Source organism: Mercenaria mercenaria, chromosome 14 (assembly GCF_021730395.1).
Source record: "Mercenaria mercenaria strain notata chromosome 14, MADL_Memer_1, whole genome shotgun sequence".
NCBI classification, from domain to species: Eukaryota; Metazoa; Mollusca; class Bivalvia; order Venerida; family Veneridae; genus Mercenaria; species Mercenaria mercenaria.
In genome coordinates, this window is record NC_069374.1 from 66508008 (window position 1) to 66722564 (window position 214557).

Consider the following 214557-nt stretch of genomic DNA (forward strand, 5'->3'; position numbering starts at 1 on the left):
TACTAAAAACATGATAAAGACACAAAGCCGTACCCTGTAGGTAGATGATTCAGCCTGTAGTGTCTCTTCCTTATAATGTGTCTAATCATATGTAGGTTCTTCAACGAAGGAGCATTCAAGGTTGCACAATTATTAAGACAGTATCAGAAGCCTAGAAAAAAACTAACATCATGATGCCATCAGCATCAAAATGTAAAAAAGGTCATTTAGTGATATGAGAATCCGAAGCAAAAAAGGTTGTTAAACGTCGTTTCTCTTAAGGTAGTCTTTCAAATGATGTGTTCTAGAGTTTTACACACTGTTGAAGTAAGAATCACATGCAGATCATTTTACGCGAGATTAGCCTCACCAAAATACAGATGGAACATTTGTTTATCAAATCACTAGATACAGCACCACTTGTCACAAATGTTTGACAAATAAGAAACCCATTTCAGTGGCTAGTTGATGCGCAAAGTGTAATATTACGTTAGTTATGTTTTCAAGTACAATTGTCCTAGAAATGATAAAGTTTCTTAAAACAGATATACGAGTAGAAGCTATCCAAACTGATGTTAGATGCTTTAAAATAACTGTTTTCAATATAATTCATGAAGATATACATGTAAAACCATAACGGGAGGTAATCATTAGCAGTGGATTCAATAATATTTTCTACTATGTTAATCCGTATGCAAACCTTCAGAAAATACAAATGAAAACTATAATCGCATTATTTAACTGGGAATAGTAATATTTCATCATCATAACAAAAATGTGTTATGGTATGTGGGCCAGTTTCTGTCAGTCCTCTAGTTTTACGATTTCGTAACCCAGAAAGTAGGCAAAGGTTCATCAACTTCAGCCATTAACACATTCATATTTTTATTGTTTAAGACCGGATGTCGCGCTTTCTACCGTCAAACACAAATTATACCCATTTGAGCAAACCTTGTGTATGAAATACGGATTTCTCTCTCTTTGAATGTATTATTGGCTACACACGAATGTTTAGTAGATTATATCAATACTGACTTTCAGATATTAGCGTTTTGCTTATGTAACTGTTCTAAATCAATTAAAGGCTCACTGTAACAATTTATTCCAAATTTTGACGATTTCTACCAAACTTTAGTGGTTAAAATACACTACCCACCCGAGATACATTTTCGCCATTATTAATAACTCATAAAATTATCAAAATTACTGTGTTTTTAATTAGATATCATCAATAATTGTGTTAAGATTCACAATTTTATATATTTTCATGAGAAAATATAATACTTTGTTATCAGTTTCGGTTATAGACAACGTGTGTACAGATGTATTACTTAGAAATCACATGCTGTTTCTCAATAAATCGAGCCTATTTGTGTTTTATTCAGAAAGGTTTGGGGTACAAAGAGTTTACTTCTATTTGAGATGTCAAAGTAAGCTAACATGTATAATTTTGACTTTTAGTTGATCAAGATACTTTAAAATTTTCCACCTTGAAAAACTAGCAACATTGAAAACGCTCCAACAATTGCATTTGTATGCTTTTAATTTGAATAAACCATGTTTACTGATCATGTGCACATGACCGTTATACTTTTGTTTGACCCTATTACTATTCTCAATTATAGGATGTCGACAAACTACAGTAAAACAATGATGCCTCTTTCAGCATCACTGTAATAATGATCAGATTCTACAGACTGTTTGTTTGTGTTTTTGTGTGTGTGTGTGTGTGTGCGTGTGTGTATGTGTGTGTGTGCGTGAGTGTGTGTGTGTGTGTGTGTGTGTGTGTTCTATTTTTAGCTCACCTGAGCAATGCTCAGGTGAGTTTTTCTGATCGCTCGGTGTCCGGCGTCCGTCGTCCGTCGTCTGTCGTCTGTCAACATTTAGCTTGTGTATGCGATAGAGGCTGTATTTTTCAATTAATCTTCATGAATATTGGTCAGAATGATAACCTTGATGAAATCTAGGCCGAGTTCGAAAATGGGTCATGTCGAGTCAAAAACTAGGTCACTAGGTCAAATTAAAGAAAAATCTTGTGTATGCGATAGAGACTGTTTCTTTTCAATTGATTTTTATGAAATTTGGTCAGGATGATTGCCTTCATGAAATCTAGGTCGAATTTGAATATGGGTCATTTGAGGTCAAAAACTAGGTCACTTGGTCTAATCAAAGAAAAAAAACTTGTGTATGTGATAGAGGCTGTATTTTTCAATTGATCTTCATGAATTTTGGTCAGAATGATTGCCTTGATAAAATCTAGGTCGAGTTTGAACATGGGTCATCTAGGGTCAAAAACTAGGTCATATCTAAGAAAATGCTTGTTTTATCGCAAGAGACCAATTTTTTGGTCCAATCTTAATGAAAATTGATCAGAATATTTGTTTCTATGAAATCACTAGGTCAAACATGTTTTACACTGTTGTGATGTGTTTCTTAGGTGAGAGACCTAGGGCCATCTTGGCCCTCTTGTTTGTTTAGCGCTAGTTACAGTTAATCTATCAGTATACGAGTACTCATCTGTTCTCCGCATGTGACTGCCAACCTCCTCTCATGAACCAGGGATTGGAGGATTAATTCAAATACAGTCTTTAACCAATCACCACGGAGGACATACGCATTCAATTTGAAAAGACACTCATGTAATATCTATTTAATAAGTGACTTTGATTTGGTGTTGTACAGACACGCTTAAACTTGCATCTTATCTATTTGGACAAAACACGTATGTTTATGATAGTTTTTAATAATATTCATTGATTGGTTAACGACAACATTAGGGAAACAATAACGCCACGGTTCCTAAAATTTCAGCCATTTCTTTAAAAAGTGTCACGTGTATCGAGCGTTACTTATTATTTAACTGTATATATATGATTTTTTCAAGCTATCTGCTTCTGATTATATAAAACTTGTATAATGAATTTTCCTTAAGCTGCCTTGCTTCTGATTAGTTTGACCAATGATTTGTAAATGATTGTTTGAAGCAGTAATCAGCTAAAACTCAAGCAGATAATCAATTCAATATGTGGTCCTTATTGTACACTAGCTATCAAACAACCTAAAGTTCTGACCTTTTACCAGCTATGTTTCAAACCGAACGTTTCAACACCTTGTCGCGAACCACTCGACTTAGAATGAGTATATGGATTTGAAACCCCTACAAGTATGAGCGTATGCTGCAAAGATGAGGGCCTGACCATTCCACAACCCACCTAGGTTCAAACTTTAACCCTGTTCAAACCAAATGTATCAAACACTTTAAAATACTGTCTCGGACTTGAAACCTAACAACATTCTTCCCAAACCTATGTTTCATGCTTTGTCTCAAACACTACCAAGGTTCAGCACTATCCTTACAACATCTGATTATACTGCGACCCGGACCAATATAATAATAAAGCTATCATAAGGACCTAGCAAGGATGAGCCGAAGCTGCAAATTTGAGGGTACCTCATCTTGATTATTTATTACCAAAGTCCCAGTAATACTAGTAAGTATGGCTTATTATTAATTATTTTTCTCGATCTGCACTCTTCGAATTCTGTCGACGATCTGCCCAAACTGGATGCGCAGTGTGTATTTATATGGCCGTTTGACGTCACTTGCATACGGACATACCTCTGACTTTTACATAGACCACTGTATACCAATAGTTTCAAATACAATTTACCGATATATACATACATCTGGACCCGGCTTGCATCGAGGTAAGATTACCAATTTCTTATTGTTCCTTCTCAAGAGAAGGAACACTTATGGTGAACATGTCACACTTGACTGAGCATGTAATGGATGCAAGGGTATCATCAAAGGAATCCGATTTCCCGTAGGGCGCCGCCATCTTGGACTCATGCATATTCATTACAAATAGCGTCTAGCCCAATATGTGTTTACGCATAATCAATCTTTATTTCAGTCTTTATAGTGCAATACAACTACTAAAATAACAGAACAACAAGACACAATAATAAAGTTTAAATCATGTAACTCCTCAATTGAATAAATTATAGTAAAGAATCGAGATTAATGAAATGAATATGAATATGCATCATCTAAAAATAGACTCCCGCCAAAAAAAAAAATTTACGTAATGAAATTGTCCCTGGTCACGTGATTTTTTTAGCTTCTGGCGTTTCGGGTTTGCATGTGCTTTCTTTTGCGTACTTTTTTTACTCTTCCTGATTTGTTTTTCGAATCGTAAATGCATGTATTAAATTTCTTTGTGTTAAGTGTGCAGGTACCCGCTGGTGTAGTCGCGTGATGAAAATATCCGGAACACAGACTGCAAGACAAATGCTTCCAAATAGCAGAATATGTTTAGTTTAATCATATTTTATTGTAATCATCACACAAGACATTATGGTAATGTACATCAAGACAATATTATACAGATACATATGTAAATATATATACAACAGCAAACTATCATTATACAAGACATATATATTACTACTGTACATTAGGAAGTATTCAGTAACTTTGCGAATGTGTGATAATACAAAAGGGTTGGACCACAAGTTTTGCCAACATTAGAAATCGGTCCGTCCCTGGCTGTCAAATTAATGTTAGTTTAAACTAAATGGCGGATTTTTGTTTGGTCTAGAATGGAAAAAATATATATGCTTAACAAAATATAATTTTAAGATATAAACTTACTTATATAGAAGAAGAGTTAAGGCAGTAAATTAAATAGAAGAAAAGCAGGGAAAAAACAATCGAAAAGGAAAAAAAAACAAAAACAATAAAACTAACACAGACAAGCGTAAAATCAATCAGTGCACCTCATCGCATCAGCTGCAGAATTCCCACACCCAGAGCCCTCAAAACAGATATATAGTCAAAAGATCAGGAGGCAGTGCTAGAGAAACGCTGAGTATTTTTTATATAAGTTTGTACTTCTAAAAACAAAGATTTGTTCTCCTCAATAGTAAGTGAATCAATTCCGTGAAGTAATTTGTGAGTACTAAGAGGATGAAATCTTCGAGTATTGATAAATAACAATCGACGAGCATCGGCATAATGGCTACATTTAAAAAAGAAATGTTCCGCATCTTCAATACCATGTACACAAGAGCAATCGGGATAGTCTCGTAAATGGTTATAAAATAAATCATTGTTTAAGTTGCTGCATCGGTTTCTAATACGAGTTTGAACTACATTATAGGATCGTTCTCCTATTAGATAAAAAGACGGAACAATTGGAGATTTAAATTTACTCTTCAATTTGCTCTTAAAAGATGTAAGTGTGTTAGCATTGCGTGTCGGGAGGTAAAGGTTATTCCATAGTTTTACTGAATCGGGTATAACTGATTTTGAGTAAATTTCGAGACGTCTAGGCAATGTTACAAAATTAGTGTTGTTTCTAAGTTCATAGTTGTTAGAATTGTGAACTGTTGGAGGAAAAATGTCTATAAGGTAATCTGGAAGCAGTCCGTTATTTCCTTTATAAGCTAATATTAATTTCTGCATAATTCTACGGTCTGCAAGAGAAACCCAGCCAACTTCAGTTAATAAATTTTGAATGGAAACGGAATGAGTCAAACCAGTAACAATGCGAGCTGCTTCGTATTGAAGTTTTTCTATAGTGTCCTTTTCATATTGAGTACAGCTATCCCATACAACTGAAGCATACTCGAGTAGAGGTCTTAGATACGATAAATAAATGTTGTTAAGAGTAGACCTTTTAACTTTGAATTTTAACATTCTCATCGAGCCGAGTACTTTTGAAGTTGAGGAAGTGATATTGTTTATATGGGTGTGCCAAGAGCCATCATGACTTATTGTAAGACCTAGATGTTTGTGATCGTCAACGAAGTTTAGAGGGGTATTATCAAAGGTTAACGAAGGTTGAGCTATATCTCTAAAGGAGAAAAACATGACTTCAGTTTTAGAAGGATTGAATTTTACAAGCCATTGATTTGCCCAACTGGAAATTTTTTCTAGATCTGAATTTAAAACAGTTTCTATATAAACGGAGTCTGGTGAAGATATAGCAAGTGAGCTATCATCAGCAAATAGTCTAGCGGTACTTATAACAGAATCAGCAATATCATTTACGTATACAAGAAATAAAAGAGGGCCCAAGACCGATCCTTGAGGCACGCCTGCAGTTAATAACCTACTATTTGAAAACGATTGCCCTACAAATACTTTTTGCGATCTATTTTCCAGGTAATCTGTTATCCAATTGACCAAGTTTCCTGAAATACCATACTGCTTCAGTTTAAATATAAGGCCTTTATGCCAAACTCGGTCGAAAGCTTTCGATATATCACAGAAAACCATACAGGTTGCTTTCTTCTCGTCTAAAGATGTACAGATCTGGTTATATATATCTACAAGTTGGTATACAGTGGAGTGTCCAGAAAGAAATCCTGACTGATTTTTATATATAAGATTATTGGTGTTTAGATGATTGTACAAATACTTAAAAATCACTCGTTCCATTACTTTACCTACGCAACTGATCAAAGAAATTGGTCTGTAGTTAGAAGGTAAAGATTTTTCTCCTTTCTTATAAAGCGGCATTACATTAGCAATTTTCCATGAAGACGGGTATCTATTTACGATAAGAGATCTATTGAATAAAGTACAAAGTGGCTTAGCTATGGTTTTCGAACATCCTTTTAACATTTTATGACTAATACCATCAGGCCCACAGGCTTTGTTGACAACTAAGTTTTCTAAAACGTCAGTTACGTCTTGCTCAGAAATAGTAAAGTGGGAAAGAGTTGTATTAGATTTTGCAACAAACTCAGGTAGAACAGAATTGGAATCGTCGAGAGTTGATACTGATACGAAGTAATCGTTAAAAAATGTAGCTTTATCTACGTCAGAAATAGCAGGGTCATGATTTTCGTTTTCAAGGGGCGGAATTTCTTCTTCGGCTTTAGAATTTTCTTTGACTAGCATTTTTACTGTTTTCCAATACTGTTTAGGATTTGTAGAACTTAAATCATTCATGGAAAATTCAAGAGTATTATAAAATTGTTCGCGTAGGTGTTTTTTCATATTAATGACACGATTTCTTATTTTCTTGTAACATTGCCAATCTGATGGTTTCCCAGACTGGATAGCAATTCGCTTTAAACGATCACGTTTCCTAGATGTAGTACGAATAAATGAATTATACCAATGTCTGTCGTTGGGGCGGAATTGTACAATTTTAGTAGGAACGCATGTTTTAGCTAGATCTAAAAATGTTTTTTCAAAAGAAGATGTGGCTACGTCTAGAGAGTCTGAGTTAAGAGCTGACCAATCAGTGGCTTTTATCGAGTTATTTAACTTTTCAAAATCGGCTTGGTGGTAGTTCCACACTCGGCGGGTGTAACATGTCCTGGCCTGGAAACTGCTTTTTACATAAACATAAGTAGCAAAGTGATCGCTTATATTTGACGGCGTTTCAAAAACTCCAGAATCCAGCGGTATTACAGTATTTGTTAATGCAATTACATCAATTAAGGTACTTGTACTGTGTGTTATTCGAGTTGGTGTATTGATTACATTTGTCATATTATTAAGAATAAGTATGACTCTAAATTTACGATTTGTTACATTTAACTGATCTTCGTTTATATCGCCAACTAAAATAATATTGTCTGATATTTCTAAGGCCTGGTCAACAAGAACATCACATCTTTGCCAGAAGTCGATAGCAGAGTTTGGTGGCCTATAGACTGTAGCAATAATAAAGTTTTTATTATGATCTTTTATTTTAATACACAGAGATTCCGGTAAAATAGTTTCAAGGTCATTTAATCGTTTTGGCTGTAATCCTGAATTACAATATACTAGGATACCACCTGAGTGTGATGAAACATCTTTCCGAAACATATTTCCTAATCCTTCAAGTTTCATCTGCAAGTCAGAAATATTTTGCGATAAGTGAGTTTCGGTAAAACAGATAACATCGAAGTCAAGAAAATTGTCTTTAATATAATCTAACTTGTTGCGAATACTCCTTATATTCTGATGTAGTACAGAAAAACAACCATTGGATTCTAGACTAGGCCCAGGATTGGGATGGACATCACCAGACAAAAAAATAATTAATCGCGTGATCATTGCATAATGAATATTGTCTAAGATCAAGTATAGGGGGTACATTTTTGAATCAACAAAATCATCAATATTTGAACGAGCAGAAGTGTCAATCAAAGACACGTACATGAAAATGAAAGCAATATACGAAAATTTCAAACTCGAGTTACATACAAGTTGGGTTACAAGGTGTAACTTGATAATAATGTCTCGATAGAGAAAATGCAGGTATTTCGCAAAAAACGAACATAAATTGCAACTAAAAAATGCAGCTTTTATACAAGCACGCCCCCTAAAGTAATGCAATCCGATCGCCATTCTCCAGGCTCCTAATTCGTTACCTATGAGGATACAATGTCAGGGTAGTGAGGTCGAAGAATGACGAACGGATGCATAAGATGGTTGACAGAAAACAACCAAGACAGACCAGGACGCGGGGACACATAGATGCAGCAGGAGTACTTGAGGGACAGCACGATTCAAGAACACTTGTTACACAGTGCATTGCAATATTAACTATTGAATTAGAAAGAAATAAGAGAAGACAAACATTAACCCGTACATAGTACATGTTTACAAATCGTATCATTCTGAGTATGTAGTATATAATATACGCCAGCCGTATCAGGCGAGAAGGAACAAAAAGTACCCTTTTCTTTAATTATCTCCATTCGTTTTCAATATTATTAATCTGCAATTGTATTATAATCTGCAAATCGAAATAGCAAGCAAAGACAAAATAAAAATATACAGTACAGTTCATTATATCAAGATAGATAAGCCTACCAAGCATAAGTTGGCATTTTTGTCCGAATAATCTCCCTTCCAATTAATTTATTTCAAATATAATCCTATGTAGGTAGACATTTCATTAACCTACAACTGAATATTTAAAAAGAACATCTCACCAAATACGCATGAGAAACAAATCTAAACAAACAGAAACAAAGCGGTATTTCTCTGTACGATTTGGGCAATATTAAAGTCAATTCCTTCGCGTTTTTACAAGCATACCATTTTTTTTTTTTATTTAATTGAAGGTAGATATTCGATACTTTTTCAGAGAGAAATAATAAAGTAGAATTTTAGTATCACTCCGCATTATATATACGGATAGAATTATACAACACATTCAAGATTTCAAAATTTCAAGATTGCCACTTATTCTATTACATACATTCCTACCAGTAACTCTGGTATGATAATAATAATACTAATTCAATACTAACTTGTTTTGGTTATCAAGTTATAGTAACTGGTTTAGGACTTTCCAGTTATATAATTATAGCATTTCTCATGAATATTGGAAATCCAAATTCTATTTATAACACTATAACTGTATCAGTGTACATAAATAGCAACGTAATTTCGAGAGTACATAACATGTATTCATAATGGATATAAATACGAACTATCAAATTTTATGATAAATTGTTGTCATGATTTATAATAGTAATATGGCATATGGAGTGATACCACCTCGGGTCGTAGACAATAACAAATGTATAAGCGAGAAAAAAAAACGAAGCAAAAAATGTAGACGTGGACTACGGATCATAAATAATAACTAGTCAATTTACAAAATCCACTGTGGGGAATCACATGATCAAAATAATCTCTAAACCAAAGTTGACTATAATGATAGATATCCTGTAATTACAAACACTAAGGAAAGTAATAAGTATCAGTTTTTTGAAGTGTTCCAGATAATCAGAAGGTGATTGTGATTGAAATCGTTGTAGTTTTAGGATACATGTGTGTTGGCATATGATAGGCTATATTTTAGATTTTTAGCAAAAGATTCTTCAATATTATCCCATATTATTTCTAAATTTATTTTGGTTTAGAGATTATTTTGATCATGTGATTCCCCGCAGTGAAAATCTGTTTGAATGATTGTAGAGCATAGCCGAAACAAAAAGCTAGATCTACGTAGATTTACAATACGGATAGGAGAAAAAGTAAACAAAAAAGTGCAGTTTTACATATATGGAAAACAATGTACATGTAAGTATATACACAACAGATGCCGTCCGCTACGACGACCGATTATCATACATTTCAGATCGAAAAATTAGCAAAAAGTGCAGTGCCTGTGCATGGAAAATAATGTAAATACATTGCTGAACGTAAGTCACTAATGTCGACTGCTACAACGACCTAAAAAAATATTGTCGTCTGTTACGATCTGCTACTGGATAACAAAAACTACTATTACTAATTACAAATAGTGAAAAGTGTAGTTGAATATGGAAAACTATGTAAATGTATGTCACCAATGGATTGAAAAAGTGAAAAATGCTGTTGAACATGAAAAACTATGTGAATGTATGTCACCATTGTTGTCTGCTACAACGACCGTTTATCGTCTGATACTGGGGGGAAAAAAAAGATTATGCAGAACAAAAACTATAAATAGCAGAATATGTACTGCACTTGCTTATATTAAAAAAAAACAATTTTGGGTTATGATTAAACTGTTAACACTTACAATGTAGATTAGTTCTTAATTAAGTTTGCACCAACAATGACAGCACATATTTTTCTCATTGCATTATTAAACATTTGTAACATTATGCTAAAACAATATCCCTTAAAAAGAATACTTTATATGCGCTAGAAGGAACCTTTTGGTAAGCTAAATCTTGTGATATTTCAATAATAATCAACTTACATTTTACAAGGCTTACAAGGCTTTGCTGGCCAAAGCCTTCAATGTTTGCAAATTATTGCTGGTAACAAATCAATTGAAGAGTACTCGATTAATTAACCGAAAGGTATGTAAAGCGCGAAAAGGACCAATTTCACGACAAAGAAATTTTGGGATAGCTGTATCTTCAACACGTATTTTTGATATTCATGTCGTTTCCTACTTGTGTAAATACTTTAGAAAGTATTATCGGATTGCATATGATTTACGTTGTTGATAAAAACCTTCTAAGCATTCTTAGATTATTATATAATGAAATATATATATATCGGAAAATCTACTGTTTGACTAAGACAGTCACAAAAGTATATTATATTTGTAAAGCTATCTAAGATATTCTAATGTTTTATTGAAATTCTAAAATTAATCAAAATAACAGTTTAAAATAATCACGTTTGGCAAAAATGTATTCAATTTACAATTGCAACAGTTTTATATTATAAAGTATTTGTAGAAAACTTATAAACTACACATATTTGGTAAACAAATGCTTGTTGCATTTCTCAGCGGATCGTTTGATTGATACTGTACAGATAAGGCCCAATGAATATCTTGTTTTTAAATGTAAAAGTACTTCAGCAATTCGTGTGAAAATGGCAGCGTTTTAAGCAAAGGCGCTGTATTCTATTATTTAATCAACAGTTAAGTCTAGCCGGTATTGTTACTGTAAGTAGTCCTTTTAATAGAACAGAACATAATAATGAATATATCATCCAATGAAGAACACATTAAAGAACTCTACTATAGCTAAAAGACTCATATGCTGAAGATGTATATCTTGTACACCGGAGATCTGTTAATCACCAGTAGACAAGAGATTTATTTTACTCCGTGTTTCTAAAACGATATCACGTACATTTGAATAAGTTGGAAAAAAGTGAATACATATATTTATGTAAACAGAATTCCTAGTTTATTGTAGATTCCTTACTGTTTAATTGGTTTAACAATCATTTCATATTTTTCAGACGGTCCCCGACGATAAAGTTAATAGCCGATCGAATAGTGATAATGTATGGGAATTCATTTATAAAGTTTTATTCTAGACCTAATGTCTTTATATTGTACAACTTAGAATTGGATGATGTTATATTTATACGTGTGGCTTTGATGTCTGTTTTTAACATTTCTTTGCAATTATGTTTAGGAATAATGTATGGGCATTAGTGTTGACATATCAAAAGAATTCTGGTCACTGTTTATAAACAGAAATTACTTATTTAATTTATCTTTTACATTTAAGGTTTATGGACATACCTTGGAAGAATGAAGACATTAACTTGCAGTTTAAGTGACAGCTTGTGTAGGATTTCAGCTTTATGTGGAACAAGGAAGAACAATTGAGCCGCACCATGAGAAAACCAACATAGTGCGTTTGCGATCAGCATGGATCTAGACCAACCTGCGCATCCGGGCTGTCTGGTCAGGATCCATGCTGTTCGCCAACGGTTTCTCTAATTGCAATAGGCTTTGAATGCGAACAGCATGGATCCTGACCAGACTGCGCGGATGCGTAGGCTGTTCCTGATCCATGCTGGTCGCGAACGCACTATGGTGGTTTTCTCATGGTGCGACTCAATTTGTTTTTTCTAAGCTTTATGAACAACTTTTGGTAGAACTGAAATTTAAGCATACATGTATTTTGCTCATTTTATTCTTGTCAGATAAAGCACTGATTTTTGTTTTTATTGCGTATGGTTTTGTTGAGCTTATCATATAAAAGAACTAAAATACTACACAGAGTGGCACCTGATCCTGATCTCTTCCTCACCATGAAAAGCTGCAAAGTCGCCATACACCTATAACTGTGTCGGTTAGACGTTATACTCAACAAAAAACACAAAAACAAATTTATAAAGTCTTTAGAAAAAATCTTAAAACAGTATTGAAGCAAACTGTACAAGTAATTCATGTCCAGTGAAAAATCACCAGATGTATCAACGTGACTGCACAAGTTTCCTATGCTGATAATGCATGACCTGGCTCTACAGATTCTGCAGCAATCGTGAAAGCTTTCATAATGTTACGACTGTAATGTGCGTTTATCTTAAAATTCGTGTGAATGCGGGATAACAATCGTAGTGGCATAAATAAAGTCTAATATTTCAAGGTACAATCTAATATCCGGCATTTGTTTACACATGATTTAATTATTTATATTGTACAACTTAGAGTTGGATGATGTTATTTGTATATGTGGCTTTGTCGTCTGTTTTTATTTTTATTTTTATTTTTTTTTTTTGGTTGGGTTTAACGTCGCACCGACTCATTTAAGGTCATATGGCGACTTTCCAGCTTTGATGGTGGAGGAAGTCCCCAGGTGCCCCTCCGTGCATTATTTCATCACGAGCGGGCACCCGGGTAGAACCACCGACCTTCCGTAAGCCAGCTGGATGGCTTCCTCACATGAAGAATTCAACGCCCCGAGTGAGGCTCGAACCCACATCGATGAGGGGCAAGTGATTTGAAGTCAGCGACCTTAACCACTCGGCCACGGAGGCCCCCCGTCTGTTTTTAACATTTCTTTGTTATTCTGTTTAGGAAATATGTATGGGTATTTTTGTTGACATATCATATATTATAATAAGACAGGAAGGCGAACGTGCGTACAAACAGAGAAAATTAATTAACATACTAGATATTTTCAATATTGTTTTATGATTATGTATCAATTGTCATGTGAATTTTTGACTGGACCCACGTTTTGTCATAGGTCTTAAATGCTGTATGCCACTGAATTCAATTTTGTGACACAGCAATAAAATAGATAAAACACACATGTTCTCTTAGCGTTTGCCCTCTACCGATGCATCAAATTTCATGAACAGTTGTACTTTTAAAGTTATCACAGGTTACAGTGTTCTGTTGATGCGACTAAAAAGCGGAATATATCAATTGTATCTCAAACTCCTGGACTTCAAATTGCAATATGAACAAGGAAGTTGACGACACTGTCATATCAGCAAGATATACTGGTAAAATTTGGGGGTTGTCCTAGTAAATCATAGACTGTTGAAATGATTCATTTTCATTGCGTCCGATTGTTATTAGTATTTACACATGCGTATAATTTTCTATTTACAAGAAACTGAAAATTTAATGTTTACGGAGCGTTTACTTTTGTTTGCTATTATTTTACAAACGCGTATTCTTTTCTATTTACATGAAACTAAAAAGCTTATTTGATTAATGTTCGAAGTGAGCGCCTTTCCATTTTAAAGATATTGCATATTGAGCCACATTCATAATTAAATGCCATGCAGTAACAGTTGACTGTTAAAAAACAGGCAGTATTTTAGTGACTGTTTACCTTTTTACTGTGCTTATCTGTACATGTATACAGTGTGTTCTGTTTTAAACCTAATACTAATACTGCTGTTAATACACATAAACATGTTAATTTTAAGTTATTAAATAACATAAAACTATATGACATAACTGTTTATGTTTTAATATGAAATTTGGATCCAATATACCTTACGTGATTTTTGTGCCATGATTTGTTTTCAAGCGTCTTGTGGCATGTATCAGTGTTGCTTTTCGAGCTTGCTACAAAAGTCTGCTTCTGGTGACATATCCCTTTATTCAGATTATCGCTTTTCATATCACCTAATTTGCCAGCGATATTTATATAATTGTCTGAAAAATACATCTAGTGTAGCCTAACTAAAACAAAACGTCCAAAATAACGCACGGAATGTTTCACTTCAGTGAACTGTTATTTGGACCTATATTACTTGTAGGTTCTTCCACCTTCCAGTAGAGATGTTTCCAATGTCTTATATTTAATTTAATTTCTGATTACATTATCTGGAAAGCATGCCTTTTACTAAGTGTTGTATTATAAAAAAAATGAAATAAATTCGGATATTGAAGAAAATTTCTGTTACATTGTAGAAGACAAGAGCATATGTAAAACACTTAATGGACTGTTGTTAAAAGCATATTCTAACACGATCCGATTCATTTTCCTATTAAACAAAGAAGGCGCGAGACAGTGATTTATTAAACAACAATTCACTGTTCTGACGTCACAACTATTACGTCATAGCGTCAAGCGGCGTAACGGCGCACTGGAAAAGAACCCAATTGAAAACGGGCAAATATCTAATGCATGCCGACAAGGTGTACTTTAAAGTCCTTGATAACGTGTTAGAATCGAAATAATATATCTCATTTAGTGATTTGCTCTTGAATAAATCACTGTTTGTCGTTCAGATGCGTAGCATTATATCACTCGGGCTACGCCCTCGTGATATAATTCCTTCGCATCTGAACTCCAAACAGTGATTTATTCAGCGACAAATCACCGATGAGATATATTATTTCTTAAATAATGCCTGAGATATTGACATAAAAAGTAGAAGTCATCCTTTTACTAATACCTTTTTCTATGACAGGATTGATGGCAAATAGTGACATCTTTAACTCCACAGAACAAAAGAAACAAACTCGTTTTACAGTTACACAAAGCTTTTAATTTTATGTTAAAATAGCTGAACGAAAAAATCACTTTTTCAATATTACACACACGAACTTATACAGTCAGATCCGTAAAGGGAGGTAATCATAGACAATGGATTCAATTATATTTTCTAGTACGGTAATGAATTTTTCAAAAGTATAACAAATATGTGAGAAAACAATAATCGAATCTAGGATTTAACACAAAACTAACACATTTTATGTTTATAGCAAATATGCGGCAGCCACATGTAAACAAAGGAAGCGTGACCCTTTAAGCGTGAAAGATAGTTTATATGTAGCTCCGGCAAATAAATACAATATGGCCTTACGGATGTATTATCATATTCACATCAACTGCTGATACCAATGTTGTATTACGATAAAGGTGTTATCGCACGTATAAATGAATAAATAGATAGATGAATAAATGATACTACAAATCGTTTTTTTTTTTGTTTTTTTTTTTTTGAAAACACTGACTTATGAAAATTGCTTAATCAATCGTAAAAGAATACTTTTGGTTTTCTTGTCTGTCTGTCCGTCTATCTGTTCCGTGAATTTTAACGCTACGTTTAACTACTATGCCAAACAGTCTCAAGAATGCTCGTTGCCAAAGTAGCAGTGTCCAAAACTTACAGAATTAGCGGCATTAAAGTGATATATTTTTGTATCAAGAACATTTAAAACTTTTTTTGTGACCGATACCTGATGCAGTTTTTGACCGAAGTGTCTTATCTCTTTGACATTCGTCTGGTGACAAGAGCCGGAAACTAGACACTCTTTGTACAGCTCGTGCGACAGTATTTCATGGAATAGCATTTCGGACTCAGGGCAACGAATTCGCAGCAGACATGCCCGGGTGGTTCAAATTTAAGCTTTCCTGGAACAATTCGGTTGTGATCACTTTTAAGCGGATGAGTTGCAGGCAAATTTGAAAAATCGAACAAGTGCATAGATTTTTTGTACCTGTCGTCAAGGTTAGAAACGCCAGTTATCTTTATAACGAGTGAGTCAGTGTCCCCCGAAAGGAAGGCAACCTTACCCCCCATTGCTAAATCTGTCTTGACGAAATCATAGTAATACGAATACACCGCGAGTTTTGACAGTTACAAGGCACAGAATCCTATTGTTATTGGCTCTGATATCATCACAATTGGGCGGTGCAGTTAAAGCGCAGTCATATTTTCGTGAAACACGCATATAGATCTATTTTAAACACGCGAAATGAAAAGAAATCACATAACGTAACGATATGTACAAATACTTATGAACTAGACTGCCGTTTCGATTTTAATGAAAAGTACTATTTCATAAGTTAATGTTAAACATACTGCTACCAGATTGCTGATGTTTTTCCACACTTTCCTGTACAATGATGAACGTGCTGACATTCTTTGTTCGGAGCAATGTTGCACGAATTTTTCAAGGAATGGTACCTGGGTAAATGTCAGAACCCGGTGCACTCTTGTCACCTGAAGGCCATGTCGGACGTAAAACTGCAAGTTCCTGTAGTGTAAAGTGTATTTGCTTTTGTCTCTGTAAGTGCGACAAAGGCCCTTTCGCGCAGACAGGTTTTCTAGGTCTATATTGCACGACGTTGCAGTGGCTATTAAAGTCCCATAAGGCTTTATATTTAATGTTAAAAACTGAAGAAGCAACTGTCCAAAGAGATATTATGCATAATCACGAGCATACGAACGTTTACAGTTTGAGCCATAAAGGGAGGTAATAAAAAACAACGAACTTTCTACTGCGGTCACCAGTATTCGAACCTTTGACGGATATTACAGGAAACGATTATCGGAAATACGATTTAACGAGGAGAAACTATTAATATTTTATGTTGACAACGGAAGATGTGACAACGAATGGCTATAAGTTTTATATTCATTTCGCAAGTAAAAGACTTACCGTCGTGCGTTTCGTGAATGTTGGCATTATATTTCAAATCAACTTCTAGGGTGAAGCCATGGGCGGCATCTTCTGGCACCGTCATGAAATCGATCTGCTCGATTTCAGTTTCGGTTAGAAACCGAAACCAATGGGTCGGCAGCCTTGATGACATCATAGTTGATGTGTAAAGGCCATTGAAATCCAGAAAATCGATCCTGCTCTCTTCCGCTGTTTCGTCGTAGAGATCCCTTGGCATTTGTGGATTGTTTGCTTGGGTCAGTCTCGGGGTGCCGACGACAGCTAAACCTCCTTCAACGGAAAAAAGATTTTTTGCTTGAGGTTGAACGCCCATTTTTTTCAGTTTATACATATTTATATAGGCCAGTTTTTTCAACATACGGTTATTTAACGAACATGCCCTTACCTCTGATAACATTTATACCATCAGATGCATCTTTACGTCCGTCAGTAGCTCTAGTGTGGTCTGGGTGCAACGAAGCGCGCTGTCAAAGGCAAACCTTGCTAGGGAGTAGTATCGCAGAGGATCAAGTTTCAGTTGTCTTTTCACCTTTTGCCTAACTCGTTACACAATGTCACTCATAAACAGACAGTCTGTGACAAGTGCTAGTTTGAGATACTCGCGAAGACATTTTTTATCTAGAGAGTCCCAAGCACCTACGCCCCTTTGATTATGGTCTGTCGTGTTATCAATGCCCTCCGTTCTGTCGCGGATAGGCGGCAGGCACGTCTCTTCAAGTCGCTGTGGACCATTAATGTAGCCTCTACAGAGAGGCGTGGGCACGGTACGCGACGGCCAGTTGGCCAGAGTGTGTTCGAAACAGCCCGCAGTAACGCATTTGTTTTAAAACTGGTGCCCTCAATCAAACTTTTCTGGATCCTGGCCTGAGTTTGTTCTCAAGTTCCTACTATTTATCAGCAGACTCCTACTTTTCTCCTACTTTTTTATATTAGAGGCTCCTACTTTTCTCCTAGTTTTACATCAAAGGTCACTTGAAAGCCTGTGTTGCGGATTCCATTCAATGTAAACTCCGAATAAGCCAGTATGAGGGGGCATGAGGGCATGTTATATATTTCATTACCTCCCATTATTAGACGTAAATAAATCGAGTCTGATATTATTTTCTTTGCTTGCAAAAGTTCATCTAAAATATTTCATTCAACCGGGATTACAGCCTGTATTTGTTTTAATAAATATCAACATCTCATTGCATGTATACTAAAGATTCATTACATGTTACAGCTATTGCAGGCTTTGGACAGTTTGCAAGACACTTAAGCTATAGAAACCGGTAAAAATTTCATCCGGGTAGATGCATTTGCAAAATAGAGATTCTATTTAGCGTTTACCCGTAAATATATAATATTTCTAAATTACATACGTCAGTAAAATATTGTGATTTGTATGGGAAAACAAAATAAAATATGTTCTAAAGGTCAACAACCGAGTGGGTAGATGCGTTTACAAAAGATTATGTTTTCAATGAAGTGAACAAAAAGAGTTAATGATCCCGGATTCTGTTTTCAATAAAGTGAACAAAAAGAGTTAATAGTCCCGGATTCTGTTTTCAATGAAGTGAACAAAAAGAGTTAATGATCCCGGATACAGAGTTAATGACAGAAATATATTTAATATTCAGTCATAATTATACCCGTTACATAATATATTTGATGTAGGTCAACATGGCCCATCAATAAAACTTGACAACTATCAACACATTCTGAAAATGATTGTCGATGGCGGATAAACGCTTACAGGGTGCATTCATGAGAAATAAACCTCGCTGTGTCACAAAAGTTTTCCTAACAAATGCAAAGTTGGAGACTATATATTTTAGTTCTAGTACGTTAGAAGTGCAGTTACAAAGAAAAAAATATGAAAAATTTGCACCTCCTGTGAAAAGGATGAAACCTCGGTGCCAATACACCTTTTAAATTCTTAAGTTAACATTAGCTGTCTCAGCATATAATAAATTATACAATCTTCTTTAAGGTACTCAAACTATTAAATAAATGCTGTTTAACTCGGGCAAATTCAGCATGGGTCATTTGGTAATATTTGCCTCAGGAACAAACTCATAACGTTTCAAGATTACTTCTTTGACAACATTGAACTACAGACTACACGGCCTTTGCAAGTGATAACACTTTGTAATAGAAAACTCTGATTTCCCATTGTCATATAGGATTTTTAGCTACTTTTTCAAAATGCATGACATTTTTATCAACTTGTTTTCTTGAAAATGTTAAATTAACCTAATATGTTTGGTAACATTAAAGTTAGAAGAATTTGGAGATGGTTCCGTTCTTCTACTTGCCAGCTTTAAGGTTTTCATTTGTCATTCAAATTGCATTCGTTTTATTTCTCTCTCCAGCTCTCTCTCTCTTTATGTCTAACATGTTTTCCTCTATATGCACTATTTCACCTTTTTCTTAAAATTCCAACTTAACTGCATTTTGTAAAAAAAAAAAAAAGTTAAATGAGACTAGGTCTCAACAATAAGTGAGTTAGCAGATGAATCAAATCCAAGAAATTGTAGTGGTAAAGATTATGCCTCTCCCGGCTTTATGTATACCATTTCTGACACAATATTGACCATTTACCCCTGACCTATGACCCACGGTCTTGACTTTAATCGTTAATCCTATTTATACACACATTAATCTTCGAGGCAGATGTTGTAAGCCGGTATTGATTTAGTAATGCACTTACCTTTTGTTTGACAATAATTAAATACTGAAATTTTTATTTTTATTGTTGTTTTGTTTGTTTGTTTCTTTTTTCTTTCTTTTTTTTTTTTTGAATACTAAATACTGAACTTAATTGTAAATACGGTTATTTAAAAAATCTATTAAAGTCCTTAATCCAAACAGTGCGATTTCAGAATCTGCAATTCTTTAGAAAAATTTGTTTTCGAACTTATTTTATCTTCCTTAATCAATCTTTATATTGAAAATTTTGAAATATACAATGGGAAAATGTTATTATTTTCATAACCAATTACATTAAAAGAAATATGTTACAGGAAATTTGATCACAGTATAGTCAAGCTTTTCAGTGTATTCTTTATGACTTATATGAGCTGCTTCCAAAGGATCTTTCTACAGATTTTATTGAAACTCTTTTAGGCCACACCAAATTGATGTCTTGTTCTTCGGATTTTTTTTTCAAAAATATTTGGGGCGAGCGAGCGAAAAAAAATATAAAAAATTCAAATCATCATTTATTGATGCGAGCGAAGAGCGATGAAATAAAAAAAAGTAAATAATTGCTTGTGTCATGTTTAACTCCAAGTAAAGTGTATTTCCACCTATATTGTATGACAAGCCGAAACAATCTTAATTTTGGTTCAGCAAAAATGTGTACAAAATAATCTTATTGGCTGATGTTCAAACAACAGTTTCGGAGAAAAGACTCTTCACTGAGATGGGACTTGGACGTAGTAAGTTAAGTCCGAAAATACATTTATTACTGGATATGTCATTGTGTTCCTGAGTGTAAAAGGCACATGTGGCAATTAGTGTCTGAATGTTTGTCCCATACATACTTTCAATGGGTCTTCTTTATTAGTATACTTAAGTGGACATGAGAATATTGCTAGGAGTTTCATGTTTGATAATTATCTTTTGAGTTAGGGTACCTGCATGGTTAGAACTTTAGTCAAACTAATTTGACTTGATCCTCGGAATATTGAGATAATATTTTCATATGCACAATATCTCCAATCGGTTAGGTTGCCCGACAGAAATATAAAACAACTATTAATGTGACCGTCAAATTATTTGGACTAGTTTGAATTTTTTATCACGTGTTTGCATTTGCAGGGGACATTAATCATTATACATTGAAAATGCAGTTTGTTTTGAAAATAATTACTAACAATTGTGATATTACTTATTTTTTTCTTCTCTGACCCTCAATATTTCAAAGGAAAAGACCCTCAATACTTCAAAGAAAAAAATGTTTTTACAAGCTGATACTCACTTTGCTCTTCCATTTCGCCATTTCTTTGGTTTCTTTCCTTTTTATCAATTGTGGTATTTTTCTGGCAGTCCCACATGAATTTGATCGTTGTCCAATTATAATATACAGACAACAAATCTCGTACATGTGATACGCCAGATTTTTCAACATCTGCGGACAGCGTTGTTAGTGAACGTCATTTTTCGTAGTTTTACGTGATTATTCCCAGTGTTGAGCTTTAGCTGCTGTAGTTTCTAATCAGCTCCAATTCATTTACAATACTTGTTATCACTACCAACTTATTCCAAAGATTATTGTCTGTTAACCAGTCTATTTTTCCTAATTTATTTTTACACGATTTCATTCAAGCAGGCCGCCATTTTCATGCGTCTGCTCACTTTGATGAAACAAAACCACTACCATACAGTTAAACTTGTATTGACAGTAGCAAATTTGGACGGTCGGCGGGTAAAATGAAAATAAAAGTACTGAAATTGACTTTTATTTTTTTTCGTTTTGTCAAAAAATAGGGTCGGCGCTCCCGTAAACTAGAAAATTAAAATATGCTGGCCTAAATTACAAGCTAGGTGCGTTTAAACTTCGGAATTTCCAACTTTTTTTTCGTTCCTACTGATTTCGACCCAGCGTAGAAAATACGCCAGGTGCGGGCGGTCAAAAAAAATTAAAACTTTTTTCATTTCCCGTCAAATTGGTGCGGGAAATCCGACGAACAGGTAATCAATTTGGTGTGGCCTTAGGGTATTCTTTCAAACAGGAAATTTATAAGCTACATGACACCAGCTTAAACATTCATTATCATCGGTCTTTACAATTATCAATCTTTTCCGTGCATTTTTCACAGGCTTTGGTAATTCTAAATAAACTGAAGCAGCTAAGGAACTATATTCATCAAAAGCTTGACATAAAGTATTTTTATTTCATTTACATTGATATTGATTAAAGAATTTGACTATAGCTACTGGCTGGTTAGATTAGGTGTTAAGGATCGGGGGATCGTTTAAAACCTATGATTTTTCACTGGGTTCAGCAGGGGGCCAAAGGGACCGGTCAGTAGGGGTAAAAAGGTGCTCGTAACCTCATAAGCCTCATTACTCTGCTGGAATGAATACCCAACATTGAAATTAAGAAGATTTTTATACAACATAATTTGTAAAATTTAGCTGAAAAGTCTCAAAAATATGAATTAAAAAGTATAGCAGTTAATGTTTCATCTCGGCCGATCCTCAGTTTGTGTTACGTCAAAAGAATATAAATATGCACGTTACTTTAGAAACTAAATGTAACAGAAAAAACAAACGTGTAATATTTTGTTAGTTACAAATGTATATTCCCCTTTTTTCAGACACCTACCTATTTAAAGCACCGTGGAAGATTATAACACTTCCACGTTTTACAAAGAATAAAAAACGAAAATGTTGCCTGAAGTATATCCCCATCTTAATAAGGGCAATTTAAATTACAATTATTGTCTTATCACAACCTTTTAAAAAGATAATATTGTTACACATTAAACGGTGTAAATCAAAACATGATGCAGTGGTTCCGATTTATGAGTTTTATTTATATGGATCACACGCAAATAGGTGTTTTCCACCATTTAAAAACAGTAAAGATTGCTTTTGTGACAGTTAAATGTACCGACCATTATCATATATAGAATGCAGCTGTGCAAAATATTAGCAGTTTCACAGTGACTGTTCATCACGGTAAAAAACCATAAATCTAACTTTAATTAACTTTAAAATTGAAGAACCTTTTATGTGATTATGGTTTTGTAGATATTTGGAATAACCCTTATGTAACTGAGTGTAAACATTTTATGTATATATTTAGGCAACGTGTTATTGACTGTTTTATAAGGTTGGCATGTGTCTAAAGAAACTAGTGCTGTGCTAGAGCTGTACAATAATTATAAATTCAGTTTTACTTATGAAAATTACTTGGATCTATTACCAAACAATTTGAGATTGTATATAACTAGACTTAGAATTTCTGCACATAGCCTTAGAGTACATACTGGACGATACGCCAAAAACAGATTACAAAGAAATGAACGTTATTGTCAATGTTGTAATGAAAGAGATATAGAAGATGAGTTTCATTTTATCATTACATGTCCTTGTTACACAGATGTAAGAAAACAATATATCAAAAAATATTACTATACAAGACCAAGTATGTTCAAGTTTTTAAAACTGATACAAAGTAACAATAGGAATACAATCAAGTTAGCAATGTATTGTAAAAATGCCACGAATATCAGAACTTCGATTTTGAATAATGTAAAGTAATATCACATTATCATGTTGTATGTTTTCTTTATTGATTCATTATACTGTTCATCCTCAAATAATTTAAAATGCTGCTGTACCAAATATCGCATTAGACCTATATATTGTTAAAAAACTGAAATTATTGTAAGTTTGATGATGTACGTTGTACAAGTCAAAATAAATTATATGTTCTGTTTAATTGTACCCAGTATCCATTAAAGGATAAAGCTTTAGCTCAGGTTTCTCACAAGAAGACATGGTTATATTATATTCTTTAATTAAATACGTTTTAAATCTACTGACAAGCAAAAATATTTAAATATATCCGGATGCATCTTCAAATGCGTAGATATAAAACGAATAGACAGAATATAAAAGGTAAGATTATAGATAGAATTTTAGAGAGCTACGTATAAATCCGGGATCAGTAAAGTTCACAAATATCAGAATATGTACAAAAACTATAGCAAGTGTGGTATGCGAGTAATTCAATGATATGCCACATCTAGTTTACAGGCATACGTAAAATAAGTCCTTCAAAAGTGTCAAAGTGACTTCGCAATATGAAAAAAATGTTTTAAATTAGGAAAATGCGAAACACGTTTGCAAAATATAGACCTGTTGTAATCTAGCAAATAATTTGAAATAACACTAAGATTATAAAACTTTCGAAAACAAATAAGACCTCTAAATTGTGCACATGAAGACGATCCCTTAGTTATGATCTTTTTTTTTTCCTGTGAAAGAGTCTTGATGAGTCTGACCCGATTCAAATTTCGTCAACGTTTGTGTATGAAGAGCAGTGCATAATGCTTACGCCTATTGGTGCCAGTGAAAGAATCTGTGAAAGAATCTGCAAAAAGGAGGTTTAACTAATTCTTTAGCTATAGTCTTAATGACATCCAAATAATAAGGAATAGCGGTTCCGCAATGTAAAGGATAACTAGTAATTATGTCTCCCCCAGGAGACATATTGTTTTTGCCCTGTCCGTCCGTCTGTCCGTCCGTCCGTACGTCACACTTCATTTCCGAGCAATAACTGGAGAATCATTTGACCTAGAACCTTCAAACTTTATAGGGTTGTAGGGCTGCTGGAGTAGACGACCCCTATTGTTTTTGGGATCACTCTGTCAAAGGTCAAGGTCACAGGGGCCTGAACATTGAAAACCATTTCCGATCAAATACTAGAGAACCACTTGACCCAGAATGTTGAAACTTCATAGGATGATTGGTCATGAAGAGTAGATGACCCCTATTGATTTTGGGGTCACTCCGTCAAAGGTCAAGGTCACAGGGGCCTGAACATTGAAAACCATTTCTGATCAATAACTGGAGAACCACTTGACCCAGAATGTTGAAACTTCATAGGATGATTGATCATAAAGAGTAGATGACCCCTATTGATTTTGGGGTTACTCCATCAAAGGTCAAGGTCACAGGGGCCTGAACATGGAAAACCATTTCTGATAAATAACTGGAAAACCACTTCACCCAGAATGTTGAAACTAAATAGGATGATTAAACATGCAGAGTAGATGACCCCTATCGATTTTGGGGTCACTCCATTAAAGGTCAAGGTCACAGGGGCCTGAACATTGAAAACCATTTCCGGTCAGTAACTTGAGAACCACTTGACCCAGAATGTTGAAACTTAATAGGATGATTGGTCATGCAGAGTAGATGACCCCTAACGATTTTGGGGTCACTCTGTGAAAGGTCAAGGCCACAGGGGCCTGAACATTGAAAACCATTTCCGGTCAGTAACTTGAGAACCACTTCACCCAGAATGATGAAACTTCATAGGATGATTGGTCATGCAGAGTAGATGACCTCTAACGATTTTGGGGTCACTCAGTTAAAGGTCAAGGCCACAGGGGCCTGAACATTGAAAACCATTACCGATAAATAACTGGAAAACCACTTCACCCAGAATGTTGAAACTAAATAGGATGATTAAACATGCAGAGTAGATGACCCCTATCGATTTTGGGGTCACTCCATTAAAGGTCAAGGTCACAGGGGCCTGAACATGGAAAACCATTTCCGGTCAGTAACTTGAGAACCACTTGACCCAGAATGTTGAAACTTAATAGGATGATTGGTCATGCAGAGTAGATGACCCCTAACGATTTTGGGGTCACTCTGTGAAAGGTCAAGGCCACAGGGGCCTGAACATTGAAAACCATTTCCGGTCAGTAACTTGAGAACCACTTGACCCAGAATGATTAAACTTCATAGGATGATTGGTCATGCAGAGTAGATGACCCCTAACGATTTTGGGGTCACTCAGTTAAAGGTCAAGGCCACAGGGGCCTGAACATGGAAAACCATTTCCAATCAATAACTTGAGAACCTCTCGACCCAGAATGTTGGAACTTCATAGGATGATTGTTCATACAGAGTACATGACCACTATTGTTTTTGGGGTCACTCTGTTAAAGGTCAAGGTCACAGGGGCTTGAACATTGATAACCAGTTCCGATCAATAACTTAAGAACCACTTGACCCAGAATGTTGAAACTTCATAGGATGATTGAACATGCAGATTAGATGACCCCTATTGATTTTGGAGTCAGTCAAGGTCACATTGGCCTGTTCATGTAAAATCATTTTTTGGAAATAACTTGAGAACCACTTGACCTACAATGTTGAAACTTAATAGGATGATTGGACATGCAGAGTAGATGACCCCTATTTATTTTGAGGTCACTTGATCAAAGGTCAAGGTCACAGGAGCCTGAACAGTGACTTGAGAACCACTAGGCCAAGAGTGTTGAAATTTAGCAGGATGACTGGACATGCCAAGTAGATGATCCCTATTGCAGCCAACCATCAGTGTCTCTTTGACTTTCGCTCCTACCCCTATTGACTTCTTGCCTATAGGACTTTGCATTTGGGGAGACATGCGCTTTTTTACAAAAGCATTTTCTAGTTTATTTGTGATGTTGTTTTCTTTCTACATCGCTCCATTTTGCTCATCACTTAGAAAAATGTGAAAGGATGTGCTAGGCTAAGGCCATTTTGAAGTACTTCAAATTGGCCTTAGCCTACCTCATTTTTCATTACTTTGAATTTGGAGCAGGCAAATATCTTATTTTTATCATTCTTATTAAAGTATATTCAATTTATATCGTGTGCGTCAGTTGTAGAGATTTAATGTGAGCTGTAAAGTTGTCTCTTTGGACCAAAGCGAGAAGTCAGACTTGCTTTAAAAAGAATATCACCTAGAGAAATTCATAGAGATATGAAGACACTATGATGGATGTGACAGTTCCAATAATCAAATATCCACTTCAGACCTTATAGTTGGCGCTTAATGATAGAAACAGTGAAGAGTCAGCATGCTGTCGGTACTGTAGGTATTAGTTTTCGTCAGTCCATCTTATTTTGACTTACGTCATTCATATGGACAGGCTGTCGGTATTGACAGTTTCATGTATATTGACACGATCCTGACTAAAATAATTAAATCTAATGCGGTTTGTCAAACCGAGCCTGCAACATTTTCGTTTTTGTCGTGTTGAGCGACCTGTGAAGTTTCCACTTTTCTCTATTTTTGAATTTATTTAGTATCATATATAATTGTACTATGGCATAATTAAGAGATAAGCATTTGTAATCGTATATGTACAGTGTGTATACACGTCTTACTACATCCAGTGACGTCATATTATATGCCTACGTCAAACTTTATGAAACGTTCTGGAAACATGATCTTTCTAAGCCATCGAGGAGCCGAGTTGGTTGTTGTTATTATGGAAACTAAGTATACAAATAAAGATTATTGATGTTTATTGCAGCTACCCAACACACATATAACTTATGTAAAACACATGGTGTGTTCTTTACTATTGATATTATGCCGGGAAATAAACTTGATTCACTGATTTTTCTTTAACGATGTAAGATGACGATTCTTTAATACATTATACGCACGTTCATGTAATTCTTTAAACTCCACACATGTACTGTTATACAGATATATATTAGAGGTTATTCATCACAGAGGTGAAATCTTTTAACTTTAGAGAGTCCATAACGATTTCAATATAATGTAACTATAAGTGTTTTCTATGAGATAGGACCTTCAAATGTTCGATTAAAAAGACACAAAATTTCCTGACAAAAACATATATTCCGTACATCTATATGATTAAGGCTCAAAATCTTTATATAAACTAATTCACAGCCAATATCTTAAGCGTCATAAAATGCGTTACCCACCGGCTCCTGGTTTGAATGAGATCTATTAATAACTTACAGTCTACCTGTCCTACTTCTATTGTTTGTTTATTATACCATACAGCATGATATATTCGGACATAACCTTCTATCCCCAAGCAGGTGACAAAGTAAATAAGACTATCGGTTGTTTCGCAAAATTCTGTTTTAGATATAGATTTTCGTCCAGTGTTTCGATTTATGTACAAAACTGACTTTGCAATACAACTAGAACATTAAATGTTAAACAGGTCCAGGGATTTATTTAAAACTTAAAACAGGCCTAGTCAAGAAATTTTCTTGAGACATTTCCGTCTAGACTATCTAGGCTTTTTCAGAAGAATAGTTCGTGAAATCACTCACAGAAATAATAATGACAAATGATAAAACAGCAAAATAAACAAACATAAAAATCCCTCTCAGTTTGCTATTAATCAAATCATGAAAGTCGTGACGATTTACTGTATAATTTGTATGGAACATAAATGTAAAATATATGTATGTAAAATATATGTTTTAAGGAGAAGCCCATTGAAATATTCAGGTTTTATTTCTGTAACTTTTCCGAGCTTTTCTCAAAACAATGTGCCGACAGTTTCAACACGTTCAGGTGGATATGACATAATTCTTTTCTCGTTTTCTACAAAAACAAATCTCTATGATTTTGCCGGGGAACATTAATTCATATCAAATTAATATTATCATATGTATGCCTTTAGACATTATTACATTTATTTCACTGTACATTCTCAGAAAGAATTATATCGACAAGTAACTGACAACTTTTCCACGTAGATGACGATCCATTTAAAGCGTAAATGTGAACAGAATAGAACATGTACAATAAACTTCACCTATAACGAAAATAGTAATAAGAATTAGCGGTTATAATAAACATTTTGAAATGGCCCAAATTGTACCCTTCTTTGTTTCGTGAAATAGTTATAGCCAGGGAACAAAGGGTCTGTGACGCAGTGGTTAGTAGGTTGAACTACAACGCCAGCAATCCGGGTTCGATTTTCTGTCGTGGCTGATATCTCGGCTAGTGAACAGTGCTTGGTGTTAGACTTGAACTGGTGCTGTTTAAAGCAGTAAGAGCCTAGACTGGAGGCTGGGGAGGTTAATATGACACATAACGTGGGCATGGCTGGCAATACGTTATTCCACATATTCCAGATGCGGACGTTCGTCTACTACACAAGCTTACATAGAAATTTTATCTTTATAGTTAAAGCGAATCATCTGGTATAAGGAGCACATTCTTTGGCTCAGTGTTCAAAAATACATTGAAATAACGTGGGCTAGGTTCATCTTCAATGCACGGCTTTACATTAGCATTTGGTACACATTGTACCAGCATTTTTGAATCACATTTATTTTACAAAAATAGCGTGATTATTGATATAATCGTCTCAACACCATTCAAAACCAAGTATAACACTGAAATCTTGATTTGATAATTTTTAATGGAATTAACTCACACATTGTAACATATTCATAGGAAGGCGAAGAAACTACAAGTAACTGGTTCAGGGGGCCTCCGTGGCCGAGTGGTTAAGGTCGCTGACTTCAAATCACTTGCCCCTCATCGATGTTGGTTCGAGCCTCACTCGGGGCGTTGAATTCTTCATGTGAGGAAGCCATCCAGCTGGCCTACGGAAGGTCGGTGGTTCTACCCAGGTGCCCGCTCGTGATGAAATAATGCACGGAGGGGCACCTGGGGTCTTCCTCCACCATTAAAGCTGGAAAGTCGCTATCATGTGTCGGTGCGACGTTAAATCCAAAAAAAAAAAGTAACTGGTTCAAATAGCAGTTCACAGAAATGAAATATTACAGTCGTTTTTAGGACGTTTTGTTATAGTTAGGTTGTATTTTTCAGACAATAACTAAATACCGTTGGCTAATCAGTTGATATCAAAAGTGAAAATCTGAGAAAAGCGGTATAGGTATCACCCGAGGCAGACTTGTAACAAGCTCGAAAAGCAACATTGATACATGTTACAAGACGCTTGAAAAAAATCGTGGCACAAAACTCCCGTAAGGTCTTAACTTGGTAATACTTGAAATGTAAGGGTGGCTCACATGAATAAGAAAAAAGAGTGTTTAACTGCAATAAAACCCTTAAAAGTGTTATTGACAAAGCATCAATAGAACATACATGCAGCAATGAAAAACATTGCAACGCACGACAAGATGCTTAGCCAGCATGTGCATTTGAAAAAGCCTTAATGATTTTATTTGTTGATGTTATCTATACTTCACCGAAATCGGGCAACATTTAAAGAGATAAATAAATAATTTGGACAAACTCCGCTCGGGAAAGGCATTATGATGGTGGCGAGACAGCCATATTTTCTTAATTTTCAAACAATTCAATCAACCATTATTAAATATATAAGAAGACCAGTTAGAAACATAGAATGCAACCAAGAAAAATAATAACAGACGTGACTTGAATCTGTTTATTAGAGGTAGTGATATAGGTGCACAACTCCGCATGGCCCGTAGCTAAAGTTGCATTTATTTAAAACCCGTAATGTTTAACAAAAACTTCTTTATGCATATTTAACTGCGTTGTGAATAATTAGTTCGTTTAAGAAACATCCTTAAGATAACATGTGAAATTTCTGAAATCAGAATTCACATTTTAAATGTTTACATTCTGTTACATTTGTGAATGATATCAAGACATATCGCACAAAAAATCCATTATCTGTGGAATCCATCACTCGCAAAGTCAGCCGATAAAATACAAATACCATTTAGTTGAAGTTCGCTTTCGTATGCACTTTGCGTCTAACAAAATCGTTACTAATTATCTATAATTAATTGATAAAGATAAGCAGTGACCAAAAACACTTGATCCCTCTCAATACGCTTACTCTCCCCCTCAGGACATGAGATAAAATCTCCCGATTGTGTAATTAACACCAAACTTTTCAACTTTCAACTTTTATTTCAATACTTAGGCTCATACATAATGAACAGCAAAGCATCACAGTAAAGAAAAACATTTCAAACAATATCAATATCAATAACAATTATACAGTTTGACTTAAACATTTATAGTTTTCATTATCTTATTCCTAAATAAACTAAAGTTCCTAAGATTTTTATAGTTATCATTAGATAGTAATGCTCCGAATTTTATGATATTTGGTCGTCGGTAAAACTTCTTGTCTATATATTTCTTTCTTATATCATTTAAGTGTGAACATACTAATACATAATTAACATCCCGATGATGCAATCTCTCCTAATTAACTAATTAATTTATTTATTTATTACGCAACCTTATCCTATCCGATCCGATCCTCTCCTGCTCCTATCCTCATCACTGAGAACGCAAAACTCTCACAAACACACTACTAACGATATATCGTCGCCTGATTCTTATAGTGCTCTATCTCCATTTTTTTAATGAGATTTTTACATCATTTTGTTTGTCTCGCCGAGCTCTATCGTTCTGGAGCAAGAAAACGTAACTTTTAACGTCACAGAGGAAGATCCTGAGTAATACTTTGCTCCATGTCCTCTGTTTGAATGTAACAGTAAGGATTAAAGTACTCTATCTCCAGGACTTAAAGCACTCTAATGTTTAAAATTATTCTGACCAATCATACACATAAACTAACATCATGTGATCATCATTAGACTTTGTAAAGAAGTGTTCTATCTCCAGGTAACTTAATCCAGAATTGCTTTAACTCCATTTTAACCAATAGAATGCACAGTTACATGTATGTGATCACAACAAAATATGGCGGATAGGCATAGTTGTTGCATGTTTGAAATATACAAATATACGTAGAATGCCTATCTACACGACATGCATAGGTGAGATTGTGTACATATAGATTAATTATTTTATCATTTTATTACTTATACAAACACATAGCTTTGTCAAGCTATAGGCAAGAAAATACATGCAAGATTTGCAACAAACCTTTAGTGATGTGTATTTCGGATAGAAACTATGTTCGTCATTCTGAAGCTGTATCTTGAGAAATACCACTGAATATAACAGCGGTATTTGCAAACATGTTTCCGTGAAGCCAATTTGCGATAGTAAGTTATTGTCTATTAAGAGCAGTATAAATAAAACCAAAACAGAACGTATTTTACTTTACAAAGTTACAAAAACTAATTTTGTGGTTGATCACTTTTTAGCTATGGAAATTTTGCTGAATGCAGCATTTGTAGGACAACAAGAACTGGCAGTACAATATCCCTACTATGCAAAAATCCTATCGTTAAACTTGCAACCCTTGTCACCAGAGAAAATTAAATGTACTTAAAAATCAAAGACAAATACCAATAGGGAATGCAATGGTGAAATTCAAACGGAGGCTAAATGAAAGTGCGTACATGAAGAAACTGTGAGGAATATAAATAACTATTGTATTTGTGAGAGAGAATAGATGTTTCTTAGAATTTTAAGTAGTCCATACTTATTAGAAATGGTTGGTGTGAATCAAAATCAATGCCACAAAACTATTAAGGTATCACATGATGTAACTGTACCGAATATGAAACATATGTGCTGCAAATGTTTAGTTGCAAAATTAATGCTATGAATTCTTGTTATGATACTCAGTATTAAGTTGAAATGTATGCCACCAGTTTTGAGTACGACATGCAGTAACTAAAATGAATATATACAATAAGATTAGTACGAAAGGTATGACCGGGACATATTATTTGCGATGTAATATCTTTGAGCCTTGATTTAATTGTCAGAATTATGTGAAAAGTTAACAAAAGGCCTAAATGGGCCTAAATCCCTCAACTGAAGAAAACCTTAACCATCTGACTTTGCTCCTAACTAGGGTTGGTTAAAATCTTTTCAGCTGGTCATTATTTTTTATTATCATTTTGCTGTCACGCACCAAAACACATAACCATCGGAAGAAATCATTTAAAATTATTTCTTTTTCAACTCTAGTGGTCCCTAAAGGGCCAAAGTGTCCCTATTTGACTATAAGACATAACATTGTAAAGGACCTTATAATGATGCTCCAGATAAGGTTTTGTGAAGACCCATTCAGGAGTTAGAGCGGAATTTAGTAAAAGATATCTCTGTTTTTAACTCCGGCAGCCTAAAAGAGGCCATGGCCCTCTAATTGAATAAATTTGTTAAAGGACCTAATAAAAGTTTGATAAAGATCCAACAAGCGGTTGAGAAGTAGTCATTTAAGGGCATTTGTAGCTTTAGGTCTAGTGGCCCTTTAGAGGGCCAAGCGCCCCCAACCCATCCCACAATTAAAAAAAAATTGGAGGGACCTTATAATGATGCTACGGACTGAGAATGATGACAATCCATTGAGTGGTTCATTAGAAGTAGTCATTAAAGGTAGTTTTAATTTTAGCCCTAGAGTGAGCAAACAGCCTCCATTTGAATAAAATTGGAAGAGAGCCCTCCAATGATGCCATTGGCCATCTCTGATGAAGATCCCTCAAGCGGTTTCATGACAAGGAATCATTTCTATTTGTAGCTCTAGTTACCCCTAAGAGGGACAAAGTGCCCTTAATCAAACAAATTTGAGAAAGGACCTTATACCGATCTCTAGACTAAGTTAGGTGAATATCCATCAAGTGGTTCATGAGAAGTCGTTTAAAGGTATTTCTATTTTGAAATCTAACAGCCCCTGAAAGGGATCAAACGCCCTGAACAGAACCATTTTGGTGAAGATTCTTATAATGATGCTACAAATCAAGTTTGAAGAAGATCCATCGAGTGGCTCATGGGAAAAAATCATTTAAGGGCATTTCTAATTTTAGCTCTGGTAACCCCTCAAAGGGACCAATCGTCCCCATTTGAACAGATTTGGTAGAGGATGTTATAATGATGCTACAGACTATGTTTGATGAAGATCCACCAAGTGGTTCATAAGAAGTTCTTAAAATGTTTTTCCTATTTTTTTCTGCTTTGGCGGCCCTTAGAGGGGCCAAGATTAACCATTTGATCAAACTTGATAGAGATCTATCTCAAAATTCTACTGACCAAGTTTTGGTATAAATGTAACCAGTAGTTTCAGAGGAGAAGAAATTTAAGTACATTGTTGACACAGGAAGACGGACGATGGACGCCGTACAATCCACATATACTAATAGCTAAAAAGAGACATGAATAACACATTGTGTTACTAGTTAGAGTGATAATACAAAAAATCGTTCAGATTATTGTACAAGCAAATCACTTTGCATGTTGATTGTTTGAAACCATACGCTAAATTATTGATCGAGACCCTAGCGTCAAAATCAACATGGCGTCTGAAATTCAAAATGGCCGCCAAGATGGCCGCCGATTTTCTTAGACTTGATTAAAATGATTATTAAGTAATATTTTATGTTGGCAGTAAGCAGAATGGGTTTTGATAATGAAATATTTATATCTACATTTTGAAAATTTAAGATTTTGAAAGCCTATATTCAAAATGGCCGACACAATTCAAGATGGCCGACATAATTTGGCCAAAAATTTAGATTTTCAAAATATCTAAAATATTTTGCCCATATTTCATCTTTCATTGAAAATCTTATCGAATAAAGTTCATAAACATGAGATATAGAGCCCTTATTTCACTATAACACTAGATATAGATTGACTGACAGTTTTTCCAAATTCAAAATGGCTGCCAAGATTCTCCATCAGATGTTTTACTAACAGAACATCCATTGATTTCGTTGATATTTTATGCCCATTTAAATTGGTGAGATAGTATAATTATTACATTTTAGAGTTAAAACTATCTCCAGCTCTAAACAATTCAAAGTGATTGACTTCCAGCTTCTCCTTTAACTATAAATTTGCAGCTGGCAACGAAACACATAATTAATAGGAAATTAGCTTATTGAAAAGTGACCAATAAGAACTGGTTATTCAATTGGTATATTTTCATAATCCACTGTCGTCAAAAATGAAAAGAGTCCTCAAATGAAGAAAAAGAGACGGAAACAATTTTCCAAAGAACCAAGCTGGTTGCATTTTGGCTTTTTAGTTTATGTGACATATTATGAACTCCTACATTACGAAATGTGTATCACAATGCAAATCAACAAGATATTGGCAATAGCCCTTTAAGTTCAAGAAATTCATTGAAAATGGCCATTTATATAATCTCCCAATTTTACATGTAAATATAATATTGTTCGAATGTTTTCCATTTCTTTATATAATGACAATATTAAACACAACGTAAACATAATATTCACTAAGACTGAATATCAAAGCTGATTTACAGACAAAAGGCATGTTGATATGTGGACCAAATTTCTTAAACCATTATCATGTTGTGTCAGTATTGAATGCATTCTCATGCAGTGTTGTTATATTTTCTGGTCCTTTGATCTACACTTCCTCTTTTAGCTAGGTTTTATCAACTATCAAAACAACAGTCTTAAAGTGCCGTGTCACGGATGCAAAAATATTGCGGTATACAGTATGCGGTGTGTGTGTGTGTAGGGGGTGGGGCACCAGTTAAGAATAAAGTCGTCATCGGCGAGATGCATAGCGCCGAGATGGTTTAGGCGTGGGATTTGGGCCCACATCCCTTGTAGAGAGAGGGGGGTCAGAGGGATCTCCCCTAGGATAGAGTAGCCTCCTCATTTTAGCCGGTTCAGTGGGCTCCCCATGGAAATATTTGAAATACAGGTATGAAATGACAGCCTCTGATGAATTTTTTGTCTAAATTTTGCGGTACTGTTGGGGGTGTTCCATCACTTTAAGGGAGTAAAGAGGCTCTTCCCCTGGAAAATGTTGAAATATTGGTATTAAATGATGGTCTCTGAATCATATTTTGGGTCTAAATTGGGTCTTAATTGTGAGAAGTATTATTTCGTTGCCAAAACAGTCAGGTGCAACTTTTATGAGTATTATAGGTAACTTGTTAGAAACTTGGGGGTAGCGGCCGGCACAGACCCCCTCGGCCTGGCCCTGTATCCGGGCCTCGGTTACTCTTATAGACTTAATTAGATGTTTCAAAATAATGCATTTATCTTCGGTATTTTATTTTATCAAGCAAATATATATTTCTGACACCATGATTTCTTTTACTTCTTGAAAGATTAATGGAATTTGATGACAGTTTAAACCAAAATGATATTCAGTAGTAAGTTTTGAAAAGTACTTTTGCCAATGTATTAGGGTTATTAAGGTTTAATGTTCTCACCTATGACGTACCATTATGCTTAAGGTGTTGGTAATATTTCTTGGAATCCCTTGAAATTGTCAATAGTCATAACTTTGTGTTCTGGACGATTAGAATTAATAATTGACATAATTTCTGCTCTTCCAATTTGGACCATGACATAATTATATGATTCTTTACATAATATGTTTTATTAAAATTTAATGCATGAATGACTACATAATTTCTGATATCATGACATGATTAATGATAGTGGTGTGTGCTTGACAAATATTTTAACAAAGAATTATGTTGACTTTCGTCATAACTCCAAAACGAAAAAATATACGAAAATCTCTCTTTTAAAATTTATTTCATTTATTTACAAAATTTAAAGCGTGTGTACCTAATATTTACAGCGCTATTGAAAATCAGAAATAGGTAAGGCTTGGAAACACAGGAAAAATGTGTCTTAGTGCCATTTTAATTTCTGCCATGTTATGTGTTTTTTATGAAGAGTTTTTGACATCTTATTTTTTAAAGTTTTGAAAGGTTTTGTACAAAAGTATGTATCGTTATACAATTTCTGTGAAGACAATGATATGATGCAGAAATTCTGTATGCATAACATATTGACATAACCAGTCAGTGAACTTACTTACACAAATGTGCCCCAGCAGATACTTAATATTTTTGTGTGTTTGAATTCCATTGGAACTACACCGTTTATTGTTGCCCCACCTAATATTTTAGTTGTTACTCTTGCAAGAAAATTTAATTTGACGGAACTTTTAAATTCTATTCTCATGCAGACAATAGATAAAAAGTAAAAGTATATACTTACAATTTTCAGTGTGGTATATTTCTAAATAAAATTTTATGAAAAAGACCATGCAATTTTGGATCACCCTTTGTACATAATTATATGACTATTAGAAACGTTTGCATTCAGGCTGGCAAATTATAAATTTCGTCTCACTATTTTGTCATTCCTCAATATATTGATATCAGTAAATCAGTATTTTTCCCAAATATGTTTTCAAAATAAAACCAGATATAAAGGTAACGTATTTAAAAGTGTTGTTAGATAAGAAAAACAGCAATACTTGACAAGTACGTTTGTATATTTCATACCTACAGCATTAATTTTAACTAAATGCACAGTTACTTATTTTTGAAATATCTTATAAATATAATGATACAGCAGAATAGGTGTAGTGAAATGGTAACGTAAAATATGTAAAATAAGTTGCATATAGTCTTTCCTCAAACTAAACCAATCAAAAAGAAATATGATTATGCTATTAAAAAGTGTTGTTTTTTTTCATGTTTTGCAGCAAAATTCATAGTGATTTATATTTAAAATCTGCCTAAATTTAAAATCTTTCAAATAATTTGAAATAATAAAACAAGTTTAATGAAAAGGTAACGTAACTTGAGTAAAGTATGCTACATATTGAGTTTTTCTTAAATAATGTGTTTAAGAAATACTGTCATATAATGCAGTTCACATAATCACAAATTCATTCGTATTATGATAAGTTTGATAAGTTTATTTTCAATTTTCCTTTAGGCCAACTGGCCCATGCGGTTTTTACAACCTTGAAAATGGCGAGACAATTATTTAAACGGAGAAGGTTGTTAACATTCAATTTTCTGCACAAATAATACATTCTAATATTACAACATTAGAATTACAAAACAAAATTATACATAAGTAACCATATAGACAGTATATACATATACAAGTTTAGACAAACGACAAATTATTTATCATATTACTGGCGCAATTTATGTTTAAAGCATGTACAGCTTATTATACTCAAAACAACAAGAAGAATACAAGACAGTTTGAATAATTGATACAAATATATTGCAAAGCAAAACACTATCCTATACTTAATGTCCATGCTATGTTGATCTTGACGAAACGAAATACAAGGTCAACAGCTGAAGCTCAGAAATGAAATATTGTTATGTTGAGAATACGTTTGAAACTTACAAATTCAAACTGCGCTTGCATTTACATGTATTTTACCATGTAACATGAGAAAACATATACCTATACAATTCCATATAACATTCAAGTAATGTTTTACTGCTCAAGTAAAGTACTGCTTAAGTACGAACTAAGTACATATTGTTTTTCTAAGCTGATATATAATACAACAAAAAATGCAAGATTACGTGTTAATTTTTCTCTATCAGTATTTAACAATTCTATCAATTTTGGCATATTTGGTCGTCTCCAATGATAAGATGGAATGAAACGTTTTCTTAAATCAGCATATACATTGCATTCTAATATGAAATGGAATTCATCTTCTAACAAACCACAAGCATAACATTTTCTTTCATTTATAGGTGTACTGTTTGGCTTAGTCCATCTACCAGTTTCCACATGCAGTCTATGAGAAGATATTCGTAAACGTGCTAGTTCGCAATGAATTTTTTTAATATTGATCAATTTGAGGTATGGCTGGAATTTAAAATATGAAATTTGTCTATAGAAAAGCGCTCTACTAGAGTTTTCTAGCCTACTTGACCAGTTTTGTACAAAATGATCTTTCAACCTGGTTTTTATAATCGATAAAAGCATATCAACATTTCCTACAGATCAGCTCCCGCGGAAAACCCATCCTACTCGATCCTCGGAGGATGGCCAAAACGAGTACCAAGGCTCCGACTCGAAGTTTCTTCGAGTCAGCCATTTTCCGTCAAGGAATTTCGCTATCTGACTCCGAGGATTTATGCGAAGTCACTCGAAGGAAATCCTCGAAGTGACTCGAGATGAAATCCAATTAGCGGAATACACACCTATATTGCTTTCTTTTTGTTTCCGATCGAGTCACCTGACGGAATTCCTTCGAGTGACTCCGTGACGAATAAATAATTACCTATACAAATTTAAATGGGCCTTCGAGTAACTTCGAGGACAGATTTCAGATTACTCGGAGCAGGGTGATTATATTTTACATGATGATAGTGATACGCGAAATAACACAGTATTTGTAAATAAGAATAATACTGTAGTATTTTTATCTTACTTTGAAATAAACTAAATTTTTCTGTTTACTTATGATATTTTATCACTTTATTCGGCAGTAGTATTTCTTCTCCAATTTATAATTCCTTCAAAATGAATAAAATAAATCATTTCTCCTATAATTTTTATCAATTTATAAAAGTAACTTTTCTTCAACGGCCATTATCTTAACGTTTATCTAGTTTTATATAGTTTATAATTTTGTCCATTTTACCTCAGTTTATTTCTAAATTTAATTTGCACTGTCAGAAACTATTTCAACATAATATTTAACAAATCGCTATTCTTTAATGGCAGTTATTTGAAAGTTTGTTTAGTTTTATATAATTCTTAATACTTTCTAGCGGGTGTATTTTTAGCTCACCTGAGCAATGCTCAGGTGAGTTTTTCTGATCGCTCGATGTCCGGCGTGTCTGTCTGTCTGTCTGTCTGTCGTCTGTCGTCTGTCAACATTTGGCTTGTGTATGCGATAGAGGCTGTATTTTTCAACTGATCTTCATGATATTTGGTCAGAATGATTACCTTGATGAAATCTAGGCTAAGTTTGAAAATGGGTCATCTGGGGTCAAAAACTAGGTTACTATGTCAAATCAAAGAAAAACCTTTTGTATGCAATAGAGGCTGCATTTTTAAATTAATCTTCATGGATTTTGGTCAGAATGATAATCCTGATGAAATCTAGGCCGAGTTTGAAAATGGGTTATCTGGGATCAAAAACTAGGTCACTAGGTCAAATGAAAGAAAAACCTTGTGTATGCGATAGAGGCTGTATTCTTCAATTAATCTTCATGAATATTGGTCAGAATGATAACCTTGATAAAATCTAGGTCGAGTTCGAAAATGGGTCATCTGGGATCAAAAATTAGGTCACTAGGTCAAATCAAAGAAAATGCTTGTATATGCGATAGAGGCTGTATTTTTCGACTGATCTTCCCGAAATTAGGTCAAAATAATAATCTTAATGAAATCTAAGCCGAGATTGAAAATAGGTCATTTTGGATCAAAAAGTAGGTCACTAGGTCAAATCGAAGAAAACCTTGTGTATGCGATAGATGCTGTATTTTTCAATTGATCTTCATGAAATTTGGTCAGAATGATTGCAGTGATAAAATATTAGTCCAGTTTGAATATGGGTCATCTAGGGTCAAAAATTAGGTCACTAGGTCAAATCAAATAAAAACTTTGTGTATGCAATAGAAGCTGTATTTTTCAATAAATCTTCATGAAATTAAGTCTGAATAATAGCCTTGATAAAATCTATGTCAAGTTTGAATATGGGTCATCTTGGATCAAAAAGTAGGTCACTAGGTCAAATCAAAGAAAAAACTTGCGTATGCTATAGAGGCTGTATTTTTCAACTGATCTTCATGAAATTTGGTCAAAATGATTGCCTTGATAAAATCTACGTTCGTTGAGTTTGATTATTGGTCATCTGGGATCAGAAAGTAGGTCACTAGATCAAATCAAAGAAACACCTTGTGTATGTGATAGAGGTTGTATTTTTCAACTGATCTTCATGAAATTTTGTCAGAATGATAGCCTTGATAAAATTTGGGTCAAGTTTGAATATGGATAAGCTGGGTTTAAAAACTAGGTCACTAGGTTAAATAATGGAAAAACATTGTGTATGCAATAGGTGCTGCATTTTACACTGGATTTCATAATATTTATTCAGAATGGTTGCCTTGATGAAATCTAGGTCAAGTTTAAATATGGGTAGTCTGGGGTGAAAAACTAGGTCACTATGTCAAATCAAAGAAAAACCTTCTGTATGCGATAGAGGCTGTATTTTTCATTTGATCTTCTTGAAATTTGGTCAGAATGATAGCCTTGATAAACTCTAGGTTAAGTTTGAATATGGGTCATCTGGGGTCAAAAACTAGGTCACTAGGTCAGATCAAAGAAAATACTTGTTTATACTCAAGATTGTTTGCTCCATTTTTAATGATAATTGGTCAGAATATTTTTCCATGAAATCATTAGGTCAAACATGTTTACCTGTTATGGTGTGTTATGGTGTGTTTCTCATGTGAGCGACCTAGGGCCTTCTTGGTCCTCTTGTTAAAGTTTATCAAGTTATAAAATTTTCATAATTAAGTAATTTAGTGCATTTTTTATGACTTTATTTCTAAATTAAGTTCGCAAATTCAGAAATTCTTCCTATATCAAAATTTAACGAAGCAGTTTCCTTTAACGGTGGTCATTTGGAAGTTTGTTTAATTGTATATGATTAATAATTAGTCCGTTCTACATAAATTTACTTCTAAATCTAATTCGCATGTATTTCAATATCATACTGAACAATTTACTTTTAGCGGGTGTTATTTCAAAGTTTATCTAGTTATAAATTATTCTTAATTTAGTGCATACATTATTACACGACTTTTTTCCTAAATTTAATTCGCAAAGTCAGAAATTATTTAAATATCAAAATTTAACAAATCACTTTCCTTTAACGGCGGTGATATGAAAGTTTGTTTAATTTCGTATGATTAATAATTTAGTTTATTTTACATAAATATACTTCTTAATCTAATTCGCATGGTCAGAAACTATTTCAATATCAAAATTCACACCAATTTCATACAATTAAAAGAACCAGCTAATTATATAAAAATATCCGTCCAAGTAAGGAAATACTGCCTCGAAGTTTCGTCAAATCATCTCGCGGCACTCGAAATGACAGATTTATTGTTTATTACAGACTCGGAGTCGCGCGGAGTGGCCATAAAATACCGGAAATCATTATAGTGTTATATGTATAATTTCGACTCGGAGTTCCGTCAAGTAATTTCTCGGAGTGACTCGACGAAATTCCGCTAAAGTAAAAAAACTATAACAGTCGGTACTCCGAGTCAGAATTAGGCAGTACTCGGAGGAATTCCTCGCTATACAAGATTTTTCCTTCGAGGAAAAACGGAAAGTGGGTTTTCCGCGTGAGCTGATCTGTACATTTTGCATAAGCCAGGCGTCATAAAAACCTAAGGAACACAGTAAAGATTTAACTAAAGAGCACCAATTTGTTTTATTTGGTCTGATTTCCAAATCATGTTTCAGTAAAGCATAAACTTTATTAACATATTTATTACTACCTGTATGCATAATGTTTATCCAGTATTTCAAAATATTGTAATGACGTTGTGTTTGATAAGCAACTCTACCAAGTTCACCATATATAAAATCGTTTTGAGTGCTTTTTTTAACTCCTAAAGTACGTTTGCAGAATTGCAAATGAACTCTTTCTATAGCATTACCCGGTACAAAACCCCATACTTCACTACTATAATTCAAAATCGGGCTAATAAGTCTATCAAATAATTCTAGTATATGTAACATAGATATGTTTCCAAATCTATAAAGATATTTGTTCATTTGAAATATAGATTTCATTGCTTGGCCTGCAATTGTATTCTGTGCTTCAGAAAACGATCCTCCTGTTGAAAATACTACACCTAAATATGTAAATTTGGTAACAATGTCTATAACAGAGTCTTTATATATAAATTGAGTATCTGCAGGCAATCTACCACCTTTCCTAAAAATCATTATTTTTGTTTTTGTAGGGTTGACACTAAGCTTCCAACTGTCACAATAGTCTGAAAGAATATAAAGACTCTTTTGTAAATCTTCTTTGGTACTAGCAAAAACAATTATGTCATCAGCATATAAAATCAAAAACATTTTGAACATATCAATATCTATTCCAGGCATATCGCTGCTGATAAAACTGTCTTCTAAGTCATTGAGAAACATGGAAAAAAGAAAGGGAGATAAGCACTCTCCCTGTCTTATACCGAGTGTACATGTATATTCATCACTAAGTTCGTTACAATATTTTACTCTTGTTTTTACCGATGTATACATTGACGTATAATATTTAAAATTTGACCACGTATTCCAAGTTTGATCATTTTATACCATAAATTGTCTCTAACAATGTAATCAAAAGCCTTTGTGAAATCTATAAAAGCGCAATAGAGTTGTCTCCCATTATTACTCATATGGCTAATTAAACCATGTAGCACAAAAATGTTATCAACTGTACCCATACTCGACCTAAAACCTGCTTGTGCTTCTACGTATACACTGTATTTTTCTGCCCAATTAGATAATCTATTATTTTATTATGCGGGTAAATAATTTTCCTAAAACGCTAAGCAAAGTTATACCTCTGAAATTGTTAACATCATTAAGCTACCTTTCTTATGTAAAAGGAATTACAAAACCCTCGGACCAACTTTGTGGAAATAACCTTCGCTAAAATTTTGTTAAATAGTAAAAGTAAAGAAGGGATAAGTACCTGTTTGCCGTGTATAATAAATTCATTTAATAACGAATCTGGCCCGCCACTTTTACCTGATTTGAGCTGGTTAATGCTTTTGTATTTCTAATTCGCTGATTTGGATATTCATTCATCAAACATAATATTAAATTCCTTTTTTCATATCTCTCTATAAAATACATAACATCTTCATCTGGTGAATAAAAGGGATCTTCTGGATTGTTCACTGACTTAAATATTGAGCAAAAATATCTAACTGTACATTTGACTGTTTTATGCCTGCATTTCCTTTCAACATATTCCAGTATAGTTTTTGCATTTTTTGAATCTAGCTTCGGTACGTATCAAAGATTCAGCTTTGTCATAATCAAACCTACATTTTCTTAAACATGTTTTAAACTGAGATCTAGCATGAACTAAATTGACTCTATTTTCATCATTTTTGTTTAATCTATATTCATTCAAAATTCTGTTAAAAATAATTTTCTTTTCATAGCATTCTTCGTTAAACCAAGCTTGGTCAGACACAAGTACACTTTCATTGTTACCACAAATATTTCTCTTAAATAGAGGGGAAGCAACTTCATCTATTATATTTGAAAAACTATCAATACAAGTGTCAATATCTTGACTATCAGCAGCTGAGATTATTTTAACATTTAAACTATCCAGTTTTTGTTTACAATTTTCAGACTGCAGTGTATCTATATAATCCAATTTTAAATCGCCTGACCATTTATACTTATAATTAACACGATCTGAATCGGTCTATGAAATTCAAAAGAAAATGTGATCAAACAGTGATCCGATAAAATATTTGGTTTTGATACTGTAACATTAAACTGATCAACATATCTCAAAAGGTCTTGCGAACCAATAACATAGTCAACTAAACTACAGCCTCTATGACCAATAAAAGTATATTGCCCTAAGTCGTTATCACTACCAACACGACCATTGAAAATTCGCAGACCAGTCTGCTTGCAAAGATCAAGTAACACAATACCTTTATTGTTTGTGTGGCCTTTATTATGAGAATAACGTGTTATAACAGTATCGACCACATATTCATCTGGCAATATATCCAAGTGCCTAAAATTATCGTCTGTAACATAATCTGGGCTGTCGGACGTACGAGCGTTCATGTCTCCGCAGAGTAATAGACAGTGGCGTAGCTTCTATAAGGCACTGCAGGCCCGGGCCTGCAGATTATCCGAGAAAGTGAAAAAATAAAAATGTCAAATATGCAATAAAAATCGAAGGGTAAGGGGGGTTAGGCTGTATGAGGTAATGAATCAGTCACGAACGGGAGCGTACCTGGATGGTTTTGAACTGTACGCTAGATATGAGCAGCACAGTTAAGATGCTGCGAGTATGATGTAGGTGAGGGAGGGGGTCTCCATCTCCCAGAAAATTGAGATTTAGTGAATGTTTTAGGCAAGAGATGCGTTCTCTTGCTATATTCCAGCGTTAATCTATTTTGTTTGTCACATTTGTACTACATATTACGGAGATTTAAAGTCAAAGATTAGCACACCGCTCATGCTTAATGGCAGGGATCGTGACATTGTCTAAAAACAAAAACTGCAACTCGAGCAGCCCAGGATATTATGAGGAATACAACCATTTTTCATATACTTTATTTATAATGAAGAGTTCTAATTAACTTGACCATGAAATTGTATATCACTCTACCACGGCTGAGACTTAGAACGTTGAAGAATCAGAGTTCTGTGAATTGCTCTACACAATATACTCCCTGTTTTCGTACATTAGACATCAATAGTAACAGTAGATATATGGTTATGTTTCAAAATATTTGTGTCACTGAAACACTGTGTCATTCTATGATATATTTTATTGTACAGCTGCCAAGACCCGCTCACGCCAAAGGGGCCAAACACTATGGCAGTTTGGGTAACTGCATCTAACTGCTACACACGTGAAAACATCGAATATTCGAACCATGTGCAAAGCTGTCACTATGATTATTTATTTATTTATTTATTTATTATTCATTTAATATGCTCCACAACATCAAGATTACATAGGCCATGAATGGAACGTTACCTACCACATTAAAGGTATACTAGGTTTTTTCGGCGACGCCGTCTTAATTCGTTTTCGTTACCTATGCCACGTGACTTCAGTTTGCAAATCAAACTACTTGATAACGCATTATAGATAATTTATCAAAATGGAAGATTTATGCAACACTCTGCCTGATTGGACGAGAGTGTCAATTTCTTTCACTCTGTTGATTGTGCTACGCTGAGTGAAATGTAGACAAATCGTTTATCCTAAACGACGCTGTTCACAGTTTTAAAGCTAACTTTGGCCCAGTATATTTAGCAAGAATATTGATATATCTCGAAATGATAAGTAAGTTTAATAAATATGATAAAAACCTGTTCAAATACCAACATATATCAAATTAAAGAAAGAGCTGAATACGGTCTGCGTATCACATGAATTCGGGTGTGATAAGAGTCTTTTATGTAGAGAAGTGCTTTTTAAAAGATTTTCCTTGTTACAATTGTCGTCTGTATATGGAAAGGTTTCTTGCTTTTGTGACTAATTCAGATTGCATATTAAAATGAGTACTTGTTTGCTTTGATATATTTGTTATAAATTATTGAACTGATTTATTATATATGAATATTCTTTAGTATGGTATGCAAATATTGAACTCAGTTGAAATCTGTTTCATTATATATATGCTATATAATGACTGAATCTCATTACACTGAAATGAAGGTGCTTATGAAACAGAAATATTGAAATACATACAATTGTATGTTTTGTTTGACTTTCACTTTTTTATAGATGTGACGTCATTGTCCAAAGATTCATGAATAGCGAATATGCATTTGTTAAAGCGGGATCAGTTGGCCTATTATAGGAATAAATATAAATAATAAATAAAAAAATCTTTTAATTGATTTTTTCTCATGTATTCTAATCAAACTTGATTTGTAGCATCTTTATTAGGCCCGCAGCCAACTTTGTTCAGCTGGGACATTTGACCCCTTTTAGGGGCTGCTAGAGCTAAAACTAGAAATGCCTTTATACAGAGTCTCATGAACAGCTTGGTGGATCTTTGTCATACTTGGTCTGGAGCATCATTATAAGGTCCTCTTCCAAATTTATTTATATAGGAACTTGGGCCCTATTAGGGACCACTACAGCTAAAAGTAGATATGCCTTTCTTCGCATTAACCACTAAAATGTAATGGATTTTTATCAAACTCGATGTGTAACAATATCGTAAGGTCTCCTGCTATTTTGTTACAAATGGGGATAGGGACCAATTTAGCTAAAACTATAAACACGTTTAATGACCTCTTCTCATGAACCGCTTCATGAATCTTTATCAAACTACTGCTGTAATTATTCGTCTAAGGATAAACGAAACAAAATTGCAACCCTACGAAACCTTTGCGAAAAATTAAAAGAGAACCATTTAAATTGTTAAAGTGCGGTGTTTAGTTTTGCAATTTGAAAAATGTTAGATGAAAGATGAATGTTAGATGAAAAATTCATAAACTTCTTTCCTTATTACAATTCGCCGACCATCATTTTCAAAGATATTACTTATTTGGTTTTATCATAATTGAAATCTTCGTCTTTAATTAATGCATTGCGTCTGCATCCGCATTTTGACAGTTTTTGATACCTCACACTTTAAAGGTATACTAGTTTTTTTTTTTAATTTTGTTGTAATCGTATTTGAAATCTTCGTCAGTGTTTAATTTAATGCATTGCGTCTGCATCAACATTTTGACAAGTTTTTGATAATTGTATCTATGCACACATTGCAAACGTTTCAAGTTTTCTCACGGGAAACTTAACATTTTTTAGTCATTAAACATCTAATTTTGGCAAAATGCAAATTTAAACTGCGCAAATTGCTTAAAGTACTTCTGTATTCAGAGCTGGATATAGATGGATAGATGTTATTGCAACCATTAATAAAGTCTTCGATATCACGTAAGCAGTCACGTATAACGGAAGACTATCAGTTTTATTCTCCCACTGCTCTGTTTTATTACATCTTATTGATACTTGAATAACAGTCAGGCGGATGATCCTTTGTGCAAACAGATTCCGACATGCCCAAATTGAGTATACCGAGGTTCAATGGGCAAAGTGATATGTAGGTATGTTTGTAGAAACGAGCGCTCGGTAGTTGCCGTAGAAACTTGCATGCACAACGGAATCTCCCTTTTGACTGAGTATCGCAACTAGGGGTTTGTGGCAAAATGTTTCGCCTAAAGCGGTGGTCTAAATCTAAAACATCCAAACATCCAGTTAACATACATGTACCGGTATGCTGAGATTTAGTGTCAATTAAATATAAATCATTGGCTACACTTTTTGTAATAGCAGCAAATATTTATACTGTGTTTAGCTATACATGCATTACGTCTTATTTTAAACCTATGGCATATAGTACTGTTAATACAGATAAACCGATTACTTTATGTTTACCTCAACTATATGAAGTAACTGTTCATATTTTCAAATATGAAAGTCTTTAGCTTGTATCTGCTTGTATCTTTGTATGTTCAAAACCTCGCACGAGGTGTCTATTTTTACATTTTTCTTTGTGTGGAAACCATCAGGTTGGCTTTCTGACACAATTTATGGCTTTATCCAGGTATCAGTTCATACTACAGGTTGGCTTTCTGAACAATTTATGGCTTTATCCAGGTATCAGTTCATACTACAGGTTGGCTTTCTGAACAATTTATGGCTTTATCCAGGTATCAGTTCATGGCCTAAAGTTATGTCCGAAGGAGACATCCGGGGTCTTCCTCCCAACATTAAACACTATTAAAAGCTGGACAGTTCTTTTGAGACATAAACACGTACTTGTAAAAATTACAGTTGATGATTTTATACTAAACCTCTGAAACTGTTTAGGGTTTACCTACATAATTGTTTTCCATGGCATTAAAACACTTGCTTTACTTTCATTTTTTGCTTGTTTCTACTTAAGTTTGTCACTTAGGCAGACAGAAGTTTTAGTTCTTGTGAGACATATCTATGCAACATGTCTTCTACATGTGGTGTGTAACCTAACACGTGAGACGCCATATTTTGAACGGAGAAGATTTCTATGAAATTATATCGTTTTATAAGAGATTTATGCTTGTGGACAGTAATTTTATTGCTGAGTGAAATCTTGTTGGCGAAGGACGTGTTGTTTGTGTAAGAATTAGCGGACTACCTCTTAAAAAGATTAGTTTAGTGGATGCGGACTTTCTGTTCGAGGTACTAGGGACGGAGCGTGCTTATGCACCGGATAGAAAAACTAAATTACATATTTTCGCGAGTCGGATATCTGCAATTTTTCCGTTGGAAAGAAGCTTCTTGGGTCATTAACAGTATATTGTTAGACCGTATTGACTTTATTGACAAGATTTAGTAATTTTTGTGTTGGAACTGTGCTGCAATAGTATCTATTGTATTATATTCAGGTCGGAGGTCATCACAAATCGTTGAAATGGTTGAAAACAGTGAGAAAATCACTGTGGCTGAATCAAATATAAACATACCACAAGTCAATAAGGATGCAGAAGTATTTGTGGAGTCGGTTATGTTATCACAACGCCTATATAAAGTGGATACTCCCTGTAATCAGAAAATCCAAAGATATAAGAATGTGGAAATTGAACTTGACCCAAGTGAAAATCTGAAAGACACGTGTAGAAAGCGTGCTTTGTCTGGTACGCCATCCCCGGATATTTCAAAAAAGGCGCGTAATTCTGCTCCAGAAGGAATACAGTCCGAAGCAAATCAGGACGGGAAGGCTAAAAGGTCTTTGTACGAGGGTTCGCCAGTACCTGCCGTGAAATAATGACACAAGCAGACATACATGTAAGTGCAAATACATCACTTGAACATTTAATCAAAAAACTATCAACAGATATGCACATGATGTTTGAAAATATCACACAGAGGATGGATAAACTAGAGTCCGGAATTGAACAAATGATCACAAAGAAAGTAACGCAATTGCTTGATAAAAGGGTAAGCTCAGAAATGAGCCAAAGGACATTGATTCAAAGATCTCAAATATTAAGGGTGACATTTTAGCGAAAGTGTCGTCAGATATTGAAAATATAAACAGTAAAGTGAATTCAATTGTTTGTGATCAACCAACCCAACAGAATGACTTATCGAAGAATGTAGTTATCAGAAATCTCGGGGAAACAGAAGGAGAGAATGTTGTAAACAAAGTAAACACTCTTATTCGTGAAGGCCTGAAGATAAAGAACATTAATGTGGCAAGTGCTGAGCGGAAAAAGTCATCTGAGAATAAAACTGGTGTAATTGTAGCTACTTTTAAAACAAAAGATGACAAACAACTTGTAATGGATGCAAAATGTGATCTTCGCAAACATGATAGATATAGTAACATATATATCAACAGTGACAAAACCAAAGCGGACCGTGTCTTTACTGAAAATTTCAGAACAATTTTGGAAGCTATTAAAAGCAGAGACGTTCAATTAAGTCTTAGAGGTTCACGAGTGGTACGTAGTACTACTAGTAGGAACGATGGTTGGTCACCGAAGAGATGGTCAGCGCAGAGGACAAAATTCAGGGAACAGTCATGGCTCTTCAAGCCATGGCAGTAGCTGCGACCGCGGCAACCGCAACTACGGTAGTCGGCCTGATCGTAATAGTGCTCAAGGCAATACGCGGTATAATAGTGATTCACGCGGTGATCAGTGGTCGGAAGTGGTTCGTGGCCGCTCAAGTAGTCATAGTAATGAGCGGTCAAGAAGGAACAACAACAGGGCGGATAGACGGCATCGATAGGTTTCCACGGGTTTCTGGAATGTGTGTGGTTGGAACAATAAACAGTATTCAGATAACCATATTTCACGCTGTGCTTGTATAAAACATTTTAATTTAGACATTGTAGGTATTGCAGAGACGCATCTCAGTGAGGACGAAACGTTAGAGGTGGAAGGATACAAGTGGATTGGAAATAATCGCAAGAACCAACACAAGAATGCAAGACGAGGTTCGGGTGGAGTCGGCTTTTTTGATAAAGAATGAACTTTATAAGTCATATAATGTTTCTGTTCTAAATGATAAAAATGAAGGCATACTCTGGATGAAGCTTGAACATAAAATTTCAAAATTTGCAATTGTACCATGTGTATGTTATCTACTACCAGAAAATTCTTCCCGACAATTTGATGTTAACAACTATTTTGACAACCTTTTAACTGATTTTTATATGTATCAAGATTTTGGTTTAGTTTTTATTGCCGGAGATTTTAATAGCAGATGCGGCAACTTAGAAGATTTCATTGCTGGTATTGATCATGTAAAACCTAGAGTGGTAAAAGATTTCACTAATAATTTTTATGGTGAGCTTTTTATAGAATTTCTTATCAACACGAATATGTGTATGTTAAATGGTCGTTTTGATGAAAATTTTAATAATTTTACATCTATTTCTACCAAAGATTCTTCTGTGGTAGATTATTGTATTACACCATATGATTCTTTGCATAGTTTTGATAATTTTAGAATAATTTCAACGTTGGTTCTTGTTAATAGTATACCTGGCCTATGTAACTATGGTACCTCAGGTACACCAGATCACTCTTTATTAACTTGGCAGTTTTCATATTTAGATGTACCTTGCTACAGTACTGTTGAGAATAGTATAAATTATACTAAATTTGATGTTTATGCAACGCCTGATACTTTTATGACAGAACCAGAAACTTTTACAAGAATATCTGATACTATTAATAGGTTAGAAAGAAGTATGCAAACACAAGTGGATGTTGATAGAATTTATGATGAATGGTGTTGTATTGTTAAAGATAACATGTACCAACATGTTCCGCATAAAATAGTTAACACCGGGAATTCAAAGAAATATCGTAGTAGCAAGCCTTGGTGGAATATTTGTTTTACAAATTTTTGGTCTGATATGTGTAAAAAGGAGAAAAATTGGTTGAAATGTACTGATCGTAAGGAAAAAAGTAGGCTTAAGCCAATTTACGTTGCTTCAAGAAAGCTCTTTGACAGAGAGGTACAGAAGGTGAAACGTAAATATTGGTTTTCTATTCAGACTAAAATAGTAGAGGAATGCAATCTAGACCAAACAAAATTTTGGAAATCTATTGGAAAAATAGGAGTTTGTTATAAAAATAAAACCATTCCACTAGAAATTGTCAATAGCGATGGTTCCATCACCTCTAATGTTCATGAAGTGTTGCAGAGATGGAAGAATGATTTTAGTTCTCTTTTTAATGTAAACAGTTTTGTAACAGAACCTGTCGATAGATATGTACAAGTTTGTATAACTAACCAAGCTGGCTTATTTAATGATAGTATTACTATTTTAGAAGTAAGTAAAGCTGTATCTAAAGCTAATAAAGGTAAAGCCTGTGGCTATGATGAAATTCCAGCAGATGTACTAAAAAATGATGTGTCTGTATTGTTTTTACATTCTCTTTTTAACGTATGTTTTAACACGGGTACTCTTCCTTCCATATGGTCTAAATGCATCATTAACCCAATACCCAAGTCTAATTCTGGGGATACTCGTAATCCAATGTCATATAGGGGTATAGCTTTAGCGTCGTCGATGTATAAATTATTTTGTCACATTTTAAATGAGCGGTTAACAAAATGGTCCGAAGATAATGTAAAAATAATTGATGAGCAAAATGGTTTTCGAAGGAAAAGGAGCACTGTTGACTAGATAACATCTCTTACAGATATTATTGATACCAGAAAAAGGCTAGGTAAATCCACTTTCTGTGCCTTTATTGATTACAGAAAGGCTTACGATACTATAAACAGATCGTTACTCTGGCATCGCTTGTCAGCTATCGGTGTATCTGGTAAATTATTTGCGTCTATTAAATCAATTTACTCATCAGTTATTTCATGTGTCAGAGTAAATAATTATTGTACTGACTGGTTTGAAGTAAAATGTGGTTTAAGGCAGGGGTGTATTTTATCTCCCATGCTATTTAACCTCTATCTGAATGATCTAGCATTGTATTTGAAATCTTTGAATGTAGGAATTAATGTTGCCGAAGATAAAATTTGTATTCTGATATACGCAGACGACATTGTGTTACTTGCAGAAACTGAACATGATCTGCAATTTTTGTTAGATGCATTACATATTTGGAGTAATAGAAATGATATGTCAATCAATATTGGTAAAAGTAGCATTATTCATTTTCGTAAACAGTCTACACCAATCACTCAGTTTAATTTTAAATGTGGTGAAAATACTATTTCCATTGCTAATAGTTATACATATCTTGGTTAATTGTTAACCGACCATTTAGACTATGATTTGACTGCAAAATATGATGCTAAAAGTGCAAGTAGAGCCTTAGGTTTACTTATTGCTAAGTGTAAGTTAGCAGGTGGTTTACCATATGATGTGTTTACAAAATTATATAACTCAGTAGTTTGGCCTGTTATAAGTTATGCTGCCTCCATTTGGGGGTTTAAGGAGTATTCATGTATTAATGCGATTCAAAACAGGGCCATGAGATTCTTTTTAGGGGTGGGAAAGTATACACCAAAGGCTGCACTTATTGGAGAGATGGGATGGGAACCAGCTTATGTTAAACAAGTGTTATGTATAATTAAGTCTATGCAACGTTTGTCAAACACTAATGTAACTAGACTGAACAAACGTATAGCTTTGTGGGCTTATTCACTAGCTTCTGGGTCATGTAAGAATATATATTTTGTAATCACTGTATTAATGAGGAAGTTGAATATTGACCTCAATGTTGACATTTCTTCCCCTATTTCTCCATCATTGTATAATACTGTTAAGACAGCACTATTAGAAAAATGTAAGGCAACATGGTTGAGTCAAATACAAAGTGTTGTTGGTCCATCTCATAAAGGAAGAAATAAACTGAGAATGTATCGTTTGTATAAATCAGAACTCCAAGTTGAGCAGTACTGTAAATTTATTTTACCTCTTAAACGCAGGTCTGCATTAGCCAAGTTCAGGTGTGGTGTAGCACCATTGCGGGTGGAAACAGGGAGATTTGAGAGTTTAAGTTTTGAAAATAGATTGTGTCCGTTCTGTAAAGAAGTTGAAACTGAAATACATGCTCTATTTCATTGCCACATTTACAATGATATAAGACAGGTCCTGTTTACTAAGGCAATATCAATAGAAGCAAATTTTACCAACTTTTCTGATGTGGAAAAGATCATTTTATTATGTCCAACCAGGAAATGATAAGGTGTACAGCCAAAACCAGTCATGATATTTTACAAAGAAGAATTTTATATCTTTGTAAATAAGTAGTCATTTCTTAATACATTGATGTTTTCACTTAATTTTATGTAACCCTGAATACATTTTTCTAATCAAACCAACATTAATCTGATTAATGTTGGACCAGATTTCTTACACACATTTTCTAACTGTTGCATAGTAATGCCTGTTTTGCGTTTTCAGTATTTTAAGCTAAATTTTATGGCAGTTTTTATCTACAAAAGATTAGCGAAATGGATTCAAGTTTTAATTATGTAAAATATATCAAATATGTATAGATTTAGATTACAATAGTAGATGTAGATATCACATAGGGGATTGAATTAGAGGGTATATGTTTATCCTTTGATATAATAGCAATAACCCTTTTGTGATAGCATACAATATGGGGTTTTTTTTTATAAGTGCAATATAATGTGGAGTTTGTTTTATATAATATAATCTCTGATATAAATTATATGATGATATATAGTCTCAAGTGACTCAGTATTGAGTGGCAGCATTAAATATGTTTTAAGATATTATATGTAATACAAATATGTACTGTGATTTTATTTATGTATGCTGATGAGACTTGAATAAAATAAAAATATGTATAGAAAACTTCAAGTAAACGGATGCACAATATACACATATGTAATTAAGATCATATCACATTACGAATTCATTTTAATTATGCGAAACTTAAAACGATTCACAATTTATGTTCAACATCAAATGATATGTCCGTACTCCCTATATAAGGTTTGTTCACTTTTACGCTATAGATCACAATAATCCAGATGCCACTGATCATATGAACTGCAAACTGCAAAGAAGATAAGTATGATATACAGAAATGAAGCAGTATCAGTATGCCCAGCTTTGTAAGCAATGTGTAATTTTAGAAAGAAGAAAAATACTAGGGATGTCAACGGATATCCGGATATCCGGATATTCGGTCACGGGTCCGAATATTCGGATCTTATTTAAGTATTCGAATATTCGGTGGTAACATACACATTACTGAAATATTTATTTTAATGTTCATAGCATTGTAATTTTTCGTCACGTAAATAGCGTGTCAAAACGTAATACACAGTCACCATGGCAATGACACATACCCGACAGGTGTGCGAAACATAATTGTCATCTAAGCTAGTCCTGTTTGATCAAACAATGCAATCTTCCCAATTTGCATAATAAAACTAAACCGAAAGTAGAAAAATCTTGTCAGAGTTACCTTTCTTCCATTTCAAAATGGCGACCGCTAATATATTGCAAGTACGACTGGTACTAGAAAAACATCATAAGCCCTTATATAAATACGTTTAGGTCATCAGAAAAAAAGAGGTTATGTGCGGGAACGAATATATTCGTTCGGATGGTTGACCGAATATTCGGATACCAGTTTTGGTATTTGTTGACATCCCTAAAAAATACACATTTATCGTTCGAAGGTGTTGCCATCGGCCGTTCCTGTGCGGTTCCCACTGTGTTCCTTTATATGTTCGTTATGTTCTCGCTGACAGTTTGTGTCGAATTTGAATTGTACGCACAGGCGTATAGGCGTATGCCCAGATAAGCGCCTGACCAATATTGAACATATAATAAGGGCGTATTTATTAGATATTTCCATGATTAAAAAGATAAAACCGATACCAGTAGTTTTAGTTATTTTCTCGCTCGTATACCACCGCCCCGCCAATTATCGCCCCACAACTTTATTAATGTTGGCAAATAGACAGTACTTGCGCCGAAAAAAGGGGTTGCAAATGTCATGATCAAATTACGCGGACGGGATTCGAACCCGCGACCTCCGGGTTAGGAGTCCGACGGTACTTACATGATTTTTTTACCAAGAGGGGAAGGGGCCAAGGCCTGTTATTTGAGGGGTGTGAGGGGAGGGGGAGGAGGGGAATAAAAACCTGATGTAAAGTCAATTTTTGTGGAAAACTGCATGATTTAAAAGAAATTTACTGAGGGGAAGGGGCCTATCAGCGACCCCTTTTATGAAGGGGAAAAAAACCTAATTTAATTCTACTCCTAGACTGCGGTGCCTCTCAATAATCCGTGAATCTAATGCATATTGAAAACATAAACTGTTTCAAGTTTATTAAAGTTTGAAAGTATTGTTTTTGATTAAAGAAGTCTAGACTGTGCTGTAAAATCTGTTTCATGGTACAAAATGCAAATCTTGAAGTGCGTATACAGCTTATTTTTCAGTTGAATAATTATTGAAATGTGCATCTGTTTAATAAATAATGATTTACTACATTTTATCGGTGAATAAATATAATCAAAACTTCGGATGGTTAGTAATTAAATCAGGAGTGCGTAGCATGAGCGATTTAATTATTCGCATCATTTTATCCATCAACAAAATACAGGAACATATTTTTTATCAGTCACTCTGTGAGTGATATAGGTTTGCTATTTCTTTTATTAGCATTCAGCAAAAAATAAACAGAATTTGTTTGTTGTGAATGGATATGGAATATCACATCGAGAACTGATACAATAACTCGCGCTACCTGCTCATGAAAAGATCAATTGCATCAACTGTCGATGTGATATATTCCATATCCACTCAAAACAAACAAATTCTGTTTATTTTGTTTTGCTGAATTCTAATAAAAGAAATAGAAAACCTATATCACTCACAGTTTGACTGATATGGAACTGATAATACTAATGTTGGGTCAGTTATACTTAGTTATGATAACTTAGTCATAAACTCAACTTTGATCGTTTTTTGGGTGTTTTTATTGAATTAAACTCCCCCGCTTAGCATTGGTATTGTTCCGTCAGAATGGCTCAGAATGCACCATAGACACTCTTAGTTTTTCCACATTTTCGTGGGGTGGATACCCAAATACCCCACTATCAAAGCCGCTTCTTCGGCGCATCGGGCCTGCAATTTATAAAATGCCAACTACGCCGCCCTGATAGATGAAAATTATTTTCGTATTTCGAATAAAGGCTAGTTATATAATCTATCAACCTGTCGAAAATATTTGAATCAATGATAGATTGTCTGCTACTATCATCTGGAAGAACATAACATAAACACACAAATAAATCATGTTTTAAAGAAAGTTGAGAACCCTTAATTTTCACGCATAAAATATCATCGTTACTTGAAAAACTAGTGTTTCATCCGATACATATTGATTTCTAATGTACACGATAATGCCACCGGACGGTCGTTTACTATTTTTCTTAATTTCATTTCTATTTAAGGTACTTCCGCCAACTTGAATTTAGAGTGACATTCATTTGAGGTGTGAAAATATAGTGAACCAAAGCTTTCAAATGCAGCTGTTCCACAGCACAAAAACAGCTCAGTTTGCAAGACCTGAACTAAAAGTAGCTGTATAAAAAGTGATACTAAAATTTGGAAATAAACAAAGCAGATATTTTACCTGTATTTTTCCAAATTTTTGGTTAGATTTATAAATCCTTTCAAAATACTTTATTAAAAATTCATGAATGGCAAAAGTTAGTTCAAAGTTTCAATTAGTGCATAGGAGAATTGTCTTACTGAATAGAACTTAACTTATTACAAAATCTGTTTTCAAATCTGACCACTTCATGTATTAAAACGAAAATACATTTGTACATATTGCTATTTTCAACATACATAAAAGTAGTGCAATGTGCATACACTGATTTTTCTATGTATGGTGTACCAAACCGCCTAAAATTGTAAGAAAAGTCTCCGACTTAATGCGACCAAGATTTGGCAATGATCAAAAATTCGTTTAAAGGATTGTGCAAGTATAAGAAAGGTTTAATTTATTACAGTGGAATTTACGACTTCCACGCTGCTTATCTCAAGGAAAATTTGGAGCAAATGGAATTTTCGAAACTTCTTGCGGTAACTACCGAAATTACTTAACGTAATTTTCTCACACATACGTGATTTTATATTTATTAATTATAAAAACAATCGAAATATTTGCTTTATCACGATATATGCAAACATTTTAGACAATCTTGAAACATTGGGCCACAGTATTTCCGCATACTGGTCCGGGACAAGTTCGATGTGTAGGCCTATAGAGATTCCTTATTAGATGTTTCATGCGTCGTAAACTAACCAGTTTTGATCTATCTACATTTTTATACACTATGAGAATTTATGCAGCATGTTTTTATTAACGCAGTGAGAATAAATCGCAGACAAAAATGTACAGCCAAATATGTTAGGAGGTAATACAATTTGTATACAATTGTAGATAACTACAAAACAAACAAAATGGAATCAGTTGAACTTTTCAGGCGAAAATCTGATGATTAAAATCAGAAAGATCTCAAAAGTTACTGTTCTTCGTTAAACAATAATATTTTTTTCACACTTTCATTGATGTAAACTGATAATAAATGTGTATTGAAATTCCGGCATAGAAATGGACACTGACTTTATATTACTGCGGTGTTGACAGCGGAAGCAGCGGTCCAGTACTAAGACTGTCTACGAAACCAAGGATAACGAGTACAAACATAAGGATCAGTGTTCAGTATACACCTGAAAATAATAGACTTGCTATTTGCCGAGTGCACACTTGTTTTCTATAGTCGTTAATATAAAGTAGACTTTGAAATATGCGCACACATGCATAATCTCATAAGCACTTCTTTAATGTATGAACCGCCGCGGTAGCCAAGTGGTATCTAGCGTCCGCTTCGAGAGCGGGAGGTCGTGGGTTCGATCCCCGGCCGCGTCATACCAAAGACGTAAAAAATGGTACTAGTAGCTTCCTCGCTTGGCGCTCAGCATTAAGAGGATAGTGCTAGGACAGTCTGGTGTCAGTATAATGTGACTAGGTAGGGTATCATGTCACGTGTCTACGGCGTGATATTCCAGTGAGGCAGCACTATAAAGTTGGGCATTGTGCTCACTGCTACAAGTAGACACCGTCGTTTATATGACTGAAAAATTGTTGAAAATGACGTTAAACCTGAACACACACACACACGCACGCACGCACGCACGCACGCATGCACACACACACACACACACTTTAATGTATGTTCTCTGAAATTAACAAATAACTGGCTCAACTGAGACACCATACTTTAAAGTAAATTCAGTTTATTCACCACGAAGTTCAAAATGCACGGGAGTCTCGTGATAGTACATGCCTTTAATTTCACATGGTTAAAGTGTAAACAAATACTTAAATTTGCTTCGTTTTATTTCTCACGGAAAAGATCGGACGGTTTTTGATATTGGAATAATTTTAGAACATATATGCATTTAAAGTTGAAAGTTGATCGTTTTCTACAGGATGTAAAACTGAAACAAGTAAGCACTTTTACTTTTTCAGCAATGTCCCTCAGGTGAACTTTGACACTGTTTACAAAGAGAAACCAGTTTTGTGTCATCCTGAAATGCGTTGTTCGGCTGAAACTTATAGTTCCCGGAAAAGTTCTAAAATGGTTTATTTTGGGGATTTTTGTTTTATTTATGTATTCAACACAATGTGCAATATTTCCAGTTTTTGAAAATGATTGAAATTGAACTTTATTTTAGAAAAAGTTCCGATCTTTCAATATTATTTTGCCAGCGGATGCTTACAAATTTTAAGTGAAACGCCTTTCTTGTCCAAAGGTGGTGTGTAAAGCGAAAAACTATCATTACACATTGCGTTTATTCTTTAAATGTAAAGGATCGGTAACAGATTAAGGAGATCGGGCAGTGCTAAACTATACTAAATGGATATCTCTAACCGTGAATAAGGAGGCATATATATTTCAGTAAGGAAATCTGAGGTAAAAAAACAATCATATATTTAATTCCTTGAAATAAACATGGCGGCGAAATATTTTAGAAAAACTGTGCACGTTTTTTACGCATTAGAATGTTTAACGACATTTTCTTGAAAAAGTAACGCTCGTATGCACTATTTTGGCATTTCTTTGATTTGAAAATAAATAGTTTATAGCAATTTAGGTTACATACGATACCGAAATTTTGCACCAAAAATCTTCACTCATTTTCTTCCAAAGCACTGTAGAGATAGGCTTCAACGTAGCTTTCATGCTCGCAAGTTTACCTACAGATATATCTTTTCAACTTTTATCATATATTTTTTGTGTCCTTGCATTTTGAAAGCTGTTTCGAGGATTCTGATTTTTCACATGAATTTCTAATTTCAATTTGCGGAAGTACCTTAAGGTACTTCCGCCATCTTGAATTTAGGGTGACGTTCATTTCAGGTGTGAAAATATAGTGAACAAAAGCTTTCACATGCAGATGTTCCAGAGTACAAAAACAGCTCAGTTTGCAAGATCTGAACTAAAAGTAGCTGTATAAAAAGTAAAACTAAAATTTGGAAATAAACAAAGAAGATATTTTACCTGTATTTTTCCAAATTTTTGGTTAGATTTATAAATCCTTTCAAAATACTTTATTAAAAATTCATGAATGGCAAAAGTTTGTTCAAAGTTTCAATTAGTGCATAGGAGAAACGTCTTACTGAATAGAACTAAACTAAGTACAAAATCTGTTTTCAAATCTGACCACCTCATGTATTCAAACGAAAATAAATCTGTACATATTGCTATTTTCAGCATACATAAAAGTAGTGCAATGTGCGAACACTGATTTTTGTACGTATGGTGTACCAAACTGCCTAAAATTGTAAGACAAGTCTCAGACTTAATGTGAACAAGATTTGGCAACGATCCAAAATTCTTTTCAAGGATTGTGCAAGTATAAGAAAGATTTAATTTATTATAGTGGAATTTAAGTACTTACGCGCTGCTTATCTCACGGAAAATTTGGTGGAAATGGAATTTTCGGCACTTCCTGCGGTAACTACCGAAATTACTTAACGTAACTTTCTCATTCATACGTGATTGTATAGTTTGTATATTTATAAATTATAAAAACAATCGAAATATTTGCTTTATCACGATATATGCAAATATTTTTAGACAATCTTGAAACATTAGGCCACAGTATTTCCGCATTATGGTCCGGGACAAGTTCGATGTATATAGTGATTCCTTATTAGATGTTTCATGCGTCGTATTTGATCTATCGACTTTTTAAACAATATGAGAATAATGCAGCATGTTTTTGAAAACACAGTGAGAATAAATCGCAGAAAAAATGTACAGCCAAATATGTTAGGAGGTAATACAATTTGTATGCAGCTGTAGATAACTACGAAACTTTTTACAAAATCCAATCAGTTGAACTTCTCACGCGAAAACCTGATGATTAAAATCAGCAATATCTCAAAAGTAACTTTTCTGCATCTTGGTTCTCCGTTAAACAATGATATTTTTTCACACTTTCATAGATTTAAACTGATAATAAATGTGCATTGAAATTCCGGCATAGAAAAGGACACTGACTTTACATTACTGCGGTGTTGACAGCGGAAACAGCGGTCCGCTTCTACGACTGTCTACGAAACCAAGGATAACGAGTTCTTAATCTGAAAATTGGAATTAGTGTTCAGTATACACCTGAAAATGATAGACTTGCTATAAGCCGAGTGCACGCTTGTTTTCTATCGTCGTTAATATAAAGTAGACTAGTAAATATTCGTACACATGCATAATCTCATAAACACTTCTTTAATGTATGTTCTCTGAAAAGAACAAATAACTGGCTCAACTGAGACACCATACTTTAAAGTAAATTCTGTTTATTCACCACGAGGTTCAAAATGCACGGGAGTCTCGTGATAATACATGCCTTTAATTTCACATGGTTGAAGTGTAAACAAATAGTTAAATTTGCTTCGTTTTATTTCTCACGGAAAAGATTAGTCCTATCAATAAGACCTGACATAACTTATTTTAACATTTTGACGTCTATCGGTTATGTCAGGTCTTATCGGATCGCCATGTATAACATGTAGTGAGAAGCGAACACACTTCATGTCGCCTCTAATCTTCAAATTATGAACAACATAACCCAATCCGAAGTGAAAGAACACTACTTACACCGAAAATAATCCTTTTGTCAACTGCACATGTGAATAATTATAAAATAAAAGTTACTTTTCATATATAAATATCGAATTGTTTTTTTCCACTGTATGTATTGCCGTGTATCTATATTATGGTGTGCAACATTGCCGGTCTATTCCGAATGTTGTGTAAACACAGTTTATTTTGAGAATCAATTTTAGACGAAATATTTTCCCTCTGGATCAATTGGCAAATAGTTCACGTGGAAAATTGTTTTCGTCTAAGTCGATTCTAAATATATTATAACCTGCTGAATATGCTTGAAAAATGGCGGAATGTGTATTGAAAACTGTACACAATTGACATATATTGGATATGAGGGCTTTTTAAGGTAAATTTAAACGATATATTACTAGAATATGATAAATAACTGTAGACTGGACTGTCTAAACCTGCATATATCGTATATTTTTCGTGTGAGAAAATGCTACATTCTACTGATTAGGGCCCTTTTAGACGTTACAATGCAGATTGAAAATAAAATGTAAGAATGTTGAAGGTAAAATGAGCATGTACACGTCTAATATTTTGGACTAGGAAAAGATCGGACGATTTTTTATATTGGAATAATTATAGAACATCTATGCATTTAAAGTTGAAAGTTGATTGTTTTCTACAGGACGTAAAACTGAAACAAGTAAGCACTTTTACTTTTACAGCAATGTTCCTCAGGTGAACTTTGACATTGTTTACAAAGAGAAATCAGTTTTGTGTCATCTTGAAATGCGTTGTTCGGCTGAAACGTATAGTTCCCGGAAAAGATCTAAAATGGTTTATTTTGGGGATTTTTGTTTTATTTATAAATTCAACACAATGTGCAATATTTCCAGTTTTTGAAAATTATTGAAATTCAACTTTATTTAAGAAGAAGTTTCGATCTTTCAGTAATATTTTGTCAGCGGATGCTTACAAATTTTAAGTGAAACGGCTTTCTTGTCCAAGGGAGGTGTGTAAAGCGAAAAACTATCATTACACATTGCGTTTATTCTTTAAATGTGAAGGATCGGCAACAGATTAAGTAGATCGGACAGTGAAAAACTATACTAAATGGATATCTCTAACAATGAATGAGACATAAATATTTCAGTAAGGAAATCTCAGGTAAAAGAACAAACATATATTTTATTCCTTGAAATAAACATGGCGCCGAAATATTTTAGAAAAACTGTGCACGTGTTTTGCGCATTAGAATGTTTAACGACATTTTCTTGAAAAAGTAACGCTCGTGTGCACTATTTTGGCATTTCTTTGATTTGAAAATAAATATTTTATAGCAATTTAGGTTGAATACGATACCAAAGTTTTGCACCAAAAATGTTCACTCATTTTCTTCCAAAGCACCGTGGAGATAGGGTTCAGCGTAGCTTTCATGCTCGCAAGTTTACCTACAGATATATCTTTTCAACTTTTATCATACATTTTTTGTGTCCTTGTATTTCGAAAGCTGTTTCGAGGGTTCTGATTTTTCACATGAATTTCTAATTTCAATTTGCGGAAATACCTTAAAACAAAATGTTCAAAACCATTAACATGTAACTCTGAGTGTTCATCTGTCCAAGATTCTGTGAATAACACTAAGTCATGTTCATCAAAAACCCTTTTTATCTCTGGTGAAATTAATTTATTTGTTCTTTTAGAGACTAGGCCTGGCACGTTCAATAGCGCAAATCGCAGCGAGACCTTCTCCTGTATGTACTAATGTTTTTCACCTGTATTGTCACCTGTATTATCATAGCTATTTATAGCAACATGGGAAACCCGATCTTGAGTCTGTGTTTTACTGGCGCTTCTTCTTCTGTACGGGCTGGCTGAATGTAAGCGCCTTTCCGACCTAGCAGAAACACGTGGATTTCATGCGCGGCCTCTTTCATGTAAATCTGGTTTTCCCATCTCATTATTCTCCGCGCCCACAGGGCAGTGGGCAGTGTATGTCGTAAATGAAGATTTTTTCCTTTCGATTTGCAAAATTTCAATTTTTTGTTTAAGGTTTCGATGGAGGCCTTGAGAAACAAAAATCAAACAACACTAAATCATAGAAAGAAAGAGTTGTTTGACATGAAAATTGAACAGCATGTAAAACATGTATATTACTTTACGAAACAAGTGTCAGTATACTGATATAAACATTGAATTCCGGAAAAGGGCTGCCTAAAGGGGCTCCACTTCGGGACAGTTAAACGCCTTTAAAAACTCACCATTTTCAAAGAACTGTTACACATGTTCGTTTTGATGCATTTGCAATAGCGTGCGAGTGGTGAAATTTCACGTAACAAGGTGGAACATAGTTTTCAGCAATTGTTTATCTTTTTTTCTTTACAAATGGCATTCGTTTTCAAAGGGAGACAATTTTTTCTCAGAGATTACTTAAAATAATCGGAAAAAGTTGTTTCCCTTTGAAAATGAATGCCATTTGTACTTAAAATAATCGGGAACAGTAGTCTCCGTTTGAAAATGAATGTCATTTGTAAAGAAATAAAGATAAACAATTGCTGAAAACTGTGTTCCACCTTGTTATGCGAAATTTCACCACTCGCACGCTATTGCAAATGCATCAAAACGAACATGTGTAACTGTTCTTTGAAAATGGTGAGTTTTTAAAGGCGTTTAACTGTCCGGAAGTGGAGCCCCTTTAGGCAGCCCTTTTCCGGAATTCAATGTTTATATCAGTATACTGACACTTGTTTCGTAAAGTAATATACATGTTTTACATGCTGTTAAATTTTCATGTCAAACAACTCTTTCTTTCTATGATTTAGTGTTGTTTGATTTTTGTTTCTCAAGGCCTCCATCGAAACCTTAAATGTCTCTTCTGGCCAATATAGATGGAATCAGATTTAACAACGCAAACGGGAAAAATAAGTTTCGCAAGAATAAAGAAGCAGGAAAGAAATCAAAGTGCGGAAAAGAAAACAATTTGTGACCACTTTGGAAATTCCTTTCGTTTTCAGTTTGGCGAATGCGCCAGAAAGAAGGTTTCCTTTTTCGTGTGTAATAATTGAACTTTCTATTTTATTTTAAACATTGATTTATTATATTAGTGATAATGTTTTTGCCACATTAATTATCTATGATAAGAGGTATAGAGCTTTTATTCTATCGAAATTCCGGATTGCTGCTGTTTAAAGTTAATTTATGCTAATTTTTAAACTTTTCTATTGTCTTATCTTAATAGATACTATTATTAGTAAATAAGTTTAAATGAAACTTTGGGAATCATTTGTCATAATTTTTATTATCATTAATTGCGACAACGCTTCGGCCCGTGGCCTTTATCAAGACAAATACACTATTCTTAGACTACATATTTTGCAATTATTCGGGGCTAACAAATACATAAGTAACGTTATATGCAATCACGGAAGTGACGTTTACTAAAACAAACAATCGACGTAGACTCGTCATAATTAGGGTACATACTTTCTACTTAAAGCCCTGCTCCCTGGCTATTCAAATTCTATTGTGTGTATGCGACCCATGATTACAATAACGGTAACTAAAGGCCACGCGCCGCATGTTAGCAGGCAAAACCACATGTATTTTATTTAGAATTTTATATAAAAGAGACCATTGTAACAGGCGTCACTGTTCATTCAGGATTTTCATGCTTTTTCTGCGACAATTTAAGGTTAAAAGGTAGGACTGGAGCAGGTTTTTAAAAAACATGCACTACTTATAGATAGTTATAGGTTTCCACAAGAAAACTCTTATTAAAAAGAATAAAGGGAAGTAATTAAGCAATGCAGTATCTGAATTGTTTATTTGAAAAACTGTATCTATTTTTTATGTTAGTCTTGAATCTTCGTTAAATGTAATTATTAAAGCTAGAAAAAGAAAATTAACAGGAAGAAATAAGATCAAGGAGACCTCTGTGTTTTTGTATTAATTTACTGGTATAAAATCAACTACTCTCGCCGTAGTTTACATGGTATTGCTAGGTCGGATGGACCGTTATTAAACTTAACAAATGTAAAACGAAAAGGGGTTAATACTTTGTAATATTAAAATGCGCTATTTAACAACAATTGAATATTAGTAATGTATAGTTCCATCGCGTGTTTTGAGCCGTGACGGAATGATACACTTTTTCAACTGGGTTAAATCGGTATTCGGTCCATACCTGGCTGAAAAATCTCTACAGGGTAAGTTGATAGACAAGTCAAGTCAAATAGTTTCTTTATGTCTCTTCATACGTACCGCATAATAAAACATTACAATATTGCAATATTTTAAAAATACGTATGCCTTTCTATACAGAAATATAAGAGACACATTTACTTATTCTAAAACCTAATATTTAGTAAGATGACTAAGTCACCGACATAAAACTATTAAAATCTTTATATGTTGGCATAGCATAAAAAGGTTACTTACATAAAATTAAAAAGCATGAGGAAACTGCGAATCCATCTGTGACTAGCTGTAGATAGATGCTGTAGGAAAATTTTGAATATAAGATGCTGTACGGAAATTTTGAATCTATCTGTGACCAAATAAAGTTAACCAGAGCTGTCGTAGGACAGCAATGCTCGACTATTCGACAACCTTGTCAAATGAATAATATTAAAGTCAAAAAAGCGGCATACTTTTGTAAAATTGCAAAACAGGGTTACGGAACCTGTACAATGCATATCAGCTCATGCAAATGTACAATTATGTGAAGTTTCAATCCATTCCCATAAGTTGGTACTAAGATACCAGCTTACATACAAAAACTTAACCAAAAACACTGCTAAGCTAAAAAGGGGCATAATTTTGTAAAAACGCAATGTAAAGTTATGGAACATGTGCACCGATTGTCAGATCATGACAGTGAACAATTGTATTAAGTTTCAATCAATTCCCATTAGTGAGATATATATATTTTGTTTTCATTGAACTTGATTATATCACTGGCGCAGTTGGTAGAGCGTTTACAATGGTTACAAACCGTGAGGTGCGAGTTCAAGCCCATATTACTGCCCTAGTTTTTCTTTAGTATACATTACTTTTATTTTATTTTAGACAAGAATCTTTGAAGACTCATTTTGAAAACCATTTTATATATTTTAATAATAATGTTTGACTTATTTTTTCATTGTTTCTATATTTTTAATCATCACTATATTGGTAACGTGTTGAAGCCATTACAAGGTAACTAAGACTAACAGCACATAGTTAATTAATTGATCAATGAACTGCACAGCTTTCTCATGCAATGTTTATTGAAACAAAAGATTAAAAAAATTAAAAAGTATGAACTTACTGGTCAAGGCTCGAACCTCGGAAAGCAAATTTGTTAAGCCATCGCCATATCCTTTGGGCCATGCATTCGATTACGTTCATCGATAACTTGTACCGCTTTACTATGTATTACATAAATTATGTTCTTACCCATTTTTGGCGAATCAACTGTCCTGCATAAATTAGTCACGGCTCAAAACACGCGATCGAACTTATACTGTTTGTTACTATCAACTAGAATATTTAACCTTACTCTTTCGGTAATGAACAACAACCTTATTACACAGTACGTACATTTGGAACACATACATCCATAAACAGTGTCTTATTTCTAAGACACAATTTATATAGCAAAAAAGTGTTTTAACAGTATTTATGCACGATGGGCGGTTATGCGTTGGGCGTAATAATTTCACGAGGGCGCAGTCCGAGTGAAATTATTTGTACGACGTATACCACCCGAGTCTTAAAACATGATTTTGCTATAAATTATTTGGATTCTAATATGCCCTTAATCTTAAACAGTAGATAAAATATAGAAGCGTTCTTTCTTGGTCGCAACAAAAACACTGACGTTACCGCACGTTAACGTGACGCCATTGTAGCGTAAGTGTGTTTTAACAGAGAAAAGCATATTAGAATTTTAGTTTTATAGATCTACTTTGATTATTTTTTCAAGTTAAGCATTTGTGTGTTTGATGTTTGATATGCGTAATCATAATGAAACCTTTAACAAATGTCATCTAACAATAAGGCAAAAAAACTGGCCTTTGAACCAAGGTGACCTGCATTTTAAAGTATCCTTGCTCTATTATCTCAATGTAGGTTCTTTACCAATATTAGAACAAGGGTCTTTCTTGAGAGGTGGCTGATTGCACAACACTGACCGTTTGTCTTTCCAAAAATACTAGTTGATCAGTATATGACTGTAAAGGTGTTTAAAGTAGCGAAATGTTTAGTCAATATTCATTGCTGCGTATCCAGAAACTGTTCTCCAAAGGAGGAGGTGAAGATAACAACAACAACAACAATATCATATAAGTAAATACAACAACGTAATCATCAACATATAACACTTGTGTTATAATTGTTTGGGTTAAACTGTTAGTTTCACGCCCCTAGGCGGAATAAAATGATATTTGTTGTGATTCATTCATTGTACATCTTAGTCTTTCCTAATTTTTTAACTTAAAAGTATCCTATAGAGTCCACATTCCTGATTAGACATTTATCAGAATAATGGTCTTGATAACATCCTAGAGAAGTTTGAAACTCAAACTCCGGATGAACAACTACGTAAGTCTGAATTTAAGCACAACCTTGTGTATACAATACATTTCATTCCGTCTGGAACAACTGATACGTATTAGACCTTTCTGATTCCATATACAAAAAATTAGGTGTCAATTTCGTATATGGGTCATGATTAGTCAATATTTAGGTTACTAAATACAACAATAATAATCCGGCACAAACAATAAAGACAATGCTTTTTCTCCAACATTTATGAAACCCCATCAGAATGTCTGTTTGCCTAGGGTCTGCAACAAAGACACAAGTATCGTTATATCATCTCCTGTTCTATCAGTACTGCATACACTGCTTTGTTTGGCGCGGAGTTTCCTTTTGCTGCATCATGCAGCAATTTTTGTACTTGTTACCTATAGTACTGTTTGTCGTATTTACACTTGACTGAGTTGATGGGATTTTAACTACCGGTCCGTTATCTATTGTAACTGTGTCCGTACATGTTGAAATTGACTGTGAATCGAGATTTAAGTACACTGAAGTTTGCGGCTGTGCTGTCTGTGCCGTGCTATTCACTATATTCGGACAAATGTTGGCTGGCTTATGAGAAGATGAGTTTTCACCTAACAGTGTCATAAAGGAATCATTGTTCGGTGACTGTACACTAACATCAGAAACACTATTGCATGTTCCACTACCTGTTGTAGTCAAGAGCGGCACATTTAAGTGATTGGGTCCAATGAATGACAAAGGGAAAGGATGGTATTCATCATTTGGGAGTGATACATTTCCATTAGTTGGATAAGGACACGAAATGTGAACATTTGTATCAAGATTTGACCTACTTATGGAAGTATCTGTTGGATAGGGGAAAGTTTGGGAGTTTGTGTTGGGCTGAGGACCTTCTTGTCGCATATATATGACCTGTTCGGAACTTTGAGCAGGTAGGCCCTTTTCTTTCATGGTAAACACATATGATAGAGGTTGTGGCAGTGAGTGCAAATCCATTGGTACATATTGGGGGCTTTTAGGCGGTTGTACTTGAGGGGAACTGCTCTTCCCTATATGTTCTATATCTGAGAGTCTGCTATTGTTTATATATGTGTTCCATTCTGGCATCTCATCATGTATAAGTTTATGATCCATAATCAGCTTAGCAGGGTAAACAATCAGTACCTTTGATCTTGGATTGTCCTGTTTATATTTTTTATACATCGACCACAAACGCGATCTAGCTTGTTGTATTTCACGTAGCAAATCAACGTCAACTGAGAATGGAGTGCCTTTCAATCTCTTCACTCTCCCCATAATATACTCTGTATCTCCGAAATCCGAAAATTATGTTTAAAATGATATACAAGTAATGTACATGTTGAATGAATTTACAGAGGGTCAATTTACCCCACCCGCCTAGCCTCGCCTTTATTCAATAATAATGCCAAAAAGTTTGTATTACAGGTAAAACCATTAAAACATAATTCAAATTAGACTATAAAACCATTTTGGTATTACTTGGGTGCTTAATCTTCTGGAAAAAATAGATTCAATGTGTTGATAAAAAAAAGACAATTTTCCGCCCATTTTACAATTATAAATGCGCATATTTGAAGCAAAAATTGATATTTCCGGCAGAAACCTTATTTGGGTATATAGTCAAACATGTCTGCAATACAAATCAATAAAGAAATAAGAAATAACCTTACTTACCATATTTTAACACACTTTTAACAAAAATTATGCAATTGTCATAAAGCTTGGTAGCCATGCGGCGGCCATCTTAAATTTTGGCCGCCATATTGATTTTGAGGTTGGGGTCTCGATCAAATATTAAAGGCAATATGTCAAACTATAATCATGCAAAGCGGTTTGCTTGTAGAATTATCTGAACGATTCGGCCAATTTTGAGCTCTAAGCACTCTAACTATACTTGCAGAAATTGAACATAATATAAAAACTGTTGTTTTGTGAAAGAATACAGTTATTACTGAGAATATTTAATTGCAAAGACAATGTTATAAGGTATTGTTATAATGCTTAGTATTATGTCAAACTTAATGCCAACTGATAACAAAACATGGAAAATCTTACTCAGCGTAATGAAAAGCTAGTTGTATTTGGCAAATACATGTAGAATAGTTACAACTAAAAAAGATTTTAGATCTGTTGTTCATTGTTGATAATAATTATTGCGGTCACTGAGTAATTAAACTTCAAAATATTTTTGTTGTTGTTTAAGGGGACGCATACTTTGAAATTAGAAAAAAGTGGGTGGGGTATTATAAAATTTACCTGCAAAAAAGTACAAGGTTTTGGTAAATGAAATGAATACTGTTTCAACTGTTATAAGTACACAAAGGATTGCTCACTAAAATAAAAATGAGAAAAACTGAAACAAGAAAGTTATTGTTGAATTACATAAGACTTCTTGTGTACATTCAAAGTCAACAATTAAGACTTTTTGGTGTGAAAATAATAGTGCTTCACTTTGTCCAAACATTTATCAATGTCCTACAAATTCTAATTTAAAGAAAGAATGTGAAATAAGTTCACTGTCTTGCTTTTCATTTGGCATATGTGAGCTAAAACACATTATTTAGTTTGTTTACAAAGTAGTGCATAAGAAAAGATACGGTGGTCAAGGAATGCCACATTACAAAACTAAAAGAGTATATTCCCCTTAATACATTAAACATTTATCGTTACAGAAGTCTAGTGGCTTACAATAAAGGCCTAGAAATGTTGCCATTATTAATTTTTAACTTGGTATTCATGAACTGATAAATATCAAAACACATTCAACAAACTTTTGAATTGTATTGTCTTAAAAATCCCTAAAATAAGGTATGAAATTTGGTTGAGAGGTCCAATCAATGTTTATATGTGCAAAAGCAACATTCTAATCTTGTTCACAAAAGTTACTAATAAACAGCAGGAATGTCAATGACGGACTCGATGATCAAAACTGGACGAATATACAGTTATCCTCACTTTAATGTCATTTATAATTTGTCCTTGAATTCTCCACCATACTTTTCATAATTCTGTTTGCACGAGAATGCTGTCATTCACGTAAAAAAACGGGGTCAAATAAGTTGTAAATGCAATATCATCTAAACGTAATTAATGGATTATGCAGTTCAAGATAAACTTTATCTCATAACGTAACGAACATGTATAATGTTGTAACAACAACTTTACTTACACTGATTTAAGTAGCTGTCGGTTTATAAGTGACTTTATTGATTCATTTTGTGTTTTGTTATTGTTGTCAAAAAGTATAACGGAAGTGCCTCACAACTGAAGCGGAAACCAGTTTGATGCGCAAAGTAGTCCACTGTAAGTAATATTATTTGACAAATGTCCACAGAAATTAATAATTTTCTAATATTAAAGACGAATATCTGAATAGGATTCATTATTTGATAAGAAATTATAATCATCGACATGTTTTTTTAAAAATCGTACATGTGCTGACACCTAAGTTGTCTCCCGTTTATGAGAGTTACCTTTCGTTCGGCGCAGTAATACATTTGCAGTGAATCGCCGAGAAGTCGTGGGAAAATTAAAAACCATGTATTACTAAACAAACTAAAATTAACCACCTTTTCAAGATGAATTTCAAGTGATAGACATTATGCATTTAACCCGCCTGACCTGTGTAGCATCTTAGATATCTGTTCTAAGGTATTCATTGTGTAGAATGTCATGTTATGCCCTTGCAATGCTAATCCCACTCTGATTTTTTTGTTTACATTTTTTATCAATGAGAAATATGGCGTCCATCCCGAGATGAACAGCCGTGGCGTTAAATTTTTACATGTTTAAGCAAACCTGTTGTGTTAGAAAGAAAATCTCATCCCTTCAACATTATTTGGAACACTGTTATTGTAAAAAACCTGTATTTTCCTTATACAAAAGCTTAATATTTTGTGTTGAATGTACTTTCACAAAGACCTCTGTTTTCCTATTACATTCATAGTACCACATCCTTATCCACAAAATACTGAATATTACAGGTGTCCATCAGTATTATATCAGTTTAGGAATATGTTTTTTATTTTCCCACCATCGATTTCTTGAATATGCACCCCTACCGCATTGCTGTATGAACTGTGAATGTAGCAATATGCGTCCCCTTAACACAATACTACGATAGGGTTTTACGAATATCTTTCTGCAAATAATTACGGCCAATATGCCTAGTTTAAAACCATTTCCTATTAACTCTACACATAGGATATGAACGAGGGTCACGTTCAGACGACATTTTCGCTAGCCAATCTGTACCTTTCTTTCGACATTTTGGAAGTGAAAGAAGTTTTTTAAGAAAATCTATATTTAGCGTGGGATTCTAATTTTCGATATGTGATCATCATGGGTTTATAATTCTTATGACGACCATATTTCGTAATTTCTAAATTGTGACATTATAAGATAATAAAGTAAAAAGAAGATACATATGACGGAATCCACGCCTAGTAAACAACACTTTGTGTTTCTACAGTTTGAAGGTTGTGCCATTTTGAAGGTTAAGTGAAACGTTTATTGCAACGAGCTGTCTGATTGGTTCAAATAAATATAAATGATAGCGAAAATGGAAATCAGATTACACAAGAAGACGAATTTGAATGGGCAGCCGTCAGATACATAGCTTGTTCGAAAAAGGTAACTACAAACACGTCATTGTCTAACATGCCACCTTATAATGTTATATTTACTACTACTAGGTAACATTTTGCTGCAAGGTAAAAGGGGATACTTTTATTTGTTTGTTCATATTTGGATTGTAGGTACAGCTTCCCCTTAGATGTCATTGATCATTTGATAATGCAACAATAAGAAAATGAAGTTATTTGTTTGATATACCCTACTGCTTGAAGGACCAGAATCGATGCGCTCTTCCGTCCGTCCGTCCGTCCAGTCCAGAATTCTGCTATCCATCAACTTGAAGGTATTTTAATACTCCTTTGCACAAATGTTCCCATAATAAGACGATCTAGATCTAGCTCAAATGTCATGGATACATTTTGAGGTCAATCGTCCATAGCGTTTATTTCCTGTCCGATCCATAAGTCTGTCGTCAATCAAGGGATTTTTATATTACTTGCCCGTAATAGGATGACATGTCATGCACAATTCCCAGACCCCTAACTCAATGTAAGGCTCACACTCAGAGGTCGAATGTCAATAGGGAATTTTTTTTCAAGTAACTCTGTCATCCATCAAAGTTTCTTAATATCATTTGGCACAAATATGTCCAATAATAAGGCGATCTGTCATGCACAACATCCAGATACCTAGCTCTAAGCCCAATGTCATCCTTTCATGTCCAATCTGTAAAATATTTAGCCAATTTCTTTGTCAAGTCTGTAGCTTTTCCGTCCATGTATGGATATTTTAACAACTTCTAAATATTCAATCTTCCAAGCTCATTTCCGTCCAAATAAAAAAAGTTACATTTACATCAAAACGATTTACCTTTAATATGAGGAAGTATATTGTTATATTTTCTCTCTTACTTTCGCACGACGTTTCAATGAAATGTTATTTAAAATATTTTTGTTATATTTGTTGATCTTATAAGCAATAAACAACTGTTACATGGTAGCCTTTTACATATGTAAAATTTAATCCAAACATTGAGCGTTATAACACACTGTATATAGCACAATATTGTATAAACATCATTAATAGATGCAAGATCATTAGGTCATACTGCATGTTTTACAGAATATAATAAATTACACTGTGTCAACCAAGTAATTTAATCTGACGCTTGTAAATAGTAATTTTCCAAACTCTTGTAAAAGTGTTAGATATTCTTGTCATCAAAACCTACTATAGTATGATAGAATACTTTCATGGTAACTCTATTATACATCTTTGTGAACACCAGAAAAAATAATTTAAACCTGTGATAAAGCCTCACATGCTATATAATATCGGTATTGACGCCCCTCCCATTTTGCCTCCAATCCATTTTGGGCAAGGATGCGTGTCCACAAACGAACAGTACATTCAACTGGCTTTAAACGACTTCGAAATCCAAACACTTTATTATACACACCTATTTATTTAATAATAAAATTAAGATTACTTAAACATTTTTTCTTACCATATCATATACAAATTATTTACAAATGCTTTCTTTGACTCTGCCGTTACATACATTTTACATTTGAGATCTCTGAACAGATCAGTCGTATGTTGACGGCAATTCCATTTTCACATCTTGACAAATGTTAGCTTTTCTTCAGCAACCTTCGGTAATAAACACGTATAAGTATGTCTTATGACAACATGATGAATCTTAATATGCACGACAATCCATGGTTTCCGCCTTGAAGTCAGAGTAATGCATCGAAACTGGAAAACGATCGACATGGATAAGCTCAATTGAAGAAAACACATTCAAACAGTAAATATTTATTTCATAATAGAGTAAATTAAATACCAATAATTCTATGATTACTATTAAAATATCTTTCGTTCAATGAAGTACACTATAGATATTTTGTGCAGTCCATTGTGTCGGGGTAAAGTAGTATTCTACGTCGTCAGCCCGGTTAGAGCGTTGAATAAATAAACAGCGATTTCATTTGAAGGTTCGATATAATAGAACAAGGCTCATAGACGGGGTATAGCCTCTTTTACCTAAATGTTTATTTGAGAAACATGTTACAGATTGTTTAAAAAATCATTTACTTTAATCTTAGGATATTTTATATACGGTAATTGAGATATAAATCTCTGTCTCTGATCATTTAAAGGCTAAAAACAATCAGAAGACAGATATCAAAATTGTGTGACATACGGCATAAAAACAGAAACATGTTACAGATTGTTTAAAAAATCATTTACTTTAATCTTAGGATATTTTATATACGGTAATTGAGATATAAATCTCTGTCTCTGATCATTTAAAGGCTAAAAACAATCTGAAGACAGATATCAAAATTGTGTGACATACGGCATAAAAACAGTAAAACTTCGGCATATTGATACCGAGCCTTCTTCAGAATTTGACTTAGGATCAGACACTTTATTATATCAAAAGATGACCGATATGATTTTATAATCATAAGATTATTAAAGGTTTGTCTTGTAAAGCATGAAATGTATTTGACTGCAATATCAACAATGCAACTGTTATGTCAGTTTTCATTCTTTAACATCAATGATGCATACATTAGAGGCTTATTCAATCACCCAATACCCGGATAATTGTCGCCCAGACACACACTTGTCTGGGAAAATGAGCTGCGTAATAAACGTGGGCGACCGAGTTAAAATGTTATTGAGATTTATATAAGATTATGCAATTACACCTTTCTTAAAATGAAAAGATACAAAGAATTTTCACAACATAATTAACTTAACAATTGTCAAGTCATATTTAGTAGATCCGGGTTGATATCCCTGTGTAAAATGAAATTCCGTAGATCCGGGATGACGATCTTGAAAACAATAAGTAATTCAAAATGCTTGGGTAAAATTAAATTAAGCAGCTGAAATATAACCAGTCTGCATCTGATAATAGTATTTATTTGTGCGCAAAAGAGACGGACTGATCACTGTGTTTCTTTAACTTGCTGAGTGCATTAAACAATTTTGCCTAGACATTTATCTGTAATATTATTATAGCTGTATATAACTAAGCTGCAAGTAGTTAAAAGAACACTAACAACAGAAGAAATGGAACGTATGAGTATCGTGATCATGTTTTTTGGATTTACCCTTGTCCCTTGTTGGTGTGATGGAGCTGTAGATGATGACGAACTGGTTGCTGTTATTGATGCACTTGCTGCTGAAACACGCTCTGCTGTTGATGAACGTGCTTATGAAACTGAAGGTGAGCACTTCACATATCTTGACTCTAACAAGTTTACCGTTCTAAGAACGTGGCGTATTAATTTTCCTTGTTTTTTAACAACTTTTCGCATGTCTTTATTTTCTTCAGAAAATCCGGACTCGTGTATTCTTATGACACATGAATTTTCCTGAATAATCTTATGTATTTACATCCATGATAAAGCTGCGATGAGTCACATACACCCTCCCCCCGCCCCACCCAACTGTCCTCCACCCCTGCCAAAGGTTAGCGGATATCTTGTAGCATTTTAACACGTACTGCACATAGTTGACGATCATAAAACGCATTTTTACAATTTCAGCGTTTTTTTATAATATGCATATTTTTACCATCAATGCTCCTTAAATAAGAAGACTTGCAACTGTGTAATGGTCACTAGCAAACAATAGCCGATTAAACGTTTAAATTAACACCTACCTATGAATGCCTTGTATCAATAGACATGTCTGTTACCATTCTGTCAAATGTCACCAGTCCTGACAACTGACATTCGGATTCCGACGAGAAATCAATAACTATTATAAATCGATCAAATTCAGTTTTATGGAACACTTCCCTGCGAATTGATTCCTGCTTTGTGCTGCGCATATTGAAATAGGGTAAATAGGTAAATTGGACTTTTATCATAGGAAGTAATGATCCAGTATAAATATAGTCGTAAGGGTATTAATTTTGATACCCGGTTAATGACACGCACGATATAAGGCGGGGGCTCCAGCGCAAGCAATGTTTCCAGTGACAGTCTCACAATTGCAAGTGTTCTTAATTTAGGAGCATTGATGATTTTTTAAAACACGCTGAAATTGTAAAAAAAATGCATTTTATGATCGTCACCTATGTGCAGTACGTGTTAAAATGCTACAAAATATTCGCTAACCTTTGGCAGGTGCGGAGGTCAGTAGGGTGGGTGTGGGGTCCTGATCAAAAGTGTCTGTGATTTATGTAATAGTCTGCACTCCTGTTCCGCACAATTTTCATTCTCACATCGATTTGACAGTACTAATTCTGTACATGCGGTGCGGATAGTTAGATTTACCTTTGAATATAATTATTATGCAAAATATATTATATTCAAACGAGAGGCTAAATAATGGGTTATTTTCTGTTTTTATTATGTATTGCAACATCTTATTGAAATCTCTGTAAGAACATATTATATAAAACACTATTGTATATGTTTTTCAAGGTTAATGACTTCAACCTAAAGTATACAATCATCTTTATAACAAAAGAAAATGGGATGTGTACTAAATATATTACTGTATTTATTATTGCTAGTTTATACCATATTTAATGATACAAAGTGATTTAAATTTGATTAAAATTTCAAGCTTTAGAATTACCCGTAGTCTAAATTCCGCTTTCTTGAAAAGAACACTGGTATCGTATGAGATTGATTTTTGTACGGTTTGAACCAAGGACCTGCGTATTGAGCTGGCAGCACCTTTGCCACTAGAGGACCTCTCCCAATGAACCCCTCCGTAGAGCCCTAGGTTTATGTTTATAATTATACACGTTTCTAAAGTGCAGTGATTTACTGCAAACACCCCAAGAACGCAAATAGTTACATATAAAAATTTGCTATAGATGAATATTATTATAATACAGACATAAAAGGAAGCCATGCCAAATAGATTTAGATGTATATCTTTGAAAGTAAAGATTAATCGATAAGTTTATAAACAAATGTCTCCTTAAAATAACTGAGCTACACTTATCATGCATCAGCCCTTTGGACAAATAAGAAAACAGTGTAGTTTTATCTTAGGTTCCAAATCAGGCTATATACTAATATCATATCTCTAATAAGAAATGACCATGCAGAGCATTGTACGTGTGGGTCAAAGTTGAGTACAATATTCTGCATCTCTGTATAACCGATGGAGCTCATGGAGCTGATATGTGCTCTTTGTCCAATACAGTGTTAGGAATACCACTCCGTTGAGCAATTTTAAGTCCTAGAATAATTGCTTGTTCGGGGTAACGCCCAAATAATTAGTTGAAAGATAGGTAGGCTTTTTTCTTGCTTTATAGAACATCAGAAAAATGATTTTTACATTATATGTTAGACAGGGGCGTACCTGGATGATTTTGAACTGTACGCCAGATATAAATTGCACAGCTATGAACCAAGCAGATATGCTGCGAGTATGGGGTAGGTGAGTGAGGGGGTCACCATCTCCCGGCGGATTGGGTTTTTTTTGGGGCTTCCCCTTGAAAATGTTGAAAAATTTTGGAAAGAGATGCGTTCTCTTGCTATATTCCAACGTTAATATATTTTGTTTGTCACATTTGTACTACATATTACAAAGATAATCATTTAAATTCATAGTTTATCACGACGCTCACCGATCGTGACAGTGTCTAAAATTGTAACTGGAGCAGCCCCGGATATGTTGAGGAGTATAACCATTTTTCTTATAGAGTCCTATGTAACTTTACCCTGGAAAGTGTGTGTTTCAATAGCTTGATCGCTCTGGCATGATACTTGGCCCGTACTAGTATGCATTAATAATTTTATCTAAGATTTTAAAATGTTAAATATCTGTTTCGCAGATTTTTTCTTTAATTACTTCGAAACAACGATAAATAACAAAATGAATTACAGTCACACCTATCTATAAAGACCATCCTTGGGAGAGCCAAAATGTGGTCTTTATTGGGAGGTGGTCTTTATTCATAGGTTAAAATACACTGTAAATATTAAAATGGGAAACAAAACATGTTAGAGCCAGGTGGTCTCTGGTCAGAGGTGGTCTTTGACTGTACTTAGTATGTTAAAAAATCAGGTCTGTGAATTGCTCTATATAATGCAGTCCAGGACACAATTTTAAATCAACAGTAAGAGTAAATATGTAGTTATGTTTCAAAATATTTGCGTCATTGAAACACTATGTCATTCTATGATATATTTTATTTTGGAACTGACAAAACCCGCTCAGGAATAGTGTGTATCGCCAAAGGGACCTAACAATGTGTCTGTTAGGGTAACTGTAATCTAACCTCTTACCTATTCCCAAATGCTACAAATGTGAACTAATCGCATAGTCAAACCGTGTGCAAAAAAGTTATTATTATAATTTATTTATTTAATTGTTTATTTAATATCTTAATATCCTTTCGTTGCATAGGCAAAACTGACACATTAAGGATATACTAGTTTTTTGTTGTTATCGTTTTTTTAAATCTTCGTCAATCTTTACTTTAATGCATGACTTCTGCATCCGCATTTTGACAGGTTTTTGATAAATGCATCTACCCACACATTGCAAATATTTCAGGTTTTCTCACGGGAAAAGTTACTTTTTTTCTTGTTAATGTAAACAACATCTAATATTGGCAAACGCAAAAAAACTGCGTAAATTGCTAAATGGTATTTCGGTATCCAGATTTAGATATAGATTGATAGATTTACTTGAATTGCAACCATTAAAAATCTTCAATATCGCGCCAAGAGTGACTTCTTTCTTACTCAAGACATCTGCTGATCATTTTTGTTCTCCTGCTGCTCTCTTGATTTACCAATAAAACACATGTCATTTGAAACTTAAACAGCAGAGTGAGACGGGTGTCCTGTTTTTGTGCAAACCAATATGAGTACATCGAGTTTCAATGGACATACATAGTGTCTTGTTGGAATGTTTGTAGAAAACGCACGCTCGGTCATTGCCGTAGGGACTTCATGTACAATAGATTTGTTGGGTAATTGTTCATAATTTCAAATGTAAAATTCGGATGTAGTATACCTTTGAGATATGGTCTGTAGCTTGTATCCGCTCGTATCTTAAACCTCGCACGAGGTGTATATTTTGTTAATAAGAGTAAGTCATCAAGATGGCATTCTGAACAATTATAGCTTTATCCAGGTACCAGTTCATAGCTAAAGTTATGTCCAAAGGAGGCACCGGGGTCTTCCTCCCATTGTTCATAATTTCAAATGTAAAATTCAGATCTAGTATACCTTTGAGATAATAATGGTCTGAGGCATGTATCCGCTCGTATCTTTGTATGTTCGAAACCCCGCACGAGGTGTCTATTTTTAGCAAGGGTCTTGTCAGAGACAACTGCTTTAGTTAGGCTAAATCCGAAGACACTCGATGAAAGCCTTTTGATTTAAACAGCCAAATTCGCATGAAGAATGTAGTCCTAGAGTAACAAAAAGAAAGCAGCGGTAAGCATTTGCGATATCAGCTGGAAAATGGATTTGAAGTGATATTACTTATACAATAGAAATCACCCAAGAGAAATTCGCTGTTAAAATATTGTAATTACAGAATTTAAAAAAAATGTCTTCCTACGCGAAAGCGACCTTCAGCGAATGGAATCGTGAACTGTATGGGACAAAGCTTATCGATTACTCAAATGGAATTAGATGCTTCCACTGGAACTATCTGCGCTTATCAGTTGTGTATTGATTAAACCTTCATAGTTGTAGGTTTAACATGTTATGTTTGTTAATTGACGATACGCAAATAAAGTTCTTTGCTTTTGAGGATTAATACAATTTTCTATGAGCATTCAATACCAAGGTTAATATTCTGCTGGAAAGCCTGTCTATTTTTAGATGATCATTCGCGCGGTGGATCATGGTATTGATACAGAAATCTGTTAGACTGTGTTACTTCCCTTGTCTTACAGACTTAATTTATTCATGGCTTAATAGGAGTCTAAGAAATCTGTCCGCTTCTAATTGGTTTGTAAATGGCAGGGGACAGTTTCGCATTTTGGCAGAGGACAATTTCACACTACGTTTTTTAAATAAAATAGGTAGATGTACTTAAAAGGCCTTTATATTCAACTGGTTATTTATGGTGTTTATAGAATTAAGGATTCCTGCGTACGAGTAACTATTGTGTGAAATAAATGAATAAAAGCTTGAATCGAATTTCCTAGCTGCGTGTAGGCGGCCGGGTCTAAAATCTTACCTGAGGTAACGGAAGTCAGAAAAAAATACAAACGGTCATCCATCCATCCATCCATCCAGATTCAGCTCAAATTTGCGGAAAAAGTAAACGGTTATGAAACACTTTTCTTCCCACCATTATTTTTGTCTGGTCACATGCTTTAAAAATATAAATATGATTTAGGTCAGTCATTTGCAGATAATGCGATACAGGTTGCGCAAGGTGTGCATTTTGGGTCATATTTTACCCATATTTTGGGTCAAAATTTAGTGTCCTGAAACCTGAGTTTTACTCGTTTTTATCATAGAAACAACGGAATCGGCAGGCTTAAAATGTCACATGATGAAGTGTTAAATATATGCAATAAATCCGCTTATCACTTTCCGGGAATTTTTTAAAATTGGAATTTTAATGATTTGTTTCGCACTGGTATCAACGCAGAATCGTGGAATTTTCAAATTTACTGTTCCTTGTCCCCATAACTGACGCTGTATTGCTAAGACAGATCAGTGGAACATACTACAAATGGAATCAGTTTCAATTCCGACTTAGAAAAAAATATTTATAATCTTTCCCCTAGTGATAGAATAAATACCAAAATAGAGTTATTGTTTTGAAATGCTTATATAATTAGCCAATATTAATACAATATATATAACAAATACGCCAATATGGGCCATTTGTTTTTCGGTGTAAGTTTCGGATTTGTAAAAATAATCCTTTCGAAAAGAATATTCCGGGATTCCTCTTCTGAAGTGTCTCCACGATGTTGACAAACCACTGGAAGCAAGTTGTCAAGATTTTAATTATTGAGTAGTCATCTCGTTGTTATTATTGTACATTTAGTATAGTGGTTGTCGGATAGCTTTTATGTTAATCTGATTTTTCTGTAAGTTTGTAATTATGAGTGATCATGTCTTAGTTATGGTCTTGCGCATCAGCGGAAATAATTGTCAACATTCAACCGTTAGACATCATGGACTAAAGTGAAATATTGATATCTCCTTCAGCTGCCTTCAGCTCTGTGGAGCCCATCTCTGTTACTCACTCCAATATGTGAGAAAGTTGTCACGAGTCGTGACTCACAGTCTACTGGTTCTTACTGAAAGTCTGTTGAAATCTGGCATGAAACCAACAAAACAAGGAGGGTTTTTAATGTATCTGACTTTAATGGTGGTACTTTATAGGCTGGTATTACTGAGTGTATACATTTGCCCAACTGACATCCATGATCTGCAATGAGGCCCTTGTATAAGAGTAAGCCATCAAGATGGCTTTGTGAACAATACATGGCTTTATCCAGGTACCAGTTCATGGTTAAAGTTATGTCCGAGGGAGGCACCCGGAGTCTTCCTCTTAACATTAAACACTTTTAAAAGCTGAATATTTCGTTTGAGACAAATATTCTGCTGAACAGTTCTTTTGAGACAAATATTGCAAGTTTACTTTAATTGGTCATCTTATAATAAACTTTCTAAACTTAAGTTTATCACTTGGACATTTGGTTCTTGTGTACGGTGGCACATAGGTGATATAGATGGGTTTTTTTTATTAATACATGCGCACGTACTATTACAAAAAATATCAGCGCACGTATTAGTACGTGCGCACGTACTAGTATAAAAAACATCTTTGCACGTATAAACTAATGCGTGTGCAGATGTTTTTATACTGTTACGTGCTTAGATGTTTTTTAAACTTACATGTGCGCTGATGTGTTTTTATACCTATACGTACGCAGATGTTCTTTTTAAACTAATACGTGCGCACGTATTAGCTATTATATGCGCACGTAGTAAGTTATACGTGCGCAGATGTTTTTTCTACTAATATGTGCGCTGATATTTTTTATACCAATACGTGCGCACGTATTAGCTATTACGTGCGCACGCAATAAGTTATACGTGTGCAGATTTATTTTTACTTATATGTGCGCTGATGTTTTTTAAACTAATACGTGCGCACGTATTAGTTATTACGTTCGCACGTATTAGTATAAAAAAAACACCTATGTCACCTCTGTGCCACCGTACTTGTGAGACGTATCTATGCGAAATTTCTTATTCGACAGAAAACTTTAACCAAGGGATGACCAATATACACATGTGTAATCAAGATCATATGACATGGTCGTAAAAACCTTTAAAAGTTCAATTAAATATATACGATATTTGAAATAATTAATATATCATCGACACAAGTTGTTATGTTCATACTCATTATTCGAGGCCATGTTTTTGGAGGGACAGTAAGGCATGAAATTAAGAAATAGCTGGCCTTCTTTTTTTTATATAACATTGACAAATGGTTGCAGCACTCAGCAGGACCCATTTTAAATGTCTGTAACTTACATTTCTTGAAGAATATTGTCAGAGCTGAAACAAAATAAAAATAAAAATGGGGGTCATGTTTTTCAGCCAAACACACAAACTGCAAAATCAGCTAAAATGATTCCCAAAGTTGTAGTAGTGGTGTATGACCTAAGTTTCCATGATGAATTCTATCATGCTATCATTGCATTTATATGAAAATGCTTCCTAAATGTCCATGATAGATCTGTTTGTGATTTCAGCAAAATGTTGCAAAGAAAGAAAGGAAAATAGTTCTACAGAGCAAAAAAGGAGTACCATTTATTTCGCGCCAGTTTCCTATTTAGTGTCTGCATACCTTAACTAATTGTGACCCTTGCATTTCCTGTTGACTCTAGATGGACCAGTAATAACACTTGAGTTCTATTATGGTGTACACTTCATAGAACCGATTAAATGCTAGTGCAATAACACAGTCATGTATATATTTGTCAAACAAATGTATTAGAGAAATACTGGAAAACATATTACAGTTCCTAAATATCTATTGAAGCGGTGCAAATATCAGTTTCTTTTATTTTATATGTCTTTGGATGAGTCATTTAATTTGAAAACATGATTATGTCATATACTATAATGTAACAGACAAAGGATTAAGGGAGTTAATTTTGATGTTCCCTACAAAAACATACAAAAATGATCCACTTTGATATAAATCAATTGCCCTAATAATTACATGTATAACAGTTAATGTTTCCATCAATTTAAACTAAATACAACATTACTATTTTTAACTGGATGTTAGAATGAAACTAGTACAGAACAGGATTGAAAATTGAATATTCAAAAATTGTGAAACGGATTATTCATGTACATATAGGTACATTAAAGTATGTTATATAAGATTCCTCATGGACATCAAAATGTGAATAGCTTTTACCTTTTGATATCTTATACATGATATACATGAATTCAGTTTATTTGTATATGTTAAGTTTAGTAATATGATATTTTAACGATTAAAATAAATTAATTTGCCCTTTGAATGAGATTTTTTTTAACAATTTCTCATTTGGCCCAAACAAATGATTGTTTCCAATATCCCGACCTACCCTAAATTTTTTGGCCCGACTTTTTATGCTTTAAACATCGTCAATGATGTTAAAATCAACTTACTGATTCTCTAAAGACATAATCCCCTTATTTGTATTCTTTTTTTTTCTTTCTTTTTTTTTGACACAAAAATGCGTTTCGAAATGTCCCACTTTATAAAAAGAAGTATAAAGAAAAATTTACCGACCTACCTACCCTATTTTCTTTAGCATGTTACCGGAAACTAACAATCTTTTGTTAGGCCTTAAGGACCTCATATCATTTTTGCTGAGCCATGTATTTTGAATGTCTATAAAATGTAATTGAATAAATTTTGTGTCCAGGGTTATATTTGATCAAGCTCATGAATTAACCTTTTGGAAATTGTTTCTGATATATTTGATTGAAACAAATAAAACGTAGTTCCTCTTTTGGACCTCTTTTTGGGTTGATTCAAGCCAACAAATCGTATATGTAATACTTTCCTGATTCAGTATGCTTTATATTAGTTAAATACAAACTTTCATGCTTTCTACATAAGAAACCTCTTTTCACACTCAGTTTTAAAATTTAAAATACAGTAAATATCTGATTACGTCCCTTTTTAGCTCACCTGAGCACAAAGTGCTCGGGGTGAGCTATTGTGGTCGCTCACCGTCCGGCGTTCGTCCGTCCGTCGTCCGTCCACACTTTCCTTTAAACAACATCTCCTCCTAAACCACCAGGCCAAATTTGATGAAACTTCACGGGACTGTTCCTTGGATGGTCTTTTTTAAAAATTGTTCAAAGAATTGAATTCCATACAGAACTCTGGTTGCCATAGCAACCGAAATGAAATTTTTTTAAAATGTTCTTGTCCAAAACCACTGGTCGTAGAGCTTTTATATTTGGCATATAGCATCATCTAGTGGTCCTCTACAAAGGTTGTTCAAATTGTCCCCCTAGGGTCAAATATGGCCCCGCTCTGGGGGTCACATGGTTTATATAGACTTATATAAGGAAATCTTTGAAAATCGACTTGTCCAAAACCAAAAGTCCTAGGGCTTGCATATTTGTTATGTAGCATCATCTAGTGGTCCTCTAATCAGATTATTCAAATTATCTACCTAGGGTCAAATACGGCCCGCCTTGGGGGTCACATGATTTATATAGACTTATATAGGGAAAATCTTCTTGTCGAAAACCACAGGGCCTAGGGCTTTGATATTTGGTTTGCAACAGTATCTAGTGGTCCTCTACCAAGGTTGTTCAAATTATGCCCCTGGGGTGAAAAGAGGCCCCACCCTGGGGGTCCCAAGTTTTACATAGACTTATATAGGAATTTTATTTTAATCTTCTTGTCTTAAAACACAAGACCTAGGCCTTTGATATTTGGTATGTAGCATTGCTTGGTGGTCCGCTACCAAGACTGTTCAAATTATGCGCCTGGGATGAAAAGAGGCCCCACCACGGGGGTCCCAAATTTTACATAGACTTATATAGGAAAAAAGACTTTAAAAATTGGTATGTAATATTGCCTTATGGTCCTCTACCAAGATTGTTCAAATTATTACCCAGGGGTGAAAAGAGGCCCCACCCCGGGGTTCCCCAGTTTAACATAGACTTATATATATAGGAAAAAACTTTAAAAATCTTCATGTCTGAAAGTTCAAGGCCTAGTCTTTTGATACTTGGTATGTAGCATTGCCTAGTAGTTCGCTAACAAGATTGTCAATTTATACCCATGGGATGAAAAGAGGCCCCACCCTGGGGTCACTTGTTATATGAGTTATATAGGAAAAATACTTAAAACTATTTCTGATCTTATTTCGTAGACTGTTTAATTATAATTACCTGATGGCTCCAAGTAATTAGGGGTCACTTGACTTTGATTTTGACCTACTGACCTACTTTTTCGTTTTTTAAGATACAGGCCTTGAAATTTGGATAACATATACAATTTTGCACACTGATCTTAAAACTGACTTTCAGTGATCATGAATGTGACCTACTGACCTTTCTTAATATTTTAGCATCTGTTTGATATTTGAAACATGTAGCTCATATTACTCAGGTGAGCGATCCAGGGTCATCATGACCCTCTTGTTAGTATGTGTCTTGAGATATAGCAGTATTTTGGGGTAAACTATATTTGTCAATACCAAATGGTTGTCGGTCCATGTCAGTAATATGTTATCCATGTTTAGATAATATAAAACATTACCATATAGATAAATTTCAATTTAAAGGAAAAGCTTTTTTCGAGGCTTTTTTACCTCCCTTTTAAAATTGATTTAAAAGGAGGTTCTAGAGAACACAGAGCGTATTTCTTCCTCCTGTAGGAGTTTGGATCCCTTAAAGTAACTTTATACAAAATTGGTGCTTTCTTCACAAACGGGAACATCTTTGCCAGTTTTGTTCCGTATCTTATTTGACATTTGTGAATTATCTAGGATAAGTGGATAATAACAAAATTTAAGAATTTGACAGTTAAAAATTTCAATGTAAGAGAAATCTTACAACATTGCTATAGTGTGTTGTCACGAGAAAATGGACCATAAATTGAAGCTTTCAAAATTCTGGTGTACCACGGATCGTCAGTTACATGCGCGGTGATTGAATTACGAAGGCGTTGGTCACTTTGGTTCAAAATTCAAGAATCTATTCGACAAACAGCGGTAAAATAGACAATAAACAACCAAAAAGTTTTTTTTATTTTCTTTATTGCATGCTCAGTGAGATATTTTGACAAAAAGAGCCTGGACTTTATTCATCAGAATAGTAAAGAACCGGACGTCTTGTGACAATATTACGTCAGTAGTAAAGTGTGGGGGACAATATGGGGACCTCCCAACGGCGGGGGGCGATATGGGGACCTCCCAGGGTGGGGGGGGGCGATATGGGAACCTCCCCATAATTTTCTATTAGAAATTTATGGCCCATTTTGTCAGCAGTGAGTAGTATATAAAAACGTTTTTCACTAGCAAAAAATCATCATTCTTACTTAAAAGAAAATAGCTCGGCAGTATTTGAAAAGTGGAATGGAAGAAATAGATATGGATCCATCCTAATAGATATAAGGAATTGGCTCCAACAGTCTAAATCATTTTGACTTCAAACTTCGAACCATCAGCATAGAAAATGATTGAAACACTTTTAAAAAGATGGATTGCTTACAAGTAGATGTGGGTTTATATTTACCACTAGAAATAGGTGCTATGATTTATAAGTGTCTTGTACAAATGTCTAAAACAGGTGTTGAATTTCAACAAGAAATTATTCACGTATGGCTGATGAAACAGTTTAAAAGGATTTCTAATTGCAGGAGTTATGAAGATAGTGAAAAAGGGCTGACATTAATGCTAGATTTGTTGCAAGACATTAAAAGTAGAGATGATATTGGCTTGGTGTACAGGAGACATCTTGTTCAGAAAATTGAAATCATGTATAATAGACTGAAAAATATGATTTCACAACAATGTTTTTTTCCCTATGTGATTTTACTCCAGATGAAATAAACAACATATCACTAAATCACAGGAATGGTGGAGTCGACAATTACATTTTGTTAATTCAGTACACGAGATCGAGGTGTTCATCTTCTTCTGTTGTGTACACGTTTCCTTTCCTTGAAGGGTGTATATTTTTTGAAAAAACCTGTATCAGCATTCATGGTCAAAAAAATCATCGGTGACCGGTGTATCTAAACCGTCCTTATCTATAAATGAAACAGAAAAAGGTATCTTCGCAGTCAGTGTCCGGCCATCTTTTCGATAGGAAAGAAGCACATTTTGGATTCAATGCTTGCAGAAGAGAATCATGTACAGGCCCCGTCATAGACGAGAAATTAAACTGTTTGTGTCTTTATTTTATATTTTGGATTTCAAGTTATATAAAAACACGTTGTTTAATATTATTGAAGATGAACATCTTGAAAGTACAGAGCAGATCTGTCAGTGGTTAAGTAAGGACAGTACATTTCAGAAGTTCAACGATTCGCTACAAACATACAAGACATGTACGAAGTGAAAATCGACATGAATTCAATTAACAAAGAGGACTGGATAAGATTTGTACAATATAATGGCAGTGTTAATAACAAAATAAAAGAGTGGGATCAGCGTTTGAATTCATTTCACTTGTAATCATGGAGATGAGCAGACGTATTTTAGACACTCCTGTTTACAGATAAACGTTAATTTACGCTTTTCAAGTGGTAACACTAAGCATGTAAACAATAACACCATCCGTCATTAAAAGTCAGTTGGTGAGAGTTGAGATATTTCTTGTATTTAAAGAAGCGCTGAGACTCTTGTGTCAGTTTCATAAAGAATTATCAGACGTCAAATTACGGCAATGGACCTCTCTACAATGGGAAGATGAAGTGTTGGAAAATCTATGTGTTATAGATATTTGTACCACTACTGTAAACCAAATATTGCAAACGGGAAATGTTCATCCAGTGATGCTGAACCCATGATTGACCTTAAACCCCCATTGTTCAAAATATGTAAAAAAAAAAAAAACGCCATGAAATGCCGATGGATATGTAAAAAAATGACCGCATGTTTTATAGACATTGTTTATGTTGTTTCTTTACAGTTATATAAATAAAATCATATCATAAATTTTTTGTCATTTTCATTTTAACCATCAAGGAAACTAGTTTACTTTTTCAACATCCTTGTCATATTTTTATTTTGAGACCAAGTGGTTCAGGCAAAACACAGTTTTGTTAAAAAATGATAGAACACAAAGAAAATATGTTCCAAAATGTACCACAACAAATAGTGTGGTGTTACAAGGAGAGGCAAACCACGTACGCTATGTTACAAGAAAGTGAAGGTGCTTTCACATAAGTTTATAAACGGTATTCATGATGATGATGATGATATTGTTACCGATACTACAAGCTGACATTTAGTCATCTTTGACGACATGTTAGGAGACAAAGATGAAGAAAAAATTAAACTATGGTTTACACGAAAAGGACATCATCGTAATGCTAGTGTTATATATATTACTCAAAACATGTTTCAACAGTTCAAACCCGCCCGCTTAGCTCAGTAGGTAGAGCGTCGGTCTACGGATCGCGGGGTCGCGAGTTCGATCCTCGGGCGGGGCGTATGTTCTCTGTGACTATTTGATAATCGACATTGTGTCTGAAATCATTAGTCCTCCACCTCTGATTCATGTGGGGAAGTTGGCAGTTAATTGAAGAGAACAGGTTAGTACTGGTACAAAATCCAGGAACACTGGTTAGGTTAACTCCCTGCCGTCACATGACTGAAATACTGTTGAAAAACGGCGTTAAACCCAAAACAAACAAATCAACAGTCCAAAGCCAGCAGAACGATAAGCCTTAATGCCCACTATATGATTTTATTTCAAAATACTAGAGATAAAGGTCAGATCAAAGCAATGGCTAACCAAATTCAGCTACCACATTTACTTGCATCTTACCAAGATGCTACTTCAATTCCACATGGATATTTATTGATTGATTTTCATCCCCAAACTCAGGAACAATAAAGATTACGTACAGACATATTTCATAACTGGGTTACAGGACAGGATCATGGTCCCATTGTTTACTCTCAACTATAAATATCAAAGTGATACAGCAGAAAAAGATTAAGTTATCAAAACAAACGTTAAATTTTATGGAAAAAAAAAACAAACAGTCAATTGAACAGTTAGCAGATTCAAATATTGATGCCGAAAGACAAAAAAAATCCATCAAAGCAGCGTCAAGGTAGGAAAACTAAATCTAAGAGAAAACCCCCATAAGAAAAGTTTTCAGAAAAAAAAACAGAAGAACAAAACAGGAAGAAAACTTCCAGCTCCTTTTAAAAAATCGATAACCGTTTTGTAACAAAGCGTAAAAAGTCACGGAATATCTCACACACTCCAGTCAATAGAAGTTCCACTCCTTTGTCACAATTAAGTCATTTGCCTGATGTTTAGGATCAAATTTCACCTGTCAGATCACCACTTACACCTATAAGTACTGTTTCAGGATTTCGCACTCCTAGCTCACACCAGTCAGTAGTACATCGCAACGCATCCTCACCTTCTGTTCTTAATACACCTGAGCAATCAGGATTTACACCAAGGCCGTCTTATTCTCCTTTATCAAGAAGAGGGTCATCTTCCCCAAGATTTTCTTTATCTAATATATCATCTTTCCTTGATACACCTAAATCAAGGAATCAGAAAAATCCCAGAAAAGTTACTGGATTTACACCAAGATCTTCCTTATCGAGAAGGTCTTCACCAAGATCTTCACTTTTTTCTAGTATGTCCTCAACTATAGCATCTCCTGCAAGGTATGGATCTCCCAGTAATTTGCTTGCTAGATGTTCACCTTTGAACTAGAGTACATGTATTACTTTTTCATCTATATAAAGGGTAAACAAAACAACTCACGATTTAGTTTAGTTATAAACTTAGAAGGATATGGCAGGAAAAACAAAACGCGCGAAAAAGCACAAGGTTCCCTTGATACATAAACATGGACCCATGTTATTGCTCTTGGTCGAACAACACCAAAATTTAGAAAAAATATGATTCAACATGCTCCAAAGGAAGTCATTTATTTTGAGTCCGAGTGTTGCTACAATGCTTTAAAAGGAAACGTATCTCTATCAGAGGCTCAAAAGCGTAAGTTACACCCGAACCGTCAAAATCTTAGGATCTTAGCAGACAAAAGGGTACCCATTCAGAAGAAAAAATACATTTTAAATCAGAAAGGTGTTTTTTTACCACTATTAGCTTTTGCACTAGCACCTGTGCTCGACAAAAATATTACAGAATTAACGAATAGACTATTAAAATAGAATATTATGAAGAAGATGGCTATTGTTCCGTTTCAAATGCTGGAGGAAATGAATCGTTGGAAAGCAGAGAAACGTCCAAAGCTCCCTCCAGATCCACAAGTCACGCAAACATCTGAACTACAGAAAGAAATGAATTCCGCACTTCAACACGATCATTTGTCTGAAAGTGAAAAAGCTCAATTATATGGACAAACGTTACAAAAACTTGGCTCATAAAAAAGCAGTACAACCATCATCATCATCATCAAAAGTTCAACAACCTGAGAACGACAAAACAGAGAAAAAGCCTGTGACTTTGCGTGATCGTATTATTGATAGTGTGCCAGTAACTATGCGTCGTAAAGCTAAACGTCTTCTTCAAATGTTGGAAGACCACCCGAGCATGAGTTGGAATGCTCAGGGAAATTTAGAAATCAACGGAAAACCTATTCCTGGATGTAATATGATTGATTTAGTCAATGATGTCCTCCGACAACTAAAAGGATCCAATCCAAGAGGATGACAAGAATTTTTTCGAGGTCTGAGAGAATCTAATGTCCCTCAGGAATATGTTGGCAACAGACAGCGTTGGTTATGGATGCAGAGAGACGGTTCCGAGGATGAAGATGATGGAGATGAATATTTTGAAGACAGTTCCTACTTACCACAAACACCACCTCCTCAAAAATGGTTATAAAACAAGAACCTCAAGCCTCTGGGTCTCAAACATGGTAGCATATTAACATGGATGGTAAATTGAATAAAATACTCTCTAAAATTTATTACGATCCTAAACACCCTGCTGGTTTTACAGAAGTCCAAAAATTATACTTGGCGGTACGAAAACATAAACCATCTATATCGTTAAAGAAAGTCAGAACTTGGCTTCAAAACAAAAAAACATACACTACACAAACCTATTCGACGAAAGTTTAGAAGGCGCAAAACACGTGTAGGGGGTATTGATATCCAGTGGCAAGCTGATTTAGCTGATTTACTAAGGTTAATGAAAGACAACGACCAATATCGATATTTACTCTGTATGATAGATGTGTTTTCGAAATATGCTTGGGTTGCTCCAGTTTACAATAAAACGGGTCAGACTTTGATTCAAGTATTAGAGTCTATACTTAAAACTGGGCCGCTCTCCTAAGTCCTTGCAAACTGATAAAGGGTCTGAATTCAAACATAAAGATCTTCAAAAATTCTTACAATCAAAACATATTCATTTCTTTACAACAGAAAACCCTGAAACTAAAGCGAGCATTGTTGAAAGATTTCAGAGAAGTCTGAAAAGTCGCATGTGGAAATATTTCACACATGAAAAAACGCGACGTTACATTGATATTTTAGATGATTTGCTTCATGCCTATAATCATAGTTTCCATCGGAGCATTCAAAGAACTCCAGCATTGCTCACTGTTGATACAGAGCCTGAGGTTGCGCAACATCTATTTGGTACAAGGCGTAAGTCTAAAACCCTTCCTGTCAAAGTAGGCGATTTAGTCCGTATTAATAAAACAAAGCGAACGTTTGATAAAGGTTATCTACCCAACTGGACTAAAGAACTTTTCCAAGTCATTTATGTACCCCATTCTTTACCACCAACGGTTCAGTTAGAAGATTTAAGTGGTGAAAAAATTGAAGGTTCATTCTACTTGCCTGAAATTCACACTATAAAAGATAATCAAAACTATGAAATTGATTCAGTTCTTGCTCGTCGCACAAGAAATGTAGGTGGAAAAAAAGATAAAAGAAATTAGAGGCCACTGTGAAGGATATCCAAAGAAATTTAACAGTTGGATTCCAGAAAGTCATCTCGTATAAAAACAAAAATATTTCACAATCATGCTCCAGTAAGATTCAGTCAGTGTGCAGGTTAGCAACTCCATGCTTTCCAAAACACGCGAACCTAAAATCCGACTTAATTACATGTCACAGATTCTTGCAATTGATTTTGTGTTGGTGGTTTCTATCATTCAACTTTGCCTAAAGACCGGATTTGGTTAATTATTCTCAGCAGCACACTTGATTACATTTTACCCACTCAAGGTTTTTAATTTATAAAACCATTTCGGCATCAACAACAAGCTGTATCACAACCTCAAACACAACAATTCATTTTACATTACCAATTCAAGTGACAGTTGTAAGGTAATATTCCCAAATAATACTCAAAGTGTATTTAAAACAAAATTACCTTAACCTATTCACGTCAATAAAGAGGAATGGGAAATGGCGTTGGTTGAGCCCATTATTCCTTCTCAAATCATACATATTACAGAAGAGAAGTCTCAATTTCAGGTTGTTACAACCAATGCCAAACTTGGCAAGAAATTTGATAAACTGTCACCCAAATGTAACAAAATCAATGATAGATATACTTTTTATTGTTGTATTAAATCAGGGGTATATTCTACTCCAGAGCACCTCATCAATGAAATTGACAGTGTCATTCAAGAAAATATAAAAGACGCTTTACATGAACAATGGTGTTTCATATAGGTTATTCAAAACCATTGAGACGAATCAAATTCAATTCTAATATATCGCATGTAGGTCTACATTTCCATCCTAGTTTATTACTAAAGCTCGGAATGAAGAGTCAACAGCTGGGAGATGTTTATCTTACAGATGAAAATCCTTTTCCTTACGGTGTGGATTTGAATGTTGGCACAAATCATTTATTCATTTCTGATTTGGCAGATTTTACTTTTCTTGGAGATATTGAGGCACCCATTTTTCGTGTGGTTCCTTTTGAACCGGGCAAGAAAGATTCAAATCATATTCACGAAGAATTTCTTAATTTACTTTACATCTCAATCTCCAAATCCAACTTTGATGAAATAGGTATAAATATAAGGGGTGACACTGGACAAGCAGTTCATTTTGTTGGAGGAAAGTTTATGGTAAAGTTGCATTTTAGGAAGAAAACATGACTTAATTTGTAATAAAAATGCATCCAGTGTATCAAGGAGTTCCTCGCCAATATGGTCATGGACTTGGATCTATATTCAAATCTGCTATCAAAACAACAGTTCCTTTTGTAACACCCTTGGTAAAATCAGCAATCAAGGCAGTCAAACGTAAAGGGTTAAAACAAGGTATGCTTGCAGCCAAGGATATAATTTTAAATATAATGTTAAAGTCTGTTGGAAAGGCAGCAACTTTATCAATGGGAGATTTTTTGAAGTATAAAATGTTCTAGTCGTAGACGACGTCGTCATTCCTCATTCAGGCGTCGTGGAAGAAGGGTGGCGTTGATACAACGTGGACGTGGAAAACCACTTCAAGGAAAAAGAAAAAAACGTTCACATAAAAAAACTAAAAATCAGTTAAGAAAACATTCTAAATCTAGACCTCTTGATATTTTCGACTAAAATATGATGCAACACGGTTCTTGTGAGTGTAGCAATTCTGAACGCGATGTTACATCAGTACCTCAAACCATGACAGCTATGCAAGATGGACAATGGACAGAACATTACCCAATTTCTGCACTGAATAATTCAGCTCCTATTGAATTTATTATTCCTCCACAGACGGAAAAATGGACAGATTTAAATCAGTCTTATTTATACATCAAATTAAAAGTGAAAAGAGCTGATGGGACCAATCTGGGGGGTGACACAGAAAGGTCGGTGGTCAATAACTTTTTCCACAGTCTGTTTAGTAGCATTGATCTGTACCTGAACAATAAACTGGTTTCCAGCAATGCAGACAACTACCCTTACAGAGCATACATTGAAAACTTCCTGTCTTACAACAAGGAATGTAAAGACACACAAATGCGAGCTCTTGAACTCTGGGTGAAAGACAGTTACCTTAACATGCAGGATAACGTATCAACTGGAAGTAATGCGGGTTGGAAATCTCGAAGAACCCGTATTGCTGAAAGCAAAACGTGTAAACTCATTGGAAGATTACATCTTGACTTGTTCCTACAGAAGAAATACCTCCCCAATGGAATTGAAATACGTCTCAAATTAAACAGGAGTCCTAGCGCCTTTTGTCTCTTGGGTACCGCCGACGGAAAAGTTGATATTCAACAAGTGGGATTCAACGTGAGAACAGTGGATTTACTTCCTGTAGTGGCAAATGACTTCAATAAAAACATTGCACAGCATAACATGAAGATTCCTATACGTCGCGCAGTAGTGAAAACATTCACAATCCCTGATGGACTGAGATCCAAAATTGATGATCTCCTGTTTCTAGGTCAACTTCCAAAACGAATCATTATAGGCATGGTGAAAAATTCAGATATGAACGGTGATGAGAGGACCAACCCATTTGATTTCCAACATTTTAACCTGTCTAAATTAGAAGTCAGCATTGATGGGAAAACCATTCACAAAAAACCATACACACCATATTTTGACAATGGAGAATGTCTACGATCCTACATGTCTCTCTACCAAGCTACAGAAGAGTTGGGAGCAAATCGTTCCATTGATCTTTCCATGGCAGAAGGAACAAAAAAAAGGATACACATTTTGGGGATTTGACCTAACGGCAGACCAATGTAGTGAAGAAGGACAGCTTCACCCTATAAAGCCAGGAAACATGAGGATAGACATTCAGTTTGGAGAAGCGCTTGGAGAAGCGCTTCTTGCAGTCATCAACGTTATAGTGTATGCAGAATTTGACAATCAAATTGAAATTAACGAACTCACAGAAATTATTAGAGATCATTAAATATGGAGAGAGAAGAAGTACTTCAAGGCATACTTAACACCATTGTCGTGGAAGAACTACAAACACTCATCTATAATGAAATGAAGAAACTTTGTCTAGGACGTCAAGTTAACCATCCTACTCAAACGATCATTTACCAAAAAGAAAGCCTAGTCATACACAAGCTTATATTGTTAACACGCATGATTCAGATCAGCCTGGAGAACATTGGGTGGCTATATTTTTTAAAGAAAATAATGCCATCTACTTTGATTCGTATGGATTACAACCTTCGGAGGAACACATAAAACCTTCTTGGAAACTAACGCTAGAAACTGGACCATGAATACTGTCAGACTTCAAAGTGGAAATAGTGCTATGTGTGGTGTTTACTGTATATTTGCCTTAGACGTTCTAAGCAGAGGTTGCGACCTTAACTCAATTTTAACTGTTAAAGGGAATTCCTATAGTTTTTTATGCGTATCTTTTTACGCAACTGACACTTTCTACGGAAAACTGAAGTGAAGTCAACATTTGTTGAAATATGTGACAGACAATTTTAAATATGAGGAATCTTGAATGAAATAACATATTTGATAAGTTTTATCAGTAATAAAATGTTGATACTGGTTTATGTTGTATTGACAAGTATTATGCCTGACAGGCATCTTGCCATTTTTGTGGTTATGTTTTCAAATCGCATTTTAGTACAAAGACAGTGTTGTTCATATAATGTAAGACAATTGACTTGGTACTGATATGACAATATCACCTTTCAGGTTATTTAGTATTCAATTATAGAAAGAATTTAGAGGTTTTGAAACTTTGTTTTAACTTCTAGCAGATATACATGTAATCAATATGGTCAGGTTCGCGCCATTTTCATCCGAACAGGTGTTGTATTCAAGCGGTCTAAACATAAAATTTAGCCTGGTGACCCATACATTTTTAGCCATTTTTATGCTCACAATACAATTATTTATACACAAGAAAAACAGGGGAAAATTCTATGAAACAGCTTTTTCAAAATTTAAAAAAATATTCTTCACTATGGTAATTTTTCATTGAAAACAGTTCACAAAAGTGAATATGAAACAAGATTTTTGTTCCGTTTGTATCCATTATTGTAAGGATCTAGTATAACAAATATGACTATGATATCAAATAAGTATGTGATAAAATCTGTAAAAAGAATAAATCTTATTGTGCTGTCTTGATGTATATTTTTGCTGGTATTTATAAAAAAGCAGAAAATTATGAAAATGTTAAAAGATCGCTGGCAGTTTCAGCAACAGTGGGTGTGTTCAAAACAATTTTTCATCAAAATAACAAAGACGTTGGTGAATGGTTTGAAGAATTATATGGATATCTATACACAAAAGCTAGAAAATTACCTAAATCTGAACACTGTCAATGTTGTACAGCAGATCAATGTAATAGACATGCTTTGCATATGTTTGAATTGCATGTTTTAAATCATTATTACTTGTACCCTTAATTTGTATTAACTGTTCATTGTTACCTGTTCGTTGTGTTAAGCAATAAAAACGGTGTACACACATAATGCTGTTCTTTATCGTTTCCAAATAAGGGTAGTAGTAGTACATTATGCTATTTAATAAAACCGGTGGTCCTGGTTTTCTTATCAAGGTGATATTGGTTCATTCAAGTAGATGTGAGATTTTATACAGTAGTAGTAATAGTAGAAGTAGTAGTAGTAAAGTAGAAAAGTAGTAATATGATATAAAACCTTAGACATACGTGAATCAACCTTATCACCTACTGAAAAATGGACTATAAATTTCTAATTGAAAATTATTTGGAGTTCCCCATATCGCCCCCCTCCCCCTGGGAGGTCCCCATATCGCCCCGCTTTACTACTGACGTCATATATGACACCATAATGTTCGTTCACCGGTCCAAGCATTATTCGAAAAACAACATTTTCGCGTCCGAGAAACAAGTCCAGCCATGCTAGGACCATAAATAGATTATTAGGTTACTGTCTTATAAATCTAAATTATCCGGTAAGTCGATGAAAATAAAAACGTCGAGGCTTAAATTTCAGGTATATGAAGGAGGATTGGCGTAGGAGCGATCTCAAAGTTCTGGGAGGAGGAGGGAGCAAATAGGGGAGCGGCCAGCTACTACCCATATTTTCCTTGATCATTTTTGAATAACCATTGATATCACATCAAATCCTGACCAGTACAGACACGTGCTCTCTCAAATTGGCTTTTCCCCTTTATCTACTGTTTTAAGAAAAATCAGTTTTTGGGGTCAAAAGCTGGGGGACCAAAGCATATGCTGCCCCCCCCCCCCCCCCACCACACACACACACATACATAATCTCGACATTGTGGCGGTGCCCCCCTTCCGCCTCCTTCCCCCATTGCCCCTCTTGTTCCAACGCATAAGAGGTTCTATTTATCCTACCTTCTGATTTAAGCTACAGTCACACATACGGATATGTCCGTGCGTTGAGGTACGGTGCGGATAAGATTAGTCTGTGGGTGTATAACTACGGAGCAGTACGTCTTAGTACGACGAAAATGGCGAGAAACAGGAAACAAACAAAACAATACAGGACGCGAATAAGTACGGATAGGTACGAGGTACTACGTTGAATTACGTTTTACTGCGCCTTGCAACTTGCCCAGCGCACGGACGGGTCTGCGGTAAACTACGTTGAACTATGCTTAAGTACGAGCAGCCTCGGATAACTACGTTCGGCTACGGCGAGGTACGTTACAGCACGGATAACTACGTTTAAGTACGTTTAACTACGGATGAATAAGTTTCAGCCAAGTTGGACTAAAGTCACGCTCAAATGGCTACGGTTCGCTCAAACTTTTGTGCATGTTCAAAAGTTTGAGAAACTTGCAAGTTTGGAGTAAGTTTTCAATACGTTTTGACCACGTACGGATTAGTACGAATGACTACTCTGAGGTACGGCTCAGGTACGGGTCGATAAGGATTACTACGTTTCTGTCCGTAGCTAGACGTAGCTATCCGCGCCGTATGTGTGACTGGGGTATTAAATTCATTCTAATTAAAACTTCATAGCTATACGTCTTAAACAATAGTTGAACATCAATACGCTACTAGTGTATGTGACCAATCTACACAGTCTTTTTCGTAATTTGAACTAAAATAGCTCTTAAAATCCCTTATCATAATAAATATCTCTTATCATATCAACTGCAGATCAGTCGGTGCCAAAAAAAAACATATGTATTTTTTTAGGTTACTCAAAACCGGTACTTAGAAGAGACCGTATCACGCAGGCAGGTGGTGGAGATTAGTTAGAGATTGCATTATTGTCCAAGAAATACCCGAACATCAATCAAACTGTGAATATCTTTGGATAAAAGTAAACATCCGACCTATTATAGAGAAGTCCTTGAGATTCTTAATAATTCCAACCTCACACAAATAGTAAACCTACCTACGAGAGAAAGCAATATTTTAGACCTATTTTCAGGACAAATCCAGCTTTGGTCAATCAGGTTAACATCTCACCTGGTATCAGCGACCATTACATTTTTGCGGTCAAAGTAAACACTTCCACAAAAATTTGTTACATCAGGAATGTTAAAGGAGTACTAATAGTCCACCCTATCAATTGAAGATCTATGAGAAAGTTTTTCATCCACTCTAAATAACCTATCAGAAGAACTTATTCCGTCAAAAAATGTCCGCCATCTTCCCTGGGTAAATTAAAGTCTAAAGAGGACATCAGAAGGCATGATAGGACCTAAAACACATTAGGAAATCAAACAAATCCGCTGATCGTAAATATTTCTTGGACCTCAAACATACAGTCCGAAAGAAAATAAAAGAGGCTTATCAAAAATACCTGTAAACCAGCCTGATGCCTCCCTTACATCAAAACTAAACACCAAAAAGTTTTATTTCCTCCTCAAACATCTGCCATTCTGGCGAAACTTCAAAAGCAATAGCTCTACATAAGCAATTTCAGTCGGTATTTAGCCCCAAATCACCTCTGAACTTAGCATCCTGCTGCAAGATGAAACTCCAAGACATATCTAATCGAAAACATAACTTTCCACCTCAAGACAGTCAAAAGTACCCAAGAATGCCAAGGCAATGGCATAGAAAAGCTCCTTTCAAATCTCAACCCTCACGAGGCATGTGGGCCAGACAAGATTAAGCCCATCATTCTTAAAACACTTTCAAAGGAATTGTCACCAGTCCTTGAAAATATATTTCAGAAATCCACTGATCTATAACTTCCCAGCGGAAAAAAATGCAAAAGTAACCACCACCTACAAGAAGGGCGACAGGTCAGACCCAGCCAACTACAGGCCCGTATCCTTTACATCCGTACTTTGCAAAACCCTTGCGCATATAGTATCCTCATGAATTACAAAACACTTTACAAACCTCGGAATCCCCAACATGGTTTCAGAGAAACAAATTCTGTCTGACACAACTAATTATGCTTATAAAGTCGGTGTACAATAAACAACAAGTTGATCTGATACTATTAGATTTTAGCAAAGCATTTTATAAATTGAACCTTGAGAAAGTCCTGTTTAAAATGCATAACTATGGTATACGTGGTGGAACCCTGAAATGGATTAAGAGCTTCCTCGACAAGCGGCTTCAATCCATAATCCTAAATGGTACAAGCTCAGAGTCCATACCTGTCTCGTCTGGATTTCCGCAGGGGTCCGTGCTTGGGCCCCTGCTCTTCCTTACATACAGAAATGACCTCCCACAAAATATCCAGTCTAAAGTGCATCTATTCGCAGATGACACTGCAATATATATGTTACTTACACCTATCAGACAATCAAAACCCCCCAAAACGAATTTAAAACACTAGAAATGTTGGAGCTGGATTGGGATATAGAATTCCATCCCTCAAAGTGTCAAGTTATTCACGTCACAAGAAGGAAACATCATATTCCCCCACAATACTACCTGCATAATACACTACTAGGAACTGTCACCTCAGCAAAATAACTTGGCGTGGATATCTCAAACGATCTCTCTTGGGACGCCCACATAAATAGGTCGACCAAAAAGGCAAATCAAACTCTAGGTTTCCTCTGCAGGAATATGAAGGTTAACTCCAAACCACATAAGCCCGTAGCTTATCAGACCCGAGTCAGACTATAGCTGGAATATTGCTCCAAAGTCGAGTCCCCATACGCACAAACCCAATTAGACCAAATAGAAGCAGTCCAAAGACAGGCAGCATCTAACTTTGGCCGCACATACAGTGTCTATGACATGCTATACAATCTAAAATGGCGCTGGCTAGATCTCCGGCACATTGACTCCCAACTCTCTTATATGTATAACATCTCAATCAGCTGGTTGCAATTCCCATGGAAGATTGTCTCTTCCCCCAAACAAGGTAATTACGCCATTATCATCTGCTGTCTTACAGATTAATCTCTGCAACCACTGACCTACAAATACTCCCTTTTTTCCAAAACTATAGTCCTATGGAATAATCTTCCACCTGACATTCACTTTCTTCCAAGCCTTGAGCAGTTCAATGCTATTGTTTGCAACATTGAACATACTTTACCATAACCTTGCTCTTTTTATCTGTTAGATCACTGATAAATTTTCCTTTTATTTGGCCCAATTTTCTTCTTTTTTCTACTAACAGTCTTTGTGTTTGAAGCGTTAAGCGCACGAAAGTGTCAACGTTCCTGTAAAGAGTTAGACAGTATCGGAAGAGATAGATTGGTAGAGAGAGAGAGAGAGAGAGAGAGAGAGAGAGAGAGAGAGAGAGGTGAGAGAGAAAGTTTGTCCTTTATGCTCTTGAAGGAAGTATAGAGTGTGGGGGGTTGCGGGTAAACTCTGTATTTTATGAAACAAACTCATGTCTGATTCTTACAAATGTATTCTGTGTACTATATCCGTTACAAAACAATACATGGTAAGTGACGTCTAACGTCACGCATAAGTTGGCGTCAACATAACGTCAATGTAATTTCGCGCTATTTCCGACATTCTGGGGCCCGCGAAAAGTGAAAGTACTAAACGTTCCATTTCTTAAATATATTAAAACAATTATAAAACACTTATCAATATATAACGTTCGTTTCCTGAATTTTTGGTCATTGTCTCTAAATCACATATTTCACGAAATTGAAGAACACTCTAAAATTAAAGCACTGTTCATTTTTCATCGATCTCGCATTTTCTACTTATTTAAAGTCTCTCGTTTTCATTGATCTCCAAAGGGTAAAGTCTCACGATTGGTCTGGTAGTATGCCAACTTCCGGTACGGATTTTTGCTGCCCTGGTCAGTCCGTCTCGTCCGAGTACAAGTTCCTCCACCACAGCCAGTTTCCATAGCAACCGAGAACTGTCATCGTGCACTTGCACGACATCTCCAACACGTATTGTCTGCTCGTTGCGACCACTTTGTGTATGACGTTCACGTAGTGATGTAAGGTAATCTGACTTCCATCTCGCCCACCAACGATTGATCACGCTGGACTCGAACTCGTTTCGTTATTATTTGTTGATTGCTGATTATGGTGCTAGGATCTGTCGCATCTGGTATCGCTGTAATTCTCCGTCCAGTTAGTAAGTGTGATGGGGTAATCGGCTCTGGATCTGTATTTTCTGATGTGACGTATGTGAGAGGTCTATCGTTGAGGATAGCTTCTACCTCAGTAAGTGCCGTCTATATCGCCTCAAAAGTAACGAATGCTCGACCTAACACTTTCTTTAGGGATGTCTTTACGAGCCCAACCATTCTCTCCCACCATCCTCCAAACCATGGTGCTCGAGTTGGAATGAATTTCCACTCGGTTCCGGATCTGTTTATATGATCTCTCAAGGTTTGGGACTGGAACATGGTCTTCAATGTGTTAGATGCTGCGTGGAATGTTGCAGCGTTGTCTGATATGGTCATTCTAGGTAGTGAACGTCTGCTGACAAAGCGTCTAAAGGCTTGTATAAATGAATTTTCGGTGAGGTCATGCACAAGTTCAAGGTGAATAGCTCTGGTAGCTGCACAGGTAAACAAACATACGTAAGCCTTCGATTCTATTCCGGTTTCTGACTTCACAAACAGCGCACCACTGTAGTCGACCCCTCTGATAGTAAATGGTGGCGAACTTTTAACTCTGTAAGCTGGTAACGGTGGTGGGTCTGGAGCACTGTAAGGTGGTGAGTTAATCTTCCGACATGTTATACATCTCCGTAGTAGAGATTTGACACATTGTCGTATCGTCGGTATCCAATAACGTTGTCGTAAGTGGCATATAGTTGCACTGATACCCGAATGCAGCTGTTTCTGGTGTGCATCAAGTACGATAAGTCGCGTAAGTGGGTGTTTCGCCGGTAATAAGATAGGAAATCGGGTGTATTCATCAAGGGGTACATTGTGTATACGACCTCCACATCTGATGTAGCCTTCTCTATCAATGTAAAGTCGTAATTGTCGTACCAGCGGTAGTCTTGATTTTCCAGATCGAAGGTTCTCAATAACTTCATTGTAGACTATAGACTGACACTGTCGAATCAAGTTCATTTCTGCTTCTCTTAGCTCCGTAACAGTGATAGCTTCAACCATTCTATCTTGGTGTTGTGTTCTACAGTTGTCAATAAATCTCCGGACGTAGGCCGTAACTCGAAGTAGCTTCTGAAGATTGTTGAATCTGCTTACGTCAATCGTATCTGGAATCTGGGGTGTTGGTTGTCGCGAAATACGGGTATGCTGGTCATCTTCGGGTTGTATTGTAGATAGCACAGTGATGCCTTGAACTTTACATTTTGGCCACTTTATCTCGTCGGTTAACCAAGGCGGACCTGTAAACCATAGCTTGTTGTCTTGGTATTGGCTTGCCGATATTCCACGGGTAAGTAGATCTGCGGGATTGTTCTGTGTGGGACAATATCGCCGGTTCCGGTCTGATTTTTTATTTCTTCAACTCGTCTCCGTATAAATCGGTTTGTTTTTTCCGGGTTACTCAACCAGTGTAAAACAATCTGGCTATCTGACCAGTAATCTATCTTTTCTATTCCTAGTGCTTTTCGTAGATGTTGGGAAAGTCGAGCTCCTATTTCAGCCGCCATAAGTTCAAGTTTTGGTAAGGTGAGGGGTTTCAATGGTGCGACTCTGTTCTTAGCCATTACTAACGATGAGTGATTTCTTCTGCAAATATAGGCTGTTGCACCGTAAGACTGAGTGCTTGCGTCGACGAATATATGAAGTCTTGTGTCGTCTGCTGCATCTTGATTGTCGTCTGTTTCCGCAAAGTAATATCTCTGGAATTGGATTTTCATTGCTAGGTTCAAGTCTGTTGCTATCTGTAACCACCTCTGTTGGTAGGATCTTGGTAGCATTGTGTCCCAATCGAACTTGTCTTTCCAAATATCTTGAAGTAATATCTTGGCTTTCACTGTGATTGGGGTTAGAAAACCAAGTGGATCGTAAATCCGGGATGTGCTCTGCAGTATGTATCTCTTGGTCGTAATTGCGGTTGTCTCTATTGGTCTTTCTGGGTATGTCATGATATCTGTCTCTGGTTCCCAGCGCAATCCTAAACGTTTGGTTACTTCGTCTTTGTCTAGAATGTTAAGTTGTCTCGCTGTATCTCTCAGTTTGTGACTGTTAGAATTCCATGACCTAAGTGTGAATACTGCTTTTGACATGAGACCACGTGATTGATGAAAGTAACTGATGACATCTGTTTCTTTGTCAAGGCTGGATAAGAACTTGTCTACATATAAGTCACTCTGTAGTCTATTACTGACCCATGTATTTGCGTTCCTCTGTAGATGTTTCAAGAGCGTGGCGTTCAAAATGAATGGAGAACATACCGCGCCAAAAAGTACAGATTTAAACCGATATGTCTTTAGTGCACTCTCTGGATTGGTTGGGTCTGAAAGCCAAAGAAATCTCGTCATGTCTCGGTCATTTTCGTGTAATCCAATGTGAAGAAAAGCCTTCTCTTTGCGGGTGACTACGGCGTACTGTTTGAGTCTAAATGTAACTAGTATGGCTGTAAGATCGTCGAGCTCTGGGGGTGTCGACTGCAAACAATCGTTCAAACTCGGATGATTCCGTGACATGCGACATCTACAGTCGTAGACAATGCGTACAGGTGTTGTAGATGATTCTTTCTTCACAGCGTGATGTGGAATGTAGTGGACACTGTTGCGGGGTTGGTCTGTATCTGGAACTTATTCTATGAAACCTCTGCTTTCTTGATCCTTGATAATATTTCCATAATGTTTCAATGTCACAGGGTCTTGACGTAATCTACTGACCAATGTCTCAGTTCGGCATTTCACGATGTCGTAGTTAGAGGGAAGGGCGGGGTGGTCTAATTTCCAGGGTAATTTCGCTACATACTTGTCACCAGTAAACGTAATTGACGTATCTTGATACTCTGTCATGTAACTCCTCTCTGGGATTTCATCTTCGCTTTGTTGAATACCAAGGCTCTCAAGTTTCCAAAATTTTTCTACGTCAATATCTTGGGATAACTGCGTGATAACATTCAATGTTAAACTAGTCGTGGCTCTGCTAGATGACGCATGAAAAGGGACGGGACCGGATAGAATATAGCCAATCTTGGAAGCGACTGCTGTAGGTCCTGGACCTTGGATGATTTCGTCTTCAACGATTCTCCAATAGTAATCTGCACCAATGAGAAGTTGAACTTCAAACGTTGTGTCTTCTGTCAGCGGATGCGCTAATTTGAGACCTTTCAAGTGCTGTAAATGGGAAACATTTTTTTTGTATTTCTGAAACGGTACTTCTATAGTTGGTACTATCAGCACATTAATCGGTATTTTCTCTTTGGTGGACGTAATCAAAAAGACTGTGGCAGTGTCTAGGTGACGTACTTCATTGCAAAGTGTCAGTTCCCGTGGATGTAAGTCTAAGTTTGTCTGCATGCTCTCTCGTGATAAATGATCTTTGAGAACCCTCATCGAAAAGAATGTTAGTATCTGCTGAAATGATACCGCATGTTACGGGAGATATCGCTGTCTTAAGTAGCACGTGCGGCGTTTGTTGCCCACATGTCGTCTGCTCAAACGTGATATGATCGTAAGTATGCAACGCTGCAGTCTGATGTAACAGTTGGAGCTGGTTGTCACTGACTGCAGATGCTGAAGACGTCTGTATTGGCGGTTGAACTTGAGATGAGTTCTGACATATACTGGTATGGTGTCTTTTCTGACAGTTTCTGCATCTTTTTTTAGACTTACAGTTAGATACTTGGTGTGTTCCCAAACAGTTAAAACATAGACGTTTGCTTTTCACTACTGCGATTCTGGATTCGTAATCCCTCATAACATTAAAATCATTAGCAAAGTGCGTATTGCTTGAACAAAATACACATACCTTAGCGTTTGTAAACCGTTGTTGTTGTTGTGTACTTTGGTGTGGATGCACGTGTTTCTTATCCCTGTCCTGTCGTGCACGTGGTCTAAAGCCTGAACCAGTTAACAATGACAATGTGGCTGGTGTTTCATGCAAGTATAAGTTACTGTTGACCTGACCTGCTTCTAATACGTTGATTTCTTCGTAGATCGCCCGGCGCATCTCATGTAATTCTAGATTTCTGCCTTTATGTTCACATGCCAAGTTCTTACGTATTTCTGCCGGAAGTTTGTCAAATATCACAGGCACTAAGAACGTCCCAAATGAATCCTCATGCTGATCCAGTGACTCAAGTCCCCGGATGTATGTTTCTAGCTTGTCGTAATAACCTCTCAGGCTTGGAAGTGTGTTGCTAGGCGACGGAAGATGTAGAAGAGACTGTATGTAAGCATGCACTATCTTATGTTTCTGTCCGTATTGTTCATGTAATAATTCAACTGCATTACTGTAGTTAGCGTTCGTTAGGGCAAATCCATCTATTTTCCGAGCTGCTTCATCCTCCAGTTGTGAACGTAAATAATTAAATTTTTGCATATCCGTTAAATTCTGGTTTGAATGCACTGCTGAACTGAATGAATCCCAAAAAGCTTGCCATTCTAAGATGTTTCGTTGAAGGCAGGTAATGAGAACTTTGGAAGGCGGGAATATTGCGTCGAACTCGCACTATTTCTATCATGTACAATTATTGTCTGTTCAAGTTCGGATCGATCGTAATTTGTCTATCTTCATTGTTGCTTTGGTCACGGCACCAAAATGTGGGGGGTTGCGGGTAAACTCTGTATTTAATGAAACAAACTCACGTCTGATTCATACAAATGTATTCTGTGTACTATATCCGTTACAAAACAATTCATGGTAAGTGACGTCTAACGTCACGCATAAGTTGGCGTCAACATAACGTCAATGTAATTTCGCGCTATTTCCGACATAGAGTTATGACGTCATATTATTGCAAAAATAGTTGTTATCATAGCTTCACTCTAAAAACCATATGAGCCATGCCATGAGAAAAAACAATATAGTGAGTTTGCGACCAGCATGGATCCAGACCAGCCTGCGCATCCGCGCAGTCTGGTCAGGATCCATGCTTTTCGCTTTCAAAGCCTATTGTTAGCCAGCAGCATGGATCCTGACCAGCCTGCGCGGATGCATGGTCTGGATCCATGCTGGTCGCAAACCCACTATGTTGGTTTTAGTTTATACTAATTTGTTTTAGCTCGATTGTGATGAAAGCTTCAAGCTTATTAAAACCACTCTCGAGTCCGCTTCCTGGGAAAACCAGTACTGGTGTCATATGAGAAGTCATGGTCGTGACCCCAATGGTGCTCGAACCCACGACCCCTGGATTGAGCGGCCGACACCTTATCCACTAGACCACCGCTCCCCTATATGTTGGTTTTCTCATGCTCATGGCGCGGCTCATATGAGGATAAATTCTTACTTGTACATATTTCTTACTTACTTTACTTACTTGAACACGTGCACTTGGAGGAATATTTTTCTTGCAGATTCATGTATCGTCAAAAATGTTGCTCTCAATAAACCAGCATACATATCCTCCAAGCACAGCGAAGGCACTGTCGCCAGTTTAGCTGTTGACGGGAACTTGGAACAAAAGCTTTTTGGCCACGGAAAAAAAGCGAACTGTTTTCACACTCACGACACTCCTAGTCCTAACAACTGGTGGTCTGTTGATCTTCAGCAAGTGTACAATATAGAAAGAATGACATTCTACAATAGGATTGATTGTTGCAGTAAGTATACCACTTACCTAAACATTAAGTGTATACACTAGTCGCAGAATTCTGTTTTGCAATTCTTCAATTTCAAAACAACGTCTTAACTAGTCAGTTGCTGAAGGTTTGATCTCACCTTGTTTAATACCAAGGACAATTATTTGGCAGACTTTAGTATGTAGAAAACGATTTTGCTTTCCGATATATTAAACGACGCTCTAGCTGAAATTTCGCAGACGTATTTGAAGGTTTTAAAACCCGTTTTTTCTCCGACATTTTGACAGGATAAGTAATACATGTACCATTGCTTTACCGTAAATTGGTAAATTGGTATATGTGGTCGCTTACAAAATGATCTCGCTTGTTTCAATTGATACTGGTATCTTTACAATTTGATTAATAATTTGACATTAATTTAAGTACAAACGCAGTTGAAATTATAGCTTGTGTTGACCGTTTATTTTTGTGTACGTAGAATTTGAAAGAGGAAAATGCAGGCTAGAAACGTATAAAGATTGAGTACATTCATATAAACATATACAGCAATCTCCTTTGCTTTGAATGTGTTTTTTTTTATTTCTGTTAAAGGCGAAAGAGCAATATTTGCAATACAGGTAGGTTACTCTACTGACAGTATGACCAAGGTTGGCTTTGTGAAGGAAATGGGTTCGACTAAAACTGTAACTATGCCTCCGAACACTAATGGGAGATACGTAAAACTCGTGCAACCTGGAACATCATGGTTTCACCTGTGCGAAGTCGAAGTATACGCTACACCAGGTAGTTACTGCAATACATTATGATATTCTCTTTTTTTAATAAGCTTAACAAATGGATTGCTTTAAGGGGAATGCGTATTTCTGTGTTTAGAGTTACACCTACATAATTAAGGGCACATGGTAACTTTCGGTGAATGAAAACCACTCGCCTAATTACGTGTAGATTTCATTTGAAACCACTCTTCCTATCATATGTAACGCAGAAATAATTTTTAGATTCGAACTGTTATGACAATATGATATTTCAGACCATGGCACCTCACGCGATCGGAAGTTCTCTGCGTCATTATAATATCTCAAAATTTTATTAATTAAAACTTAATTTGCTATACGTTTGTGTGTGTGTGTGTGTGTGTGCGTGTGTGCGCGTGCGCGTGCACGTGCGTTTTCATCATGATGTACAATAGGTTCTGATTCTCTGTAAATGTTATTTAAATTCTTCCTAAGAAAATTGAATATACACTTAAAATTAAATCCGATATATAGTTAAATGCTAGGGGAACAAACTAGGGGTCATTTTGTATTTTTTTAAACCTTCTCTGGTCATTTTTATTCTTTGGCCGTTTCTAAGTTTCTTTTAAAACGCTAAATTGATATCCATATTAACTTACTGCAGAGAAAATAGCCAGAAAAATATGCAGTCCCTTCCGCGGTTGTGATATTGCATTTTAAATTTTGTAATTATATTTGTTAATAAATAATAATACACCTGTTATTATTATACACTTGTTAAACGCCAGCTGTGGGCCTAGAAGTAGTTATTAGCAATTTGCACGAAGGATTAACCCGAGTGACAAGATAGGTTTACATTGCCGTTTAATAAGTTGTTTATTGTATACCTAAACCTACTAACGATTACTCGGTTGGTTGAACCAGTTAACTATATAAAATATTGACTTTAACGAATTTTTATCGCAAAGACACAGGGTAAATAACCTCACTAATTCCTTGCGGGAGTAACTGGTTATCATGCCCTCTTTCCGGTTATATTACTTCCGTTTATTTGGTCTTATTACAGGATTCTGTCATATACAGTTTTGTTACTATTTCTACTGAAGTATATAATAATAAAAGCCATTACAAGATACAGAAAGAATACAACCAAAGTGTTTGATATGCAACATGAAATAGTTTTATTTGAAATGTAAAAATACTAGAGATAGCATAAAGACTTAAAGTAGTCTTTCTATTCTCCATATTAATGGTATCATTAGGTATTTTAATAAAATGAGCCAAGAAAAACGCTGACCCTGAGTAAGTGAGCCAAAAATAAATTGCCAACTAATTGCATACTGAAAGAGTGGAATTTTCACTTTTGTAAATTTTACCAATCTTCAATGTTTTTAACTTATTTGTTTGTCTTCAGTATGTTGTAGTAAACCATGTCGTGGTCGCTCTTGTAGCGCAGACAGCTCTGATGCACGTGGGTATAAGTGTTTGAAATGTGCCAGGTCCAGTGATTACATGACCACCGGTGCTAATTGTGAAGAAACATGGGTGAAACTGCCGTCTAGAAGATCATGTGTGTATTCTAAAACCTGTTAAATCTTAAATTTCAAAAGGACATTTTCCTTAATTTTGTCTTAACGACTAATCAGCCACCACTGCTAAGCTTTTCTTTACTATTTCTTCCATTTAAAAATTGAGGTGAGTACGTTTTTAAGATGACATGAACTATTTTGAGATAATTCAAACACAAAGTTGAACATTTATATGCACATAACAGTAAATTAAATATCTTAAACTTAAAATATTTGTACCAAATTAGTTCTATATTATTTATTTATCATTTACACAAAAATATCATTATAACTAAATTCAGTCTTAAATGATACTATAACCTTTTTTTCTAAAAATGCAAATGCCTCATTTTACGAAACCATATCTCCACAAATCTCCTTCTTGAATACACTAAAATTAAAGATTTCCAGTTTTTACATTTAATATGACAAGATTCGCTGTTGAAGCACTTGAAAAATTCATTGCTAAGTAATATTCTAAAGACACCACATTACTAGAACGGTAACAAGAATGAACAAACACATTTTATAAACAGACTGGAGGAATCTAATTTTTGACCATCTTTATAAAGCTGGTCGGTTTACATCTGAGAAACTAAAGATTGAGCCCGTTGTTTTGTACCACAAAACAGTCAGCACAATTGTGTATTAAGTTTCATATATCTATGTGAAAACTACTGGGATTCTGGTGTCAGAAAGTTGTTACGCGTTAATGGTTTTAGTTAAGTTATAATAAAATCTGTGAAAGGATCGATATTTTCAAGAGATGCTAGGAAAACTGTATTTGTACCGTCAGGACAAGTTTCATTGTTCTCATGGGCCGTATTAGATTTAAGTTAATGTAAACAAAGTCTCTTGCAAAACACCGCGGTCTTTCTAACGATATGTCTAGTGCCGCTGTGTATGTATTGCCTGTCTTGATAAGACATCTGTCTTGATAAGATATACATGTATAACTATTTATACTTATGAAAATATAATAGAGAAATATATATTTCTAATAAACATTTTGAGTAAGTTTAGAATTCTAAATAGCTGCAATGCTTAAATGGTTGTAGAAATCTACTTATAAGTATTCATATTATGTTTCCCAAAAAGCAGGGCCTTGCAGGATACGCGTCAGAGTGTTTGAAGTACAAACAGTATGACATTTGATTTTGTGTATAGATGAACTTTGACCTAGAAAAAAATCAGACTTATAACTTAGTGTTCAATCGTCAGCATGTATATGTTTATTATAGGTATGTATATTGTAAAACTGTAGTATAACGTTGTTATAAGGTGGCGGCCAAAACATGTATTGTTTGTATATATTACCATCACTTGACATTTTCAGATGACCTTGTCCCTCGGCAATAAAGCTGAAGGTCAGTATCGGATCGATAAATCGTTATGTAAGTAAAAATAAACATTGAAAATTTTACTTTGATTTATTTTGTTTGACTTTATGTAATAGTATTACATTTTGTTAAACGAGGCTTTTAAAACGTTCCTCTATAAAGAAAAGGTTAAGACCCGACTGTTTTACGAAACACTGCATTCTGTTACAGTTGGAGGCTGTGCTTTCCTCTTTGATTGTGTCTGACGGAACATGTGGATGACTCCATGTTATGATGGGCAGTTCTTTAAGCCCACCTGAACTGAATTATTTTGATATCTGATATTATTCAATAGGTTTGCTTTTTTATATAAATTTGCAAGAGCATTTTTGTGTTTTACAACCCATGCATTTTGGTACCATTCTATCTATTTCCTGGCGGGAATAAACTTTTACCTTTACTACCATGTAACTTTGGAACATAACGTGAGGCGCGTACCACTAACCGATTTAAACGTGCGGCTGTCCGTTCTAAAGCACTGTCCTATGCCGACGTTACCTTATTTGTCCCTTCAGTTTCCTTTGTCTTTATCTATACGTTTATCATGTATACATTCATACATTCTATGCTGGGTTGCATACATTAATCATGTGCACATCCATATATGAACCGCGCCAAGCAGAAATATGTCTTAACGTATATTATGACGAAATCGAGAATCGACGTCACAAGTTGCAGGTGCGATTTCAAAATGGCGACGCCCATGCTTTGACATGTTTACAATTTAATAAAACTGCTTATAATACTGAATAAATTTTCAAATATATGTTACAACATTATCAACATGTAATATTATAGACTGAAACATACCTCAAACGTATCCATGTCAAATATTATGAAAATATGAGAAATCCCTTGCTATAAAAAGTGGTGAAGGTCAAGTGTGTCGTCACTGTCGAATCGATTGTTGTGATGTCATCAAGCTATATTTTGCATTGAATGAAATTATGAAACAAAATCTAGATCTGCATGTAACAATTTTGAAACGACATTTGTTCTCGTAAATTATTAATCAAGATAAGCCCTACAGTATTGCAATTTTCGATTCAACTGTATGCGAATGTTTCTGGCAATGTTTGTAGATTTATTTTGTCCATTCTTTATTTATTTAAGCCAAGAAGCTTGCACTATCGGCTACATCACATTTCTTTTTGTACATAAACATATATGTAAATATATCTCCGCCGATGACATCATTGTACAATTTTTAAAGAGGGTATGTGTTAGTTTGATAGGGGTAATTATTTATACAATAAATGCAACCAGTAACATGTCTCGGACGGAATGGCGCAGCGCTAGCGTATCCGATTTGCAACCTTAAGACTCGCGTTCGAGTCTGTCTCACGTCGTGTTTTTTTTTTTTTTTTTTATTTATTTTTATTTATACTATTTATTTTATTTATTATTCAACCTACACATATTCCATTCTTTTTTTTTTTCTCCATTCAGGATTTAGAAGATTTACTTGAAGTGTTTGGATTGGGAAGTAAATCTAGTACATCAAATAGCCAATGTACACAGGAACTTGCAGAAGCTGGAACTACAAATGGTAGTGACTATTGAACTATTATTCACCTTTTAAATGTTTTAATGTATAGCTAAGATGTAGGTTATAATAACGACACATACGTTTTTAAAGTTCACTTAAACAATGTTTTTTTTTTTATAAATTTTCTTTATAGCTCTATATACATACACACTATGTATGTGCGCGCGTTTGTGTGCATCATGATCATCATCAGTATATACCTTAGCTAATTATACCAATAAATCAAATCTTACTTAGATGAAAAAGATGTATTTAGAATTAATAATTAAAATGAACGTCTTAATTATCTCCGATATTTTTCTGTTATGAAATTACATCACTAAGATATAAGTAAGCTTTTACATTCTATTTTCCATGATTACTTTAAGATGATGCTGATGATGAAATGTCCATGGAAAACCTGGTGGAAAACTTCATGTCAGCTAGTGTTCAAACCGATACAGCTGGCGATGAGCACAATGATGATACACATCTAAACCAAACAGATGAGTTTGACGAAGATGATCTCCAAAGAGATCTCGCAACTATCAAACATAAACTTCAAGAGGGATGTGGCTGTAAACTTTGTTGTTTCAAAGGTGTTACAGTAGGAGTTGTTCTAGACAATATTCTTAGAATGAGAGAGATGTCAAAAGACAATAAAGAGTTATTTGTCATGGGAAACTTGCGTGAAAAACTTGGTACTGACCGGTGCAAGGAGGGAGAACGGCAGCGAGTGCGCTTTGAATACAATTTCCAAGGTAAAACGGTTTGCCAGAAAGCATTTTGTTTGATATATGACATGGGGAAAAGCACTGTGAAGCGTATACAGAAACACATTTCCACAAAGGGTGTAGGACCACGGGTTCATGGTCTAGTAGGAAGAAGACCGTCAAATGCATTTTCCTCTGACGTCATCAAAGATGCAGTGCAGTATTTAATAAACTATGCAATCGAAGAGGGACTTCCGCCACCATCACCACCAAGAGGCCGAGATGATACACCGCCCATTTATCTACTTGCATCAAAAACTAAGATCATGATTCATCAAGAATATATGGAAGCTTGTGTACAAAGTGGTAAGGTTCACGTTGGAAGGTCAACATTTAAAAATGTATGGAATCAGTGTGTCCCTCATATAAAAATCATGAATCCGCGAGACGATGTATGCAAGACATGTGAGGACTTTTGCGATACCATATCTATGGCTAGAAGTGAAGATGACAAACTAGACGCCACTGCTAGTTATCACCAGCATGTTTTGTCTGCACGTGCAGAGCGAGAGGTGTATCAGCAATGTGTACAAGAATCTACGGCTCTTTTCCGAGGTAGCTCACAAGATCACAGCAAGGTCCATTATACATTTGATTTTAGTCAGTATGTGAAATTACCTCATCACAAAAGAGAGAAAGGACCTACCTTCTTTATACAGCCACGCAAGGTGCAGATGTTTGGCTTTAGAATAGATGGATATCGCCAATACAACTATTTAATAGATGAAGACCAGACAATAGGTGTGTAAATTCAAATTAACATGATTAAATACTAGTAACAGTTGTTTTGTTTGTTAATAAAACGTAATCCATGTTTCTTGGTTGACCAGTATTTCTCACTTCTCCGCTTGTAACTGACAACTTCCAAACAAACGGTTACTTTTAAGTGTAATGCATGCAATTAAAAAATCAGGCAAAAAATATATGCTTTGTTTGGGATTCGAGTCCTTTATGTCTGGTTGTTAAAAGTATTTTATTCTTCCTACTAGACGAACCAGGCAGGCACACAAGATGTTACTAGTATATATGCTCGTAATGACTAGGTCCTGCGCATGCGTTTCATATTAACATTATAAACATATTGTAAATTTGTTACAGCTTGTTTTAAATATTATAAATATAATAGTTATAATGTAACTTTGCATTACAAGTTTCCATTTCATTTTCAAGGTATAGACGGACAATTGGCACATGGACCCGATTCTGTGATCTCCATGTTGGACCACGCCTTTGGTACATTTTGTCACCAGGGAAGAGATTGCACAATACATGCTGATAATTGTTTTGGTACGTGTCTATTACTGTTCGGATAATAAAAAAAAACAGATCGAAAACAGGACACCCGTTTCATTGAAATATTATAAGTTTGGAAATTGTAATTGTTTCTCATTCTCTGACCGCTAACAGTAAAAGTAACCTTTTTTTTGTGTAGGTATTAGGTTAAAGCATAAATTAACTGGCAGTTACGAGTTAAATAAACAATGGTTATGAATGGAACAATGCAAATGATAATAATGATAAAAATAGTTATAATGATAATTATTCATAATATTAGATAAGTCATACTGATGAGATTATAATGATGATGATCATAATAATAATGTTGATGATAATGATGATGATGATCAAAATCATGATAATGATGATGATGGTGATGATTTGATAATGCGGGTGATGATTAATTTGATGTGGATGATAATTGTGAAAATTGTATTTCAGGTCAAAATAAAAACCGCTACGTGATTGCCTACCTCTCATGGAGAACTATGACGAACAGACACGATAATATCAAATATATGATGCAGTTACCTGGCCATACTAGGTAGTAAAATTTACAGATTACCTAAAAACTTAGTCAAAGTGACATTCCTTTATACTTAGGGTGATATTACATAAATATCATATGGCAGCGTGTGTGACATTGATATTGTCAACCCGAGGGCAGAATGTCACCCGAGGCGAAAGCCGAGTGGTGACATTCTGTTTCGAGGGTTGACAATATCAATGTCGTACACGCTGCCATATGATATTTATTTTATTATACCGAACAAAATTTAATAGATCTACATAAAATGTTTTAAAATGTTTTTAATCTAGTTTCATCTTTAGCGCGGTAATCGCCTGTGTACACATTGACGTCACTACTATATCAGTACAAGGGAGGCAATCATTTGGCTAAAAATTTGAAGCAGTTAATTGCCCTTATATGACATTCAAAATATCAGCGCGATCACATGACCTGACAGTCACTTTCGCTTGGTCACGTGTCAGAAAGGTTGAAAATGTTTTTGATAGTCAAAATATCTCTTTCTCGGGTAATGGGATTTTATCATTGTAGACAAAAGAGAGGTATGATAATCTTTAATAGTGCATAGGAATTCATAAACAGATTTTAACAAAAAATACTATTTAAGTTTAAAAAGACGGCTATCTAAATGTATTAACAAAAGAATTTTATTCATTATAAATATACATTTTGAGATTATCCTTGTTACCTTATTAGCTTGATCCGTTGTACATACCCTAAACGGCCTGTTGGCACATAATGATACATTTTATGATGTATGTATGATATGTTTAAAGATTAAAGCAGTAACTGAATGATTAACTGTCGCATTTTTCAGATGTTTGATTGACGCCGGTTTTGGCAGAATTAAACAGAGGTATCGTAGGGAGGATGTTGATACGCTTCAACACGTAGCGGATGTTGTTGATCTGTCATCCTGTAGCAACGTCTCAGTTGTGTATGGTAGGGATACATGGAAATGGAGGCAGTGGAAGGCTTTCTTCGGCGACAGATATAAAAAAGTTCCGAATATATCCAAGTACCACTACTTCCGGTTCACTTCAACAGACCCCGGAGCCGTATTTATGAAAATGTCTGCGGTTGACACAGAGGAGACAAGGTTTGTCGTCTGTAAAACAAACCTTCTTGCTATGGATTCATACGACATTCCCCAAGAAATAATGCCAGCTGGACTTAGCCGAGAGCGACAGCGCAACCTTTACAGCCAGGTTCGCCCGCTTGTGAGACTTCAGTTTCAGGAAGAATTCTGTGCAGCACCAGCTCAAGAATAGCGGACATGTGGAAAGCAATGTCTTTAAATGGTTGCTTTCTAACGCTAGACGTTTGTCGTCTCGTGAACAAAGTGTTTACAAATGTGTAAAAATGAGTTTTTTAATTTGGTTATATATCGTCATGGTAATAAACAGTGTAAACTTGAAAATTAAAGTTCATACAGAAATACCGGATGACGGACTTCTTTCACTGCCGTTACCATGGGAACGGATAGATATGTGTGCTATTTCAGATATGTTGCTTGTTATAACGGACGGCATTTAATGATTTATTTTTCTAAACAAAACTGTTTTGAATCTGATTTCTATATGTTACTTTAAATTTTATGTAAATAATTCCTTTTCACTACCGTTGTATGCTACTGATGTTACTAAGTTTACATAGAAAACTACTTTTCTTTTAATCGTAACAAATTTGTAATAAGTGAAATTTCGTAGGATATTTTTGTAAAAGTGGAAAAAAATATTTAAAACTGTAATGTTTTAAGTTTACCGGTGTAAAAATACTAAAATGTCTTGAAAGCCGCATAATTCTATTCGCAAGTCAGTCGTTTCCATGACAACAAATATTTATATAAAAATAAATACTTATATTTTAGAGAAAGTGTTTGTCTTTACATATGATATTAAATGACCGTTGTAAAATCACTATAATACAGTAGATAAACATATAAATCCAATACTTCTTTTTAATTGTTTGACATTTTTGTTCACGTTTTCTTGACGTTAATTGTGTAATTTTTTATTTAAGATGACGTCTTTGGACTGAAATGCTCAAAAATGTACGTAATATACCTATAGAAAGGTTTACATTTTTATAAACAGTAAAATGTGCAGAATAATAATCAGTGAAAATCTAAAAATGTCAAAAAATTACGTTTAGACATATTTCTGCTTGGCGCGGTTCATATACTATGCTGGAAGCTGTGATATATCTATCCGTGTTGCATTGTATGTTAATGTAGTATTAGCGGTAATGTAACATTGAATACGTACCTTTTATTACTTATCTCAACATGTCTGTTAATTACATACAATATATTTTATTATGTATTCCATCTAAGGAACAGCTTATAATCTATTCGGCTTTGATGTTCACTCTGATGAAGTGTAGGGTCACGCAAGTAATGTTGGCCTCACGGTCGGGAAGACCCTTAAATTATGGTGGCTGATTTCTGCCATTTCGTGTTTTCGTGTTGGTGGGGCGAAAACACGACAACACGAAAACATGACAAATTTTACACGAAAACACGACGTTTAGAGGGCACCGACAGGACACATTCAATAGGTTTTTGTCGACAACACTCCAACACGAAATATCAGAAATCAGCCACCGTATAAACCAATTGAATAAAACAAAACAAATACGATGGAGCTATTTCTATTTATATAAAACCTGTTAAAATTTCCTTTGGAAGCATAAAATGCAACCAAGAAAAATAATAGTAGACTCGGTTTGATTGAGTCTGTTCTTGAGAGGTAATAAGAAAGTGCAACACCTCTCACGCCCCCTAGCACCGGCTTAAACCATTATCTATACGAATTAAATACTTTCGACTTTCAAAGTTATTATCACCTGTTTCTTTATCTAAACTTTTACGAACTAATTCGCAGCAGTTGCTTAGTATAAACAGATTGTGTCGTTTAAAAAGAATGTATTCCAGTAACATAAAGTGGCTTATTTTATCAGTTATGTTCTAGAATAAAAGATAAATATGCTACAATAATAAATTTGTATTACATTTCAGCTTTTTTGGACAACATTTGGATAACAAAATACTTTGGTTCAATATTGTGTTCAAGGACAACTTTTAGAAGACCAGATTAGTTATTTTGCAGCTTTAAACTTTGGAAACAACATTCATCTTGAATTTCAGCTTTACGAACGAAAGTGAATGAAAAGATTCGTTCTGTTTCAGCTTTATGACAGCCTTTAGAAGAACTGATATTTTAAATATGTTCCATTCTTAACTTGATCCTTTCAACAAAACAATGTCTGTTCATTACTTATGATTAAGAAATAATATATCCCAAACAGTGATTTGTCATTGAATAAAATCATTTTTGCAGTTTAAATGCGAAGGAATTATATCACGAGATTGCAACCCGATTGATATAATAATACGCATCTAAACGATAAATAATGATTTTAATTTAAGAGCAAATCACTGTTTGAGATATAATATTTCGATTCTAGAACCCTATCAAGGATTATTATGTACATCCTTGACGACATCTTTCAAATATTTGTCTATTTTCTGTTTATTTCTTTTCCAGCGCGCCGCTATGGCGTAATAAATGTGACGTCAGAAAAAATGAATAATTGTTTAATAACACTTAATAAGCCTTCTTTGTTTAATAGGAAAACAAATTGGGTCGTGTTAGATCGTATCTTTCAACAGAATATGTGTTTACATGTCATGAATTCCATATACGCATTTTATTGGTTTATTGAAATATAACGACAGATAATATGTAATAGTTATAGTATGTGTGAGAGTGTGTTACCAGGATATATCAGAGCTAGGGGTACATCGAGGGTATTTTTCTCTGCACATATCGTCGAGGCCGGTAGGCCGAGACAGATATGTGAAGAGAAAAATAACGAGATGTACCCCTAGCTCTGATATATCCTGGTAACACACGAGCATACATATTATAACTGTTTTATCGCATAGTTTATCATTAAAATTTATATATTATTTTCATTTAAATTTGTTTATTATTATTTTTACTATTTTGATTCCCTTTCTGCGCCTCGCTGACTGAAACACTAAAACTTCTGTTTTAGAAAATGTGTTCCCCAGATAAAAGTACCCAACAAATTTCTGCATTGGTTTTAAATATTTGCATTTCATTGGCCAGACATATTGTAAAACTTGTTGTTTTGTTTGTAAAAAAAATCAAAGAAAAAGAAACATTTGAGAAATCTCAGAATTTCATATATTTCATGTATTTCTGAATTTGGCAATGACTATCAAGTTTTTGAAATAATCTAGTTTATTTATTCTTTTACTTTATAAATGTAGGTGTTTGTGACAATTCTTTCTCTGTGAACTGTAAATTGGAGCTAAAATCATCTTTTCTTTGAAAAGAAAAAATTATACTCCCTTGATAGGACCTCAATAGAGAAAAAGTGTTCCGATATATATCGGAACAGTTTTACTGTGCTGATATATATCGGAACACTTTTTTTCTTATGAAACTCCATAGAGATTTCCGTGTTGATATATATCGCAACAGTTTTGTAAGATATCAGCACAGTTTTGTAGTAATAATGTGTGTTACTATGTATAACATGCTGCAAAGATCAAAGGAAAATTGCCGCACTATGCGATAATTATGATTTACACTGGTTTATTATATATTTCGAAACAAAAAATTAATTTTGGAATAATATTATTTACTTAAGTCGAAAATGTTATCATAAATAAAGTTCCAAAAATAAAATGCTGTAAATATGAAGGTTGATCAAGAAGTAACGGCGCCTTAATTCACCGTTGATTCATTATATAAGTTAAAACAGTACCTATTAAGTAAATTCAATTCTGATAACACTGGTAAATATTCATTCCTCGGATTGTTTCGTTTTAGACACATAGAAATTCGAAGTATACCGTTGTAAACACCATTTCGCCACATGCTAATAAATTTTCGCTTCATAAACAGAAACATTACTACCCCCAATTAACATCAAACAATTCCCCTATATCACAAGATATTTTCATATGGCGTAACGTCGGTTTGATGTGTACCCTTAAAATGTTTGTTTCATCATCACAGAATAAAGTTCGCTTTTTAGTGCAAAATGTCGAGTTCTGACATTAGCAACGTTATTGAAGTGCGGCGTTCACCTTTACAAAGCTTATTGTAAATGTGAAATTCCCAAGAACTATGCAATATATTTTACGATATTTTGAAGAATAAAATACTGCAAAAAAGACAGGTATGATATGTTTTCTTTTCATGTAACGCGTTTTCACCGCTCCAGTGACATTATATCTTGATCATCGCTCGTATTTGGTGGCTGATTTCTACCATTTCATGTGTTCGTGTCGGCGAGTGAAAGTAACGAAAACACGACAGGTCGAAATAATGCATATTTGTTCGTGTCAGCGGGTCGAAATGTCGAAGACACGAAAACACGAAAGGTCGAAAACTGCTTATTTGTCATGTGTTCGCATTTCGACATTCGAGGCGAATACACGAAGTAACGAAACATTGAAGGCGAAATAACGAAATTTCAGAGGCGAACACACGAACTTTTGTATTATTCACTTTTCGTGTCGGCGGGTATCAAAACTTCGTGTTGTCGCCCTTCTTTTGTCGTGTCTTCGTGTATTTGCCTCGAAAGTCGAAAGGCGAACACACGAGAAATAAGCAGTTTTCGACCTTTCGTTACTTCGACCCGCCGACACGAACACACGACAAATGTGCAATTTCGTCCTTTCGTGTATTCGCCTTCCGGTATGCGAAAATAACAATTACACGTATGCTGTTGAAATGAATATGCTATCTAAATAATGTGTTTTACCATTTATAAAACAATATTTGTCCTAAAACGAAAGATAATGATTTATATTCCATAAAAGATGTCATTGTGTAGATATTTTATCACTAGTATTAAATTTGTACATACATAAAGCTTCTGTCTATCATTACGCCGCCCTGAACTTTGAATGCTATCTAGTGTGTTTTGCCATTGATACAAAAAATCTTCTCAATGTATGATAGAGAAAATGTTATATAATTATGCAATAAAACATGTCACTCTTCAAGTATTTCAGTTCTGGTATTAAATCCATATATACATAACGCCCCATTTTGCGCCATTATTATAGTGTATTAAGGCAGACCCTACACGAAACACTTGTCGTGTGTTCGTGTCGGCGGGTCGAAGTTACGAAAGGTCGAAAACAGCTCAGTTTTCGTGTAATCGCCTTTCACCTTCCGAGGCGAATACACGAAGTAACGAAACATTGAAGGCGAAATAACGAAGTTTTAATACCCGCCGATACGAAAAGCGTGTGTTCGCCTCTGAAATTTCGTTATTTTGCCTTCAATGTTTCGTTACTTCGTGTATTCGCCTCGAAAGTCGAAAGCCGAACACACGACAAATAAGCATTATTTCGACCTTTCGTGTTTTCGTTACTTCGACATTTCGCCTCGAAAACACGAATACACGAAATGGCAGAAATAAGCCACAATACTCGTATGTACAACCAAGAATATGAAAATAAACGTCCTCCATATCTAAATATATATATAATTTACTTCTTTTTCTGGTTTTGACCATTCTTGACATTATTGTGTTTTATTGCTTATGTTATTAATGTTAAGCTATATATTAGGAAAGTCTTTGGAAGAACGGATGCTTTAGCTCACAGCTCAATGACAATGTTTGATAGAAAATAGATTTTCAGTGGAAGGACAGAAGTATATTGACTTATAATGGAGTAACATAGGCAACATTTGAAAGAAAAATTGTTGAAATTTAGCTTCTTGAAACAGTCATAATAAAGATTTGTTTACCAATGCTTATGTTATATATCATAATCTACATGAATCTAAATTTTGTGACCATCATTATCTTATTTACTAACAAATGTTTGATTGGAATCACTAAATGTCATCTTTTTATTTGGACAGTACCATTAACTGTTAAAAAAGGTGACTCACGTGCTGTTAATGACAACTAAAGAACTTATGTTGTCATTCTTGCAATACTTATATAATTTTCATCTAACATTTGATACAAACCAGATTTTTGAATATAAGCGGGACACAAAATATCGAACACATACCTGTATATCACTCAAATCATAAACTAACATTTACATAAATTAAAGGCCCCAGTATCTATCAAGAAATTTAAGAAGGATTTATTTTTGTTTGTTTGGTTTTGGTTTAACGCCGTTTTTCAACAGTATTTCAATCAAGTAACGGCGGGCAGTTAATTTAAACAGTGTTCGTGGATTCCGAACCAGTACAAACCTGTTCTCCGCAAGTAACTGCCAACTTCCCCACATGAATCAGAGGTGGAGGACGAATGATTTCAGACACAATGTCTTTGACCAAATCTTCATGGATAACATACGCACCGCCCGGGGATCGAGCTCTCGACCCCGCGATCCGTAGACCGACGCTCTATCTAATGAGCTAAGCGGGAGGGTACATGATCTCAACTGAAAGAAAGGATTTTTTAAAAACTTCTTAAACTCAACACATTTTATAAGTCTAATGTCAAATGTGAGAATAAAACAATTATAAAAAGAACTATTAAAAGATATGATGATGATGATGATGATAATGATGATTAATGTACTTGTAATAATGATGGTGATAATAATAACGCTGATGACAAATATGACAAGGACGATAATGAGGACGAAGACGATGACAATGAAAATGAGGAGGCGGATGACAACGGAGACGGTGGCAGCAGCGACGATGATGTTTATGACGGCGATGATGACGGAGATGATGATGATGATGTTGACGACGATAACGTCAATGCCGCCGACGAAGGCGTCGACGATGATGATGAAAATGACAACGATGATTTTATTCAGGGTGGTAATTTTATTGATGATAATAATTACTGTGATAATTACTGTGAAAATGGCAGAAGAGTACACATTCTTACACACGTTGTCATATGTTGCTACTCTGGGATATCGCTATACATTTAATGGCAGATTGTCCAAATATGTTGCACCTAAAATTCGAAATAAAACAACACAGGTCAATAGTTGTAATCGTTATCAGAAAACAAAAGATAGAGAAGAAAGAACTTGCGTTTTAGGAGTGTCAAGTATAGAACTAATTCATTGGGAAAAAATGTTGAATATGTCTTATGTTGGATGAGTCAAATTCTGTAAGTGTATTATCATTTTGTTTTACTTTAATGTTCCGTCCACCGAAAAAATGTATTATACAGCAAAATGTGCAAAAGCCAAGTTACTTTAATGAATGCATCACGAAATTTCTCTTGTATATTACATCGAAAAGTATACACGTTATAATTATGACGATCATTTGAGCCTTACAAGCCAATATTTCTTTTGATCATACTTAAATAGCTTTGGCATTAATCTTCCTTTCCTTCCATCATAAGATACTTCTCTCGGTCTAATATCTTAAAACTTTGCATCTCTTACCAGACAGGATACTGGCGTAAGTGCATTTACTGTTTTTCTTACATTTAAAGCACATTTAGTTTACACACAACGCGCACTAAAATAAAAAAATAGGTATGTTCCGTTAAGAAGTTACTTTCTACAGACTCTCCTTTTTCGGTATATTTAAACTGCCTACGAGAACATTTTGCCGCACCAAGTGGGTTTACCTACCAAGTAAGTCTGATATCTAAGGCAGAATCAGTTTTTGTTTATTTCAGCATGAAATCGACTTGTTGCCAAGTCAAATAATTCAGTTTGTTTTAATGTTTAATATCAAGCACAGCATCACAGTTTTTACCTATGGTCTATATAGACCATACACAATATGTACAATTTTGCAGTTTTACCTACATTACAAACAACAATAATCCCCTGCACTAAATAGAGCTATTCCATGGAAAAATTCTATCTACAGTAAGTATGGGGTTGACCGGCTCTTCTTTTACTTTCTTGGACCAAATCACGCTTACGAAAATAAAACACCTCTAAATGGCCGAAAACGGGCAATACAGGCCCTGTCAAAACGACATGTTGTGCATGTTCTGACTTCTATTTCTATCAAATTACACGCGTACCTACTATTTCATATTTCTTCTCTTGAATTAAGTCGTTTATTGCATGCATGTCCCTCACAGATTCATCAACATTCGCCATCAGGTTAATAAAACATGGTATATGAATAGAAGGCATTACGTACAATATGCACATATATGACTTATGCTTGTAGTTTATAGGCCAAGGTCACTATTGGAGGTCAAGTAAAATTGTGTCCGCTCCATAACTGTTATGTTCATTGATGGATTGTCTTAGTGCTACACACAAATCTTTCCCCATGAAGAGACAATGTGTGAACACATGATCTATGCATGTCGATTAAAAATCAAAATCACTGTTTAAGGTCAATTAAAATGTGTTTATGCTCCATAAATTTTAATTTGCATTGAAGGATTTTTATTACTACACAGCAATATTTTCCACTATTAGACTTTGTGTCGCGCACATGACCAACGGTTGCCGAACAAAGGTCGATGTCACAACGGAAGGTCAAGTAAAATTGTTTCCGCTCCATAACTTTTATTTGTATTGATTGATTTTCTTAGTACTGTACACAAATATTTTCCATGATGAGACAATATGTCGCGTAAATGATCTATGCTTGTAGGTCAAGGTTACAATTGAAGCTTGAAAATAGTTTTGTTTCTTAGCTCCTGGAGGTCTTGAAGCAATTTTAGGTGTTAACAAGTAGGGACGAACACTAACAAAGTTTTCCGCTGGTAGGCGAGATGTCTGTATTGCCACTACAGTACTCGGTATTGTTTTTATAACATATCATTTTTATCAGAAGTAGATCACATATTACATCACTAAAGGGCGGCTTTGCACATACAGACTTGGTCAGGATCACTTCAGTAGCCAGAGTTTTCGACCTTTAACTGTTTTACATTTCATAAATTCCCACATAAAAAAGTAATCCACTGATGGATCTTCGTAAAATTTATGTGGGTGGGTGCATGTACACCTTTTATCAAGATCTCCTCAATTACTGCATAGTTATTTCCTTAAATTGTAATAAAATCAATTAAATTCCCCGAAAACAAAGTACCCCATTGATGGATCGTCAAGAAACTTGAAGACAAAAACAAATGTAGATCACTATAGGGCAGATTTGGTAACGAATAGGTTCCAAAAACCATGACACATATCATACATAATTTGTGTATATCTAGAAATTAAATATTTTGCAAAATATTCCAAATATCTTAGGCTTAAAATGTGTTTGTTTCCGGTATGTCGACCTTCCCTAAATTTTTTGCCCGACCCTAAATGTTTTTATTGCCTTGGACTTTCTCTCAAAACGTTGCAAAACTGCACTTTTTATGCTTTAAACATGGTCAGTGATGTTGGAAATCAACTTACTGATGCTTTAAAGGCATGACCCCCTTGTTTGTATTCATTTTTTATACAAATAAAATTTCCAAAAAATCCCGCTTAATAAAAATATTCCAAAAAAAGAATTACCGACCTACCTACCCGAAATGTTTTTGAGCATATTACCGGAAACAAACAAATTATTCGGCGGGGATATACATTCACTAAATTTGTTTGTTTTAGGTACATAACTTATGTTGTTTCTTTTAAACAAGATATATCTAATTATAAAAAGATTAATGTCGTTCAGTGTGATTCGTGCATAAGTGTTATCATATCTATATAATAATTTCTCATCGGGGATAGGAGTCGATAATTTCAAATAGATTCCAATGGATCAGTTTTGGTTCTGATAGTTTTCTGAGTGAGTCTAAACTGTAAAAATAATGTATTGTATTGTATTGTATTTTATCTGTCAAAATATTTAGTAGAGTGCATCTATCTTTTATCGTTAATGTTCCTCTACTTTTTATTTCAGGGCGCTATTAGATGAGAACAATATATTTTCACTTTTTAATGTCTTACACATAACCCAGGAGCAAATTCCTTTTCCGTTCGTTTCTCGTGTCGCCGTTTGCTTTTACACAGTAAGATGAGAAATTCTGCCAAGTGAACTAAGACAACAACAAATCATTTAAATAATAGAGGAAATAGATATGCAACATATTCCTAAAAGTATGTCTGAAAATCAACGACCTTTGGCTTAGCCTGCCTTTAAGCTAGTGCACTATACAATCCGCCCTTGCCAAACTTCACCCAATATATTTTCGCCTTTTAAAACAAACTGAGCACATGTCTCGATCGTACAACAACTTTTGTTACAATTTCAACATGTTTAAAAGGCTCCCATATATACCATCAGTGCTCAGAAAAACACAATACAACTTATTCCGAGTGTTTCAACACAAATTGCTTGTCCAAGGAATACGAGAATAGATCCGAGCCTGATGTTGCGCACTGAAATTTACCAAAAGAGCCGGGACACAGGCGATATCATCAGTGGTTATGATAGAAACATTATAAGAAACTTTGTCTGACAGGGGGTGTCCACATGTACGAAATAGCAGTCACATGCTCTACCGTACTAACATAATTCGCTAAGTTTCATCAATTCTGTCAGTTGCAAACACATTTCTAAGTCGCGAAAGCTAATGCCAAAGTGCAACACATGTCATTTTTTTCTCTGATACACTATATTTTACGTAGTTTTCTATTGTTAAAATGTTGTTAAATTTGGACTGTTACCATTTTAAACATGAAATGTCATGCACAACACCCATACCCCTAACTCAATGTCAATTAAGCTCACACTTAGAAGTCAAATGGCAATATGTTTTCTTTTCAAGTCCATCAATTCTTTTAATATCATTTGGCAGAAATGTTTCCCATAAGGCGATTTGTCATGCACAACATCCAGATCCCTAGCTCTAAGGCCAAGGTCATACTTGGAGGTTAAAGTCAACTATGAGCCTTTCCTGTCCGGCCTGAAAAATATTTAGCCGATTTCTTTTTCCTGTCTGTAGCTTGTCCATCCATGTATGGATATTGAAACAGCTTTGAATAAATATTCAACTACCAAGCTAATATTTGTCCAATTATAAAATGTTGCATTTTCATCAAAACGATTTACCTTTACTATAATGAAGTATTTTGTTATATTTTCTGTCTCACTTTCGCACAAATTTTAAATGAAATGTTATTTAAAATATTCATATGATATTGATAGATCTTGCAAGCAATAAACAACTGTTACATAGTAGTTGTTTATATATGCAAAATTAAATTAAAACATTGAGCTTTATAACACCCTGTATATAGCAAAACATTGTATATACATCATTAATAGATGTAAGATCATTAGGTCATACAGCATGTTATACAGAATATCTTTTAAGATCGTTCAACAAGACAATCATGTTTGTTAGTGTTATTGTTGACTATTTCGGCTTTGGTGTTCCTAGTCTTGCGTTTTGATAGTTTTTTTTTTGTACTGTTTAATCAGCCTTTGGATATGGTGACTGCTTTTTAATATTTTCTTTGACAGTTTCTGTGATATGCATACTCCATAACCTCAGATTCTTTCTCTGAATTCTAGGGCTAATTCACTACTGTAACTGGAACTATAGCCGCATTTATTGGAATTATACTCTGATGTGATGGTGGATGGATAGCTCAGTGGTTTGCACACTGGCCTTCCAATCCTGAGGTCGGGGGTTCGATCCCCGGCAGCTACTCGGGAATTTTCAGAAACGCTTTTCGGTGTTTCCCACCAAACTAGAGGTGTACTGGTCAGGAACCCAGGCAATCCTTGCGTGTATCAGTGCTATACACTGGGCACGTTAAAGAACCAGGCTGTCTATTCGCAACGAGCTAGGCTAAGTTAGCCGGACAAGCCTGTATCTGATTTCTGATCTCTCTGTCGTGGGGGCTTTGTCTCACTCTGTCCCTCCGGTCAGATCGCGCTGTGTCTGTACTAGTAGAGGATGAATTATGCGCCCTGTGTGGCTGCATTTGAACTATGTAAAGCGCCTTTGAACGTGAAATTGATCATGAAAAGGGCGCTATATAAATCTGGTATAATAATAATAATAATCATTGAATGTTCCTTATGCACCGCGGTACAAACAAATCTGCAGATGTTTCTAAACTTTATTTTGCCAATTTGCAACATTTTGAAGTGTTGAGTTCTGCTAAGTCCAACAGGCTAGAGGTCGTGGTCGGTTGCATGCATTTCCATTACCATCCATAACAGGCTCAATCAAACCGAGCCTGTAATGTTTTCATTTTTTCTCATGTGGAGTCCTGCTAGTTTTCACTATATCTGTTTTGTTAACTTAAAGCAAGAACATTTCAATCCCATCCGTTCAATACAACTTCACCAATATCTTTCTCTCTATCATGTGTTGTCGCATTTTTGTGTTCATGGTGTGCTTCAAGGGCCGTTGTAAGCGTCGTAAATCAGATGTCTTCATACTGATTTCTTCGAATTTAGGTCATCTATGCAGAACTGAGCACTCTAAAGGGAAAACTAAAAATCCTCTCGGTAGAAACCGATGGCCCGATTTCACAATCATATTCCAGAAATGTTCATTAAAACCTCCCTACTATATTCTTTAACAACTTTCTTTGCTGTTATAACATGTTCTTAAGGTGGCGGGACAGGTTTGATTTCTTCGCTGTAGTGGGAATCTTCTTGTCAGAATCTACTTTTCTGTTTTCAAAAATATTTTGCAGAAAAAGTCTTTAAATGACACTTTACCAATTGCATCAAGTCACGTTGATTGATCCATAAAATTATGGATAAATATTCAACGGAATGCCATGTTCTAAATGCAGTCTCTGCGAACACGCATACATACACAAGGACGAAACGAACAAAAAATAAAGGATCGCAGTGGGGCACCGCCTTGGACCTGCAAGTGGCAAAATCAACACTGGTGATTTTAAACCAGTTTATGGTGCGCATCTAACCTGACTCTTACCTCAACCATATTCTAAAGTCACGGGACAGAAGGCATGAACTGTAAAACACAAAAATGAATATCAAGCCTTAAGAACTAAAAATGCATCTACCCAATGCTTTTGCAGAAGGCAGGACACCAAGACAAAGCCCCGTAAAAGGCAACGAGAAACATATTACAACACAAGTATCACAAAAGTCAGTCCCTGTGGGATTTAAAGTGTCCTTCCCCTCTACAGTCAGACACAGTCAAAGAGGCAGGAAGCGTAGCGTCCATCTGATCTGTCAAAATGTTGCACACACTAAATATGCGATGTGTCTCAAAACAGACCTCTTTTGATAAAATTTTTATTAATTTTACTTATTTGAAATACAGTTGGAAAATTACAATAACCCAAATTTCTTAAAAAGGTTTTAAACCACATCCCCATAAAAATCTGGTTTTGAAATACCTTCTTACAAATGGTTTCTTTAAATTATTACCTAAATTTAAAACCAAATCTAAATAACGGTAGTAAAATCTAGCAAAATGTTTACACAAATTATAATAACGGTAGCCTTGCTGAAGAGGTTTATTTGTAATGTACTTTTTACGCTCATTAAAATCTTTAACACCATTGAAACCTCAAAATATCATAACATGTTCTCCAGAAGACGGATGGAGCTAGTTTTCTATACGGCTATATGAGGAGAGATATTTTTCAAAAGAATTTCTTGTAATTGTTGCCTGGTTGAAACTTTATCAAGTTTCTTCAGGTCATCTTGCTATATTAACACCTATGGCTACGATTGAAGACACCAAATTATTATTAAGTGTGTAGAATTACGGCAGCAAGTACAACTAGTGGTATCAAGTACAGAATCAGGTATCAAGTATGGAATCAGGTCATCGATTTTTATTTCTTCAAATGTACGGTGGTTGTATTATCATTATTTTTTTCTTTACAATTTCCGTCGACTGGAACATTTGTTATAATGCAATCACATATAACTTTAGCAAATGCATCCAAACAAAAATGCAGTAAATTTTCATGTATATCATACAAAAAATATATGAATATATAGAGGATATTTGTTTGTTTTGAGTTAATATGGAATATATCTCACTGAGAAGTGAGAAAATTTCAAATATTTTCACGAGCGCGTAGCGCGAGTAAAAATGTGAAAATTTTCTCACTTCGAGGTGAGATATATTCCATATTCACGAAAAACAAACAAATTTTCTTTTTATTTTATGCTCAATTACGTTGCGAAATGCATTTTGCAACTGTTTTAATCTCAGCGCGGGAAACAGACGTGCGTAAACAGACATGACGTCAGACGTGCTGTGACGTTATAAAGATGCATGCAACATAAAGTTCCATTTTGTTTTATATTTTGCTGCATAACGGTATGAAATTCTCTTTAAGTAAAATAATTTGAATCGAGAAATATATTATAAAGAACAAAGTGCGACTATAATTTTCATCCTGTTTTAAGCAAATAATTTAAAATTCATACACAATGTATGAGGGGGCGGAGCTCATATCTCTCACAGTGTGGAAATATAGATTTCATATTTTCACAGTGTGAGCGATGAGATATGAAAATATTTAACTGATAGAATACAGTATTTCATTAGTTAGCATAAAATAAATAAAAATATTCCTCCGAGTTTTACAGGTCAGTTAATTTATATAATCATGTGTTATATCTTTTATATCAGTGTTCTTTTAATATCTTTTCTTTGAAATACATGAAATGTTATGGATAATGTACAGGCATGATTAAATAAGGATATTGTATGAATGCATATTGGGTAATCTCTCATCCAGTGTTCATATCTGGAGCATATTTTATAACCGGTGCATTTTCTTTTTAAAGCACATTTTGCTACATCAGTTTTCATGTTTAGAGCAGTGTCCATGATACTAAAAATATAAAGAAAGCTAATCCGGCCACTGGCGGCCATTTTTCATGTTAATTATAAAAACTTCAGAGAAATTGGAAGAGGATCACCCAACGACCATTTCTGTGAAAACAATGCATATTCAAGTCAGCAGTTTCAGAGTAGAACATTTTCAAAGTTTACCTTATAACCAGTTAACCATTAAGGGAAAACTAACCTGGTGAAATCTGGTGATCTCGCTTTTAACCTAGATTATCCAGTTGCAAAAACTTGATCTAGATTTCCTAGAGATATAAATTCTGACGAAGTTTAATGAAGATGAAAGAGAAAGTATGGCCTCTTTACAATTAACAAGGTTTCCTGCAAATAATTGTTTTTAACTTCGAGTAACCCAGCTTTGAATTATCACAGACTTCATAGACGTACATTCAGACAAAATCTATGATGCTATCTCTAGTGTGTTGGCGAAATCTTTCTATTATTTAACCTAGTAAGGCCACGAGTGGGAGGGAGTTTTCCTACTACGCTTTCGTGGAAACTGAGAATCTTCTTGTCCAGACAAGCTGACTGTTAAAAAAAATACTTAACAGAATATTCCTTAACTGACTTTTTGCTAAGTTTCTTCAGACATGTTGGATCGTATAAAACATGGCCGCCATGGTGCGGGGTTAGTTTTCTCTATATGTATGTATGGAACACTGAAAATCGTTTTTCTCTGAAACGAATGGCTATGTTTCAAAATACTTTCACGTATTTGTTACTTGGTTGAAACTCCATGGTCAACAGGGTAGGGGCAGACTTTGCTTATATAGCAAAAAAATGGAAATAAGAATCTTCTTTCATGGAACTTCTGCCCTGATATCAAAATGATTTTACAGAAAACTGTCTCGGGTGACATTTTGCCAAGAGTGTTCAAATTATTTTGATCCCTCACAAGACATTAAGAAACATTGCCGCCAGGTCTGAAGCAAAAGAGCAACTCCCATGAGATGGGCAATACCGTAATACTGTATGCGCGTTCAGCAGATTTTTCGAAATAGATTCACTACCAGGCGGTGATTAACAAATTAAAGATACATTTCAGTCGGTTTGGCATACCTGAACAACTTAAATCGGACAACGGACCACAATACATATCCGGGCCATTTAGCAATTTTGCTAGAGAATGGCATTTTACGCACGTCATGTCAAGGCCACATCACCAAAGTTCAAACGGACTGAGTGAGATATACGTTAAACTTGCAAAACGCACATAAAATTTAAAAAAAAGACGCTAACTGTGACCCCTACTTTTGTCTTCTCGAACACAGAAATTCCTCATTACCTGTAATTTGTTATAGCCCTAGCCAACTCTTACATGGACGTAGGCTAAGATCAATTCTCACAGCAACTCATGAACAGTTATGTCAAAAGCCTGTTTATGCAAGGAAAGCCCGGGAAAATATGCAGAAACAACAAGCAAGGTCAAAATTTTATTATTACAGATCCACACGATCGCTCCCTTCTCTGCAATCAGGTAAAAGTATCACATTTCAGAAAATCCCGGGAGAAAAAAGGGAACCAGGGAAGGTGCCTGAGCCACGATACGAAAGGTCATACAAAATTCAGGCATCAGATGGCGCGAAATATAGGCGCAATCGCATGTTCATTAGCAAGTACAAATCAAATCGTGCAAGAGATTCGCGCAATAACAATACCCCATTGAGAACCCCTGATACCGCTATGACCAGCATCAAGGACAAATCCAAATATGCGAGCAGGTATGTATTAACACGATCTGGTGGAAGACTGAGAAAATCGCTCAGAGCTTTCCAGAGCAGAGATTGGGTTGTTTAATGTCAAATAAACAGTTAAACATTCAGCCATGGAATGTCATTGATGATAAACGTTTATCTCTTTGAGTCATGAAACCACATTGGATTCATAGCAGTACAGTCAAAGAAACTGTTTAAAAGTTATTTTTCTTACGATTTACTCTAGTTACTATGTTAGGAACATTATCATTGATTTATAACAATGTCTTGATATTACACACATATATTAATAAATACAATGTACTCCATTTTCATTATTCTGTTTAATCTGATTTTTCTGTCATTTTTGTCATACTTTGTTAATGTTTTCTCTTCCTAAAAAAAGTCAATGTTACATTTGTTTATGTTAGATGCGCATGCGTGAATGCCCCTACATATTCTGAGAGCGCTTCCCGCGCCAGTCAGTCGTCACAGTAAACAGTATAGAGTAGTTGTGTTCTGATCTCTCCTCACGAACTGTTATTATAGCTGTATATACTTAAACTGCAATCATTTAAAAGATCATTAAGAACAGAAGAAATGGAACATACGAGTATCGTGATTTTGTTAGTTGGATTTACTCTTGTCGGTGTGCTTGCAGATGTAGAAGGTGAGCACTTCACATATCTTGAGACTCTAACAAGTTTACAGTTCTAAGAACGTGGCGTGTCCTCCTGGATATTTTTCCTTTTTTAACAACTTTTCGCATGCATTTTTTATTTTCGTCAGAAAAATCGGACACGTGTATTCTAATGATACAAGAATTTTCCTGAATATCTGATATATTTGCATTCATGATAAAGCTGCTATGAGTACACAACACTGATGATGACATAATATATTTCAATCAAGCTATGTCATAATGTCCTGAAATATACAGCGCGGATATTTTCCAAGCTGAGATGTTATTGCAAATTCTAATTAAATTAAGCTCTAGAAAAAAAATGTTTGAAATACTATTAAAAGTTTGAAAGTCACCGTGTATTGACGTGACGTTAAACAGCAAACATTAAACACATACCGGCACATTTTAAAGCATAAAGATCATTTTAGCGTATAGGTTAAAGGGAAAAGATGTTTCCATTTGTGAAAAAATCACGAAACGTTGCATATTACTATTTTAAAGTATGCTGAATCCAATCCAAACCTCAATCAGCTTAATGATGTTCGAGCTTCTCTTTTCAGGATATCCGCCATTTTGAATAATGTTTCTTCGAATATTGTTTTCTAAAATGCTAAATCATTAAAATATGGCTTGTGATGTACCATTTAACTAAAGGGATCCTACTTTTTGCGATAAATAAATTTCACCCTTACTTTTGGCTGGAATTTGCCTTAAAATGACGTAATTTTTACAATGTGGTAGGGGTAGGTAATTTTGAATATCTGTTAAAGTAGATCAGGTTTTGTTTTGATATTTTCTTGACTAATATATATAAAGATAAGCTATAACTGAAATAAAAGTTTTTAAGATAGCACTTAATATTATCTAGAAAATATAAATTAAAGGCGCTCGCGGTAGGTTTTTCGAACGGGTCGATATTTACCCCAACTCCGTACCAATTTGGTTGTTTCTAATCCCCGTCCCGTACCCATACCGTACATCCCTATTCGTGAACTATAGTTTTTGTTCGGAGAATGGCGGAAACCTACAACATTCAATGACATCAAAATACTTTAGAAACACGTAAAAATCCGCTTGGTAAGAAATCTACCGTTTGATAATTTGATATATCTCTAGGTCACTTGCTAAAACACCTGCGTTTTATAAATGCCCGCCACACTCCACCTCGTTGTAATGTGATTTAAGACAAATCAAATACAGGGATCTATCAATTTTCTTTTTGTTTTAGGAAGACATTACCAAATGTATGTGCAGAGTTTAATTTAATTCTATTATGTGAAACCCGATAAAATAGTAGAAATACCAACTTAAGATAGACAAAAATATGAAAAAATACCCCTTGGGGCTGCTGAACAAGTATAATCTATTTCTTTTGATTTCTCTGAGCATGTTTCCACTAGATATATTGTTTTCCGTTATGAAAATGCTTAGATTTCAAATTTATGCTGGTTATTGTACTTTACTGAAATATATTTTAGGAGTATGGAAATTTTGAAAATGTTAAAAATAGCATCATATCTAGGGACAAATAAAATTGAAACAGTGCTGGTGATATCATATCACTTAAGTACACAAAGGTAACTGCAGTATGTAATGATATCAAATCATTATTTAAACATTCGTTACATTTTAAGGGGTTCATTAAGGGTATTTCATAAGACAAGTTCACATGTACGTACATACTGTAATTCATATCACATACAACCCCAATCCCACTGTCCTCCGCCCCTGCCACAGGTTAGCGGATATTTTGTAACATTTTAACACGTACTGCACATAGTTGACGATCATAAAACGAATTTTTATAATTTCAGCGAGTTTTTAAAATGCATTTTTCACCATCGATGCTCCTTAAATAAGATAATAAGAAAGTGGAAAACCAGACTTGCAACAATGTAATGGTCACTGGGAAACAATAGCCGATTAAGCTTTTAAATTAACACCTACCTTTGAATGCTTCTTATCAATCGACGTGCCTGTTACCATTCTGTCAAATGCCACCAGTCTTGACAATTGACTTTCGGATTCCGACGAGAAATCAATAACTATTATAAATCGATCAAATTCAATTTTATGGAACACTTCCCTGCGAATCCTGCTTTGTACTGCGCATATCGAAACAGGGTACCAAAATTGGACTTTTATCATAGGAAGTGATGATTCAGTATAAATATAGTCGTAATTAATTATGAGGCCGGTTAATGTGTTAATGACGCGCACGATATAAGGCGGAGGTTCCAGCGCAAGCAAGTGTTCCCAGTGTCAGTTTCACAATTGCAATAGATATTTTATCCGGTTAAATACTATTAACTTTTAAAAATAAATCACGGCAAAGCTTTACATGTAACTGCATTGATAAATGTCCCGCTGTCCTGTTACAAGATTGTTTATAAACACTACCACATGGGAACTGTTTACATTCTTTATCTCTCCTGGGTTCATGACCCCATTAGCTCCTTCCGGCAAATTCAGTTTTTCAGCAGATGGTTTATATTATTTTTTAAAAGTATACTTCACAATATTTTATTTGAAAAAAATAATTGCAGCATTTGATAAAGCATGTTTCAATATATGTCTATGCAATTTTTCATTTCTAAATTAACAGTAGTTCATTCAAGATTTCGAAAAAGGGCTCACTGATGTAAAGCATGTATAATATACATAGAAACCTATCCCAGCACTATCTTCAGGCTTTAATATGGCAGTTGGGGGGTTTAGGAGCATTGATGGTGAAAAATGATTTTTTAAAACACGCTGAAATTGTAAACAAAGTGCGTTTTATGATCGTCACCTATATGCAGTACGTGTTAAAATGCTACAAAATATTCGCTTACCTTTGGCAGGGGTGGAGGACAGTACGGTGGGTGTTGGGTCCTGACCCAAAGTGTCTGTTATTCATATAATATTCTGTATTTCTGGTCCGTACAATTTTCATTCTCACATAAATTTAACAGTACTAATTCTGTACATGCGGTACGGATAGTTAGGATTACCTTTGAATATAAATTTGTGCTTTTCCTGTATTGCAACATCTTATTGAAATTCCTGTAAAACATATTATATAAAACATAATTTTATATGTTTTTCAAGACAATTAATGACTTCAAGCTAAAGTATACCATCATCTTCATAACAAAAAGAAATAGGGTGTGTACTAAATAAATTATATTATTGTATTTATTACTGCTAGTTTATACCATATTTTATGATAAAAAGTTATTTAAACTTGATTCAGATTTCAAGTTTTAGAATTACCCGTAGACTAAATCCCGCTTTCTTTAAAAGAGCACTGGTATTGTATGAGATTGACTTTTGTACAGTTAGAACCAAAGACCTACGTTTTGAGCTGGCGAGACACTTTTACCACTAGATTGCCTCTCCCACTGAACCCCTCCACAGAGCCCTATGTTTTTTTTTATTTTGTTATTTTTATAATTATACACATTTCTAAGGTGCAATAATAGTAGTATAGTGTGAGTAAATAGCTCCATTAAATCAGGTCCAGGTCCAATGTCCCTAAACTGGTTCACGCTGGTTCAAACCCACGACCTAAGTATCACGTGACTGACCTTGATACTTAATATTGAACATACATGACATCACGAGGTCACGTTTTGGGGTTTCCCAGTGACCCTGATATGCAAATAAAGGCTTACACAGAAATTTCTAAAAATAGAGATAGTAAATAAAATCGCCTACCTATACGCAGCATATACATGTAGTGGACCAGTGGCATACATTCCTATTACAATGACCAATTCAGTCCTGTGCATGTAACTTTTAGAAGATCTATTTTTAATCCTCGTTCGAGTTGATTACGGAATGCCTTATTAAACATTTTCCGACTGAAATTTTAGAACTATATACAAAATTCCAGCCACGGAAAATACCGAGTTTCAGAATAACACGACATCAGCCTTTAAATCCTCTCTTTATGAGAAAATCTTTTATATCCAGCCAACGCCCCAAATATAACCGGTTTTCAAAATGTAGGTCACATATTTTCGTCGTTAAATTAAGCGAGCTTGTACATTAAGTCACAGTAATATCAACTTTTTCCCCACCGCTAGACTATCCTGAATCGATTTACATAGCACAAAACCTTTAATCTTTTTATATATTCCGTCATATGTCCGAGTTTATAACTCCGGCAAATCAGGAAGTAAACGTTTCTACCCGTCCTATATCCGTATACAAACTTATATTGAGTCCAGGAGTTATCGTTCCTTTTTTGCTTACGCGGTTTCACATCTCGTATACGACGATTCTCTCCATTAACTCCTTTGATCGGAGAGTACCCCTCCCTACCAAGAGGACAAGAGCACGTTAATTGAGGGAGAGAGGAGGGTTGTGGGAAGCCTTGAGTATGGCCTCCTCAGACCCAAGAAACATTGAAATTGGTACGAGACAAAGCTCAAGGAAACAAACACCGTTTACGTCTGTATACACACGTTTATTTCTTTTACATATACATGTATATAGATATATTTATACACATACGTTTATTTCTTTACATATACATGTACATTGTATATATATATTGCATGCTCATAAACCCAGCGTAAGCAATAGTGCCAATGTTTATACATCCCCCCTCCCCTATAGCCTTAATTAACGTGTAATCAACGTTGAACCGAGATAAAATTTAGAAACGTGTAAGAACACGGACTTAGTCACACCTCACTGATTAATAAATGACTTATTATTACGTTCTGTCTTAACTCAATCTTATATCCAACAAAGAAAACAATGGATGCTAGGTACGCGTGCGTGTATATTTTTATAATTTTTGTGGGGTGATGGGGTCAGAGGAGGGCTTCCTACGTCACCCCTGAATAACTCAAGTCATTGTTTATATATATTCTTTTCTAAGAACTTTAATAACGTCTTCCAATAATGGTTATTTTAGGCTTATTCCTTTGCCGTTCCAGTTCACTCTCTACCCAACGGTCTACCCGCTGCAAGGTGCCCTCGGCGTCTGCCGGTAACTCTCTTCCAGCTCCTTCCTGTTTAACTGGTGGTGGTTTCGTTATTTCCGGGGCTTCGTATTTTTTCAGAATCTTTTCAAACAGATACTTTCTCTTGTTTATTGCGTATTTCCACGCCTCCTCTCTACCGTAATCGTCCATCAACTCAAGATCAGATGCCGTATTCTTAATGGATTTATAAGCAGGGTCATGTTTAAGAGCACGATTCCACAGTATGGTTTTAGCAAAGATTTTCGCCATCGTCTTCCTGTATTTGTCTCTCATGTCACTGTATGCACGATTCCTAGCGACGTCGGTACCGTCCGTCTCCATGTAGTGTTGCACTCTTTCACTATATTCCGGCTGCAAGAATTTGAACGTTGCGTCTATAATGTTACCCCATGGGTCCTCTGTTTCTTCGTCGGAGGAACTCGCCTCCTCCTTTCTATGGTTATCATTGTCCCTTGATTCCTTATCACTATCGTCACCAGTAGCGTTCATTTCTTCCGCATTGTCCGATTCACCGCTTTCCTCATTATGCTGCGTCTTCTTATGACGTAACATGTTATCTCGTCTACTGAATGTTTTCCCGCAAACGTTGCATGTGTTCATGTCGGCGTCTGGCTGGTAAATGAGGAGGAATTCTCATACAGCAGTATAAAGAGGAGGCGAGGGCCCTCCTCTGACCCCCTCACCCCACAAAAATTATAAAAAAATACACGCACGCGTACCTAGCATCCATTGTTTCTTTGTTGGATATAAGATTGAGTTAAGACAGAACGTATTAATAAGTCATTTATTAATCAGTGAGGTGTGACTAAGTCCGTGTTCTTACACGTTTCTAAATTTTATCTCGGTTCAACGTTGATTACACGTTAATTAAGGCTATAGGGGAGGGGGGATGTATAAACATTGGCACTATTGCTTACGCTGGGTTTATGAGCATGCAATATATATACAATGTATATGTATATGTAAAGAAATAAACGTATGTGTATAAATATATCTATATACATGTAAAAGAAATAAACGTGTGTATATAGACGTAAACGGTGTTTGTTTCCTTGAGCTTTGTCTCGTACCAATTTCAACGTTTCTTGGGTCTGAGGAGGCCATACTCAAGGCTTCCCACAACCCTCCTCTCTCCCTCAATTAACGTGCTCTTGTCCTCTTGGTAGGGAGGGGTACTCTCCGATCAAAGGAGTTAATGGAGAGAATCGTCGTATACGAGATGTGAAACCGCATAAGCAAAAAAGGAACGATAACTCCTGGACTCAATATAAGTTTGTATACGGATATAGGACGGGTAGAAACGTTTACTTCCTGATTTGCCGGAGTTATAAACTCGGACATATGACGGAATAAATAAAAAGATTAAAGGTTTTGTGCTATGTAAATCGATTCAGGATAGTCTAGCGGTGGGGAAAAAGTTGATATTACTGTGACTTAATGTACAAGCTCGCTTAATTTAACGACGAAAATATGTGACCTACATTTTGAAAACCGGTTATATTTGGGGCGTTGGCTGGATATAAAAGATTTTCTCATAAAGAGAGGATTTAAAGGCTGATGTCGTGTTATTCTGAAACTCGGTATTTTCCGTGGCTGGAATTTTGTATATAGTTCTAAAATTTCAGTCGGAAAATGTTTAATAAGGCATTCCGTAATCAACTCGAACGTGGATTAAAAATAGATCTTCTAAAAGTTACATGCACAGGACTGAATTGGTCATTGTAATAGGAATGTATGCCACTGGTCCACTACATGTATATGCTGCGTATAGGTAGGCGATTTTATTTACTATCTCTATTTTTAGAAATTTCTGTGTAAGCCTTTATTTGCATATCAGGGTCACTGGGAAACCCAAAAACGTGACCTCATGATGTCATGTATGTTCTACATTAAGTATCAAGGTCAGTCACGTGATACTTAGGTCGTGGGTTTGAACCAGCGTGAACCAGTTTAGGGACATTGGACCTGGACCTGATTTAATGGAGCTATTTACTCACACTATACTACTACTAATTTACTGCAGACAGCCCAAGAACGCATATAGTTGCATATAAATAATTGCTACAGATGTATATAATTATAATACAGACATAACAGAAAGCCATGCCAAATAGATTTAGATGTATATCGTTGAAGGTAAATATTAAACTATAAGTTTATAAACAATGTCTCCTTAGAAGGACTGATGTATTGTTTCCTTAAAATAACTGAGCTACACTTATCATAAATAAGCCTTTTGGACAAAAAAGGAAACAGTGTACTTTTATCTTAGGTTCAAAATCAGCCTATATACTAATATCATGTCTCTGATCAGAAATGACCATGCAGAGAGTTGTACGTGAGTGAGGGGTACGTCATCTCCCGTTTGACTGATTAATATGGGCTTCCCCTTGAAAATATTGAAAAGGTTTGGAATGAGATGCGTTCTCTTGCTATATTCCAACGTTAATAAAACAACTCGGAATATAGCTAAATTCAATGTTATTGTTTACATGTTGCGTTTTATAAATTATTTCATTTGAAAAATGCTTAAATAAAGGGATATCCGTGGTAGGGTTTGGGAAAATAACGAACAAATTCAATGTATTTCATGGCCGTTTAGCCGGTCAAAGTTCTTGATTTTCAAATATATTCTTCTTTATTCATTTCTGAACAAGAAAAATCAAATAAAAAGTAAATTTACAAAAATTTGCCGTGAAGACCCCATTTTTTATTTTCTTGTTCAGAATTGATTAAAAAAGAATATATTTGAAAATCAAGAACTTTGACCGTTCCGTTTTATTTTATTTCGGCTAAACGGCCATGAAATACATTGAAATGATTTGCTTTTTTCTCATTCCTACTACGGATATCTCAATATTTAAGCATTTTCAAAATGAAATAGTTTACAAAACGTAACATATAAACAATGACATTAAATTTAGCTATATTTCTGACTTTGAAAAAAAAAAATGTTATAACATTAATTTTAATGCGATAATGACAAAAACGGCGATTTCCCTTGAAAAATTCATGTGCCGCCAGGAGCGCTCATCAAAGGAAATGTTGACTCGGAACGATTTTATTTTTTCTCCAAATAAAAGACCGGAGATATTAGTACATGCAGACCTAATATCAGTCTTATATCTCATACTTCGAAATGTTCGTAGGAAACGCGCGAACTACCTTAAATTTATAGTTTATCACACCGCTCACCGATCGTGACAGTGTCTAAAATTGCAATTGCAGCAACCCCGGATATTTTTAGCAGTATAACTATTTTTCGGATAGAGTCCTGTGTAACTTTACCCTGGAAAGTGTGTGCTTCAATAGCTTGATCGCTCTGGCACGATACTTGGCCCGTACCAGTATTCATTAATAATTTTGTCTAAGACTTTAAAATGTTTCATATCTATTTCTCATATTTCTGTTTTAATTACTTCGAAACAACGATAAATAACAAAATAAATTACTTAGTATGCCGGACTTAGAATTTTGAAAAATCAGGTCTGTGAATTGCTCTATACAATACAGTTCAGGACACAACTTTAAATCAACAGTAAGAGTAGATATGTAGTTATGTTTTAAGATTTTTGCGTCAGTGCAAACTGTGTCTTTCTATCATATATTTTATTTTGGAACTGCCAAGAATCGCACAGGCATATTGTTTATCGCCAAAAGGACCTAAGAATGTGTCTATTACGGTAACTGCATCTAAACTCTTACCTATATTCCAAATGCGAAACATGTGAACTAATCGCACATTCGAACCATGTGCAAAGCTGTTATTATCATGATTTATTTATTCATTTGTTTATTTAATTTCCTACTATCTTTTCGTTGCACATGTAAAACTTGCACATTAAGGATGAACAAGTTTTTTTGGTGTTGTTATCGTTTTTGAAATCTTCGTCAATCTTTAATCTAATGCATAACTTCTGCATCTGCATTTTGAAAGGTTTTTGATAAATGCATCTACATACACATTGCAAATATTTCAGGTTTTCTCACGGGAAAAGCAACTTCTTTTTATAGTTATCGTAAACAACATCTAATGTTGGCAAATGCAAACTAAAACTGCGTATATTGCTAAATGGTATTTCGGTATCCAGATTTAGATATAGATTGATAGATTTACTTCAAATGCAACCATGACAAAATTTTCAATATTGCGTCTAGATGGCTTTATGAACAAGCATGGCTGTATCCAAGCAAAAGTTCATGGCTAAAGTCATGTCCGAAAGCGGCACCCGGGGTTATCCTCTCATTGTTTATATTTTCAAATGTAAAATTTCGGATCTAGTATACCGTTGAGATATGACCTGTAGCTTGTATCCGCTCGTATCTTTGTATGTTCATAACCCCGCACGAGGTGTCTAGTTTTTAATAAGAGGAACCATCATTCTTTTGAGACAATTATTCTGCTGGATAGATCTTTTGAGATAAATATTGCAAGTTTACTTTAATTGATTATCTTATACTAAACTTTCTAAACGTTTTGTTGTTTACCTGCATATTTTCCATGACATTAGTACACATGCTTTACTTTCATTGTTCGAATGTTTCTACTTAAGTTTGTCACTTGGGCAAATGATTCTTGTGAGACGTATCTATCGAAAATTTCTTCGACAGAAATCTTTAATCAAGGGATGACCAGTATACACATGTGTAATTAAGATCATTATGACATGGTCGTAAAAAACTTTGAACGTGCAATATATACGATATTTGAAATAATTATTATATTTTCGACAGTAGTTGCTATGTTTATCCTTATTATTTGATGCGATGTCTGGGGAGAGACATTAAGGCATGAAAATAAGAAATAGCTGGCTTTCTTTTTTTCTATATAAAATTGACAAATTTCAAATGGTTGCAGCACACAGCAGGACCCATTTTAAATGTCTGTATCTTACATTTTCTAGAAAATTATTGTCAGAGCTTAAACAAAATAAGGATAATGTTTTTCAGCCTAACACATGTCATGCTTTCATTGCATAATGAAAATGCTTCTTAAATGTCAATGATAGATTTGTTTGTGATTTCAGCAAAAGTTGCAAAAAAGGGAAAACAGCTCTACATAGCAAAAAAAAGGTGTACCATTTTTCGCGCCAATTTCCTATTTAGTGCCTGTATACCTTAATTAACTGCGACCTTTGCATTGCTTTATCATGTTGACTCTAGATGGACCAATAATAACAGTTGAGTTCTATTACGGTGTACACTTAATAGAACCGATTAAATGCCAGTGCAATAACACAGTCACATATTTGTCAAACAAATGTATCAGAGAAATACTGGAAAACATATTACAGTTCTTAGATATCTATTAAAGCGGTGCAAATATCAGTTTCTTTCATTTTATGGGTCTTTGAAAACATGAATATGTCATATACTGTAATGTAACAGGCAAAAGATTAAGGGAGTTAATTTTTTTGTTCCCTACAAAAACATAAAAAACTGATCCATTTAATATAAATCAATTGCCATAGGCTAATAATTATATGTTTAACTGCTAATATTTTCTTCAAATTAAACTAAATAGAGCTTTACTATCTTTAAATGGATGTTAGAATAAAACTAGTACAGATCAGGATTGAAAATTGTATATTCAAAAATTGTGAAGCGAATAATTCATGTAAATATCACTACTGGATGCACATACCATTAAACATGGTTTAAAACCCTGTAAAATATCGTTATTTAACCCCATTAATTTTAGGTTTATAGAGAAGTGAACAGTACACATAATTGTGAAGATTTACAGTCTGTTTTAAATTCATTTGGGGCATGAGCAGATCAATCGCTTCTTTGTTTCAACGAATCAAAGAGTGTGGTATGCTTAATTGGAGATGGGAGAAGCTACTTGTGATTCAATCCCTCAAACATTTGCTCTTAGATGTACAGTGCATGCATGTGAGCACAAAATACTGAAGTAGAGCTAAATCGTGATTGCCCATTGTGCGCTGACATTGTCATCAACAGTTGCTTTTTGGATACACCTGATGCCAAATGTCTGTGCCAATAAAATCTTGGTCAGAATGTTTGTCAATATTATAATGTTGAATAGTTAAAACTACCCACATGGTCACTTGATCTATTAAACCAGTACCTGTACACCCTTCTCAGTACAACTCAATACAATACAATATCCATTTATTTTCATATGAACATATGACAGAATAAGGATACAATATAACAAATGTTTGTGCGAGGCTGTTACATGTGTTTACATTACAAAATAATAAGAGAAAAAAGAAGAAACAAATATTCTTCTAGCATTTTACAAAACAGTACATATGTATAGATACTATTACATGTGTAGTAATACGTAGTTTAAATCAATACGGCAAATATTAATATGAAGTTGATTATCTTACGATGTCTAATTCTGAAGGCAAATTTTCATGGCCCTTAATTTGATATACAATTAAAATATTATAAACCCATTGAAATTGAATCTGACATATTTAATGAGACCATTAATCAATTTTTAATAATTAACGGCCATTAACAGAGTATTAAAAAAATTAATGGCCCCATTAGTTCTTACTAATTAATGGGGAATTAAGGGGTAATTTTTTAATGGCACATTAATTTCATGCCAATTAAAAATTTTCATGGAGTTTTAAGGAGCCTGTTAACTTATTTTAATGGTTTATTTTAAGCAGCTTTTCATGGCCATCAAAGTCATTTTTAATGTATGGCATTAAAACTATGGTCATGAAAATCCCATTAAATAGTAAGAAGTAATGGGTGAATTTTAATGGTGACCTGTTAAAACTCTGTTAAAAACCTTTGAAAAAGTAGGGCCAATTTCATGACCTGTTTAATGGCATGTGCATCCAGCAGTGTTTAGGAACATTAAACTATGTTATATAAGATACATGTGAATAGCTTTTACCTTTTGATAATTTATACAAGAATTCAGCTTATGTGTTTATGTTAAGTTCAGTAATATGACATTTCAACGATTAGAAATAATTAATTTGCCCTTTGAATGGGATTTTTTAACGATTTCCTCTTTAGGCCTAAAAATTGTTTGTTTCCGATATCCCGACCTACCCTAATGTTTTGGTCCGACCCTAAATGTTTTTATGGCGGTGGAGAATTTTTTGTAATTTTTTAACAAAAAGTTGCAAAACTGTTCTTTTATTGCTTTAACATGGCCAGTGATGTTAAAAATAAACTTACTGATCTAAAGGCATAACCCCATTATTTGAATTCATTTTTTGACACAAAAATAAGTTTCGAAATGTCCCATTTTATGCAAAAAATACCGACCTACCTACCCTACTATTATTAGCATGTTTCCAGAAACAAATAATCTTTTTGTAGGCCTTAAGGACCCAATATCGTTTTTCCATGTATTTTGAACGTCTATAAAATGTAATTGAATAAATTTGGAATTATAAATCTGGTATAATAATAATAAAATAAGATTATTAGATTTAATACAATTATTTGCTCATTTAACAAGACCTTCGCGTGGTATATTGCCTGATGTAACACGGATCGACAATTACATGCGCGGTGATTGAATTACAAAGGAGTTGGTCACTGTGGTTAAAAATTCAAGAATATTCAGTTGCAAGTCGAAAACTCGTTCTCAAAAAGGAAATGTATTACTTGGGTAACATTTATCGACAGGCTATAACGCCGCTTGATAGAGGAAAGATGACAGTTTCCTCCACGACGTGATATAAGCAGGGGGTGGACATTTTTAGTAAGATGCTGCTTTTAGACGAGAAAAACTGCTGGTTGCAGTTCAAAATGGCGGCATATGTTTACTTTTTGATATAACAGAGGACACATTGTGCATTAGTAAATGTGTTTATTATATACGAATTTTCAAACGATAACGCCCAGTTGGTGGTCATATAATTTCTCTTCACTCGGCTTTTGGTCTTATGTGTTTATCTGTGTTTGTTAAAAAGTTATTGAAGGTACAGTGCCAGTTTATAGTGACGAAAAAATCGTAGCAGCCGTGCATGTAATTTCTGTACAAAACGAATACTTAACAGGATGTTTATTGATTTAGACATATACATAAATTTATACTGCAATTGAAGATTTTTAAGTGCTGAAACATTCCCTTGCAAAAATATTCTGGTACGAGCAACATTTTTGTATAAACGACATTTTTGTTGTGTGATTATTCCTCTAGGAATATGTACATAATCACGCGTAACATCATCATAGAAACACAGTTTTCCTACAATATATATACAATTAACAATATAAAAAGTGTCAGTTTATAAATGTTTTCAAATGGTACAGCTTTTTAATGTCATTCTAATTATGTCGCAAATATTATTTATTGTTACAGGCAAATAATTCTCCTTAGGAAGGACCACAAGACTTATTTGAGTTCTGCATAGAAAATCCGCAAGTAAAACACGAAGAAAGTTTATGTTTGATTATTCCAGTACGAAAATATGATATCAATGTACAGCTTTTTAATTTCATTCTAATTATGTCGCAAATATTATTTATTGTTACAGGCAAATAATTCTCCTTAGGAAGGACCACAAGACTTATTTGAGTTCTGCATAGAAAATCCGCAAATTAAACACGAAGAAAGTTTATGTTTGATTATTCCAGTACGAAAATATGATATCAATGTACAAACAATGAATAATATTTGTGACCTAATTAGAATGAAATTAAATTATATGGCCACCAACTGGGCGTTATCGTTTGAAAATTCTTATATAATAAAAACACTTAACACTGCAAAATGTGTCCTCTGTTATGTCAAAAAATAAACAAATGACGCAATTTTGAACTGCAACCAGCATTTTTCTCGCCTAAAATTAGCAACTTACTAAATACGTTCATCCCCCTGATATTTTTCAATCTTCAAATATCCTGTCAGAAATTTATTTAAGGAACAAAAAGCCCCATGGGGAAAGACCCATGAAATAGAGTAATATCCCTGTTGGAAATGTATATTTTGATGTTTTTATGAAAATTTGTAATTATTTTCCTTTTCCTCCATAAAAGAATTTATAAAGTAGTCTAGTTTTTTTATTTCAATATAATTCATAGTTCTATATTTGCAATTGGTAGTAAATATTGAGAACTTTCAACGACCTGAAACAACAGTAAGATGTTCAGCGTGAAGTTTTGAGATTCATGTATTTTTTATTTTCAATATATCTCGGTCGTGCAACCGAGATATGCAAAGGAAGGTAATAATAATTTTATAAATTTGCAGTTCGAATTGACTTCAGCAAAATATGTTCTTGTTAATATAAAATTGCGTATATTCATATTACTATGTTTATCTAATTCATACTTGTGCTAAAATAATCCTGGTTGAGAAACCGGAATAGGCAATTCAAATTATAGAAATATTTCCAGTGAAAATCTGACGTATATTACGACCTCGGCGAACACATTTATGTGTAAATAATCAGCTGGTTACATTTATAACAAACCCATTCATGGCCAGCTTATGATGAGAAATATCAAGTTTTCTCTCCTTTGGTTATCGATTGTTTTAAAGCAGTTCCCCTTGATTGGATTGACTCCCTTACATTAACTAAAGTCGTAAATTAATAATCTACTTTCATATATTTTGCATTGATCGTGGTACTGTTTTGGGAAATACCTTGAAATTAAGCTATAACTTCTCTTACTTTATTTATACTAATTTGTTTTAGCTCGATTGTGATAAAAGCTTCAAGCTTATTGGAACCATTCTCGACTCCGCCTCTTGGAAAACCAGTACTGATGTCATATGAGAGATCATGGTCGTGAACCCAGTGGGGCTCGAACCCATGACCCCTGGATTGAGCGGCCGATACCTTATCCGCTCCACTGAACTTAATAGATTCATATAGAAAGATTATCTGAAGAAAGTCACAAAACACTTCGATAAAAACGTATAGAAACGTTTTAGCTAACGATGTTACGGATTTGTGTTTTCATTAATAGAAAATAAATACATAAAGATAAATCTATGTCCTTTTGTTTTGAAACTTTAAATTCCGCCATAAGGAGACAGCAAAATATTTCGAAAAAAATAACAACAACAAAACAAAGCAACATGTAAAGTAAGTTTCCTCCTTGATGAAAACGAGACTAATATAATGAGATAATGTATTCCTATTTTGTTTGCATGCTTTTGTCTATATAACCGTATTTTTAGGTAACTCCATATGCCTAGAGGTTTTCTCTTTAAAAACATGAAAACAAGTATAAACTAAGCAATACGGTATCTGACATATTAATGAATTTCGAGCAGTATTTGAAAAACACTTGTTTAAACAGGCATTTCAGTAAAACACGCACACATATTTGACTGATTTCCAATTTTAACTTGACATGATCCTTTATGTTGCCAGATAGGTATAAACTGCAAGGTTTAGCTTTAAAAAAAAAAGGAAAAAAGGAAACTTTTCAATTAATTAATCTTTTGGTATATGACAATCACAAACCTTTAAAAAATGTCATTGAGTTATAAAAATAGCTCGGATTCACTCTGTCTATCTTTAATAGTGTGGGGGCAAATGAGGTTCCATGGCCGAATGGTTAAGATCGCTGGCTTTAAATCTCTTGCCCCTTATCGATGTGGGTTCGAGCCTAATACGGGGCGTTGAATTCTTCATGTGAGGAAGACATTTACCTGGCTTACGGAAGGTCGGTGGTTCTACCCAGGTGCCCGCTCGTGACGAAAAAAATAATACACGGGGGTCTTCCTCCACAGAAAAATCTGGAAAGTCGCCATTGACCAACAACATCAATAAAATAAGATTCTAATAGTATGAAAGTTTGACAAAAAAAAGCAAATCTAAAGTACCATTCCTGTTTGCGCTGATTTTACCATTCAATAATGAAATAAAATTTATCTGAGCCATAGCGGTGATTGTTTTGCATCTCTTTCAAGAAAAAGAGATCACAGAGTGATCTTGACGCCCACCATTGAGCCATTTTTGAATGTTCTAAATTTCAAGACAATCTCAAGGTCAAAATCAAGGTCAAATTTCAGTTCGGTACTGTGCATGTGGTCCATCCATGCGGTACACATTTGAAAGCTGTAGCTTGAGAAATGTGAAAGTAGGTCACTAGATCAATTTCAAGGTCAAAGTTCATTTTAGTACACAAACCTATGCATGTGCTTAAAATTGAAGGCTGTAGCTTGAGAAATGTGAAAGTAGGTACCAGATAAAAATCAAGGTCAAATTTCATATCAGAACACAAAACTATGCATATGGTCCAAATTTGAAGCCTGCAGCTTGAGAAATGTAAAAGTAGGTCATTAGGTCAATCTCAAAGTCAACTTATGTCAAGGTTCATCTAGCCACTCTAAACTATACATGTGGTCCAAATTTGAATGATGTAGGTTATGGACAAGACGATTTTTAAAGTTTTTCCCTATATAAGTCTATATAAACCATGTGACCCCCGGAGCGTGGCCATATTTGACCCTAGGGGGATAATTTGAACAAATTTGGTAGAGAACCACTAGATGATGCTACATTACAAATATCAAAGCCCTAGGCTTTGTGGTTTTGGACAAGGAGATTTTCAAAGATTTTCCCTATATAAGTCTATGTAAACCATGTGACCCCCAGGGCGGGGCCATATTTGACCCTAGGGGAATAATTTGAATAATCTTAGTAGAGGACTACCAGATGATGTCACATGCAAAATATCAAAGAACTAGGCCCTGTGGTTTTGGACAAGAAGATTTTCCCCATATAAGTCTATATAAAACATGTGACCCCGGGGCTGGCCCATATTTGACCCTTGGGAGATATCTTGGGAAATCTTGGAAGAGGACCGCTAGATGATGCTACATACCAAATATCAAAGCCCTAGAATCTATGGTTTTGGACAAGAAGATTATCAAAGTTTTTCCCTATATAAATACATTTTGTATATATAAATTATAAAAATAAACAAAGGGTCATAACTCACTCAAAAATTGTTGAACCAGTCTGATTTTCAGGGGACACAACTAGGGTACCAATACATCATTCTGACACAGTTTGGTCAAAATCCCCTAGTAGTTTCTGAGGAGATGCGATAACGAGAAATTGTTAACGGACGGAAGGACGGACCACGGACCACGGACGCAGAGTGATTTGAATAGCCCACCATCTGATGAGCGAAAAAATTGAAAGTGGCGCTAAGGTCTAGATAATCCCACTGTACACACTAGTGGAAAGCATGCTTCTATTTTTTCTCCATCTTGGTTTTTGTCCTAGCTAAAATGGGCATGGTATTGCTTATTTTCTATTTTCCCCTGCTTTGTACATGTGTAGAATTCACGTTGTATCTTTTATTTAAATAAATGTACCAATTCCGCTCCCCATTCAAAACTTTTACTTTTCGCTGAAATAACAAATAAGATACCTACCACTCTTATCCATAATCTGAACTTTTTTCTCCTGTCGTCAAATACTCTAAAATATCTAACTGTTTTGTCCGAATTAATTCATGATTATTCGTATTGTTCTTAAACCACATGGTCGTATTTTCCTAAAATAGCTGGAATAAATAAAAGCTATATTCTGTTCTTTTATGTGATGTCCTGTTCTGTTCTGCTCTGATATGTTATATTCTGTTCCTTTTCTTCATTAGTATGAATGTTATCATTTCATATCCCCGGATAGAATTGTCAGTTGTTGGTATTTGTAGTTCTGAAAATCAACACCGCGTAAGTTACAACAGAACTTTAAGAAACTGCCAGTATTTTTAGTTTCTTGGTAAACTTTAACGTTAATTGGGTAGCTTTGACGTTAAATTGAAGCAAGAAGCTTTTGTCTGTTTAAAGTTGTAAATATATCATCATAATGTTCATAAAGTCAGGAACACCTACATATTTGCTAATAAGTTGTCATAATTGGAAAACATTATTTATTTGCCTCTAAAGTGAAAATTGTAAATTTTATTGATTTTCACTATACGTTTAATGTAAGTGATGCTAATACATTTAAAATAAATTGGAAGCAAGAAGATACTCAATTAGAATAAATATTTTTGCATCAAATTGAAGAGGGGAAATTGATGTATAGTGTCATATCTGCTAAAATATTCATAAATGTAAAAACATATTTGACATTAACCATTGAAAATAGTTCTCCTGTACTGTTCAATGCGCATGCGTCAGCCGCAGGTGGCTCAGAAGATACTTTCAAATTCCTTTCTGTTGAAAGCAGGTTATGGTAAGACCCATCCATTTATGTAGGCAGTGGATTTAAAAATACAAACTTCAAGTAGGAAGTATCTATTTTAGATATATGTGTTACACAGTGTAGTTAAATGCAGCAAAGTATGTAGACTGAAAAAAAATATCTAAATATAATTTTCTGAAAAGAAAGTTATTTGAGCTGAAAAAAAGACCTCTGGTAAAATATTTTGGAAAAAAAATGGAGACAACTCCGCTAAGACATTATGGTAGGCTTAGGTGACTGTTGACCTAGTACCTCATGCAAACTATGCACATTTTACCTCTAGGCAGGTAAAAGGCATGCATAATTGCCACAAGGATTTTAGCAATATGAACAGAAACTATGTAAAGATTAAATAAGTTAATGCTCTGGGGAAAATGAGGCATTTTCTGTGTGGAACTTTGTCAACAAAGAAACGATGTTTTTGAAAAGTCAAAACCCACAGAATTTCAAAAGGTAAAATATGTTGAAAAGGCTACTGCTGGAAAGAGGACAATATCTACTACCCATATATATGCGTCAAAGGATAGGAAAAACATCTTGAAATATGAGAAAATCAAAGAAATCAATTGCAGGACTGTTAGATGCATGACTGTCTCATCATGCATACCATTTAACATAGATCGGTTACTTTTCCATTGCACTGATTAACATGGACAGGATTAGGATTAACAAACGTTGTTCTCTCAACCTTGGATCAAGGTTGACAAACAAACCATAAATAATATGCACATACCACAAGTCCCATGATCAGGACACATCTAGCTCAGTAGAATTTGTACAATCCCAAGTGTCAAAGTAAAGAACCGATTCTCTAATGTCTGGTAGCTTGGGACCTGAATCTACCTCAGATGGACTGTGATAGTATGAGCCCGTCATCTGACTGTAAGGCCTAAAAAATAGCCTTGTTTCTGGTCACCCGACCGACCGTAATTTTTAACCCAAGACCGTAACTTTTTTCGGCAAAAAAGATGAGTCTACGAAAATACGTGGCGCAGCAGACCCGCAAAAATAGAGAAAAACTCGTATCTGTTTACAGATCGAGCTAAGAATGAAAAATGAGAGTATGTATAAGGCACGAAAGAACATTTAATCAGGCCGCTAATTGATCGATCTTTGATAACGTTTGTTTACTCGCCGAAAAATCCCAGAGAAAAAAAGTATTGTTTAAGGATACCATACTTACTTAAATTATTTTTGAAATTATCGCCCGACATAATACGATGTGCCTTTAATCCCTGTTGACAGCCGCTGATTGTAATTTTTAATCGAACAATTGACGTACATTCAAATAAGCATTTGATTGCTGCTGTTGCAATTTCTTTAATCCATTTAATAATCAAAAGTTGCACATTAGCGACTGAACGTGCATAAAACAAACAGTCGCAATTCCTTTAATCCGTAAGATAATTGTGTTTCATGTACACATTATATGTACACACACCATAAACAACGAGTTTCATCACCTTTTTTAATCACACGCTTATTGATAAACACTGCAGACCACTTACACATTAGATATTTTTTTTTGACAGTCGAGTGGGCGGAGTTAACGTTTCAGGAACAAGTTGACTCTACATCGTGTATTCGCTTGGTTGTTGGTTGGAAAGTTTGTAGGCAAAGTTGATTTCGAAATGAAGTTCGGGGAACAGAAACTTCAATGTGCCCTTATCGCTCGAGTCGCTTCCTCGCGAGACCCTTGAGATAATATCAGCGATCTTTTGACAGTTCAGACCGTGCGCGGAATCAACTTTTCATCCACAGCCCGGGCAATTCATTCATTGAAATCGGCTGTATTTGAAATAAAAATTTTAAGTTATTTATAATAAAATCAAGAAATAAGTTTAAACATAATTATGACTGATGCATAAGATCATGTTGAAGGAGGTTTAAGCCTGCACTTGTTAAAAGTTTATTGGCTTTTTACACCGATTAAAAATATTCAAAATGGCGGCGGCTTACAACAGCGCGATACGTGCTTAAGTGACAGATTTCTGCAATCGTAACAGGATCATTTTTAACTATGAGCTTATTTAAAAAATCAAATTAAATTTGACAAGTGAAGTTATTGTTTATCCAATAACTCCATAGCAAGTGACATGTACAAGTGACAAGCGGTTTACTAAAAAATAATCCGACCTACCGACCTATATATTTTTAAGCCCGTGACAAGAAACAAGACTATCTTTTAGGCCTACACATCCGACCTACTATAGAAAAATCCCTGAGACCCTTACTGATTCAGACCTCACATTGATGGTAAGCCTACCTACCAGAGAAAACAATATCTTAGACCTAAGTTCACGACAAATCCAACTTTGGTCAAATAGGTTAACATCTTACCCGGCATCAGCGACCACAACATTGTTCAGGTAAACATGCCCCGAAAAATCCAACGATACAGAGAAGCAAACTGGGAAGGATTTAAACAGTAAATTGATAAGCACCATCAGGAAATGTTACAGGAGTACAAATAATCCACCCTATCAACTGAAGATCTCTTCCGCTCTAAATAACCTATCTGAAGAACATATTCCGTCAAAAACGTCCTCCATTAGGAACCATTCCCTGGGTAAATCAAAAGATAATCAAAGGCATGATAGGGCCTTCAAAAAAATCAAACACAATCGAAAATATCGAAAATATTTCTTGAACCTCAAACATACAGTCCGAAAGAAAATAAAAGAGGCTTTAAGATAGTCTAGATATAAACCAGACTGATGCCTGATTGTACCAACTCTCCTCAATCATTCCAAAAAAGATTCAGCATCCCTGCCACCCTAAAAATACCAAAGCAAACTTCACTCTTGTAAAACTTCAAAAGCAACAGCTCTAAATAAGCATTCCCAGTCGGTATTTAGCCCAAAATCACTTATAAAGTTAGCATTTAATTCGTAATCCTAAATGATACAACCTTAGAGTCTATGCCTCTCTAGATTTCTGTTCTTTAGCCCCTGCTCCTCCTTGCATACACAAATGACCTCGCACAAAATATCCAGTCTAAAGTGTATGTATGTCACTAACCTCTGTCAGACAATCACATACAAATACATTGAATATGCTCGTACTTCACTACAACCATGCTCTTCCCCCTATTTTTATCTTTTAGGTCACTAACAAATTTTCCTTTCCCTTTTAATTCACCCAATTTTCTTTTATTTTCTCTTATCAATCATTGTGGTTTGACGCGCACGAAAGTGTCTACGTCCCTGTAAAGGGTTAGAAAGTATCGGAAGATGCATGGATGGATGAATGGATGATCCCTAGACTTTGCTCATATTATTACAAAAATAGTTGTTATCATAGATTCACTCCAAAATACATATAAGGATAAATATTTTCTTACTTACTTTTCTTACTTACTTCTCTTACTTGAACACATGCACTGAGAAGAATGTTTTTCTTGCAGATTCATGTATCGTCAAAAATGTTGCTCTCAATAAACCAGCATACGTATCCTCCAAGCATCGCCAAGAAGCTCTCGCTAGTTTAGCTGTTGATGGGAACTTAGAACAGAATTATTATGGCACCGAATGGGGAAACGACGAATGGGGAAAAACTCCGTACTGTTTTCACACTCAAGACATTCCTAGTCCTAACAACTGGTGGTATGTTGATCTTCAGCAAATGTACAGTATAGAAAAAATGGTGTTCTACAACAGGATAGATTGTTGTAGTAAGTATACCACTTACTTGAAAATTAAGTTTATAGACTAGGCATAGAATTCCATATTGCAATTCTTTAATTTCAAAGCGGTGCCGAAATTAACTAGTCAGTTGCTGAAGGTTAAGTTTGATATTAAAACATTGTTTTATACCAAGGACCCGTATTCGGAAGACTTCAGTATGAAAACACCTTTTTGCTTTCATCCAATATATAAAACGACCCTTAAAATTGAAATTTCGCAGGCATATCGAATGTTTCCAAAACCTGATTTTCTCCCATATTTTGACAGGATCAGGGATACCTGTACCATTTGTGTAACGTCAGTTGGTATATGTGGTCGCTTACAAAATGATCCCGTTTCGACTGAAATTGGTTTCTTTAGAATTTGATTTTCACTCAACATAAATCTTAGTACAAATACAGTTGAAATTATAACTTCTGTTGACCGTTTCTTTCTGTATATGTACAATTTAAAAGAGGAAAAAGTTTAAAATTATATTTCTGCCAGAAACGTGTAAAGATTGAATACATACATATATGCATATTATATACCAGTCTCCTTTAAACTGAATGTTTTTGTTAAAGGCGAAAGAGCAATATTTGAAATACAGGTCGATTACTCTTCTGACAATATGACCAATGTCGGCTTTGTGGAGAAAATGAATTCGACTAAGACTGTATATATGCCTACGGACACTAGAGGGAGGTACGTGAAACTTGTGCAGCCTGGAATATCAAACCTTCACCTTTGCGAAGTCGAAGTATACGCTTTACCAGGTAGTTAATACAATATATCTAATAAAGCTTTTATCGCAATAAGTATGATGTTCTTTATATTTTTAAGTAGATAAACATATTGATTACTGTAAGGGGAATGCGTGATTTTCTTTTTATTTTTTTTTTCTGCGTTTAGAGTTACATATACACAATTTAGGGCATATGGTAACTTTCAGTGAATAAAAACCCCAGCTGTATCTCCTGGTATTTCTTCATACATGGGCGGATGTCTAGTTTAAAGTCATGGCTTTCGGTTTACATGAAGATTTCATTTGAAACAACTCTAGCTATCATATGTAACATCGAACGAATTTAAGATAAGAACTGTTAAGAAAGAGACAGTATGATATTTCAGACAATTTAGCAGCTCAATCTGTGTGTGTGTGTGTGTGCGTGTGTGCGTGCGTGCATTCGCGTGTGTGCGTGCGTGCGTGCGTGCGTTTGCGTGTGTGCGTGACATGATGTACAAAAGGTCCGGCTTCTCGTACTAGAAACGTTATTTAAATTCTTCAAAAGCATATTGATATATATATTAAGAATGAAATCCGATATGTTGTCTAATATCAGGGAAACAAACTGGAAGCCATTTGTAATTTTGCTAAACTCCTCTAATAGATTTCATTCTTTGGCCGGTTTTAAAATTTCATTTACAACACTAAATAGTTTAAGATATATATCAAATATAGAAAATTTAACAATATTACATTTCATTTAAATTCTCTAGTTATAATACACTTACTGCAGAAAAAATAGCCAGAAATAGATATACATGTATTTTCAGTCTCTTCCGCAAATGTGATATTGTATTTAAAATTTTGTAATTATACTTGTATATAAATAATAATATACCTGTTATTATTATACACATATCAAACGTCAGTTGCAGGCCTGAAGTGGTTATTAGCAATTTGCAGGAGGTTGTAACTTGAGTGTCAAGTGTAACAGGTCTAGATGTTCATTATATACCTAAAAATACTAACGATTACTCGATTGTTTGAACCAGTTAACTGGTTAAAATGTTGACTTTAACGATGTTTTATCGCAAATACACAGGATAAAATGACATCTAAATGATGTAACTAATTCCTGGCGGTCAATTACTGGTTATTATGCCCCCTTCCTGTTATATTACCAGCTTCCGGTTATTTGACCTTGTTACAGATTTCTGTGTATTGCAGTTTTGTTACTAATCATACTAAGGTTTTTAATAATAAAACCCATAACAAGATCCTTTGTAAGCACAGAACGAAACCAACCAAAGGTGTGATATGCAACATCGAATTATTTTATTGGAAACGTACAACTACTAGAGACAGCTTAAAGAATTAGAAAATTCCTTTTATTATCCTTTAAATTCTTTGCATTTTATATCAGTGGTTTTGAAAACGAAAAACGAATAAAGAAAAACACTGAAGCTGAGTAAGTGAACCAAAAGTAAGTTGCCAACTACATGTAATTGCATGGTGAAAAGGTCGAATTTAGCCTTTTGTAAATTTTACCATTTGGCAATAATAAATTATTTATTTGTCCTCAGTATGCTGTAGCGAACCGTGTCAAAATGGCGGAACTTGTAGCGCAAACAACTCTGATGCACGTGGTTATGAGTGCGCATGTGTTAAAACCAGTGATTACAAGATCACCGGTGCGCATTGTGAGGAGGTTTGGATGAAACTGCCGACTAATAGAACATGTATGTATTCTTAAACATGTTAAATTTTGATTTTCAAAAGAAAATTTGCCTTAATTTTGTCTTAGCTACTTAACAGCACTGCATAGATATTTTTGTTATTATTTCGGATCAAGTATAGTATAAGCAAAAAATAATTCAGGTGTAATAAATGAGTAATTTGGTTACTGAATTGTATTATAAGGCTATATACTTCAATACAAATAATCATATAGCTCTAATTCCTAATACTTATTGTTTCAAGTAAAAAGTAATTCGGGAGTAATGAATAAAATCTAAAGACATTAATCTGTGAATATAATGGCGTTCAAAGGTTGACAGGTCGACAGGTCAACAGGTCAACTGGTTGACAGGTTGACAGGTCGACAGGTTGACAAGTGGACAGATTGACAGGTTGATAGGATGACAAACCAAATTACATTACTGAATTTTATTATAAGGCTATTTACTTCAGAATACAAATAAATCTTATAGCCCTATTTCCTAATAGTTATTGTTTCAATGTTTCAAGTAAAAAAGTAATTCGGAAGGAATTAATAAAATCTATAGACATTGCTCTATGAATATAATGACGTTCAAACAGGTCGACAAGTTGACAGGTCGACAGGTTGACAGGTCATTAATGTATAAATATAACTGCGTTGACAGGTTGACAGGTCGATAGACCAAAACATTAATCTATAAATAAACATTTTGATACTTTTGATTTGCAATATCTACAATTGACTTAATCATGATCATCTTGTCAACGTGTCGACCTGTCAACCTGTCGGCCTGTCAACCTGTCGACCTTTCAACCTGTCGACTTGTCAACCTGTCGACCTGTCAACATGTCGACCTGTCATCTTGTCAACCTGTCGACCTGTCAACCTGTCTTATTTCTATGTTGATAATTATCATTTATTATTATAAATCAATGGGGTGAGTTCTAAATAAAGAACAAGAATAAATAGTTTCGCTCTCATCACTAGAAATGTAGTAATATATTATTTGTTATTTAGTAAACACGTATTAATACTTTAAAGCGTATTATTTCAAAAACTAAATCACGAAAGTACTTTTTGCTTATACTATACTTGGGCCATTATTTCTTCCATTTAAGGATTGAGATGAGGACGTTTTTAAGATGACATAAACTATTTTTCACCGTTTAATATGCGCATCACAGTAAAGTACATAACTTAAAGTATTTGTCTCAAATTAGTTTCATTTATAAGCACTTGAAAATTTCACTGATAGGTAATATTCCGAAGAAACGACATTACTAGAAAGGAAACAATAATGACATAATACATTATATAAACGGACAGGAGGAATCTACTTTTTGAAAATCTTTATGAAGCTTGCCGAATTACATCTTGGAAACTTAAGATTGAGCCCGCTGTTATGTACCACAACACAGTCAACACAGTTGTATATTTAGTTTCATATATCTATGTGAAAACTATTGAGATTCTGGTGTCAGAAAATTGTCAGCGTAAATGGTTTTAGTTAAGTTATGAAAACTGTATTTGTATCGTCTGTGCACGTTTCATTTTTCTTAAGGACCGTATTAGATTTTCGCTAATGTAAACAAAGTCTCTTGTAAAACACCGCGGGCTTTCTAACGACATGTCCAGTGCCGCGGTGTATGCATTGCCTGTCTCGATAAGATATACATATGTAACTATTTATACTTATGAAAATATACAGTAAAGTTCCGCTAATAAGACCACATCTAATATTTTAAAATCATGCAAAAACTGGAAATTTTAAAGAACCAAAGTGTAAAATATAGAGCAAAATCGGTCTGCTAATAAGACCGATCCACTATTAAGACCATCATTTTGCCTGGTCCTATTAGCGGAACTTTACTGTAATAGGGAAATATATACTTCTAATAAATATTTTGAGTAAGTTTTGAATTCTAAATAGCTGCAATGCTGAAATGGTTGTAGAGATCCACATATAAGTATTCATACTGTGTTTCCCAAAACCACAAGACAATGTAGGAGTTAGAGAGTTTGAAGTACAAACAGTATGACATTTGATTTTGTGTATGATGACCTAGAATAAAATATCAGACTTATAAATAACTTAGTGTTTAATCGTCAGCATGTATATGTTTATTATATGTACAAGTCTGTGTATTTTAAAACTATAGTATAATGTTGTTTTAAGGTGGTGGCCAAAACTTGTTTAATTTGTATATATTACCACCACTTGACATTTTCAGATGACCTTGTGCCTCGACCGTAATGCTGAAGGTAAGTATCGGATCGATAAATCGTTATGTAAGTAAAAAGGAACATTGAAAATTTTACTTTGATTTATTGTGTTTGAATAGTATTACATTTTCTATTCAAAAGAGGCTCTTTTAACGCTCCACTATGAATAAAAGGTTAAAACCAGACTGTTTTGCGAAACACTGCATGTTTGATGTTGAAACCTGTTACAGTTGAAGGCTACGCTTTCCTTCTTGATTGTGTCTGATGGAACATGTAGATGACTTCATGTTATGATGGGCAGTTTTTAAGCCCACCTGAATTGAGCTTTTTTATATATCTGTTATTGTTCTTTAGGTTTGCTTTTTTATATAAATTTGCAAGAGCATTTTTGTGTTTCACATACCATGCATTTTGTTACCATTTTATGTATTAAATATTTACCCTGTAACCTTGGAACATGAGGTGAGGCACGTACCACTAACCGATTTAAACGTGCTACTGTCCGTTCCAAAGCGCTGTTCCATGCTGGTGTTACTTAATTTGTCCCTTCCATATCCTTTGTCTATACGTTTATCATGTACAAATCCATACATTCTTTACTGGGTTGCATTTGTCGTTTTTCTATAGGTTAATCATGCACATATCCATACATTCTATGCTAGGATGCATTTGTCTGTATCTATATGTTAATCATGTACACACACTCATTATGCTATGCTTGGTTACAGTTTGAGAAGGCTACGTGATATCTATCCGTGTTTCATTGTTTGTTAATGTAGTATTAGCGGTAATGTAACATTGGACACGAAGCTTTTATTACTTATCTCAATATGTCTGTTAATTACATACAATAGTTTATGGTGTATTGTGTCTAAGGAGCAGCTTATGATCTATTTGACTTTGATCTTTCACTGTGATGAAGTATAGGGTAACGCAAGTAATGATGACCTCACGGTCGGACAGACCCTTAAATAAGTTGAATAACACAAAACAAATCTGATGGAGCTATTTTTATTTCAATAAATTCTGTAAAATGTTCCTTTGGAAGCATAGAATGCAACCTAGAAAAATAATAGCAGACTCGGTTTGATTGAGTCTGTTATTCAGAGGTAATGGGAAAATGCAACACCTCTCACACCCCCTAACACCGGCTTAAACCATTAAATACACCAATTAAATACTTTTAACTTTCAAAGTTAGTATCTGTTTCTTTATCTAAATTGTTATAAACTAATTCGCAGCAGTTGCTTAGTATAAACAGATTGTGTCGTCCAGTTACATAAAGTGGCTGAAGCATTCTTGTTTTATCTTCTTTCTTTTTTTTTTTTTTTTTTTTTTTTTTTGGATTTAACGTCGCACCGACACATGATAGGTCATATGGCGACTTTTCAGCTTTAATGGTGGAGGAAAACCCCAGGTGCCCCCTTCGTGCGTTATTTCATCATGAGCGGGCACCTGGATAGAACCACCGACCTTCCGTAAGCCAGCTGGATGGCTTCCTCACATGAAGAATTCAACGCCCCGAGTGAGGCTCGAAACCACATCGATGAGGGGCAAGTGATTTGAAGTCAGCGACCTTAACCACTCGGCCACGGAGGCCCCCCTTGTTTTATAAGTTATGTTCTAGAATAAAAGATAAACATGTATGCTAAAAGAATATTTTTGCATTACATTCCAGCTTTTTTGGACAACATTTGGATAACAAAATACTTTGATTCAATATTGTGTTCAAGGACAACTTTTAGAAGACCAGATTAGTTATTTTGCAGCTTTAAACTTTGGAAACAACATTCATCTTGAATTTCAGCTTTACGAACGAAAGTGAATGAAAAGATTCGTTCTGTTTCAGCTTTATGACAGCCTTTAGAAGAACTGATATTTTAAATATGTTCCATTCTTAACTTGATCCTTTCAACAAAACAATGTCTGTTCATTACTTATGATTAAGAAATAATATATCCCAAACAGTGATTTGTCATTGAATAAAATCATTTTTGCAGTTTAGATGCGAAGGAATCATATCACGAGATTGCAACCCGATTGATATAATAATACGCATCTAAACGATAAATAATGATTTTAATTTAAGAGCAAATCACTGTTTGAGATATAATATTTCGATTCTAGAACCCTATCAAGGATTATAATGTACATCCTTGACGACATCTTTCAAATATTTGTCTATTTTCTGTTTGTTTCTTTTCCAGCGCGCCGCTATGCCGTTTGACGCTATGGCGTAATAAATGTGACGTCAGAAAAATGAATAATTGTTTAATAACACTTAATAAGCCTTCTTTGTTTAATAGGAAAACAAATTGGGTCGTGTTAGAAATATGTTTTACAGTATCTTTCAACAGAATATGTGTTTACATGTCAGTCATTTAATGAAGCAGGCATTCTGGCTTTTATGTATTTTATGTATTTTTGTTCAATGCTTGCGTTATTTCTGTTTAGGGACTCGTTTTCAAGATATTGTTATGTTATTATCTTTTCTTTTAGTCATTGTTCTTTTTGTTTAGGAAAAAGTCAGGACAAATGAATAATAGTTAAAATAAGTGTTCCGCATGTGTTCTCGAATCAATAATTAACATTTTTGCAAAAGTGCAATACATAAATATTTTTTTTTTATTTTGATAATTTCTTACAAAACAATGTATTTTTCTGATTTCCATGCCTTATTTTATTTGTGTTAAGCTTGTTATATTCAAGGTTTTATTGTCTTATATGATTTATGTTTCATTTATTATCATATTTAACCAGGACATATAAATAGAGGATAATTGTTGGTTTCGGTGTAATATCACGTTATAATTTCACCGAGTGGGCACCAAAAGTGATATTTTCACGAGTGGCGCAGCCACGAGTGAAAATAACAACTTTTGGTGTTCACGAGTGAAATTACCGTGATATTACATCGATACCAACAATTTTTCTGTTTATTTTATGTCTAAAACTCTACTTTTGTTGTGTTTATTTCAATAAAATGTCGAAATTTGCGGGAAATTTTATCAGGAAGCATCGCAAAGATGACGTCATTTTAACGACGTCATCGTCATATTGTTTCTGGCTTTCAGTACGCTCGGTAAACTTTTTGACGTTAATCCGGGTATCAGATTTGATAATTTTCACTGAGTGGCCAGTGAGTTTATCAGGATATAATTCACCGTTATATTTCGATAAACCACCGAAAAACATAAAATAAATGGAATTAAACAATGTTTCACCTTTTATCCTATTCAATTAGAATCTATTGACATTTTACAAAACACCATTTTCCAGACAGATGATTTCCATTTACGCATTTTATTGGTTTATTGAAATATAACGACAGATTATATTTATAATTTACACTGGTTTATTATATATTTCGAAACAAAAAATCGATTTTGGAATAATATTATCTACATAAGTCGGAAATGTTGTCATAAATGAAGTTCCAAAAATAAAATGCTGTACATACGAAAGTTGATGAAGAAGTAACGGCGCCTTAATTCAACGTTGATTCATTATATAATTTGAAACAGTACCTTCATAAATTCAATTCTGATAACACTGGTAAATATTCATTCCTCAGATTGTTTCGTTTTAGACACATAGAAATTCGAAGTATACCGTTGTAAACACCATTTCGCCACATGCTTATAAATTTTCGTTTCATCAACAGAAAAACGACAGTCCCCAATTAACATCATACAATTCCCCCAAATCACAGGATATTTTCATGATACGGCGTAACGTCGCTTTGTTGTTTACCCTTAAAATTTTTGTTTCATCATCACAGATTAAAGATCGGTTTATATTGTCGACTTCTAACGTTAGCAGCGTTATCGAAGTGCGGCGTTCACCTATACAAAGCTTATTGTAAATGTGGAATTTCCAAAAATTATGCAATATATTTTACAATATTTTGAAGAATAAAATACTGCAAAAAGATCAAGATATATAGGTATGACTTTCAAGATAGTGTTATGTAAAGATCTTTTCTTTTAGTCATTGTCCTTTTAAAGAAGAAAGTCAGGACAAATGAATAATAGTTAAAATAAGTGTTTCGTACGTGTTCTGAAATCAATAATTAACATTTTTGTAAAAGTACTTAAACACATATTATTTCTCATTTTGATCCTTTCTAATAAAGCCATGTACTGTTCTGATTTCCGTGCCTTATGTTAGCTGTGTTAAGCTTCTCGTATTCAAGATTTTATTATATTATATAATATTTTATCATTTATCATCATATTTAACCAGGACATATAAATGTAATTAAACAATGTTCCATCTTTTATCCTATTCAATTAGAATCTATTGACATTTTACAAAACACCATTTTCCTGACAGATGAATTCCATTTACGCATTTTATTGGTTTATTGAAATAAAACGAAAGATTATATTTGTAATTCACACTGGTCTATCATATATTTCGAAACAAAAAATCGGTTTTGGAATAATATTATTTACTTAAGTCGGAAATGTTGTCATAAATGAGGTTCAAAAAATAAAATACTGTACATACGAAGGTTGATCAAGAAGTAACGGCGCCTAAATTCAACGTTGATTCATTATATAATTTAAAACAGTATCTACGTAAATTCAATTTTGATAACACTGGTAGATATTCATTCCTCGGATTGTTTCGATTTAGACACATAGAAATTCAAAGTATACCGTTGTAAACACCATTTCGCCACATGCTTATTAATTTTCGCTTCAAGAACAGAAAAATGACTGTCCACAATTAACACCAAACAATTCCCCCATATCACAAGATATTTTCATATGGTGTAACGTCGGTTTGATGTGTACCCTTAAAATGTTTGTTTCATCATCACAGGTTAAAGTTCGCTTAATTGTACAAAATGTCGAGTTCTGACATTAGCAACGTCAATTAAATGCGGCGTTCACCTTTACAAAGCTTATTGTAAATGTCGAATTTCCAAGAACTATGCAATATATTTTACAATATTTTGAAGAATAAAATACTGCAAAAAAGACAGGTATTATATGTTTTCTTTTCATGTAACGCGTTTTCACCGCTCCAATGACATTATATCTTGATCATCCCACGTATGTACAAGCAAGAAAATAGGAATAAACGTCTTCCATATTTAACCCTTACCATGCTAAATTTCTATAATGGACTGGTCCTCTTCCAATATGGGCAGTGCCATTTATCATTTGAAGGGGTGTTTACTAAAAATTTACTGACTGAATAGCGAACAGTGCAGACCATGATCAGACTGCACGGATGTGCAGGCTGATCTTGGTCTGCACTGGTCGCAAAGGCAGAATCACTTGCCGCCAGCAAGCTAAAGGTTAAATATATAAATAATTTACTTCTTTTTCTGGTTTAACTACTTTTGACATTATCGTGTTTTATTGCTTATGCTTTTTATATTAAGCTATATATTAGGAAAATATTAGGAAGAACAGACGGTTTAACTCACAGCTCATTGACAATGTTTGGTAGAAAATTGATTTTCAGTGGAAGGACAGAAATATATGGACTTATAATGGAGGAGTATTCGGCATTACATAGGCAACATTTGAAAAAACAAATTGTTGAAATTTAGCTTCTTGAAACAGTAATAATAAAGAATTGTTTATGGTTGCTTGTGTTATTTATCACAATCTACATGAATCTAGATTTTGTGCATGTTGTGCCCTACTTATTGTCCATCATTATCATATGTATTAACAAATGTTAATTGGAATCAATAAACGTCTTTACTTCTTTCCCTTTGTTTTATCATTTTTACCATGTCCGCCCAACCCTTATCCTTGTTAATTTCTATAATGAATTTGTCCATCTTTTAATTTAGACAGTACCATTAACTGTTAAAATGGGTGCTTACCAAACAGATACTGACTGAATGGCGAACAATGCAGACCATGATCTTCGTCTGCACTGGTCGCAAAGGCAGAACAGGCTAAGGGTTAAAAGAATAAATTTACATCCGTTTATCAATGCACATACACAACAGTTACGTACAATTATGAAAGTACATTGCCATTCGGTAATAAATCATGGAGCCACATAATGACAACTTATATAGCAAGGATTCATATGTAGCTGAATTTGTTTCTTGCCCACTAAAATGGCGTTTCCGGTGATTTTGCCCATGCCGACAAAGTCTAGCAGGCACTCTATGTAAGGTGACTCACGTGCTGTTAATGACAACTAAAGAAATTATGTTGTCATTATTGCAATACTTTTATATTTTCCATCTACCTTTTGATACAAATCAGATACCTTGGATACAAGCAGGACGCAAAAATCGAACACACCAACACCAAAAAATGGCGTTTCCGGTGATAATATTATTGGTTTTTAAATGAATTGTTATGTGCCAAAGGGCAAAGCTAGATGGATCAAGTATAAAAGGTTTAGAAATTTTAACCATGAACATTTTTTGTCAGATTTATCTTCTATTGATTTTACTGATATTGTTAGGAGCCATGATGTTAATATGGCATCAGAGGTTTTTAGCAAATCAATTTTATACTGTTTTGACAAGTATGCTCCTGTTAAATCAAGAAAACAGACTGCAAAACCAGTACCCTTTATGAACACTGATCTCAGAAAGCCATTTATAAGAAAAGGCAACTGTTTCATAAGTACAGAAAAGCAAGGTATCTTGTAAATAAACTAAAGAAAAAGTCCGTGAGAAATCATTTTATTGATAGATGCAGTGGTGGATGCAAAAGCAAAGATTTTTGGAACACCGTTAAACCTTTTATAACAATTTCAAATGAGGGTAATTTTACTCTGGAACATATTCTACTTGAAGAAAATAATGAGCTAGTGTCTGACCAAGAAAGTATATGTAATATTTTCAATGAGTGCTATGTTAATGTTGCCAAATCAATTGGAAGTACAAATGTTAAAATTGACAATAGACATGAGAGTATAAAGGTGATTGACCAAATGAATTTATGTAATCCTGAGCTTCACTTTAAACCTATTGATACAACCTTTGTGGAAAAACAGATAAAACATATGAGTATTAAAAAGGCTACTGGCTATGACGGAATCTCTGTCAAAATACTCAAACTTTGTAGACCTGTTGTATCTCAGCCTTTATCAGTTCTCATAATTAAGTGCCTCGAACTGTCTACTTCTCCTGAGAACAAGAAAGTTGCTCAGGTTGCACCAATTTATAAGAAGGAAAGCACACTTAACAAATGTAATTATAGACCTGTCAGCCTTCTTCCAGTCACATCAAAGGTCTTTGAGAGAGCCATCTATACACAGTTGCTAGAGCATTTCGATGGTATTTTCAACCCAAGCTTTGGGCCTTCAGGCCAAAGTATGGCTGTAATACCACCCTGCTGAAAACCTCAGAAGACTTGAAAAGAGCACTTGACTCTAATAAGTATCTAGTAGCGGTACTGATGGATCTCTCTGATTGTTTACCCCATAACCTCCTCCTACTAAAGCTTCAACACTACTATGTGTCAGAACAATCAGTTTCACTCATTAAGAGTTACCTGTCCAACGGAAAACAGTGTGTTAAACTTGGCTCTTGTTACAGCTCCTTCAGGGATGTGGTCAAGGGTGTTCCTCAGGGATCCATACTGGGTCCTATCTTGCTTAACATTTACATGAATGACATTTTCAGTTTCATCACCCAGTCTGACCTTTATAACTATGCAGATGACAATACTATTTCATTTGCTAGCTCTTCTCCGGCAAACTTAGTTATTGTTTTTGAATCAGAGAGTCTGAAACTTATCAAATGGTTTGCTGACAAGCTGATGCAAGCTAACTCTGAGAAATTCCAGGCCATATCTCTGGGGGCTAGGACACATGACCTTAATCTTAGTTTGAATTTAAATGATACAAGCATTAAGTGTGAAGAAGAAGTAGTCCTGCTCGGTGTTACTTTTGATTTTTTGTTGAACTTCAAGTCCCATGTTGACAAAATATGTAAAAAAGCATCTAAGCAGTTAAAAATATTATGAAGAGCATTGGTTTTAACTTGACGAAACTTGGTAGGTTGACTCATGTATCACTCGTTTATATTGTCAAACTTTAATTACTGCCCTTTGACCTGGCATTTTAGTGGCAAAACAAATGCATCTAAAATAGAGAAAATACAGTATAGGGCTCTTAGATTTATATACAATGACATTGTTAGTTCATTTGAAACTCTGTTTGATAAATCTGGTCTTCCTATGTTAGAAACTAGAAGAATGAGAACGACAGCTTTAGAGGTGTTTAAAATTTTAAACAAGAATGGTCTACATGATCTACTCCCATTACAATTTTAGGTTTACAAATACAGTTGAACTGCCAAAGGTTAGAACAACCAGGTATGGATTAAATTCATTCAGGTACTCTGCTGCCAAACTATGGAACTCCCTCCCAAATCATTTTAGAGAAATAACTTCATTTTCTCAGTTTAAATCAATGATTGCTCAGTGGGATGGTGAGTCTTGCTCGTGTCCTGCATGCCTTGTTGCATAGGTTGGCTTACCATTTGTATTTCCTAACTCCTGTGATCTTGTGAATGAACTGGTTTGTGAATTTCCGATGCTCTGTGCCATTTGTATTTGTGTTTTGCATATTAGCAGCATATATCATAATTATTTTGCATGTGTTTTTGCCATTAGCAACAAAATCATGTACTGGTTAGGTATCATGTCATTTTGGAATTCTGTTTATTTCTAAAAGGCGATTAAGATATTTGATATGTTTTACCTGTGTCAAACTGTTTATTTTAGTAGTATGCTAGTCTGTCTTTAGCTGTGAAGGTCTTATTACTGCTAGTCTCTAATACTTATGGTTACCATTTGCTATCTTATGCTTGTAGTCTTAACTCTGTTGTCATCGTGATATCTAATATGTGTTTTATAGTTTTAATATGCTTAATGTGCTATGCTTTGCTTTTGTTATCATGTCATACATGTTATTTACCAGTCGGTTTCAAAGCTCTGCAGAGCTTGTGTTATATTGTTGTGATATCCGACTTTAAATAAATTTTACTTGACTTGACTTGACTTGACTTGACATACCTGTATATCACTCAAATCATCAACTAACATAGATACCCCAGTATCTATGAAGAAATTTACTAAAAGATTTATTGATCTCAACAGAAAAAAAGGAATTTTGTTAAAAACTTCTTATACTCAACACATTTTGTAAGTCTAATGTGAAATGTGATAATAAAACAATCATAAAAACTATTAAAAGATATGAGAAGGATGGGGATAATGATGATTAATGTAGAAGGCAAATTATATATACTTGTAATAATGATGGTGATAATAACAACGCTGATGACGATTATGACAAGAACGATAATGAGAACGAAGACGATTACAATGAAGATGAGGAGGCTGATGACAACGGTGACTGTGGTAGCGGCGACGATGATGATTATGACGGCGATGACGACGGAGATGATGATGATGATGACGCCGACGCCACCGGTGACGACGACGACGACGACGATAATTATGATGATAATGATGACGACGATTTTATTCAGGGTGGTAATTTGAATAATGATAATGATTACTGTGATGATTACTGTGAAAATGGCAGAAGAGTACACATTCTTACACATGTTGTCATATGCTGCTACGCTGGACTATCGGTATGCATTTGATAGCAGATTGTCCGAATATGTTGCACCTAAAATTTGGAATATAACATCCCAGGTCAAGAGTTGTAATCGTTATCAGAAAAACAAAGATAGAGAATGAAGAACTTGCGTTTTAGGTGTGTCAAGTATAGAACTAATTCATTGAAAAAAATGTTGATTATGTCTTATGTTGGATGAGTCAAATTCTCTCAGCGTATTATCATTTTTTTTATCTTAATGTTCCGTCCACTGAAAAAAATATATTATACAGCAAAAGCTAAGTTACTTTTATGAATGCACCATGAAATCTCTCTTGTATATTACACGGAAAAGTTCACAAGTTAAAATTAAGACGGTCATTTGAGCCTTACAAGACAATATTTCTTTTGATCATACTTAAATAGCTTTGGCATTAATTTTCCTTTCCTTCCATCGTAAGATACTTCTCTCGGTCTAATACCTGAAAACTTAGCATCTCTTAATTGTCAGGAAACTAATACAAGGGAATTTTCTGTTTTTCTTACATTTAAAGAACACGTAGTTTACGCACAACGCGCACTAAAACAAACAGTTAGGTATGTTCCGTTAAGAAATAACTTTCTACCAGTTCTCCTTTTTCGGTAAATTCAAACTCCGTACGAGAACTTCTGCCGCACTAAGTGGATTTACCTGCCAAGTAAGTCGGATATCATGGGCAGAATCAGGTTCTTTTTATTGCAGCATGAAATCGATTTGTTGCCAAGTCAAATAATCGATTTTGTTTTCTTATTCAATATCAAGCCCAAGATCACAGTTTTTTTACCATATGGCCTATATAGACCATATGCAATATGTGCAATATTGCAATTTTACCTACATTAAGAACAACAATAATCCCCTGCACTAAATAGAACTATTCCATGGAAAAAGTTCCATGTAGAGTAAACATTGGGTTGACCGGCTCTTCTTTTACCATCTTGAACCAAATCAGGCTTACGAAAATAAAACACCTCTAAATGGCCCAAAACGGGCAATATAGGCCCTGTCAAAACGACTTCTATTTCTATTAATTAAACACGTACCAACTATTTCATATCTCTTCTCTTAAATTATGTCATATATTGCAGGCCTGTCCCTCAAAGATTTACCAACTTTCGCCATCAGACAGAGGAACTATTATCCGCGTTACCCCTTCTTAATGGTGATCAATCAAAGGCAAATAACTTTGGTCTTTTGCCAATCATTGATTGTTTTTATTGTTGTAGTACTCAAAGATTCAGACTTTCCTTTAAAATATTGAATAACAGAATACTGGCATATTCGTGAAAAATCAGACATTTGATATAAACAGATATGTTTGTGTTTATACTGGCACAGGTCTTCATATCTTTCATGTATTAACAAAATTCAACATTAAGAGAGACAAAAGTAGAGTTATTCTATTTTAAGACTGAATCTAAAAATATATAGATTATTCCTATAAAATTATATTTTGTTTAAAACTGAAAAGAAAAAAACAGAAAATATCTATATGGTCTTGGCAATGATAAGACCTATATACTTGTTGCAATATCAGTGACGGCTAATTCCGTCCCCTACCTACTATCTTTGTAATCTATTGCTTGTTTTCACTTCAAGAGGTTAAGATTAATCTGTTACCTGCAGCAAATTTGGAACTGGGATATTCTTATTTCTTTTTGTCTAAATTAAACATGATGCTAAAGAAATGCAATACAAATTTAAAAAGAACAAAACTCCCACTTGTATAAGCCTGGATTAATGTTTTGCCTAATGATTGTGAACAAATGTTTTGGATAATATATGGTATTAATGCTGTTAAAACTGAAGCATCTATTTTCTCTTGCTTGTGTTTTTGATACGCCATGTCCTAAATGTTAACTTTTGAGCTCCTTGCAATAGGAATAGGTTAAGTCTCGTATTTATTTTTCATAGCAAACGGATACGGCACTGAAACCTTCTTACATACAACTTAAAGGAGTTCATCACAATATTTTGTGCGCAGCTCAATCGCGCAGCAAGCGATAACCACTGTAAAGTTCAGGATTCGCCGCCGAAAGTGCATAATTGTCGGATATGCAGCGCACTCGCGCAAAAATATCGTATTTACTGACAATATAGGTCGTGCATCCATATTTTACCTTTAAAAGTGATGGTGTTTTATTGGAGGAGTAGTCGTAGGAAGTGCTCCAATCGAATACATTGTGGACAGCCAATTTGAAATTAAACTATTTCGTCCAGTAATGTTGCAGCCGACTCCAAATCAAATAAAATTCCAGAAAATCTTAACGTAGATCTATCTCCTTCAAGTTCAAATGTGACTTCCTAAAAATGTTGTTATACTTTTTGTGCCCCATCCCGCATTTCACGTAGTAAGACAAGAGTTATGGCCCTTGACAGTCAAATTGTACATAAAGGGTCTAAACATTTGTGTCGCATATACCTCAAAAGTATATGCGCCAAGAGTCATGAAACCACACAAGAATTAAATTCAGCATGCGAAGTTGTGCACCAGTGCTTTTATTTGAGGTTTCACTCAGTAAAAACAGATTTATGTCCCTTGACGTGGTCAAATATATATGTAAATGACATGTGAAAGCTTGTGTAGCACGTTTCTCAAAATGTATTTGACCTAGAGGCATGCGACCTTAAAGGAGCATTATTCCGCATGTGAGTAAGAAAAATAGTCATAAAACTGATTATAACATTGTGCAATTTGTTTTGTAAGAAAAAAATGTTCATAATTTTTAGGTGGGTGGGGTAATGAAAAAATACTTTTGTGGGTGGAGTGAATATTTTTTAATATTTCTTGAAAACAAGCATGGGTTGATATTATTTTTTTGGTTTAGATTTTTTGTCTTAGTTCTAGCTTACATAATATAAAATTTGGTAAAATTCTGTCCGCTAGATTTTTCATATCATTAAGAAATACGTTTTTCTCAGTTTCAGATACTTTCGACATCTGTCAAGAGTACCCGTCTGTAATATTTTTCCATCACAGCTTCTTTTTGTTGCGGGCCTACTTTGTAAACGTGTGGCTCTGAGGCTGTGTTTTATGTGTTCTGTGCTTCCGAGAAATCTACCCTTACCTATTATCTTTTGTTTCTTAATTCCTAAATGCCTTGAAGCAATTTTAGTCCTAACTCCAACAACAACTAGGGACGAACACTAACAAAGTTTTCCACCGGTAAGAGAGATTTCTGTATTGCCACTGCAATACTCGGTCACTTGTTTGTTTTGACTTACATGTCATTTTTATCAGAAGTAGATCAGATATTAGATCACTGTAGGGCGGTGTTTGTCAGGATCACTTCAGTATCCAGAGTTTTTGTCCTTTAACTATTTTACAATCCATAAATACCCACATAACAAAGTAATCCGCTGAAATTTAAAACCAATACAGATCACTGCAGGGCAGTACACTTTTCATCAGGATCTCCTCAGTTATTGCAGAGTTATTGTCCTTAATTTGTAATAAAATTGATAAAATTCCCACAAAGCAAAGTAATCCCTTGATGGATCTTCAAGAAACTTCAAGACAAATACAAAAACAGATCACTATAGGGCATTGCTCTTTGATATATTATTACAATTACAATTCAAACATACATAATCAAAGGGCAAAAGGGTCGGACAACAAGTTCTGACAACATTAGAGACTGTCCTTCCCTTAAGCTGTAGATAAAAAAACGAACACAAAAAAGTAACATCATATACACTCGTGCAATAATAAACAACAGATGTCGGATATACAAGTGTTTAAAAAAAATAATGAAGATGAAAGCACTTGTTCGTGATGAAAAAAAAAACACAAAAGAAAAATACAAAGAAAAAACTTTCGATGTCATGGCATGAGTCTCTCTGTCTGTCTGCGACTGTCACGAGATGTTCAACGTTTATATAATTTTGAACAATGGTGGATAAATTTAGTCAGATATTAGTAAGATGTTGTTTGATCTGTTGTTAATACTATGTATTATTTAAACCTTTCTGTATGTTTTATAAACTTTTCCACTTCGTTTAATATCAGTGAATTTTCCTCCATTGTTAAGGTATTAGGCCCATAATAGAGTACCTCCTTTTTGAAGAGTATTCCTACCATAAACCTACTTTGACAGCAATTTTCAGGGGGCATAGGTTCAAGCCCTACTGGGACCAAATTTTTTTTTTCTTGTTTTCCTTTTTTTATAGTAAGTTTTTACTTCTTTCAAGACTTGTTATTGATTTATTGTACAAAAGTGGGAAGAAAATCATTTGATATGCGATTTATTGCTGTTCAAAGTGAATTTACCTCTAAAAGAGAAGGGGTAGAGTTAGACATCTTTAAAAATACTGAGTTACATGCGGTAAAAGTTCTCTATTTTGCCTTCATTCTTTAGATTACATATTGTGGAAGAAATGTAGGTAGGTTTTACTTCTGCCCCAATGTTATTTTTGAATGAAGTGAGCAAAATTCAAAACAGACCCGCTGGATTCGACCATAATTTTTCAATATTGGAGTTGGAATTCTGTCTGATTAAATCCGTTTACTCGAGGCATCCTAGAAAAAATGATATTGACAGTTTTTATTTTAAGTTTTATGATTGTTTACCAATAGTTTGATGTTTCTTTCATAAAAAAATGGAATAATGAATTCTCTGAAAACGTTTTGGATAAAGGCCACCACTTTGAAATTTGTCTCTACTTGAGCTTTATGAAATACCATAAATTACACAAAATTTATAAAAAACGGCACGGTAAAAGTTTTTAAAAATTTGCATATAAGTGCGAAGCACGGTCAACTGTAAGAATATACCAAGCAGATGCCATTTTTTAAACATTACTATTAGGGGCCTAATACCTTAAATCTTCTTTACCAAATAATAATGCGTTAATTAGTACTTAGGGGATGATAGGGGCATGTGGATGGAAACAATTGATGTCTTTGATCGCGGAAACGATTGCATTTAAAAAAAAGAAATGCTCAGCATCTTCAGTGCCATAGCCACATTCACACTGAGCTGAATCTCTTAAATGAGTTTTAAAAAGATCACCATTTAACCTTTAGCCTGCTGGTGGCAATTGTATCTGCCTTTGCGACCAGTGCAGACCAAGATCAGCCTGCACATCCGTGCAGTCTGATCATGGTCTGCACTGTTCGCTATTCAGTCAGTAAATTTTCAATGAACACCCCTTTGAATAATAAATGGTATTGCCAAGATTGAATGATTGACCAGTCCATTTAAGAAATTTAGCAGGCTAAGGGTTAAACTACTACATCTATTTCTAATTCTTGCGCGATAAACAGACAATGTCCTTACACCAGATAAGAAAAACAAAGGAACTTGCGGAGGTTTAACTTGTTCTTTGAGACTTGTCTTAATTAAAAGCGTTTAAAGTCGACGATTCTCGAATATTAATTTCTAGATTGTTCCAAGCAGAAATAGCAGATGGTATAAATGATTTGGAAAATATTTCTGTTCTTCTTGCAATTGTAACATAATTCATTTATTATCGTTTCTTAAGTTATATGGAGTAGTTTCTGAAACTTCATGTGGAAGGAGAGTATTAAGATAGTCTGGTAAATCGCCGTGTTTTGCTTTATACATTATAGTTAATTTTTGAATCAGTCGACGGTCTGATAATGATACCTATCCTATTTCTTGTAGTAACCTTTCGATCGAAACGGACTTTGTTAAACCAGTAACTAACCTTGCAGCTTCGTACTGTAATTTTTCAATATTTTCCTTTTCGTATTTTGTACAACTATCCCAAATTACACTGGCATACTCTAATATAGGCCGCATGTACGAAATGTAAATTTGATAAGACTGTTTAATTTGAATTTTAACAATCGCATTGATCCCAATATTTTTGAGGCAGATTTAGTTATATTTGAAATATGTTCATGCCAAGTACCGTCATCACTTAATGTAAGACCAAGATGTTTATGGTGTTGAGTAAAATTTAACTGAACATTATCAAAATACAAAGTAGGTTTAGGATTATTAGTAAAAGAGCAGTAAAGAACTTCTGTCTTGTTAGGGTTAAATGTAACTAACCACTGTTTTGCCCACTCTGTTATCCGTTTGAGGTCTTCATTGAGAGTTAATTCTATATAGTCTGAGTCGCAACTAGTTACAGATGAGGAACTGTCATCAGCAAAAGGACGTGTTAAACTTTCAAGATTTTCAGCTATATCATTAACGTATATCAAAAATAAAAGAGGACCTAACACTGACCATTGAGGGACGCCTGCATTTGTATATTTAACATCAGAATACGAGCAACCAACAAAAGCTTTCTAGATAAATTTTAAACCCTTCGTATATAATGTCGTTAATTCCATATTGCCGCAATTTAAATAGTAGCCCCTTGCGCCAAACTCTGTCGAATGCTTTTGAAATATCGCAAAAAAACTATGCATGTTGATTTTTTATCATCAAATGACTTACAAATCTGATGGTAAATGTCAATTAATTGATAGACAGTGGAATGACCCGGAATAAAACCTGACTGATACTTATATAAAAGATTATTACTATGCATGTGATTATAAACGTGTTTAAATACAACTCTTTCCATTACTTTACCAACACAATTTATTAATGAAATTGGTCTATAGTTAGAAGAAAGATCACGATCGCTCTTTTTGTATAATGGCATTACAAAAGCTGTTTTCCAACAATTTGGATAAGAACATTCATGTATAGAACGATTGAAAATAATACACAATGGTTTACAAACAGCTGTCTCTTTAAGCATACGGTGACTTATTTCGTCTGGTCCACTAGCCTTCTTTATTATTAAATTAAGCAATATGTCACTTATTTCTTGTTCGCTAATTAGTATATTACTTAAAGTTGCATTCGTTTTCATAGAAAATGCTGGTAAAAAAGCTTGCGAGTCATCAATTGTAGAAACGGAAATGAAACAATTGTTTAAAACAATTACCTTTTCCGTATCAGAGAAAGCATAAGAATTGTCATCTTTTTTTAAAGGAGGAATAAAATCGCACTTTATATTATCTTTAACCAGCATTTTAACAATTTTCCAGTATTGACGTGGGTTATTGGCATATATATCATTCATAGTAAATTCTAAAGTGTTAAAGAAAACTTGTTTTGTGTGTTTCTTTTGATTGTTTACCTTATTTTTTAACTGTTTATACAACTTCCCGTCAGACATTCTATTAGATTTAATTGCACATAATTTTTTTTTCTGTCGCGTTTGCGGGAAGTTCTTCTTATTGTAGAATTGTACCACGGTCTGTCATTAGGTCTTATTGTAACTTCTTTCCTAGGTATGCATTATTTTGCTAGATTGATAAAGTTTTGAACGAATAAATCACATACTTCATTGATTGTTCCATTATTTAAAAATGACCAGTCATATAATTTAAGAAGTTCATTTAAACGTACAAAGTCTGCTCATTTGTCATTTATTTAACAATACAATATATTTAGATATTTCATAAGCTTTTTCAATACAAGTATCAAGTTTTGTACTGGTGAATTTGGTGGGCGATACACAGTACCTACAACAATTGTTTTATCCTTATCTTTTACTTGTACCCAGATAGAATCCGACAAAAAGTTTTCCAGTTCTTCGATTCGTTTTGTAGAAGTGTATATTAAAATTCCACCAGAGTGAGCCGTGTTATCTTTCCTGTACAAATCACTGTATCCTTCTAAAAGTAAATGGTCATTGGAAATAATATTTGTTAGGTGTGTTTCAGTAAAACATGAGATATCGAAGTCTGCAAAATAATCACGTACAAAATCTAATTTATTTCTGATACTTCTTATGTTTTGATGTATTATTGACAAACAAAAATCGTCTGGACCAGGGTTCGTCTCAATATCACCCGATAAAAGTAATAAAGTGTATATTATCATTAATGACACAGGGTTCCCCCATACAATTGTCCAATCTTTATAATTAAGGCAAGACTACTTTCTCGAGCAACTGTGTTATAAGAGCATTCCGAAACTAAAAGTAAAATGAAACTGGTGAACTGAGTATTCAATATACTGCTCATAATAAACAAAATTAATTGAAGATACTAAAGTGCAATGGATTAAACCCATTATATAGAAAAAAGTTTTAAAAGGATATTGGCGAAACAAGACTTTGTAACACCATGAGTTTGTCACAAATTGACATACGGGCCTTATTTTATCTGTATTGTAAATGCAGGTATTGCATCATCTTTTTGTAAATTTTTGAGTTATTGAGGTAAATGTCAGATTTCACGCATGAAATACCTCTCATGTTTTTCTGTATTTCATAACTTAAATTTCCATGTAAATTTCATTGAATTCTGTTCAGTAATAAGAAAGTTGATATTTTATAAACTTCAGTAATTCATGTTTTTATCCCCAAAACCACTATAATGGGCCTCAAATTGTCAATTTAAATTCGCGCCAAAGTAGTTAGATTCCCCGGCTATATCGTGAATCCCGTGAAAATGACAATAGTCATAGCTCACGGCTTAGCCGTGAATCCCATGAAATTATATTTGGCGGGACATTATCCTTTAAAAAGACTGGGCTAGATATGCCTTGCGCACACCACCTTCCGACATTAAAGACGAATCTATGTCTGAATTAATTTTCTTGCTAGAAATTTATGCTCGATCGAGCTTCTTCCGCCAGACGATTTTTCCTGGTGATGTCATAACCCGAAGTACAATGCCCGAGTTCACTTGTCTTCACTCGCCTGGATGTGATATTCCCAGCGCAGAGCTTCGTCCCATGTTGTGCCGTAAACCGCAAAGACGATGATTTTGGTTATCCTCTGAAGTCAGCTCAGGGATGCAATCACCTACCACCATAGGAGCCAATACGGAATCAACGTATTCACGGTTTAAAGGGACTGTATTTTGAATTTAGAAATCTGTTTTGTTTGTGCTACTTAAAAGTTCACAATTACATTAAAGACCTGTGTCACGTCAGATTAGAATGGACTATAAAGAACTTTTGTATCTAGAGATACTGAACTTCTTTTTTTTCTTTCTTATAATCAGTTTTTTTTTTTTTTCTTTTCATATCTATTCATTGTTAATAATCATCTTATGAAAAATAAATTTGTAAATATTGTAAAGGGTGTTGATTTGTTTTGATGGTTACTGTCGCCGTAGGGCCCTTTTCCCTGTCACAATGTGTCAGAAGTGGATTGGTCGACCGACACAGTAGCTATTCGAACATTATTAACACCCATTTAACTGCAGCAATAATTTGTAAAGATTCCTCTTGTTTTGTTTTATTGTTACACATATAATAGTTTTATTCATTTTTCAGAGTGACGTCTTACCTCAGACAAGACAAGACAGTTCCGTAGCTTCAGCTAACCAGCTTTAGTGGTCACAGACTAATAGACAGTTGTATACGACACTTGGATTCTGGGGTGAGTTCGTTCCTTTATTTTCTTTGGGTTTATTTTGTGTCACTCTATGATTAAGCCACCATAATATCTGTGCTGAGAGTGATCGCCCTTGACAAGGAGAGTTATCCTACTCACTCTTAATTGGCGTCGCCCTACTTCTCCCAGTGATCCTATTTTGTATTAGTGAAACTGAAATACATACCAGATACAGTATTTTTTTTTACTTTGTGTGTTAGCAAGCTTGTTTACTTGCATATACTTTTAACCTACTCTTATGTTTTAGTACTACACTGTTGTGTTTATACCTATACTTTATTTTAGGATAAAACACTTGATTTATATTTGTTTTATTGTTACACTAAAGTGTTAACACTAGTTACAGTTGATAGATATTTGATAAGGCTAGGGTATTGTTGCAGCCTACTGTCACTGCACTTTGTTGATTGTTGCCTATGCAACCTTGATTGACACATAGTACTGTTGCGCAACTTAGTGTATTATTTTAGTGAGGACGTTTTGTGTAGTATAACGTAGAGTATAGTATTTGTTTTGGCTCCAGTGTAACTGTAGAGCTTTAGTGTAAACTAGTGTAGTCTAGTATTCCCTCACGATTGTTTATTTAGTGTCTCAGTTGTTATAGTAGCTGTTGTACTGTAGTTTTATATAGTGTTAACGTAGTGTAATCATGACTAGTGTAGTAGAGTTAACGAAGGTAGGAAAGGAGTTAGGTTATGAAGAGATGAGTTACGTAACTTTTTTAAGGAAGAGCAGGCTAGGGAACGTGAGGAAAACAAGTAGATTAGAAGCAGAGAAAGATAGATTAGAGGCAGAAAATTAAGAAGTAGAAGCAGAGAAAGATAGATTAGAGTTAGAAGCTAGGTTGCAGAAAGAAAAGATAGAATATGAAAAACAAAGTAGTTTTAGAAGCAGAGAGATTAAGAGTAGAAACAGAGAGAGAAAGAGAGAAGGAAAGGTTAGAAGCAGATAGGGAAAGATTAGAGTTAGAAGTTAGGTTGCAGAAGGAAAAGATAGAATATGAACGACGTAGTAGCTTAGAGGCTGAGAAGGAAAAGTTAGAGTTAGAACGTAAGTTAGAACTAGAAAAAGTTAGAAATGGAAAAGGAGAAGTTAATGTTAGCTAGGAAGTTAGAAACAGAGAAGAGGAAGCAGAAAATAGGAGATTAGAAACAGAGCATAAGTTTAAGACAGACTTAGAAAAAGATGAGTAAGAAAAAGGTAAAGGTTAAGATGTCTCCTTTGATGAGAAAATTGATTCCATGGATGCGTACTTGAATGTGTACGAAACGTACCTGTTGCGCAGGATTGGGATAAAGAGATATGGTCACTTAACTTACCGTTCCTCTAAAGGTACGGCAAGAAGGTTTTTGATAGGCTTCCGTTGGAAGATAGGAAGGATTGTGATAAACAGAAAGCCGCTTTGCTACGTCAGTTCGAACTCACTGACGATGGCTATAAGAAAAAGTTTAGAACTGAGAGGCCTCGTGATAATGAGACCTTTGTGATGTTTCTAGCCAGAATAAGTAGATATTTAGATGGTTGGCTTAGATTGAGTAAGGTAGATAAAACGTACGAAGGATTGTTAGATTTTATTCTTAGGGACCAATTTTTAGATGTATGTAATAGAGAACTATACCAGAATTTGAGTAGTAAGAAGTTAGTTAAAGCTAGGGATGTAGCAGAAGATGCAGATTTGTTTGCAAAGACTCGTGGAGGTCCCAAGTATGTCGTGAATCGAACCATCCAATGCTCCATTTTCCTCCCCTATCGTCCTCATAAGGAAAAAAGATAACAGTATAAGGTTCTGTATAGATTTTCGTCAGGTCAACAAACTGACGGTTTTCGATGCTGAACCTATGCCAAACATGGAGGAAATGTTTTCAAAATTATCTAAGTAAAAGATATTTTTCTAAACTAGACTTTTAGCAAAGGTTACTGGCAGTTCCTTTGTCTGAAAAGGCAAAACCCATGACTGCTTTTGAAACCCCGAAAGGTTTGTTCCAGTTCCGTAAGATGCCCTTTGGATTAGTTAACGCACCAGCAACGTTTTGTAGACTGATGCGGAAGGTTTTGAAGGACCTAGGACACTCGGATAGCTTCATAGATGATATCCTGGTGTATACAATCACATGGCCAGAACATGTAGTAGCCCTCACTGAGTTGTTAACCAGACTAAGAGAAGCTAAGTTAACAGCAAAACCGACTAAGTGTTTTATAGGTTTTCAGAAGTTAGAATGTTTAGGGCACATGATAGGAATGTTCAACCCTTGAACCAGTTCCAAATAAGGTACAAGCTATACAGGATGCCGAAAGACCGAAAACCAAGAAGGCAATACGTTCATTCTTAGTGTAGTTGGATTTTACAGAAAGTTTATCCCAAATTTGCAGCCATTGCAGTTCCGCTCACAGATTGACGAAAAAGGGTCAGCCAAATCTTGTAGAGTGGGTGAAAGTCAAGAAAAGGCTTTTCAGACTTTGAAGGCTACTTAATGGTCCGCCTATTTTGAAGTTGCCAGATTTAGATCAGACTTTTATAGAGAGTAGATTTCTTCTGATTTAGGTTTAGGCTCAGTATGCTTCAGGAAAGTGATGGAGAGAAATTACCTGTAGCGATGCTAGTAGAAAATTGCTACCTAAGGGAGCAAAAGTACTCAGTGATAGAGAAGGAGTGTTTAGCGATAGTAATGGGCAGTAGCTAAATTTCACCGGTATTTGTTCGGTAAAGACTTGTATTAGAGACAGATCATCAGCCGCTCACTTATTTGAATAAAGCGAAACTTAGCAATTCCAGGCTGATGAGATGGGCATTGGCATTGCAGCCATAAAAGGATCAGTATCAGAGCAATTTCCCGGTAGAGAAATGTAGGCGCAGAATTATTTAAGTAGAGTGTAGACAGGTAGCTATATTATATGATGTACAGATAGTGACAGAGTGTGTTTTCTTTTGTGTTTGCTATTTTCAGTATGTCATTTTGCTTTCAATTAAGAAAATTATAAATTTTCTTTTTAAGGGGGGACGTGTGTCACAAATTGACATACGGGCCTTATTTTATCTGTATTGTAAATGCAGGTATTGCATCATCTTTTTGTAAATTTTTGAGTTATTGAGGTAAATGTCAGATTTCACGCATGAAATACCTCTCATGTTTTTCTGTATTTCATAACTTAAATTTCCATGTAAATTTCATTGAATTCTGTTCAGTAATAAGAAAGTTGATATTTTATAAACTTCAGTAATTCATGTTTTTATCCCCAAAACCACTATAATGGGCCTCAAATTGTCAATTTAAATTCGCGCCAAAGTAGTTAGATTCCCCGGCTATATCGTGAATCCCGTGAAAATGACAATAGTCATAGCTCACGGCTTAGCCGTGAATCCCATGAAATTTAGTATTTGGCGGGACATTATCCTTTAAATAGACTGGGCTAGATATGCCTTGCGCACACCACCTTCCGACATTATAGACGAATCTATGTCTGAATTATTTTCTTGCTAGAAATTTATGCTCGATCGAGCTTCTTCCGCCAGACGATTTTTCCTGGTGATGTCATAACCCGGAAGTACAATGCCCGAGGTTCACTTGTCTTCACTCGCCTGGATGTGATATTCCCAGCGCAGAGCTTTCGTCCCATGGTTGTGCCGTAAACCGCAAAGACGATGATTTTTGTTATCCTCTGAAGTCAGCTCAGGGATGCAATCACCTACCACCATAGGGAGCCAATACGGAATCAACGTATTCACGGTTTAAAGGGACTGTATTTTGATTTTAGAAATCTGTTTTGTTTGTGCTACTTAAAGTTCACAATTACATTAAAGACCTGTGTCACGTCAGATTAGAATGGACTATAAGAACTTTTGTATCTAGAGATACTGAACTTTCTTTTTTTTCTTTCTTATAATCAGTTTTTTTTTTTTTCTTTTCATATCTATTCATTGTTAATAATCATCTTATGTAAATAAATTTGTAAATATTGTAAAGGGTGTTGATTTGTTTTGATGGTTACTGTCGCCGGTACGGCCTTTCCTGTCACAGAGTTCCATTATAATATAACCCTATAGCTGCTCTCCACGCGTTAACATTTATACTACCTATTTGGGAAAAGTACAACAACTGGATGCATGGGGTACAACGGCAGAGGTGATCTAACTAGAAAACATGACAGAGCAAAACAGAAGAGACATACCATCACAATCGTAAAAATAATGAAAAAGATATACAGCATTCTTTTGATATTTGCTAAAAGAAAATCAGGCAAAAAAAGGTTGATATTTATAAGGAAAATACTATGGTCGACGTTAACTTAAAGTATAATTAAAGTAATAAAAATAGAAACTCTTACTTTGAGAGTAGGTTAGCATATCTACTATATATATAGTTTTATCACTGACTGCATTATATTATTTTTAATAAATGATAGTAAAAAAAATTATAAGCACACCCCGTATTTATAATGTAGGTCAGTTAAAATCGAAAAGCACGGAATTTAATGAGACACGAAGTTGAAACATGTACTTGTGTGTACTTATATATGAATACAATGAATTTTAGAAATTGATATGATATAAATATGCAAGAAACGAGCAAATTATTCCTTAACGCTATCATGAAAGAAATGTATTTACATGGAATATTAAATAATGTGTACTTTACTAAACATGAGCTGATGAGTAGTGTACAAATACAATATTTCTTGCACACTGGACTGGCGTTTCCGCGGTGATTTTACCCATGCCGGCAAAACCCATCTGGCACCCCCATGCCAGATGACTCTCGTGCTGTTAATGACAACTAGTGTTTCATGCACTGATAATATATTGTTTATGTAAAAATACGAAAAAAGCAGGTACCTTGATAGTTTCTCTCCGTTCCTTATAGTATATTTCTCGATTCAAAATACATTAGTTTACCGTAAGAACATAACATTACGCTACAAACGATAAAACTAAAGTGGAACTTTGTTATTGTGCGTTACGCAAAACATCATGACGTTACTTCTGCTTACGGACGTTAATTTCCCGAGCTTTGTGTTCATTCTCTACTATAAGAAAGAGTGCTACGTAAGTATTTCTACCTGTTACTTTTAAAATACGGTATTCAAGAAAAATAATCTGCCACAATAAAATGCTAACATGTATACGATATGCAAGCCTCATTACCGCCCAATGCGCCGGTGCCCTCGGGACGGATATTTCTATCCGATTCGTAAACACATGACAGATATTATTATTCCTATTTGCCTAATTGCATATGAACTAGGCGTGATACTTGGATCTATGTGTCGTTATTTACTTGGAAATAAATCGACTGCTGAAAAGTGCATGGCATGATCATACAGTTGAAGCAAAGCATCAAAGTGGATTCCAAAAAGAGTCTATTTGTCATCTTTTCTAGCAGAATTCAATTGCTGTACAATGAATTGTCTTTTCTTTGTCAAATCTTTAGTTACAAGTACATCGAAGTCATCTGTTTTGTGATTTTTTAGGTTTTTCTTACTCATGAAGACATTATTTTTCACTTTCCAAGCCTTGAATTTACAAATTATTTGTGCTCTGCCATTTTTCACAGAACCAAGTAAGTGGGGCCTTTCAATATCATCTGAAGTAATAGGAGGATTGACAGACATTTTTTCATTACAAATTTTGACAATTTCGTTATCTGTGTTAAATTGTTTTGGTTCACTTGTCACCGGAACTCTGTGAAATCTTAGGGATGAACGCCTCCTATACTGTTCAGCTTCACCATGCTCCCTTTCAAGGCTTTCAATTCGATCCCCGGCTTCATCAAGTTCTCGTCTAAGAGTAATATTCTCAGCCTTCAAGTTATTTATGGCTTTGGTTTGGAAATCAAGTTTATTGTGCTGGAAAGAGTGTTTAAGAACTTCTGTGAGTGATGGAACTACTGCTGCAGAAATGGCTTGGATTACTGTGGGGCTACACACGGCAGCTTTGACAAGCTCACATATGTCATAGTTTGATCCTAGAACTTTAACATTTGAGTCTATTTCATTGAGATCGGGCAATGAGGACTTCCTTCTCAGGGGGTTGGGGCATTTACGTGGTCTCCCTGTATGCCGTCAGATGGGCTCCAAGTTTCCTCTTTGCGACGTTTGTTGCTATCAATATTCTTATCAATATTGTTATCCGGTGTTTTGACATTGTTTTGATTCGAAATCTTGTATTTACTCATTGTGTACACGGGCTCCAAATGGATTTGTGCGAACAAAGAAAAGTCAATGCGATGGCGCGTTTTTCACGAGAAATAAATCTCTAAGATCTATATACAGTACAGTCACAAAGTTTTCGACCTCCAAAGTCTCTCAGTTCAATTCAAATACTTTTTTTCAATTGCAACATCTTCGTTTAAACTTGACCAGTCATAAATAATGTAAATAATCAACCTTTTTCTGCTCTGCTAAAACTGTTACGTACACGCCGCCATTACCGGAAGTAGATATCTCGAATCTAATGACAGTTGGCACAAGAATGACAATTCTCTGACTGATTGAATGTTAACTAATTTTACATCAAAAAATAAGTCCATTTAAAAGATAAGTATTATTATATTCAAATATTTCCTGTTTGGCTCATGAATGTCATGGATAGTGATTTGCGGAGGAGTGTAATTTTATCCATATATTTTATCTAAGAATTGTGCCGTGGATAGGTGTTACTGTATCCACGTATTTCATCTAAGATTCGTGCCATTGATTGTCGTTCGTGGATAAGTGTTATTATATCCATATATATAATTTTAAGTTCGTGCCATTGAGTGTGATTCGTGCATAAGTGTTATTATATCCATATATATAATTTTAATTTGTGCCATTGAGTGTGATTCGTGCATAAGTGTTATTATATCCATATATATAATTTTAATTTGTGCCATTGAGTGTGATTCGTGCATAAGTGTTATTATATCCTACATTTCCTCTCATATTCCTGTTATCGACTGCGATAACACCTTAAATAATGATCTTCAGACAATTAGTGACTGGTCTCTGCAATGGCTCGTAGAATTTAATCCTAGTAAAACAGAAGTAGTATTTTTTACATTAGGATCAGAACGTAAACCTGCATTGATATTCGATAATGTTAATCTTGACTTTGTCGAAAGTCATAAACATTTAGGAGTAACATTTAGATCTGATGGAAAATGGCATGATCATATTAATAATATTATGTCATTCGCTTCGAAAGTCCTTGGATTAATGAGATCACTGAAATTTAAAATTAATCGTAATTCATTGAATCAGATATACATATCTTATTTAAGGTCCTTATTAGAATATGCATCTGTTGTATGGAATGGATGTGCAGACTATGAGAAACAAGCTTTAGAAAAGATTCAGTATGAAACAGCACGAATTGTAACTGGCTTAACCAGATCAGTCTCAATTGAACGGTAAACGAAGGAAATAGGTTGGGTTTCATTAAAAGACAGGCGCACTATTCAAAAACTTGTAACTGTTTATATAGCAAGACAAGGAAACTTGCCAAATTATCTAGCAGATTTATTTCCTGCAACTGCTTCTGAAACTACTCCCTATCCTCTTCGTAATAACAACGACTATGAAACATTAGCCCGTCGTACTCAGATATACAGTTCCTCTTTTATTCCGTCAGCCACTTCTCTTTGGAACAATCTTGAACTAGACATAAGAAACTCGGAATCAATTAACATTTTCAAAACTAAATTAAAGACAAAATTTAAAGCGCATACCATTCCTGAATACTACTGCTCAGGTGACAGACAAATTTCGGTATATCATACACGCATGCGTAATTACTGTAGTAACATAAATGGTGATCTCTTTCGTAATCATCTTCGTAATAATCCTATGTGTGAATGTGGTCATCAAAATGAGGACGCAGAACATTTTTTCTTCAACTGTACTCACTTCCAAACTCAAAGAATTAACTTATTTCGTGATACTCGTATGTTTCATCCGCTAAATTTAGAAACTCTGCTCTTTGGTAGCGATAGATATACGGATGAGGAGAATAATTATATATTTTTACAGGTTCAAAAATACATAAAACAGACTGCAAGATTCTAACAGTAATGTATGATATTATGAATGAGAATATAAAGTTGAGAATACTGGAGATTGACTTCCCAAGGAGCTGGACCACCCACCACCCTCTCCCTCTCTCTCTCTCTCTCTCTCTCTCTCTCTCTCTCTCTCTCTCTCATAAAAATATACATGCTTTATTTCATTTTCAAATTTACAAAACCTTTAATTTTTTCCGCCAATTTGTTTCGTTTTATATCTGTTGGGGAGGGCCGTCATCTGATGTTGCAAGAACTTGTGGCCCGACCCATTTGCTTATTGTCTGTGTTTGTAAAAAATGTTATATATGCTTGTAAATATTGAATGAGCAATAAAATATGTTTAAACTAAACTAAATCGATTGCGATTCATGCGGGATAAGTGTTATTATATCCGATTTCGTGTCATTGTAGGGATAACGCATGTTTTTTCGTGTTATAACGTCTACAGAATTCCGAGGGATTGGTTGATGCCCGAGCCCGTAGGGCGAGGGTACCAACGTATCCCGAGGGATTCTGCAGATGTTATAACATGAAATGAACATGCGCTAACGCTATTCTAGCATAAAACGCGGAAAAAATACTAATAAATGAATACATCCTACCTCAACGTCATTAAATTTCCATGAAATGCGCGGGAATGTCCGAGTTGTATTTTACGTTGACGTCATTTTGTTTTGAATTATCCGTTTTGGGGCCGAATGACGTTTACGTTTTGCCACGGAACTCGCATATATAAAAAGGTGTTATAACAGCACGTGAGCGCGAGAATCTCTCTGTTAACACACATTTTCTCTCCTGTTAAAACACCCCCGAAATGTGACAATAACAGCAGTTTTATGCTAGAATGATTAGGCCTATCCATATATTTCAGTTTGTCAAAATATGGCTGAGTAACGCATCATTTAACCAAACAGATTTTTCTTGTTGCCTGAAATAAAAGTGTAGGGATAACACGTGTTTCTTCGTGTTATGACATCTGCAGAATCCCAAGGGGTTGGTTGGTACCTGAGCCCGTTAGGGCGATGGCACCAACGATTCCCTAGGGATTCTGAAGATGTTATGACACGAAAAGAACATGCGCTAACGCAAGCTATTCTAGCATAAAACGCATAAAAACAGGTAAATGAATATATTGTCCCTCAACGTCATTAAATTTTCATGAAATGCGCGGTAAAGTCTACGTTGTTTTTTCACGCTGACATCATTTCCTTTTGAATTATCCGTTTTTGGGCCGTTTACGCTTTGCCACGGAACGCGCATATATAAAAAGGTGTTATAACAGCACGTGAGCGCGAGAATCTCTCTGTTAACACACGTTTTCTCTCCTGTTAAAACACCCCCGAAAAGTAACAGTAACGGCAGTTTTATGCTAGAATTTTCATCATAGCACTTTATGTAATCTAGTAAGTATAAACTGAAACAAAAAGAGCTAATAATATCAAAATTCACTGGTCTTTACAGGTTTTTTCTATCTCTTATCCATTTTTTCTTTGTACGGATAACGCCATTCTCGCATACCAGAGGTACCGTGGTTCCCCGGATGAACGTTCGTCTCGGGATTTTGACGAATCTCTGATGGATGAGAATGGGATAACGCATGTTATAACAGCACGCGAGCGCGAGAATCTCTCTGTTAACACACGTTTTCTCTCCTGTTAAAACACCCCCGAAAAGTGGCAAGAACAGCAGTTTTATGCTAGAATACAATTTGAAGCATTTTTTGTGTCATTGCAGAAGCAAAATATTTTTAAAATCTTAAATACAGTACAGATTTTTTTTCTCCTTTTTTTTTAGATTTAAATAGTTTTTTCTTCTATTGAACAAAAAAATGGGTAGGATATTATGTCCACATGTTAAAACGAAAGAGATTTGTCTGTGACATATATGCTTACATAATACTGATATCGCCATGTATTCATAGTAACCTGTAAGTAACCTGTAAGACCTGAAATCCCTATAAGATTAAGTGGGACATTTATATATGTTTTTTCATTTTTACTTAATATCAGTAATGCTTAAACAGTGGGTGAAGAAAATGCTCTATTAAATAAAAACGAGTACGGTGATAACTACTGAAACTCACAGTGTTGTGTTGTGTTACATTGCATTGCATTGTATTGTATCTGTCAAAAAGCTAATCATGTAGAGTACATGTACTAGATGATAACAATATCTTTTCACTCTTTTCAATGTCTTACACATAACCCAGGGGCAACTTCCTTTTCCGTTCGTTTCTCGTGTCGCCGGTTGTTTTTACACGGTAAGGTGAGAAATTCTGTCTAGTGAACTAAGGCAACCACAAATCATTAAAATGATAGAGGAAATAGATATGCAATATATTCCTTAAAGTATGTCTGAATATCAACGACCTTTGGCGTAGTCTGCATCCGGTAGGGGGGTTCAGGTGTTTTTTCTTTGATATTCATCATATTGCTTTTATTTCACAATAGTTTGAAAGAACACATCTTGAGATAAAAGAATGAGGTATAGGTCTTTAAAATATTCTAAGTAGTTTTTGAGATATGTGCTTTTGAAAACCAGAGATGCAGTGAAATTTTGTAATATCTTTTACACTGGCACTAGAACTGCAGATTTAGCTTTGGTGGCCTATTTTCATAAATTACATGCTTTATTTTTCCAGTTTATAATGAAATTAAAAAGAAATGGTTGCCTTCTTAGTTTATTACGTCCCATCCTCTGTTCTTATATTAAAACATGGTAATGAACGGAATCCAACATCGCCCCGTTTAGCCGGTCATAACTTTTCATAGAAATAAGGTATCGCTGATACTCATGTAGAGTAACTTCGGGTATATTCGACACCTTGAGCATAAAAACAGTGAAGCAATTTTCGATTCAGAATGATCGGTGCGAACATTTCATGAAAACGAAAGTAGACCTTTTCTGCGTCTTCAGTATAAAACGCTGCCCAGTGTTTGCATCTACATCATCAATAGGATGGATATTATTCTGATTGTTGTCTTCATGTAAGTTCGACATCTTTCGGGCAAATTCGGCACCCTGGGGGAGTTTTAAAAAATATACAACATTTATTATTTTTTGAATAGCTACATTAAAAACAGCAAATGTCGCAACAGACATAACACAACTGTTCTTGTGCTGACGAGTAGGCGCTAATTTTTTAGATTTCATAACTCGAGCTATAAAAAGTAAAACAAAAAAAATAATCTTTATTGTTCAGAAGATTATACAAATGCCGGCTAATTGTTCGGCTAATTGTTTTGGGAAACAATACAATATAGCGTCATTAATGATGTTTATCTATTTTTTTCGCTGCTGCCTTCTTTTTGACATGGTACCATTTTCTACCATCTGAACGGCGGGGGCAAGTTTTGATGGAGAGTAGAGCTCTGCAACACTTCGCACGAATTTGTCTCGACATTTTGATCTGAAATAAGGCGTTTTTGTTACCGAAACCTGTGGGGTACAGGGTTCTCCCCAGAAAAAAATTAAGGGATAGCTGGAAGCACGTGGTAGCCAAACTGGTGTTTTGTGAGGGGCTTAAGAGGGTTGACTTTTTAGCAAGTTTAACCACATATACTTTTTAAGTGTAACATTTGTATCTTTATCACTTTTAATTATAAGCAGTTATACAATCTACAAATGTGTTTTATTAAACACAAATTTGTCCTTATGCTGATCATATTACTACAGTAACTGTGTGTAGTAGTCACATACATTATATAATAAATTACTTTCATCACATCACTTTCATCTCACTGTCACAGTTCACAGTTATTTGTAAGGCACTAAAGTTTATATCACACATCTTCTTGGCTTCTCCTTATGCCACAACTCTACTGAATTTTCAAATTGAAAGTCTTCCAACTTGGGTCCTTGAATTGCAATTATTAATAGACAGTTCAGTGTTGTGTTGATCAGTCTTGACCTATGTGTTGTTTTTGTGCCCACCCCCCCCCCCCCCCCCCCCCACCATGAGTGGTGGGGGCATAATTATAGATTTGCTCTTGTCCGTCCGTCTGTCCGAAGTTCATGACGCACCTAGCTCAAAAGTATTTGATATAGATTGATGAAACCTTGCGTGAGTCTTTATCATGATATGAACTTGCGCACCTTCTATTTTTCGTCTGGCTCCGTCCCCTAATTTTAGAGTTATGGCCCCTGAAATAGTCAAAAATGCACATTTTCACCTTGTGACACGCCTAGCTCAAAAAGTGTTTGATATAAATTGATGAAACCTTACGTGAGTCTTTATCATGATATGAACTTGCACACCTTCTATTTTTCGTCTGGCTCCGCCCCCTATTTCCAGAGTTAAGGCCCCTGAAATAGACAAAAATGCACATTTTCACCTTGTGACACGCCTAGAACAAAAAGTATTTGATATAAATGGATGAAAACCTTGCATGAGTCTTTATCATGATATGAACTTAGGCACCTCCTATTTTTCATCTGGCTCCTCCCCTTATTAGCTCACCTGTCACATAGTGACAAGGTGAGCTTTTGTGATCACCCTTCGTCCGTCGTCTGTGCGTGCGTGCATGCGTCCGTCAACAATTTCTTGTCTGCACGATAGTGGTTTCATTTATGATTTTATTTTAACCAAACTCGCACACAACTTGTATCACCATAAGACCTCGGTTCCTTTCTTGAACTGGCCAGATCCCATTATGGTTTCCAGAGTTATGGCCCCTGAAAGGGCCAAAATTAGCTATTTTGACCTTGTCTGCACAATAGCAGCTTTATTTATGATTTGATTTTAACCAAACTTGCACACAACTTGTATAACCAAAAGATCTTGGTGCCTTTTTTGAACTGGCCAGATTCCTTTATGGGTTCCAGAGTTATGACCCCTGAAAGGGCCAGAATTAGCTATTTTTACCTTGTCTGCACTATAGCAACTTCATTTATGCTTTTATTTTAACCAAACTTACAGACAACTTGTATCACCATAAGATCTTGGTTCCTTTCTTGAACTGGCGAGATTCCATTATGGGTTCCAGAGTTATGGCCCCTGATACGGCCAGAATTAGCTATTTTGACCTTGTCTGCACAATAGCAGCTTCATTTATGACTTGAATTTAATCAAACTTGCACAAAACTTGTCTCACCATAAGATACCGGTTCCTTTCTTGAACCGACCAGATCCCATAATGGGTTCCAGAGTTATGGCCCCTGAAAGGGCCAAAATTAGCTATTTTGACCTTGTCTGCACAATAGCAGTTTCATTTATGATTTGATTTTAACCAAACTTGCACACAACTTGTATCACCACAAGATCTTGCTTCCTTTCTTGAACTGGCAAGATTCCATCATGGGTTCCAGAGTTATGGCCCCTTAAAGGTCCAAAATTGGCTATTTTGGCTTCTGCAGCCATATAGAGACTTCATTTATGGTTTTAATTTGATACAAACTTCCAAAATATCTTCAACAACAATAAATCTTGGATTCCATGACAAATCAGATCCAATCGTAGGTTCCAGAGTTATTTTATATCTGATTACCTCCCCTGATTGTAATCAAAATGGATTTATATCAGTAAGTACTTTTAGGACTTATTTGAAATTTCATTATTGTTATTAGTTGGACTGAGACAATCAGGGTAGATAACTATGGACTGATTTTATGTCAAATTACCTCCCTTCATTTCAAATTAAAATGGGTATATCTCCATAACTAATGAAGGTACTGATCTGAAATTTCATTTATGTCAACAGATTTATTTGGCAGATCCTTCTTTTGTTCACTTACAATATTTTTTTTTTAATTACTTCCCTTTTACGTTACTATAAATAGCTTATTTTTAGTAACTTTTTTATTATTGGCCGTAGTGAAAAACCGACTCAGACCACTTTTCTGTGGTACAACATGGATGGTACCTCCAATTTTTAGGTGTATTTTGACATATCTATACCTTGTAAGATTTTTTTTTCTTTTTGGTTAAATTTCTTCCCTTTGTTGTTCCTGTCCTTTCGACTTAGATATTTTTTCTGAGGACCTTCTTGTCCTCAAGTGCAATGATAACAGGTGAACGATATAGGGCCATCATGGCCCTCTTGTTTTTAGAGTTATGGCCCCTGAAATAGTCAAAAATGCACATTTTCACCTTGTGACATGCCTAGCTCAAAAAGTATTTGATATAGATTCATGAAACCTTGCATGAGTCTTAATCATGATATGAACTTGCGCATCTCCTATTTTTAATCTGGGTCCGCGCCCTATTTCTAGAGTTATGGCCCCTGAAATAGTCAAAAATGGACATTTCCACCTTGTGACACGCCTAGCTCAGAAAGTATTTGATATAAATTGAGGAAACCTTGCATGAGTCCTTATCATGATATGAACTTGCGCACATACTATTTTTCATCTGGGTCCGTCCCCTATTTCCAGAGTTATGGCCCCTGAAATAGTCAAAAAATGCACATTTTCACCTAAATATGACGTCATATAAATTACATAAGAAAAATTATTCAAGGACATTATGGGTTTTTCTACGCGGATATTAATTCAAGGTGTCGAATATACATGACTGTCGAATTTTCCCGAAGTTACTCTACTGATCGGAAGGTCTTACATTAATTTAACAATGACAACAAGAAATCGCCATCAAAGAACGCTATTTTTGCAGAAATAAAGCGAATTTTATCGCTTTCAGAATTATTTACATCTCGATAACCCATCAAATTCCGCTTCTACCCAGTGCGAGCGATCTCATTCGACGGAACAAAATGCGTCAAATGGCGCGATATTTGAATGTAAAATTCTGAACAAAGCACAACAAAATATTTTTCTGTATAACTCCTTCTGGGAAAAGTCGTGAATGAGAAAATATCTAAATTTAATATGACTTGTTTGCAAAAGGCTAGCACTGTCAAATTGAACAGTTACAGTAATACTGGAACATTAGCTAGAGATGGTACCTAAAAATTCAATTTGCATCTGCTATTACTTTCTGTTGAAAACTTAATACCGGGAGTACCTTAAATATATAATGATTTAACTTTCATACTACATCTTCCATGCCGAAAGGCAATATGTAATCCGAAAAATTTGGTCCTACTTGGAAAAGTGAAGCTAGTGATAGATAATTCTTCTAGCCTAAGGACTATTTAGTTCTCTGAATAAAGTATGCAAAATTAGTTTACTTCATTTCAAGATCTATGAATAATCATTCAAACAAAAAAGTTGAGCATTATCTTTCAGTTTCAAACTAATTAATTCAAAGACAATTTGTTTTATTTATTACTGCCGATGATTTACAGGTATGGTATGATCATAGGGGAGAAAACATTCATGAGAAAAATATAAATAGACTATATGAATTTTACGACATCGAATCCCTCAACATTTTACAAAATTCGTTTGCCAAGAATAATCAAGGCCTCAAACTGAGTTAAAACAGAGTGATATAAAGTGTATATTCTATCTGATGGTGACACCAGAACCATACCAAAAACTGTGCCGAAAAAAGTTATTTCACTTTTTATGACACACACCTTGTGTTTACAAATGTACCTAATTTGCATATTGACTGAGGCATGCAGAATCGAATTTACCTTGCAGAATCTGCCTTACAGAAACTATTATAAATATAATGCAGATCTTTTTCTTTAGTATAAATAAAGTGGTTGTGTTAGTTAAAAAGAAATGACAATTGCCTTTCTTTAGCTAATCCACCAAAACAACGAAGCTGGTGTCGCTGTCAAAAGTTCACATATTTACTTCACAGTGTTGCAATATTGCTAGCATATATAATATATAGCGGATATAAGCGATATGCACTTCAGTTTGCACTTGATTTGTTGTTGTCGTCGTTGAATGCCTAAGCTTATGTACCATCTCTACATTAGCATGATAAATAAACAGTTCTATGTTCCTCGAAGATCAAAATTTCCAAGGGAAAAAACTGGACTCTCTAAAATACTAATAACAACCCTCAAAGTTGAAAATCAGCAGGTTGATTTGACAACTTGGAATATTTAAACATTTCCTTTGCCACTATTCTTCTGTAGAGGCCTCATTGTTCGAGTGCCTAAGGTCGCTGAATTCAAATCTCTTGCCAGTCATCAATATGGAATTGAAACCTGAGACACTTGCTTATGGAAAGTCATTGGTTCTAGGGACAGACTGGTGCCCTCACCCCCTGTCTGAAACAGTATCCTGAGAGGTACCTCTAGTCTTCACCATCAAAAGCTGGAAAAGTCCTTATTTATAAGTGTGTTGTTGTGACTCTACACCCAGGGGAAAGCCCACTTCTGGTGCTTATTACTTATGCATTGAGCTCACTAAATGTATGAATATATGATTTTATAAAACAGAGCTTTGTCTTTCTATTTTGTTGCATAGATGACTCATCCACTTTTGTTTGATGGTACCTGGGCCCAGCAGTGGAAGTATGAATCTGCCGAGGCTTTTTATCAGCAAGTGTTAGCCGGCACGTCTGGGTCACAGCCACAATCACAGGTACTGGGTCTAATGTCATTGTACTGAGTTTGGAGACCAGTCAGGTCCAACAATTTAGTCTTGCCATTGGTCAGTTTGAAATTTGTGCTTAGAAACAACCAATCAGATGTGGAGTTTTTCTGACTGGTTTGCAAACTCAAGTTTTATTAACCTTGGGCCCTTATCTTCATACACATTCAAGATATGTATGTTCTCTCTGTCTTACTGTCACACCTTTAAGGTTTTGTGTTGTCTTTGTCTTTTTACACATTGTCTTTTTACACACAAAATGTTTAGGCGTGTGCTCTTGAAGCAGGTACATCATTATATATTTCACACAAGCAGGCATACAAGCATGTATAGCACAAGACTACCTTTTTGTAAAGTAGTTGGCAAAGTTTAAAGGCCAAGAGACAGTTGAAATTTCAGCAAATGACTTGGATGAAAATATGGGGGTGTTGGATGGATCCATTTATTCTTTTAATGTATGGATTTCTTTTACCATAAATAGAGAATATGGACAGAGTCGAAGGTTTCAAATGAATGTGAATGGTTTCCTATGTAGAGGTGAAAACTAAAAACTTCAAAATTCATTGTGACTTCAAAATCAGAAATTTAGTTTTATTCAGAAGGCTAGAAAACTGGCATACCTCTTATGTATATGCTTATTTTTAAACATCTGAAATGATCTGTACTAATGGTTTCTGCGACTGCTACCTAGGGATGAAAACTAAAAGAATTGTCATTCAAATCATTTGTATTGGTGATTGGCTGGAATTTCCATGTTGTTTCTTTATCCATTTTAAACTGCACTGGTACAAGTTTTGTTTTATTTTTGTGATGAAAATTTGGTTGATTTATGAGTTTTTAATCTGAAACTGTAATGTTAATTTTTATGTCCGTGGCATCTACTGATGCGGGAGGCATAATTATAGTGATTGTCCTGTCCGTCCGTACGAGGTAAACCAAATGGGACCGTTTCGTCTAGCATCAATACCCGTTACTAGAATGACTTGATACTAATGCAGATGTAACCTGTGACCATTCCTCATCTTCAGACCTCACCTGACCTCAGTTTGACCTTGACCTTGAACTTGACCTCGTTTTGGACTTAGGTTGCTTTGTATCGACAAGGATGCCACCGGGGGCATCAGGCGTTTATTGAACGCAGCTCCTTATTTTTTTAGCTGACCTGTCACAAAGTGACAAGGTGAGCTTTTGTGATCGTGCGGCGTCCGTCGTCCATGCGTGCGTAAACTTTTGCTTGTGACCACTCTAGAGGTCACATTTTTCATGGGATCTTTATGAAAGTAGGTCAGAATGTTCATCTTGATGATATATAGGTCAAGTTCGAAACTGGATCACATGCCGTCAAAAACAAGGTCAGTAGGTCAAATAATAAAAAAACCTTGTGACCTCTCTAGAGGCCATATTTTTCATGAGATCTGTATGAAAGTTGGTCCGAATGTTCGTCTTGATGATATCTAGATCAAGTTCGAAACCGGGTCAACTGCGGTCAAAAACTAGGTCAGTAGGTCTAAAAATAGAAAAACATTGTGACCTCTCTAGAGGCCATACTTTTCAATGGATCTTCATGAAAATTGGTCAGAATGTTCATCTTGATGATATCTAGGTCAAGTTCGAAACCTGGTCACGTGCCCTCAAAAGTTAGGTCAGTAGGTCAAATAATAAAAAAAAAACTTGTGACCTCTCTAGAGGTGATAGTTTTCATGGGATCTGTATGAAAATTGGTCTGAATGTTCATCTTGATGATATCTAGGTCAGGTTCGAAACTGGGTCAACTGCGGTCAAAAACTAGGTCAGTAGGTCTAAAAATAGAAAACTTTTGACCTCCCTAGAGGCCATATTTTTCAATGGATCTTCATGAAAATTGGTCAGAATGTTCATCTTGGTGATATCTAGTTCAAGTTCGAAACTGGGTCACGTGCGGTCAAAAACTAGGTCAGTAGGTCTAAAAATAGAAAAAACTTGTGATCTCTCTAGAGGCCATATTTTTCATGAGATCTTCATGAAAATTGTTGAGAATGTTCCCCTTGATGATATCTAGGTCAAGTTCTAAACTGGGTCACATGCCTTCAAAAACTAGGTCATTAGGTCAAATAATAGAAAAACCTGGTGACCTCTCTAGAGGCTTTATTTTTCAATGGATCTTCATGAAAATTGGTCAGAATTTTTATCTTGATGATATTTAGGTCAAGTTCAAAACTGGGTCACATGAGCTCAAAAACTAGGTCACTATGTTAAATAATAGAAAAAACGACGTCGTACTCGGTTCAAAACTCGGTCATGTGGGGACAGGTGAGCGATTCAGGACCATCATGGTCCTCTTTGTTTTAATTTATACAGCTTAACAATTTATTATCTTTTAATCAGCTTTCTAGGTTTATACATTTGTTGGTATATAAAACCTTTAGCCTGCTGGCGGCAAGTGATTCTGCCTTTGTGACAAGTGCAGACCAAGATCAGCCTGCACATCTGAACGTGGTCTGCACTGTTCACTTTTCAGTCAGTAAATTTGCATGGAACACCCCTTCGAATAATAAATGATACTGCCCAAATTGAATGATGGACCAGTCCGTTTGATAATTTTAGAAAATTAGCAGGGTAAAGGTTAACCCAGTTTGAGTCATGGACATACTAATTAACTTGTATATTTTTGGCTCATCTGAGCTTAAAAGTGCTCAGGGTAAGCTGTTGTGTTCATAATGTGTTGGTTAGCAGGTTTACTGTTAATTTTCTTGAAGTCACAATATTGGCCAGATCTTAATGATATTTGGTTGAATAATGAACTTTCAGACAAGTTTGATACTGGGTCCTCTGGAGTCAAAAACTAAACTTTAATTTAAAGAAAAAATCTTAAATAGTGTAGAGGCCAGGTTTTCTGTCTGATCTTAATGAAGCCTGATCAGAATTAATAACATCTAGGTCAGGCTCAAACATTTTCTTCTTTGTTAAGAAATTTTGGTCAAATTTGAAACTTGTTCATATTTGGTAAATTTAGATCAGGTGAGTAATGCGGGCCTAAGTGGCCCTCTTCATTTAATCAGATTTATAAGTTACTAACATTAAATATTTGCTTTAAAAGACCCTTTTTTGCCTGAAACCATTGATCTGAATAAGATAATTGGACTCAAGTTTTATCTGCGAAGGACATTGAAACTTGAAAAAGTAATTGTCTTGCAAGGAATGAAACACATGTTTGAAAATTTATTAAAAGTGCAGAGATCATGTAGATTTCTGGAGCTGTCATCTGTATACATTAACTGTAATTAGGTCAAGTCAGTGAGTGGAATATTGGTAGTTGCAATAAAACACAAGAAAAAGAAAGAAATAAACTGCACAGATATATGAAAAAACTCTTTAAATATTCAAAAGAAATTGAATGTAAACTTAAATTTATATTTCAGTTCTTATATTATAGAGTGTTCTCTTTGTGTAGAATCGTTTGAGGATTTATTAGGGCGCAGAAAAGAGGATATCTTGCCTTGAAATATATTGCTTTTTACTATAATTTGTAAAATTCATATTGTACCGGTATCAATGTATTGTCAATATTTGTCAGTGAGATATTGATACATAGTTCTAATCAATGGCAGCGGTATAGATTACTGCAAATTTTGCTCTATTTTTAGAATCAGGGAACAAATCTTACACACGGCAGCAACTTAATATCCGAAATAGCTCAAGCTCGTCAAAATATCCATAAAGCTTTAAACGAAGTGAGTACTGATCTTTGTCGTACCTCTCTCACATCAAGCTGCATACATCTTTTCATGAAACAGATTTTCATTTCTTTTCACTCTAGTAGCCTAACTCACAAACAGCTTTCTATACCAAGGTAGTTGGCCATAGGAACTATATAAAGTATGGATCAGGTAACATGATGTCCAAAATAATTAGTTGATCCAGAAAACTACAGTGCTCAGTAAGCCTCTCTGTGTATGTTTTCTCAAACCCGTCAGATAGATTCAGATGCATTAACCAAAACTCTCCCAATGCATCTCATTTGAATTTTTGTTAGCTTTTTAATGGAGTCAAGGACAATTGTCATTGAAAGCTTTGAAAATGACAGAGATATTTGACTACAAAAAACTTTAACCAAAAAATTCCAAGTTAAAAAGGGGCCTAGCTCTGTCATAATTCAAATCAGAGTTATGGGGATTGTTTCTCCTGGTGTAGACTTTAATAGTTAATAACTATATTAAGTTTCAGGTCAAAAGCTTTGATGGTAACAGAGGTATTTGACTTTATCAAAAACTTTAACCAAAAATTCTAAGTTAAAAAGAGGCATAATTCTGTCAGAATTCAAATCAGAGTTATGGGGATTGTTTCTCCTGGTGTAGACTTTGATAGTATATAAGAATTTCAAGTTTCAAGTCAATAGCTTTAATAGTAACAGAGATATTTGACTTTTATCAAAAACTTTAACCAACGGTTAATTGTTTAATCATTTATTTATCAAAGTCTACACCAGGAGAAACTATACCCATAACTCTGATTTGAATTTTGACAGACTTATGTCCTTTTTTAACTTGGAAACTTTTGGTTAAAGTTTTACAAAGTTTTTACTGGCAAAGCTCTAATTCAGAGTCAAGCACTTAGAAAAGTTGAGCACGCTGTCTTACGGACAGCTCTTGTTCTGCTACCTTCAATCATGCTCAAGGGACAGCCAAGTAACAGAAATGTTCTGCATATCAAATGCACATGCTACATGCGCATTGTACACCTGCAGCCTTACATTTCACACCTCAGCCTATGACCCACCCCGTACCCCACCCTCAACTTACACTTTCACCACTGTCATGCACTTCAAATGAAATGTTTGCTGCTTGCTACCTAAGTTGCTAGAATAGAACAGAACATGCTCTTGTGACATCCTAAATTTCAAACAGTGCAGTGTCAGGGTGTTTTCTAGGTCATAAAAATTTCCATATTAACAGATATTCATAAAAGTCATGGTTATCAGAGGAAAAAATAAAGTAATATTTCAATTTTGTGAGTTTATTCATGTGTTAATTTTTAAATTATGGGGAAAAACATCTCAACATCTGTAGCTCTATACACAAGGGGTTTACAGCTTGGTCAAGGTCATGGCAGAACTTGTTACCAATATGGACAGCTGTTTGTGAATGGGCCGCTCAAGTCAGAAAAACTATTAGAGCAAAATGGTTTACAATGTACATCTACTTGATGATTGCATGTTTCACCACTCATTCTTAATATTTAATCTCAACTTTTATATAAAGAAAATAATTCATCCGTTATAGTATTTTAGTCTGCATTTCCTTTGGAAATTTTAGCATCTTTATTGCAACTTGATTTGTCTTCTGGTAGCAACACCCTTTCCTGTGAGCTAGTATTTGAAAAAAATTGCATTATGTTGAAGGTTGTCTTCATTAATAATATGTTTTTTTTATCAGAATTTAAAGTAATATATAATGAAGACTTGTTAAAATAAACAGAATTTGTTATGTACTTTAACATTGTTATTATATGTTCATTCAGTATGACTATGAATTGCTTGTACTAATACTAACCTAAACTTTTTTCCCTTTGTTGTTGTGCTTCATTGTATCCTATCTGTGTTTTGTTTCTAATTTTCTTACATTTTTGTCAATAATATGCATGCTTGCATTTCTTTTTTTGTGTTTCATTGTGTGTAAAATTGTCTTCCCTGTGTTTTGCTTCATAATGTGCTTGTATTGTATTTTCTGTTTTGTTCATATCCTTGGGCTTAATTTGTCTTCCTGGAATGTGGCTTTGTCCTATGTGTATCCGTGGCAACCCCTGGTACCTTTCTCAAATTATTTATGCATGTTAAATGGACATTCCCTCTATGTATCTAACCACAAAATTCCTTTTCTCTCAATTGAAATAACAAACTGCTGCATGGTGGCTTTATGATCTTGTGTGCATTTCTTGATGAAATGAAAATTTTCTTTTGTGCTTTTGTGACCATCATTAATTTGTTGTTAATTGACCATTTTTTGTTATTGTTTTTTGTCTTAATTTTGTGATATATGTTACTTTTGAATTTACTTTTTTTTTTTAATTTATCATTTTCTTTAACATACTTTTATTTTACTGATCATTTCTTGAAATTTCACTGTTGATTTGCTGGTGCCACTGTTGTTGCATGTGTTGGTGTATTCAGTTGGTCTGTGTTGATTGTGTTGTGCAGGGTACCGGCGACAGATCGACAGGTGGTGCTGCGAACCAACAGGTGTTAAACAGAATCAAAGCCCTGGAAACTGAAAACAACAATCTCAAGAAAAGTAAGCAAATATTTCAGAATGGTTTTGTTTACATGAATACATTAGTAATACATTAATGCCAAGTAATGGTTATGCCACAATTTTCCTTTGAAATAATGCCAGTGTAAATCATACAATGCTTAAGCACCTTCAGAAAATAAAAAATAGAGTGTAACATTATATAGATCTATATAGAGAAAGTTTATTTAAAAAATTATATTTCACTGAATATCTGGAGTTGCTAAATATTACAACATGATATAGTTTCTTCATTTAAGTATTACAAATCTGTCTTGCCTTAAATTGAAAAAAAAGAACTCTTTTGTATTGTCAAGATCATAATTACAGCTGTGCAGAATGAAATTATTATTCAGATTTCTGAATGTGAAAGTACAGTAGGATAGATATGAAAAACTATGTAAATTGGCATAAACTGAAATAAGAAGTCTGCAATAAATAATAGACCAGTGGTTACATGTTGAAAGTTCTATGAAACCAGGAGTTGTGAGTTCCAGCTTCCACTCCAAATAAAAGTTACTAACATTTAGATAAGAGGCCTTACACCAGGCGATTTAAAGAACCAGGAAGGCATCTGGAATTGTAGCATCTTCTGTGTTTTGCACTTAATTCTAATTGCCAGGGATCCTGGGTCTGAGTTCCAGCTTCTCCAACATTTGAATAAGAGTCCGGAGTATGCCTCTTACAATTGGCAGAATGTAGAATCAGGGAAGCTTCTAAAGTGATTCTGTTGATTTTATGCAAGTTTGAAATAACTTGTCCATGTTTTATTTAGATTCACAAGATCTTACATCCCTTGTAAAGAAACTTGAAGCAAGAGTAGCGGCCCTTGAGATTGCAAACAAAGGCACAGCAAGTTCTACACCAGCAGACAGTAAACCTGCTGAACCAGCAAAAGAAGAAGACAGTGATAGTGATTTCGATCCTTTTGGTGATGTACGTGTTTGTCAGAGCTTTTTATATGCCCATTTTGGAAAAAAGGATGCATTATGTGATGACAAAATTGATGTGTCTGTCCATTTGTCTCTCTGTCCATCATATTTCCTGTACAGAGCATTAGTCTATAAGCATTCAAGGTATTTACTTTAAAACTTGGCATTCAGGTAGAGATGAGACAATATGCAAAGCATATAAAAAAAGAGGTCTGTAGGTCAAAGGTCAAGGTTACAGCAGGGACAAATCTGTCTTCCATATTTTATGTCCAGACTGTAACTTAATAACCATTCAAGGTATCTGCCTCAAACTTGGCATATATATAGGCAGCAGTGAGACAGTGGGTGTGTTTTTTGTGTCCTGGCACAACTTCAAAACTACTTGTGGTATTGACTTTAAAGGTGGATACCTGGTGTAGAGCGGAGGTGGTGATGAGGTGATTAGAGGAGGCGATGATGAGACTACATGTATATGTAGAGTGTATAAACCAGGTCTGTAGGTTAAAGGTCAAGGTCACAGCAGGGTCAAATATGAAATTGTAGCAAATGGCTCATGTTGCCAATGTAAGTGTGACCCCTGGTTATGGCAAGTTGTTATCGTGACATTTTGGCATTCCTGTTATTTATTTGTATATGTTGTAATTCTGACAATATTTGTATAACGGTACTCTTCAGGATGATTCATCAAGTGAAGATGAAGAAACCAAAAAGAGATTAGCAGAATACGCAGCAAAGAAAGCTAAAAGTAAGTTTACACTGTATAATATCATGCATGGATTTCTTTCCACTTTACAGTCTCTTTTGCCTCACATTTCTTCATTGGTATCTTTGAATGAATATTGTGTGAAGCTGGTGGTAACTTTACTCTGGAATATAGGAGTAGACTGTCAAATTTGATGTTGGACTGACCAGCAGGTGCTGTATATGGTTAATGGTCAGTACTATAGCTATCTAAATTCTGTGTTCAGTAGATATTACCATTTGTATTTTAGTATCAGAAAGTCAATAAAATCAGTAAGATCATTTTGACGTGTAAAATGCAAGCAAGCAAAGTAATACAGACTTGGTTTGATTGAGTCTGTTCACAGTGCTCAAAAATTGGCATGGTTTCTATTCAGTAACTTGTGAATGCTTGCATTTAGCAAGAGTCCTTCGTAAATGGTTATTTTATAATTATGTGCATAATTTACAGAAACTGCAGTTATAGCAAAGTCAAGTTTGTTGTTAGACGTAAAACCATGGGATGATGAGACTGATATGGCAGAGCTGGAGCGTTTAGTACGGACCATAGAAATGGATGGCCTTGTTTGGGGAGCAGGTAAGATAGTTAAGTACGGACCATAGAAATGGATGGCCTTGTTTGGGGAGCAGGTAAGATAGTTAAGTACGGACCATAGAAATGGATGGCCTTGTTTGGGGAGCAGGTAAGATGGTTAAGTACGGACCATAGAAATGGATGGCCTTGTTTGGGGAGCAGGTAAGATAGTTAAGTACGGACCATAGAAATGGATGGCCTTGTTTGGGGAGCAGGTAAGATAGTTAAGTACGGACCATAGAAATGGATGGCCTTGTTTGGGGAGCAGGTAAGATAGTTAAGTACGGACCATAGAAATGGATGGCCTTGTTTGGGGAGCAGGTAAGATTGTTAAGTACGGACCATAGAAATGGATGGCCTTGTTTGGGGAGCAGGTAAGATTGTTTAGTACGGATCATAGAAATGGATGGCCTTGTTTGGGGAGCAGGTATGATTGTTTAGTACGGATCATAGAAATGGATGGTCTTGTTTGGGGAGCAGGGAGATTTAGTATGGACCATAGAAATGGATGGCCTTGTATGGGGAGCAGGTAAGATTGTTTAGTACGGATCATAGAAATGGATGGCCTTGTTTGGGGAGCAGGTATGATTGTTTAGTACGGATCATAGAAATGGATGGTCTTGTTTGGGGAGCAGGGAGATTTAGTATGGACCATAGAAATGGATGGCCTTGTATGGGGAGCAGGTAAGATTGTTTAGTACGGACCATAGAAATGGATGGCCTTGTTTGGGGACAAGGTAAGATTGTTTAGAATGGACCATAAAAATATATGGCCTTGTTTAGTATGGACCATGATATTAATTATTTGGTTTGTTAGTGACCCTCCACAGAAATATATGGGGTCAATATAATAAATGGGGTGGTGAGGTGTTGCTGATTCCCCCTAGTTATCATACTGACCCCACCTATTTCTTCGGAGGGTAACTAACAAACTCTATAACTGAGTTGCTTTATTGACCACTTAGTTTTAGCCTAGAACGACATGAAAGTCTACTGATCCTTCAAAGAAATATTGGGAGTCGCAAAGTGACCACCTTTTAACCAGTGAAAATGCTAAAATCTTACGGGAGATCTAACATAAATAGATAGCTTTGTGTTGGACAAGGTAAAATTGTTTAATAGTATTATTGTTATATAGAACATAGAAAGGTATGTTCTTCTTTTGAGACAAAGGAACAAGTGTTATAGGAAACATTTTGAAATGGACTGAGCACAGGTCTCATAACAAAATATTTGAAAAATGCTGAAAATATTTAACACAGGGTTTAGATATATAGATGCTTTGTTGTAAAACAAGATAATGTTAAGTATTAATTGGACCCTATTAAAAAAGGTTCTTACTTTGAGAAGAGGGAAAAAATAGCTAAGACCATAGCTCTGGATGGTCTTATCTGAGGACAAAGTAAGTATGTTAAGCACAGAAAATAGAAATTTATTGCCTTATTTTTAAGCCCACTTGCGGTGAACTCAATGTAGTTTTCAAAATGGTTGTTTAGTATAATATTTGTTAGTGCTTATGTCCACCCCATTTTTGTCCAAACAGTAATTTTGAAATGCATGGAGCAATCCTGTGTATATTTGGCATGAATATTGACCTCAATGAAATAGAGGGTCACACACAAACACAGAGTTCCTATTTCATAGGTCAAGGTCACACATAGGAGTCAAAGGTCATGTCAATTCTTGTTCAGGCCATGACTTTGATGTGCATGAAGCAGTCTTTTTATGTTACCAAAGTGTTAGTTGGGGGTGGAAGGGCACTTAGAATTGCACTTGACCATCAGTCAGTCCAAATTTATGTCATTTTATGTCAATTTGTGCCATTCATATCTCAAAAAGTATCTTACCCAGAGTCATCAAACCTCACAGGGTTGTCATTCAGCATGTGAGGTTTTGCACCTGGTATTTTAATTGGATTTCACTTAGCCAGACCATAGTGATGGCCCTTCACTTAGTTAAAAATGTGTTCGTCTTGAGTTTTTGTTGTGCATATCTCAAAAAGTATTTGACCTTGAGTCATCAAACCTCACAGGATTGTCCTTCAGCATGAGGTAGTTGTGTACCTGATGTTTTAGTTGTGATTTCTTATAGACCAGAGTAATGGCCCTTGACTTAGTCAAAAATATTCATTTAGGGCATAAAAATTCATGATCCTTGTATCTCAAAATGTACTTGATCTAGAGTCATTAAACATTAGAGGATTGTTATATAGCATGTGAAGTTGTGCATTTGGTGTTCTGTTTAGGGAAAACATGCAGCTCGGCCAAAGTTATGGTCCTTGACTTTGTGAAAAATGCAAATAAAGTTTGTGTTGCAAGTCGTGAGGTGGGGGAGGCACCTGTGTTTAATGGACACAAATCTAGTTTTAGCCAGGTTCAGGGTTGGAGGGATGTGCTAATTATTTTACAGAAATAATTGACAAGGTAATGTGTTCAAAATGATATTTAAAGAGACAGTCCAGGTCACTTCCCGCTCACCGCTGTGGGTTCAAAACCTTATTTTAACTGTAGAATTCTTTTATGTGAGGAAGCCCTCCAGTTGGCTTGATGATTACTCCCAGGTGCCTATCCGTGCCTGAAATAGTGCCCAGAGGGGCTCCTGGGGTCTTCCTCCATCATCAGAAGTGGAAAAGTTGCCATATGACCTATAATTTTGTACAGTCCCAACAAAAAGAATTAAAAAAAGAGATATTCTAATGTAGATCACTCGTAGTATAAATGAGCCACGCCATGAGAAAACCAACATAGTTGGTTTGCGGCCAGCATAGATCCAGACCATCCGCGCAGTCTGGTCAGGATCCATGCTGTTCGCTTTTAAAGCCTTCTGCAATTAAAGAAACCATTAGCGAACAGCATGGATCCTGACCAGACTGCGTGGATGCGCAGGCTGGTCTGGATCAATGCTGGTAGCAAAGCCATTATGTTGGTTTTCTCATGGCCTGGTTCAAAATTTAATATGCTTTATCTGTATGTCAGTAATACTGTTTACTTAATATATCCACAAACTTATACTCTATTTTTTAGCTCACCAGAGCCAAAGTCTCGGGGTGAGCTATTAGGATGGGTCACCTTCCGGCGTCCGGCCGTAAACTTTTTACTTTAAATGACATCTCCTCATAAACCGCTAGGCCAGTTTCATCCAAACTTCACAGGAATATTCCTTGGGTGAAGCTCTACAAAATTTTTTAAAGAATTGAATTCCATGCAGAACTCTGGTTGCCATGGAAACCGAAAGGAAAACTTTAAAAATCTTCTTCTCAAAAACCAGAAGCCCTAGAGCTTATATATTTGGTGTGAAGCATTGCCTAGTGGACCTCTACTAAAATTGTTCAAATCATGACCCCAGGTTCAAAATTGACCCCGCCCCAGGGGTCACTTGATTTTACATAGGAAAATCTTCAAAAAAATTCTAAAAATAAACCAGAAGGCCTAGAGCTTAGATAGTTGACATGTAGCATTGCCTAGTGGACCTCTACAAAATTTGTTCAAATCATGACCCCCGGGGTCAAAATTGACCCCGCCCCAGGGGTCACTTGATTTTATATAGGAAAATCTTCAAAAAATTTCTAAAAATAAACCAGAAGGCCTAGAGCTTAGATATTTCACATTTAGCATTGCCTAGTGGACCTCTTCCAAATTTGTTCAAATCATGAACCCCGGCCCAGGGGTCACTTGATTTTACATAGGAAAATCTTAAAAAAATCTTCTTCTCAAAAACCAGAAGCCCTAGAGCTTAGATATTTGACATGTAGCATTGCCTAATGGACCTCTACTAAAGTTGTTCAAATCATGACCCCGGGGTCAAAATTGACCCCGCCCCAGGGGTCACTTGATAGGAAAATATTCAAAAAATTTCTAAAAATAAACCAGAAGGCCTAGAGCTTAGATAATTGACATGTAGCATTGCCTAGTGGACCTCTACAAAATTTGTTCAAATCATGACCCCCGGGGTCAAAATTGACCCCACCCCAGGGGTCACTTGATTTTTTCAAATCATGACCCACAGGGTCAAATTGACCCTGCCCCATGGGGTTACTTGATTGTACATAGAAAAATCTTCAAAATTTTCTAAAAAAAAAACAACAGAAGGCCTAGAGCTTGTAGCATTGCCTAGAGGACCTCTACAAAAGTTGTTCAAATCTTGACCCTCCCCCCAGGGTCAAATTGACGCAGCCCCAGGGGTTACTTGATTGAACATAGGGAAATCTTCATAAATTTGCTAAAAATAAACCAGAAGGCGTAGATCTTAGATATTTGATATGTAACATTGCTTAGTAGACTGCTACAAACTTTGTTCAAATCATGACCCTCGGGGCAAAATTGGCCCCGCCCCAGGGGTTACTTGATTGTACATCGGAAAATCTTCCAAAAAATTTCTAAAAATCATCAGTTTGACATTTGAAACATGTAGCTCATATTACTCTGGTGAGCAATCCAGGGTCATCATGACCCTCTTGTTATGTAATGTTAACAAATTTTTATCTGTCCTTGATTTCAGGGAAGTTAGTTCCAGTAGGATATGGTATTAAAAAACTGCAAATAAATGCTGTAATCGAAGATGCTAAAGTCAGTACAGATGACCTTGAAGACAAAATTACAGCATTTGAAGATCTTGTAAGCATATATTTATCTGTTATATACATTATATAGTTCCGAAATTCTGAATCAGAATATACAGTAAATCTAGGGCATTGGAATTTGAATATTCAATCAGCTCCAAAAAAAAAAAACTGTTTTTGGCTTAAATCATGAAATTCCTGCAATGAAAACAAATTTTGTTTGATTTCACAACAGATAACAGTATTGGTCGATGGAAATTTTTGCTGTTGCCTTCAACTTTCTATGTGTAGCCTAGGCTGTTGCCTTCAACTTTCTATGTGTAGCCTAGGCTGTTGCCTTCAACTTTCTATGTGTAGCCTAGGCTGTTGCCTTCAACTTTATATGTGTAGCCTAGGCTGTTGCCTTCAACTTTCTATGTGTAGCCTAGGCTGTTCCAAAAAACTGTGCTAGCTCTCTAAGAGATTGTAAAATTTAAAGTTGAGCCTCCTTGTCAGGTGTAGAAAAAGATAGATAGAAGTTCACTATTTCAATGAAGCCATGTTACAAAATGTAAACTTAATAGATGAAGTGAAAACTGGTATTAACAGTTTGTAAAATTACATTTAAATTGTAGAGTTTTGTTCATTATTACAATACCACAATTAAATGCTTTCTAGACACTATTTTTATACTTTGTGAATTATGATATCTCAGTAAGTTTATACCAAGGCAGTGGCTAGTGAACCGTCACCGGTGCAGCAGACCCGAGGTCTAGTGCACCATCATTTTTGTTATATATAAAATATAGCCTTTACGTAAAGTTTAATCAAAAGATATTTTCTCCAGTAAAATTCAAGAACATAACTAAAAGAATGAAATAAGATAAACCTCTACTTGTAAACCTGTTAATTACCGCTTTACCTCCGTTCTTCGGCAACAGTGGTATCCATCATTTACTAAGCTATTTCCGAATGACATAATGAATTTCATTGATCCTTTTAAATTTCTTTTTTTGTGATTTTCATGAATACTGTATATCGTTATTTCGTCAATTAATTTTATTCAAGTTGAATATAGAGATTAATTATTGTCTGCATTTGGATATATATTATTATGTATGTATATCAAAACTGAAATTCGATCTTGGATTTATTATGTCAGTGACAATTGACATTAACTCTTCATGAAACCTGAAATTCGGAAATGTTGACATCTTGCAAGCAAATTTTTATAATGTACATTTACAGTGAAAACGTTTATAATTTCAATGTTTGTTATATTATTAATTTAAAAAAGCTACATCTTACGAAATCTATGATAAAAACCGTGCAAACAATAAAGATTAAATTAAAACAATAAATTGAGGTCTAAAAATGTAGGCTTTCTTGGTAGCTTGTTAACGTTATTTAATAATTGGCTTGGACGTGTTTTTTGTCTTTTGTATCGGCAGCTCTGATCATGAGATAGTGAATCTAAAATTAAATTCGGATTTCAATGTTGATGTATCCAGATACAGACAATAACTAATCTTAAATGGACATAAATATACTAGTATACTATTTATGAAAATTAAAAATTATTTATTTCTTTCAATGATGCTCATTCTGTCATAACCTCAGGTCTGCTGCACCGGTGACGGTGCACTAGACCTCGGGTCTGTTGCACTGGTGACGGTTCACTAGCCACTGCCTTATACCAAAGGATACTTTCATGAAAGGCAGTTGTTAACTAATTTTGGTTAACCAAAGATGTGAATGGACTCCATTTTAAATGTACAAGTAATTTTGTTAAGTGACTTTTGTTCTTTATTGTTTCTAGTTCAATAATATAATGATATTTTTCTTTTATCTTTTTTTCAGGTCCAAAGTATGGATATAGCTGCCTTCAACAAGATCTAAATGGACATTTAACTTACAAAATGTTAATAGACATAGCATTACATGTCCTTAAACCAGTATCACAATAAAACTCTTGTGTGTAACAGATATTTATAAGTGTGATTCTAGTTTATATAAAGTATCAGGTCTAGAATTCCACGTTTTTTGTCTCTTGGTTGAGAATGTAGTTTTTTCTTGGGCTGAGAATGTAGATCATATTCGGTGCTGTATTAATTACCTATATTAGAATACAGTGAAACACCGCTCGCTCGAGGTCGCAAGGGGATGAGCAAAATGCTCAAGTTATCCATGGTTTCGAGCGACCCAAACATTGACCAAAATACGAAGAAAATTTATGTTTGTTTAACCAATTCTCATCGGGACCATTTGCAGAGGAAACGGTGATGCGTAATAATAACACGTGACATTTTCCAAAAGCGTATTACAAACGTTATTTATGATAGATCGTAAATGGCACATGTGAAGAAACAGCTAAGACATTTTTTTTTTGAAATACTAATTGAATTCACAATTTTCTTCACCAAATTAAGATCACATAATTATCGTCTCAATTTTATGAAAAGGCTATCTTATTTCCTTTATTTGCATGCAAACAACTGTTGATTAAGATCTCATAATTATCTTCTCGATCCCGCAGAAAAAAAGTAATAATAACTATTTTGATCAATAAAATTTTTCTTCCAACTTTCATCAATAATTAATCTCATTATCAGATCAAATATACCGACAAACAAACATTTAAGATAGTTGGGGAATAGACCATGCAATTCTCATGACGTGCGGAAATTTTAAATTAACCGATACATTCTGACCGCGGAAGGTGTGAAAAATTTTGACACCTCTGCACGAGTTTGCCATAAGCAACAAAGAGTAAATTAATACACAGGGACCAGGTGTCATGCTCGAGCGATCAAGTTATCGATGCTCGGCCCAGCCATGGTAATTTCACATAGAAAAAAGAAGGAAATCGTCTGTGACCACATAAATTGCTGGAGTCATTGATGCTCGAGTGAGCGGTGTTTCACTGTAGTATAATGTTACACTCACTTGAACAAAGCACACAGGCAACATAGAAGATTTTTTTTTGTCAGGATGTTGATTCTGATGTAATTAGTGTTGCAGGTATTCATTTGGACTAGAAAGTACAACAGGTATTGCCCACAATGTTCATTCTGACTGAACAGTGGAACAGATATTGCCCATAATATTCATTCTGACTGAATAATGCAACAAATATAGTCCTTAAGTCTTCATCCTGACTGAATAATGCAACAAATATTGCCCTCACTGTTCATCCTGACTGAATAATGCAACAAATATTGCCCTCACTGTTCATCCTGACTGAATAATGCAACAAATATTGCCCTCACTGTTCATTCTGACTGAAGAATGCAACAAATATTGTCTTCAGTGTGTCATTCTGACTGAATAATGCAACAAATATTGCCCTCACTGTTCATTCTGACTGAATAATGCAACAACTATTGTCCTCAATGTGTCATCCTGACTTAATAATGCAACAAATATTGCCCTCACTGTTCATCCTGACTGAATTATGCAACAAATATTGCCCTCACTGTTCATTCTTACTGAATAATGCAACAGATAATGCCCTAGCTGCTCATTCTAACTGGATAGTGCAACAAGATATTGCCTTCACTGTTGATTTTTACTGAATAGTGCAGTGTCCATTCTAACTGAAAAACGCAACAAATATTGTCCTCACTGTTCATTCTGATTGAATAATGCAACTGAACTGCCTGCAATGTTAATTATGACTGAATAATGCTGCATGTATTGCCCATAGTATTCTTTGTGACTGAATAGTTTGACATTTATTGCCCTCACTGTTCATTCTGACTGAATAGTGCAACAGATATTGCCTGCAGTGTTCATTCTTAGTGAATATTGCAACATATAATTGACTATTGTATTCATTCTGACTGAATAATGCAACATATATTGCCTGCAGTGTTCATTCTTACTGAATAATGTAACATATATTAACCATCATACTCATTCTGACTAAATAGTGGTGAGTAGAAGTGGGAAGTGCAGCAGGTATTGTCCATATTATTCATTAGGCTGTGGAGTACAACACTTACTGCCCACTTTGTTCACTCGAAATAATACAACAGTAATTGCCCACAGTGTTGATTTGCACTAGCTAACGCAGTATATAATTATGTTCATAGTGAACATTTGGATTATACTAATTGTGCAGCAGGTATGGCCCACAGAGTTTATTCCACTAAGTTACGTAATATGTATTGCCCAGAATCTTCATTTGAACTAGATAGTACAGCAGGGATTCAGTTTGACTGGTAATACAGCAGGTATTGCTAACAATATTCATTCAGAACAAGCTAGTGCAACAGGTATTGCTCTAAATGTTCACTTGGACTAGGAAGTGAAGTATAACGTTTACTCTGTGTTAGGAGTACAAATTAAATGTATTGCTCAATGTTTATTCAGACTTGAGGGTCCAAGACTGTTGTTTGTAGCATATATGCTGTTATATTTTACCTCGAAACAAGGGCCTTGCAGTCACTAGAAACTGATAAGGTTACTTTCACTATTAGAGGCAGTCATTTGGACACGAGCAATGATCGTTTGAAGTTTGAAATTTTCTTTAGTTTGCTTTATTTCTGCTTCTGGCTAAATTTGTCTTGAGCAGATCTGATAGTTCCAGGGTGTTTACAACATTCACTTTTATTCTTCAGTGAATTCTTATTTTGGTAATATGGTTTAATCTTAGAATCAAGCTGACCTTTACCTTTTATTTACTGGAAATAAACATACAAAATTATGTTTAAGGCCACAGACTTTAATTGTCACTAAATTTTGACATATTGACTGGAGTAAACGGGTGGAGATTATTTAGGATCTAAAGCACTTAATTTTTTAGCAAAGCTATGTGTAATAGTGTAATTTTTTTTTAAAAAAAAAAGGGTTCTCGATGTCACTGGTCTCGATCATTATTATACCAAATATTAATCACCTGTTTCTTGAAATTTCCTTGAATGTCATGTTGATGTATTTCCGAGAACAGCATCCCATTACACCTTCTATTAAAATAACCATGTTTTATCACAAGAAATCTACATGTAACAAAAAGTAAGGGTCTGGGATTGTTTGTTTGTTTGTTTTGGGTTTAACGCCGTTTTTCAACAGTATTTCCGTCATGTAATGGCGGGCAGTTAACCTAACCAGTGTTCCTGGATTCTTTACCAGTACAAACTTGTTCTCCGCAAGTAACTGCCAACTTCCCCCACATGAATTATCAGAGGTGGAGGACGAATGATTTCAGACAATGTCTTTCATGAAATCGTCACGGAGAACATAGGCCCCGCTCGAGGATCGAACTCGTGATCCGTAGACCAACGCTCTCCCTACTGAGCTAAGCGGGCGGGCTTGGTCCAAATATAAAGATGATTTTAACGACTTGCAACACCTCTACTGAGACCAGCTCCTTAAAGTATCAAGAGTTCTGTTCAAGTGTCGCAGACTGGTTAATGACATATAGAATGGAAAACGTCTTTATCTCTGCCGACACCTGGGAGACGCAGACTAATCAGAATATCAACGGATGCAGTCAATTAGCGTCGGTTCCTGAAGGTATGCGAGCCATCCTGAAAGTATAGCAGACCAGCTTGTATCTAAAAGTGTTTGATTTAAGAAACAAAAAATATTTGGGGACTGTTATATAGGAAGTTGTGCACCTGATGACTGTTCTGGATTTTACTCAACCAGACAAGAGCTATGGCCATTGACTTGGTGAAAAATACTTTTTTTAAAATGCTCAAAAGTTCGTACTGCATATATCTTAAAATATTTCACCCAGAGTCATGAAATCGTGTAGGAATATTTTTCAGCATGTGATTTTTTTTCACTGCAAGATCAGAGTAATGGCCCTTTCTAGACTTTGTCAAAACTATGCTTTAAGGCCGGTCCGAAACCATAATTTTGACATGGTAGGGAATATTTGAATAAAACATTCCTTTGGTAAATCAAAATCTTGAGCCTGAGGATAATCATCAGGCGTGATAGGGCCTTCTAAAATTAAAGAAGTCAAACAAATCCTTCCTCTGATCCTAAATACTTCTTGGACCTCAAACACACAGTACGAAAGAAATCTAAAAAAATA

The 214557-nt window shown here is 34.9% G+C and overlaps 5 protein-coding genes across 13 annotated transcripts; all 5 read left to right on the forward strand.

Annotated features, from left to right (window-relative positions):
- The first annotated feature begins 75300 nt into the window (after positions 1-75300).
- Positions 75301-121408, forward strand: LOC123526128 (fucolectin-like). The gene is made up of 6 exons (XM_053523754.1): positions 75301-75641; positions 107346-107591; positions 108162-108353; positions 109719-109874; positions 111209-111266; positions 118379-121408. The coding sequence occupies exons 1-5, from the start codon at positions 75485-75487 to the stop codon at positions 111229-111231; spliced, it is 774 nt and encodes a 257-aa protein (XP_053379729.1). The 5' UTR covers positions 75301-75484; the 3' UTR covers positions 111232-111266; positions 118379-121408.
- LOC128548553 (uncharacterized) lies at positions 114632-117045 on the forward strand. Its single transcript, XM_053523755.1, has 3 exons — positions 114632-114839; positions 115272-115374; positions 116177-117045. The coding sequence occupies exons 1-3, from the start codon at positions 114767-114769 to the stop codon at positions 116628-116630; spliced, it is 630 nt and encodes a 209-aa protein (XP_053379730.1). The 5' UTR covers positions 114632-114766; the 3' UTR covers positions 116631-117045.
- Positions 120439-123322, forward strand: LOC128548222 (prostatic spermine-binding protein-like). Its single transcript, XM_053522683.1, has 2 exons — positions 120439-120471; positions 123005-123322. The coding sequence occupies exons 1-2, from the start codon at positions 120439-120441 to the stop codon at positions 123320-123322; spliced, it is 351 nt and encodes a 116-aa protein (XP_053378658.1).
- Positions 123323-126314: 2992 nt separating this feature from the next.
- LOC123526984 (elongation factor 1-delta-like) lies at positions 126315-210543 on the forward strand. 7 transcript variants are annotated; one of them, XM_053523759.1, is made up of 9 exons: positions 126315-126327; positions 195339-195455; positions 199088-199174; positions 201610-201730; positions 202503-202663; positions 203335-203404; positions 203852-203977; positions 208472-208587; positions 210372-210543. In XM_053523759.1, the coding sequence occupies exons 2-9, from the start codon at positions 195339-195341 to the stop codon at positions 210408-210410; spliced, it is 837 nt and encodes a 278-aa protein (XP_053379734.1). In that variant the 5' UTR covers positions 126315-126327; the 3' UTR covers positions 210411-210543. The 7 variants fall into 7 exon arrangements, with proteins under 7 accessions (XP_053379734.1, XP_053379737.1, XP_053379731.1 ...); XM_053523756.1 differs by lacking the exon at positions 126315-126327 and adding an exon at positions 189154-189275; XM_053523757.1 differs by lacking the exon at positions 126315-126327 and adding an exon at positions 189160-189275 and having other exon boundaries at positions 201637-201730.
- On the forward strand, positions 133301-165718 carry LOC123527784 (fucolectin-like). Of its 3 annotated transcripts, none has more exons than XM_053523765.1 (6): positions 133301-133491; positions 155058-155324; positions 155901-156092; positions 157627-157782; positions 159995-160052; positions 161665-165718. In XM_053523765.1, exons 1-5 carry the CDS (start codon positions 133422-133424, stop codon positions 160015-160017), a joined length of 708 nt encoding a protein of 235 aa, XP_053379740.1. In that variant the 5' UTR covers positions 133301-133421; the 3' UTR covers positions 160018-160052; positions 161665-165718. The 3 variants fall into 3 exon arrangements, with proteins under 3 accessions (XP_053379740.1, XP_053379741.1, XP_053379738.1); XM_053523766.1 differs by having other exon boundaries at positions 159995-160025; positions 162194-165718; XM_053523763.1 differs by having other exon boundaries at positions 133302-133491; positions 159995-160025.
- Positions 210544-214557: the final 4014 nt, after the last annotated feature.

Bases quoted from the DNA above. Each gene is read 5' to 3' on its own strand.
- LOC123526128 (XM_053523754.1), top strand. From the start codon at position 75,485: ATGGAACGTATGAGTATCGTGATCATGTTTTTTGGATTTACCCTTGTC. The intron at 75,642-107,345 runs GTGAGCACTTCA...TTTTTCTTGCAG, and splicing joins ACGTGCTTATGAAACTGAAG to ATTCATGTATCGTCAAAAAT. The intron at 109,875-111,208 runs GTGTGTATTCTA...TGACATTTTCAG, and splicing joins ACTGCCGTCTAGAAGATCAT to ATGACCTTGTCCCTCGGCAA.
- LOC128548553 (XM_053523755.1), top strand. From the start codon at position 114,767: ATGTTGGACCACGCCTTTGGTACATTTTGTCACCAGGGAAGAGATTGC. The intron at 114,840-115,271 runs GTACGTGTCTAT...ATTGTATTTCAG, and splicing joins ACATGCTGATAATTGTTTTG to GTCAAAATAAAAACCGCTAC. The intron at 115,375-116,176 runs GTAGTAAAATTT...CGCATTTTTCAG, and splicing joins CAGTTACCTGGCCATACTAG to ATGTTTGATTGACGCCGGTT.
- LOC128548222 (XM_053522683.1), top strand. From the start codon at position 120,439: ATGTCGAGTTCTGACATTAGCAACGTTATTGAA. The intron at 120,472-123,004 runs GTGCGGCGTTCA...AAATATGACAAG, and splicing joins ACATTAGCAACGTTATTGAA to GACGATAATGAGGACGAAGA.
- LOC123527784 (XM_053523765.1), top strand. From the start codon at position 133,422: ATGGAACATACGAGTATCGTGATTTTGTTAGTTGGATTTACTCTTGTC. The intron at 156,093-157,626 runs GTAGTTAATACA...ATTTGTCCTCAG, and splicing joins CGAAGTATACGCTTTACCAG to TATGCTGTAGCGAACCGTGT. The intron at 157,783-159,994 runs GTATGTATTCTT...TGACATTTTCAG, and splicing joins ACTGCCGACTAATAGAACAT to ATGACCTTGTGCCTCGACCG.
- LOC123526984 (XM_053523756.1), top strand. From the start codon at position 189,171: ATGATAACAATATCTTTTCACTCTTTTCAATGTCTTACACATAACCCA. The intron at 195,456-199,087 runs GTACTGGGTCTA...CTCTATTTTTAG, and splicing joins GGTCACAGCCACAATCACAG to AATCAGGGAACAAATCTTAC. The intron at 203,978-208,471 runs GTAAGATAGTTA...CCTTGATTTCAG, and splicing joins TGGCCTTGTTTGGGGAGCAG to GGAAGTTAGTTCCAGTAGGA.